Source organism: Passer montanus, unplaced genomic scaffold, assembly GCF_014805655.1.
Source record: "Passer montanus isolate IOZ18808 unplaced genomic scaffold, ASM1480565v1 scaffold66, whole genome shotgun sequence".
Classification (NCBI taxonomy): Eukaryota; Metazoa; Chordata; class Aves; order Passeriformes; family Passeridae; genus Passer; species Passer montanus.
The window spans coordinates 5,708,626-5,941,974 of NW_024371704.1; the positions used below are offsets into that span (position 1 = coordinate 5,708,626).

At 41.8% G+C, this 233,349-nt stretch overlaps 4 protein-coding genes across 10 annotated transcripts; 2 read left to right on the forward strand and 2 right to left on the reverse strand.

The window, feature by feature from the left end:
- Positions 1–250: 250 nt before the first annotated feature.
- Positions 251–26,141, forward strand: NAB1 (NGFI-A binding protein 1). 5 transcript variants are annotated; one of them, XM_039728686.1, is made up of 9 exons: positions 251–399; positions 2,569–2,736; positions 5,402–6,232; positions 11,577–11,710; positions 12,745–12,796; positions 18,406–18,516; positions 20,861–21,002; positions 22,221–22,370; positions 23,470–26,141. In XM_039728686.1, exons 3-9 carry the CDS (start codon positions 5,417–5,419, stop codon positions 23,559–23,561), a joined length of 1,497 nt encoding a protein of 498 aa, XP_039584620.1. In that variant the 5' UTR covers positions 251–399; positions 2,569–2,736; positions 5,402–5,416; the 3' UTR covers positions 23,562–26,141. The 5 variants fall into 5 exon arrangements, with proteins under 5 accessions (XP_039584620.1, XP_039584619.1, XP_039584623.1 ...); XM_039728687.1 differs by lacking the exon at positions 251–399 and adding an exon at positions 538–753; XM_039728685.1 differs by lacking the exon at positions 2,569–2,736.
- A 48,213-nt stretch (positions 26,142–74,354) lies between these two features.
- On the forward strand, positions 74,355–135,762 carry GLS (glutaminase). The gene is made up of 18 exons (XM_039728575.1): positions 74,355–74,541; positions 82,486–82,582; positions 83,058–83,179; positions 88,115–88,244; positions 88,970–89,049; positions 90,645–90,808; positions 96,650–96,708; positions 104,226–104,258; positions 104,513–104,571; positions 105,647–105,713; positions 106,258–106,308; positions 108,705–108,881; positions 109,970–110,101; positions 111,538–111,630; positions 130,904–130,965; positions 131,912–131,988; positions 132,116–132,179; positions 132,537–135,762. The coding sequence occupies exons 2-18, from the start codon at positions 82,490–82,492 to the stop codon at positions 132,691–132,693; spliced, it is 1,620 nt and encodes a 539-aa protein (XP_039584509.1). The 5' UTR covers positions 74,355–74,541; positions 82,486–82,489; the 3' UTR covers positions 132,694–135,762.
- Positions 135,763–136,193: 431 nt separating this feature from the next.
- STAT1 (signal transducer and activator of transcription 1) lies at positions 136,194–159,765 on the reverse strand. 2 transcript variants are annotated; one of them, XM_039728571.1, is made up of 25 exons: positions 159,685–159,765; positions 159,345–159,579; positions 157,214–157,342; positions 156,458–156,602; positions 155,737–155,835; positions 154,149–154,244; positions 153,410–153,488; positions 152,714–152,805; positions 152,337–152,488; positions 151,906–152,064; positions 150,799–150,891; positions 150,306–150,365; positions 149,126–149,155; positions 148,946–149,039; positions 148,028–148,069; positions 147,488–147,571; positions 146,833–146,931; positions 146,224–146,359; positions 144,387–144,442; positions 143,350–143,444; positions 141,220–141,359; positions 139,886–140,071; positions 139,325–139,400; positions 138,787–138,889; positions 136,194–138,257 (listed from the first exon to the last, which is right to left on the reverse strand). In XM_039728571.1, exons 3-25 carry the CDS (start codon positions 157,339–157,341, stop codon positions 138,234–138,236), a joined length of 2,268 nt encoding a protein of 755 aa, XP_039584505.1. In that variant the 5' UTR covers position 157,342; positions 159,345–159,579; positions 159,685–159,765; the 3' UTR covers positions 136,194–138,233. The 2 variants fall into 2 exon arrangements, with proteins under 2 accessions (XP_039584505.1, XP_039584506.1); XM_039728572.1 differs by lacking the exons at positions 159,345–159,579; positions 159,685–159,765 and adding an exon at positions 159,263–159,310.
- Positions 159,766–162,767: 3,002 nt separating this feature from the next.
- STAT4 (signal transducer and activator of transcription 4) lies at positions 162,768–202,498 on the reverse strand. Of its 2 annotated transcripts, none has more exons than XM_039728573.1 (24): positions 202,435–202,498; positions 200,076–200,204; positions 198,456–198,600; positions 185,866–185,964; positions 184,908–185,000; positions 182,947–183,025; positions 181,285–181,370; positions 180,511–180,662; positions 179,223–179,381; positions 178,238–178,330; positions 177,353–177,412; positions 176,553–176,570; positions 176,382–176,475; positions 175,461–175,505; positions 172,640–172,723; positions 172,272–172,370; positions 170,888–171,023; positions 169,477–169,529; positions 168,596–168,690; positions 167,906–168,042; positions 167,294–167,485; positions 165,513–165,579; positions 164,917–165,025; positions 162,768–162,794 (listed from the first exon to the last, which is right to left on the reverse strand). In XM_039728573.1, exons 2-24 carry the CDS (start codon positions 200,201–200,203, stop codon positions 162,768–162,770), a joined length of 2,250 nt encoding a protein of 749 aa, XP_039584507.1. In that variant the 5' UTR covers position 200,204; positions 202,435–202,498. The 2 variants fall into 2 exon arrangements, with proteins under 2 accessions (XP_039584507.1, XP_039584508.1); XM_039728574.1 differs by lacking the exon at positions 202,435–202,498 and adding an exon at positions 201,179–201,311.
- Between the last annotated feature and the right edge of the window lie 30,851 nt (positions 202,499–233,349).

Here is a 233,349-nt window from a genome sequence, read left to right on the forward strand (position 1 = left end):
CATTACTTGTCTAAAAACTGACAGTTTAACCACTTCTCCATCACTAAAACAACTCCACGCTCCCATTTCTCCTCGCTCGAACTGACACTCGGTACTCCCGCACCGCTTTCTGCGCGTCGCACCGCAGGCGGGCCCTTTCTGCCGCCCCGGGGGCGGTGTGCCCGCCCCGGCAGGGCGCTCGGCGCGGTTCCCGGGCCGTTTTCCCAAGGCGGGGCGGTCGGGAGCCGCGCAATTCCCGCGGTCCCGGCGCGGGGGGGCTCGCCCACCCGCCCCGTCGATGGGAAAGGAGGAGCCTGGGCGGGGGGGGCGCGGGCAGGAACTTCGGCGGGGCTGAGTCTGCGGCCCCGGGACGGCACCGAGGGGAGCCCCGGGCGGCCGGCGGCGGCGGGCAGCTGCAGAGTACGTGCGGGGCGGCCGGGGGGCGCGGGGCACGGCCGGAAGGAGCGGGCGGGTGGCGCGTGGGTGATTCCCGGAGAAATCCGGCGCGGGGAGGGGGGAGGACGGGGGAGTGGGAGGAAAGTGCCGGAGCGTGGGCCGCCCCCCGGGCACTGCCTGTCCCCGGCACCGACGGGAGGGGCTGTGCGGGCGCGGCGGCGCCCCGAGGGGCAGCCCCGGCGGGGAAGGCGCCCCGGGAGGGCTGCTGTCAGCGGGCTCGGCCAAGTTTGTGAGGGGACCGCCGCCGGCCGTCCGTGCCCGCCGTGTGGGTTTCCTTGCCGGGAGCTGCATCCCTCGGTGCGGGACCCTGCTCTGGAGGTATTTGTGCGCTCGTCTCGTCCTTGGGCGGAGGGTGTTCTTGCGCGTTTCAAGTTTCTCATTAGTTGAGGCGAGGTGCGGGTTTGTACGTAAACGCGGAGCTCACTCATCGGCTGTATTTTGGCACATCTCAGAGCTAGACAAGACTATTTAATTTGCGAAGTCTCTCTTCTGCAGCTACATGTAATTTTCTCCTCCTGCTAAAAGTCCTTTGGAAACGCTGCAGAAATGTAATGAATATGCAAAGCAGCCAGCTCTCAAACCCAAACCCAGTTTGTCTTCAGAGACTTTTCAAAACGCCCAAAGTGATCAAGATACATTATGAAATAATCACTTTTGCCTAAAATACAGGGATGTGATGTTTCACACTTTCTCCTTGTATTCCTAATTTAATTGGTGACAGCTCAATTAGAATTCACCTGAAATAAAATCTCTACGATCGGTTAGAGTCGCTCGGTTGCTTTTCCTTCCCGTGCAGCCTTAAAAAGCAGGGAAGCTGCTCAGGATGTCCCATGCGTGCATCCCGCAGCTCCCGAGTTTTCCTTCTCCCGGTGCTTCGCCCACATCCACCGCCTGCCTGCCTCAGCCGCGCATCCTCCTGCCTGCTCCGGGAAGCGTGCGGCTCCGAGCTGGGAGCGGGCACGGCGGGGAAGGAGCCGCTCTTTGCCCGTGCTTCCAGATGCGAGCGGGCTGGCTAGAGCCAGCAGGAATAGGTTGTGATTCCTGCGCTAGCTGTTTACAGATATTTAAGAGCGCTCTGTGGTGTCTCTGTGGTTTTTGTTTTCCTTTTTCCCAGGAGTTATGTTTGTGGTCAGAGTTAAGGTGACAGCCAGCCTTTGGGGAGGAGGGCATGGCATGTGGGGTGATGGGCTGTGGATGTGAATGAGGTAATGTGGAAAATCAGAATGCATGGTTGTGGGTTGCAAGGGCTGAGTGAAAATCTAACTTGTGATTTCCTGGTTCTCCCGTGGCTATAACCGTATGCAGCCTTGTGTTTATTTTAAACAGCTTTGTCTGCTGTGGGGAGTTTTCTGGCTTCTTTGTTCTATATGTGAAAAACGTAAGAGATAGCTGCTCTTCCCTGTGTGTTCTGACACTTCTTTCTCACTGGTATGGACAGCAGGCAAAGAAGAGGGAGAAGTAGCAGCTGAAGTGCTGTGGCTGTGTTCGTTTATTCCTGTAGACCTCCCCACGCCAGCTTTGCATTCCTGTCCCTTGCTGGAAAAAGGGTTTGCAGTTGTGTTAGATGTACCTGCTCACTCCTCAGGCAGCAGGTCGCTCTGGCTGGCTTCTTAGGATTTGCCAGAGGACATGACCAGGCTGTTACTCCTGAACCAGGTTGGTTTGGGATCACAGATTAGCCAGCCTAAGACTTACTGAGTAGGCTGCAGAAGAGGAGGATCACACATGGTGCCCCAGGGTCTTATCCCAGATGCTCTTCCTGGTGAGGAGCAGACACAAGTGTCCTGGCTGTGAGCTCTCCCTGTGTCTTCTCATTGTGTAACCTCTTCTCGTGCTCACCCTTTGCCCCAAAAACAGTCCCCAGTGCACTAGGAAATGAGAACAGTGGTGGAAAGCAGTATTTCAGGTCTCTTAGATACAGCTTAAAGGTCACCTGGAAGATGTGGGGCGCTGAGACTTGAGTGGGTGTGCTGAGGCTTTGCGTAGCCGGCCGGGTGAGCGCAGCCAGCAGCAGCGCCAGGTGTCCTTTGGGTTCACAGCCTCCTTCCTCGGGCTCAGCCACTGCCGTGCTGCTTCCTCAGCAGTCCTTGCTTGTTGCTTGTCCTCTTCCTAAGCCTCGTCTTACTCCTGCAGGTGGACTAGCATAGCTGCTTCCCGGGCTTGGTAGGCTGTGAGCGGGGCCGAAGCAGGGACCGGAGCGCTCATGTCTGGAGAAGCAGCGTAGCTGGGAGAGGCCGTCTCGGCAAGGGGAGGGAGCCTTCCCCTCGGTACAGTTTAGAAATAACTTGGGATGGCGTTGAGGTGAGTGCTGGAGGAACTCTGTTTAATGCAAGGAGAAAAGAGATTAAAAGGAGGAGTGTTCGAAAATGCCTTCTCTGCAGAAATTGGTAGCAGCCGTACGTGGAAAAATTGCTCAGCCCTCTCAGGAGTTACTGAATTTGAAAAACAGAATGGATCTTTAAGCTATGAAACAAAGGGATTTCAGTCTCGCTTTAAATGCAAATCTCAACGCAGTGGACTCGCTGCTGATGCCTCCATAGTACATATTAATCCAGTTTTATCTGTCATGAGGAGATTTGTTGATTAGAAGCCTCTAGGTAAAGGCTGCTCGTGGACTGGTGCTGCTCTTCCAGCCTGTGGGCTGGAAAAATGAGTTCAGTTCCATGGCTTGCCTGGAGCTCTTGGGCTGTGTGTAATTTTACTGCCACCGTCCTCCCAAGATTCAATTTAGCTCTCTGCACAAAGTCCATTTATGTAGATTTATGTAGATTTTGTGCTAAGATGAATAACTTTCAGAGGAAATGGGCCTTCTTTTAAAAGTTATGTAAGTTAATTTGTGGTACTGATGGTGAAAAGGCAGCATCATTTGAAATGGGAGGGTAGGAATAGTTTACTGGAATGCCACTAAACCATAAGCTGTCAATTTTGTTTATCTTGACAAATTTTATTAAGAATGGGAGGATTTTTCTAAGAAATTCAGTGAAATAATGACACTTTAAAACAGCGAATTTGTTGCCCTGTAAAGGGTTACCTTTAAGTGATTTTCTCCATTTTCCTTGTTTCTTGTATCTTTGAGTGTTGACAGTACTTGGTTGATATATTGCAGTTAACTATTCTTTCCGAAAACCAAACTGTTTTTCTAAAATACGTAGCTCTTAAATGTGTACAGTTTCACCCTGAGTTCCAAAGTGTGTAGTTTATTAGCTCTTAAGCTCACCAGCAGCTCCTTGAGGTAGCTGTTTGAATCTAAACTGCTGTTACTGCCCTTCTGCTTTCCACATACTGGCACACATACCAGGAATGATATGTTCAGCTGGTGGTTTGGGGGTTTTGTATGTTTTGAGTCTTTTTTTTTTTTCCCCTGGGCTTCATCTCTCTTCCTGAAGAGACTGACTGTCGGTATCCTGTTGCTGCCACATACATTTCTGGGAAGTTTCTGTTGGCCTCCTGATTTTATTTTTCTCTAGTAGAGTTAAATCAGAATTTTGTAGCAAAAGCCTGGTCTTCCAGATGCCTACTGAATAGTAGTTGGGTTCTGCTTGTTTTATCTGTATGTTTGACTTGCTGAAGAAAAGGCTTATGTTGTGAAAGAACCACAAAAATACCCAAACCATTTTTTACCATATTTTTCATGTTTTACAATATGCAAAAGCATGTATTGTAAAAATAATTTATCTGACTTTTACTTTTGGTAACCAATCTCCCAATGCCCCATAGCAAACGTATTTGCTTGCATTGCAGTTTTGGAGGAAGGGGAGTTACACGGTATTAAAATACTTTTTCCTCAGTGTGTGCAAATCTTTCTGTAGGTGTTGTTTTTTACGTTACTACTGAGTGTTTTTTCAAGTCCAGTGTGATAGTAGAGCCAGAGCAATGTTAGCAGACCTGCTCAATGTTTTAGTTCTGTTACTTTCCCAACCAACTGTAAATTACATGCTTTAGACCTTATTGATTGGTGGTTTAGTGTGATACAGTAATACTGGAAATTATCTGCTTGTTTCTGTGAAAGCCACCATAAAGTGAAGAGGTGTGTGTGTGAGATCCTGGAATTCTCTGAGGAGTTTATTAGTTGTGCTATAACTGGATAAGGGGTTTATGAAGTTGAAACTTGTGCACATGTTTTTTGCTACCACTGTAAGGGCTGAGCACCACAGAGATCTGTCTGTTGGGAGCCTTTAAGCACAATTGCTCTATTGCTTTCATGTCTCAAGTGTCAATGACAGGCAGCCTTGTTAGCAAATGAAACGGGCAGGTGAATTCAAACTAAGGTTTTTAAACTATATGTGTTGGAATCCATCAGTATTTTAGCTTTGTCTGCAGCTGTCGCTGCCATAATTAAGATCAGCAGAGGCATTAGATTCTTTTTATGTGAAACAAGTAAAACTGTAGAAATACTTGGTTCTTAAACACTCTTTTAGTGACCCAGCTTCATTAATCCTCTGGAGTTCTGTGAAGCACTTTTCTTCTTTCTTTTCCTTTTGCAATCTTCCGCACTTTCTATGGGGGAAAAATGATCTGACAATTAAGAAGAATTGAAACCAATGAGATTTTTTTCTTCAGGGAATCAAGTATTCTGTAATTTTTCAGAATGTGTTTTATAACAATTTTGATCTTAAGATATAAAAGAGAATCAAGTAGAATCTGTGAGCGCTATTGGCTGACATTCTTGGGAACAAACATGAAGTAGGAATGTTGAAAACAAGCTGGCTTTGTGTTTGAATCATCTTTTTTGTAGGTGCATTACAACTGTCCGCTGATTTGGTTTTTTTCAAAAATGTTTCCATTAAGTTAACATGTCAAAAAACAGAGATTTTGCCCCTTATTCATTTCTGTGGGTGTTCTTGTAATGAGAGAAAGAAGTGCTGTCCTCTGAGTTGTCAGCCTTGTGGAAAGCTGGGTGGCAGGACAGTACGTCTGGGTGTCGGTGCTTTGGAGCTCATCTTCTCTCTGTTCTTACTGTTTGCAGGTTCTGTCGTCCGTGATGGCGTCAGCTCTGCCCAGAACCCTTGGAGAATTGCAGCTGTATCGAATACTACAAAAAGCAAATCTCTTATTCTACTTCGATGCCTTCATTCAGCAGGGTGGTGATGATGTCCAGCAGCTCTGTGAAGCAGGTGAAGAGGAGTTTTTGGAGATAATGGCTCTCGTGGGCATGGCCAGCAAGCCACTTCATGTCCGACGGCTGCAGAAGGCTTTGAGGGACTGGGTCACAAACCCTGGCCTTTTTAACCAGCCTCTCACCTCCTTACCAGTCAGCAGCATTCCAATATATAAGCTGCCAGAAGGGTCTCCTGCGTGGCTGGGGATATCCTGCAGCAGTTATGAGAGGAACAGCAGCACCAGAGAGCCTCACCTGAAGATTCCGAAATGCGCTGCCACGACGTGCGTGCAGAGCGTGGGCACGAGCAAATCTGATGTGGGGAGCTTATCACTGCAGAGCAGCAGCGAGCCCAGACTCTGGCAGGGACACCACACCACAGAGAGTGAGCACAGCCTTTCCCCGGCTGACCTTGGCTCTCCAGCCTCACCAAAGGAAAACAGCGAGACCCTGGATGCTGCTGCTGCTCTGTCAGTTGCTGAATGTGTAGAACGTATGGTTCCCTCCCTGCCCAAAAGTGACTCCAATGAAGTCAAGGAGTTACTGAAAACCAATAAGAAACTGGCAAAGATGATTGGTCACATCTTTGAGATGAGTGACGATGACCCTCACAAAGAGGAGGAGATCAGGAAGTACAGTGCAATATATGGCAGATTTGATTCGAAAAGAAAGGATGGCAAGCATCTCACCCTCCACGAGGTAAAACAGCTTGAGTGGAACTGGGCTTCCTCCCCTATTCCTACACCTTTGACAAGATGTATTTACAGGGTGCACTTCTTGCTGAGTGATGAGAGTTGTGTGTCTGAGTGCTGGCCTGACATGGAAATCTCAGGTGCAGCACAGGTCTCCTTTTGTGGGTGTGTGTGTGTGTGGTGTGTGCACGTGGTGATTTGGTGTCAGCAGACTGCTCGCTCGCTGGTCTGCCCTGCCAGACAGAAGGTTAGGAGTTTGGCACCAAAACAGCAACCAGTATCACCCTGAGGGATTGTAAGGATTTGGTACATTCTTAAGGATGGTCTGTCATGGTATTTCCTTGCAGCTTTGAGAGTAGGCTTGTTTGGAAGATCAGTAACTAAAATTCCTTGTGTCTGATGCGATTACTTCCTTCTGTTATCTTCCCTCACCTCAAGACTCTGCTCTGTAGCTTGTGCACTTAAAAAGATAAAAAGGATTCTGTCAATTAGGTCCCTAAACCCAGTGGTGTGGACTATTTTTTTGTTTGAATTGGGATGAAGCTCAATTACACAACCTGTGAGGTTTTTTGGGCATGGTGGCCTTAAGCCTGTCAAGTGAGGTGTGGGCTGTGAGGAGGAAAGGAAAGGATGTCTCCAGTATTGATGGGTGGTTGTAATCTGGACGTTTGTCTTTTCATCCCGGAGTAGCATCTCTTCCCTCTTGTCTTTGAAAGTTCATGTGGGCCTCCCTTGCTCCTCTTGTGGCATTCCTGAGGCTCACACTGCATGTGTTGTAACGCAATAGGTGTGTCTGTGTGGGGAGTCGTTTCCTAGTGCCAAAGTACTGTACAAGAGGAGAACAAACATTAATTCAGAGCTCTGCCAAAACACTGTTGATACGAGTGCTGCATCAGCATTTTCACAGTTAACAGTGATTGCAAAATTTCAGTTGGATTTAAAATTTGGCATGTAAGACTTAGCTCCCAAAAGGAAAGGCAGTGTTTATGTTACAGGAGTGCCAAAAAAACTGTACTGGCTTTAGCCTTTTCTCGCTTCAAGAAGAAGTTTTGTAGGTGTGTGATCCATAGCATAAGACTGAGTTCTCTTTATGTCTCTGAGTAGAAGGGCAGAAGGAAACAAGGCGTATTTCTTTACATTTTTATTTACATATTTACATTTATAAGGCAACTGCACATCACCGGCAGTGACTTGACAAGGGCTTTTACTGCAGACTGGGGAGACACTTCCACAGTAGGCAGCCACATTCCTACCACACAGTTCTAGTTGTGCAGCTTACACTTACGTGCTCTGTGGCTTTATGTGAAACACTTATAATCTATGAATTCATCCACTGTACAAGAGAGATCTCATCTTACTCCCCTGACCTTGTGGAAGTCTGCCTTGTAAAAGAACAAGTTGTGTATGAGATGGAGGCAGGATTTGAAAGGATTAATTGTGTAGATGCCCTGTATACATGGCTGCAGATTCAGGATTCAGAGAAAGGGGGTTTTCCTCACCTGAGGATGGAGGCAGTTGAGATGTACAACAGTGTGTGGCTGTGTGCTTTCACAGCCTCTCTCTGGGGTAGCAACTGCAAAAAATGCTCTGAAATCTGGGCAGACTACCTGTAGGATAATTTTCTAGCATCCAGCAGTGTACTGGAAGGTGGTCTCCAGGGGCACCTTTTGTGTAGGCTCAGGAGTGGCTCTGCAAAACTGGGGGGATGAACTCTGGGGTAGTAATTGAAGGAGCGGGATAGCAGTGAACTGGGAGAAAGGACAACTGCTCTGCCTTGTTCATTTTTTTAAGTATTGCACTACAGATCTTTACTACATCATTGTAAAACCACGTTTAAAAATGGAATGAGAGCATGGTTTGGCTTTAGGAAATATTTCTATCGCTATTGTGATTAAGGGCACCAGATCAAAGGAGTCTGTGGTTGACTTATGCCTCACTTACGCATGTGGGGCCTCGCTGAACTTGATGGGAACTGCACACATGCAGGCAAGAAGAATTTGCTCATAATTAGTTTACTGTTGCCTTAAAGAGGCTGGATTTCACTAAGTTTTGCCTTGAACAGTTTTGTCTTCTTGTTCTGTTTAAGGCAGAAAATAAATAGCAGCAACGAGACCAATTTTGTTTTTTGTTTAAAATCTGCTAAACCAGAGTTTGCCTTTCATAAACTCAGCCTCGGTGTGTTTTTGGTTCTGATGGCTTAAGGAATTTGCAGCTCAGAAGGAAGGACCTTAAACAACCAGGGAGGTAAGTTTCTGCAGGACCAGAGACTGTTTTTCTGCACATGTTAATACATTCCAGAGCTGTCATTCTGCCTCACAGTTCAAGGTTTCTCCTTGCAACTGGCAAGGAACAGCTGAATAAACTTCACTGTGAATTTCAAAAGCTTAAGTAATGGTTAGCTTTTTAATGTAAAGATTAGGGTATCTCTGGCTCCTCAAGCAGAGGGGAGTTCGATGCAAATTAAGATCAAACATGGTGGAATTATTAGTGGTGAATTAGTGAGAATATTTTGTTTCAGTGTGAGCACTGAAGTGTCTCAGAGGGCTGGAGCAGCCATGAGAGGCCTGTGGGGGCTGCAGACACTGGGCTGGTTTGGAAGTGTGTGCTCCTGGTAGGAGTATTTGCATAAAGCATTAATCTAACATAAAATCTTCCGAAGGCGTTCCAAAACTAATAAACATGCTGTCCTTAATCCATGCCATTGTTTCAGAATTACACAGCTTTTCAAACACAGAGAGCACTCAATGTTTAAAGTTGGACTAGAGTAAGGGATGAGTACAAGGCATGCCCCTGAACTCAGCGACCCCTGCAAGTTTGAGTCAAGTTTGTAATTTGCATTTTCATATTTCAGTTTTTGTCTCAGCACCTATAAAACGGGGAAAAAAATCCAGTGGAATTAGAAAAAACAAGCAATTAATTTTGTCTAGCTTGGTTTCTTCCTTTTCTTTTGCTGACTCACCAAAACAGTAGGGTTTGGTATTTAATTATGTGGTTTCTAGTGGAGGAGTCTGTGAACCCCATCAGATGGAAATATACCCATCCCTCTCCTGTATGGTTCTGTGCTGCTCCATATCCTTAAGGCTTCCAGCAAACAGATGCTTTATTTTTAGGCATGCAATGCTTTGTATCTGCAGTATTATGCCTCCTGAAAAGGCAGAAAGCCATGATGCGCTTCAATTCAGTAAGTCTGAATGTGACCTGAAAGAGAAACCAGGAAAAACAAGCAAATAAACATTTGGCTTTTCTCGCATATTAGGATAAACAGCATTTGCCTACAACTACCCAAAGCATTTTCAGTCATTTCAGCTCTTTGCAACCTTTCAACACTTGGAGGGATAAAAAATATCTCAAATTATTTTGTAAGCATTAGCTGTATTATTCATCCTTGGCAAAGTAATAGCTATCAGTGTTACAGAAATTAATGCCTGCTTTGGATGGTAATTATTTTAATCGGTGTTGTATTAATCTTATATTGTGTCTTTTTCCCCATTGTGTTTTTTTCTGGAAAGACAGACATTGTGGAACAGCTGCTCCTGTCTAAGGGGTAATTGTTTTTTAGTACCTTGTATTGTAGGAACATAGTAACCTGTTCGTGCCCTTGAACATCTGATCTCTGTGAGATTTGGGGTTTTTGTCTGTACAGAGACTAAAGAATCAGGCAACATAACTAGTTCACCTGTTAAAAACAAGTTTGTGCTCTGATTAACATTTAGATGCCATAGGAAGTGTCCTACTGAGATAAGAGGCTTTTAGGCTAAACACAGGAAAAATTGCTTCTGAAATATTAGCAGCAGCAGTTCTGTGTGAGGTTTTACTAGAAATACTGCACAGGCTGTTGAGAGAAGAATCTCAGCTCTTCTTGATAGATGTTTTTGTTTTCTCAACCATCCTGGAGAGCAGGTGTTGCGTTGGGCAGAATAAATTTTTGATGGTTTGGGTGCCACCAAGCCCCGTGGTGAAGGACAGCGTGGCTGTGTGTCGTTCATGTCCTGTCACAGCTTCCATCCTTCAGGGATGGAGCGTGCCGCGATTCGGGGAGCTGCTGGCCTCTGGTTTAATTCCCAGGTGACCCTGCAGTGTGGCAGACAGCAGGGTGAAGGGGGCAGTTCTTGTCCTTCTGCCAAGGGACAGCCTGTAAGTGCAGACCTGCTGTCTGTGGGAGCAGTGGTTTGGTGTCTGAGGTCACACGTGCGCTGTGCCTCCGGCGCTGCCAGGTGCAGGGTCAGGGATGGCACATCTCCATCCATCATGGCTGTGCTGACTGTGCTGTGGAAACCACGCTGCTCTGCAATATTCACCAGCCTGGGACAGATGCAGAATGTACTGTTGACAGTAGCTCCAAAGCAGCTTAATTTCTAAAAGTAAAATGGCAGAAAGAGCTATGGGCACTTGGTAGAAACACCTGTAGTGTTCTGTTGGCCTCTTGCTGTTACGCCTCATTACATGTTCTGGCTGTTCTTCAGCTGAGGAAAAAATGAGAAAGCCTCTTCAAGCCCTGCTTGCTGTGGAAGGAGCTTGGAATAGCCTGTCCAGCATCTCGATTTGGGTCTCATGGCATTAATAATGTTGTGTCCCTGCTGCTGACCATATGCTTCTTGGACAGCAGTGTTTTTAAGCTGATATAATTCATGACAGTATCACAACTTCATATAGGCTTCTGAAGAGCATTGCAAAACCATTTGGAGCCTCAATTTCAGGCTTTTCCTCCCCCCCCACTTCTTTATGAATCTTTTGCCAGCAGCAGAGGCACTAGAAATGTGTCCTGGCAGGCTCAGGAAAACATCCTTGAAACAAGTTACATTTGATTCATGTCTGAAGATAGTCTTCACAAACACGAGGGTGAGAAACATAGCTAAAAAAAGTTTAATCGTTTCTTAAACCATCACCTTCTACAGAATTGATTCTGTATTCACAAGGGAAAGCCATCTGTACCCACACTGTCAGGGTGGTTGTTTTTTTTTTTTCCCCCAAGTCCTGGGCATATTGCATTTATAAAAATAGTATTCCCTGTAAGCCAGGCTTTGGGAGCCAAACACTGTGAACGTTCAGAGCTACTGTTTTATACTGAGATTTAATTAGTGCTGGGATGAAGCAAAAGCAGCACACATTGAGGCAGTCTCACAATAGTGTTTTACTTTATGAACCAACTGCATTCATGTCTTTCCTCTTCCCAAAAGGTTACCTGGTTTAGTAAGGGGTATAAATAAACCGAAGAAACCCCAAGGTTTAGTGTACAATTATAGGTAATTGTACTTGCGACTGAAGTTCTTTATTATTTCAGAAGAGGTAGTTGTACAAGCCCAGTAGGTGAAAGCATGAGAATGCTGAGTGCCTGTGTGTTCCACTTGCAGCTGACAGTAAACGAAGCAGCTGCCCAGCTGTGCGTGAAGGACAACGCCTTGCTGACCAGGAGGGACGAGCTCTTCGCGCTGGCCCGGCAGATCTCTCGGGAGGTCACCTACAAGTACACCTACAGGACCACCAAGTAAGGCTTTCCTTAGCTCACCTACAAGTACACCTACAGGACCACCAAGTAAGGCTTTCCTCAGCTCAGGGGGCCTTCACTTTCAGGGAACTAAGCAGGCTGATAGCCTTTCTTCTGAAGCACTAGAGACACTTTCTTCTTGCTCTTCAGTTAGCAATGTGCTCTTCTGAGGAAAGGAGGGAAAGGCTGTTTGAGTCCTGAAGCTTATAAACTCATAAGATTCAGCTGTCTTGAATTACCTTTTTATTTCCTCTCTAGTTTTCCAAGTATTTTGAGGATAGTGCATATTAAGAGGCATCTGAGAGGCTGATATTTCAAGCATATGAGGCATTAGTGTGTTTTGAGGTTAATGTAAATTGGCAGAGTAGCCAGAGATGCTCAGTGCATCAATTTCCTTTTTTCCATATACAGATTTGGCTTGTTAGCCAAAAAGATAAGGTCACAGGGAGTGGCTTACAAGCTTGCTTTAAAGGAACTGAAGCTGAGTCCTAATTTCAGTTGCTGCTGTTCTGTTAAATGAATTGCTGTAATGAAATGGTGACAAAAGCTTAACAGCTTTCAAATCTTTTTAATTAAAACCTTAGCATTAGTAAGTATGATTGAATATCTTGATACTTTCCTTAGATCTTTAAATGCTGATTCCCTTGCCTATAATGTAATATCCTTTCAAAATACATTTTGCTACTTTCTATGAAAGTTTTCCTTTGCTCCCCTTTCTTTCATAGAGATTAATGTAAATATACATCCATCCTGGATAGGCAATGCCAAGAGCATTTCTGTTATTCTCTGTGCTTTCCTTCCTCTTTGGAAGGAAGAATCCATGAATCCCTTGATGCTTCTGAAAACAACAGAAAATATTTGTGTTCCTCTATACTTGAATGACTTTCACTGCCATGTCAAAGTGAACTGGAGGCTTTTTTGTGCATCTCAGTGTTCTCCCCTGAGCTGTTTTTCTTCCATGACTGCTTTTCATTGTTATTGGTGATTAGGGTTAATGTGCTGTTTACTGATGGTGTATGTGTCTTCTCTTGTAGATCTAAATGTGGAGAAAGGGATGAGCTGTCACCAAAGAGAATCAAGATAGAGGTACAGTAATGTGACTTCTGTATTTTGACCTGTGTGTGCTGAAATTCAGTTTTGTTTTGAAGGGATCTGTCTTAAGGAAATTTGTCAGAAAAACATTTGATAGACAGTTGATGGGTATGAGAGAGAGAGAGAGGGTGGGAAAACATCACCAGTGTCTCTGTAAATGTAAGTGCTTGATGGAGAAACCTGTAGGAGCAGGGGTAAAGAGTAGGATTTGTTTAATGGTAAAGATACTCTCAGTGTTTTGCACTCAGAGTGAGTAGGAGGGGAGGAATGGGACTGACTGACTTCCTGTGGTGGAATAAGCTCAAGCACTGTAGGAGATGTCTTCCCATAAGGCCTGCTGCTTTTCAGTCAGCATGAGGTGGGGTTTGCCTAATTCACTGGAGTCAGCTGTTGATCGTGTCCAAAATGCAGAGTTCTGGATAAGGACTGATGGCAGGATATTTGCCATCTCTGACTCTGCCATACATTAGAACACGGATCACATTGAAAAGTCAAAAACTAACTAAAAGCTGTATATTTCATCACAAAAGGCTGTGCTTGTAGATGTTAAATTACAGCTTTTTGTAATGAGTTTTGTGTCAAATGCATGTATACATGGCTATTGTATACACCTGCACAAAATGTTGCTTAGGCAGATGCTGGAAATTTCTTGCTAAGAGTGCAGGAGCAGCGTGTATGTAGTTTACCTTTTTTTCCAGTTATTACTGCTGGAAGGTAAATTTGAGGCCTTTTTAAAGTCACTTGTAACCAAAAAAAAAAAAAAAAAAGAAAAAATAAAATCTACATACATATATATATATATATATACCTATATACCTTATAAGAATAGCAGATCTTTCTTTATAATTTGTATTTTGAACAAATTACTGTTTCACTGTTATGTGGGTATCTAATTTATCCTTAGCATTGTGGGTGTTTTTTATTGTACTATCTACTGAAAAAGGTGTAGGTTAAATGTGTGTTAGAATATGAGCTAGATTTGTATATGACACAGATAGGTGATGTATTCTCTTAACTGTAGAGGAAAATTGCAACACATTCTGAAGTGTGTTTCTCATATGCAATGCATTCTGTGATAAATGATGCACTGTATGTGGTAAGGGTTTAATTTTTTTTTCAGTACTGCAGTGCTTTCACCTGCACAAAGGCTTTCCATGTGAGGCAAGCCCTGATGAGAGCAGTTAGTTTTTAAAAGGCAGTTTTGAACAGGTATAGAGGAGTTCATCTTATTTATGAAGTTCCATCAGTCCATATACAGTTTAGTTTTGAGTTTATGTAGTGCAAAATATTCACGTGCAATGAGGATTCACTGGTAGCTTTGATAAGTCAGTAATGTCCTTTACACATGTCAGGATTTGCTTTTGACCTATGCTTGTTCTTTGATCCACAAAAAACAGCAGGGAAAAGCTGCATTAAATGATTTTATCCAGCTTCACCTTTATCAGCCTTGACCACCATGTTGCAGGATGGTTGCTTGAGTCTCCTCTCTTTTGTTCAGTCCAGCCCTAATTTGTGAGAGCTGGTGGGGAGCTGCCACTCCTCTGCTTGAAGTAGTATTTCAGTGACTTGGATTTCAGCACTGGAGAGTTTTTCCTTCATTCAGTAATAATTGATGATGAGCAAGTGTCTAAAATGACACACTGCAAGGGAGGTGCTGTTTTTTACAGGATCTTCATTGAAAGAAAGTGTAAAATTAAAACCCTGAGAAATACAAGCTGAAACTCAAGGTTTTCTAGAGAGCAGGATATCTGGACAACCTCAGGGAATGTGTATTTGCCTGTTTTCTGCATGGTGAAATCTTAAGAGTCTGGAAGGCCTGCTTCTTTTATACCCCTTATAGTTCAATAGTTCTGAGAAAGGATGTTTACTTGGTTCATGTTTTATCTCAAATTACCAGTTATATTTTAAAATGCTTGTGAAAATTTCAGTCTTAATTGTACAAATGACTACTTCAGAAATAGGTCATTTTTCCAAAATAAGAAATTGAAAATTAAATTGAATTAAATCTTTAATCTGATAGCAAGGCATTATTAATTTTGAAATTGCCTGTTTTGTTACCAGTAGAAATGTCTTTTTTCCTCACAACTTTGGGAGTCTTCTAAGGAGGAGTAAAGCATTATTTCAGTGCATTTTAAATTTGAGGTACACTGTAAATTTTGGGCTTTACTTCAATGAAATGTAAAAGAGATGCAGGATGACATAGTAGATCACTGCTGTTTTGGGTTCCTGGTGTTTGCATTTTTAAAATTAAAAAAGGCCTTTTTTTAGTAATATGTTCAGGGATTTTTTTGGTTTTGTTTTGGTTCGGGTTTTTTTGGAAAGGTGAAAGTAAAAAGGAAAATGGTAGCAAATGCAGATTTTTCCTTCTGTTCTGGGTAAGAATTCCTTAATACTGTTTTCGGAGTTGTAATGCTTCATTGTGGATTTGTTCATTCGCTATCAGGAAAATACATAAAGGACCTGAACATGAGGTATATTTTTTGTTGTTATAAGTAGCTCTTTTCTGGTTCTCTTTTTTTTTTTGGGAAGAGGAATTTTGCCTTTCTGTTTTAAGGCTGAACTCTGTATTTTGATTCACCATTCCTTTAACTATTAGTCATTAATGTCTCTGTGAAGCGTGGCCTAAAATTACTAGGGCTTCAATTTGGAAAGACTTCACAGCCTGTTTGCATAGTGTAAAAGATTACATAAAAAAAAGATGAGTTAATTTCCTGAAATATAATAACACTTAAAAAAGCCTCCAGAGAGGCTCTGAAGGTCATCCTTGAGCAGAACCAGCAGAGCTGTGTGTGCAAGCTGCAGCACTGTCAATCTGCAGCCACATTGTAAATTTATCCTTTTCATGAATATGAAACTCTCACAAGCATTACAAAGAAACAATGTGCCATGAATTACATCAAATTACCTGTAAAAGCCTTTCTCTTCCCCTGTGAGCTCTCCCCCTCTTATTCGTTGAGTGGGTGGGTGAGCTGTGGGAGTGAAGTGTAAAGAGGAGAAGGGGAAAAAATTCCAGGCAGATGACAGACTCAAGGTGTGGAGGGAGCAAAAAAAGGAGTGGAGTGAATTGGTATTTGGGAGCAGACTGTAAAAAAGGAGTTGTATTTCCTAAATCCACTCTGGACAAAGAGCAGGACCAGGTGAATAGGGGTGGAAATGGCACATTCTCCTTCAGAGCAAGGATCAATCCTGCCTAGGTGTTGTGTGGCTGGGACACCCCTTATTTTGTCACCTTTCATGACTCATTGCCAGCACCACTCAAAGCAGTGAGCTGATGTGGCACCAGCTTAGAAAGCAAAACAAGTCACAGATACACCCGGCAGAGGTGGAGGAAGAGGCTCCTCCTCACTATTGGGGTTGACAAAGTTCCCTTCAGAGTCTGCGTAAACAGCCAAGAGAGGAAAAAAGGAGAGTTTTTAAAAATATTCTTGCTGTCTGTCGTCTGAAGAAATTATTTTGTGTGTCTGTGTCTCCATTCATCTGAACAAGAGAGGTGGGAAGAGCTTTCAAACACTCATTTCCCGAAGCGCAGTGGGAGTCAGGGGGCACAGGCGGGGAGACCTGAGTGGAGGCTGCAGGAAAGCATCTTCCCTTGGTGCCAGTGTGGGTGGAGGAAGAGGAGAGAAAAGCCCCACCTCCACTATTTCTGAGAAGGCTGAAAAGAAAAACCAAAATGTGGGATTTGTTTTTTTCACAAAAACAGCAAAAGCAGTAGAAGGTACTGTTTTCATAGGAAAAATGTCATTAGAGGGAGCGAAAAAACACATGTGGGACTGGGAACATCTGCTGCACAAAACCGCTTGGAAAACAACTAAGCAGCAGCATGGCAAAACAAAAACGCTGCAGTGCATGCAGCAGGACCTCCAGGCAGCCGTGGGGCAGAGCAGGTTGGTGCTTGGTCCAGCATCCTCCTCATCCCACAGGGCATTGGGGACAGCCAGCAGTGGGAGGGGCTCTGGGAAGGTGATCCAGAACGTGTCATCCTCCAGGAGTTACCTGCCTGGCTGAGGGGGGACTGACACAGCAGCAGGCAGCCAGAGCCACCTTTGGGAAACAGCCTTCAGTTTGGTATAGGCAGGTGATCACAAATGTGTTGTGAAGACCTGTGTTACCTGTTTTGTTACAAAAATAGGATCCTGAGTGATGGGGTTCTGTGTGTTCAGCTTCTCATCTTCCTACGCACAATCATTCTCCTCTCCCAAACAGATTCAGGTCTTAACTCTAGAAGTGGTCAGTGCTCATGGAAATGTGCTGCAAAGCCTTTGTTTCCAGCTTAGCTAGAGGCTTTGTGGCAGTTAACCTGGCTAGGAAGTTTTTGCATAGCTGTTGTGTTTATTTGTTGGGAGTAAGTTGGGTGTTTAAAAGCAATATGCAGCGTTCTGACAAATTTTAAGGTGTTTTCCTGAGCATAAAGAATAGGTTTAATGGCGTTACATTGCACTGAGGTCCTGGCCTCTGCCTTGGGTCAGAACCCTGCTCTGCAGGTTAGTGGAGGGAACCCTTGTAGTCCTTTCTCTGTGTTTTTTTCTAAAAGATCACTTCTATTTTCCTTGGACAGTAACCCTTTTGTCCATCTGTTGTTGAAAATTTAATAATGTATGTGTCTTTGGAATCTACAACACAATTTCTCTGTGTTTTTTCTAAAAGATCACTTCTATTTTCCTTGGGCAGTAACCCTTTTGTCCATCTATTGTTGAACATGTAATCATTGACATGTATGTGTCTTTGGAATCTACAATGCAAATATCCCTAATTTGGTGTATTTTTGAGACTGAGGTCTGTAGAACCTCAGTGGCAGATGTCATGGCTCTCAGGTTTGGGTCTGTCTTAAGATCTCTGGCTTCCTCTCACATTTTAACAGTTACCTATGCTCTGCTTTTGTAAACATTTCTGGATGTTCCTCTAGTGCACATGAGCTTTCCTTTTATAATACCAAGACAGATAAACCCCTCATCTTGAACCTTTGCTTCAGTGATTATTTTAATGGAGTCTGGCAGGCTTTCACAGGAACTTTATTTGCTTTATTGATACATGTGCAAGCTGCAGAAGAGATTTGCATGTCATAAGAATTTCAGACTGAAAGAATTATTGAATCATGCTTTCTCATAGTCTGTAAATTTTCTACTGTACTTCTGAAATGGTGAGATTTCATTGTGTGATACAAGTGTAGGTTCTGTGTGAAATATGTTGAATTTCAGGAGGCTTTTCTCAGTTTCACAAGGTTAGTATATATCCTTGCCTACATATAAACTTGATTTCTGAAATGTGACAGAAACCATAGGCCTAAATCTGCCTGTCAAGGCTGAATGTAAACTAGTTTAGTGTGAGTAACAAGGGTAGTCTGGATTCACCTGAAACTTGAGAGAGATGAGATTTTCTGTGCCATATTAGGTATATGGCAGTTGCTGTGGAGGGGCTGTGTGTATTTTATGCACAAATTTAAATGAAGTGGATAGCACAAACATGTAAATTGCAGTCCAGAATTTTCACAGAAGTTCAGGAATGTGATTTTTAGTTGGTTTTTTTTTTCTGCTAAGTGTACAGAGAAGGTAAAGAAAAAATAGTAATATGTTCCTCTTGGTTTGGTTTCTTTTTATGCTCAATAGGATGGTTATCCTGATTTCCAGGACACGGTCCAGACGCTCTATCAGCAAGACAAAATGCCACTTGCTTTGGCTAAAGGAAAGAGTGAAGACCCAACAGCTCTTAATTCCCAGGTAAACCAACTGCACTACATTGTGAATAATACAGGCTGTGTCTTTGTACATTGGTTTTGATGTTGTTGTTTTGATGACTAAATAAATTCCCATCAGTTTTAAAAGGCTACCTAGCTTAGCTGTGATTGCATCACTCTTAATTTGGGTTTACCTCCCGAAACTGTTCTGTCACAGTACTACAGCTTTGCCCTTGTTAGTTCCAAGGAGGTAAGATGCAGCATAGTAGGCTTGAAAATCTGTGGTTGCCTGTTGGGAGCAAGTAGGGTAGTATTGGTACAGTGTGTGCTGTGTTACTTGCGTTACCCGCTAAAAATGGAAAGCTCAAGTTTCTGAGTCGAGAGGAATAGAGTAGGCGATCTTGGAGTCCTCTCTGCTGACATGTCTTACAAGTAGAAAGACCAATGTGTTTAGGAAATAAGCAAACCTCTGGATCTGAGAGGATAAATTGGCTTCCTAAACAACACCTAGCCTGGTGGAAGTGCAGTGTTCTTGAGCAGACAGAAAGCTTTGTATAAATGAAGGCAGGTTGCCAATTTTTTCTTTGTCTTTTCTGTAGTGTATCCCAGCCTCGAGGCAAAATACCCATCTCCTACTGCCAGTTCTTGCCAAGGAGGGATTTCATGCTAAGTTGCAACAAATTTGTTTTGTGTAGCTGATTTGGGCAAATGTAATCACCAAATTTGCACGTAAGATTACATTTAGGAGTTACCTTCCTGTTTTCTGAGAGTGGATGTGTACCCTATAATTTACTTTCTTCTATTGCAAAGTAGTGCTCGGTCATACAAATCTGGGATACATCAAATGCAGTTACACCACATGTTCTGATGTCACAGAATCATTACATGAGCTTGTTTTGTATACGCTTTAATGTTTTTGTTGGTCACTGCCACATAACAATGCACTACAGATTTAAATCAACCTTAGACATATCTGTAACTCTACGGGTTTTTGTGTGGTGATCAGAAGCATCATTGAAGTTTAAAATTCTGGTTTTATCCCAAGTAATCAACAAAGATGGCATGAATGAAAAATGCTTTGTTCTTTTAAAAAATTACTGTGTAGTTCAAAAGTTGGTAACAGAACTACTGTGTAGTTCAAAAATTGTATTGACAGAATAGCAAAGTTAAAGCACACTTAAAAATAAACTATTTGAAAATAGGTTCTCTTTTTACCTTCCTCCCAAGACAGGGCTGGATCTATCAGTGTTCTTCTGCAGACCCTGATGAGCTCTGAGCCAGATTATATACATACTGGCCATGCCATTGCCCTGCTATCAGGGTCACCATGGTGCTGGAGGAGCCCAGGTTTTGCTGGTCTGTTAGGCTGTCATTGTACATGTTCAATTATTGAACTGTGCTGGGCAAGCAGCCTTTTGTGGGAAGTCAGGGCTTTCAGCATCTCCCATGAAAAGTGAAATGCTCTGCAATGAATAGACTTCTGTAGCAATTGAAACAATTATGGCATTACCTGGAAAAGAAATCAATTTTTCCTATCAATTGTACGTGTTAAATTTGTGTACTTTCTGTTCTTATGTTCATTATGGTTCTTCTAAATCAACTTTCTTGACTTGTGATTTTGTTCTTATTTTTGCAAGATGCTTATTTACATTCTCTCAAGAACAAGATTATAGTGAAAGTTAGAATTCTCTTGGCATTAAAGTCAATGACAAACATTCAGACGCCATTTCCTCCCACGTTGCGCTGGATTGTTTAGCTCCACTCTCTAGAGGTGTATAGGTCTTGTTCTTCTTCTAGACAGACATTTCACACCTTTATCCCCCACAAACATACTGTCATCCTACACTTTCAGAATGGCAGATTTTTAAGCTTGTGTAGTGCTGTTTCCTAAAATAAAGATTCCAAGATGTCTGGTGCGATCTTGGCATAAGTTTTTAGCAGATGTTGCCATTGCTCTTGGAATACTTTCTGGAATACTTTGTGAAGGCATGTATTGAACAGAGCTAACTGGATAATTAAGACATTTTTTTGCTTTTCTTGAGATTCTCTTCACGTAACCTGCAGTCCGAAAGTGCAGGAAGTGATTTTTGTGTGTTTTTGAAGAACAGAATTTAATGTTGCATTTCTGGGTAGATGAACTACAACAGCTTGGATTTTAAGTATTCTTGAGTGACTCAGATGTACATTATGAAAATCTCTATGGGTGCAAAAATATTTTGTTTGCTTCATAGTTTTGAAGAAACCGTAAAACACACATCTGTACATATGAGTCAACAAAAACCACTATCTAGGCTGTTAGTCTTTTCATCTGATCCTGTTTTCCCCCTGTGTTTTGACTTGCTCTATGTATGTATATAGAGAAAAATCTTTTTTTGTTTCAATTGCAGTCGGAAAAGGTGATGGCAAAACAGATGGAGTTTCTCTGCAACCAGGCAGCGTTAGAGAGACGTCTTTCCACAGGGTGTTACAGGCAGAACTCGGAAGAGCACAGCCCCAATGGCATGTCATTAGATAATGCTGATGGACAAGGTATGGTAGCTCCCATAGCTCCCAGGCACACCGTGCTGCCAGCAGAGACATTTGATGTTATGCAACGTCTGTCAGTGGTGGTGTTTATCTCATGCAGAACCCTGAGCACTGAATGGACAAGACAAGATCTCTCTCTGCCCTGAAGTGCTTACGGTGTAAATCATGCAATCAGATGCACACTCAGGTTCTGTTCTGTTCCTGTTGTGCATGTGGGCAAACTGCTTTCCCCTGAGATAGCGTGGGGAGGGCAGGAGGTTGGGTGCACTGCTCTTATGGAGAGCAGGACTTTGCTCTAGCTTTATCCTCAGTTTTGAAAACAGAGCTGAGTGTTGCATTTCATTTGTGTTCTTGCTTTGGGAAATTGAACATAAAGGAGGTAATATAGTTGGTACCCCTTTTTGTTTACCTGTTTGTGCAGTCTAGGAACAAAACCTGAGGAGCTGGCTATGTAAATTACTTAGCACTAAGCATGTTCTAATGATGTTCTTAGTGGCTTGTTATTCTTCAAAAAGCTTACAGTTCTGTGGTTCTCTTTGATTTACCAACTGGCTATTCCTTGTCTTGAATTAATTTTAGGAGTGTTTGTTTTGCTTGAGTATTTCTGTTTAGATCACTTTTGTTACTGTTGTGAAATGAGGCAAAATGTTACAAAGAAGAAATACAACCAGAAGTTCTTTTGTCTGTTTTTTAAATGCTAGTTTTTTAAAGGGGGTTGAAAAGAAGCAGTAGAGGGACAGCTAAAGGAATCAATACAAACAAGTGTTAAAAACAGATTTTCATTTGTGTGAATTGGTGAAGCAATGAGGTACAGAAGTAATCATGAAGAATAGGTGTGTGGATCCAGCTTTCCTTGGCCCAGCAAGCTTCCTTATGCCACTTGGCCATTGTGCAGGGGAACTGGAAATTTCTAGGATCTCAGAGGGATTGTGCAGCAGGAGAGGAAAATTTTTCTATCTCAAGAGGATTTTTGAGCAGAATAAAGGGTTTTTTAAAAACATAATTTTTTTTTGTCTGGCTGAGTGTCCCTGCCTAGCAGTACCTGTGAAGTATTCTGCAAAGCAGTGTATTTACTTAAGCCCTGTTTTGCTAGAAAACTTCTCTGAGCAGCTGAAATCTAGGATGCGTTTTTGCTGGTAGAATGAACATGTGTGTAAGTCTCTGTTTTTTCACACTGATTTTGTTTTCATGCATCAATGTCTCACTGTGAACAACTTGCAGGTGAAAGACCACTGAACCTCCGGATGTCCAACCTGCCAAGCAGACAGATGCAGCACATTTCACTCGATGGAGAGCAGCACGTGGGGAAATCTCTGTGCAGTGACTTGATCCGGCTTTACCCCAGTGGTGAGGCAAAGTCCCAGTCCTCGGGTTAGTGCTGCCCCTGAGAAATTACCCACCATTTCTTCCTTTCTGTGATGTCTCTGAGTGAAGCAGCCAGGAAGGCAGGCTGGCATGCATTGTGTGTAACCATGCCATCAAAGCTTTGGAGAAAACTCCAAGAGGAGTGTTACTTGCTAACCTAGAGTCAGATTGAATATTATTTGGGAAAGGTTTAAGGGGTGCAGTAGCTGGAATCAGATAACCAAGTCCTGGCATGTGTCTGTCCTTGGTATTGACCCAAATTACTGCTATTAAGTGCTTAAACTGCATCACAGTGACAGCAACATGATTATGACATGGCTCCATTCTGTATAATAGAATCAGGCTTTTTATAAAGAAGATGTCTTTATTCTGATTTATAAGGACCTAGCACTGTTTCTCTGCTGTGAACTGCATATCATGCAGGAAGTCTTTTCCACATGGGTTTCTCATTCAGTGACCTCTTCTCACTTGTCATTTACCTCTGGCATTGCGAGAAACCCGCTCTAAGTTTGATAGAACAGAGCAAAAAACCTTTGTGAAATCTCTGTGGGTGTTTTCAGTGTAATAGTGCACTGAAATAAAGCCAGGAGTTCTTGAGACTCTTGCAACTTTAGGAGCAATAATAAAATCCCACCTGAGTTTGAAAGATGCAGTGGGAAAGAGGTTATTTGAAAGACAAGATGCAAAAGTAATTGTTTTGAAAACCAGGTAGAATCTTGTGTTTTTCTCTTTGGGATACTGCAATCTTGGCTCACCTGTTTTGCAGATTGTCCCAATCCCAGTGCTAATTCATTTAGTGAACTCTCTAGTAGGGGATTTTTACCTGTTCCTTCTCAAAATGCAAGTGCAGAGTGCATCTCCATTAGCCCCTGTTGCCAGAGGGGTTGAAGTGAATCTGTGATGCTCCCTCTGTCATCACTGCAGTGTAACTGAGGTAGTTCTAACCCAGCTGGGTTAAAGACCAGGAGGAGGAGGCAGAATTTATTGCTTCATCTGTTGGTATTCATGTGTTTCTTGGACCTTTTTGTTGATTTAAGAACAAAATATATTTGTTTCCAAACAGTGTTTTAACATCTTTCTTTCTTTCTTTCTTTTCTCAATGCAGAAGGCCTTGGTATATTAAAGGATTTTCCTCATTCAGCTTTTAACAACATTGAAAGGAAGGTCATAAAAACAGAACCTGAAGACACAAGATAGTCATTCTGCTCTGGAAAACAGTGTCATAGTAAAGAATGAAACTTCACAAGAGAAAAAAAACCAGCCTTAATAACCAGTGTTGCCTCATTCAAATAAGAGATTTCAATAGCCAAAGCCTAAGAACTGGTACAGTAATCTGTGGAAACAGGAAAGCAAGAGACACTGCAACTAAAACAGTAATACAGGTGGATAAACATTCCTGTAAAAGTGGTTTTATAACGTGGGAGGATTCACAAATTAATATTGTGGGTCTTCATTATTTAAGAATGTATTATGTATTTGTATAACTTATCAAAGTAAATCTAGATGTCGGGACGTGTATTGAGTCCAGTAGATGTGGCTACAGTTCATTTTACTTGAAATTTCAATGTCTACTTTCAGTGTACCTAGCGTAGATATGGTTGTTAAACATTTGAATTAAAATTCATTGGAGAATTAGGAATGCAAACCTTGTGACACAATTAACAGCAAGTTTGCAACAATACTTGTAGAAAAAGGAAAATGCATACAATATTTTCATGGTTTAAAATGTTATGTGGATATAGCATTTGATAGACCTAGACCCTGATTCTGTATCATAGCAGATGTACTTGACACTTAACTATCGCTACATCACTTCCAATGGTTCCAGCAGCCTTTGTGTAACACACTCACAGCATAATACCTACACACAGCTCAGGAGTGTGGGAGATGCCAGTTAGAGGATGGAGGAGTCCATCTGATTGGCTCCATTTCCTTGGGAAAAACTGGGGATTGAGGTACCATACAATTACTAAATTTCATTTGGTAGGAAAGTCGAGAGACCAAGTAGTATGGACAGGGCTGCAAAAATTGTCATTGAGACCATTATAACTTCCTGGACTTCTCTGTGGATCTTAAAAAAAAAAAAAAAAAAGGCATCCCAAGTGTGGCAAAGGTGAGATACTGTGCAGGATTTATGCATCGGTGTAAAAGGTTGCACTTGATATCCAGAAACCCTAAGATTTTTTTGGAGGAGAGAAAGGAGTTGTCTTCAGCACATATCTCCTTACTAAGTGCTGTCCAGCCCACATGATTCTATGAATATACTGTATACTGCATACAGTATGCCAATACGTTTCTTTATGTATGTGATTAATTAACATCTGTATTCTTTATTTATTTGACAGTTTTTATTTTTTGTACATGTTCACTTTTGAAGATGTCATTTTATCTAAGGAGGAGTAGTTGGCATATAACTTTGGAATTTACCATGGTGTGTTTGTGTGCATCCATCTTTCCTCTGTGCTGCTCTGCAGTCAGGACAGTTACATGCCTCCATTTCCGAACACAGTTTGTGCTTACCCTGTGTTCTGGAGGGGAAAGAGAGAGCTGAAGGAAGTGAGTTACCATGTCAGAGGGTAACCTTCCTTATTCAGGTGTGCACTTCATGTCTGCAGTTTGCTCTGTGTCCTAGGTGTGTATTAACAAACCAGTCAGTCTCTGTTGTACTGAAGCGCTCAGCAAAATGTGAGCTGAAATGTCTACACTGCAGTCTCTTATCACTGTAAACATATCTAATTATTTTATCACTTGATTTGTGGAACAAAGCTTTATAGTAGAAACACCAGTAAAACAACTTTTTATACTATTAAAATGTTTGGTTTTTTTTAAAAAAAATGTTTCTTGAACTGTATGGTACTGTTTCACTTACTGAAGTATCTTACTTTAAGCAATGGAGTTCACAGCTTTGCTGTTTAGGCATAAGAGATTGAATGTGTAGTTATATTTCCTCTTTCCTGTTGTGTGAGTTAGTAGCACGGATGTTCCTTCAGTTTGTAACATTAACCAGTGCCCTGGTTAGTACCTGAGTAGTTTTCCTGAGACGTGTATGGAACTTGTTAAAGGACAGTTTAAGGTTTGAACTGTACAGCTTGAGCAATAGACGGTACCAAGCAGCAAACCTTTAGAGATGCAGGAAACATTTGGTTTTCTCCAACATCTGACACCATCAAAAGTTGTGTGTGGGTCACAGAAGAAGCTCTTAAGCTTGCTGGTCTCTTCAGTTAAAGTGAGAGGAAGGAAAAAGAACTTGGTAAGCAGCACGCTGTTTCAGTTGAGTCCAGAATTTATTTTGTAAACACTAATGTATTAAATTTGCTATAAATTAAAGTCTATAACAGTTATATTTTTGAGTTGTAAATACAGTACTTTGTGTCACGACCAGTTGGTTATCTCCAGAATGATATTTCAGTTTATAGTCCAACAGGCCATTTCAGTCTCAATAAGCTGGAAGCAATTTTTTTTACTGGTTTGCAGCTGTATGATTTATTTTTTTTTTTTTATCCTGGGGTGGGGGAGGTGGGTGGTACATTCCAAGATTGCACATACGCTTGGTAATAGCAAATACTCAAGCATTGGTCTTTCCATGACAAAGGTCTTGGTGGACTGCATCCTGGCCAGCCTCTGGAGTCGCAGGTAAAGGCTTGCCCTCGTCTGCTCGGGAAGGGTTGCTAGATCCAGGGAACTCTGGATCAAAGGCCAGCCCTGCAAATGATGCCTGTTTTATTCACATGTTTATATTGTTGCTTACAAAATAAAATTCACCGTGAGAACTCTTTAGTTTCCCCAGGGTTTGTCCTTTTTGGTTTTTTTTTAATTGTGTTTTCTAAAATATGTTAATTTGGGGCAGGGGGGATGGGTAGGGGAGGGGGGAGTACCTCGAACTGCAGCTCTCAGTGGTGAAGCCTTTTCCTGCTCTTGTGGTTGAATCCTCGTTTGAGGGTGGCCTCATTATGTGCACAGCCTGCAGGGCTCAGTGGGCCCTGGGAGGGAGGAACTGAAACCTGGCCAGGGTCTGCAGCACTGAGGTGCTGAGCTCCCTTCCCACCTCTTGTGCTCCTGTTTTTGCATGTGCTCCAATTGCAAACAGCACAGAGCTGCTGGGATGGGATGGCAGGTATGTGTAAGGCTCTTTGGGAATGGGGGAGCCTTGGTGATCCACCCTGTCCCAGCTTGCTTTCTGAGCAGCAGCCCACATCTCTGCTGCGAGGTTGTTAGGGTGCAGAAACGGGATGGAAGATGTACAAAAAGGGAAAAGCAGCAAAAACTTCAAAGAGAATGTGGGGAGAGAGCCCTTCCAAAAACCAAAACATCCAGGTTGCTGAGATGGCATGAAAGTCAGGAGTGGTTTGAAGCAGAGACGAGGTCAGAGTAGGTGCAATCCCCTTGCCTTCTCCTGCTCCAGGGGAGAGTAAACATGGGAATTCTGGACCAGTGGCTCAGTGCTGGCTTTTACCTCACACTTCAGTGCAATCTTTCCCTATTCTGGGAAAGAGAAGGGAGCAGCTACATGCTCTTGTGTTGAAGGTACAAGGATGGGGGCACAGCCACTTTATTGGTCTGTCAGGCTGCACACAAGTATAACTGGAAAACCTTTAGACGTCTATTTTTTCTAACTTGCAGTGGGCTGAGCAGTGGCTGCCCAAAGTTCAGTGAGAACCCAGTCATGCTGGAAGGGCATTGTGCTGCTGGGGCCCACAGGTTTGCTTCAGGCCTGCCCACATTGTCTTTCCAAGCTGTGACATCCTTGGTTGGAAAGCACTGTTGGATGGGACAGCTTACACGAGGGTCATTAATGCTCACTTGAAGCTTCAGGAAGTACAGCCAAAATTTAGATTTTATTGCTGGCTACCTTCCAAAGCTCTTCTGTCTTTTCCTAAATAAGCAGTTGATATGAGGGTCAGCCAGGAGGGCCTTCGTCTGTGGTGAGCCTCCACTCACGGCAATGACTTCGCTCATGACAACTGCAGAACTCATTTTCTCCCCATTTTCCTTCCAAATACAGAGAACTCATACACAACACCAATATCAGACCTGATGGAAGCATGTCAGCAGCCCCTGGTTAAAGCATGAAGGCTTTGCTACTGTGGCAATTGGGATTTGGGAATTCTTTGGTTTGGATTTGGGCCCCCGAGGCCTTGAGGGGAGCCCAGCATGCTCAGTGTGCCATGCTCTGCTCCTTCCCTTCACTGTGGAGCTATTTTCCAGCTGAACAAGCAGCATCATTCCAGGCACCTTCATGCTGGCATCAGGACGTGGTTTTGGGGTGCCAGCTGGCAGAAGTAGGGATGTCTGCCCCCCAGACATGCCCCCAACCAGAGCTAGCAGGACTCGAGCAGCCCGCAGCCTTGAGCTGGGGTGCAAGTGGGTCACACTGTGGAGCTTGCTGGCTGTCTCCTTAAGCAGGAAAATGAGGAGAAACGCCGAGAGGCTCTTTTGTGCTGTACAGAAGGGTTGAAAAGATGTTGTGCTGCAGTGATTCAGTGGGGAAAGGATAAATCCCTCACACACACCTACGCACCACCACGAGAAAGAACTCCGTGGGCAGAGAAGGAGCAGAACATGAAATATGAATTTCCTCGAGCTGCTCAGGAGGGATGGCTTTCCAGAGCCCTTCCCCCGGTGGCTCTCGGCTCCCCCTGCCCGGCTGGGCCGGGATGAAGGCCGGTCCCGCCGGGAAGGCCCCAGCTGGGGCGGCTTGCCCTGCTCCTCCCCTGCCCCTGCAGGCCCGGCCATGGCCGGGGCCCCTTCCCTCTGCTTGTGGGCTGTGGCTCTCAGCCGAGGACGGGCTCCAGCTGACGGGCCGTGCCTGGGTGAGCTGGCAGTGCTTCAGGGCTCAGGGGGGTGCTGCAGGTGGTTCCCACTGTGGGAAAGCTTGGGAAGCCCTAAGGGAGGCTACTGCCAATCCTCTGGGTCATCAGGTGGTGCTCCAGACACCTGCTGGCTCCAAAAGCACCACTCAGCCTGGTTCCTGATGCTCCTGTCTTCCTGTTCTTTGGGTGAGTGTGCAACAAATACTGCTTTTGAACATTGAAAAAAAATATTTGGAGGTCTTCAAATCACGTATGAGGTGCACACTGTCTGTGACGGGCGTTGGTGAGGCAGGGGCCGTGTGGAGCCTGAGGCACACAGAGTCTCTGGAGGAGCCATGGCAGCAAAGGTAATCACTGCTGGTTTGGGCAGATTTAATTTACATTGCAAGAGGTTTTATTCAATTCTGTTTGCTTTCTTAAATATTTTATATTACTTCTCAGTAAATTTGAATTCCTCCTATGTCTATGGAGCGTATGGGGATGCAGTCAATTTCCTATTACCTTGGGGATTTCAGACAGCTTCATTCTCAAAGCTATTTAGAAAATTATTTAATCACCTTGGAAAATCCAAGCCAAAAAATCTTGTGTTTACTTATTACTCGGTTGTAAATTTGTGATGCAAAACATAGCAGTACTGGGTTGTAGCACTGCAGATAAGCCTCCATTGAAATCCAGTGCCAAAATTAAAAAAAAAAACTAAAAACCACATTAACTCTCTGCATGCAGTGACACGAATTTAGATGAATTTTTGCATCATAAGGTTGGGCAGGAATTTCCGAGGTTTCTGTGGAGCCGAGTAACCCGCAGATGCAGGGTAGCTCGTTGTGACACACTGAATTAGGATGTGACCATATTTACGCATTTTGAAAGCCCGTAATGACTCATCCCCATGCCGTTAGGAGTCTGCTCTTCGTAAATGTGCGTTTGGCTGCTGCGAAGGGGCCATGCGAACGCCCACGGGACCTGGGGAAGGCAGCCCTGCCTCCCGCCGCCTCCGCGGGCAGGGAATGGAGGCAGGGATGCTGCTTGGCAGTGGGTGCCTGCCTGTGACCTCCGTTCTCCTCCCACTGGTCACCAAGATGGGATTTGCATGGACACAAAGCTCCTACCAGAGGGGCCCTTAGGTTCAGCACTGCCGTATAAAGAAGTGTGAGCTGGTCTCACCCTCAATACAGAAATACTGGGGAACACATTCTTGTGTTTCGCAGGGATCTGTTGAGGTCACCCCTCTCTGTGCTTGGCACCACAGTTCGCTGGACTTGACATATGCATAAGAACCACTTTATTTTTAAAGGACAATATCCAGCTTTCCCCCCACACACCGGGTGTCTGGTGAACCAACTGCTGAGCCTGGCAGGGGGCACGGCCCCAGCCTGGGGTTGACGTGGGCTCCCACTGGTTTTGGTGGAGCGGTGTCAGCCTGACGCCCACGCGGCAGCCTCGGGATCCGCCTTGCACTCATTCAGGAGCTGCAGCTTCTCCGCCACGCACACACTGAGCTCAGAGCATCCCTCTGGTATCTCCCCTCCCTGGCTCCCTTCCAGCCTCTCCGTGTGCGCCCGGTTATTACTGTACCATCCAGCATGTTTTACTTCATATTCATCTCTCTTGCACATACCGGCCCACTCATGTATTAGATCCGAATCCTTTTTTTTGTTCCCTTTTTTTTTTTTGTTCCCTTTTTTTTCCGGCTTGTTGCTCGACAGAGCGGTGAGGCACGACACGCTGCGTGTTGTGACACATCCTGACAGGTCTCGGCGGCACGGCGTGCCAGCCTCGGAGCAGCCATCTCCCTGTGTCCTGTTTTCCCACTGGCCAGACCCGCTGCTTCCCAGTTGCAGCTGCCTCCAGGGAAGCAGAGGAGAGTGCTGGATGCTATGGCACCGAAGGTGTCTTGGCTTTTAACATGCCTCTTTGCAAAACAGGGGAAAGGCAAGGAAAAATGCAGCCACTTGATGTTCCCAAAGCCTTGCTTGCTCTCTTCTTGGATGATGTTTCGTTCTTACAGGGGGTGGTGGCTGTGTTAGCTGAAGGTGGCTCCATAGGGATGGTTGGGGCCATGCTGGATTCCCTGCTGTATTGGTAGCACTGGCAGAAGTGAAGTGACGTGCCAGAAACTGTGAATACAGAGTTTTCAAATTATTTTGGTGTGTTAGGCATGTGGCCAGTTTTGAAGGGTTTGTCACTGTGCTCCTCAGAAGGGTAAGAAAAGCTTTTGAAGCTTGATAGGAACAAAGAATTGTGAATGGGAAGGAGAATGGAGTGTATCTTACCAAGGAGCTGCTGTGACTGGCTGGGGAAGGCAGTACCAGGGCATGGCTGCAGTGGGAGTGGTGAGAGCATTTTCTGAAATACTGTTTTTTGATTTGCTGATTTTCCTCTTCTGAAGTGACCTACTCAAAAGGCTAAAACTAATTCTGCTGGCTGGTAGAGTCTGGATTTTATTTAAATCTGTGGAGGGAAAAAGTTGAAATTATATTCAAAGTGGCCATCTTAAAGTATGCATCCACTGCAGGAGATTCCTGATGTAGCTGTGTATGTTTTAATTATGAGATAGAGGAGAATTCAAGTCAGTGCTTGAAACCAAGTTTACATCTCAGCCTCACAGAGACATCTTTCTCTTGGTGGCCAAAGCAATCCCCTGGGTGTCGCTGGGCTGGGGTCCCATCTCACTGCCCAAAGGTTCTTCCCTCAAATAGAGATGAGCTGGCCTGGAGAGCAGCAGACACTCTGCATATTGCTTTGTTGGCTCCCCACTCGTGGCAGCTGTTTCATTTCACCCTTTTCTGTGCCCAGCAGTGGCCAGACAGTGCTGGGTGTCAGGCTGGACACTTGCTGAGGTGGATTTGTTTGTTTTCTATCCATTTCCCTGCCTTTGGAGGCAATGAAAGGATCAATGTGAACTCCACAGCCAAGACAGAGCCAGTGAAGCAGGTGGCAAGCTGGCATTGGATGCAGGGAAGAAAAAATCCTTCAAACCCGGCTGAAAGCCTTTTAATTAAAACAAAAGATTAGATCAACAAGGTATTACAACAGGTGGTTAAATCCTGCGGCTAAACAGTCCAGGCTTTGTTCTCCGAGTCTGATGCATGAAGAGAAATTTTCTACAGGGCAAACAAGGGATCCTGAATGTGTGGCATTAAATGTTTATTACAGGTAACACAGCAAAACTGGCCCCTGCATTTCACAGGGAGAGAGCAGAGACATGCAAATCCACAGCTCCCATCGAAGGGCGCTCTCCAATGGTGTCAAAAGTTTGCGTTCCCATGGGATGGCAAGAGGCTGATTTGGTTTGCTGCTTGCTGTGGCTGTGCTGGAGCTGCCGGCAGCCCTGTGCACCCAGGAGGAGTGTGCTGCTGGCAGGGGACACTGAGGGACTGACAGTGCCCGGGTTCCTTGTGTCCTGCCCCTGCCTGGCAGTGAGGCTGGCACAGCCATCCCTCCCCCCGCTGTACACCTTCTTTGTTAAATTAATGGGACGTGTTTTGCTCCTCACGGGCTGTGGTGTTTGCAAAGCACTTTGATGCATTGTTAGGGGTTCTGGGCAGTTCTGCAGCCGTGCTGGGGAAGGGGCTGGATGTGTCATCTGCTGCTGACCCTGCTCCCAACCCCATGAGGTGCAGCTGAAGGGCCTGCCAGAGGTGCCTTGTTTTTTGTAGATGAGCTACATCTTGACTTTCAGAACCATTGCTCCTTATTTCAGTCTCCTGATCTCGGACACCTAAACCTCAGGACATGCACCTAACAGAATGAGTTTAGAGGAGAGCCACAAATGTGGTCAAAGGGCTGGACCACCTCTCCAATGAAGATGGGCTGAGCTAGTTCAGCCTGGAAAAGAAGAAGCTTTGAGGAGCCTTATAGCAGCCTTTCAATACCTAAAGAGGGCCTCAAGAGAGCTGCAGAGGGACTGTTGGCAAGGCAGGTAGTGACAGGACAAGGGGTAATGGCTTCAAACTGACACAGGGCAGGTTCAGATTAGTTATTAGGAAGGAATTGTTCCCTTTGAGGCTCTGGCACAGGCTGCCCAGAGCAGCTGTGAGTGTCCCATCCCTGGAAGATTTCAAGGCCGTGCTGGACGGGGCTCTGCAGGGGATGAGGCCAGTGCAATGGGGATGTGCCCTCACTGCAGCTGAGCACTGCACTGAAGGCACTCCTGACATTCTCTGTGAGTCCTCCCCATGATGCCTCAACATCAGGACCTGGAGAAACAGGTGAGTGTTCTGCCTGCTCTCACAAACACAAATGATACCAGGAAAAGGAATCCCTATCCAGAATTGTTAGAATTTTCCTTTCAATTGAGGCTGGAGGGAAAATGAAAAAACGGAGAGACCCGCCACTGTACTGTTTGGTTGCTCTGCTCTAGTCTGCATTCAAGAGAATCTGGGGATATGACTATCTTCCTGAAAGACAATCTTAAATCACAAAAAAAGTCCAACCTAAAATCCTCATTGAAGTGCTACAAAGAGAGGAATTGGATTACCTGCGGCTGTGCACTTGCAGAAAAAACGCCAAGCTATCATCTGGTGCTTTTAAAACATCATCAGGGACACCATTTCAGGAGGCAGGTGAGTATGGCATGTCCCAGAGCAGTGATGCAGTTCTCCCACAGAGTGGGTTCTGCAGGCACAGACCCAGCTCGCAGCGTCACTGCCAGCGCAGGAACCCTGGGAAGCGGCGCTGTTCCGCGCCTCGGCACCGCCTGCTATTTTTTGCAGAATGAGGAAAACGCTCTTGCCTGACCCAGGGGCTCCTTCCCCCTGGGAGAGCACAGATGGTCTCCTGGTGAAGGTGTGGGCCTGGAAATTGGGAGCTCTGGATGCCTTTCCCGGCTACATCAGAAACTTGCTATGTGGCACCACCTACTTCTGCGCCCACGTTTCCTCCTACTCCTTCTCTCTCGCTCGCCGCTTTTTCCAGACCTTTCACCTCGCTGCTCGAATGTGTTTTTCCTTTTGCAGAGTGCTTTTCTCAGACTCCAGAGCCTCCTGGTGTGCTGTCACCAGTACCTGGACCAAACACCCACTCCTGCGCAGGCTTCTTCTGCCTCTTCACCCTTCCCATCAATCTCTCCTTCCCCTTGTAGTACTGCTGGCATTTGATGCCTCTGCCTGACACTGCTCAGGGCCAGAATTCTCCTTGCTCTTTGCTGGGAGTGTTGCTCCCAGTCTCCTGTAGGCAGAGTGCTCGGAGGCAGAGCTGAGGTGGGTGCTGGGGGCAGAGCCAGCAGCAGGAAGGCTGTAGCCCCTGCTTGGGCAAGCCTGCTGGCAGGAGCGCTGGCAAATCGATGGATGTGACTCACAGCCTGACTCAGCCCAAGGGTTTTCTGCTCTGGACTGAATGAAACCCTCAGAGCCAGGACCAGCTTGTTCTCTTGGTTGCGCTTGTCCTGAGGCTCTGCGTTTTGCTGTAATTTGTTGCTTCAAGGTGATGTTCCCCATTTTTGGCTGGAAGTGTGTGCTTCATGGAGCAGGCACTGCCTAGCTAATAAGACTGGGACAGGTTTTTTCTTCCTTAAAGATGACCTGTGTGACTGTGCATCCCCTTCCCAAGGGCTTTGCTTTCTGTGCTCCATCCAAGCTGTGACTGTGAACATCAATTGATATTGAGTGACTGATCACAGCATGTCAGTTATTTATTGTGCCTCAAAAGGATGAGATGCCCACTCCTAAGTCAAAACATCTGCAGGATTTCTAAAGCCAGATCTACTCTGGGCTGCCAGGCATGTGTTGCTGCTCCTGGTCACCCAAGGAAGGTGGTGAGCCAAGATCAGCAGTGCCCAGATGTCAGTGGTGCCAAACCCTTCAGCAGCATCCTCGGCAGCTGCTGTTACAGCTCACTGCCCAGAGCGAGCGCCAGGGACAGCGTGGGGCTCACTTGGAGGCACAGCACTCTTTCACTGCTGTTCCCACTCGGTATGAGATTTGGGATGAGACTCAGGCTTGCTCCAACCCATGTTGATGCAGTTTGTGCCCCTTGGAGAGCTCTGTTCCAGCAGTCCCAGCCCTTAAGGTCCCCTTTGGTCAGATTCTACCTTGGGCACACACAGCAGTGGCTCTGTGAGTTCAAATCCCAGCAGAAGCCTCCCCTTGATGGAATGAGAGTGGATCTGTTGGGGCAGCAGCCCAGTTAATTGGGTATTTTAGTGGTGGAGTATGGGAATGCAGCAGATGCTGCAGTCCTGGTCTCCAGCCAGGCTTTTGGTGGGCAGACTCATGAAGGAGCGAGCAGGATGTGCTCTGGATCCAGATGTCCAGGGAGTCTGAGAACACCAGCAGCCCACTCCAAAGAGGAGTGTGCTTAAGAGTGGAGACCAGAGACATTTCCTCCCTTCAAAACACCAGGGTGAGGAAAACCAGCTCACCTAGTCTGCAGAGAAAAGCTGGGAATGAAGAAAAGTAGCAATGCCAGCAGGATAAGGGGATATATTACCCTCAAATCTACAGCTTTCATTTTTCTGGAGCAACCCAGAGGTGGGACAAGCCTGGTGGTGCTGGGAGTGAGGTCTGAAGTTGGTGGCAGCCCCACACACTGCAGAAGGGCAGGGAGAGCGGAGCAGCTTGGGAATGTGTGGCAAAGCAAAAGGTGAACCACAGGACTGGTTGAAAATATCTCTACTTTTCATAACCCAGTAATCCGTCTTGCATGTAAATTAGGTGTCTGGAGTGTTCCCACCACCATCAGCAGGATTTCTATCTGTCTGCAAGAAAGGGAGCTGGGTAGGAGCCTTGTGTTATTGAATAATCTTGCAAGGGGAGAAAATACAAGAACTAATTAAATTAAGTCTTATTTAATACTTGGCTCAGGGATAGGGTGGTAATAAAAGAAGAGAAACTGTTTCCTTGTTGTAATATGGTAGAGCATTAATTAAGGGAAAAAAAGGCCCCAAATGGTTGTGATGCCAAGCTGCATTAATATCCAGCTGTTGTGCTTTGCATCTGCTGGAGTGCTGAGACAGTCCTTTAAAATATAAAGCTTTGGGTTTGCATAAATAAAAGCAATGACCAGGGCTGAGGGACAGCAAATCAAAGGGAAAGCAGAGGGGCAGGAGACAGAGTTTATTAAGGACCACCAGAAGAGAACACAAACCGCTGGTCCTTCAGATCTCTCCTGCTGCCACTGCAGCCTCCAGCAAGGTTTCTGCACAGTGCAACTGCTGGGGCTTTTCCTTCCCCTACTCAGCAAAAGAGTTGGCCAGTAGCTGATGAGAAAAACAAGGGAATATTATTTCATCCCTAAACCTTCAATCTTTGGATCTAGAAATTGAGGATTCAGGAATGTCTTTTGACTTTTTAAAAAACTTATACAATTAATGCACAATTTTTTATCAAGGTATTTTGATAATTTGTTTTGCTATTTTAATTTATAAATGTATTGTAAACTTGAAGAAAAATCTTAGATTATCTAGGACCTGCTTGATGAGACAGAAAGATGCCTGTGAAATATTCTGGATTTACTAAATCTGGTATTTCTTTTTGTCCTTGGAGATCACCTGGCTCAGAAAGAATTCAGCAAACGTCTGTTAAACATTTAAAGCCAAATCAGCCTTCAGCAGACATTATTTGAAGATGGTGTTTTATAAACCCAGCATATGATAGAGAGATAAAGTTCAGGATTGGATTTTAGGATTCTTATAAAATGTCACAAAGGAAAATAATCTGTAGCTGCTGAATTAGAGCAAACCCAAATATTTTCAGTTTTCCATAAACAGGAATTTTGGGAAAATATTTTACTAATTATTATTTTTAAAATTATTTTATTTTAACTTTCTTTTTAATTTTTAGAGTGCTTGAGGAAAATCTGGTTAGTGTGTATGGATGTTTTGCCATTCCAACTTCTGTGTCATCCCTGTAAAGGCAGTGCATTACATGCCTTACAATTACCTACACATCATAGTATGATGTAAGACCTTCAGCTATTTTTATTTTTAATTTTTTAATTAAGAGTGGTTTGGCTAGATACTGATTAATCTCCCTTGCCTTTGTTTCTAGATCAAAGTGGCTCATGTTCATGCTGTAATGAAATGGTTTGACGACTTCACTGGGGCACAAACAGGAGCCACTTTGATCTAGAACAAAGAAAAGATGTCTTAAACAGCCCCAGATAACAGCTGCTCTTTGTGATTGTAATGGCAAGTAAAAGGAGAATATTTCAACTATTACTCCTGTCATAATATGACATGATAGAGTAACTACTTCTGACATGCAATTTAATAGGTAAAAATAATATTATTAAAATGAAACTCCATAAAATAAGATTTTTTTTTAATGGAGGAGCCTTCATTTATGAAGTGGCAGCTTTCATCAGTACGCATGTTTCACCAACAGCTGAATTCTGTTGTGAGTGCCTTTGTCACAGAAAATACTTAGTTTGACCAAAAATTAAGGAACAGCTGTCATTAGCTTGGGCTCCTCAGTGCACATCTCTTGGGATGCAGAGATGCTTTGGCAGATGTGCCCTGTACCGAGGGACAGGTCAAGAGCTTTGCTCTGCTGGGACTAGGAGGGGATGCTGACCACCACTGAAATGTGGGGAAGCTGCAGGATTTCTTCCAAAAATAAAAGGTTTTCTTTGCTCAGGCTTTTTCCAGAGCTGTGTATAAACAGGCCCTGTGGTCTCAGTATGTGACTTTGTGACCTCACCTTGTGGCTCTGACTAATGTCTCTCCCTGGGACACAGAGAGCTGGTGTGGGAGGGGAGGTTTCCTCAGCCCACCACAGCTGGGGTCTCGCTGTCCTCACTCCAAAGTCAAAGACTCTGCGTTGCTGCCAGCCATGGTGTCGTGTGGCCGTGACCCATTAAACATCCCCCCTTGTCCCCTGGCAGGTGCCAGGGTGGGCAGGGACCTGACACGGCCCTTCCCTGCAGCCTGGCCACCAGCACACCTGGAGGCATGGCCAGGACCAGAGAAACCCCTTGGGATTTGAGGCCAGGAGGCCCAGTCTGCTCCCAGCCAGCAGGCCAAGTTTGCTGGAACTTCAGGAGCTGTCAGCAGGGTTGCTGGTCAGCCTTAGCCACAGGTGCTCCAGTGAGGAGCAGCAAACAAAAACAAAATTATTTTGTGTATGTAAATTGTCTCCCAAAACAGGCATTTGGCAACCCTAATGGTTTTCTGCATGCCAGGGTGTAGCCAGGCACTAAAATAAGTCAGGATGTAGGAGGGATGGGAGGTGGGAGATAGGGAAGACTTTTTATATTACTCCCCTTGCTATATTAAGAGGCACTGTTCCCTTTCCTGGCTTGAGAAAAAGCTCTCCCTCGCCTTGCAGACGGTCTCCCATCCTGGTTTAACTGCTCACAAACCAGGATTTAGAGATCCTTGTTCTTGGCCCCAGCACCTGCATCCCTGTGACCTGCAGGGATGTGAGGCGGCCCTGGCCAAGCCTGGCTGCCAAGGGTGAGGCTGTGGCAGTGCTGTTAGCTGACCCCAGGCTGCAGGGGTTGCCCTGTGTCCTGGGAGAACACAGGTAGCTGGGCATTAGAGGGAGGTCCTGCTCTTCCCAGAGAAGGGTGGGCTGGCCAAGGGGACTGCTTCTTGCTTTTCTCCATTTTTTCCCTCCTTCTCTTTCCCCCAACCAAGGCTCGCAGCTGGGTGTTGCTGGGGGTGAGGCTGTCAGGAGGTGGATAACTTCGGATGTGCATGTTTTAAATAATGGCACTAAGCCCAGAGCTTTTTGGATGGGTGCCACTTTAGTATTGTAGAAATCCAGGGAAATAAATAACTAATCATTGACTCTGACAAAGTCTCTGCTCATGGCTGACTACTACAGGTGAACTTCATCCCGCAACAATGACAATTTACGAGTGCTGCAGGCACTCTGTAATTCCCGTCCTTGGAAAAGAATCAATGAGATGTTTAACCAGTGACCTCCCCTTATCTCTAGAGTTGCACCCGCTCTGCTGACACGACTTCTTGCCTCGCTGGCAGCCCGGCACTGCTGGAAGCCGACAGAAGTGAGGAGGAACTGAGAGCAGGCTGTTTTCTTCCCGGCGTGAGTGGGAGTAGGGAGTGGGCGATGCTGCTCCCCCGCTTGTCACAGCTGTTGTTTTCCGCCTGAGCGAGGGGAAGAGATGCAGGCATGGAGAAAGCTGGATCCCGCTGAACTGCTGTGTCCCTCCAAAGCCCAAACCCATCCCAATCCATCACACTGCTCAGAGTAGTAATTAATGGGTGTTACAGAGCTCCCGAACAGAGACGCTCAGGTGAAAAGCGGAGCAGAAACACTGACAGCCCCAGGTGCCCTTGCAGTGCCTGGCAGGTTTGGCACGGCTGGCTGGGAAACCCTGGGCTCCTGGCCACAAAGAGGATGGGAGCAGAGGCTGTGCCTGAGGTCAGGGAATGCTGGATAACACCCCGAGCCGTTTCTGTGAATGTGAAGATTTATTGTTTTTCATAAGCCTAAATACTGGGTTGCAGTAGAGGTGACTGTAGCTTTTAGTTCACCAGGGTTTAGGATGAAAAGCAAGTCAGGGGAGTCATCCCACAGGGACATGTGTGGATTTATTCACCCTGCTTATTGATGTTTGTGGGCTACAGCCTGAACAGAGCAGCTGAAATTACACTCTTTGTGTAGATATCGCTATTAACATCTACCCTTAATGACAGTGTCATCATTCCTACACAAATTACTTCAACAGAGAAAATGCAGGGGGTCCCTGCAGTAAGAACTGCTTGGTTTGCGAGCCAGCTGCTGTGGCAGAGCCAGGCTCTGCATCCCCAAAATGCTCTCCTTTTCTTCAGCAGTGCAAAGGGAGTGAAATGTGAGGATCAGGGTGCTCCATGGTTCATCCTCGTACTGGGATGCAGTGGAAACAACACTTGCCTCTGTATTTCTGGCACGTGTAGGGATGTTGTGCTGATAACTGGGCTGTGAGGAGGAGGAGGAGGAGGGAGCAGAATGCTCTGACTGTTACCCACAGGAGTGACAGCTCTTTGCTGGGGCTGCCTGCTGCAATACATCTCTCCTGGGGCTGGGGCACACCCATTCCCTGCAAAACGATGGCAACTTCCAGGAGTGTAGGAAACACATTAAGGAGCATTTATCAAAACTCAATAATGACAAATGAACAAATTCCTCCGTGGTGTCTAGAGGATTTCCCCCCGTGCTCTCATCATGTAAATGCTGATTTACTCAGGAAAACCCAATGCATATTTTAAAGCCTTATATGCCATTTTAATGACTTTGAGTACTAATTCCAGAAATTATCCACTCCCATTGCTGGAACAAAACCCCATAAATTTTCCACTGTAAGGACTGTGTTTGCCTCGTGCTTTGTATAAGATCAAAGTGTCCTATAGAGCCTGCAATACTGGGAGACAACTAATACAGTATTTTTCAACAGGAATGTTTCTAGGGGTAGAAAATAAGCCATTTGCTAGTCATTACATCTATGTAAGTGTCATCCTGTATTTTACTCCCTTTTTTCTTCCTTCTTTCCTCACTCTGTCACTTTTTCTCAAGCTCTCTAGAAACAGCTCCTGGTGCTAAACAGAGCCCCAGTCTGACAGTGTGACTATTGAGTACATCCAAGATTTCTTCCTGCAATATCAGGTGTGCTTTGAGGATTAGACAGCAGAGCCCTCGCCAGATGCCTTTGCTATCAAGCTTCATGAAATCTGCTCTGACAGGGGCAGGCGATCCCTGCTCAGAGCCTGCTGACAGGGCTGTCTGCCTTGTGATGCTCAGCTTTATTTTTGGAGTGCTCAGTGTCTTGAATGTGTTAGGTTCTGAGATGCCATTTTGCTTTCTCCCAAAATAAATTCACAGTCTTTGTAGTTGAGGGCAAAAATGCCAAGATTGTATTTTTCTTTCCATTGTTTAAGAGAAGACGAAGAAGATAATGAAGAAGAATTATCCTCTAAAGTTACTTTTTTATGTATTTCAAAAAAGGAAGAAAAGGCATGAGGTCCTTTTTGCTTTTCAGATCACCTTGACTTCCCATTTGCCATTCCCACACAACTCTCTTTGTCCTTGGTGAAAGGAACCAAAATACAGTGAGTTTTTACTTCTTGGTTTGTTGGGTTTTTTTTTACACTTAGCTCCCCAACTGAAATCAAAGTGGTCCTGGTGCAGCTGGGAGAGGGGCTGTTCCCTGTTCCCAAGAGACTGTGCTGTTACATTTCCTTTGGGCACGGTGGGATGCAACATGTCCCACCTCGGGATCCCCCCTCAGAGTCTTTAGTAAAATTTCTCTTTTAAAAAGAAGGCAGAAAGCATATTTAAGCAGATAATACATTTTTACTTGTTTTCTTTTTTGCTGTGCTTGGACTTTCCTTGGAAAGGATGTAGAAGGGAGGATGTAAGAGGATGGATGTTACCACAGAACCTCAGGCTTTGGTGAGATTAAAAAGCCTTCCTTGTGGTCACTGAAGTTGGTAGGAGAAGGTAAAAGTTGGTGACACTGGCTTTTGCTTTGCTGTTTGCATGAAATTTGTCTGTGCTGATCTTCAGGTCAGCAGAACATCAGCACTCCTGTAATGCCAACTCAGGCTCTGTTCATGGCAGAGGGCTCCCAAAAAAGGGATTTGTTCTCCTGTCCAGGCTGAAAAATCTCTTAATTCATTGTGGGCACAGCTGGGTCATGAATTGCATCAACAAGAGATGTTATGGGTTTCCTTGCTGTTGCAAGTAGGTGGGTGTAGGCACACAGTTTGTGGTGATTGGGAGCGGGGCTGTTCCTCATCCCCAGTGGGTGCAGCTGTGCAGGACAGGTGAATGACACTGAAGGTAACGAGCCATGGAGTGCCCAGGGGCACTGAGCAACCACCAAAGGGGGCAGAGGGACACAGGGGCAGGGCATCAGCATCAGAGGATAAAAGGCTGGGCTGAAGAACAAGAAGGGCAGCTGCTTGAAGCCTTCTGAAGTGGTGAGTGTTACTCTGTACATCATGGCTGGCTCAACTGTGATACATGCTGCTGACAGGAGGGAAATAAGAAGGTATGTGGTACTTGGGGACATGGTTTTGTGGTGGATGTGTAGTGCTAGGTTTAAGGTTGGACTCAATGATTGCAAGTCTTTTTCAACCTAATTGGCTCTGTAATTCCAAGGTAGATAAAAGGGGACATTTGGATATTAAATAGGTTGTTAATATATACAATTAACAGCAATGGTGTATATTGCCAGTGGGGTTTAACCTAAAGGACTGACTCTCAGTGTGGCTGCTCACAGATGGATGGAGGTGTTTAACTTGGCCGTGTTTGATCAGGCTTGCTCTAATCAGGTTTACTAGAGTTGGCCTTTCTTTTTGCCTTTGTTTGTGTAGATACGGGATGAATTGATTTTTAAGTAAATAGACTAGCGCCACATTCCAAGCGAAATTGACTATTTTCTGAAGCTAAATAAATGTTTGAAAAAGGGTTTAGGTTGGTTAAAGAGTTAGCAGAGAGCTGGAGCCACAACCCCCATCCCTGTGCCGGGTGTCTGTGGGCTGCCACCCCTCCACAGCGCGGTGCCGTGGCTCTCCCGGCCCGGGGTTCCCAGCAAGTGTGGCTGTGCTCCTCCGAAGGGATGCGATTCCTGCTGCGAGCGGAGCCAGCAGCGCCCGCGCCTTCTTGGCATCCCTGCTGCGAGCGGCGACATTGGCGCGGCTCCTGCGCGCTGTACCAGCGTCACTTCTTGACACACAGCTCCCTCCCTGCGCCGCAGCGAGCGGAACAAATGTTCCCCCATTCAGGCACAGCCAAGGTGCTTTCAGCAGCTCTCAGTGGAGAGGGAGGGCTGCTGGGGGGAGCGGCTGAGTGCCAAGATGCAGCAGAGAGGCCAGGCTGAAAATCTCTGTTCAAAGGCCACAGAGGTGTGAGCCTCCACCAAAGGGAAGCAAATACCCCATCTTATCCCAACCCTGCCAATGTGCCCCTTGTTCACAGATAAAATTTGCAAAGAAAAGATATTTAAACCAAAAAATTGATAAATAAACCTGGAGTTTTGTGCAAGGCTCTGAATTTGAATGTTCACCCTGGCTTGCTCCAAACCTCTGCTCCAACAGGCAAACACCCACCTCTGTGCCTGCCCACACACATGGCTGTTGTGTTCCTCCTGCATCCCAGGATGCAGGAGATGATTAATGCCAGCAGAGTAGGAATGCAAGTAGTGTTTGTCTTGATCCTAAGTAAATAAGATGCGTATGAAAATAACTGAATAAACAACAATATTTTAACTGCAGCTCTTCTGGGGTGTATCATTTAGAGCTGATGTGTTAGGAGTAATAGGGGAAATCAGACAGTTTCCATGTGGTTTTGTGATTCATTTTGATTCTGCTTATATATTGCATATCCTTTATGGACCTGGAAGACAGAAATTCTCCCTCTAGTGACTTGCTTGCCTTGCCACTTCCCACTCGGAAGCACTGCAAGGGCTGGCAAGGGCTGAGTGCCGCTTTCTGAGCATGATGCTCAGTGCTGCTGATGGTCACCAGCAGCCTAAATATATTTGAGACTGTTGAGGCTTCAGTTACCATATAAAATCTATCAGAATGCTGGGTATCACAGGTTGCCATTCTGGCTATTCAAAAATGTTGTTCAGCTTCTAGTGAAAGTGGTGAAAATTTGGGATCAGCCCAAGGCAATATTTTTCAGGCTGGTGAAATGTGCTGTTTTCCCAGACTTGCATGCATCATTCCCATCGAGCATAAAAAAAGCACAGGGAAAGTGCAGTGCAATTCAAACCAAATCACACAATGTTTTTTCTACCCCTTTCTCTCTCTCCTCCCCCAGTTCTCTTGAAAACAAACAAAAACAAAATGAAAGAAAATGAACAAAAACAACCAGGGGAAAAAAAAGGGAGAAAGGGTTGTTCAGTACTGAAGTCCTACGTTGTTGTAGATTTTCCAGAAAAAAACCCAGGGAGTGTCTGCCCTTGCTGATGATCCTTGCCATGCTCCCTGGGTCACTTGGACTATTTTTGGCACTTTTTGGGGTGTCCAGGACTTGAGTACAGCCACATTTTGCAGTAAGGGTTGGTCACCCTCCTGATGTTGATGTTATTCCTGTGAAAAATTACCAGATTGAGATTCATGCTTCCCTAGTCTAAGACGTTTAAATTAATATCAGCCCCCCTCCAGGCCGGCAGAGCATTCCCTGTGCCACACCCTGCAGTGCTCACCAGGAGGGATTCCTGGAACATACAGCACTCCCAGGGAGAGCTGAGACCAGCTGTGCCTGGTGCAGGGAGGGCCCAGCTCCACCGACTTGGTTTAAATAAACCTCTAGATTCCAGAGCTCCTTTATAGCTGGGCTGCATTTTGCAGGGGGAGATGGATGGCCACAGGTCCCCTCTCTCCCTTGGTGCCAGGCATGATGGCAGTGCTGAGACCCATTAGGAGGATGGATGGGGAATATAAAAGGGGGAGCCCAAACGTCAGCCACTGGGAAGCTTTGAAGATTTGGCTTTCTGTTCCTCATCTGCTGTGCAGAAGGGAGTTAATTGGTTTTATACCCAGGGAGCAAAAGGAAGCAATTTGGCCCTGGGTTTCCCATCTCTAATTGTATGCCTGCAGCTCTCTTCTTGCAGGGAGATGACAGGAGCTTTGCCACCGACTTCAGGAAGCTCAGGTGTAGGCTTCAAGTTTCAGGTCTTTATTTTTTTTTCTTAATATTTAGCATTTTAGGCATGTCTTGGAATTATCCTTGTGACAACTCCATGAAACCCATCTGGCTTCTCTCCTTCTTTTTTTTTGTTTTAATTGTGTTTCAAATGCATCTGTGCAAACCTAAATAAGCCATTAGTGATGCACACCCTGTAAAGTGTGAATTCTGTGTGCTTAGAGCTTGTTATCAGAGTGCAAATCCACTAAGAAGGGCGTTTCCAAGGGGGCCTCCTGTCCTTGATAATTCAGGTGGTGTTTGCGCAGATAAATCAGGGCACCAAAGCATTTATTTGCTTTTAGTGACAGGCACCATCTGCTACTTGCCAGTGAAGCACTCAGGAAGGAATGCTGCCTGCCTGCTGTGCGCAGGGAGGCTGTGGATAGGGAATAATGCTGGTGGCTGCAGCAGCAAGGCTTGAGGAAGGTACATTTGCAAGGCTGAGTGCTGGCTGTGAGAGGGGAGGGGTAGCTCAGGTGCAGGCTGGCACGACCCGGCCAACAGCCTCCAGGTGGGAATGGGCACCTCTGACTGTCCACGCTCAGCCATGCCAGCCTCCTCCACAAACCACATAAGGGCTGGAAGAGATGGCAGGCTTAGAAATGCTCCCCCATGGATCCACCCACAAGTGCTGGATTGATCACCCGGAGACAATACCCGCTTGGGAAGAGTTTGGGTATCCCTAGGGCGCATCTCTCGAGGTCTGGGATAACGAGGGACCACAAATCTGCCAGACAGTAAGCGTTGGTGGTAGCCTGGGTGTCAGTAGTGCCTTCCCCTGTGACAGCAGCCAAACTGCGCTGCCTCGAGGTGTCCAGGAGAGATCATCCCCCGTGCCTTCATTAAGGTGCTGCCAGTGGCAGGCTGGCTCCTGCCAACGTGCACTTTGAGGTTTGGCACCGCCATGCTGCCATCTGCAACAGGAGGAGAGGGTAACAAACTGGGGGATGTGGGCAAAGCCTGTGAAGGGATCTGGTGGAAAAGGGGTTCTGAGCATCGCTGTGGCCTTATATCCCAGAATAATGCTGTCCCCACTACCTATACATATATATACACAGATTTTTAAAGTACAATGAGACCTTTTAATAGAATATAATTGCTCTTGTTTTTTGATAAGTTGGCAATTCCCTCCTGGAAGAAGTTCCCAGGAATTTTGTGCTCTCTCATGCCTGTGCGTTTCAGCAGGGTCAGCCCTCCGTGCAAGCCAAATTCATGCAAAACACCATACAAGCAGGCTCTAGTCTACTGGGTTTAGATCAGAGACGGATCAGATGACTCACAGGAATCTATGGAAATAGATCAAAGTAGCAGCACACATTTGAAGGGGAGCGGGGCTTTTCGAGCACGGCTCGGAGCATGAGTCAGAGCGTGGGCCGGCGTGGGTGGCGGCGTGGGCGGCCGCAGCTGTGGGTGTCGGGCCGAGACAGACGCAGAGAGATGGCTGCAATTAAGTAGTTAGTGAAATGACTGTAATAGTAAAATGAATTTAAAGGCGCAGGTTGTGAGCGCGGCGTTTCCCAGAGAGCTGCTTGCCGGGGGCCGGCGGGCGTTTCCCGCTGGATGCGGTGCTCCTGGAGCCAGTTATCCCTGCTGGTGTGGGAGGTGGCTCCGGTAGCTGGTGTTTGGAAATGGGCCGCTTGCCCGGGGCCCTGCTCACCTCCATGGCGGCACAGGATGGGGGGTGCATCCATGCCGGGGGCTGCAGGCGCTGACCCCGGCAGAGGGAAGGAGAACTGAGGCGAGGAGGGAATGCCAAGCGGAGACAGTAAGGGAACAAGGAGAGGAGAACAGATCTACATTTACTGGGAATAGTTGCAAAACGCCCACACACTTCTGTGGGACTAGGATCATGCCCAGAGCTCACAGAAAAGCTTGAGTTGGTGGGTTTTTTTCCTATGTTGCCCATCACTATTGCTTCTAGGGACTGGTGCTAGATCCCACTTGTGACATGACCCCAATACTCCAGCCCAAAAAGATCTTGGGCGGTGCTGCTGCCTTTGCAGTCAGTGCAAATCCCTTGCAACCAAGCGCCTCCAAGGGACGTGGGTTTGGCTCCTTTGCTGTTTGTCCCCTGCAGTGGGAACAGCATCCAAATTCCACTGTCTGGCCGACTCCATCCCATGGGACCCCACCTCGCTGCAGCCCCGCGTGGCAGATTTTTGGGAGGAGGGTGGAAGTGGAGCGAGACTCTTCCTCGCTTCTATTTTTAGGGATTGCTATTTCATGCCCTGCCAATCAGGTTTGATGCGTGTGCGTGACTTGAGAGAAATCTGATTAAAATAAATAAATCAATAGAGCCCTCGTTCAGTAAGGGATGAAGGAAACTCAAATCTTGTGGTCACAAACCTGCATAACCAGAGGAATGGCACCTGCTTTGGGCTGACACCTAGGCTTTTGATGTTCAAACTTCACTTCTCTGCAGCAGCACTGCTGACTTAATTCATAGTATTCATTTACTTGAGTCTGTTAGTAATTTTTATGTTTTGAGGTGAAAAAATTTAAAAAGTCATTCTCCAAGGCTAACTTTGCCATTCTGTTACAAGATGAGAGATAAATAATTCCCTATGTGTTTTCCTGCCACTTTAATGATGAATTATAATTAGATTGCTGCCAGCAAGTGGCTCAGGCACCTCATGTGCCATGAGGATGTTGTGTGCTGAAGCACAGCTCCCAGAAGAAATGTCCTCCCAGGTCCTACAAATGGGGCCCTGCACATTTCCAGGTCTACCAGTTCAGGATTGCCTGTATGCTTCAGAAAACCTCTGAACTTCTGATGGAAACTGTGAGTGTTTTTTAGTGGTACTTTGATAAAGTGGCTGTGCTAGAAGACATGTATGCTGGGGATTTCCTTCTCCACACAGATGGCGGTGAAAGAACGCTTTATAATTTATTGATACTTTTTTTTTATGGTGGTTTTGTGCACAGAGAAAGGTCCAAAGGATTTCTCTTCACTCTGATTGATATGCAGAACAAATTTTAGCAGGGAGAAAGGGTGTTATTTTAAATAATTAAAAAAACCCATCCCAAAAAAACCCAACCTCCTGAAGTAGTAGATGTGTAAAATTAATGTATTTTTAAAAGTCAGTGTAAGTGCTGCTAAATGTGTCCACTGTATCATACTCTGCCCACGCAGTTGCAGCATTTCCCAGCACGTATGAGCAGCTCTGTCTCTGTTATCAGAGCTGAGCACGGCCACTGTCAGCTCCAGTGCCCAAATCTCACCTGGTTTCTAAACCTCAGAAACAACTCCAAGTCTGCACCAGGCTGTGGGTGCAACAATTTGCTTTTTGTGGCTACAAGAGGTCATACTGGAGCAGCTGCCCAGTGTGGTACCTCCACTGCTGGTTATCCCTGCCAGTAGGGAGGAAAGGCACCTGGTAGTGAGTTGAGGGACTCTGGGGCTGGGTGGTGGATGTCCTGTACAGAGGTGAGGAGCTGTACAAAGGTGACATGAAGCTCTGTCACTTCCAGCCACCCTGGTGCTCACCTCTCTTGCTGCATTTCCTGGGACATGACCTGCAAACAGTTTCATGGAATTTAATTTACTGGAGATAGTAGGTAGTTTTAATTTACAGCACTCTCTGGTCTACAGAGGTATTACCCATCATAATTTAAAATAATTACATTTAAAATTGTGGATTAGAAAGGGAGAGAAACTTAATTGCAACATGATTTTTTTTTTTGGAGGCACATTTCTATTTCTGCCTATTCTCTGATTGGGGTGCAATTACAGAGCTCAGGTTTCCTTTGCCCTCTTTGATTGCCAGGCAGTCAGACCCCTGCCTTTCTCCACCCTGTAATTTATCTGCTGCTCTGCCATGACACTTGGCTCTGGTTTAATTATGGTGATCACTCAATAGGGAAAGCTGTTTCAAGGGGACTGAGGGCTGGGTTCTTTGAGTCCCTCTTGCTTAAAGGCTCTCCTGGAGCTTCACAGAGCTCTGCCCAGCAGCCTGTGCACCTGGCAGGAGGGCTTTGCATCTCGTGGGAGAAATACTTTATGCTTCAAACCAGGATCAGGACACTGCAAAGCTGCCAGATGTGCAGGATGCAGGAAAAAGTCTGGAGCCATTAACCATCAGCTTTCTGCTTCCTCATTCTGTGTAAAACCAGGTCCTTGGTGGTTTGTTTTTTTTTGCTTTTTCCCTGTGGCAATTGGAGCCCATGTGTTCTGCAAGGACCCTGAGCAGGAGCTCTGTGCCTGCCCACTCCCCAGTCCTGCTCATGGCCCTCGCCCCAACCCACTCACACTGACTCATCCTCCTGCCCCAGTGCACCTTCACAGGCTGCTGTTGCTGCTTCACCACTCCCTCCATCACTTTTTTTATTTTTTTACAGCTCCTTGAAGAACTTAAAAATTCAATTTTTCTTGCCATTCCCCTTGTCCACTGGGGATAGCAGTGAATGGCAGCCTCTTTCCATACTTGTTTTTTCACAATCATGTGGTTCAGTCAAGACATCAACCACCTTGTGAATCTGTCCAGGTGATTCAGGGGATGGTGCAGAGGTCCCTGAGATCTTTAAAGCTTTGTTCCCCCTTAGTCCTGAGTCTCACAACGCAGCTGGATGAGCACCTCTCTTGACTTTTGTTTTCCTGGTGGTGGGATACCAGGTAGGAGCATAACAAGTGTGATTTTTAAGCTGCTTCTGCTAAATGTCATAGCTGCACTGTTGTTGGATTTTCAGTGTTTTGGAAATCATTGCTACCAAACCACCTCTCTCATCTGTTTTTCTGGATCAAAGGGTTTTTTGCTGGGCTTGTCCTGGTGCTTCCCTCTCAGCAGCTGCAACAGGGCCTGGTGGTGGCAGAGCTGTGTTCCCCCCTCACAACCTGTGTCCCACAGGCAAAGGGGCTTTGGGAAAAAACAAGCAACTCCAGTTTGGAAGTTTTCAGTGGAAAGGAACACTGAGATGAAGAAGGGAACAAACAGGGTGGGAGATATGCCATGGATGCAAGGGGATAATTAATTCCCACCAGTCACTGTTCCTGCCCCACCAGAGTTCTGACACAACCAAGCAATTTGGGCTTGCAGCAGAGTCTGTATGAAAAGGATAAAACCATAAGAATACTAGGGTTTTTTTAATGTAAATGTATAGAAAAGTGGTTTTTAATGATGGCAGTTCCTCACCTGTAAGGGAGAAAGGGCAAGTAATTTAATGTGCAGCAGCCTGGGAGATGTTTCTGGCACTTTGGACTTGTGTCAGGAAAGACTGTTATGGAAAAACTCATTATCTCTGTGCTTGTACTGTGGTCTTTCTGCAAGAGAAGGAAAATTTGAGGAGCAAACCACAACTGTGCTCTTCCCAGTGCCTTTCCAGTGTCAATTCATAAGGATGACTCCATCATCCTTAAGATTATGAACAATTCATAAAGATGAACTCCATCATCTGAGGCAGCATCTTCCCAGGGTGAGCCAGCCCTGCTGCCTCAGACCAAGGGCAGCTGAGCTGCCCTGGCCCCTTCTCTGCTCCCTTTCCCACCCCTCACCCTCTGAGTAAGAGGAGAGGAGTCCTCCAGGCCCCGGGAAATGCCAGATCCTGACATTGATGATGCTGCGCTTGGTGAAAAAATTGAAATATTCAGCCATTGCAAAAATATGTCAGAGTACAGAGGGACAGTTTTGAGGCATGCTTTGCTGTTTGGTGTAACATCAGCCTCTATTCAAAGCCCATTAATGTGCAGTTGAAAGATGGCATTTAATTTTCTTCTGATTTTTGCCTTTCCCTCCTTTTTTTCCTCAGTTCCAGTTTCTTTTATCTCTGCCCTGTCACAAGGCTTGGCTTTTTCTCCCCAAGGCTGTAATCTCTGAGCAAATATCCTTTGCTGATACACTTTGTACCAGCTGAGTAGCAGCTCCGTGTGCCTTGGGAGATCCGGTTTGGCCACACGTAGCATTTACAGAGAGAATTTGTTTATTTAAATAACTTTTGTATTTCCTCCCTACTTGAACATTGGGAGATGCTGGGGTTCCAGAGCCAGCTATACTCTGGAGAGAGAGATGGGAACAGCTGGGTTTTTGTTTGCTTCCTATAGTCACCGTAGCAGAAGTGCATGAGGGCATATTCCCTGTCATGAACATCCCAGAGTCCCAGGATGAATGAGGATTGGAAAGTGAGAGCTGGAAACAGTTGGTGGGAAAGTCGAGGTGATGGGAATCATGGGGCCATGCAACACTCAGGCCTCACAAGCACTTCTTTCTGTGTGTTTTTGGTCTACTCCTCTCCCTGCTGCATGTGTGCATGGGAAATACCACCCTGCATCCCTGATGGAGCATCTCCATCCTGGGATGATGACTTCAGTTATGAGCTTGATTATTTTCTAGCGTGAATGAGTGTGGGTCATTTCAACCCCAGAACTGTGGAGCAGTGCAAAGGCCACAGGTGTTTCTGTGCCATTTGTGCTACTCAAACTGAGCTGTTTGCTCAAAGCCAATGAAGCAAATTTCCTATATTTTGCTTTCCTGAACATCCTTCAGCTGTAGGGAGTGTTTCTGTGCCATTTGTGCTACTCAAACTGAGCTGTTTGCTCAAAACCAATGAAGCAAATTTCCTATATTTGCTTTCCTGAACATCCCTCAGCTGTAGGGCCTGTCTTGGTCACCCTATTCTTTTATAATTTAGATTTAAAGCTTTGCTGAAGCATTTAACTTCCATAAAACTCAAGCTTTTCTTGGTTTCTTAAGATCTTATTGCAAGTCCCTTGCACGAAGGAGGGTGGTGGAAGCAACATTAGCCATCAGTCCTTACAAATGAGTCATCTCTGTTTCAAGGTATTTCAGGTTGGCATAGGCTGATGGAGCCTGTAAGCAGGAGATGGGCCTGAGGGTATTTGAAGCTGTGCAGGGGGATGTCAGACATTTGTACTCCCACACTTTCACAGGGCTGTTGAAAATGGGTTTCTACAAAGCATCCATCCTCTCATTTGTATTTGTTCCAGCAGGGGAACAAAATATAAGGCTGTATGTATCCTGGGAAAGACACTCACATTTAGAAGAAATTTTTAGAAGCTTTTAGAAGCAAAACCAAAGCAAGAGAACATGGCATGACTCTTGACTTTATGAACCACACTAATCAATGTTTATATTTAATAGTTATAATTGCTTTGATTTGCTCCAGTGCTGGTCACTCAGCAGCTGCTTATGTGCAGGGTTCCCCCAGGTGATGCCTCCTTTCTGTGTGTGATTCAGCTAAAGCTCAGGCCTCTTCTTTTGGGCAAAGCAATGGCTGTCACTCCCTCTTAGCAGTGGTCCAGCACAGCCAAAGTCACTCACTCAGACTGAAATTCCTGTTTTCCTGGGGCTCCTATCCACCTGATGTTTTCCCAGCCCATGGGGCACACAGGGACTCCTTTTGCAGGCTGCCTGTGCAAAGTCCTCTGGAGCAGGGGAGTCAGCAGTGCCAGTGGTGGTAGAGGTTTGGTGAGCTCCTGGTGGTTCCATGGCACTTTCCCCCTAGGAGATGGTGCACTCCCAGTGCTGGGCTGAGTTGTGCAGCTGCTGTGCAACATTGATGAAGCCCACGGTGTTTCTGGTGAGCTGACAGAGAAGAGATTTAGGCTCCAGAGGATCCCATTGAGTGAAAGCAGTTGTTGAAGTGTTTTAAAAAATGCCCTATATAGTGTTTACCTCAAGCTCAGAAATTGCTGTGAGATGAGAAATTGCTATTTGCCTGTGTTTTTTCACTTAGCATTCACAACTCACATCTTGGATAAGGATGCTTTGGGAATCCCAATGCTTCTGAAAAGAAACACCACTCAAAGCCTTGCTCTTGCACATCCTGATAAAATCCCCCAATCTGTGCGTTTACTCTGGGCTGCACAGTCTGGCATCCTGGAGGACCTAGCTGTGACCTCTTGGGAAGGGCAATGCAGGCTGAAGTGACACAAAATCATATTTCCTGAAAAAAAAAGGTTGTGAAGCATCAGTATGTTGTTAGTGTCCCTAAGGAAGGAGGTAAGGGTCAGTTGTCAGGCATCCTTGCCCTCTGTGAGGGTCGTGTATCCTGTTAGAGAAGTGCCCAGTGAGAGGTGGCTCCTGAAACGCCAGCCAGGTCCCCTGTGTGGCATGTAAGGCGTATCTGGGTAATTCTGGTCCTTGTCCAGGTGGAGGACAACTCCGTTTATCTCCTGGCCAGGAACATGTTCCCCAGGCACTTTGATTTCGGGCCAAGCTCGTTGTCCCAGGCAGGGGATGCGGTGTCAGCTGAAATGACAACTTACATCCATGTGACACCTGCTGGTAAGAAAAGGCACGGCTGCCCTTTGGAAACGAGACCTGCTCGTGCCTTTTTTTGTTTTTCCAGAAAGCATTCAGTTCTTACACCCCTCCTCTGCGGGGTTTATTGGTGCTCCTCGTTGGTATTCTCAGCACTCTGACTCATTTTGGCAGGTTGGAAAGTACTTTTTCCAGGGCGCTTATGCATACAGGATGTATCTCTTTAGGTGTTTGGGGTTTTTTTAATTTTTGTTTTTAATTCTGCAGAAAACAGGCTTTCAAAAAGCTCCACCCCTAAACTAATTGAACTTTGGCTTATTTTAGTGCCACCAGAAGCTGCTCTGAACGTGAGCCAGTACAATGACCTGACCTGGCCCACAGAGGCTGGCATTGCATCCATCCACATTTTGTGAGGAAACAGTAAATGTGCTGGCTGCAAAAGAGATATTCTGCATGCAGTCCTTGATAATGTTTGTGGTGAGGACTGCTCCCTGGTTACAGTGCAAACACTGACTTCCTGAAGGCCTCTTTCTGCTTATGCAAATCCTCCTGAGCTTATCCTGAAATCCAGCATCACCCTGAGAGCTCTGGCAGGTTTCAAACGTGGCCCTGAGTGCTGCTAAGGTTGTGAACCCCTGATTTACAGGTGTCACTATATTCTTTGGCTGGCTGTTTAAGAAGAATATCATTCAACAAACAGTAGTTGAATGCATTCATGTCAAGTGAAATCATTCCTTTGAGAATTTTAGTTGTCAGGTATTCATTAAAGCAGGTTTAACATCAAAATGATCGTCACTAATACAGTGAAAACATCTTTTAGAGCTTTCAGGATTTTGATGTTGCATGTTATAAATGCTGGATCTCCACCAGTATGGAAATGTCTTCCTGGACCTACACAGTAGGTATAAAACTGTGTACCTGTGATCCCTTTCAGAAGAAAATGAATATACTATGTCAGTGTGGTAGTAACAAGGAGATTCCTGAGAGTCCTTTATGTAAATAAGGTGCAATGGATTGTAGCTACAACTTCAGCATAGCATTCCCATCACTTCTACAAGCTGTTTTCCACCTTGTAGACAATAAAAGTTGGAGTTTGTATTTTATTATTTCTGTAAGGTGAAAATTGTCATTCTAACTTCATTTTAAAAAGAAAAGGTTCCTGAGTTAAAAGGTAGTTCTGGCTTAAGAAATTGAAAGTAAGTAGCAACCTGGTGACTTCAGAGATTGGATGCTTTGGAGAATTTCACTCATCTGAGAGACTGCTAAATCAGCATTTAGTACAAACCAGTCCCTTTTTGCTTATCCCAGGCCAGAGAAACCCAGAGGACACTGCTAAGGCTGAAATGGCAGGGAGTCCCAAATTCAGGTTAATGGGAGCTGCAGCAGGCCCAGCTCTCCCAGAAAGTCAGTCAGGTGCCTAAATTCAGATCAAGGCAGCTCACTTCAGACTAGCTATTTTTGAAGCTCCTGGCCCTGGTGTGTGAATTGATGGCATTTCAGTTGCAAAGAGCAGATGGTACTCGCTAGTGATCCAGGACAGCTTTTTTGCATTAGTGTCAAAAATAGATCAAGTGCCAGCTGTAGCTCTTTTGGGTCAGTGGAGGTGAAGTCACAGAGTGATGTGCACAATATTGCAACAGAATAGGAAAAAATCAGGTGTCCCTTTTAGGACCCCAAAGTGCTTTTAAGTGTCTTAAATTGCTGTTTCTCACGTGGTTTTGCACACCTCAATCCCAAGTGTGTCTCTCTCAGCAGAGACCTAAACTGCCTGGTGCTATAACAGCATTATTCTGTGTGGCTGTGGCTTTCAGGGGGGTGCAATTCAGGGTTGGCATCCAGCTCTCGGAGGCAGCTTTGGCTGTGCTGCTGATGTGGCACTGCCTGGGGACAGGGTCCCTTCCCAGCCCTGTGAGCTGGAGAGCTCGCTGCCTTCCATGGTGCTGGAGCTGCCCTGCCCTTGTGTGCCCCCCCCAGGAATCCTGGTTTCAGAGGTGCTGCTGGGAAGGCTGCCAGAGCAGGCAGCATGAAGAGGAGGTTGAGAGTGTTTGTTTATTAGAAAACTGGAGGTGATTCTGATTCTCAGCCTACTGCTCCTTTTACGTATTGCTGAAGTTTTGCTGTGTTTTAGTGAGAAACTACAGAGAGGTGATGCAGCATCAGCAAAGATGATCTGTTCTTGTTAGTTTAATTGGGTCATGGACTTTTTTTTTTTTTAAGAAGGCTATGATGCATGACGAGGAGAGTTTGCATCATTTAAGGCAGAAAATGAGTTGTGTGTAGGAAAGCTGGTCCACTGGCACACCCCGCTGGCTTGTAAAGGAAATGCATAGCTACACATTTTATAAAGAGACAGCATTCCTGTCTTTTTATAACCTAAATTAACTTTTTTTGCCATGGTGTCTCTTGGTTTTCACTTCTGAAAACACGAGCTGTGTGAGCTGCTAAGGAGGGACCTGCAGAAGTCAGGGAGGTTGCCTGGCCAGGAGTGCTCCTGCAGCAGATTCCAGTACTTTTGGAAACCTCTACCAAATCCTTGTGGCTACCAAAATGACTTCATTGTGCAGCTGAAACTACTGACATCTAAAGTAGGATGTATAAGATATCTCCATGCCCTAAGAGAGGTAAACAACACGGTGAGCTTGACTGTTGTTGGGATTTTGACACATGAAGAAAATAACCAGAATAGCAACATAGGGCAAAAAAACCCTGTTCTTTGATTCTGCTCTGGAATCTCTCCCAGATGCCCATGTGATGATTGCCTCCATATGACTTTCCATCCAAAAGAACAAAATTAAAAAAAAAAAAAGAAATAATAGTCCCTTTATCCCTGAACAAAATGTCTGCAGTGATTTGGAAATAGTTACTCCAGCTGATTTCCACACACAGTCCTGCTGCAGTTAACAGTGACTGAATTACCTGGGAGCAATAAAGGTCTTCAGATTGGATCTGGCCTTCACAGGGCATGTATGAAGACTGATATTTTGAAGAGTTGTAGGTGATGGTTGGCCACCCCATTTGAATCCTCTCAAGTGGAGCCAATTTAGAAAAATTGCTGTGCAGCTGAAAGCCAGGCTTTTTTAGAGGTGTCAGCCCTGAAAGAAACCTTGTTCATTAGTTCTGGAGTGGCTAAACACCCGCATTTTTCAAGACACAAATTACAATGTTCATATATTTGGGAGTCAAGAGACAGATGCGGACAGAGCTGCCTGGGGAGGGGGGATTGACAAGACCCCTCACTCCCTGTATGTGACCCTCAGGGACACAACTGACTGAGCATGAGCAGTCAGGGCTCTCGTCTTCTTCCTCCCACCCATGATTTGGATAACCCTGACAACCTGGTACCAGCCTGTGATGAGTGCCCGCCAGACCTCCTCCCCTGGCTGTGGCAGCCTGCTGGGATGTGCTCCAGCTCACTGGACCCAGGTATGGTGGCAAGACTGGAAAAAAGCATTGCCTGGTGGTAAAAGTAGTGTCCTGGAGATGCAGAAATACGGATTTTGGATTATTTCCCTGAATTGCTGCAGGAAAGGGGATGGAGGCAGAAGAGTTGGTCAGCAGGGTGAGCAGGCTGCATTCACAGCTACTCAGCAAGCTCCCTGAAGAAAGGGAGCCATCCCTGGAGGCAACCCACCTTTCCTTTTGCCTCTTCTCCTTTCTGTATCTGGTGTACATAATGCTTTCATGGACTCCAAGTCTCTGACTTGTTGGAGAAGGAGGTGCTATTACAAATTACAGTGACTAATTCACTCCAAGGACAGAAGAACTTTGACGTAAAACAGTTATTAATAGAATGATCCAAGCTTCATTCACCATTTTTCTCAGTACCCATTATTTGTGTTCCTGTCAGGTTTGGAAATCCTCTTCCAGCCCCCTGCCCAGAAGGGGTAAGCACAGGAAAGGGAATGCTTGGATGCTCTGAATGGGAAGCTGTGTAACTGGTATCCCTTTCACATCCACAACCATTTTTATCCTGTCAGGAGGACTTTTCCCTGGAGGATAAACTGCTTTTCCATGGCAGTGAGCCGCGCCGGTGCCCTCAGCCCGGCTGCAGTATCAGCTTGTACCTGTAGGTTGTGCCTCTGGATAGCTTTTCCATCAGCTCCAACTGCTCTCCGAGACCCGGCCCGGAAAATGACGCAGTTTCTGTCTTACTGCTCGCGGATTATGTTAGTTGGGGAAGTTATTAATCACACGCATTTGCTAGATTACCTTTGCATCTGTATAAACCTATCATGAGCTTATAAGAAATCAGGGCGAGATAGCTGGTGCACGGTAAAATAACCAACAAATGTAGCAACAGCCTTGGTAATAATAGTAATCATCTATGCAGATACTTGCTTGTGTATATTTTATGATGTTTTCATATGATGCCAGCAGTGCACTAAGCACTTCAAAGCCTTGGGAGACAGATCTTTGCCCCATAGCACTCTTGGAACAAAAGCAGTTCAGAGGAAGGGCAAATGAGGGATGTTGGAGCAGCAATGTCATTGAGTGATTAATGATGAAAATGCTGGGGCTGATGTGTTTTCTATGGTCAAGGGTTTTTTTCTGTTGAGTTCTTTGCTGTTCGTGGTGAAATACCTCTGCTGACCACACCTGATCATGTGCCACTTGACTTTGTGAAATGCAGTGAAAGTCCTGTGCTGATTTTGCTGTTACAGTACGAAAGGGCTGCGCCTTGTGCTGCTAAATGGAGAAGTACTTGGATATGGCAGGCGCAGGAGGAAACAGGCAGCTTGGCTTGGAACAAGTTGAATTTAGTTACAACAGGTTTTATTTTGTTTTGCTTAATGACTTTGTAGAAGAAACAAAAATATCCCTTGTTTCTGCATATCCAGTTTGCATTGTTTTTACAGCATGTTCCTTTCTCAGCTCTCCTCCTCCTCTCACACATAAAAAAAGACGTTATTTTGGATTAAGCCATCGCTGTGGTATGCATGGTGGTACTACTCAAGGAAGTAAACAAAACAAAGTGCACCACAGCTCTTCCTCTTGCGCTGCAAACCTACCAGTCTAAAACATTTTTGTTGTTCTCTGGTAACTTTTATGATCTCCCCACCTTCATTCTGATTGCTGCAACAGATTTGTAAGATAAGCCATGAAAGCAGCGGCAGACACTACGTGCCCTGACAGAGAAGCCTCCTGTGACACGGTAGCCCTGGTTATCTCCGGCGAACCACACGCTGGTGTACAAATACCTTGGATTATGGTGAGATTAAATTTGGGTGGAGCAGTAAATCCCCATTGACTCTGCACATGCCTCAGCATCCATTCAGCAGGGCTCACGTGCTGCTGCTGGAGTGCAGGGTGGCAGGCCCTCTGTCCCCATGGGGAGAGGGGAAAGACTCTCCCTCTGGGACCCCATGATCCTGTTATGTGCTGTTTTTGCAAAGTGCTCACCCTTCAAAAAGGAAACAACGCTCGGTAAGGCGATGTTCCACCAGGCAGGTAACAAATAAACTGGGCAGCAGCTGCAAGGTGACAAATTTCAGCTTCTCCCTTCAGCTGACGTGACTTTTTCCAGTGACACTATTCCAACAGAATGCTCTTGGGGTTTGAGAAACCACCACGTAACTACTGGCATTTCAGTTTTGAAAAGTGAGTCATCTCCAAGCTGAGGAGCACACAATGATGCCTTTCAGTGGCTTTTAAAAGCAGGCTGACTTGCATTTATAGATCCAGTTAGTGATCTACAAGTAGGGCCATGGCAGGCATATAGGAAAATCAATGGGGACACTGCTAATCCGTTATTAAGAAATAATAAACTCTGCTTTTAACTACACCAAAGTAATTCCTCTTGCTTAGGAAGAGCAGGCTGACAGCTAAAGATACTCTTAGCCACTGGCTTGCTAATCCAGAGCAGATAGGCAGCCAAGGATAGCATCTTCTCTGTCACCTTATTTCAATAATTCATTGAATCTGTGCCTGCATCGGCATCTGAGCAATAGCTTTTCTTTATGGAAAGCACATTTTAAGGCAAATCTGTAATCCACTTTACACAGCTGTGAGGTGTTAACTGTTAAGATTTCACGTGTTAGGATGCTAGACACAGAATATCTTTATCCAGGGCATCACAATCGTGCAGAACCAGGTTCAAACGTGCATCTCTGCAGCTCCTTGGAAAATTCAGGACTTGAAATCTGATCTGAGCATTATCAGTTCAACCATAAACGAGGTCAGGCTTAAACCTGACTTCCAGCTTGAGTGTAGTATAAGTATATATACCACACTCCCAAGCACTTTTTGTGTCTTCCTTTTGCTTCTCAGGATTGCTACTGCAGTAACTGAGCTGCTTGTCATCTCCAAATTGCTCTGCACTCCCTGGATTTGAGACAATAGGGGTTTTTTTCTGGCTAAGAGCTCAAAAGGGAGTTAGCTGGGCTGGCATGTTTGTTATTACCAATTCTCTGGTGCCCTTTGTGAGAGGGCTCTTGGGAGGGATGAGTCAGGGCCCAGCCCAGTCTCCTTGTAACTCCAGCCGTTGTTTGATGGGGTTGTCACTATTTTCTGTAGTGCTTACACGACTGCGCTGCCCAGGGAACAGAGATGAGTGGCAGAGCTCTGCGGAGTTAAGCACTGCACGAACATGTGATGAAGAGACGAGTGCTGAAGAGTTTGCAGGCTATTGTTGGTGGGCAAAACTCACGGTACAAACATTACACATTCTCTGAGCCGATTGTTTTTGGGAGGGAGGCGGGGTGGTTTTTTCCAATGGCGAAGTCAGCTGGCATTTAGCAAAGGCAAAAAGAGCAATTCTGTTTTCTTCTTTCTGGCTTGACACTGGTACAGTGGCTTATCAGAGTGCAGGACTATTTTTTTGCACTGAAGACTAAAGACTAAGGGAATAGCTAAGTCCGGCTGAGCCCAAAGCTTTGCCTTATAAGGGAGCTGCCCGAAAGCGCAGATCTCCGGCAAGCCTCGCCTCGGGAGAGAAATCAGCGCGGCGGGGATGTGTCAGACCGGAGCTCGCAGGGATGGCCAGAAAAACAACGCTCCTTTACATAACTTTGCAGAACTTCAGCGCGAAGGAGGCCACCAGCTTCCTTCCAAGGAGCTGTGTGTGCAGTCACACCAAAGAAACAGCAACAAGTTTGCCTGAACAGGAGCCTCCTTTGTGAGAGCCAGTAGAGTCTCCTTGCAGGCTGGTACTTCAGCTGACTTCTCAGCTGGAAGCTATAAACACTTTCTGACTGCAGGCACTGTCAGCTGGACGGAGAGAGCTCTTTCCCCTGGTTCAGGAAATGCTCCTGGTTGTCACCCCAGGCAGTGACCAGTCTGAGCTGTCCTCTCTGACTGCTGGGGCAGATAATTCGTGCTGTGGTCTGTAAGAGCCTCACCTATGTGCAGATGTGCCCAGGCAGCTCAAGGGTTCTGAGAGAGGGAATGGGGCCAATGGATTCTCCTCCCGTGCCTCGGGTCCCTTCCTGAGCTCACCTGCTGTTTGCAGAGATGCTTTGCAAAGACTGCTGGCTCAGCAACGAAGGTCGTACATTTTTTTAATTAAAAGGCTTAGTGGTTATGAAATGTTCCTGAAACCGGAATGTAAGCAGACATTGAACCAGTTTTGTTTGAAGCATAATCAATTTAAATAGATCTGCTGGTGTCTGCCACGCAGCCATGTGACTCCCCTGGGTTTGGCATCTCGCAAACGGAGGCGGGGATGAGGAATGGAACGGGGCGGGATGAGGCACAGCCCCGGTGGGAGAGCACAAGGTCTGCTTTGTACGGGAGGCAGCGCAGCGCCGTGGCAAGGCTCCAGCCCCAGCTCTGCTTGTGCTGCCTCTGGTGCTGCCATCGCGGGCTGTAAAGTCTGCTGCCAGACAGAAATGGAATTTGCAAGCCGGCAGATGTGGGGAACTTCCTCATTTTAGAAAGCAAGGGCCAAAACTGGGAAATCCTCACCAGCTTGCTGTGCCTATGCACAGACTGTCATCCAACAGGAGAGCTTCACCTGGTCCCACTTGGTGTTGAGGCCAGCTTTGAAGACCCCAGCACAGAGCATTGTGCTGGGCATCCAACACTTGGGGAATTCAGTTTGGCCAGCCCCCTGCTTTGGAGGTACCTTCTCCTCCCTGAAGGAGAGGGATACTTCTGAGGAAGCTGATTAGTGCCAATTGTCAGGGATGCTGCGAGTCTGGTTATGACTTCTGTGGGAGCAGGTTCTGCTCCAGAATATACCTTGAGGGGAAGAGTTTGTGTAACACACAAAACCTGCTTGTGGCAGTGCCCAAGTGAGCCATCCGCTGCTGTTACTGGGTAGGGGTGATGCTGCTGTCACATAGCTGTAAAGCTGGGGTGATTTTAGGTGTAAATGGTAAGCTGGTGTTAATGAAAGAAAGTTTCAGGTTCCCTCACTAAAGGATCAATAGTAAAAACTGATTAAAAAAAAATATATATACACTGCTGTGCATGGAAAAATGTTTGTGCAGAAACATCTGATACCCAAGAGCTCAATTAGGCCTGATGAAGGAGTCTCAAGTCGCATTTCAAGAGCAGCCTTCAGAAGTGCGAGGTTGTTTCCCCACATTAATTACACACACACATAAGTGGCTCTGTAGAGATCTGAAACATCTACTGAGAGCAGGTGCAGGAACATGGCACCTTCTCATGCCATGTAAAAACCAAGTTTTTACTCTTAACAGATTTTAGCAAAACCTAAGGCTGAAGGATAATTAGAACCAATAATTTTTTTATAACCTTTTTCCTTTTAGCACTCTGAAAATTTGCATTTAAATTAAATCAATCCCTCCCTTATCCCCATCAGCGTTTAGTGCAGGGTCCTTTCTTCCAGAGGGATCACTTCACTATAAGTTGGCATTTTACCTCCTGTGTGGGAGCAAGGCACACCAGAACCTGTCAGATCTAGAAACACAGGGAGGTACCTGCCTCTCAGGGAAGTTAAACCTGTACACTTTCATCTCAGGCTGGAGTTAATAATTGATATCCCTCAGATGTGAGCTACCTGCTTCTGAGGAAGTAAAAAACAAACATACATTCCTGCCCCAAACAAACATCCTGTGCCTGAATTTGAAATGCTAATGAGTAACTTTAGCATCTAGTTCAGGAAACAGGTATGAGCTCTTCTGTTTAAAACCCTTCTTGGGTAAAACTCTTATCATTGCCTTTGAAAGTACTGCAGAATCTAGAGAAGTATTCTTGAGCATCTTTTTTTCTGATCTGTGCTGTCCCTAACCACTTTTCCCCATCTGGTGTCTATCCCTAAATGCACAATGTAGCTTTTTGAAGTGGACAGTCACACAGATGTGTTGCTTCAGGTGTACAGTATGACTTGTGTTTGACTCAGAGGTTCGGTTCATCTGAGGTTCTGAAATTGGTAGGTCTGGAGCAGCCTTGGCAGTTTGCAGCACTTCATTCAGCACTACAGGATGACAGCTAAATGTTGACTTGTATGATTTATTTTTTTTCACTGCAGAAGGAAAATCCCAGCTTCTCTCAAGGTGGTGGCCTTGATGCTGTAGGAAAAACACCACCTCACCCTAACAGAAAAAACCTGTAAGGCTATTGCTCTGCTCTTCATGAAAGACAGTATGTTTGAGCACCCACCTCTAACACTTGTCTGTACAGTCAGAGACAGCTCAACCACCGTGACCATCCCTTCTTACACCTGGAAAGGTGTATGCTGCATGGTCTGTGTGTCATTGCTTTCTCATTACAGCTACCTGCCTATTAACATAATCCTTTCATTGTCATTACGTTGAGAAATTACATGCTGTGTGCTGTTGCACACTCCAGGAAAGCAATTTTCCTTACAGGCATGGCATTTTCTCCTCCTGGATGACTAGCAGGGCTTATCTGGAAGGGATGGAGTTACACCTGGCAAGGCAGGGGTGTCCCATCTCATCACACTTCTGTGCTTTCATTTATAGCTTCCTTGTCCTTTTCCTGAAACACCATGTCTTCCCTCTGGTGTATGAATTTTTTTTAATTTTTAAGTCAAGTCAAAATTCAGGGAACTCAGACCTAACCTTAGTGTGGTGACTGTAATTTTCCCATTTACTTGACAGGGGTGTGGTTTTGACTGAGGACCTGTTTGATGGGGTGACACTGTCATATCCTAGTGCTGTCAGGGTGCCAGTCAAGCCTCTGGTTAGGGAGTCAACTCAGAGGGTGTAGCAGTGCAGACTCTGAATGAATCCTGTGTTACCTTATGGGCCTTACTCCACAGAGCTGTAGAGACCAGGTATCTATCTTGGTGTTTGGTGAAGATGTCTGTTGTTTCAGCCTGGTTAAGATTTGAACACATTCTGTTATTTAAGCAGAGACTTCAAAGAATGTAGATCAATTAGTTGACCTGGGATGCAAGCTTTTTCTTTTTTAATTATTAATGTAGGTAGATGTATTTTGGCTGTGCTGATACATCATCTAGACAGCTTTTAGTGATGTTTGTGTATGAATCTGGTCTGGTGCTGCCACTCAAGGAGGTGATGATGACTAACAAGATGGTCAAGTTGCCATCTGCCTCTTGGTGGCTTCACTGTCTCATGTGTTCTGTAGGGCAACATTGACTCTGGGCAGCAAGCAAGGAGGAGGAACTTCCCTCAGTGCTGCCAAACCACATGAGTTATGCTGGACACAGGCAGTATCAGGGGGTGACTCACAGGATGATATGTCAGCTGTGTGACCTTCTGAGCTGGGCCTGGAGCCAGCTGGAGACCACTGACCAGTTCCCTCCAGATAACTCTTGCTTTCTTTGTTACTGTTGTGCAGTCTCTTCAGTGCCATCGTTGCTGTCATCTGCATGTCCCAAATCAGCTGATGAAGCACTTGACTGCTTGTCCTTTCAGTCCTCTAGCACAGCTTGAGTACTGGAATGAATGTGGAGGGGTAGGGGTGGGATTCACCTTCAGATGAATGAAAAAGATCTCTTCCACTTGCCCTATGTAAGAGCTCCTGGGATGATTTAGTATATTAAAAAAATACAAGTAGTTACACTATCCATATTATTGCAAATGCTTTCCAGACAGAAGACATTGCATTTGTGTATTTATATAATACTGTGGCTATGGTATTATGGCCTCTTTTATCCATCACCTTTGTCAGGGCAGGAAAAGCTTGCTTTGTGCAGTTTTGGCACTATCAGGTTGCTGAAAGCCCTTGCTTCATTTATCTTCAGCTCCTTGGAAGTGCTGAGGGCTGCCAGCCAGGCTGCGAGGTGACAGTGACCATGGCAGTCCCTTCCAGCAGCAGCTGGGGAGGATGTTTCTGTGAGCACAGCTACACAGGCCTTGGCTGTGCACACCTGAGAACACGGAGGGGAAGCTTTGCATGTGTCTGCTTTAATCTCTAGGGTCTAGAGACAAATATCTTAATATCTGCGTGGGTTCATAGTGAGTGTGTCAGTCCTGCCCATGGGAAGGCTGCCCAGAAGTGTGGAGATGTGCCAGCAACTCTTATTTCAAGTGCTGGGATAGGTCATGGCTGTGCTGTGACTGACTGAGCAGTGAGCCTGCTCCCTTGCATATCCTCCCTGTGTCTGATCCACACCGCCCTGGGCATCCAGGAAATCCTTTCCACTGAGTCAGAGGAGGGATCCTGTTGTGTAACAAAGGGCTTGCAATCCATCACGGCTTCAACACAGGATTAGGACAACATCCACACTTTCCCTAAACTAATCTTCAAGTATGCTGGTGGGGCTGGGGCAGCCAGCCTTCACAGGGATGTCCCTGGTGGTGTGAAGGGAATTAAAGGGACACTGAAATTCCTCTTTGCAGGGATGAGCAAGAGCCACAGAACTTGCCAGGGAGAGCCAGCAGGCTCCAGGTCACAGCTGCTTCCCATTGCTTCCATTTCCTGGATAATAGTGTTCATTTCTTTCCAGATTTGACATGCCTGGGAACTCAGTAACATCTGTTCCTCCAGGTTTCATCAAAAATGAATTTCCTCATGACAGAAAAGGCTTTTAGAGGTTGTTTTGTCTTTTTTTCCCCCTGATTTTGTTCTCAGAGCAGTGACTTCAAGTGAGGTTTATCTCTAAAGGACAATTATAAAAATGATAAGCTTGGCCTGCATTTGGCTTTTTGCGAAACAGTTTCTGCTCTGACTTGCTCCCGATGCCAGCTCCAGAAGCCCCTCTTCCCACTGTTCAGGGCGCTCCAAAAGCCCCTCTGCCCACTGGCCAGGGCAGCAGTCAGAGTGCTGGTGGCTGTGTCCATGCCAGGAGCCCTGCTCCCGTGTCCTGCCTCATGTCACACAAATGCTGGACAGATTGGCAGTGCCACTACAACATACTGTGCTAATAGCCAATTCTGCTGAGGATTCACCAAATGCAAAGGTACTTTCAATCTGCTGCACTAATAGGAGTTATAAAACCAAAAAGCCTCACAATGATGATAATAAACAGATTGTTTTCTTAGTAAAAAATGCCTCTTTAAATGGCTGTTTGCATGTGTAAGCCTGCACTCAGAGTTCTGGGTTTTTTAAGTGGAATGTGGCATTGTTCATCTCTATAGGATCACTTAGAGAACTTAGAAATTTTTAATTTTTTTTTTCTTTTCATAAACCCAAAACTAATTAGCTTTGTTAAGAATGCTTACCTCATGATTGCTTGTAGCATCATTCCTTATCGCTTTTCTCTTCTTGTAATCTCATTATTATAGGGTCAAAAAAGCATGTAATTCTTCAGGAAGGAAAAGTGAAGCAATTAAGAATAATCTTATTCTCATGCAGGCTAATTCTAGAGCATTTCAAGCACTGAGCTGTTAGTGCCTTCAGTGGACAGCCTTGTGACACCTGTGAGGAAGGCATTTATATATAAATGACCTCTCTCTTGGGCCATGGCATGGCCTTTGCAAGCATGACCCAGTGGACTGACTGCTCCCAGGAGATCCCTTTCTGCTCCAGAGAGAGTGCCGTGACATCCTTCTGCCCACTCTGCTTCGAGGTAATGTGTAACAGACTGCCAGACCTTTTGGGAATAATCTTCTCCATCCACTTGCAGCTCTGATGTGAAAGCCTGTGAGAGCTGAAGGTTAAGCAGTTCAAGTTCTGGCTGGAAGACGCTGCTGACTTTCTACGTGAACTCTGAAATAGGCACTCAAAGGTTACACCTGCAGCTTCGTGGCACAGCTGCCTCTTACTCATGCCCTTGAGCTGAGAAGGTAACAGAGGCAGGGACAAACCAGCTCTGTCCTGCTACGGGCAGGCTGAAGCCAATCTGCTCTGCTGCTGCTGCTCTCTTTGGAGCACAGCATTCCCAATATGGAGTTTCAGCAGTACTCCAAAACTGGTCTGTGTCTGTCTGTCTGGGTGACAGTCACCTGGTGACTCTGCTGCTTCTGCCTTCATCACATGCTTCTAATAGTCTTCCAGTGTTTAAGATGGAGGTCTCAGTGTGCCAATAAATGTGGCCTAGACATGAGAAGTATGCTAGAGAAAGAAATAAGCTGGCAGAAAGACACAGCTGTAATGATATTAAAGGTGCTCATTCTTTTTCTCCTCCTTGTAATGTTTACTTGGCAGCTTTGCAGCCAATTCTCTGCAATCTGTTTGGGAATACAAAAAAAACATTTTATCAGAACTACGATGTGGGAAGAGCACTGTTCCTCATAGTTTTCTATTTCCATACAAGCACTTGTCCTGAGACAGACTCAATGCCATTCAGGTGGGGTGTGCCAGGCATCCAGAGCCTGGCCAATCCTCAGGAAGTGATCAGCAGCAGTCCATCACACAGATCCCTCTGCTTGTCCTGAAGTACAGGGTCATTGGATTGAGCTGGTGGATGTTTCAGCTCATTACCTTCCTAAGTTAATGGTTCTTGTTACTCAAATTAGTACTGAGATGCAAATTAACCTTTTCCCTCTTATCTGTTAAATAAAGGGTATAATCTCTATATTCAGGATGTTTCTAAAAGATTATTACTCACTAGCATGTGGTTTCATTGATTAGTTCCAGTTCTAGCAATCATTAACAACTACTGGTAGTTTAAGAATTACTTCTTATTTCAAAGGGTGGAATTTATTTGGCTTTACACCAAGGCAGGTTCAGTAAACCCTGCTAAACAGTTACTTTTCTCTTCAATCATGCTTCTGTGTAAAAAGGCAATGCATTCCACTGCTTGTGCTTTTTCAACTCTGATTTTCACCTTTACTGTTAAGAAAACATGTTGACATATCAAACAATGTAACTAACAGGCAAAGCAGAACAAAATGAGTCACTATTTAGGCTATTTTTTTCCTTATTGACTATGCTTTCCCTGTTAGAATATATCAATCAAAAAACAGAAATCCAACTTAAAAGGTAGATAACCAGAAGAAAAACTTGCAGAAATGTGCAAGGTGTGATAAACTGGATAGAAGAATTGCATGAAAATACACATAATGAAAGTGCAAGAAATGAAACAAAATGTAACCTTGATTAAACATGACTAATAGGGCATGTGTCTTCCTATCTTGAGAGTTTGTAACTGCTGAAGTCATGATACAGTACGTCAATGCTGGGGAGGAAGCAGAAAGGTGGCTGGATGATGTTTTCCTAACCATGATTACGTGAATAATTACATGCATCTGTTCTACATGCCTTCTGACCCAAAATACTCAATATAGTTCACTTTTTATTTGTTGTCTTGAAGTATTTTTAGATTAAAATATCCTTCCTACCACAGCTGGGCTGCTCAACTATGCCACTGTTCTCTGACTCTGTTTTAGCAGAGCTGATCCCCAAATATCCAGTGAGACTTTAGTCTCATGTAGCAAACAGCCTGAAAACAAAACAAAAATTCCCGTTGAATGGGCCATAGTAGGGGCTCAGATTTGTTCTCAAGTTAGACCTACGATGTCTTGGGTGATTAGTGTAGGGCATTACAAGGTTACTTTCTTTGCAACTATATGGCAGAATAAGAGATGTCCTAGTAACTCCAGAATTTGTATTTCTTAAAATCAATAGAATCATGTTATTCAGATAGGCAACTGGTTTGGCCTTATGCCTTATTATAGGGGTAGCTGATTGCCCAAAGCTCCATTTGTTGATCAAAGAACTAGATGAAACTTTATCTAAATATCCCAAATATCCAAGCCACATGGTCATAGTTTAAAAACTGCCTGTGACAGGAAGGCTGTGAATTCTGTTATCTGACAACATCCCTTTCCTGTAGTACAAGGCCAAGTGTACAGAGAGAATCAAAATTATCAGCATTTCTTGGCTACTGCTCTTCTTTTGAGCCCTTCTAGAACATGTTGATTCAAAACACCTCAAGTCGTGTTTCACAGCCTTATCATGTGTAACTCCTCTTTCCCAAAGCAGAGAATGGTGACCTGTCAGTTTGTAAGCCAGCTTGTTTCACTTCTGTTTTGTAGTTCAATAGCTGTCTCAGGACAACTGTGGGGGAGTGACAAGCCATGGCACGTGCGTGGGAATGAGTGATGTTGCCACCAGAGTTCATGTCATCTTAGAAATACACCAATTTCCTCATCACAGCCCATTCAGTTGAGGTAAAAGCCCAAATAATTTGGTCTAATACTGCTATGAAAGTTATGCTAAGGGCTAAAAATACTATTTAAAAGGTAGAGTTTCCTGTCTTGTGTGTTTTCCCATCAGCTCCTGACTTCTGTGAGAGTTGTTTCAAGCCCTGTCTCGATGGAGTATTATGGAGCAGTTAAAGATGATGTGAAGAAGTTCTGTGACAGCAGTTAATGTTACTGAAGCACAAATCTTTGGCTTCCACAAGTGTTTCAAGTGCACCAAAAATACCATACAAAATTTTTGAATGTTTTTCTTCTAGGAATTTAGGATGAACATACATGTGTTTAAGCAGTAGACTAGTTATTAGCAAAATAATGTACTTAATCCAGGCTATTTTAAAACCTTCATCGCTCTACTTTTTAAATCTTGGGATTCAGTTTTGCAGATCTTCAGTTCCCTGGCCTACTGTTGTGGAACTGTTCAAAAGTCCTTGGATAAACATTAAATACCCTTGGAGTATGAGGGCACACCATGTACTACTGGAGTGCTGTTGGTCTTCCTTTCACCTCAAAAGTTACATGTTTATAAAGAGAGAATTAGATGTGGGGGAAGGAGAGAAATCTTTCAAGGTTACGTCCTTCAAGAGCGAAAAAACTTGTCTGTTTTCTCATTAGTCTTTATGAGGCCTTTTGTTTTGAAGTAAACAGGAGACTTAAACACTCTTGTAGCTTGGGAGGAGACTGGCAACTCACAGCAGTTGCAAAGGAAGGCTGAGGACTCCATCACCTGAAGTGTACATTCCTCTTCCCTCAGTGCAGCAACAGAAATGAGAGGGTGCCAGAAATATCAGGCAGAAAAAATCATGTGATTTTGCTGATTAATTTGCCATTTCAGAGGTAGTGGGATTTTGTTGATGCTGGCATTATACCTTGTACCCAATCAGAGTGGTTTCTATGTACTCCAGAGGAGCCTTCTGGAAGTGGAAGACTTTTAAACTATTTTGACTACCACTTATGATGAGAAAATTTCCATTACAGCCTGACTGCTTGTTTTGCTTGCTTCATTTTAGCTTGTTTTGTTTTGTTTCTCTGCTTAAGACTGGATGTTTTGTCAAGCTTAAGCTTCTACATGGCCACAGGTATTTGTGAAAGAGTAAAACCAGGGCTTTTCCTTCATGGCATAATTTAATAGGATGCACTTCTATGCTTCAGCCTGAAAGCTTGCATCTCATTGAAAAGACCAAGGGTCTTTTTAATGTGCTGAAATTCAGATCTGAAAGCAACCAGTTTAGGACAAGGGGAAGATGCAGCACACACTGGCTTCTCCATCACTTCAGAGCTGAGGTGGCACATGCAGATCATGGAATGGGTTTGGGTTGGAAGGGACTTTATCGATCATCTCATTCCAAGCCCCTTCTATGGAGAGGGCCATCTTTCACTAGACAAGGTTGCTCCAAGCCCCATCCAACCTGGCCTTGAACACTTTCAGGGATGCAGTAGCCACAGCTTCTCTGGACAGCCTGTGCCAGGGCAGTCTCTCCACCCTCACAAATTAAGAATTTCTTCCTAATATTTAATCTAAACCTGCTCTCTGTCAGTTTGAAGCCATTCCCCTTGTCCTGGCACTGCATTCCCTTGTCAAAGTCCCGCCTCATCTTTTCTTAATGCCCTTTAGGGGCCTAACAACTAAGGTGTGAATGTCAGTGACTGCCCAGTGCTGTGGAGCTTTGTACATGACAAGCCAGCTGGTGGCCAACCCAAGTGCTCTGACCTCCAAAATGGCAAATGCCAGCACCAATTTTCCATGTCTGTTCTCAAGAGCAGCAAGACATGAGCCCATGGGCTGCCCTGAGCTCCCTCATGCATGCTCATCTCAGGTATATGATGGTGCAGTTGGATGATGTTGTCACTTGTTTCTTTTTGCTTGCTCAAGATCACCTAGGCTGACATTTGAGGACTGGGAATACAAACAGAAGATCCAAATTTGCTGCTGCTCCCTGCCCTCTGTTAATATCAAGTTTGAGATGTCATCAGAATTAAGCATTAAATGTGACTGTGAGTGGATTGCATGGGGTATGGAACACTATGATTTAGGTATATTGTAGTGCAAATAACATGCAGTGTGCTGGATGCAGCAAGGAATGCTTTTCTGTTAGCTGCTCGAGATCGAAGTTCTGACTGTGTGAAGAATTTTACATCTGAAAAACGTTATGACTGATAATGAGAATGAGGAACAATGGTGCTGTCTCACCAACCAAGATGAAAGGAAGCAGGTTAACCAATAGAGTAATGGGAAAAAATTGTGCCAGTCTTTGCAGGTCATCCCCAATAACTCTGCTTCTGTGATTTGCTTGCTCTTGTTATGTATGCTAGAACACATCATATGCTGTCTGCTAGCCATGCTAGGAATGTCCTAGGCCCTTGTAGTCTTTTCTCATGTCAGTCTCAGAAAATCCTCCAAATATTCTTCCCTTTGAATTAATTCCTCACTGCCTCTGTTTGCCTGGAATGTGAGTGATATGAACTGAGCTATTGACTCATCGATGCGCTATGCAGGGAGGGCATTTTTGTTTTATTTTTATTTCTTGTCACTTGAGGTCACTCCCTCAATCATTACTTTCCAGTTAAATAAATCCTCTGAATGTTTTCCTCCTTGTTGGGTTTCTGAACTATGATGCCCAAACATTTGAACATTGATTTTCTTAGATTAAATAGTAACTATTTACTGCTTATGCTTCTGTGCTCAGAGGGAGCAGCTCTGTATCCTCTGTACAATCCAACGGGGAATGTTTCTTGTGACTGAGCACCTTTCCCTTGAATCAATATAAAAATGTTACTCAAAGGTGCACCAAGTTAGCCTCACAAAAGAAAATACTATTCTTAGGAACTGCTGCTAGAATGGGTAGAAATACTTGAATAGATAGTAGTTGTCTCTGGTCCTCAGTTCTCTTTTGGAAAGCATTATCCTGCAACAAATGAAATGGAGCCAACATAACCATCTAAAATAGTAAAGTAAACAGTTCATGTCGTAGTCAAGATAATCCTTAATTTCTGCTGCTTATCTGAGATCTGCCCTGCTGATCTGATGGGAGGATTTAACCTTCCTGAAAGCTGTTATCAGTGTATGTGCTTGAACTGGGAAGACCTCTTTGCACCTGCTTTTCAGAGCCCTTTCTCCTAGGAGATTAATGCTGCTATGCCCCTTTTAGAAAGGAAAACCTCTGAAATATGGATTATTTTTAGATAGCTATACTAGGAATATTTTACTACAATACAGCTTAAGGGAAATACTTAAAAAATAATGCCTATTTAAAAGATCCTCTTTTTTTCTTTACTGAAGAACCTTGTTGTCTTAAATTCAAATAATTTTTGTCTTACAAAAGAACATGTATAGTTGTGGAAATTAAAAGGGAATAATTGGCTTATGGTTACTGCTGGTTGTGTAACCAACTCAAAATAAAAGCTATGGGGAATTTTAATTTCAAATTTCTTTGCTCTGTGTGGAAACCATTTTGTAATTTTCTGTTTCTCTTGGGATACTGTGTGAAACACAGAATGGCAGAGCAGATGGCGTGTCTTCTCTTTCCAAAGAGACAAGTAACATCACTGTGTTCAAAGAAGTCTAAAGGGGGTTTTGCTGGGATATGGGAAAGCCCAGTCTAACATCTGGATCAATACAAAAATCAGTGTCAGTTTAACAGGTTCAGTGTATAAAGCTGTTCCCAAGCAAATGGTCGTGGTTTTGATGCTGTTTTTACTACATTTCTTATGGCTTATTTTAAATTAAAAAAAAAATAAATCTGTCTTTAGATTAAGACTCTGGTATACCTGTGCCAGTAGGAGGAGGGGAGAGAATCAGTGGGTGAAACGTCTCAGGCTTAGTCATAGTAGGAGCAAGGAGTGATGGCCTGAATTATGCAGCAAAAGTTCTCAGAATAGTGAATGAGTCACTATTGCCCTTGAACTTTCTGGATCTGAAACTATATTTATCATTTTGCATTGTTCCCAAGCTGTGTATCTGTAGTCCCACACACAGAGCAACTTGCATTTTCTGCCCTCACCAGCTAAAAACACAGGGGAATTTCCAGGGAGAGAAGTCGAGGATCAATTTTTTAAGTGAGTTTTAAGAAAAGCTTTAATGAAGAGTACTTGCAGTGGGAGACGACTAATACAGTAATGTGAAGGCAATACTAAAGGTTAAATACAGGAATAAGGCAATAGCGTACAAAATAAAAATTAAAAAAAAAGGAAGTGAGTAAAATTAAAGAGTTCCTGTAGGGTCAATTATCATGAAGTAATGTTTTGAGAGGCAAGTATTTTTGTGAATGTAGTAGCCTTTTCTTTTCCTTCCCACCACCTTATCTGAAATGTTCTGAACAGAAACCAGAGCACTGAAAGGAAAGATCCAGATCATTACATTTTTCATTCTTCCACTTCTTCTGCCCCTACAGCGTAAGAGATGAATTAGACAAGTTATTGCACAGCCACAGGTTGTGGCTGAACAGCTGGCTTAGAAAAAGAGTGCAGCTGTCACACCAGCAAACCACCTTGGCACTAAAATTCTGAATCTTGTAGTGTCTGCAGAACTGTGTGTCCAATTAGTGACCAAATGCATGGTCTGGAAGAGACAACACTCACTGGTCTTAGAACAGCAGACTCTAGAAAAAATGGAAAAGCTGCTTGAGAGACTTCTATCTTTACTTTACGCAGTCTGGAAGAGACAACACTCACTGGTCTTAGAACAGCAGACTCTGTAGAAAAAATGGAAAAGGTGCTTGAGAGACTTCTATCTTTACTTTACATAACATAATTTTAAAAATGAGAAATGTTATTATTGGGCAGCAGGATAAAAGAGGCAGTATTGGCTTGCCAAAAAGGACTTAGCAAATGGAAATCCAAAATTAGTTCCAGGAAATATAATAGGTAACGTAATAAGTACGTGAGAAATGCAGGTACTTTGCATTTTTGTATGTGAAGTTACTGCAGCACAGGATTACACATCCCACACTGGTATTTCAAGTTTCCTTGATCAGTGGGAAGCAAAACCACTGGTGTGTGGAGGCTCATTTTATAGGCATAGATTATCAGCTATCTTTATATCTTCCTCCAAAAACCCTCATGGCACTTGTGACAATTTATTAGCATAGGGAACTCCTGTGGGTATTTGTGCTGCCGGGTAAGTAGAAGCACAAGGCAAGACTATTCTCCATGTCTATTTGTAGTTATCTCAGAGTGCATGAAAAATGCATAACAGAACCTTCTCTGTTTTATGGGGGTCTTTAAGAGGAAGTTACTATGCCTAGACAGCTGAAACTTTCAATCTGGGGGGTGGTGGAAAACAAAATATCAGTATCTTCAGAGTAAAACATTTCAACTAAAGTGTGCAGCAAGATCATTTTAACTCAGAATTGCAGCTTTTCCGCCCCCACCTCTGCCAAACATAATAAACACACCAGATGAAATAAACGTCAATGCATGGGGAAATTGTTCACAAGGAAATTTAGCAGTAATAAACTCCCAGCTCCACATGTATTTACATTTTTGCTCCGAAAATTAAGATTCCTAAACTGAGAAGACTTGGGACAATTAAAAATCTGGTTTGCACGTTGGCATTACTGAGGCAGTAGGATGACAGGAAATCTCGTCTTCTACTGTTACCCATAATGGATAAAATTTGCTAATATAGATTTGTACTCATCCAGGACAAATTTAGCAGTTGGTGATGTGAGCAAAGTTTCACCAAGTAACTGCAAAATCTGTGACTTCCAAAATGCTATATCCTGACAGCTGTGACAGAAGCTTAAGTGTATATAAAGAGTGACATTTACACCTTATGCTGAAGCCCTGCAGTTATTTTCTGCTACACTTTTGCTTTTAGGGCTTCACAATCATGGGTCAGTGGCTCCCAAACTGGGACCTGTAAGGGAGCAGCAAAATTTCCACACTGATTAAATGTTTGATGATGTGAACATGAAGAATGGCCGCACCCAGTTCACCTGGGCAGCCAGGTGGTTGATTTTTGTGGGTTTGTGTTTGGTTTATTTATTTTTCTCAAAACCCAAGAACTTCAGACATTTGACCAAGACTTACAGCCTCCACTGTAAATTTTGGCAATGAGCTATGAAGTTACCCTTTAATTGAAAGTACGTGGAAACCTCTTAGGAGCTCTGCTCCTCACCAGAAGTGTTTGACCCAAAAAATGTGGGAACAACCATTCCTTCTGAGGGCATTTCCAAGAGGCTCCTGTTCCCTGAGCCCTTTCCTGGGGCGCCTGGTGGGTGATGGACGCAGGCCCTGTGCATCCTCCCCTGCCCTGTGGTGAGCACTGCAGTTGTGTCGGCAGAGGTTTAGGTTGGATATTGGGAGGATGTGTTTCACCCAGAGGATGGTCGGGCAGTAGAACCCAGGGAAGTGGTCACAGCACCAGCCGGACAAGGGCTCAGGAAGGGTTCGGACAAGGCTCTCGGGCACGGGGCGAGGTTCTTGGGGTGTCCTGTGCAGCGCTGGATTCGCGGATCCTTGTGGGTCCCTTCCAGCTCGGCACATTCTGCGATCCTGCCGGCACGGCAGAGGCGGTGCGCTCGTAATCAAAACCACACAGTTTTAAAAAATGGCCATATCCATGGCAACCTGAACCCGACACCGCCGCAGCCCAGCCCGCTCCCAACGCCTTTACACGTCGCAGGGCGAGGGAGGGAAGGAGGAAGGGAGGAAAGGAAGGAGGGAGCGAAGGAGCGAGGGAGGGAGGCGGCGCCCCGGGCTCCCCTCAGCGCTCCGGCTCCGCCCGCTGGGGGCGCTGCTGCTCCCGCCCCGCCGGCCGCGCGCGACACAGCGGCCCCGCGGGGAGACTCGGCCCGCGCCGGGGGCGTGGCAGCGGCCCTGAGTGACATCCCGTTCGGCCAATAGGCGCGCCGCACGCCTGACAGTTAAGCGGGCTCGGCCAATGGCGCGCAGCGGGTTNNNNCCCGCCGCGGCCCGGCGGCGCTGCCGGCAGCGCGGGGTCTGTGCACCCGCTCGGAGGGAGCCTTGGAGGAGCCGGGGAAGGGGGCGCAGGCGCCGTCGCCGACTCCCGGCGAGCCCCCCGCCGACAGCGGCCACAACAATAACCACGGCGGCGGCAGCAAGGAGGTGGCCGTAGGCGGCGGCGGCGGGGAGAAGTGAGTGTGGAGGGGGCGGCGGGCGCGGGGGATGATGCGGAGGCGCCATGTGAGCGCCGCCTCCCCTCGCACGCGTGGTGCCTGCGGAAGGGGCCGGGCCGGGCCGGGCCGGGCGCTTCCCCGGCAGGTGCGGGGAGCCCGGGGCTGCCGGGCTCCATCGCGCGCCCCGGGGTCGCTGCCGCCCGTGCGGGGCCCGGCGCAGGTGGCAGAGTGGCTTTGGTAGCGCTTCCACTTGGCTAAAAATATTTCTCAAGGGAAGCGAAAGCTGTGTCATCTCGCATTAATTATTAAAGGCGGTGTGCGTGGTGCGTAGCGCTGCCTCGGAAGTTTCGCAGCGCTGTGTGCTCCGCGGGAGCGTCCCCGTGTAACCTGCCCTAGGGTGACCCAGCCCTGGCAGGGGCACTGGGGACTGGGTGATCTCCCGAGGTCCCTTCCAGCCTTAACAATTCTGTAATCTAGTGCAGCCAGGGACAGATACTGCCTTCCTACGTGGTGAGTGCAGATGTTTATAGGTGCCTGTGCTGAGGTCCTTACTTGTCCCTTAGTGACAAAGGTGTATGCAGGCAGTAGAATGATAAGGCTGTATATTTCTATAAAATTAATATTCCTTCACTCAGAAACTAAAATACTCCTTAATAAAAAACGCAGATGATAAGGCTGTATATTTCTATAAAATTAGTATTCCTTAAAATACTAATTTTTATTAGTAAAAAAACTAAAATACTCCTTAATAAAAAAAAGCAATCCAAAAACATTGGAGACTGGTGTGTCAGTTCCAGTTTTTGTACCTGGTAGTGGATACCTGAGTAGAATGATGAGGTTGATGGACAGACTGTTCTTCTCTCTTAGTCTTCAGCATTATGCAAGTCTTGAGTATTCATTCACTACCACCTCGTCTTGACAGTCTGTACATTGGCTGTTTGAACCTGGGTGCATTTAGAATCTCAGATAACCTTTTACAAGAAATTTGACAGCTTAACTGCAAGGCCGGTGAAGACTTCTCCTTTGTATGTGTTTGAAATGTACCCCATGGCATTCCTGTAGGCACCCTGTGCCCTGCTGATGGGGTGGCATAATTAAAATTAAACCCAAGCTGCTTTCCCAGGCTTTGCTATGCTTATTACCTGTATGAAAAGAGCAAACGACAGAAGAAACAGGGCCGAGAAAGGAGTACCTTGTTTTGACACTGAGTAAAGTCTCTGTTAGTCTAATGCTAAGAGGAAGTCTGGGGAAGATTCCACAAAGCCAGTCAGGAAGGTTTCAGCCCTTAGCTTGTTAATAGTTCTGCTTTTCAGTTGTGGGTTTGTGGTTGGGGTTTTTTTTTTTTTTTACCATGAACTTCAGTATGGCAGGTGGGGAGTGAGGCTGTGACCTTGTTCTTCTCTGTTTTTTCCCCCCAGATATGTCAGCTACTCTGCCTGGTTCAGTGGGGTACAGCCTACTTTAAAGGCATCACCAGTTACTTCTGCTGTCAGGTGCCTTAAAAAATGCATGCCCATCAGGTTATGTAACTGTAGGCAATACAAAACACAATCATAACTAGTATTATTTTTAAATTTTTCCTGTGGTTCAACAAATATGAAGTCTCCTCTTTGAATTAGCTCTCTATAATGCTTTGGAACAAAAAAAATATCCTTCTGTAGTTGAATAGGTGTGGTTTATAAAGACTGCATGTCTGCTTTCAAGCAGAAAGACATTAAAAACTTTGGAAAAAAACAGCATGCCAGCTGTGATGGGTTTTTGAGGATATTGCAAAGGTGATCTATTGAAGAGTTAACATTTTCTTAAACTGAGCTGTTGTTAGCTTCCCACAGCTAGCATCAGTTAGGGAAATTCTTTAATTTCTAACGTGTGGCAAAGCTATGTAATCACAAACCAGTTAAACACTTGTAATAATTTTTGTCTTTTTGACAAAATGATGTATTTGAAAGTCAGATATTTGTTCTTTAAATCTTACTGCAAAATGAACAGGGAGAAATTCTATAAAACATCTAGCATGTACTTACAAACACAGAAAAAGCTAGAAACTTTCATTTCAGGTTGTGCACATTTGGTGGCACATTAGTCAGGCTGCTGGATACTTTCATTCTTGCTTTTCTTGAGGCAGAACTGTGAAAATCTTCCTTCAGGCATTTGTAAATGGTACATTCCATGTGGAATGTATTGCTATATTAAGACAGAGTACAGGTTTGAGAAGAAGAGTGAGGTTCTTCAAAAGACAGGTGTCTGAACTGCACTGACAACTGGGCTAAGCCAGTGCAGGCTGGGTTCTGCTGATTCCAGCACTTCGCCATCCGTAGTGTCTCAGCATTTGAGTCATGTTTGACAAATGCTTTGTGGACTCAACTGGCAATAGCCTTTTTCTTTTTTAGTTAGTGTTGGGGGCCTATTTTTTTCTGTTTGATTATAAGGTCATGGTTCTGGGATACTGAAATAACCCATCATGTCAAAAGACAGCAGTAAGGTTTTCCTGTTTATTTGCTTTCCTAACACTCCTTGTGTACAGAGTAGGAGTTGCTAGTAAAAGCCTAAAATATTCTGTGCAAAGACTACACAGAAATTTAGAACAGTTCAGTTCCTCATAGTGAGAAGAAATTATGAGGTCTGTGGCTGATGAAATAACTAGTATCCCATTGCATAACCAGATCCCCTGGTGCATTTTTTCCATAACATCTTCCACCACCTCCTTATCCCTGCTATCCAGCCTTCACACTATGTATCCAACTGAAACTTCATGTATTTTGGACAGGAAAAATAATTGAGCTTGAGCTGAGAGTGGTCACAGACTGGTAAATTTAATTAATAGGAGTTGTGGATTAAAACACAATAGTATCTATGTTCATGCCTGAGTTATTAAAACACAGTAGCCTAAGACACTCCTCAGTTGTAGATGTGTATAATGTTTAATACCCCTTGCTCCTGTTTTCCATGTAACTGTTCCTTGCTTGCTTTTACTTTCAGTACTTTCAGAGTTCATCTTGTGCTGAACAGTAAAGGGATGAAACAGTTTATCTTAGTAGAAGCTATTTCTAAATTAAAAAGGCCTTGATTAAGGTTGAGAGGGAGGAGCAAAACATGAGCGACCCTAACTTTTGAAAGCTAAATTCAGTTTTTTTAGCTGAGTTGCAGTAGTGCTAGATGCTAGTATATAGAATATCAACAAACAGTTAAAGGAAGTGTTTTGTTGGTGGGTTTTTTTTTAATGACAAGGGAGTGGTAGTGCTCTTTTTTAAGGGCAGGGATAAATTCTGGAGGTACTTTTCAAAATAAATTTTCTTTTGCTGGCCAGATAACAGAGGAATAACAAGTAACCAGGCAGTGTTTCATGTTGCTGATACTTCTGATGGAGTGTGGATACAATACTCAGAGATGCGAGAAACAGAAGTGCACTTGTATTAGACCTTTCATAACCTCTGTAGAGGCCAAGGCTTTGAAGTTAGAGTTTGGTGGTTTTATTTTTTTTTTTATAAATATGTAGTTTATAAGTATGTAGTTCTTGGGTAAATAGTTGCCCACCTCTATTATGAGACCAGTGTCACTGTAGAGTGATACAGAGTGGACAGAAAGAGTTTATAAGTATGTAGTTCTTGGGTAAATAGTTGCCCACCTCTGTTGTGGGACCAGTGTCTCGCTATAGAGTGATACAGAGTGGACAGAAAACAGTTACTTAGTGACTTGACAAGTGTTGGAGACACAACCAAGACATACAGCATTTGTAGCATGGTGACAGATTCTTCAAGGTGCCTGTCTTAGGTGGAGTGGCTACTGACTGTGACTTGCAGCTTTCATAGAATCCCAGAATAGTTTGGATTGAAAGAAACCATTTAAAGGTCACTTAGTCCAACTCCCTCTGCAATGAGCAGGGGAATTTTCAACCAGATCAGGCTGCTGAGAGCCTCATGCAGTCTGACCTTCAGTGTTTCCAGGTCTGGACAGCCTGTTCCAGCATTTCAGCACCTTCCCCATAAAATTTCTCATTATATCTAATATAAAGCTGCCCCTTTTAATGGAAAACCATTATGCCTCGTCCTGTTACGACAGACCCCGCTAAAAAGCCTGTCCCCATCTCTCTTACAGTCTCACTCTAGGTACTGAGAGGCTGCAGTGAGGTCTCCCAGGACCCTCCTCTTCTCCAGGCTGAGCAACCCTAGTTCCTTGAGCCTTACCTTTAGAGGGGAGGTGCTCATCCCTCTGGCCATCCTGGTGGCTTCCTCCGGACCTGTTCCAATGGGCTGGTGTCATTCCTGTGCCGAGGGCCCCAGAGCTGAAGGTAGTACTCTGTGTGGGGTCTCAGCAGGGTGCAGTACAGGGAAAATCCCCTCCTTGACCTGCTGCCCACGCTGCTGTGGATGCAGCCCAGGACAGGTTTGGCTCTGAGTGTCCGTGCCTGTGTCATGTCCAGCTGCTCCTCCACCAGCAGCCACAAATCCTTCTCAGCAGGGCTGCTCTTGGTCAGTTCTTCCCCCGGGATGTGTTGATTCCAGGAGTTACTGAGGCCCAGGTGTAGAACTTTGCACTTTAGTTGCTGAGCTTCGTGAGGTTCACACCTGGACAGGCTTCTTGAGTGTGTCCAGGTCCCTCTGGATATTTGGCCCATCCCTCAGGCTTGTCACCTGCACCACTCAGCTTGGTGTCATTGGCAAACTTGCTGAGGCTTCATTTGATCCCATTGTTGGTGTCATTGATGAAGATCTTCAATGGTCCCTGAGGGACCATTGTTTGTGACAGTAATTGCAACTCATTTTTATGACTGGTGTCATATTTTTTAATAATGCTTGAAACTATTATTAGCAATATCATATCTTTATGTCATTTGTTGTTCTGTAAATCCTGTTCTGCATTTTGGCAATTCTATTCTGAAGTACAGAGGAGGAATCTTCCACATTATTTGAAATTTAATCTTGTTTTTATCCTAGAAATTCAGCATTTGTTAAAATTAAGTCCCCCCAGAATCTGGTGTAGACATTATACTGATACAAAAGGAAGATCTGAAAGAAGGACTGCAAAGTCCTTGTGCTTGGAATTCCTATGTTGGTTTTCCTTTGTATTTAAAAAATCAGTCCACCAGTATTGTAGTCCACAGATTAGTGTACTGCCAAAGAAGTCTAGTTGTTTAATATTCTGCTGCTTTTTTTTTTTTGTTTTTCCCAAGAAGGTAAAGAAATATCAAGTCATTATTCATGAAATCAGGTAAACCGGAATTTCCACTTAATTTGACTGTGAAAATTGCAAGTTCCCTGACCTGAAAAACAGCTTTTTACGTGTGTGTGGAACAGAATTATCTTGCTAAGTGTGTTCACAGTGCCAAAACACATCTTTTAGGTTAAGCAAACACCAGTTACTGACATCACTGATCTGATAAACTGCAGAGCAAGCCTTTTCACCCCTATTTAGCTGATAAACTTTACCAAAAGATGGACTACTTGACAAAGAGCAATTTTCTGTAAATATATTGAATGTCATCCTCTTTGCTTTGGTCGTCTGTGCAGCTCCATTGTTTAATTAGGCCGAGTGACCCAATATTGAACAGCAGCAGATGTGAAAGATATGAAAACCACGTTGAGAGATTCTCTGCTGTGAAAGGTGCAGGTCTCTTTAGTAGATTAAGGTCATATGAAGAGGAAGGTAAAATCTTGGTTAAATGGCTGAAGTATTTTTCTGCATCTTTCCAGATAGAAATTCCGTACTTGGAACACTGTAAAATTGAGTAATTGCTCAGAAATGTGTAATTAAATAGGTTATCAGTTAACATTTCTCAGTGTGTTTGCTGGCTGGTTTTGCCAAAGTGAAATAGGAAAGTTTCCTCTGCCAGACTTTAAGCAGACCTTAAGACCGGGAATGACTTGTGTAGCAGAGACATCCCTTAAAACATGAAATCTCGACGTTTTGGGGAGCTCAGTTGAATGCTTTGTGTAAATGATGAAGATGTAGGGGCATAGATGATGTAACTTGGCATAACTTTTAAATTTAGTTCCCTGCAGAATTAGGATGCAGACATCCTAAAGCTTTAGTTGCCGTGTTGGTAGTTCTGGTTCTGTTGGCTTGACTGGACATACTGTCCCCAAAGGACTGGAAATGAAACACGCTGCCTGGAAGACCTGAATTTTCTTTACCAAAAGGGCTGCTCAGTAGTTTGCTTGAGGTAGTTGCAAGCGTTTGTCTTGGTTGAATTGCCAGCCTGTCTGTGCATTAGTCAGCCAGCATAATTTAAATTAAAAAAAAAAATTCTAGACTGTAAGACAAGGAAAGGTCTGTTGGCTTACAAAGCTGTCTTCTGTTCTTAGTATGTAAGTACAAGGTTTTAAATTGGAAAATGAGAGGTGATATTTTTTTACTGCTTGTTTTCACAGCTAGTTACGAGGAAAGGAGGGAGGCAAGAGCAATCTAGAGGTTGCCTTAAATATATAAGGGTATTTGGGTACAATCAGATTTTTATTAAAAATAATCATAAATCTGCCTTGTGTAAGTATTGGCAGAGGAGAGGATTAAACGTCAGTCAGTAAGATTGCATTGGGCTATCTAGGGTCTGTGCTTAGCTGTAGCATTTTATTTTTGCAGTTGTAACCCTGAGTTCTGCTATTCAAAGCATTCCTAATCTCTTGACAACTTCAGTGACTAGAATTTGGACCTACTTTTTGTAAACATGTGCATAAATGTATAAAAATACATAAATTGCCACTGAGCATTCTGGTTTCAGGTAATAGTTTATTTATTACTGTATGGTAACAAAGCATTGCCAGTATTAATAGATTATAAGATAGACCTTTAAAACTGATGGTTAAAATAATGTAAGACTGCATACTCTGCATTTTAGTTACTATCTACATATTTTTTTCTTTTGGTTTTTTGTTGTTTTTTTTTTTTTGGTCAAGCATTGGAACATTGGCTTTTTTGTCTGGAAACAAACTTGGGCACTTCAGGCGACCAAAGAACCAGAATCCCTTTGCTGTCACTGCCCCTCTCAGTCTGGAAGTGTAGTGGGCACTGCTTACAGGGCAAGTAAAGACTTGGGCTCCTGCCTGCTGCAGGGAGCTTTGGAATATCAAGGCATATTTTCATAGTTTTTACAGGTTCAATGTGTAAATTCAAAGGGAAGGGAAAGCTGTCAGTACTGCAGCTTTCTGTCTTGCAAGGAATCTGAGTGCTTAGTTTGGTGGGTTTCCTTTAGATTTCACATGAAATGGAGATGCAGGTACTAAAAACCTGCAGGGCAGGGGAAGCCTATCTCAGAGTGAAACAGGTGACACCTGGGATCCTTGGAGAGTGGTGTGTTTACACTGATAAGCACAGTGACCATTAAAGGTGCATCTGCACTGGGTTTACTTAGCTAAGTAGGTGTGATGAGAGTCACTCCTTCTGCTTCAGGTGCTCTATTATGCTGCAGATGGCTTTGCTTGTTTCATGGTAACTGATGGGGCTTACATAAGCTTCTAGAAGGATAGAGACTTCAGGACTGCTCTGTGGAGTCCTGAAAATGGGACTGTTTTGAAGAAAATATTACACATTTATCATCTCTTTCTCTTGCCTGTAGAATAGTTGGGTCAGTATGCTCTACAATTTAATTATGGGACATATGCATTCTGGAATCTCATAAATAATTTATCTTCTGCAAGTAACATACCTACCCTTAGTAACATCAAAAAGAGTGATATGTGATTAATCTTCTCCCAGAAAATTTAAATACAATCTTAGCGGTAAATGTATGACAGTAAAAATATGACCGAGTTGCAGTTAAGAATGTTTGCTACTGTAAAATATATGTATGCTGCTTGTAAGATTACCATTTTTTTCTGCTTGAAGTCTAAGCTTTGTGTTCACTGATGAAGTGGTTATTTGAAATTAATGATAGCAGTGAAAATGTGTTTGCCTGAGGATAATGCAAAAATGTGTGTAAATAAAAATAGGCACTAAAATAATCTATGCTTTTTTTTTTCTGTTTTCCAGTAAAATGAAACAAGGTCTCCTTCCCAGCTTAGAAGATCTGCTTTTCTATACTATTGCAGAAGGACAAGAAAAAATACCAGTTCATAAATTCATAACTGTAAGTTTACTGTTCCAAAGTGCTGTATGAAAGCTAACTACTGCAAGGTTATTTTAACATTTCAAATGCAAGAATGGAAAGCAGAGAATTTCTCTTGTACGTGTTTATCTGCGGGAAGGAATGTATTGTTCCCCCCACCTGAGCAGTTTCTGTAGTTGAAATATTAATGTTATTATTCACTTCTTTGATGTGCAAAAGAGTATGCTTGAAAGCAGCTGTGCCTGTGGCATGGCTCGGTAGTATTTGTGCTTCTGTAAAATGTAGTTGGACCACTGGATTTCAAGTAACATTAATGTTTTGACATAAAATGCAGCCAAAATGGCCAAAGGAAATTGCTAAAGAATCAGTAAAGTGTCACAATGTCTGTGTTGATGACGCAGTGGCAGATCTCTTGCAGTGATAAATGCTGAGCAGTAGATAACCTGATTGTAATAGCATATCTTTTTCCTTTGTAATTATTGTTTTCTTGTAATAGGCACTCAAATCTACAGGATTACGTACATCTGATCCTCGATTGAAAGAGTGCATGGATATGCTAAGACTGACTCTTCAGACTACTTCAGATGGTGTTATGCTGGACAAAGACCTTTTTAAAAAGTAAACTTTCTGTCAATTATGTAACTGTATAATTCTGAATGAATGCTGTCTGTGTGTTACTGAGTGCTATCTTAAGGAGAGACATAAGGTACATAAATCAGTGTTCTGATGAAAGTTTGTTCTCAGATTTCATGCAGCAGACAGGCTGTGTGGTCTCCACAAGAGCTTAATGTGTCAGTGTTGTTTGCATGTGTGTCTGACCCCATACTGCAGCTCCTGGTCAGGTGCCAAACAAAATTAATTGATGCAGCATGAAGTGTTTAGTATGATTATGTAAAACTGCTCTCTTGCTGCACTTGTCAGTTTCTAATCTTGTAAGTTTTTAATCTGAAGTTGAGGATGCTGCTTCTGTGTGGCAGGATCTTCAGAGCATGTATGCAATTCTAAAAGTGAGTGTGTGGAAAACAGTGATGTTAAATTTCAAGATACGTGGAGATGAGAGGGGTTAGGATTGCAGACATAGGTCTGTTTTGGAAAAGATCTGTGTGCCATATTTTAGTGATGCTTTTGTTTGTTCTTTTTTTAGCCAAGTCTGTAGTCAGCTGAAAAGTATAAGCTCTGTTCAGGTTGTCTTCTGTTCATTTCAAGCACACTCCTTTGCTCCTCTACTTACAGCTTTTGTGTGCCAAAAGATTGGAAATGTAGAGGCTCTTAAATATTGAAATGAAAATTTTAGACTATTTTTCTGTCTGCATTTTTATTCAATTTGCAGGGTAAATCATAATACCTAAAACTTATTTGCACATACAATTTTCAAGTGCATATATATAATACATATATTTTATGTACATGTAGGTATACAAAATATATACAGTATCTGCTTACTGTGTATTTACATAGCTTATGTAAGTATAAATATATAAAAGTATATGCATATATGTGTGTGTATATATATAAATATATATATATATATCTAAAAAAGAACATTTTTGGGAATAGATTGAGAAAAAGTTAGTGTTTGTGTGTGCAACAAAAAAGCCAGTCAATTTCTTAAGCACATGTGAGATGCTTTGTAAAGGTCCAGAATGAGCTAACTTTACTCCTGTGTTAAGTTCTAGACCAGGTCTTCACTGTTTTTATTGTCAGCAGAGTAAGAACTCTAAATTGTTAGATTCAGAAACCTTCCTGTGGGTATGGATGGATTGGAAAGGAAATGCTTTTTCTATTATGTGTTACATTTATACTAAAAGGCTTATTTGTCACAGTGAAGTGAATTATGTTTTGGGCAAGAGCTCTTCATTTGAAAAAGAATTGATTGCTAATTAGCAGGATTATTTTATGTTCTGTGTCACATCTCTGGGATTGGATCCTCTGTGTGAGGAGAGTAGTCATTAGTGTAACAATTTGTGGAAAGCTTACATGGTTGCTTCTTGTATAGGAAGAGTTTAGAATGTGAATCTTGTTTCACATAACAAGTTTTTCTTTGCAGTAGCAGAAGGTTACTTTGTAACTATTTTTGTAAATTAAAACCCCCTGAACTTCAGTTACCTGTTCCTTGTAGGGACACTGCATTTGTTGTGAATAGGCTTGCACAGGGTCCCTGTACTTTCTTCTATGAGTATTTAATGTGTGAAATACAATAATGTATCTAGTCAGCTGTGCTTACCTCAGGACTTGAAAGCTTCAGTTCCCTAAACATAAAAGTCAGTGGTGTAATTCTCCTCTTGAATTTGAATCCAAAGCTGCCAGATCTAATAAAGCATCAAGGTTAAGTGATCTGGAGTAGTGGTAGCATAAGTTTGACTAAATCAATCAAGTCCAGTAGAAATTACCTGTAAAATACACCAGCTCATATATCTGTCTTGTCTGTCATTCTGTATGCGTTTTTAATGGTTTTAAACATTAGGCTCCAATTCAACTAAAATTGCATTATTTTGAAGTTTTTTGGCTTTACAGCACTCTCCACATCAGAAAGAATCTTCATGTTACAGGCAGAACAATTTGGAGTTTTAATCTTTCATCTGCAGGATTTCTTTAGATGAAGATTTCTGGGGTGCACAAAAGAGAGCATTTATAAATTAATGAATTAGCTGTTAACATTGCATTTGTGTAACATAATGTGGTCTTTGCAGGGTGAGACCAGGCTGCTACTGAAAGCAGTGCAACATGCTGGTTAGCTTGATAGGAGAATTTTTTTCCTTTTCTTTTTTTCCTTTTTGGTACTACTTAATATAATAGTACTCTGTTATAATAATAGTGCTCAACAATTCATCTATTATTAGATTAAACTTGGGCTGCTTTATGTAGGGAAACAGTAATAAGCAATCTGAGTCAGAACTTGAAAAATAATGGATAAACCTAATAAGGTGGTAAAGAAAACAAAGTGATCCTAACTTTATGGTAAAGAATAAAGATACAATTTCCAAAACCCCTCGAACTGTTGCTTTCAAACTCTTTTACACAAGTCACTGACAGTTAATATTGATCATAAGACTTGCAGCCTAATCTTCCTAACTAAAATGTATCAGGAAAAATTTATAGTTTGAAATTAAATTTTTTAAAGTGGGACGAGAAATGCTTGGATTGGGATTTGTCAAGAGAGTTCTGGGTTTTTTTTTTCAGGCAGAGATTGTAAAGTTTGTGGAAATGGAAGAATTTAATGTAGGACTTTTTAGTGTACTTATCCTGAGCACCACTAAACTATGTGAGAGATAAGGGCCAAGTTGTTCACAATATTTGACTGTAGAAAGGTTTTTATTTATCAGTGTAATTATTTACTTAAATTCCTCCCTGTGATCTTTTCCTATTGCTCCACTTCTTCGGAGCCTGAGGCCAGCCATCTCCAGAGGGTTACCTGGAAAATAGTTAGTTAATTACTTCGGTGGGAGGAGATGTCAGATGCAGAATTTTAGAGGCTGTCTTGGCTCATGTCCTGGCTGACTGAAAGCTGTCAAGTCTGTTTAGTGTCCTGTTAAAGGGACACCCAAGAACTCTCTTATTTTCTCCATGCACCTATTGTTCTGAATGCCCATCTAGATTACTTGAACCATTGTATGTAATTTAGTCTGTGAATTCATACTATTTGCTTGGTTTAAGGAGTAAACACCTGGGTTTAAATACCCAGACAATGACCTTGGCAGAGTCTGGGAAAAATTGGTAATGGTGAGCAATGTCCTTCACCAACACAACAATTTCTGTACTGAGTTTTAATCCCTACATTAAAGGGATTGAACTGCTGAAGTGAGCTTCGTAGGCTTGGTGTAAATTTTAAGTATATAAATGCCCTTCTTGTTTCAGAAACATAATGTGATCTTAAGAGGACTGTACTTAAGTGCACACTGCCTTCTTGTTTTCCAGACTTTGTATTGAATTGTTCTAAAATGTTTGGGTCAACTTCAGAGATATGTTTTTTCTTACAGAAGTGCTTAATGTGCCCAGGTAGTGCAGACAATGTAGAAGGGCATCTGAAGTTTGAACCTAATGCATGTTGTGTTGTTACTCCTTCTGCACACATAGCTGCCATCAGTGTTATTAATTACTTTTGAAAAGGGGTTTTGCACCTGGAGTAGGTGACTGTAATTGGAAGCTGCTGGGAACAAAAGCAAACAGCAGATTTTGCAAGATGCAGAAAAAAAAAGATTGCAACAAAACCAACTCAACTGCAGTTTTCACACAGGCTGAGAAAGCAGTGTATTAGAGACCGCAGTTTGTTAGGTGATTGTGTGCATCGGAAACTTCACAGTTTCTCTTTCACTTTCGGAGAGCTGTGAAGCATTTGAAATGGATATCAGTTGAATTTAAGATAAAGTCCTTGAAGTAGGAGGAGTTTAAAGGCTTAGAAAAAGAGAGGGCATTCAAAGGGAGGGTAATTCTGTCTCTTCACTGGTCTTCATGCACCTTCTTTTTGAGCCGATGATGGCTTTTAATAGTAGGATTATTGAAATATCTATTCTAAGTGAAAAGATGGCTCTAAAAATGACTTTTTTTCTGGTTGAGTTTTAATTGGAAGGTATGCTCGTCTTTGTAGCATGTGCTTAGATGTTCTTAACTTCCCACTTGCCTGCATTAAGAGTATGTGTCTGCTTCTGTCAACAGTGCCAGAAGGCGCGGTGTGAAGGTGTTAACTGTTTGTTTGCTGTTAAACCTGCCTCGTCCTCCTTGCCCTGGGACAGGGCTCTTAATACCTTTTATCAGGTCATATTTCAACTGACTTGATAGTGGCTGCCAACTGCTCTCCTCTCTCACACCACTTTCAGCATGCATCAGTTTGTGTTTTCGTTCTTACTTCTGTTTGTCCTAGATAAGTCTTTTCCTTTTTCCCTCATCGGTGTTTTCGCTGTCCCAGATGGGCTGGCGCTCCGAGGGTGTGGCCGACAGTGTAACTGTGTTTTCTGGCCTAAAAGGCAACAGAGATTCCTTGAGTGCTGCAGATTTGAAAGAAGAAACTTGCAGTGCGGCTCACTAGTAACTTTTGCTTAGAGCAGGAGATGTTATCAATTTTTTCCACAGGGTTTTTTTCTTATTAAGAGTGGAATCACATTCCAGTTTGGTCTGTTGGCAGCGTTCTCACCTCAGTTAGCCGTGAAAGGGTGAAGTGAGAGAAAGCAACCCTGAACCTCCCCAGTCTGCTCTAACTCTGAAATTAGCACTTATTTAGACAAAGACTGGGTCAGATAAACTTGATGGTTTGATCCTAAGAATTGGGTGCTTTAGAGCCCTTTTGCAAGCTGAGGTGCTACTTGAAGGCAGATTGATAATGCCTTGCAGTACAGCTTCCCAGTTGAAACTTCAAAAGAGAATAAAAGGAATACAAATGAATGCAGTAAAGCTATTACAACTAATTTTAAAAATGGAGTGGCAAATTGGAAAAGTAATGTAGACCTGTTCTTGTAGGCATGTAGCTTCAAGGGACTGAAGGTCCTAATTAAATAATATGTAATTGCTTTTTCACAGCACATTGTCAAAGCACTAATAAACGTTTTAAACTTTTTGCAGGTGTGTACAGAGTAATATTGTGTTGCTTACTCAAGCTTTCAGAAGGAAGTTTGTCATTCCAGATTTTATGTCGTTTACTTCCCATATTGATGAGCTATACGAAAGTGCTAAAAAACAATCTGGAGGAAAGGTAACCTCTTTGTAAATTCAACTTCAAACTTCTGTAGATTTTCAGTATTAACCAAATGCATCATTTGTTAAGCAGACAGATTTTTCTTAAAATTTTTAGTAAAATTAAACTGGTAACTTGATGAAAGAGTTTTGGTAGTTCAGTTATGCCTGCAATTTGTAAACTATGTTAGAAATACAGTTCACAGCCTCTAAGAATCTTGTAGCATTTTGATGTTGGAATATGAAAATAGCATTATTCCTTCTTTATTTTACATAAACTATAAAACTGCTGTATAATTGGTCAGACTACAGTTAAGCTGTAGAAAAATGATGCAGCTCTACACATCTGTCTGGATTGTGTAACAAAAGTAATTGTTAATACTGCACGTTGGTTGGTAAATAAAATTTATTCTGGTGCCTTACTCTCAATAAATTAGTTGAAAAATCCCAGACTGTGTTGCAAAAAATTTTATATTATTTGAAAATGCTGGATGTGCTGTTATACAGAGCACAGATACCTCTCTGAATGTAATGAAAATTTTACTTAGAAAAAGGTTTTATTTGATAATGATCTAGTGAATATAATAATTTCTAATGAAGTTTTAGATATACCACCAGGTGATTATTTGTAGAATAAATCAGTTGTACCTTGTGTATTCTTTCCATTGATACTTATTTTAATTAATGCAGAGTTAAGTATTATGGGTATTGTAATGTGTCTCTCTTTGTTTCACACTCTGATAGGTTGCTGACTATATTCCACAACTGGCCAAGTTCAGCCCCGATTTGTGGGGGGTGTCACTTTGCACCGTGGATGGACAGAGGTATATTGTAACTTCTACATTGTGTTCTTGGAATAGTTCAAGGAAAGACAGAGGCAATGCTTCTGTAGCAGTAATATTTGGAAGTTGAAAAGCTTTGTCTAACAGCACCCGTGCATCAACCTATATAAGTTCCTGTGTAGGTCACAATGTACTTGAGTGTTAGCTCCTTCTCTGCATTTTAATGTTTTCACTGTAGCATTGTTATATAATCTGTGTGTCACTGAAAAAATGCAGATTCATGTTCTTTAAAAGGAAAATGAAGATGTGGGAACTTGACAGAGCTGACCACGGTTTTGCTTTTCAGGTTTATCAAGCTTTCCCCTGTAAGGGTGTATGTAGGTCTTAGATCTAGTCAGTGATTTTATTTTTCTCAGTATTAGTAACTCAGAGTAGCAGAGACAGTTAGGAGCCTAGATGTAAAGGGATACCTTGCACCATCTAGCTGAGAGGTAACATGAGCTTTGTGTCTCCCTTTGTGAGTACACAATGCAAGGTGCTCATCAGCTCTGCTGACCTGCACTTTCCTGTGGTCCTACTGCAGCTTCTGGAAACTGCAATTTTGAGGTGTAGTGTTTGTGAATGGGGTATTCCTGAGAGCATCAGACTTGCTTCTGGTGACTGTGGCTTGGAGTTCATTTTGGAGTTCATTTTGCCGTGATCTGTTGAGATCCATATGTTTGCTTCTAATTAGCCATATGTTCTGTAATCTCAGGGGAGGAGCTGTACAAGTAAGCAGAAGTATTTTTTCATCTCCCTCTTTAAGTGTCTGAATTATAATCTATTAATAGTAAAAAACCTTATACTTTAAATTGACGTTTTTCTTTGTTTTGGATATTATGTGCTAATGAAAGTTCTTATAATATTAATTTTTGTAATGCTTAATGTTGTGTAATGTTAGCTTTTATAATGCCAAAATGGTATTGTGATTTTCACTGAAGCCTTGTGTTTTCTGCACAGAACAGAAGCAAATACACTCCTGATTTTGCCATCAGACAAGTGGCTGCTTCAAGCCTTTTGCTCTCTCTAGATGTGGCATATGCTGCTTGCATGAGTCACTCTTTGGTGCAGTCTGACATAGATGCTGAAAGTAAACTTTCCAAAAGATAGCATGTAATAAGTGCTGTGTCTTTGCCATTATTAAAGGAAATGTAAATACGGCCATTTGATTGTTGTTCTCAAATTGCAAGCCCAAGCTGTGTCTCATCTTTGTTTATATAGGCATAAATCAGTATAGTGGCTCTATCTGGGTCAGCTCTACCCTGCTGAGTATGTGGTTTGCAATTGAGTAGGATAAGTGTAGGACTAGAGGTTTGAGGTGATTTTCTGCTCTGGTACAAACCCATTTCTGAACTTTTTATTTTGTTACCTCTGCAGTAGTGAGCAACTGACTTTGTTATGCTTGGCTTATGGAGTCAGTTGCTAAAACCTCTAAATCTCATTGTTATGTTCTTTAAAATGAGACTTAGTAATAATATGCTTTTGCTTCTTGGGGCGTTTTTGTCAATAGTCCTTGCATGTTGAAGGATAGATGAAGCATTTAACACTCCACTGGCACAAACAGGAATCTCAAGGCTGTTGATCTGTGTTTTTCCCAGGCACTCTGTGGGTGATACCAAAGTTCCGTTCTGCCTCCAGTCCTGCGTAAAGCCTTTGAAATACGCGATTGCTGTCAATGATCTTGGCACAGAGTATGTGCACAGATATGTTGGTAAAGAGCCTAGTGGATTGAGATTCAACAAATTGTTCCTGAATGAAGATGGTAAGAGATACACTGCACTTAATGATGCACATACTCAGGTTTAGAAAATTAGGAGGCAAGCCTACACAGTTTTTTCAGTCTTTTTGATTTTACTTTATCCTCTAAAGTCTTATTACTAGGCAGTGTCCCAGAATATTTTGCTATCAGCAAGGTAGATTTGGTCTTTGTTAGTCACTTTAGCCTAATTTAGAATGCTAGTGAAAGATGTTTTATTGCTTCTATTCTATTTGCTGTAGGAAAACCCAAACAATTTTAACAGTGCAGGCATCTGAAATTTATTTTTATTTAGTTGAGTTGGTAGCAAGGGTTCCTTAATCATGGCTTCTGTAACATGGTGGTGAAAGAATGAAAGATGTTAAATTGATTTTAAAAAACATATCACTTCTCAGCCTTCTGAGAAGCAGGTGCTGGTGCCAAAGGCCAGCACTGACTAGTTTCCAGAAGGTAAAATCTTCCCACAGTTTATTCTAAATGGAATCTGGCTACATTCAAAACAATGTTTTTATTTTTTCCCCTGTGGAAGGATTATTTTAGCAAGAATTTCTCCTACAGCACTTACCTAGATTATTTCTTTTTCGTATTATATTAATTCTTAAGAATAAAAATGTGCTTTTTAAAATTTTATGGCAAAAATGTGAGAAAGATGACTCATGTAGCCTTAGAGGAAATACTGGATGTTATCTCTGAAACACAAATGTTTCTTCTAGTGGATCTGTCTCAGTAAAAGAACAGACAATGTTTCTGTTGCCATGGTGTTGCAATTAATATTTTATTACCAGCATAAGGCTTGGATGACATCTTTGTGAAGGACTTATTGAATTCTAACTTAAATATCTGTAGTATTAATATATTAATGATACCTATTTATATTTATTATGTTTTAAATACATGCAAATTATTAATATAAAAATTATTTCTTTATACCTTAAAATCTTCTTTCCATACTTAAAAATAAAATATATATTTGCAATTTTTCTTCTCTTTTATTATGTTAGTAGATGGTGATGAAATAGCAATGTAGGAATACATTGCCAAGAAAGGATTAAGCATTTTGTCAAGTTATGCTGCTATCTTGTTTTTGCTTTCCTAGTTTTTTCAAATACAGTGTTGTACAGTGTGAAGACTTGTCTTTCATATCCTACAAAAGCTCTACTATAAAAAAAGCTTTGATGGTGCTGAAAATTGCCCCTTAATTCCTTTGAACTAATACAGTCGTTCCATATTTTCTCTTTTTAATAACATGACAAAGTCTAGTAATTATTTTCTTCTTTTATTGCTACTTTTAAAATTGAACTATTGGAGAAGATGAATTGGTGGGCTGTGGTCTTTTACATACTGTTATACTTCGAGAGAGAATTTGGACAATTGAAATTTTGACCAATGAACATGAAAGAAAATTTAGTTTTTAAGTATGTGCTTCTGTGGCTGACAGACATGAGAAAAAAAGTGCTGGAAGTGAACTGCATGGCCTCTTATACAGTCCTTAAGAAAAGACTAAAACAGAAAGTAGAAGTCTAATAAATAGAAACATTTCAGTTATAGTAAGAGAAAGGGAGGTTGAGTTTCTCCAAGTAAAGGAAGAGGAGAGAAGAGAAGGATTTAAAAGATTAAATCTGCACTTGTAGATATAAACCACTGTATGAACTTCAGATAGGTGGAGTATTTGTGAATAACAGACTTGAGAATTTAAACAAAATTGATATTTAATCTATTTACATTCTAAATATTCAAACATAGTTGTATTTCATGTTTGTAATCCAGATTTTATGAAGTGATACACAGGTGTTTGGAAACTGTTTAGACATGCATCTGAAGGTATTTTTTTCTATACTAACTATATGGAAGATTCCTAAAACAGGCTATTCTTGCATTTCATTGTTTACTAGTATTGAGATTGAAGCTGGAAAGAATGAAGAATATTGTAAGACAGTTTTAAATTACAGCTAAAAATGCCGACTTACAACAAAAAGCTGTTGCTGTGTTTTGAGTATGATCTGTGCTGTGCAATGGAAATTTGGAAACTTCTGCTTGTTTATGAATATTCACTTTTAAAACTTGTTTTATCAAAGGGAATATATTACCCAATCCAGTTCAGATTTCTGGAGGAATAAAACAATCTCTGTGCTAATTTAAAAAAGATTATTCTAGTTGATTGACATAGATCAGAAATTTTACATAGTAAAGTATGTCTGAAACTGGCATTATCAGGAATAATTTTCCTTGCAATGGTCATTAAGCAGCTACAGGCTTTTTCATGTCTGTTGAGTTCACGATGCAACAAATTGAACAATCCAGTCAGTATCTCTTATCTATGCATACAACCTCCTCTTGGTGATAATTATTTGTAGAATTAGTCCAGTAATGAAATAGTTTGTGGAACTTAGTCCAGTAATAAAAGTTGTACTGTAATTCAATGAGGGATTGCCAGGAAATTGTTTATTTTGTTTATATTTCATTAAGGATAAAAACATGAACTTACTTGAAAGTATAATGAAATAATACGACAATACTCATGACTGTCAGAGAAGCTGCATAAAAGATTTCATTTTTTTATCAGTCTGAGCAGATCACTTCCTTTATTATTTGATAATAGAGAGTGTATGTGTGTTTGGTTTCAGTAATGTGTGTCAGGTTTGCACAGTTTGATACCTCTTTCTAAGGATTAAGGGATGAATTTGTTCACCTCTTAGGCAAACTTGCAATTATAGTATCAGTTTTCATGTTCAGTTGTTGTACAGAATGGAATCCCTTTGCTGATGGCACCCACTGTGAGGTAGATCAGTAGTGGCTGCTGATTTAGAAATAGACCTGTGTTTGAATTTCTTTAAAAATTAACGTAGTGTCAGAATCTGTACATTCCCCAGAGGCAAAAAATTACCTAGGAATGGAAGACATCTCTTCTTTGAAATCTGCAGAAATCTTTCAGAATGCAAGTTTTTATTTAGGCATCCTAGCCCTTGAGAGAGGCCAGTATAGCTTAACTTTGGGGAGAGGTTCTCCATTGTAGAATGGAGTATTTTGGTTGGAAGGGACCTACAACAATCATCTATTAAGGGCATTATCCAAATGCCTCTTAAACAGTGACAGGCTTGGGGCATGGAGCACCTCTAGGAAGCTTGTAGCTGTTTTGGCAAGATAGAAGGATGTCTGTCTGTTGCAGGCACCTGTGTATGGGAAGTGTTTGGGTGGTATTCCCTGGTGCTGTGCAGATAATAGTGAAAGCTGCTCACCTGGGACCTGGATACCCTGGCAGGGTTTGCTCTGTACAGCAGTGGGTTAATGGCAGGTGTCCTGCTCAGCACTGTGATGTGCTGGATTTGGCAGCAGGAGGACAGAGCCTCAAAGGACAGCTCTTTGTGTGGGCTGTACCCCCCTTAGCTGGTAAGGCTCCTACAGTGATGTTCTTGTCATGCAGGGAACAACACAACTGTGTTTCAGAAGCACATCCAAGAAAGTCCTTATTTTGTTTTATCAGAAGGTTTTTCTCTTCTTCACGTGCAGGCAGCACATGGAAATGTGTTAGTTGTAAAGTGGCCAGAACAAGTACAGGTAGCTTGGGATGTTAAGCAGTCAGAGACAGGAATCTTGAGAGCAGAGGAACCAAACCCTTGACTTTGAGGGTAAGTGGTGACATCTTCAAAGAAATGAGAAGCAGTAGCATTTCAGAGGGTATATTCTGTGTGGACATACCACGTTGATAAGCTAAATAAACATTGCACATCCTTTTTATTCAAACATACACATGGTATGGAATCTGGTTGTGTTTTTCCTTTGTACCATGTGGCAGATTGAAACTACAGAGATGTACAGAAGAGTCAAGAGCAAAATATTTATAAAAATATTTTTAGAATGGGCTGCGTGTGATAAATTCATGAGTGTGTTTATGGACTGGAGTGATACCTTATGTTGGTGAGAGGAAGCTGTAAAGAAGAGAAGCATAGCTAGAGTGAGAAATGAAGGGACAGTGTGTTCTGATTGTGCATGAGAGCTGTGTTGTCCTGGACTGTGTGTCCAGAGTTAGGATCCCCAGCTCAAGGAGTGAAACACTGGGGAGGGCTCAGGGCTGCCAGGGTTCTGTACCAGCCCAGGGCACATGTAACTCCCAGGGAGCAGTTGGAGGGGAGGGCCTGGGGGCTCCTCTGGAAACCTCTTCAAATTCCTGAAGAGCAATTGCCAACATGAGGAGTTCTCTTGTCACTCTTCTTGCTACTGGCACCTGGTACAACAAGGGGCAGTGGCCCTGTGCTGTGGCTTGGGAGCTGCAGATTGGATATTAGGGTGAATTTGTCACCTAGGATGAGCAGGATTGTTGGAGAGGTCGGGCATTTGCCATGCTTGTAAGTTTTCAAGACTCACTTTATGGAACTGTGGCAAGTGCCTTGCACTGAGTGGAGGGTGGAGGAGATACCTCCAGATGTCCTTCTGACCCACAGACTGTGATGCTGTGAGTGGTCATTTGACTTGTCTTCAGGTTTGTGGTCCCTGAGGAGCTATGGAAATGCTATATTTTCTTATCCAGGATCTGGTGTTAATCAGAAGTCAAATACATTTGGCCCTCGTTGCTTGCATTAGTAGATAACAACAGGATATTTGATATATATATAGCTCTTAAGTACAATCAAATGAAATCTGAACAATTTGTGAGTCTCTTTCGGAGAGAAAAGGAATGGCAGAAACAACTTTAAAATATTATCTAGACAATAAGTTTGTATTTTAAGGAGCTTCACTTTTTTGGAAGGTTGGGCCTTATTTTTCCACTAACAGAATGTAAATAGGAATGGCAGAAACAACTTTATTATCTAGACAATAAGTTTGTATTTTAAGGGAGCTTCATTTTTTTGGAAGGTTTGGCCTCATTTTTCCACTAATAGAATGGTTTGATTTATTTAAAAGTTCCTTTTAATATTGACTTACTGAAAAATACTAGTAAAGCTTGAAGATTAGAAAGTTTGAAGAAAATTTTTGAAGATTAACTGATAGTCATTGATGGCTGAGTACCATTGACCACAACCAGTGCAACTTTCATGGGAATATATGTGTATGCTGCAAATACCAGACTCATCTCCAAAACCCACATATTCTCAAATTTCTTTTAGAGTCCTTGTTTGTATATCATACATAAAAATAGTGGACACATTTTGTGCAGTTCTAAAATCAGTATTTTTTTCAGATTTGGAGGTAAAGGAACAGCAAGTAAAAAACTCAAACCTGTCATGATATTAATGTGTTGAGAATTGTTTGAGGTTTTCAGACACCACAAGGCTCAGAAGTCAACATCCTAGTTAAAAAGCACAGCAAAAATGTTAGTTATAAAAGAAGAGGGTAATTTGTGGAAGGTAGATTATTTGGGAAAAGTAAGATGGCTGGCGAGAGGTTTTTTAGAAAAAGGAGATACAAAAGAAGGTGATTTATTCAGCAGCCAATAATGACTTAGTAATGGAAAGATACTCTTAATATGGACATCAGTGGGGAAAAAGGAAAATGTAAGTGTAGCAGGTATGTGCAAGTCAGCTATGAAGTAAATTAAGTTCTTAAATGAAGAGGATTTGTGATTTTCAAGAAAAGAAATGACACCAAACTAAATAATTTACTGGATTGTTAAGTAGCATAAGGCTGAGCGTGTTATAAGCTGTAGAATATTGTGCTCAGAATTATAAAATATTGTGTATAGTGTTGGATTACAGTATTTTTAAAGGTTTAAGATTATATAATTCCTATTCTGTAATAGTAGCTTTTCAGTCATACTTAAATCTAGAATAATTTTTCACTTAGGCACTTGACTGGTTTTGTTTGACAAACATGTCTTGGAATATATTTGTAATGGAAAACTTTATTTCACAGACAGGCCTCATAACCCTATGGTGAATGCTGGAGCAATTGTGATCACATCTTTAATCAAGGTAAAAAGTTAATATTTAGTTTCTCTCTGAGTATTTTAGTAGAATGTAGAAAAAATGTCTTGTGCAGATTATAAGCTGTATTTGATTTTTGTCTGCAGTATCTGATGGCACTTTACTCATTGGCAGGTAGACAAACTGATATTTTGGGAATTGTAACCCTTCCAAATGAATGCAGTGTTAGCATAGCAGTTTCTAACAAGTATCAGTGCATCTGAAAAACTCTTTTTCCTTGATGGTATTAGATTTGTTTCCTTCTTTAGCTGCACAACACTTGATATTCTCCTGAGAGTGTTGCCTTCTGTTTGTTAATTGCTGAGGAAGTATATTTCTCAGGAATATACTTTGTAGCACTCAGAAGTACATTTCTGAGTGTCTAAGTGCTCTTAAAGAGCATAAAGTTACAAGAGTACTTCTTGCAGTGCAGAAGAAATGAAAGATACTATAATTTGTACAGGAGCAATGCTGCTATATCTGAATGTCAGTCTTATGTTGATTTTGTGTGCTATTAACATCCTGAATTATGTTGAGCTTCTATGGTACATAGTTGCTGTTGGGATGTAAGTGTGCTTTCATAAACAAGAGTGTTTGAAAACAGATATTTATTTTGCCAAGCACACCAGGTCTGAATGACTTTACATCTTTAGTCCATGATCTTGAGACTTTTGGAAAGCTGTATTTTATTTTTTTTGTAGAACAGCTATATAAATGTCTTGAAGTTCTTAATGGTATAAACTCTTTGCAGTGTTAATGCTTGCCAGGTACTTGACTTGTATTTTCTGCTGGTTTTAGTAGCCACAGGTACAAAAATATTTTTTTTTCCTGCATAGAGTTCTGGGGAATGTGTCAGTTCCCTGGAGTTTTTGATTAGTAAACTTAATACTGTTACTTCAGAGGTCCAGAAGTCTTGTTTACAACCTGTTTCTTGGTTGCATTTCCAAGTCCATTAGCTACAGTGTGTTTCCTACCCCCTATTTCCACAACATTGATTTTAAACTTACTTAGATCATGATTTTCTGTTATTTTATATTTAAAGAAGGTGTAAGAACTCCTGCTTAAAGACATTTATCTTTGATAGCTGTAGGTGAAAGAAAATGGCCTTAAGTATGACAGGTAAATTTATTCACATTTAATATTTTTTAAAGGTTGACTGAGCATTGAAATTCACTTGGATAATAGTGAATTTTAAAATCTGACTTAACACACTTGTCTGAAATGTTAAAATGTTGGACAACTACAACATGCCCTACTGATCATAAGGCAAAACAAAAGCACGTGCCTCTTGCAGAAGGCACAAAGTTCTTGATAAATGGTGTACTTCTGAATAGATAACATGGATTTGTTTAATGCATGCAGCTGTGCTATTTGTTAGAAGGATTGGGGATTGGTTTTGCTGGGTGGCTTTTTTTTAACTTTTATTTGGGTTTTTTCTGTAATGTCTTATAAAAAGAGTATTGCATTGCACTAACATTTCTGCATGTGGGAACTGCACGTCTAGTGGACACATATCTTACCTATCACACCATTATTTGTTTTCAGTGTGATTAAAATGTAGATTTTCTGTACTGCTTTCACTAAGATACCATTTATCATTTGAATAACTAACCAAGCTAAATATATTCTGAAGACAATTACGTAGAGGGTCACTGGTACAAAACTACGTAGTAGTTGTAATTTTTGTGAAGTAACTTCTTTACAATCTGCAACTTAACATTATTGCTACTAACCAGTGAATTACATAATTCACATTTTTATTTGATCTAATATCAAACTTACCTTTTTTTCTGAAAAAGGTGGCTTCATTAACTTATGCTTTGCCCTCAATTCCTCTGCATTTATTAGTTTTATTTTAGTTGTTACTTACATGTCTTGAAAATAGTGTATGGCTCCTAAAGTACAAGAAAATTTAAATTCACTGTGTATCACAGATTTACCTAATGATAGCATATTAAAAACTACAGAGAGCTTGTTGCTGTATTTCATGGTTAAGAATGCTTTTACCTCCTTTGAGATTGATTATCTCTCTCTGAGGAATGGATCTAAGAAGTCTTTCAGTGTTCCCATACATTGTACTGAGTTGAGCAGCTGTTAGTAGATGTGATCTTACACCCAGCTGTCCTTGGAGCCTGGCACAGGTTATGATTGTGGATGAGGGATGATGCTTGGAGTAATCTCTTTCAGAATATATTAACATGTAATGTGTTAACATTTTAGGGGTAAAAAAGGCTCTTAGCATCACATACCTGGTTCTGAGTGCTGTCAGAATTTGGTGTACCTGCCTTGGAATAGATCAGGGACCTAAACTGTAAAGTTACATTGTCTTTGCAATCCATAATAAAAAATAATTAGGGGTATGTGCATGTTAAGTTACACGTTTGTTTGAGTTACTTAGGCATGGCTGTATCCTACTCCTGGCATCTTAAGTGATTTTCCAACTGCCCTGTGTTTGGTACTATGCTGTATTTACATTTTGGTGCCTTAACCCCTGCCCCTGTTCTAATTGTACTTGCATTACACTCCACAAACTGTTCCAGCAGTTTAAAGCATGTGTCTACAATAAAAATGCTTTAGCAAAAGGACATCTTGCAGGTCACTTTTAATGAAATAAAGTTAAAAAAAACCCCACTGAAGACCTTTTCCCATACAGCCCTTTGCCTGTATTACTAGTTATATAAATTACATAGTTATAACACTTTTCAAATAATTTTTATCAAAAGAAAATTGTAGTGGCAATTACAAGAGTTTATGGAAAAGTGGCGTGAGATAGAACTGTAATTTTTATCATGTCTCCAAGGAAATACAGGTGCTTGAAAGAAGGTGATTCAACTCCTGTACGGATGCTGTATTTACATTTTGGTGCCTTAACCCCTGCCCCTGTTCTAATTGTACTTACATTACACTCCACAGACTGTTCCAGCAGTTAGTACAGATCCAGTGCAGCTTTCTGTACATCACATTGGCTGGGAAAAGTCTTTATTGCCTGTAGAATGGATAGATTTTACTGCTCTGATCTCTTCAGTTTTCTTAAACCTTAAACACAATTCTCAAAGCTTGTCAACTCCAGGAATATCAGTGGTTTTCTCAAGGACTTCCCACATTACCTTTACTGACTGCCACATTAGCAATGCAGGTGAGAGGAAGAGGAAGGGTTCAGAGAGAAATATGTGGAAGAAAGCAGATGGCAGTGGGTAGAATCACCAGAGAACAAGGGATTAATCCTAAGTCTTTTTTTTTTGTGTGCTTTAACATTCCATCTGTAGATAAAAGTTTTCCTAACCTAACAGCAGAGGTGCAGGCAAATCTTTAGATCCTCTAAGTGGCAGACACATGCAGACAGTGTGGAATGGAGTGCTCACTGAAGGGAGGTGTGCTGTGGTCTTGAATTATGTGGGAAGCATTTAGACATGTTGGCAATAGCAAAATTCATAGTTGTTGCAAAAAGTTTGGTGTACAAGAAAATGAAAATGCTGATCTTTCTGACCCTAAAAAAATCTTAGTTCAATGGAAGCTTATTTTTTTATATAAAACATGGAGAGAGTTGTGATATATCTAAGAGCTAACTAAATATGCTGATTAAATCACAAAACAAATGAGGCGAGGAGTGGTAGAAAAGCCTGTCTAGCTGTGCCAAGGGTCTGTTTGCTGTCAGGATTCAGTTATTAGGAAACCTGTGTAGTTACAGTTCAATACTTGAGAGGTGGGAAAATGCATGGTTAGTTTGACAATTCAATTACAATAAATAGTACTGATTTAGCTTAATTGCTCTGTGCTGTCACTGGAGTTATCCTTCCTGAGAGACTGATGTGTAAATGGGCACGCAAACCACTTTACAATGTGTTGGTGTTGTGATCTTCTCTGCCAGACACTTGTCTTCACTTTGGTGACATTGCCTCTCTTCCTAGGTTACTAATTTTCTAATTTGGGTTAGATCTTACATCCATGTTTTTCTCCACTTTTTAATAAAACTCAAGTACATTGGATGTAATCTGACACTAACTATGTAGTATGTTCTGTGAAGTAACATGTGTTAAGTGGTCACACATGCACAGAAGTGAAGGACACCAAAAAAATCTTGCAGGTGTTTGAAATTTTGATAGTGTTGGTCTTAGGTCAAATACTGTCTGTCACAATGTACTCTCAAGTATTTCAGAGCTGAACATGGTACACTAAACTGTGAAGACACCAGTTCTCATAGAACAGGACCATCTTAACAAATAAAATATAAAAAGTGTGTAAGTAAAGAAAGCTAAAACAACAACATTAGTAGTTAACTTCATGAAAAATGCAGATGTATTTTAAAAAGTTTTCTTGCACTCTGACACAGAATTATGGTTTTTTTTTATTTCTGGGTATTTTCATAACAGTATAATGTTAGATTATAAATTAGGCTTTAAATAGTTCAGAAATTAATTTTTAAATAATCTTCTATTATTAGAAGATTATAAACTTCTCATGGTGCAGGTGTTTTTATTAGCTTTGCTTAGATTCAAAATTGAGAAATTACTTTAGTGAGAGACACATGGTAAGAGCTTATGGTCCAGTCACAGAAACAGTTTTGATCAATGAAAAGTGGCTAATGTTAACTGCTTTTCTAATAAATTTTGCCTAATTTTGTTGTTGCAAGCTCTGGTAAGTATCCATGGGTCTCTCTTTCCTATGTAGGTATGTAGCCTTTGCAACTGTTTATATGTTTTAGTAGAAATACAAGTAATACAGTACAAGTACCTTAAAAAAAAAAAAGGGAAGATCACTAAAAACTGACACAGTCAAAAAATTCAAATTTATGATTGACAGCCATAGTGTCCATTGGGGTTTTTATGTGTTTACAAAATTGTATTGAGCTGTCTTCTGAAAGTTTGAATTTTCTGCCTATCAAACTGCTTCAGTCTTAACATTGTACATTTAATTTTGTATTCATTTAGAAGTGTTTTTTCATATGCATATACACACAAGCATGTATAAGTGTGTATATGAACATGTTCCCGTAAATGTACAAAGTGTTTGTGGAATTTAGTGCATGGAGTGTTTTCTTTGGTGTTCTAGACAGGTTAAATTGCATCTGAACTTTAAAAATGCTATTTAAGAAATATTGTGCCCCCAAACTCGTAGGTTTATGCAATCAAACTTAAAATAAGAAGCACTTGTGGAAGAACAGAAATTCCCTTGTCCCTTGTGTTTATTTGAATTATTATGGAAAAGCTGCTCAGTACTCTGAATGTTAGGATTTTATATTTGCAATTGAATTTTAATCATAGAATGTGTGTTGCCACTGTGTCTCTCCAGCTTTTTAGGAGGAGCAGGACACCTCTGTCAGCTGCTGGAAGAGGGGAAATAATCTGTTGGGGTTTTTAGTCATCATGCGTATGGAAGCAGAGTTTCTTGTTTCAGTTACATGTTGTAGTAAATCCCTGCTGAGGTTGGATCATGTGGTTGCTTAAGCAAACAGTTCAGGTGGATGAGCAGTGCTTTCAGTAACAATGCTTTTGTGTGTGCTGTGAAATACCTCTACGAGTGCGTGGAACATCAAGGACTACAAACTCACCATCTGGCTTAGTGTGCAGAAGATTTTCTTCCCAAAATACAAGTTTAGTTGTGAACTTTAAAAGGAACCTTTTTTATAAGAAGTCGATGTGGAAAAAGTTTGCATTGAGTCTTCTGCCCACCGATTTTATGTGCTGCTGGTAAAGCCATGTTTTTGTTGAGGGAATATTTTTTTCCACTGGGCAGAACAAAAAAGTGAAGTATTATGTATTTATATTTTTGCAGAAAGCATGATCCCTTTCTCCCTCTTTTCTTTTTTTTAACAAAAGAACCTGTTTCAATTTATTATACATGTCTAACCATACAATTATCAATGCAGCATCCCATAACTAATGCTGACCCACTTTCCCAGAAAAAGATGTTCATTGTGCATTTGAAAGGTTAAAAAGGTTTTTGTGGTTTAAATGTTGTTACATATTTTACAGCATTAGGATCTATGGAATATTTTGACAACTGCAACAGTTCAATGAAGTTGGTAATTTCTTCTTTTAATTATTTTTCATTGAACAGATTTGGAGTTAAATTTTTAAGATTTGTGTTCTGGTATATTATACAGGAACATTTTGATGAAATGTATCTTGCATTTTTTTATCTAATTGAAAAATAGCTAGAGATGATTGCCTTTAGGAGTAAAGTTGTTAGCCTTTACACATAAGGTTACCACTGGCGCATAATTTTGAGAGAACAGCGTGATGTTCCTTTCACCAGTGATTGTACGTGTGTGTCTGCACATCCTCTTGTAGATGAGCTGAAGCATGGGCTTCCAAGATTATCTGCAACACCCTAATCCACATGCAGAGTGGGAAATGAGACTGGCTTTATGCATTTCATTAAGTAAAATACTGGTTGATATAAAGCTTCCGTTTTTTCCACTTTCTTCCCCGTCCCCACACTAAACACAGTGCAAGTAGTGTCTTGAATTGTTTGAGATTTGTTAGAGTCTTGTTATTCTAAATAGACTGTCTTTAATATTAAAATTTTGTATTAAAACATCTTCTCCAGATACAATGTTTCCGCTTGTGTATGCGATGCCATTGGTTTTTAAACTTCCTCCAAAAATTCTACTTGGCTACTTAAAAAAAAATTTAAAACTCCCCCCAGTGGACCATGTGCTATTCCCACTCCTCTTTGAATCTTTTTCTATTGGAGTTTGTAAAAGGTCATCTATCAGAGACCTCCAAAAAATTAATGTCTTTAACTGGCAGCTACTAAATTTGAGAATGTTCTTGAACAAGGGAGGAAAAAATAAATCCTCAAAATAACAACCCTCATCCTCCCTGAAAAACCCAAACCAAGCCCACCCTAAGAATTAAGTTCTACTGTCATCCTTATTAAGTTGGACTTAGGTTTTCCTGTACATTGTTAGCACAATGATGTGCCCTCTGATATGAAATTCTATTTTTCTAGCTGTTTAACAATTTTTAATTTTTAATCAGATATTTTTTAATTAATTGCCATTATTTTCATAGTTAGGGGTAACACTTCACTTTAAGTCTTCAGTCTAAATTCTTAGTATGGGCACTGGCCGTGGAAATATTTTTACTCAAGTAGCCTGAACCTCCCTATGCTCAGCTCTGTTGGTAATATGAGAATACCTTTGCATTACTAATCTATAAAAAGTTAGTGTTTTTACTGTAATTATCCTGTTTGTAGTTACTTTTGTATTTTTTGCTTTAGCTACTGCATTTACTTATGCTAAGCATGTAAAGTTGAATAGAGAGCACTTAAAATAAAGCATACCTTGTTCAATTTAAATTAATCTCCAGCATACAGGTGTTTAAGATGCATAGGATTATTTAAATGATAATTAAAAATTTACTTATCTAACATTTAAATTTTTCATTAAAAGTGATTGTAGTACCTTATTCTTAATTAGACTCATACTGTAGTTATTTGCATTAAAATCCTAATACTGTTAAGTGAACTAACTTTGTTCCTTTGTTAACAATTTTTGTAAATTATTTTTTCTTTTCTTGCAGCAAGGAGCAAATAATGCAGAAAAATTTGACTACGTAAGTTAACATCATAACTTCTCTTTTTTAACTAACTTCAGTGGTAAAAGTTTCAAGATGGCAAGGGAATTGAAAGTGAAATTTTGGTAATAACCTGGGTTTTGTCTTTGTAAATGTACTTGGTTGTTTAAACATTTAGTGATTCGTATTGCATTTATGAAGTGGTGTTGCAAGATTTAGTGTAAGGCTGGGGTGAAAGTTCATAACCTTTTATGTGTAAAAATACTGCTTTTCCTTGTCTTTGTCTGTGACAGGTGATGCAGTTCATGAATAAAATGGCTGGTAATGAGTATGTTGGATTCAGTAATGCTACGTGAGTATTTTTTGTTCACTCAATGTGGTTAGGTGGAAAGTGGTTCAACTGATAACTGATATTTTGAGCTTATGATAAAGTTCAGTTATTTACATTTCAATTGGCATTCCATCCCTTTTGTTGGAGGATGTCTTTCACTTAACAATTTACAACTAAAGTTGTGCATGTCTCTGACATCAGTGTGGCTGAATTTCACCTGAAAGTGTTGGTTACCTCTTTGAAAATGTCATTATTCTGTCTTAGTGCTCTGTTGGTGCTATGGCAATGAGAGCTGTAAGTGCAACTCTTCTCTTCCTGGCATTGATATTAAAAATTAAACTCTGCATGTTGGTGGCTGCATAGCAAATGTTTGGGAAGCACAGTTGATACAACTGGGACTCCTCCTGCTTTTTTAATTTGCATATTGAAATTCTTTTCTCAAACAAACAGTTCCCCATAGAAACTCAGTGTATAGCATTCCAAAACTCTTGAGAGGTTTTTCAGGCAGCATGGGGTGAATCATGAAGATTCCCTTTAGCAGAGTTGCTTCCAGGTTGCCAGCTGCAATGCACTGCAGAGGTGTTTTCCTGAGCTCTGTTTCAGTAAAAGGTGTGTCCTGTAGAAGGAACCAGGCAGCTGTTCCTCCTTTAGTCTTCATCCTTACCTTAATCATCCCAGTGAGGAGTGCAGCCATTATCTGGCCTGCTGTGGTCCTCACGTTCCTCTGCTTTGGGCAGGGAATCATGACCCTTTCACTGTCCCAGTGTGGGATGCTCCATTCCACTCTGGCCTATTTAGAAATGCTTCCAAGATGAGGATTTTACCCTCTTTTGCCTTCTCTCCAAGTCAGCTTGTGTTGTAGGTAACCAGTACTGTGTTCATTTGGATGTCAGTGCTGATTCACTCCAGCTGAGTGAACTGGGATGAGCTGCTGTGGCTACTTCTGTCCCATTTGTAGAATATTTGTGTTCAGAAGTGATGTATCCTTTATATGGAATTTTACTGAATTACATTACACACCTTGAGTTCAGTGATTTTTGGAAAGTCTGACATGTTTCCTTATATTTTCTTTTTTTTTCTTTTTTTTCTCTTTTAGGTTCCAGTCTGAAAGGGAGAGTGGAGATAGAAACTTTGCAATTGGCTATTACTTGAAAGAAAAAAAGGTTAACCTCTTTTTTTCTCAAGTGTATTTTAAAGATGATGTACTAAGTTTTATTCATTGTCTGTGAAGACTTTTATGTTATGTACAGTATGGCACAAATTGATACTGGATATGTCTTACTCATTTTATTCAAATACTGTCATTTAAAAAGTGTGATACTTATACCATCCTAATAAAATACCTCTCAATATTTTTCTGTAACATAGCCATGGTAATTTGTTTCATTTGTTGTAAAAAGTATAATCTGTGCTGTAGAGGTGACTTTATAAAACTCCTGAATGCATTTTTCCATTTGCTTATTTAAAGATGTTGAAAACTATACTGAAAAATATTTTAGTACCTCGTTTATTGATATTGCTGCACTGTGTTATTTTTAAGTCTGATGTCATTAAGTATTTCTACTTACTACATTTAAATATTTATATTGAAATATGCCTAATTCTTAGTGTGCTGACAACAGTATAGCTAAAGTTATGTTTATCTAAAAGTGATACTTAAAAAAAAAATAATTTTATCTAATTACTCTTTTTTTTTTTCTTCCTCAGTGCTTTCCTGAAGGCACGGATATGGTTGCTATACTAGACTTCTATTTTCAGGTAATTGACTTTAAAATTGAGACTCACTGTAGGCTTAGAATTGCTGTTATAAGCAGTAGAAGCTGATTTGTGCCTAGACATGGAGGCTTCAATGACTTGCAGTTAAATGTCAGCTTCTGTTTAACTCTGGGAATGACAAATATGTTTGATGTATCCAGATTTGCTTTTGTTTAGGTGATCTACTCAGGTGTCATTGTTGCTAATACAAACTAGCAATAGTCTTTAAACCACTTGAAGTTAGAAGCATGAAATATCTTGTATTACTTCAGTGAGTTTGACGAAACACTTCTTTGGGTTGCTGCTTCTTGTGGTGTTGTGGAGGAGTTTAACCTCTGTAACTGGAGAATGCATGCTGAGCTGTAGCCTTGAGGGAGAGCTACAAGGGAAGTAATGGGAATATCACCTCCTTTTGGTTTAGTTCAATGCTTTTGAGTAAGAATATATATATATATTTTTTCCTCCCCCATTTTTTTTTCCTTTTTCACTTTCAGCAAGTTATTTACAACTGTCACAAAATGAGAACTTGGCAAGTGTGAGGTATTTCCTCAGTAAGGGTTTCCTAATGTTTAAACGTTCACAACTCAGCCCTGCCATGCAGAGTTCTCAAGAGGCAGTTCAAGTTGTGTTACTGATTCACTTCATCTGGGAGAGTTTAAAAAAAGAAATACAGAGTTGTCAAAATCTGTTTCTGACTTGGAGACTTCCTAATGCAAGTTACTTATGCAAATTATAAGCCATTATTTTCAAAATGCAAATCTTATTTGAGTTTTTTTGTGTTGGGATGCACCTGCTCTCTTATATTTAGATTGGATGAGTGTTTATGAAGTAAGGAATGTGTGATTAACTGTAGCTGACCTCCTGTTGAGTTAGAAACTACTTACAAGCCAATAGTCTACTCTGAACTTCTGACAGAAGAGAATGTGTGATTTATATGAATTTACTATGTAAAAATGCTGTTTAAATGCCTTGTACCCCCCTGCCTGATATGTTTTCTAAGTGGAAGCTATTCATAAGCTAAGAAATTTTAAAGCTTACTTTTCTGATGTATTTTAATTTGGCCTCATTTTTGTGCATTCTGATCTCTGATTTAATGGCCATGTGTCATTCTTTCTTTTTTCCCTTGAAAAATCCCCTTTTCACTCCATGCTCAGGAAAAGGATAGCTCATACACGAGCAGCATTTCTGTTTTCCTGTTAGGGTACAATGCTTACCTTTCCAACACTCAGTTTCTACTTAAAAGTCTAGTTATTTCTTTTCTTTGGGTTTTCTGTAACATTCCTTCCTCCCTTTTGTGACTGGGAACTTTCTAAGCAGGAATAAACGTATTTGCCTGTTATCTGTAAAGTGAGGATGGATTATTCTCAGTTTAGACAAACGAGGTACAGAATGCAGGTGCTTAAACTGAGAACCTAGAAACAATTTTTTTTTTGAAAGTAGGTGATATTATGTAATACTTCATATGTTTAAAACCCAGTTGCCATTTTAGATGCGTCTCTGACAATCTCTTGATTTGCAACTCCAGTTGATTGGACTAGGATGTATTGAGTTTGGCACCCGGAAAATAAGAATTCCAGGTAGTAACTACTCATGCAAACGTGGCTTAGGTAACTTCATGAAGTATCATGTAATGACTGTTTGGCAGAAGCAAGAATACGAGCACTAGTTTGTTTACTTTTAGAGCAGCATTTCAGCTTCAGGTTGAAACCAATTTATCTTTTGGTTTCTGCAGAAATGAGGCAGCATCAGGTGATGGCATCTTATCACATTTCCTGATGTGTCACCAAAGTATGTATAGTCTGTACTGAAGCAGGGATCCTGGGAAAAACGATGGTGTGGTTGTATCATTACTATATAAGAAATTAAATATGAGAAAGGTGAAATAAGGCTGCGTCAGCAGGAAGTGCTGGCATTAACACTTGCATGTGCTAGAATTTGCAGCTTTAAATTGGACTTCTAATAATGTGTGGGATCTTCTAAGGCTTTAAAATAAAAAGAACCCACCACACGAAACAAGATCAAATTGAAAGAAACAGTCATTCTGTGGCTTTGCCATTTAAGCAGATGCAAAATACTTTTTTAGAGATTGTTTTACAGACCTCTTCCTCTCAAAGGAACATATTGGGGGGTGGGGGGAGGAATCGAGCAGAGACACTAACCCAATAAAAATATTGTCCCCAGCTTTTAAGAGGGCTTACAAACACTGTCACTGGGATCTTTATAGTGGAAAGATTCAGACTGTAGTAATTGATGCTACTAGTGTAACCTGTAAGAAATGTTATGCTACAGGTGATTCTGAGATGTTATTTTAAGATTTCAGTATTTTGTTGATCCTGCTGTAGTTGGCCTTACTGTGCTAGAAGTACCAGTGCTTATAATCTCTATTTCTTTTCCATAAGCTTTGCTCAATAGAAGTAACATGTGAATCTGCAAGTGTGATGGCAGCAACTCTGGCTAATGGTGGCTTTTGCCCAATCACTGGTGAGAGAGTCCTGAGCCCCGAGGCAGTCCGGAATACCTTGAGTTTGATGCATTCCTGTGGCATGTATGACTTTTCAGGGCAGTTTGCCTTCCATGTAAGTACTTTACAGGTATTAATTACAGCTGACCAGGAAGGTTAATCTCTGCTGTTATTTTCTGTGTTCTAGGGGTTGCTTCCTTGTTTTTGAGGCAGAGGAGAGGGCGTTACATGAATTGTTTAGAAAGTGAGCACACTGTAAGGGAAAATCTCACCTAGGATTCATGGCACTACTAGTCACATACCTTAGAGCACTCTGCCTTCACTTGTGGGAATCCTTTTCACATCAAAACATAAATGCTGTTCCTTAGGAAAGGCTGTTCATGAGAGCAACAGGAACTGAAAACATGGCTGAAGAAATCCTGCTGTATGGGTGTCAAGGATAGCAGAAAGCCTTTGCAGACAGTTGTTTTATCTTCAGTAACTCAGGCTCAGAAATTGTCCTTTTATGTCTGAAAATGGCTGTCATACACAGCACATGTACTGTGCTCCTGTTTTCTAGCAGTGTGTTCCTTACATGTTTATAATTCAAGATGAACTGTACCTCATGCTTTCAGTATTTTTTTTTCAACATTTTTAGTTTTTTTCTTACTGCATACACATAAAATTCATTATGGTGCATTGTGTGATGCAGAAGTTGCTGCTTGGAGAGCCATAAGGATATGTGACATGTTCCTACTGGAAAAAAGTAATGCCTTTGTTCAGATTGTAAACAAGCAGGTTATTGTATGATTTCATAGATACTTCCCAATTTTCTTGTGGTTTTGTTTTTCAGTCAAGATTTTTACAGCTTCATTCTACCACCTTGTTGCAAGCTGTGTGTGACATACACTTGTGTGCTACTGCTTAGTCATAATTACTTTATTTTAAAAAAAGATTTAAATTATCTTCTTTCACAGTATTATTGACTCACTATGTTCCTGAGAGCAAATAGTTTTATGATTGTGAACCTTGGATTGTCACAAACTGGATCAGGTTATTGTTTATCTAAAAAGAGATAAGTAATAATGGTTTTCCAGCTTCAAGTGCCTTCCAGCTACATGTTTTATAAATGCTACACAATAGTCTTCAGGAAAATGCTGATGCATTGTGTTACAATAGTGAGGAGCAATTGCAGAGGCCACTAATTCTCTGATTATTCTGTAGGTTGGTCTTCCTGCAAAGTCTGGAGTTGCTGGTGGGATTCTTCTGGTTGTTCCAAATGTCATGGGCTTGATGTGCTGGTCACCTCCTTTGGACAAGATGGGCAACAGTGTTAAAGGAATTCACTTTTGTCATGTAAGCACCATTGCCCTTAGGTTTTTTTTGGTTGTTTGGGTTTGTTTTTTGGTGCTTTTGTTTTTGCAGCTGATTTACTCAGTTTACTAAGCTTCAGTTGGCATAGCTGAGATCTAAGTGAATTAAATAGTGATTTTTCATTGTTCCCTACATAGCAAGTTTCATCTGATCCAAGGGTGAAAGTCTAAGAATAGATGTTTGCTTTTTAGTAGTAAATAGCACTTGATTTCAGTGAGCATTAAAATGTGATGCCAGAAACACTGGAGAAATTGTTGTGGAAAAGCATTGGGAAGGAACACTTCATGGGGTGATGAAAGTGTTGGACTCCAGTATATAGTATTAAAAACTGTAGAGCTCTATTTATAGACTTTTTTTCTCTCTTGTCATAAAGTGCAGTTTTCAAAACACTGGAAATACAACTCTTATTTCATTGCAATAAAAGAAAAAACTGTAACAAAATACTTCCATTTGGATGTATTTTTAAACTGATTTTTGTAAACCATCTGACATAGAAGATGTCTTCATAGATAATACCCAGATGTTGGGCAAACTCTTCCCAGCTTCATGTTGTGCCAGTGAAAGAGCTAAGGATAGTCTGCTGATAGGATCATTAGAAGCAGGAGAGTTTTTGGGGAGGACTTTGTAATGATTACTTAAAGTGTTTTGTGGGAGAGGAGAATGTAAAAAATTTCTTCCTTTTTTCTCCCTGAAACTGCCTTATAATGGTGATTGCTTAATTACAAGTGGGACGTTGAGCAGCAGTTAAAACTTTTCATGCTTCTATTTATCTAACATTTACACAGCCTCACATTAAGAAGTCACCAATTCTAGTTAAAGTGCTTTAAAGCTTCATATTAAATAGTCTGGTAACTTAACTCTAAATCCTAGAATAGAGGGGTAGGTGAAGGATTTACTGCATTGCAATGAGGCCTAAAAACCGATACATGATTGTGGCATACAAGTAACATGAATGTAACATTCACTTTTAAAAATAGAACAGCATTGCTAAGTTTTGTAATAACAGCCTTTCATGTTGTAATTCAAACTGATTGAGAATCCATTAGGCCACTTATTTCCTTGTTTCATCCTTTTGATTGAAGTTGGATGCACAGGACCTAGCCCAGGCTATTTTTTCTGTTCTTAAAGTGTTACATACAGCTGGAGTAGGAACTTATTTAGATATTTTGCAAATTTGCTCCTTGTTGTGTCCTTCTGTAAGAAGGAGTTTAAAGGTATTATTATAATTGTATCCTGTAGATCTGTTATATTCAAAGTGCCTTGTGGACATGGGTATTGATTTATTAAATAAACTTCCCTTCTTAGTGGTTTAAGTTCCTAGGATATGATGCAAAATGTAAGTGGTAGTGTTATTATTAACTGAGATGCATTTGGCTATCCTATGTAGATAATAATGCACTTTCTCTAAATGCTTGCAGGATCTGGTTTCTTTGTGCAATTTCCATAACTACGATAATTTGAGACACTTTGCAAAAAAGCTTGATCCTCGCAGAGAAGGAGGTGATCAGCGGGTAAGTTGCTGTCTGTGTTCAGTGAGTATTGCTCATAGACTTCAGAGGAACAATGGCAAGTTCTTCTCTAAATGCCAAACTGCTCAATGACATGTATTGCATCAAAGCTTTCAGATCATCTAGTTAGTGTACGTTATTAGTGGACACTTACCTGGGTGGACCACACTATCACAGGGTTTTGTGTGAGGAGAGTTCATTAGTGGATTAGTAACTCCATTTCATGCAGTTCATCCCCCCTGCTAGATTAGGTGGATGATACCTGGTGGAAGTTGCAGAGTTTTGCTGTACTGGTTGCCTTTAATAAAGACTTGACCAGCTGGTGGGCTTAGCCTTTCTGTTGTGTGCTGCAAAGCACAAGAGCTGTGTTTAGCTGTATTTTCACAAGGATATCTCTGACACCACCTGACCTGCTGAGAGCTGCACAGGCAGTGAATTCAGGCATGAATAGTGCTGCAGACAAGAGCCTGCTACTTAGGGAGCAGCATAAGCAGTGTCTGGGAATGAACTGAATCCACTCCAGCTACATTTATTAAGGACACAAGCATGAGGGGATTGAGAGAAGGAAAAATCCTTGTTTTCAATACCATTAATGTTTTGACTAAGGCATGAAAATTTCAATACAGTAGAATGATTGTTAAAGTGCTTCTATTTGCATGTATACATCTAAAAATTACCCAGTGTTGAATTTAATTTTTTTTTTGTAAGTGGAAAAGAGAAACTAACAGTTTATGTGAAGAGCTGAAAAACTTGAGTCTGTTAGCAATGACTGCAAGTATGGATTTTTTTTTTCCTTCAAGTACACTAATAAATAATGTATGTTGCTTGAACAACTAGCATTCCTTTGGACCAATGGACTATGAGAATCTCCAGCAAGAACTTGCTTTAAAAGAAACAGTATGGAAAAAAGTGTCACCTGAATCAAACGAGGACATCTCCAGAACCGTAGTGTATAGAATGGAAGGTCGGGGAGAGCAGAACTAAACAAATGGGTTCTAGTTCCATTACATTCTTCATTTTAAAAACCCTCAAGCATCTCTAGATTTAACTTTGATTTGAATATTGTTTACCTGGTGTTTCATTTATATATACATTTTGTGTAAATTCTGTATGCTATACCAAAAAGATTGTCAAAGTTCAAGGGGGTGTGGGGGGAAAAAGCATGTGCAAAAAAACCCAAAGCTGTAAACTGACTTTTGTAGTTACTTAGAACATATTTAGTTTAAAAAAAAAAGGTAAAGGTAAATCTTAGCATTTTCAAAGATACATACCACTTTTGTGGTGTATCTGTTTATTTTTGTTTATATCTGAGAATTTTAAATATATGAACTTGGAGGCTGAGCAAGAGCTTGTGTCCACTGAGCAGGGTCAGCATGTAAAGATAGAATATTAATTAAAATATAAAATAGTATTCAGTAAAATACAGCACATTCCTGAATTTCTAAATAATTGTATATTAAGTGGAGATAGGTTCTGAGTCATATTATTACCATATCAGGGTTACTTTAAGATGAGCTTTCAAATTTGAACAGAAATGGACCTTTTGCATATGCCATGCTAGTGAAGATTATTTTTTCTTTTAATCAAACCATTAATAATTACTAACGTTAATGTTGTAATAAAGAGAGCAAAAATGCCTGGGCAGGAGTGGGAGAAGTGGGGAGGAGGAGGAGTTAAAAAACCTGTCTTGTTTACAAGGTAATTAATGCAGCAGAGAGATTTCTGCCCCAACTATTTGGAGTGTCTCTCTTGCAGCTTGTGCTGCCAGCTGGTAGTTCTGACTCAGAAGTCTGCCTTATTAATAGTGCTGTGCTCCACCCTGGAAAGGAATGTAAGCAATCTGGGCTTTAGAGTGGTAACCAACTGAGCAGTGAGCAGGAAATATGTTCACAGGGAAGCAGATAGGTAGATCTCACTAGAACTGTTTAGAGTTATTTTTCAACCATTAATCTGTGCATATGTTCATATGTGAGGTTGCACTTACACAGGAGCAAATTCTTAAGATGTTCTCATTAATTGCTATTTTTTTGAAATTATTTTGAGTTTGCAGCTCTGTCAGCTTACTAGGAAAGAGGACTTGCATTTTTCTACACGCAGCTGCATCTCTTAAGCTGCATAATTTGATAATTTGTGTATCTTGAGTAGGGTGTAGCTCCCAATGATATATTTAAACTTCAGGTAGGCTCAATAGGTGGTTCTGAACAGAGGTCAAAGACTTGCTAAATTCTTAACACTTTAAGGAATTAGATTCTTAATAATGCAAAAAAATCTTAGAATAGCATTCTCTATGAAGTTTTCTCCTCTATAAATTTATAAATAATCTGATACATCCCATCCCTAGTACACATTACACAGAGTCCAGTTTTATGAAACTGGAGAAACTTGTGCAAGCAATGATAAGTGGTATTAGCTGGTAGAGGATTTCAAGAGACAATGACAAACAATTCTGTAATAACACCTTCACCTCTTATCTCTGCTCTCTTCCCCAGTCCATTTCCTTTTTTTTTAATCTAAAACTCCAAACTGATAATGTGTGAGTTTTGCCTAATGGCAGAGTTAGTTTTTTCCTGCCATTTTTTGGACCCATCTGGATGTTCCTGAGTTTAGGAAGATGCATAAAACAGAGCTGATGTTCTCTGAGAAAGCAAGCTGCTCTTAATTATCTGTTTAGGTATTGTTAATTTTGCATAAACATTTGACAAAGCTCTGACGAAACCCTGAATAATCTTCATTTAGCAGAGTATTGTAAAAGGATGGGCTTCCTGTCTTTGAAGCCTAGGATGGAAATATATCAGCAAAACAATACAGAGCATCAATTTTCAGTGAACTTGATGCCCTACTGGGATGAAGAGGTAAATCTGTGGTGCAGATGTCAGTAATAAGTGTCAGTCATGAATTGCTGAATAATAACTATTTTATAACCTTATCTCTGATGATAAGGTTTGGTTTGTTAGTGTTTATCCTCAAAATAAAGGCAAAGTCTTGAATTACAAAAATATCTTGCCTGTTTGAGGATTTTGCAGTAAACTAGTAGCTACAGAGACACAGCGAGTATTCAGATCCTGCAGAACTACTTTACCTGAAATAGCCTCAGTTGCAAGAGGGAGCATAATGTGTCTGTGCTGCTAATGGAAAGTATTTACAGTGGTGACATGTTGCTGGATGACTTGCTGATTTAATTAAAAATGGAAAAGGCATGATGCAGGATTTGCTTGGTCTGATTCTACCCACCTTGATTTTTAGTACTGTTTGAAGCCGCTTCTAAAGATGTGGTTGAAGGTGGACGATTTTTCCAAATGCAAAACTTGTGGTAGAGTTAAGTCCTGCATGGGAAATACAAAAATAAGAAAACTACTAGGTCTTTAATATGCATAATAAGAATATTTAGGGTACAGCTTAAACAATCTTTAAAGATATATATATATATTACAGTTCTGTAATATATGCTTTTGAAGCCTGCCTCAGAATTGAAGGCAGCTTCTAGCTAGGAAGGGTCAGGAGGAGACTCCTCTGAACCAACAGTTCTGTAATTTCCCCACACTTGTATTTTCTTGCCCTGGCTGCCACGTGTGCAGATGGCTCCTGTTCCTGGCAGGGCACCTGGGGGCCAAGGTCACCCACCACGGGCACTGGGAGAGGCCAGGGCCACTGAGATTTAGCATTCCATGTGTGAAGTCTGCAACGGTTTTAGTGTTTACCTGTGCTACAGTAATAGCAATTCTTGATATTCAAGCATTTTAGCTGTTTGTTTGTTTTTCTTTGTCAGCATCATTAACATTTCATTAGAAATGTAAATGCTTTTTAAAGGTTTATTTTAGCATTTGTGTTGTACCTTTTGGCTCAGTTGTTAAGTTACCTGTCTCGTTTTCCATTTTTCATTTGCATTGTATGTTATTTATGTATCTTGATTTCCAGCATGCTTATTTTTGTATTGTTTAATAAATTTATTTTAAGCTGATTTTTTATTGTATTTTTTTTTCTCTCAATGGAGAACAGATTTGTTCAAACACATTTTTTAGGTTGAAGTTGAGATAGTGAGTACTCTGTTCAAAAAAAGATTCTGGAAGAATAGGTGGAATAAGCAGATTTAGTTAAACCATTCATTGAAAACTTCCTTAAGATTTTATAAACATTTTGTACAATAATCTAATTATTTTTCTGTTTGAACTGTTGCCTTAGAAAGTTGAAGGCAAAAATCAAAGCAGCAAAACTTTGTCACCATGACTTTTTTAATAAAGAAGTATCATGGTGTAGTAGAATTTTAACATCGCTGTATATTTGTCTGGTTTTGAAGATACTGATTCAGTCACATGGAAAATGTATGGTTAATTGTGCCAGTGCGGTGGAGGGAAAAATACAGCTTGTAATAAATCACGTGCAGCAAGGGAGGTGGTCCAAGCCCCACATTGTTTTGGTATTGATGCTGGGGCCTGCCTATACTGAGGATGGTCAGAATTGTCCATTTAGCTTTTCTGTAGACTGGTTTATAAGCTGAAGTTATTTGTTCTATGGTTGTAAAATGAGCTTTATGTTCATTATACTTAAAAACATCACATATCAAAAGAATTTATTCTCTAAAAGTCATAAAGATGATGAAAGGAAAAAGAGTGGTAGGTACACAGAAAGAGCCATAGGTGATTTACTGCAGAATTTTTTTTGGCTCTTTTATTTTGGTTTTCAGAATAAATTTGTGTCAGAAGACCAATGGGGTGGGTAGATGAATAAAAAGGCAATGGATTCAGAGGAGGGAGGGTGGGAGGAGGGGGATGGATTATGTTGGTTTTTTATTGCTCATATATCTCTTGGTCTTGATACATACATGTCATTGATGCACAGTAATTTGTGAACAAAGGAATTAATTATGAACATAATTAATGTATGATGTTTCAGTATCCTAAACACTGTTTGTAGGCTTGCACGTTTTTTTAAAATTCTAAATAATATTTGTGTAGTTTTTTTGAAGGTTCAGGATGAGTTATTGCAGCGAAACAAGAATAAACTTGTTTCAGCAGAATTCTTATTAGAATGACAAATATGCCTAATAATTTGCCTTCCGTGCAGTCTCCTTGAGGATTTGAATTAACATATGTCTGTAGTGGTTGGAGAGTTGGCAAGAGGCTTTAAATTGGGTAGAAATTTTAACTAAAGTTATTTTTTTATCATGCTGGCACCTTGTCTGTTCCACATTTGTCTAGTCTGGAAAGTGCATGACTAACTAATATATGTAAAGACACGGTTGAGTCATGCACAGCCCCACTTTCTTTCAGGAATTCGTGTCCTAGTGTGTTGAATAATTTAAATAGTCTAAATTATTTAACAACCTACCTTGAATCAAGCATGGTTTCTGATTTGCTGTTTGCTCCTAGAGAATATTGTGTGCAATATTAAAAATGCCCTTTTCTTTTGGTTTTCATGCAAGTAGAAGTTAATTTTATTACTGGCATCTAATCTTTATGCAGACTTTTTGGTATCACTTGGACATTGAACATTTAAATGTTTTTGCAAGACTTGAGTGGCAGCACTGTGCACATGGCTCACCTACTCCTGAAAATGCCACGTGCATTTCTTCTGTGCAGAGCAGGGGTACCTGATGGTCACATCTGGGGCTGCAGCTTAGCTGAATAAAGCCTGGAATGGAGCTGAGTGGCAGAGGTGTGGTGGGAGCAAGTTTGTTGGGTATTTTGTTTGTTATTTTGGATTTTTACCAGTTTAATTTGAACAGGATTTAATTGAGTCAATAAAGCTGGCATGGGTGCTTGACCAAGGACAGGGTAGGTGGATGTTTGGAGAATAATAGACACTTTGACACCTCAGCAGTAGGGCTGGTGAGGAAATGGGGTTGAAGGAAGGACAAGGGGAAAAGGAAGTAATTCTAGAATGTCTTCCTATCCTCCAAAATGTTCCAGCCAACCGTACTTTGATGTATTTTGTGCTAAGCAGGCACGTGGGGCAGCATATCTGCTGTAAGGTGCTGCTTCCTGTTTCAGCTGCTGCTGTGCTCTGCTTCTGACTCAGCTGGCACATAGCTGTGCCTTCATGTGGTTTTACAGAACTCATGTGCACACTGTGAATTGGACATTTATCTTCATAGTGCACCTTTCCTTAAACCAGGTCAGATTTACTTAGCTGGGTGCAGTTATTGTAGCCTATGTGTATGAGGTGCAGAGGGCACTGCAAGCAACCTGAGAAGGAAACCACGAGGTCACAGAGGCTGGGAGGGATCTCTGGAGATCTCAGAGCCCAGCCCCTGCTCAAAGAACCACCTAGTGTCACTTGGGTTGTGCTGCTCAAGGGCTTTGCCAGTCAGCTGTTGAAAGCCTCCTATTTATAACATTTTATCACCTGTCTGGGTAAGTTATCCCAGTGCTTTAATGCTTTAAGAATTTTTTCCTAACCTACAATTGGAATTTTCCCTTGCTGTAGCTTGTGATGGTGACTCGTGTGTTTTCACTGAATGTGATGATCTCACCATCATGCTGTAATCTGTTGGCTTTTAGGGAGTCCTAGAAGTGGCATAAGTAAAAGTGGCTTTTGGTCTGCAGTAACTAGTATTTTCACTTCCTGCTGTATTTTTCTTACCAAATTCTAAGTGTTCTTTCATTTATGTCATTGAAAATGAAGTGGTTTAGGGATTTGAAAAGGCCATATTCCCTTTATTTTTCTATTGAAGCCCAACAGGCCAAATGCAAATGTGGAAGTGTGCTATTTGCTGAGGGATGGCATGTCACTGTTAGGACCCCTTGTGATCAGAGCCCTTGTCAAAACAATGAACTGAGAACACAAGTGGAGTGATAGGAAGAGATAATGTTACTCATTTCCTGTTGATGTCATTCACTAGTCCAGTTTTTTCCTTGAGGCAGGCAACTTTATTGTTTGTTCAGGAATTACTCATGCAATAATCAGAGTTTTTTGGACTCATAGATCTGCTTTTGGTTATATGTGTAGCTTTTACTTTCTGAATGGAAAGTACATTTCACACTTATTTTAAAGGGCCTCTCTCTTAAAATTCTCCAGCCTGTAATTATTGCAAATGAAATAATTAAAATGTAATCTTGATCTGAGAAGAAACTGTTTTTATTAAACATGTTTTAAAAAATCCCCACTAATGCAATTGCAGAGCAGCATTAACAATTATGATTGAGAATATAGAAAAGCAGGCTGAAACAGCTGAGCATGTTTTATTCCACATACCAAGGCTGCTGGGGAGTAATATGACTGTTTGCAGGGTTTAAAGATAAAAGCAGGGAGGCAAAAGATAAATTATTTAAGCTAATAATTATTTTCAATACGGGGAAAACATACCTTTCAATACAAGGTGTGGAATACATAGCCTAAAAATAAGAAGACTTATAGAAACTCGATCCTAGTATTTAGAAAGAATCTTCTCATCAAGAGTAGAGTGCCAGCATCTGGTAAGGTTTCCCCATTCTGCTTTCAACCTGTGGGGTGGAGTCAGCGTGTTGGTAGTGCAGGTGCCCTGCATCCTTCTAGAGCAAAGTCCTTTCTTTTGGCTATAATTCCAGTTCCAAGCCCTGTATTTAAGAGTAAACTGTCATCCACAAATTGTGAAGCGCCTACAGGCTGGGAAAGGGGGAGCACTGCCCCACTCTACTCTGTTGTGTGGGTATCAGTGGTGTCAATAGGTCCTTGAAAAGGCAGACATCCTTTTGTCCTGTCTGCTTAACACAGCTCTGTCACTAAAACACCCATCAGCATTCCACTGGATTCATGTGACTGCCGTTGATCCCAGGCCTTTGGTCCCAAATCTTGCACTGTTAGTGATGTCTATGTCCATTACTTCAAAGGCTCTTGTTATTTTCCCCTGCATCCAGGATCAATGGCTTAGCATTCATTCCCCTTTTTAAGGTTTCTCTGTATATTCCCAATGCTCTTTGTTGCAGAACTGTTAGCAGGGGTTTAGTCTTTGAAAAGGAGCTATCAAAGTGGGTATAACAATTCTGTGATAGTTTACTGCAAGAATTGTTTTACCATTTTTGAACTTCCAGCCATCATTATTTGCTGACAAAATGTTTTATTGCTGATGAGAAATGCTGAAAATGTTTCACAGCATGGAGTAAGTTAAACTCTTTGAGAGGGTCATTTTCTTACGAAACTTGGATGCTTTAGACATTGGTGGCATCATTGAAGTATTTCCATCCAAGCTGCTGATGGCAAATGCATGCCACCTAGAAATGAAAATTTGCTTGGTCTTCATCTTAAAGGGTGGAAGTCTTCATGCTTTAGATCTTTCACTTAATCTAGTAAACTTTTTGTTGAAAGGATTAATTGACCTGTGATTCCTTTGTCATACTGTTCACGACCAACAATGCAGCAGTAACACTTCTGGTCATCCAGCACAGGAGCCAGGCCAGGTTTTTCTATCACTTCCTCTTGTTAATTTACAGTTCTGTGGACCTGCCTGATCCACTGTTATTCACGACTGCTATTCTAATTTAGTTTGCTTATTAGGTGTTCAAGAACTTCTCTTGCTGGCACAATTTATGATTTTATGGATGTCCATGAAAGGTCTTTAAAAACAAAAAAAAAAGAAAAAGTGGAATAAGTGGAATCAGCCAACTTTAGCTCTTAAGTCTAGTGAAGGATGGTTCGATTCTCACTTGATATTTTGGGGGCCTTTTCAGTGATGTGCTTAATTCATTGTTTCCAAAAGCAAAAAGTGTGTTAATTCATTGGTAAGAGAAGAAATTGGTGGAGGTGGAGGCAAGCATGGCCATGCTCACTGTAATCTAGTGAAGGCAGCTTTGGTGCTCAGTTTTCCCTCTTCTTCCCAGTATTTGAAATCAACAGAATCATCCCCAAAGGGATGGGATGGATATACCCATACCAACGTGGTATTATATATATGTATATATATAATATATATTAAGCAAAGGATAAGACATAACAAGAAATTTTTAGTGAGTAGCTCTTGACATCAGCTCCTCTTCTGCCAGGCTCATCTGTTTGTCCTGGCACACATGGGAAGGGCCAGGGAAGCTCTCCAGTGACAACATTGTCATCTGAGCACTGGTGAAGCTTCAGCATTAGGTACTGTAAGGCCTTTTGTGTTGCAAAATTTAGGATGATCAGGGGTATCTATGGCAGCAGTATTGGCTGGGTCCATCCTAGTACCTGTTCTTGATGCTTCATATCAGGCTTTTTTTTCCTGGAAGTGTCTTCCAACTGAAGAAGCATTTGTTTCTGGAATCCTGTAATGTAATACTGGTGGAGTCAATGGCTCTGAATCTTGAACTCTGAATTCTGTAGGTTTTTTTTCTTTGTACCCCTTGAACCCAGTTCATTATTAGTATGGGTTTTATCTGCTAGAAAGGGGAAATACGAACCCAGTCTGCTTCCCACAACATTTCCTGCTGTCCTGCTCCTGATGATGGCACTGGAAATGAGAAACTGCCCCATCCACACACCCTGGACACTCTTATGATACTATGTCATATTTGTAGTGTAATTGAGTTGCTATGCCTTGATTCCTGGGGGAGAGGCTTGTGTGCAAGGATCCAATTTGCTTTGTGTGACCCACCCTGCACCTCTGGAGATCAGGTTCTGGAGTCAGGATTGGTGAATGGTTGTTTCTTCTGCCTCCATCAGGGGAGGCAGAGGTGGGAGTGGGGCAGTTCAGGAACGTGGCTGGCCAGAACAGCTTGTCTCACCCTGTGGGGTTTGCACATCTCAGGAGTGGAATAGATGGGCATGGTCTTGGTGAAGGAGTCTCAGTTGCAGAAGGTAAGTAGATGTTTCGCTTATTCTAGTAAACATATTGTTTAATTACTTAACTCTTAATTCATCATAATTAAATAGTCTTATCTGTAATTTAAACAGCATCAGTTTATTAATACTTCAGAATTAATCAATAGTCAGAACTGTAAATAACAAGGCTTTACAAATTGCCAGTGTGTGTTGCCATGAAACAAGGTTACTGCTTCCGTCAAGTGCCGAGGGCTGTTCTGTATTTCAGGCACTTGAGTAAAACCAAACATAGCATGAAGCAGCCTATACCTATGGGATCACAAACTATATTGGAAACATGGATGATTTCAAATTTCATTTACAGGATTCTAAATTTCATCTAGCATTTAAAAAATAGAATAATTAAATGTAATAATCTCTGAGCATGCACTGGCTGAATTAATTGTAGAACTGATCTCAGTCCTATCTGTGACTCTTTATTCTGTATAAATCAAAGAATATTTTTGGACAGTTGAAGAACTTGCACCTCTTGCCTGATAGTATTTAGGGTGAATTCACAGGTAGAGAGATGTTGCTTTGAGGAATATAAGTGTTACAAACTCCTTCCAGAAATTTGTGTCCACTTGATGGCCATCTTATGAGCACAGGGCTGGTGCAGGAAAAGATGAATTCTCTCTTTCATGGCTCCAAATGTGATTGGAGAAAAAGTACCTTCTGCTCACTGCTACTGTTTCCTGTGTCCTTAAGCTTCTTTAATTTTATGCAAACTAGAACAGTAACAGAGAAGGAAAAAAGGGACAAACTCTTAAGGTATTGTGCTCATTTTTAGTAAATACCATTTTTAGATGCTTTTGAATACCTCCATTAATTTGAAGTATTTTGACAAGAAAAGACTGCAGGCGGAGATGGATGAAGAAATGCAGTTTACTGTAACATGTAGTATCAATACTCTAATTATTTGCAATTTTGGGTGGAATTATCCAGTACTTATAAAGGCTTGAATCAGAGGGAAATATGAATGATGGAAATGCATTTGATGCCAGTAGATGGAAGAGGGGAACAAACCACCTCTGCTCAGCCTTCCCTCCAGGAAAGCTGCACTTCTCCTTTAGTGGCCTTAGCCCATCTGTTTGCCAGTAAAGCAAACTGGCAGTTTTTCTTAGGTTGAAGAATGGGTCCTGGTGTCAAGAAAAACCTTGGGTGTGTATATTTGGTTTAATTACTTCTTAAATTCAGCTGCATGCACAGCTTCTGTGACAAGTTCCAAGACTGAGCTTCTGGTACAGGCTTGTTTCAATGTTCATGAACTGAACCGAGTCAAACCTCCTTGCTCTTTTTGGATTTTAAACAGACACTTTTAGGACCACTGATTTTTTTTTTTTACTGTCAGTGTTCTACCAGCTAGGATTTGAAACAATGTGAGTAGTTGAATTGCAAGAAGGTATTTAAATACCTACTGGGATTTTGCCCAGCTTTAAATAAAAGTAATAACTAACTGGTGTGCTGGCTTGCCTGAGGCTTTTGCAGTGCTAGCAGCACAGTTGGTTTGGAGCTGCTTTGTGTTTGGATACATGAAAATACAGCCTCTTGTGTGCCTGCAGTCTAGACATCACTCATGGGAGAAGCAGCCTTCAGTATTTCAGTGCATGCACGGGTTGTGTTTGAGCAGGGCTGCTGGAAACTGGAGTGAGGAATAAATAAGCGTTGGTTAGCTTGTTAGTTTGGTATCAACAGCACAAACTGTATGGATAATTGCTGTGCAAACGGCATTTCAAGTTAATTCCACAAGGGAGAGTCAGAAATAAACTCTGTGGTAGCAGCTTTGAAAGTCACTTGTGGCAGCTTTGAGTCCAAAAATAAACGCTGCACCCACGGCTGGTAAAACTGGAGGAGCTGGGTATCATCCTCTGTCCCCAGCTGTGAAGAGGGAGGACTTTGCACCATCTAGAGGAAGAGAAAGGATAGTCAAAGGGTTAGAAAAGGAACTGGGGAAAAAAACTGACAAAAATCTTGTTTCCTGTGTCAGTTTTAAAACATGGCAGAGCAGATTCTGAAGTTATTTTTGCACTTCTGTCGCATTACATGAGGAAACAAGGATCAGTAGTGCAGAAAATAGCCTGAAGAGGTGGTGGAAGTCATCAATAAGAAATGCAAGTTTTATAAAACTAGCCTTGTCTGTATTTCCAAATATATCAATATTTTAATGTGTGTAGGTATTTGCATTAATTGATTCATTCACACATCATCTAATTATTTATAGTGTAGTGGGAACGAAGACTCTTCCAAGGAATTCTAAGTTTATAACTTCTTAAATGTTATAAGTTTGTGTTTGTTTGAAGTCAAACAAACAGGAGGCTCTGTCAGAGGCAGTTGGTGTTGGGTTGCTGTAGAGCTCTGTGGGCTCATTTGATCACTTACTGAAAGCCTCACTTTTGTGTGCTTTGCTTCAGGAAGTTATTTGAGGAAATTGCCTGTTCTTTTGGAACTGAGTTTTCTGTAGAATGAGGTATTGTTGGGGCTTAATCCAGAGGCTGCTTCGAGTGCCTTCAAGGACTGTCCATCCCTAAAAATATTCATGGACACAACCTCACTGGCAAGCTCTGAGACCACTTCAGAGGCAGTCCTCCCCTGGCTGGGCACCTGAACGAGTCTGGCATTCATTTAGTGAATAAGACATGGCACTTAGTCTGGGAGTTGTGTCCTGGCAGGCAGCTGGCACTGGAGTGGCGCAGGGCTGTGAAAAGGAGATGATGCTTGGCTGGGCTTGGAGGGCTTAGAGGTTGGTTGGGTATTTGTCTATAGCTCAGTCTCAGTTTTGACTTTGTAAAATACATGCTTTACTTACCCTTAGGTAGTAAGTTCCACTTTATTTCATGAGAAACAAAGCAGAAGCTCAATTTAAAAAACAGACTTTTGACTGAGATTTCTTCCCCTATGAAGTACAGCTTACCTTCATATTGAACAATTTTAAAGGAAGACTATGGCTGTCTCTTTTAGACCTGGATTTTTCTCCCAACAATAGCCTTGTATGTGGACACTTGAGAGCAGATTCCAGGTTATTGAAAATTAAATGTAAATGCAAAACTGGCCTATTTGTAAAATAAGTGATTCTGTCTAGTATCTGAACATATAGGTACCAGTATTCTACTCTCACATCCATCCCTGGTTTATTTTTGTCCTTTTAGGGACTACTTGCATTCTAGTTTCAGAATTGAAATGCCAAAATGCATTTTGTGCAGGTTTGAGGGGTTTTTTTGCTGTTTATTTTTACTTTATTTTGAAACCCTGCATGCCAGGAAAAGGCCATCTAAAGGCTGTGCTCCAGCATAGGTGAGTTACAAGTTCAGTGTGTAAAAACTGGATGACTAAATGGTTTGCTTTGTGCTCTAGGTTTGCTTTTTATTGTGTCTTATCTGTAGGTCAGCACTGCTGTTTCAGAGTTTACATTGGCGTCTTGGGCTTCAGGGATTGTTTTCCATTGATAAAATAAGCATCCAAAAATCCACAGTTCTTCCAAAGAGCAGGAGGAGGGATTGCTTTTTGCTGCGTGACCCTCATCAGGGATCAGCTTTAGGAAAAGCAGCTGAGCAGTGCTACCGTGGAAGTGAATTCCTGTTGATTTTGGAGCTTTTATTACTTTACATGAGTCACGAGTGATTCCATGAACTCCTTGCTCTTGCCTTCCTTGTCAGTCCCTGGCCGTTTGCAGGGGTGGGAATAGGCAGAGTCCCCCTGTGGGTGATTAATCCCTGTTCACTGGACGGGAGCTCACCTTGGGCAGCTTAACAATCTATTTTCTGCGCTTCCGAGCTAATGCCGCGCTGAGCCGGATTAGCCGGGCCGTGAGCTGGGAACAGTGGATGGAGAGCTGGCCTTGTGGGGGCTCCTGGGCTCCTGTCCCCTGCCAGGCAGGCTGGGTGGCCTCCAGTGGGACAGCAGGGAGCCTGCTGGCCAGAGGAGCAGCCGGGATGTGCGGTTTGGAAATGCCGCCTGGCGGGTTTTCCGTGTGGGGCTGTGCCGTGTCACCTCGGTGCGGGTGTCCCAGGGAGGCAGCCCGGCTGTCACGGGTGCAGATGAGCTGTGCTCAGCACCGTGGGGTTAGTGGCACTGAGAAGTGTGCCTCGGGGACACTTCCCCTGGTGAAGAGCTGCAGCAGTGCATTCCCATTGCTCTCCTAGGGCTGGGAGCCTGGGGGACATAACCCAGAGCCCTGCTTTCCTGGGACCCACTCTGTGACAGTCACGTGTCATTAGGCGCTGAAATTTAAATTTAAATCCCAGTTTATCTCTGCATCTCTGTGCCATGCAGGGAGACGTTTATAACTTTGTTCTTCAAGCCAGTTGGCCAGAAGGGCAGGGTTCCCTGAGAGGAAGCGTTGTGTCCCATTTTAAGCACAAAAAATGGGATGTGAGAGAAGAGCGTGGTGCATGTGTTCTCTCTGCTCTATCTGCTCTGTCTTTTCAACTCCTCTTGTTGTGTTTGAAAGTCTCCTGTCAGCACACCTGGTCTGGTGCACAGTAGAATTCAGATACAGCAAAGTTCCTGAGAAACAATATCCATTCAAACCTTTTTTGCTCAATATTTTGAACATCTCTTCAGAAGGCTAACCTGTGGTGTTATCCCTAAATATCATGGAATGAGCGTTGGAAAGTTTAGGGGAGTTGTTTATTTATCCTGTTTGGCTTATTTATCCTTGTTTGGCTTGCCTTGAGCAGCACTACTATAAACTATAGAGCTTGACTTTATTGCTCAGCCACCTGGAGAAACATAAAGTTGGAAGTAATACTTTTTTTTCAGGATGTTAATTCTGTAGTGTTTTCAAAGAAATTATAGAGGGCGGGGCATTCTCAGGAAGCAGGACACGGTAGGAAATTAAAATCCAGATTCACTGACCTTTTTAGCTAAGAGCTTCTCATGGAATTAATCCAGCTTTGAGCTAAATTAATTTTTTTCTGAAGGATTTGCTTTCTGTACGTGCACAGCTGTTTGGCTTTTCTCTCCTGACCCGAGTGCAGTGGGGACAGAGGCTCTCCCTGCCCTGCTGGAGGCATTGCAGGGATGGCAGAGCAGGACAGAGCCCTGTGGTGACAGGGACACGTGGGCAAGGACAGAGCACAGCGTGCTCAGCTGCTTGGGCTCGGCTCCTCCTCGAGGTCTGGGTGTTCTGCAGTAACCATGAAGGCAGTGGGCAGAAGGTGTCAGGCCACCCTCCCTTCACCACAAGACTGCAGCAGTTCATTGCCATCTCTGGGCCTCAGTTTCCCATCTTAGTGCCACTAACAGCATCCGTGTGCTGTCTCTGAAGTGTTTGGAGAGGTCTTCTGTGGATGGCATTAGAGCCAGGCAGTGGTAGCACCCTTGTCTTCAGCTATAAAAAATCCTCTACACTGATCTCTGTTAAGAGAGGAGTGATTCTAGCTCAGTCTTGTGTGGACATTTGCTGTTAGGCATTGTGAGATTATTTAAATAAGTCTGGATTTGGGTGTGCAGCTCAGGTAGGAAAGACTGCTTTGTTACAAATACCCCACCAAGGCAATTCCCACATTCCAGCCAAGCCTTTCAGATCAGTTAGATGATGTTGAAATTTCACTTGCAATAAGTAACTTCAGCATATTAATACTGAAGTTAAACTTTATTTTTTTTAATTTAGTTTTTCCAGTTGGTAGGCTGAGAGATTGAAAACCACCCCTAAAGCTCTCATGTCATGCCCAAGTCCTTTGTGCTTGCAGAGCCATGCACTTGCTGTGTGCTGCAGTTCCTCTGTTCCTGTGCATCCTCTCACATCAGCACTGCTGCTTGAGGGAGTTGGCTTTGAAACTCCCACCATAACCAGGCTCAGGAGATGTGCAAAATAACTGCCATAGGAAAGCTTTGGACTAGGAGTCACTTTGAGATTCACTTTGTAACTGGCTGTAGCTCACTCAGTTTGTCCATTTGGGGTTTTGGAATGGTGTTTCTGCTCTCTCATTTTGTGCCTTTTTGTCCCCCCTGTTTATCTGAAGCATCTGCGGCAGCGCTTTGACTTCCTGCTGCTCTCAACTCAGGCTGTTTCCTTGCTTTAACTTGACCTCAGTGCAGTTCTTGAGCAGCAACAGTCTTGACTTTTCTCTCTTGAGCTGCTCACGTGCTGACCCACGGACTCACAGAGCCATTAACTGGAGAGGAACCTCTGGAGACATTGGTCATTTGGCCACCTCTGATGTGAAGCAGGACTTGGATCCTTCATAGCTTTGTCCAGCTGAGTCCAAGACCTCTAACACCTACTAACCTGACGGTGAAACTGTTTCTGATTTCTAAATGGAGTGGCATGAGTATTTCTGAGGAACATTTCCTTGCTGGTTTCACTGCCTGGATAACAAGGATTATATCCAATGCTGAGAAAAGAGTGCTGTAGTTAGGGAAGTACGTGCAGTAGGAAAAGGTTGTGAAAAACAAACTTTGTGTTTCTAAACACGAGGGAAGCTTGTGTTCACCAGTGCAGTTATCAAAACACCAACACTGAATGTTCATGAACCACTTGGTGAGAAAATCACTGGCAGAGTCTCTAAACACTTAAATTAGTTGCCTTGTGCCCTACTTAGTTTGAATGGATGGAGATCATCTGTCATGTTCACTATTTTTTTTCTCTCCTACAGTGTAAAAATCCTAAAATCGTATGTTTACTGCAGCCACTTCAGAGTTTCTTTTGCCTTTTGCTTTTTGTTTTTTTTTTTGCAATGAAGCTGTTATTTCAAACTAGTATTGTGAGTTTTGGGTTGAGAATTTGTACTTGACTTTGTGGCAGCCTAAGTGAGATTCTGCACAGATACAAAGCTTATGGCAGCAAGTGCTGTTCACTTTGGAAGTTTTCCTCACTGTAAATGGCAGCCTCTTACATAATTATTTAGTATATATGCTGCTTAGATTAATATTCCCTTGGAAACTAAGGAAGACCCATAGGATGCTTGTGGAAATGGTATAGTCTTACTTTGAGTTCAAAGTGTATTTTGTATTTGCAGATTCCTAAATTTTATTGAATTCACTTTTTATGTGAACTCAAGAAAACTTCTGTTTTTTATGGCTGCCTTCCGAGCAGTTTCGTTTCATACCTTCTGAAGTTTGTTCATTTTTTGGCCTGGTCTGTGCTGCTGTTACTGCAGGGTGCAGTTATGGGGTCAGGGTGTGTTTTGTTGGTAGCAAATCCAGTCTAATTCTCCCATAAAATCATTGAAGTCTCTCTACAAGCAGGAGGAAGTTGTCCTAAAAGGATTTTTTCAGCCATGATGGCCACACTTGGCTTATTTTAGTTTGAGTTCTCCTTTGACCAGCTTTGGATAATTACTCTGCTAATAATTGTCCCGCTGAATTTGTTGTTTCTCCTGTTTTTTGTATCCCATTACTTTTAATATTGGACACAGAACAAATTTCCTTCTGAGGTAAACAAGCAGAGGTCTTTTTGTCTGGACTTGTATTTGTTTTTGTTTTGATATATTAAGTTCAGTTTTAAAGTAAAGTAAACCTTTGATTTTACTTTATCTTAAGGAAGGAGCAGCTTTGACCTCTCCCAGATTGCTGAGAGATGTAATCTAAGGTGATTGTGTTACAAACCCTCAGGAATCTCCAGATTATGTTTTGTCACATCTTTATAGAAAACAAAAATCACTTTTTAGCAAAACACTCAGCTGAATCCAGGGTTCTGGGTTCTGACTGCACTTGGAAAGTTGTTTTTTGAAGAAAGGAATGCATGCTATTTTTATTTTATTACTTTAATATATATTTGCATTTCCCAGAAACATCAAGAAGCCCAGCCAAAATGGCCAGTTACCTCTGAAATGGTTTTTGTGTAAGACACTGTGTCCTTTGCTCATCCCAGACCCTGAAGAGGGACACTATTCATCACCTGTAGGACCTGGACCTGGCAGGGCCCTGACTCAACTCGATGGAATGCAGAGATATCAGGCTGAATTCCCCTCCCACACCTGCATTCAGCTGCTGGCTCTGTTGGGGGGTTTGGCATTTTGGGGTTCCTGAGGTGCTCCCTGTGGAAAGGCCATGGAAGGGCTCTGCCTCCCGAGCAGGGCCTGCTTGGGAATCTTGGTCACCGGCTTGGCTTGTGGCAGAAACTCAGAACAAAGAGATCTCTGTGGGGGGAGTGGGATCACTCCATGCCAGTCCTCTGGCGCTGGAGAGGAGGGTGTGGGGTGACATGTCAGGTTTGCCACACTTGGAGGTGTTGTGGGGTCAGAGCTGAGGGAGCCTGAGCAGGGACCCAGCCTTTGGAGCCAGTCAGGTTTAGGGGCAGCCCAGCACTGAAAAGGGAGGGAGTCCTACAGATCTGCATCTCAGCCCCATAGTGCAAACTGGGAAGGAGCTGCAGTGGGTGCTGGAGTGATGAGGGCGGCTCTGTGTCCCCTTTGTATTTCCATCCTGGCCTTTGTGCCTCCTTCTCCTTCGTGCTCTTTGCGTCAGTGCATTTTTGAGGTGTAAAAAACAACGAGCAGCTCCACGGCTTTGGTTCAGAAGAGGCACAGATGTTGTCTCGTCTGTGGCCCTGTGAAAATACGCCAGTGTGCTTGCAGAAATCTGTGGGAGACTTGGTTGTGGGTGGGGATTTCTCATTTTGTTTGTTTCTCCTCCTTCTTGTAGAAGGTCAGTGCAGCATCAGCTCCCTCTTTTCTCTCTGTTACTTGAGTCTACAAAGCGACACAGCTTTGTAGACTCAAAAAGCAAAGCAGCATTTAGAAAGTTGACTGGAAATTACTGTGAAATGGTGCCTAGAAGTGGCTATGTGAGTTTATGAAAGAAGCTGATGTGGATACTTAACCGTCTAGCGTGTCATTTTAGGTGCTTGTTAAAACCTGCAGAGTTGTTATAGCCAGGATGTATTAAAAATATGCATGGGACAAGGTATCAGTATCATTTCTTACCAGAATAATTAATACAGCTGGGAAAAGCACTACTTACCAAAGACTTTACCTGTGTAGTGCTTTAAGCCCATATTTATCTAAAAAGATCCAGCTTTATCTGCCTGGAAACCTTGCTTGTTACGTAACAGAACTGCTTAAAATGGTTTATTTGAGCAAAAGTGTGGATGTTGGATGTATGCAATGATTATCTGCAATACATTGAAAAAGGGTAACTTTTAAGTAAATCTGTGTCTGCTGACATAGATTTCTCCTGGCATTAGGAATCTTTACAGTTAAAAATAAAAATAATCTTTTCCAGAGTGAGTTTGTCTTTTGAGGAGTTCATGGTTTTATAAATTGTGCAGAGTGATGCTGTCTGCAGTCCAATACTTGGTGTCATTGGGCAACTGAAGAGAGAAACACGGTTTGCCCAAAGAGCAAGGCTCATATTTTTTACCACAACAGGGCAGAAATTAATTGCTTTTAGTTCTTTTACTGTCCTTAAGGACTTCAGCCTTGGAAAGACAGACCTTGCAGGACTGGTAGCAAAGCAGGCTGTACTGCAGAATGTGGTCAGGCAAGGGGAAACAATTCACAAGTTCATAAGCACCGGACCAACTGGCCCCACTGGGTTTTCTTTTTGAGGGAGGAAGATCAGTAAACTGGAACTCAATCTCTCTTTGTAGGTGAAGTCTGTGATAAATCTGCTGTTTGCTGCCTACACAGGGGACGTGTCTGCACTCCGGAGGTAAAAATCACTGGGGGTTTGGAACAGGAATTTGGGAGTAGGAACGCTGCTTGTTTGGTTCCTGCTGTTGTTGTTTATTTAGGAACATGCATGTGCACTGTGTCTGGATTGGGGGCATTGAGCTGCATGAGCTAGAGATTGAATATGTTCATCCAAAACCCAACCAAAAGACCCAAATCTAACCATCAAATCACACTATCCTGAATCCCACTGTGTTCCATTTCTTTGGATCACAATAAAACAAATTTCTTTAACAATTTTTTTATAGCAATGGCAGAAAATCCTGTCTGTACTCTCACCTGCTTTAATATTCAATTCTGAAAGTGCCACAAAAATTCAGGTTGGAAAATGTACATTGTTATTGGACAGGTTAGGACATCGAGCTTTGCTTTTTAAATCTGGAGGAGAATCTGACAAAATTTAAAGTAATAGTGGTAGTAGGCTAAATAAGCATTAATTTGGCTACAATGTATCTAAATATAATTAGTGGGTGGGAAAATATTTGGTGTATAGTTTAACTCTGCTGTCCCAGGGAATCAGGGTGAAGCAAGAACCCTCCCAATCCCTTAATGCTGCTCAGGATTTTCAGACTTGGGAGACTTCCTGGGATTTTCTCACCTGGTATAAATTTACTTTGCCTTATGTGGCTTAGCTTGTCCATGGATGATTTTAAATCAGGCGTGTTGACTGTTATGTTTTTGGAAAAGATGTTTTATTTTTATTTATGGCAACTAAAGAGCAGAAAGGAAGTCAAGGCACTGAGCTGGTTTTCAAAGCCAAAGCCCCTTTCATTTTCATTATCAGCAAAGATACCATGTGCTCGTGGTGCTGTTTACATCCTCTTGTGGCAGGGCAGTGTCCTGCCGTGCTAGCTTTGTAATGTGCTTTAAATTACCCAAGACTTGGCTCTGCAATCTCTTTTATTGTATTTTATTTTGTTTCTAAGGTTTGCTCTGTCAGGAATGGACATGGAGCAAAGAGACTACGACTCACGGACAGCCCTGCACGTGGCAGCTGCAGAAGGTACTGTCTCCTCACACAGAATTTGCTGTCTGTCTGTCTGTCTGTGTGCTTTAGCACATCCTTGCTGTCTCTGTGCATAAATAGATATACAGAAGTCCATGCACTCACAAAGCTGCTCTTCCTGCAGGACACGTGGATGTTGTTAAGTTTCTGCTGGAAGCGTGCAAAGTGAATCCTTTCCCCAAAGACAGGTGAGTGTTTTTATTGCTGGTTTGGAGGAAGGGTGCTCCAGTAGCACTTCCCTAGTCCCTGTGAGGAGAGGTGCCTGTCAAATAAGAGTGGAATGTTTTGAGCCAGGCCACTCAAGCGGAGGAATGGGGTCCTACTGGTTCTCTGTAGGTTCTGCAGACTGAGCAGGAATGAAAAATGAACCACTAAACCCATTATTTCAAAGGTCATGCTCAGCTTAATGAAGTTCCACAGTTACTGAACTGAGTGGGGTCTGTGTGCCGAGCCATTAGTGCAGTATGTAAAGAACTGGATTTGTGGTGCTTTTTTGCCCTGTGCTTAATGTGCTGATCTTAAAAATTCTGTGCTGCTTTTTGTAGGTGGAATAACACTCCTATGGATGAAGCTTTACATTTTGGACACCATGATGTTTTTAAAATTCTTCAGGAATATCAGACCCAATACACGCCATCAGAGGATAACAACGATGGGAAGGAGAACCGAACGGTTCATAAAAATCTGGATGGCTTGCTATAATCATCTTCAGCTAGATCCTAAGAATCAAATCACTTACCTATTTAATTGTGGTATGCATAAGTAATGAAGAGCGTGTGTGTTTCTATCTGATAGTGGTATATATTTTACAGAAGTCTCTGTTACTTCAGTGTTACGTTACAGGAGTTTCTATACGCACAGGACAAATCCAATCTCTTCAAAAGAAACAAAACCAACTAAGAATCTCCCTCCATAATGTGAGCAATATTACCTCATGCTGCATATAATTGATGTATAAAAATATTTAGCTGTTGTTGGCTTTACTGTGCACTACTTAATTTATTTTTGTGTTCTATGTGAACTCTAGTCTGTGGTCAGGAACTTTTCTGCTGAATTTTTGTTTCTTTAGCCCTCTGTTTCCAGTATGGCCAGGATGAGCCAGAGTACTGTCAGGTATGAGCGTCAGTGAGGTCTTTTGAAAGCTGAGGATGCTGATGTAGATTTAGGCTGGGTGTGTTAAGTAAGGATCTGCACTTATCTTTGGGAAAAAAATAGAAAAAAAGAATTCCACACAACCTTGTTTACATAATATAAATATCACAGAGTGTATAGGTGACACTTGTCAATGGTCTAGGCTTGTTCTTAGAGATAGTCTTGTCAGGGAATGTGTTTTAAGGTTTGTTTGACCAAATGGTGTAGGGGAGTGTGCCGTGTAGCTCCGGTGTGTAGTGGGATTTTTGTCTTGGGAGCTTTTCTCCCAGTTCCCTTTGTCTTGCCTCCCTCCTCTCTCTCCATGTTCAGCTGCTAAAGTACTTCCCTGTGGCCGGGGAACGTGGGTGCTTCCACTCCATGCAGGTGTTCCTTGCAGGTGTATTTGCACTACCCCTGGGGGCTGACAGCTGCTGCTCCTTCCTCTGGCTGCACCAGGAGCCAGCCAGGGCAATGGAAGTGCTGGAAAGGCAAAGAACCAAACCAAACACAGTCTGAGCTCGTTTGGGCTGTGGTGAGGAGCACGGATGGAGTGAACAGCTTTAAGGAGCCTAGAGCCAATCACAACAGGAGCAGAGCAGGAGATAAGCCAGGTTTTGGGGTATGTTCTCTTCTTGCACTGCCATCAACCAGGGAGCAGGATATTGCATCACTGGGATTCCCCTGGTGTAGGACAGGAGTTCAGCACCAGGAACACGAGTAAGTAAATGCCTTTTGTGGTGAATGGTGGCATTCATTGTCTTGCCACTGAAGCCAGCATGGCACGTGCCCTGTCATGGAAAATGTAGGTGCAGGTATTTGTAGTTCACAGAAGTCCAATATTGCCACAGCTCCCCGTCCCATGTACAGTTGCTTGTGCCGGTAGTGTGGCACAAAACCTCAGAAGTGAGCAGTCACTTCAGATACACACAACACACTACAGTTGTTGGATGTAGGCAAGGATTTTAGCACAAGAGTTTTAGGCAGGAATCATTTAGCACATGGAAAAGGAGATTGTGCTTGAGAATTGTGTATATGGTGGTTTTTATCCTAGCATGTAGTGTACAAGTCATTAGTAGATCTCAGAGTTCAAATCTTCTGTGTTTTGGCACCAAAATCTCCTGAAATAATGCCCAAATTCTTCCTAGAATGCCCAAGCACTTTATAAAGATGATCTGAACCATGTTACCCTCCTTTAGCAATGAGTACACTAAGGCTTGGAGAGAAGTAACTTCTCCAGAGCGACCCAGCAGGTCAGTATAGTTGAGAATAAATCCTTTCAAGATCCTGTACAGTCTCTTGTCAAAATGCCATACTGCCTCCCTGCAGGGAGGACAAGCCACATGGAAAAGTGCTTGGTACTCATCACAAGCAGTGATGTCTTCATCATGAAAGAGTCTGAAAGTCTAAAGCCCTCCGATAGCATCTCGAAGCTGGCTGGCATGGTTATCAAACACTTTTTCTTATGAATCCTCCTGTTCTTAAGCTGGTTGGGTTTGGTTTTTGTTTTGGTTTTTTTTTTTTTTTTCTTCTTCTGAAGATCAGCTATTTTTCTGAAGGCTTTTTAACCCATTCTGTTCACATCCTGTGTCATGGCCACCGCCGTTGTAAACAAGAACTAAATGAAATGGCCTCTGGCTCTTGGTTGAGCCACACCAGTCACTGGGTAGCACAAGGCAACAGGTTTATGAGCTCCAGTGTAAAGGAATATTTTCAGATGGATCCTAGTTTAAAATGATGGATTTCAGTGCTAATCTTCCCTATTTTGCCCCTATTACAACACATTCTGTAGCTTCTCAGAAAAATACCTGATTCAGCTTTGTTTAACTGACATTGCATTGTTCAAACTGGCATTTTTAAACGTAGATATATTATATAATACACATGATATAAGCAAACCAAAACCAAAAGGATTGTAACTGAGCTAACAGTGAAGATCATAGCTGTCCCTAAACTTAATGCTTTCATACCGAGTGCTTTTAGCCAGTCCTAGCTTCAGTGCATTTTTGCTGGTTAGTTTTAGTATTTTCTCATTGTGAGGAGAATGGATTATTTTGTAATGTCCAATTCAGCGATGCAGCTACTTAGACATGGCGTTATTTATAAATATAAATATATGCAGTACATTGGTTTGGCTGTTTATCATTCATGACACTGACATGTAGATTTTACAGTAAATAGCTTTTGGTTATCTTATCCAACGCTGACTTCCTTCTGCTCCAAAGAAGATTCCCCCCACTCCTTTTGTTTTTATGTCATATATGTTTCTTCTGTATCACAACCTGAATTGGTTCAGCTAACTTAATGCTTTGTACTCAGAAATATTGTGGTAGTCTTAGCATTAATTAGCCTTTGTGAACAAACTGTATTGTACCAGATTTTTTTTTTGCTTCAGAGCTGGACTATCCGTGACTATACTTACTGGCAGTGTACTTCTGGTCATTGTAACTGACTGGGCTGATCTTGACTTTTAGATTCTGTATTGTGGGGACTAGACAGTGATGAATGTATTTCTAGCAGTTTCCCATGAATGAATCTAAACTTGAGCTGTACTGGTTCTGAAAATGAAAGTTATTTATTTTAAGAAATAAAATCCAGATAGTGTTGCTTTTTACAGCATAATAAATGGAAATATCAAGATGATGGTGGTGCTGGTGGGTTTTATTGGTTATCTGTGGGACTACCATTGAAATAAGTCTTCAGTTGTGGGAAGGCTGTCCTGGAAAACCTACTCTGGTCATTTCCATTGTGCAAAGCACACAGGAAATCAGAATGAATTTCTGTAAAGTAGTGTTTTTCTTATTTTTTTGGTGTTGTGTCCTTTCACTGGTTAATGGCTTTTTGTTAATGCTGGAATTCTGGTCAGGTACTCTGAACAGGTCTAGCTTTCTCTTGACTTATTCTGCTATCCTTCATCACACCAACAGTTTCCTTTATTGTTCTTCTGGCTGTACAGTTCACAGAAAAGCCTGACAAGTGTGAGATTAGGGATTCTGTCACTTACTGGCCCCAGAGAAGAGCTTGGTAACCCACAAAGATGAGCCGTGGATCAGTTATCCTACTGAGGACTCCAATTAGAAACTCAAGTTCAGTTTATTGAAGGTTGTGTGGGGATGGAAACAAATGAATGAAGTGATACAAGCAGCAATTACAAAAAGGTAATAGCCACCTTCTAAGAACTCCAGTGCAGACAGACCTGCAACAATGCAGAGAATTAAAAGCATCAATACTGCCTCAGGCTTCAGAGTTGTAACTCTTTAGTTACACAAACAAGTTTAAAATGAGATACAGAGTAGTAAAATACTGCCTGGCACATCCACTTTATAATAGAAGTAGCCAAAACATGAGAGAGAGGACAAAAGTGGCAACTGACAGTTCCTTTTATTTAAAATATATAAAAGAATATTCCATTGAGGAAAAGTCACTGCTTCTAGAACTACTGGCTATGGAAAGACCAAGCCATAATGTGAATAAGGCCACTGCTTTAAGTCCCGCAAAACTGAAGAATAAAATGACTTGTAGAACATGAATACAAAGCATAAAACACAACTTGATTTTTGCATTAGCAACAGATACACATCCAGCTAGTTACAGCAAGATAAAAGCATTAAGTCATTTCCTGTAGCACTGTTAATCTCAGTAACCCAGGGCACCAAAGATAAGTCAGTTTGCAATGCTTTCATTTAAACACATGTGTTACATGCCCTAGGTCCTTTAATTTTTCTGTGAAGCTTTTTCAGGGGGCACATCAGCTGTCTTGGCACAACACACCAAACTGAAGCAGTCCTTTTTCCCCAAACAGCAGCTGATGGGTCTGGAGGGGCCTCTGGAGGTCACCTTGTCCCACCCCTGCTCAGGCAGGGCCCCTGCAGAGTTCCTGGACAGATGGGGTGCAGCACGAGTGCTCTGCAGCCCCTCTGCTCAGCTCCCTGCTAATTAGCAGCCTGCACTAATAGGTGCCCTCCGAGGAGAGCAGCTGCCTGAACAGCCTTGCCTCTTAACCGACAGTTGTTAATTGCCTTCAAACGTGCTGAGAAACCAACCTGCTCCTCCTCTGCTGGAAGCACAGCGTCATCCTTTAAGTACTGCACACTGCATATCCTGCAGCCATTGCTCTGGATAAACTTCAACTTCTTCACTTTCCTGTGCCTAATTACAAAACCACTTCATTATCAAAACCTGTGAAGTATTTTAGCTATTCAAATTAACAGTTAAATAAATGCCCTCATTCATAATGCATGAGAAAACTGGGTGCCATTCCACCTGTTATAACCTACATTATTCTGTATTATTGCAAAAGATAGGGGTGACCAGATCCTCACCTTGGCAGATTAGGCACAGTAAATAAAAACAGACCAATCCCTTTTGCAGCCTTCTAAGAGGAGGTTCTGATTTTGTCTGATGACTGCAGTCTGCAGAGGCTTTAGTCTTGATTATACACTTTGGGTTCCAAGCTCAGCATGTGCCAATGCAGCTTGAAGGTGGTGTCCTAAGAAATGCTTTTTTTAAGAAAGACTGTGTTAAACATCCTATACAAGATTATGCCTTGTGAAAACTGTGAAAATGACATACAGGTAACATTTTGGGCTTCTGCTCTCTCCATGGGCCATGCCCAGAAGAGCCAAAAGCACAACAGACCTCAGCAGCACGTGGCTTTGGTGTGGCATGGTGTCTGTGGAGTGCTTCCCTTTTGTGATGCTGACAAAAATTCAAGGTGTAAGCTTTCTGAACAGAACCTCTGCAAAAGAACCAGCTTTTCTTTGAAGCCTTCTATGTACAGTTAACTGTTTGAAACATTTAACTAATTCCTTCAAACAATGAATGCATGTTTCTGCCATGACTGTTATTGAGGAGCTCACATTCTCACCTTCTTCTTCCTCCGATCTGGCACGGTATCTTGCTAATTAAACAAAGACGTGCAGGGTATCTTGCTAATTAAACAACGATTTGCATGTAAGGAGGCTGCTCAGGCTGCTGCTGTTGATATTCCCATCAGCTGAAACTGCTGCAGGACCTTCAGGCTGAGAAGCCAGAGAAGTGAAGTGCTGCCACCGAGGCACTGGCTGCAGCACAGGAGGCGTGAAGCGATCGGCCGGGGAAAGCACAGCCAGAGCTCACAGCTGGATATGTGTACACATCTGCAGGGAGAAAAGGAAACCTCCATTGCACAGGCCCAGCCCTGCTTCTCAAGGCCTTGCTAACCACAGAGCATGACCATGCTCTGCCCCAGTCACACCAGGATTCAGCTGCTCGGGGTGGGGAGGTGGGGATCACTTTAATTTTTCTTTTTCTGAAGCACACCCTGCAGGACAGCACTGCTCTGTTAACAGGCAGTACCTCGCCAGCCCGAGCAGGGCAGCACTTCCAAACTGCACTCCTGCTCAGACCCCACCAGAGGCACTACAGGGATACTCCTTCCTCCCCTCCATCTCTCCACACACAGGAAGCTTTGCTCTCCCGTTCTTCACCCTTCTCCCTGCAGACACGTTTGAAAAACAACTGCTGGCAATCCCAGTCTAACTCTGGATCCCCAGCTTTTCCTGTGCTTGTGAAGAGACGTGTTCTCTGCTTAAGTATCTGAGGAATGTCTCAGATAGGGAGAAAAAAAAAGGGGAAAAGCAAGTTCTGGCTGAAGCCTGGGGCTGCAGGCTGGCTCCTGGCACGTACCACAGTGTCGATCTCGGCGGGGTCCACCATCCGAGACACCTCATCGAACTCCTCGGGAGACATGGGCAGCAGGTTTTCTGGGGACTGCAGCCTGGAAGGGTGGCTGATGGACAAGAGCAGGGATTAGCTGTCACCAAAGAAATGAGGCACAGCTGGGCTACCCTGTCCGGCTCCAAGGCCTGCAGGGCCACTCACCAGGCCTCTTGTGAGGAGGGCCAGGCTTTGCAAAGCCAGCCTGGTTTTAAATGAAAACTTAGACTACTCAGGGGTGTACATCCCAACCAAAAAAGTCCAGCAAGTCTTTGAGAATGTGCTTTTCAAGAAATTACTTGCCCGTACAACTCCCTGCAAGTTTCTAGGGTTTTTTGCATAAAAATGGTGTTTTGAACACAGCAGCACATTAATGTGTTGTGATCAGATCTCAAAGAGGAAAGACTTCACAGGGGCACCTACAGCTTAAGCAGTATGAAGAGACATGAACTACAACTAAAATCTTATGATCAGTTTTTTAAAATCCAGCATTTTTGTGAGAACTTACACTTCAGATACAGAGATTAACTCAGTCTTGATGTAGCCAGTTCCCTTGGGACCATCCAAATCCATTGGTTCTGGTGCTTCAAGGAGAGAGAAAAAAAGCTTGTGGGGTTTTTTTTTTCAGCAGGGTTACGCACATTTTTACCTTTATTGTACCAAAAATACAGCCTATGACCCAGATAATGTGCAAGTCTCTCTGTCATGCATTTTACAGCACTATGGTTAATTTATTCCATTTTTAGTCACTTTTCCTGTTCTCCTATAGAAAATGGCAAAGAAACCCCTCCAGTCATGGTCAGGGCTGTTAGTGGGAGCCTACATTTCTGGAACAGCTCACGTGACAGAAGAGCTGGAGGGCCAGTGACAATCAGGGGGCTCAGTTTTTGGTCTCATGTTGTGCCTGTTTAAAAACAAACCTTTCATTAACCTATAAACATGGGACGGGCTGCCAAGGCATTCAGGCCAACTGCTCCCTTTCTTTCCACGCCACAGAAATGGTGCAATGCCCCAGCAGCTGAGGGACAAGCAGCCAAGCTCCAAGGCAGCAGCCCCACACAGCACTCACCCTCCTTAGGCCTGGAGTAGTATTTGCCAAAGGCGTTGTCCTTGGGGATGTTGGGGTACAGGAAGCGCAGCGGGTTCTCGGGGATGTTCTCGGCTGCCATCACTTTGTAATTGCGGATGATGTCGGGGAAGGTCACGGCAGACAGCTCCTTCTTGGTGTAGGGCTCCACCGAGTGGAACTGTGGCTCTGCAGAGGAGAGGAGCAGCACTTTCTTAAAGCTGGCTACAAATTTTTTTTCTGAAAGCATCCAGAAAAGCTGCAGCCACTTCAAACAAATTCAGAGTTCATGTGAGCAAAAGCCTTGCCTGGACGACACCTAGGGTGCTGCAGGAAGTATTGAATGCCTGCAAAGGGAGCACAATTGTCCTGTGGGGCAGGGAGGCATGGAGGGAGCACACTGATGGCTCTTGGTGTGGTTTGTATTCACAATGACTGGTGTGACTCGTCCATGGAAATTAACTGCAGTATTTCATTAAGTAATTTAGGTTGTGCTGCCTTTTTAACCTTCTTCCTAATTATGTAATTCAAACTCTGCTGCCTATTAGGGAGTTTGATCCAAATACACCACTTTTATGAATCACCAGGAGAGACACATAATGCTTCCTGAATGCTGCAAATACTATCAATCAACCTTCTTTTAACTTTTGGATGTCTCAGGTATGAAGGCAGCCAAGAGAAAGAAGTCACCCAAGTACACTCAGCAGTTTCTCTTCCACCTGCTGCTGGTTTTGGGCTCATCACAGTGAAGTGTCAACAGCTGCCCCACACTGGCAGGTGGGGCTGTGTATTGAGTGGGATAAGGGGAGAGCCCTGACTGGGTACAAGGGAGGTTTTAACTTCCTGCAGCTGTGGTGCCTCCAGGATTCCTTAAGGGAGGATGAGAAACTAGGCCAGCTCACTGCAGAAGCAAGCTCTTCATTGATCCATTTGGACAAGGGGAGGAAGGAGAGCTACTTGGAAAATAAAGTGAGTATGTAATTTATCTATGGGGAGTGTGGGAAGGAAGGGAAAAAAGTTGCATTTGGGCTTGGAAGGAGATGCAATTGTGTGTGTACTAAAGGCTGGGAGAGAGCCTACGGAGGCAGGGAAGACAGTCTGGGCAGTTTTTCCTTTCCTTTCCTTGAGCTTCCAGGTCAGAAGCAGGACCTGTGAAGTGCTACTTGTCCTAGCTGAAATCTTGATCAACTGATTGTGTGGTTTGAGTTGCCCCAAGTATGGTGTGTCCCTGCTGCTGCCAGGGGTGTTGTGCTGCTCCTCAGGGTGGAGGAGAAGGGCTCAAAGACTTCTTGTTCTGATGCAAGCAGATCAGCAAAGGTTCTCTGTTGCTGACTTACCATTCTGAGATTCCTCTACCCAGGTAAAGGTGATTGCTCCCTCCCTGCTGCTTTCACTGAATCTCAATAAAAATGTTCCTGGGCTCTGGTCCTTCAGCAGAGCACGTTCTCTCTCTTTGCTGATGAAGCCCATAATGCAGCTGTAATGTTGAAAAGAAAGAGCTGAGTTACCCCCCTCCCCCAACATAAAAACCAAGCTGTGCTGTGCTAGCTAGGAGAACTAAAAAGCTTTCCTTGACTTAAAAGAGCTGCAGTTCTGGTGAAAGCCTCACAGAAGGCTTTGTCCTGTGGACAGCTGGCAGCAGCACTGCCTGGCTGCAGTCAGGTGGTGATTCATGCCTCGTGGCAGCTGTGAATCACCACAGCTCCCCACAGCGCTCTCACTTCGGCCTGGGGGCTTATCCAAACATCTTTCTGAACTTGGAACAAAAAGGATTGTCCATTTTGCTGTCAAAGCTGGGCTGTGGGAGCCAAAGTGGCATTACATGTGTGTAACAGGGTCAGATCCCAGCTAGCAGCCAGTCTTGGGTCCAAAATATGCTAAAGGATAATTGTTTCTCCTTTTTGGCTGATGAAACAAACTTTGCTGGCTGCCAGATTGTGCTCTTACAGGTGTGGGGTTTGCTTTGGGCCTTAAGCCTGTTTTCTACAGGAACTGTTAAACTTTTGTGACTTATTCACTGTGCTCAGCAAATGTTATTGCATGGACAAGGGTGGTAATTGTAAGAGATTGATTGATCTGCTGGGGAGGGAGTTGTTCAAGTCAGTACCAGGGTATGACCCTGGCCAAGCCCCAGCTATTTGGTTTTGGTTGGTTTGTTGCTTGGCATTTTGCTTTTGCTGGCTGTTTATTTTTCCCCCAAAGGTTTTCTCTGTTTCTTATTCATTAAAGTACTCCATTAATAATGATCTTTTGAGTACTATGACTGTCCTTGAGTGCATTAAGTTAGGGAAAAATGGGTTTTGCACATATAACCTCTAAACAACCATAATTTTGCTTAGAGTTTCAGATGCTGTAAGTTGTCCTGTTTTATGGGGTTTGGGGGTTTGATTGTTGAGTGTTGTGTTTTGTATGGTTTAAATGCCATGCTTTAGGTAACAAATGTGTTCAGTAGTCAATATCTTGTGTGTAAGGGAAGTCTTTTGCCTTCCTATCTCTCAAGTATGAAGAAAGGCAAGTGTTCCTGAGGTTGTATTTACCCTTTTGTATGTAAGGGGAGTCTCTGCTATTCAAGTCTGTACCAAATCCACACATAATCTCAATCCCAGAACTGCCACTCTGCTTCAGTAATGGTTATAAATATTCCCACTGCACTGCAGCAATGAAAGGGGGGAGGTTTGGGGCAGGGAAACAAGGCTTGTACTGCACAGGGCTTTGACAGAACTCTTCTGGAGCTGGGTGGTAAAAATGTGAAGCCCACTGCTGAATGCAGCAAGCCAAAGCTGCTGTAGGTCCTGCAGAAGTGTGAGATACCAGGATACTGAGTGTGCTGTTTGATGAGGTTTCATAATGTGGCTAAAGCTCAAACACAGGATTGTGACTTTGGATAAGCCTAGTTTGGGCTGAATTACATCCAAAATCGGAAATCCCAGAATGAAAAGTTTACTAAACCAGTATTAAAGGGCAAATGGAACTGTGTTCCCATCTGGCAGAGTCCTTCTACTCGGTAATACTCTTAAAAAATCAGTGAAGTCGGCCGGGTTCTGGGCACACGGTGCAGGCACAGGCATTCCGAGTCTGGCTGCTGCCACCTCCAGGCAGCTCACAGTAACTCTCTTCGGGCAGGGAGTTTGGGTTTTGGGTTTTTAAAATGAATATCACTAGGACTTATACTTCCTTGTGCTTCAGTTTTCCTTGGCTATGTTCTAGGATGTAGAAAGAACCGACTTACAGTGGCAAAAACAAAATCTAATCTAACATCCAAAGCCCTACTCTGTGACTAAAATGGGACAACTTGGCGTTCTTGCTTTTAGCAGTTACCTCATCAGAGGATTCCTCACTACTGGAATTCATTTGCTTGAGATTTTTCCGGTTTCAAGATCCACCCTCTGCACCCTGAGGGTGCAATTGCCAGCCTAAAAGTGAAGTCTGAGACAAGGATCACATCTTTAAATTCACTAAGGTCTTACCCATCGTTCCAGAGACACAGGAGATGTTTCTTAATAAGCTCCAGGATTCCCTCAATCCACAGCCAAAAGGGGAAATTTTTATCATTCAAATTTTCCTGAAATTCAGAATATGGAAAGGCAGGGACGGGAGAGGGGAGAACAAGGATAATGAGACATGAGTAAAAATGCCTGTCTGAGCCTCCAGTAGCCATAAATATATGATCCATCACCTCTCACATGCAACAACCCTGGTCTAAGAGCAGATAAAAGGCTCTTGTGCCAATAGGGATATCCTGGGTGCTATCCCTGTTGGAGTTGTAGGACATTCAAACCCATGTCATGGGGGTTTTTGACTGGACTGGCTAGCAGAAGACCTTGGAGACACTTTCTGTTGAGATCTGGATCTTAATTTCTCATGAGGCTTCTGTATCAATGAATTAGAGTGCTTGTAGGGCACTTGTAGCCTTGCTCTTCCCCTGGAGTCTGCTCCTGGCTGTGATCTCCTACTTATCTATATCAGCTTAGGCTCTAAAGTTGAAAAAAAAATGTGAAGAGTCTTCCTGTCTTGCTTCAGCCAGGGTTGTGAAATTCCATGTACTGACCCCCTTGGTCACCCTGTGTTAATCTTCACCCTGATCCAGTTTTCCATGGTCTGGGGAATGTCCTTCACTAAGATACAGGAGAATTGTTCATCTTGCTGTTTTTTGTTTACATCTTTTACATCTTCTCTAATAGCTATTCTGTGAATAGCAGCTGCATTAATAATAATGGAGATGCTGTGTTTGAAAGATAGATTTTTTTTTTCCTAAGGAGTTTACACGATCAAGACCAGTCTCAAAATCTACTCCTTCCCATTGCAAGCTCTTTTTCTTCCTGCTGCTACTTTAACCTCACCACCAAAGCCTCCCATGACCATGTAAGGCCTATAATAATTAGGGGATGCTACTAGAAAAGTAGGCACCTTGAGGGGAAAACAAACAAAAAAAGCCCAAACAAAACCCACAATAAAGCAAGATGAGATCCCTCTTCCATCACAGTTTTTAAAACTGTGTGCATACCTTGCAGAATCTTGTCCATGGAATAAGGCCATCCTGAGGTCCTCCATTTGTTGGCCCTGAACACAATAAATTTGACTTCAGTCATGTTGCAGGAGTTACTTAGGCTAAAAGTATTTAGGAAACCAGGTTCTGAGTGTTTATTGGGAAAGCAGCTGTTGGACTGAGAAAGAAAAGGAAGAGCAGGCTGCTGTGCTTCCACAGCTACTGCAGGGGAGGCTGCCAAGCTCCCCTCTGGGAGGTTTTACAGTATCCCAACCTGTGTGAGCAGCCCTTGTGTAATGGGAACCAATCCATCCTGACATGTTCTGTGCTGCACCAAACACCTGCCAGCTTCAAAATGCTTCCAGGAAGGAAACTGAATCCTTGCACAGCTCTTGCCAGCACAGCAAGAAGACTGCAGCCCACAAGCTCCTCTGCAGGCTCAGCAGACCCTGCAGCATCTTTCTAAGATTAAGCAGTTTCCTACCTTGATTCTGGTGATTTGCAGGCTGGTGCCCCAGAAACTCTTGACTCCTAAGTCTACCCCAACCACAGACTCAGCTTATTCCTGTTGCAATTGTTTCCCTCAGCCTTCTTTGTATATCCACAGTGTTTCATAACCATATCCAAGCCACAAAGAAAAATCCTATCCTGGGCCTACAGTAGCTGGGAGCTTTGCAGACCCTGACTGTAGTCAGAGCCAGATTCTTCCCATTAAAGATCATGCTATGGCTTCCCATAAATATGATCTTCTCTGTCATTTTTCTAAAAATAAATTGGGTTAGGGAGCTTGTTACTGATACTGCTGGTGTTAAGAGATGAAGATTCTGTCAACTTTCCATTGCAAAAACAGCAGCCAGGTTGTGCCCTGGCACCCTGCTGGTTCTGTCTCCTTGCACTGAGGAATCCTGTTCAGCAACCAGGACTTTTTTCAGCTGGGTAATATTTTTATCTATAGAAATAAGATTTAAGTAGCAGCCCAACCAGAGCTCAACAAAACCCCTGTAGTTCTGAAATGCAAATCTGACATATAAATATATCATTGGTCTCTTTATGTTTGTTAATTAAACAAACAAAAAAAAAATTTCCTTATAGAAATTTGAAAAGGAATCTAATAAATTAACAGCTTTTTGTCAGATCTTATGTCTTGGGGTAATTAGAGAGTAGAATGCTGTACTTGCCACCTAGACACATGAATCTCATATGCCTTTAAATACAATTTTTTTTCCTGAAACTTAAGGTTGGTGAAATATACTGACTCAACAGTATTTTTCATCTAGAGTCTACTGTGTAAAATCAGTAGCTGTGTCAAGTGCCCTGCCTATTCAGGCAAACTGCAGGGAGTTTGGAAACAAAACCTATGGCTGATGAGGCTTTTATTAAGGACACTCATGTGGGAGATAATTCAGTTTGATATTCTTTAGCAGTTTGATAGTGTTTGTATGCTGCAACTGTGTTTGTTTATGCAGAGTGAATCCCCACTGTAGCTGGGGGCATGCATAAAGTTAAAATGAATGGAGGTGGATTTAAAAAAAAAACCAACCAAGAGATGCCAAGAAACATCCACTTCACAGACTGACTAAACATGAGTGTTAGTTCAAAAGGCAGAATTAGGCCCAGTCTGTGTTGCTGTAATGCATAAAACTCCCAAGTTAGAACACCAGATTTTTTTTTTGTGACATGATCTCATTTACAAACCCTGCCATACTAAAAAATGGAAAATGCTTCATTGCTACAAAGTTACATTGTAGGAGGGGGAAAGCTGTGAGAGGAAAGGAAAATTTAAAATGGGTTGCAGGAAAAGGTGCAGAACTAGCTTCAATTGAGACAGGCCATCTGTGATGAAAGCAGACCTTACCAAGAAGCTTCTCCCCCAGCATGCTCAGCTGATCTGCATTCAGTCCTCTCTTTGTTACAGAAGAAAACTGCCAGCTCAGAACGTCAGAAAGCTTGGACCACTTTGCACAAGGTGGATTCAGAAAGAAGGACAGGTTCTAGAATGGAAGAGAAAAATACAAGCTATAGTTAACAAACATTAATTTAGGAATGCCACTTGAATTTTTGTATTGCCCAAAGAAGCTCCAGGTTTAAGAATGGATATCAGCTTGAGGCAGCTCTGCAGAAGCAGGCAGCTATTCTTGCAGGCACTCTTTACCAGCAAAAGCAATCTCTGGGGCCCTGGACAGGTCTTCTCCCAGCAGGCAGAATTGGTGGATTACTCAAGTGCACCTAAGTGAGTTCTTGAATGTTCATTTGGCTTATCCCTGTGTGCTGTATATCCTCAATACATGTACACTGCCCTTATGTGGGTTTCAAACATTGTTTAGGTCAGGGAAGTCACTGCCCCTCTCTACACCTGAAACTCATTAAGAGTCATCTGCAGAGCTAAAATGCAGCAGCCACTTGCAAATAATGCTTGAAAATTAGACGTAGTACCTGATAAAACATCTTTTTTTCTTGCAAATACCTTGGGATCAGTAGACAGCATGTTGAACCACAAGATAGAAGCCCATCCACTGGGAAGCTGACTCACATTTGAGATCACAACAATGGGAAGGGATGTGGTCTGAAAGGGGCACAAAAGGAAACAGGTTACCCTGCACTGTTGCCACAATCCTCCTTGACATTATCCACACACCCATTTCCGTTTTAATTCCCTGCTTGCATAATCTTGACTTTTTCTATAGAAATTTGTATGTAGGGGAGAAAGTATGAGGAAATACTGGAAAGACTTGGGTGATTTTTGTCTAATAAAGACTTTCATTTAGTGTCAGTTATCACAGCACTGATAGTGACAGTAGAGTTCATAGCACACTACTTCTGAAATAAATGTAAACTGATAACCAACCCTGTGGCTTAAGCCCTCTAGGTATCAGACATTTTGCAAAGCACATCTATTTGTATTTACCCAGAGATCTGACAGAATTCTCTTTCTGTGTCTATACAGAGTTGTTGTGAAGTGTCATTCCCATAATTTGAAATAACTGAAAGTACGTGATATCCCAGGACTTAAAAAAAAAAAAAACAACAAAAAAAGAACAAGAAAAAAAGAGATAAAGTTAAGACTGTCAGCACAAGTGACACACAGCAACTCAAGTCCATCTGTTTGATCTAAGACTTACCTCCAGGTCTATTACCAAACCAGGCTGGCACAGCTGTGTCTCAAAACTCAGAGAGTGAAGCTCTTCTGTTACAATCAGAGGACCCTTAAAAAAATATAGGAAAAGTTTTCAGGGACTTTAAATTCCTAGGGTGAAGTATGGTGCTTTATCATGAGGAAAACCTTTTTCTGCCCATGGTCACATGCACTAGACCTCAGTAAGAGCTTACAGGTCAAAGTCACAGTGACAGTGCTGACTTTTTAAAACTGCCTCTCCAGGCATGTTTTTTTTAGTTTTTTGGCTACTATAAGCCATAGAAAAATCTGTGCTTGCCAAGAAACCCTGTTAAAGGCAGATGCCAGTGTGGGAGAGTCCCTCACTGCCGTTCTGGCAGTAGCTCTCCTTGCAGACTCTTTCTACATGAATCACTTTGTAAAAACACTGAACTCCTCTCCTATGATCTTTCATCTCACATGTGTCTGAGCAGAGAGCATTGTCTTAAATGAATGCCTTGTTAGTATTATGCTAAAACTTGGCAAAGGAAAGGTTAGTGCTGCTTACCTCATTTGTTCTGCTCCCTGTGTTTTTCTGTTCTTTCAGTTGCTGCAAATGAACAAAAAGCCTGTCACTTGTTTATGGTAGCCACAACTGGAAGTGGAAGAGCTCCACTTGCTCAACTGTATGCAAACTTGCTGCACTGGTGTCTGATTCTATTTGGTTCTAAGGTGTGGGAGCTAAAGGAATATGCTAGATAACTACTACCCTTTTATAAACTGCTCATCTGTGAAAAAAAGATATTGCATTGCCTTTATGCAAAAGGCCTTTTAAGAACAGAAGCAGTAGGAAATCAGGATCACATGGAATACTGATTTATCAAAGTATCCCTCTGAACCGGATGACAAACTCTAGGCAGCCTCAGTTCTGGACAATGAAGGTAGAGTTCCATGTTCCCTCGTTCTGGACTTGCATTTTTACTCTCCTGCTGCAGAGATGGAACCAAAGTGTTCCCTCACAATCTGCAGATCAGAAGTGCCCCATGGCCTGCCAAAGGCACTGACTCTCTTGCAGCTGTGCACTCCTTGACAATTTTCATCTTCCAGACTCAAAGCTCTTTAAACTATTCCAGACTTCCCCACCTATGGACCTTCCTCTGAAAGGCCCAAACCAGCCTTTGTAGGCTTTTTAAACTTCCTTCTCCCAAGAACCCATTGCAGCATAAGCTGTATGGCAGCAAATACTCTTTGCATTTCTGTCCCTTTTTCAGTGACAAGCAATCACATTTTGATTGATTCTGATTTTGAAAACAGGCAAAAAAAATTTTTTAAATGACAGAAAAAAGGAGAGATAATCACCATTCCTCTTTAAATAAAAAATGAATAATGATTTCAATAACAAAAGCAATTTGTTTCCTTCCTACCATGCCCTACTAAAAAATTAAGTGGCTGTATCAGTAATAGAAAGAAAAAAACAACCCCCTACCAAGTGCCTGAATTCTGCTGCAAGACTTCCATTAGTAGATTCTTCCATGTTCATTACTTTTGTGTTTGTTCCCAAAATATTAAATTTCCTGAACCTACACAAAGAGAGAGAAAATGTAATTAAATCTCTCATTCATTGAAAGAACCTAATGTTAACATATCAAACTCTGACGCCACATACCCTTTGACCGAGTTCTTCTCAGTTACATCTCTGTCAAGAAAAAAAAGGACAAAATAATCTTTTAAAGATTCTGCCAAAGACACAGAAAAGGTGCAAGTTTTAGTAGCTGACAGTGCTGACTGAGAACTGGTAAAATGCTTTTGTGAAATTCTTGTGCAATAGATGAGGCAATTGATTAAAGCAGTCAAAATAAATATTGTGCTACACAGTTTTTGTTTTACTGAGGCTTGATATTGCTCTGGGGGCTTTATAATCAAAAGAAGTACTTTCTTTTACTATAAAGATTTTAACTCTTGCTCTGAGGAAGAAAATATAGCTCTGCCACTCTAAATCTGCCTCTAAACTCGTTGAATAAATTGTTGCATCACTTGAATTGGTTTTCCCAGCATTTGGAATTTTAATGAGTTGCATTTTATCTAGTGCACTTCTCAAAGACTCCCCTCCCACAGCCACATAAGAATTCATTTTTACTTTTTTACTATTCTATGCAAGTTTCTGGACCCTAGAGCTATTTCAAGTGAACAAAATTACTTGGCTGGGAAGATAAAACCCCACTTGCTTTCTTGAAAGAACAGTCCTTGTCATTATTTTGGACAGCCTGTCACATTTCTTTCCCTGCCCTTGAAGTAAGTGCAAAACTTACCTGAATTCCTTACAAAATACAAAAGATTGGTATTGTATTTTTTTTCTCTGATTGAGAAGATGTCATATGTTACAGGTAGGCAGATTACATCCCTTATTCAAAGGCAGCTTGAGGGTAACTTTATTCCTTACTAGACTCTACCCAAAAAGGAAGGGATTCTAGAGATGACTGAATTATGTGGCTAGAAATGATGGAGTCCAATTCCACTCTGCCACCTCATGCTAATCCAGGTGAAACACCCCAGCACAGTGGCTGCTGCCCAGGTGCTGCCCCATGTCTGATTTAGCAGTAGTGAGCTCTCCTCTGTGGAGCTGATGGTGAGAAGCTGAGGCCATCTGCACTTTGTGACATGTCTGTGGTGGTAGAGAGAGAGTTAGAGCAAGGGAGTGGGTAAGGAAAAGGGCAGGATGTACCTTCTGCCATGGAGAACCAGCCTGCTGCTGGCCTACTCAACACTTCTAATGTGACTGCTCTTGGGTTTCTCAGTGTGGGAACTGTTTACCATTACACAAGAGAGATAAAATAAATGCGACATACTTATCAAACAAAACTTTCACTTTCAGATTGTAGTTCAGTTCCTGCAGTTTCACCAGCAATCTGGAAAGAGAAGTATTTTTTTTAACGTCAGCAATTGAAAAATAAGGGTTCTCTTCTATTGTGTTGCTTACCACAGATATTTCAGCACACTCAGGGGCCACATGCAGGCTCCAAGCTTGCTCCATACCAGACAGCATTTAGAGATAAAACTAAATGGGCAAATGAGCTACTCTTTGGCATGACAAAGTGCTCTGCATGTGTGTTCTTGCTGTTTGGTTGAGTTTGTTACACACTTGGTACACCCCACTTCTGGGAAATGGTAAAAGCTGGATGTGAGCTAAGTTCTGCCAGAAGAAAGCCCCTGCCCCTGGCACTTCCCTCCTCCTGCCTCAGCCCGGGGCTGCAGGGCAGGCTGTGCAATCTCTTGGCTGCAGGAAGCCAGTGACAGGAAAGCCTTACCACAAAAAAGGAACAGGGAAAGGGGAAAGCATACCTCAGCTTCACAGTGAACTGCACTCCTGTCTTCAGGACTAGTGGCCTCTGAGGATGTGTTGGCATGCAAGGCTGCCTCTCCACCACAAAGGAGCTATGGGAAGAACAGGTTAAAGGCACTATGATTTAGCTGTACTGCTCTTAAATAAGAAACCATATAAAAGAGAACTTTAAAAGAATGCTGATTTACCAGTGATACTATACACTTTATTCACTCAGCTTCAATCTACATAGAGGTGTGTGACTCAGTTCCTTTCAGTTGTTACAATGGGGTTAGAAGTAGTGGTTTTGTAAGTGTTGGCTTTTCTGCAATACATTGATGACTTGAGGAGGGAGATTGCTACATTACACTCCTCTGAAATCAAAGAGCAAGGAAACACTGCTGTAATTACCATGGTGCAAGTGAGGAGTTTTGCTTTGTTTGCCATTCTCAGGGCTTCCTGAATTCTTACAGCGAGTGCTGTGTAACAATACATGCCCAAGGCATGGATACACTAGCAGGGGATTTGATGAGGGCCAGCTAACCCAATGAAACAAACTTTTGGGGCTAACCTGTTTTGATACACCCCAAATTTGTGTCTACTGTGTGTTTACAGAACAGATCTCTGATCTTATGTGAGGCAACTACCAGCTGCAGTAACTTGCATCAAAAAGGTGGTAGAGAGGCAGAGCTGGCCTTCCCCTGCTGGAGGCAAAGATGATGTGTCCAGGGACAAAGGACTGGAGAATCTAGTGTGTATCTATTTTGGGTACAGCTTGATGCAGATTGTTTCTTGCCTCTCTTCACTTGAACTTTGCAGGGCTGAAGCTTGAAGTGAGAAGTGGACTAACAGACTAAGAGTTTGACTGTGTAATCAATGTGTACTGCAGCAAAGCTCCTGCTAACTTAAATAATGACTGAGCATAAACCCTTTCCATAGGCCTGAACCCGTGGAAATCCTAGATGGGGTAAATCTCAAAACCAGTAATTCAGTTTAATGTTTGACAAACTTAGGAAAACCTTGGAAAATGAAAAGATACTATGTAGAAAATACTGAGGGAACTGTAGGGAAGGTGTTCTTCATCTATTTATTCATAGCAACACAAATAGATCCTTATGGTCTATTACCTTTGGATGAGCTGTTGGAAAAGCTTGTGTGTTAGGTCCTGCAGAAATTGTTTATTTTTTGTGATGGGATCAGGGTCGTAGGTAAACTTCTGTTCCAGTTCCTCAAGCTTCTTGAGCTGCTGACGAACTTGCTGTAGGCTTTCAGCAACAATGGTGAACCTACAATTGACATGATCTTATTACTTTCAGCAGGTTTTTATTGTACTTTATTATATTATTGTACTAATGCAGAGGCACCAGCCAGGTGACTGTCCCTGAGGATGTGGCAGTGCCTGGAGCACACTTTGTGCTCAATGGAAACGTGTGAGGTAATAAAATGAATGCAGTTGTGCTAAGACAGAATGAAAAGGGACCATATAAAGAATCAGTATATTTCCTAGATGTGGTGTTCCTCCATAACATGGCTTAAATGTGGTCTTGCAAAGACTTACCAGTTCTGCAGCTGGTCGAGGCAGGCGTTGGGTGGCCCACCAATGCAAGCTGTCTGCTGCCTGTGCTTCCACTCCACCAGCTCCTCGTTAATAAGGGCAGCCTGTGTGTGCTCTGTGCTCTGCAGCAGCTGCACTATCTCATTCACCACCTCCTACACAGAATATGAGATTACCCTGCTTATTAGAAATACTTCATACAGAAGAATTAAGTACTGTTTTATCTAGTGCTCATCTGTTTTGCAAAACTCTGCAAATATCTCAGTTCAACTGACATATTAAAAAAACTTTCCTACTGCTAATTTATGTCAATTCTATGAAAATGAGCATCTGCTTAAGATGAAGAGCTGCTGACTTCTGAAAGAAAACTTGAATGCTACCTTTCTCTTGCGGTCCAGTGATAAGAACATGTGCTGGAGGTTCAGCTGCTCTTTCTTGTACTCCTCCTGAGACATATTATTGGACTCGTGTTCTGTAAAATAAGTCCAAATTGTGAATGTGAGGCTGAAGGAGTGCTGAAGGATGGGTGGGGGAAATGCTGAGGTGAGAAGGGAACAAATACAAAAAGCAAGATGCTGGCTTAGTGCTTCCCTTAGTAACTTCTGAAAATGTCCCTGTTCTAAGGGACAGTCAGCTCTGCCAAGTTGTGTTAGAAACTAAAGCCTTTTCTGGAACAAAGAATTCAACAACAGAGACAGAGCTGTATAACAAAACCAGTGTAGACTCTGTGTGTTTTCCTTGGTACACAAGAGCCTACAAAACCTAAAGTTAGTTTGGCATTTGTGAAAGATCACTAATTAAATGTATGGTTGAATGGTCACAGAGCCTACGGGGTTTGCTACTTCTAGTGGCAAAGAGATGTAGAGGGCAAAGGAATGCTGTGTTAACAAGGAGACTCTCTTAGAAGAAAAGACAGATGCAGAAATTTAGGTTTCAGTGTGAAGCAGAGTTAATCAACAAGGGACATTACCAGTAAATTTGGCTGTGTTATCATTAGGCTCAGTGCCCTGGCATAAAGAGCAGTTTACTCTGACAAACTATATACAATAGGGGATTGTCCTTGAAAAATGACTCACCTCTGTTCTGCAGGGTTTTACATTTGAAGTCATATTCATCTTGCATATCCTCTAATGCCTTGATGTCCTGCTCCACATCCTGTAATGCACAAGTGAGGGTGGCAACAATTATTTAACATTTTCAAGTAATGCAAGACTTGATCTGATTAGGAACTGCCTGGTACCAGCCCTGACAGACATGAAGTCCAGTTTTGTAGCCATGCCTGTTCCTGCACTAACAGGAAATATTTCTAAATTTAATCACCTTCTATTCACCCCTCTTCCTTCAAAACTAACTGAAATCTGTTAATTATAAAGTATGGAAATGGCCTTGTGGTCAAGCCATGTAAGTTCACAGAGTTTAGGAGAACCTAGGCTACAGTGGTGTAACTTGGAACAGCCACAGCATTTTAAACTTTCAAATTCTGATGTACTATTATTTGGAGAAAAGCTTTCTATTGTCACTGTATTTATTAAGACAAACATCTATATGATAAAAACCAAAAAAGTACATCTTCTAGTTAGCAAGAAACTGGTCAGTTATGATTTAAGAGGTTTTTTTCCCTCAGTTGCTAGTATTTCAGATGGGTAAAATGCTTTTGCTCCTAAAGTTTAGGCACAAGGTACTTCTAATGCTCAGGAAATCCCTGGTTTATAGACTTGAAAACCCCACCTTACTTTTATTTGCCATTTTATCAAGTCTAATTTTCAGCATCTGTGAATTAACAAACACTACTGAGAAAAGCTGTATTATACTTACTGTAACACTGGTTTTTATAGCCCTGACTTTGGCATCAAGCTCCTTCTGCTTGTCTGGCATCCCAGTTGCAGTGTTCTGTACACTCCCTACTTCCATCTGAGGGAAGAAGCAGAACAAGTCCAAACAGAGTGACCCATAACTTTTTTCAGTACTGTAAATGAGTGACATTTGTTGACAAACAACCTAAGGAAGCGTGGCTTGTTCTGATGAATCATACTAAAATTTTGTAGTATAAAAAAAAATCAAATTCAGGTGAATTTGAAAGAAACAAAGTATTTATTTTGGTGAACTGCCAAAGGTCCCCCATCATGCATTTAAGTCATCCTGGATTGGGCATTGAGAAACCCAGTCTAGAGGAAGGTAGATGATCTCTAAAGTCCCTCCCAATCCAAACCATTCTGTAATTCCCCTTCCCTTTTTGATGACCCATGTTTATTGCATACTGGAAAGGCAGCAGCCAGTGCTTTATGTCACTTGCCAGGACCAAGCAGCTGTGCTGCAGCTACAGGGGCTCCCTCAGAGTCACACTCTTAGAGCAGCTGCTTTGGACGCTGTTGCCAGGGGCCCCTTGTTGAAAGCTGTGCCCAAGTGCTCTTCCCACGCTGCACATCCGAAGCCTTGCTATGAACTGAGGTATTTCCACATTGGAAATTAACATGCTTGGTTAGTCATCACTTTTCTACATAAGTGGATTACAGCTATCTATACATTTTGCATGCCTTTCCCCACTGTGGAATTTTTATTGCAAAACAGTTCTTGCAAAGGCAAAAAAAAGGTGAGAAGCTGGAGAACAGATTATGAAGAAGATAAAGCTTTACCTATAATACAGAAGAAAGAAAAGGGCTTCAGTTAAAAAACACCCCAAAACACCACCAAAATTAGAAATAAATACTTGGAAACAACTGGGAAGGAGAATGATGCATCATTTTTCCAGAGATAGTCCAAAGAAGCATGCTCAGCTGCTTAACAGAGTAAACTGGGGAGTAAAATGCAGAAAAACAAACCAAAAATCTTACCGGATATATGAGTTAAGCACTAATTATGATAAAGCTTTACCTATAATACAGAAGAAAGAAAAGGGCTTCAGTTAAAAAAGACCACCAAAATTAGAAAGAAATACTTGGAGACAACTGGGAAGGAGAAAGTCCAAAGAAGCATGCTCAGCTGCTTAATAGAGAGTAAACTGGGGAGTAAAGTGCAGAAAAACAAACCAAAAATCTTACTAGACATATGAGTTAAGCACTAATTATTAAAATAAAATCCAATTGGCACATCAGGCTACATTGTACTAAAGAAGCACTAAAACAACCAGCATAGCTTTTACGTCACTCAATGGATAACAATTATTTCCTGGCCATTTATCCTCCAAATGCTTCACTCAGCAGAAAAGAGCTATGCTGTCCAGCTGGTACAGATCAGTGTTCTCCAGCTGGTACATATCAGTGCTCACTCTTCTCTTTTTTTAAGGAACCTCTTATTGGGCAGAGAGAGGATAGCCTGTTTCCCCTGCCAGTCATCATCCACTTCCCTTGTCCCAAACAATAGGCAAGGGAAGATAGAACTGCAGCAGGTATTTCAAGACTGTTACCTCATTGCACTCCTGGGCACAGTTCAGTATTTTCCTCTCTTCTTTCAGACAGTTGTGGATGATCATTGCCATGTGTATTGGGTCTTCTTGGAAGTTATCCTAGCATTAGAGACACAGTTTATTGATAAAGTCCATACACATAATTTCTTGTCTTTTAGTAATTTTTAGACTGGTAAAAAAAAATTAGGGTATGACCCTAGTGTGAGCCTCAGGGAACACACTGGTCATAGCCTGCTCCAGGATTACAAGGGTCAGAGACACTCCTAGGAGTTGTGGGATAGTACCCTACAGTCCTAGAGAGCTCATCTTTCAAGAGCCACCCCCCACACCTTGTTATGGCTTCTGGTTTAACACACAGTCCAGGCTGGATGCAAACTCCACCTTATCGTTTTACCTGCACACAAAGATGAAATGTGCTGTGATTGAGTACTGCCCTGCTCAGGATGGTGCTACCTGGGGGGTTTTCTTTTTCCTAGAGTTCTCAAACTGTAATTGTGCTGAGAATTAAACTGTAACTTTCTAACTGTAGCAATTCAAAACAAAAATGCAGCAACACTTGAATTCTGGCTTTTAAATCAGGATTCTCACACATCCTCTGTGAAAATCCCTCACAGCAGAGTAGGTGCTTAGAGGTATCCAATTGCACTAAAGCAAATCAAGGACATGTGTAGATATATAGATAACATATAGATGTGTAGATGTACAGATAACCCAGGCGTACCTGAAGATTACGTTTGCTTTTCCTTATGTTGTGCTGCAGCAAAAAGTTGTTTTCTATCAAGAATCTACTGAATTGATCATCAAGCTGTGACAGCAGGTCATGGAATAACAGTGTAGCAAATGATACATTGTTGGCTGCATGTTCCCTGGAATCATATAAAGCATGATTGGGTTAAACACACAACACAAGAGCCAAAAAAAATACATGTATATACAGGTGTACTTGATTTTTAATCCCCAATCCGGTTGTAGAAGATGCAAGCACTGAGAATTGCCTTCAAATGTAAGCCAGTTTCATTCTCTTAACTGACTTTCCTTGATGCAGAAATGTTGCTTCTCTATTATTTTTGCCACATTCTGTTCAAATTCATTTACTCATTCCATGCACATCAGTGCCTCAAAGTGACCCTGTGTGTGCATGTTGTACCACCCCTCAAAGAGAAGACATTCCACAGAAAGTCTGGCAGAAGTTCAGAGTCTTTCAAGAGTGAGAGACTGATGCTAACAAGGTAGTAATTGGTCATAAAACAGCCACTTTTGTTCCAGACCACTGAGAACATGATGAGCAAGGACACTTACTCCAGGTATCAGTCCTGGATAGCCCTGAAGAGGGGCTGCAGCACCCACACAGCTACTGAAGCATCCTGCCAGCAAAGGATCACCCAGCAGTTTGCTTCCCCAGCATTCTGCCTGTAACTGCACTTCTGAGGGCACTGCTTATCACACAAGCCAAAGCCTGATTAATTTCTGGGCTTACCAATCCTGGTTTTCCAGCCACTGTGCCAGGTACTGCCTGATCTCCATAGGAAAGCTGTCATCATAGAGCTGGTGAACTTGCTCCAAAAACTTGGAATCAAGCTGCTGTAGTTGGTACCACTGAGACATTCTGAGACAGGGGTTAAAAAAAAAAAAGTCAGCGTAAATGTTGAAGTAGTATTTGGACTGAAGTGGTGAAAAATAACTAATTTGAAGTTTTCATGAACGTTGACAAAGTTGGAGGATGTGCTGATTTATTTTGTTCACAGTAGCTAGTTTTGGATTTGTGCAGGAAACAGTGCTGGTAAGACAGGGATGATTTGTCACAGCTGAGCAGGGCTTACACAGCATCAAGGCTCTTTCTGCTCCTCACCCCACCAGTGAGGAGGCTCGGGGTGCACAAGGAGCTGGGAGGGGACACAGCTGGCCCCAGCTGACCAAGGGGACATTCCAGACCATGTGGCATCAAGCTCATAGAGCTTGGGGAAGGAGAAGGAGGAAAGGGAGACATTTTGCATGATGGTGTTTGTCTCCCCTAGCCACTGTTAGGTGTGATGGAGCCTGGCTTTCCTGGATGGCTGAATTCCTGCCTTTTGCTCTCTTGTGTTCATGGCTTTTGCTTTACCTGTTAAGCTGTCTTTATCTCAGCCCATAATGTACCTCACTTTTACCTTTCTGATTCTCTCCCCATCCCACCTTGTAGGGAGGAGGGGAAGTTAGTGAGTGGCTGTGTGGTGCTTTCTTTTTTTTCGTCTGAACCCATTTTCATGGTATTTAGGGTATTGCTACTGCTCTCTTGCTTAGCAAGTATGGGAATGAGGACCTGTGTGTCTGATACCTGTACATGCATAATTAAGATCCTGAATGTGGAATACCACCTTTCGCTTGTGCAGATGTACTCCCCAGCACAGAGTGTGAGTGAAAAATTAGAGACCCCTCCAAGTGCCCATTTTCAGTTGTTATTTGTGTCCACACCTGCCTGCTCTGAAAAAAGACTACATCTCAAATCACTTTAAATGAAGAAGTACTGGAAAATTTTTTTTCTATTTTTTAGTTCACATTATCCTATTTTCAGTCTAAATTCAAGCAAGCTGTGCAGCAGATACAGGGTGCTTAAATGAACTCAGACTGTGCAGAACGGCTTCTCTCAGTCCCAACACTTTTGTGAGAATGGCTTCAGCTCTGAAGGATGGTCTCTAGAAGCACCTCAGCCTTCTAAGCTGCAGGTCGTCAGCTTGTAGTGGAAATGGCACGTAAAAATACATCCAAGGAACGGCCCAGGCTGAGAATGTGAGTGGTGAGATGCAAATCCACTCACATCTTTGCTTCTTAATGGCTGCCTATAAGACCCTTCCAAAAGAACAGGGCAGCATCAGGGTGAAGGACTATCTTCTATCTTCTATGCCCCTTCCTACCAAATCCTTCAGTTCTTATATGCCAGTGCCCTCAGCTGCTGAGTGGCATGTGCTAGGTGTGAGAAGCAAAGGAGTTAAAAATGTTATGTTCCAAGTGAGGGCTTGGAGGCTTTTGAAGTGTGTACTTTTCAGATTACAGCTAACACAGCATTTGAGTGTGCTGTAGCAGTCCCAAAGAGGGAGATTCCAAGACCTCCCTGGGCAACCTGTTCCAGTGCTCTGCCACTCTGTGTAAAGAAGTTCTTCCTCGTGTTGAGGTGGAACTTGTGTTTTAGTTTGTGGCTACTGCTTCTCATCCTGTAGCTGGGCACCACTGAAAAGAGTCTGGCACCATCCTCTTGGCACCTGCCTTTGAGTTATTTATATGTAATGATGGGATCCTCTCTCATTCTTCTCTGCTCCAGACTAAACAAGTCCAGCTCCTGCAGCCCCTCCTTGTAAGAGAGTGCTCCAGATCCCTCATCATCTTTGTGACCTCTGCTGGACCCTCTCCGGTAGCTCCTCGTGTTTTGTACCGAGGATGTCAGAGCTGGACACAGCGCTCCAGATGTGCCCCGCCAGGGCTGAGCAGAGGCGCCTGATCGCCCCTCTCGCCACCCGCTGCACCCCAGGACCCCTTCCTGGCCCTCCTCTACCTCCTTTCCTGCCCTTCCCGGGGATGGCGGCCGATCCGTGCGGCGGGGTTGGGGAGCGGAGGGCGCGGGGGGAGCAGCGCACCTGTTCGGCAGAGCTCAGAGCCGTGCTGGGCACCGGGGTCCGCTTCGAGCGCTCCGGGCAGGGCAGGGCTGGCGAGGGTGAGCTGTGCAGAGCGAGGACTCGAGGAGAGCGGATGCGGCAGAGGAGCAGGGGCGTCCCTGCCAGGAACGAAGACCTGTGTGAGACACCTGTTTCCTCAGGTGCAGTGACACCAAAGAGCAATGCTCGGCGGGTATCCCGCGGGCAGGGAAGCAGTCTGAGGAAGGGACAGCCTTAGTTACACCGGGCATGCACCCCGCCAGCCCCCGAGGCGCGGGCAGCGCCCGCACCACCCCCGGCCCCTCACGCCCGCTCCCCTCACCTCGGTCCGGCTCGCCGCTGTCACGGTGCCGGCTGCGCCCGGGGAGCCGCGCGCCCCAGTGCGCCTGCGCGGGGGCGGGCCGGGGGCGTTCCCGGGCTGCGGGGGCGTCACGTGACTTCTGGGAAAGGCGGTGAAGGCGAAAGCGAAACCTGAGGGCGGCCCTGAGGGCCGGGGGGCCTGCGGCTGCCCCGGCCCGGCGCCATAAACTGCGGGCAGCCGTGCCCCGTCTCCCTTGCCATTCCCATTCCATAAACTGCGGGCAGCCGTGCCCCGTCTCCCTTGCCATTCCCATTCCATAAACTGCGGGCAGCCGGGCCCCGTCTCCCTTGCCCTTCCCATTCCATTTCTTGCGGGCAGCCGGGCCCCGTCTCCCTTGCCCTTCCCATTCCATTTCTTGTCAGCCCTGCTCGCAGGGACGCTGTCGCTGCCTCTTGGTCCAGCGTAGCCTTTTTTGGGTTTTGTCTTGGTGCTTGGAGCCATTGAAGGCCAGGCTTTGCAGCGGGTTCCCCAGCGTGGTCTGTGCCCCCTCCCTCCGCAGGTGCAGGAGGCAGATCTTACTTCACGAAATAAATGAAGTAGGTCTGTTTGGTAAAGGTCGTGGTCTGAAAGACTAAGGAGCAGGAGATCTATAAACATGGCTGTGAATAAAAGCTATGGAAGAAGGTCACTGACAGTTCTTAATGGTTTTTAATTAGGATTGTTACAGTGTTGCACCAAGACAAAGCACAAAACAATCACATTTTTTTACTTTGCTGTTGCAAAACACAGCAAAAGCACAAGCACAATTAGTAGAACTACTTAAAAACAGTTTGTTTTTTTTTCTGGTAGTATCTTAGCACCCCTTTTTTTGTGTTTTTCCTCCATACCATTGTTTCACTGTGTGGAGAGCTGTGTTCTCATCACCGTGGCATAAGGTCAAAATTCACACTTTTTTAATGGGAGGGTGTTTGTTTTGGGCTGTATCCTAGAGATAAATTACCCTAGTGTTCCTTTAAAGCAGTGAAATGAATTCAAGGCAGGTCTTTTCCACAAAACATTAAGTCTTCCTATGCAAAAATCTGTTCAGAAGCAATAGCAGGAGCTGTCATGCCAAAACCTGACCCGTGGTGCTGTTCAGAAACCCCGGTTATATATATACATATATATATATATAAAAGTTAATACTTGAGAGTCTTGAAGGGTTGGAGAGCAGGGAAGAAGGAAAAAAGGCAACTGGTTCTCATGCCACGTCTGATCTTATCTTAGAGTACTTCTTTAGATGAACTTTAAATGGTCAAAAATGAAAGGTATCCCCCGTTTTGTTTGCATTAAGATTGTGAGGAGAGGTTAGAATGAAAAGGCATGCAGTAGCTGATGTCAGGGAGGTCACGTTTCCTGCTTCAGAATCCTGTGTTACTGTCAGTAGCTCAGTTTAAGGTCAACCAAAAGACAGCAAGTGTGTTTTTGTTGTGCCTTGGAAAAAATCCACAGAGGTCCGGGTATGCAACTTGAAGCCAAAATCTGATTTTATTCATGCTGGTTATATAAGTTACAGATGTTACCAAGCTATATACAGAATTGCTCTTGTTGTTTTTATACATGATGCTTGCTGAACTTATATGCAGCTTGCTTTGAGTCATTCAGTGTAATGAACAGGGATGCGTTTGTTTCTTTGAAATTTACTTCCATGTAACACAAAAATATCTTATTACTTTGTTTCCGCTCACTCACTTTCAACTAACCTAAATAGCATGGATGAAAGGAGAAATGAAAGTAAAATCTATGTCTTACTGATTCAAGGAGGTTAGGTTTTCATCACAGAAATCTCATTTATACTTGCTTGAGAAAGCTGTAAGGTGCAAGTGTTCAAGGGTTTGTGTTTTAAGAGCTTTGCATGCATTAACCATGTGTTCTGTGGGCAAGGCTTGCATTTTGATTAAACCTGCAATTTTGAAATACAGTGGCCTTGGAGTTGCCTGTTTATTATTTTAATAACAGAGATTTTAGGGATAACACTGGGGGAAATAAAACCAAAACAACAAAACCAAACAACCCAAACTCAGCAGTAAACACTTCTGAAAGGAAAAAAAAAGAAAAGACAATTTTAAGAGGACAATTTACTGTTTTTACAAAAACTAATTGTCCTGGTTATGAAGTGAGCCTGTGACACGCATGTGATATCCTGCCACGCAGCACAAGTTTCCAGGTGGTCAGCAAATGCTGCAGCTCTTCAGTAACTGTTTTTTTAAAGCTGCTTCCCTGTTGCCATTGAACAATTAGCATCCAAACTGTATCAGATTGGATTTTTTGTTTGTAGACTTTCTGACAGTACTTGCTGGGGTATCTGAGTGCCTCCTGCCCAAACAGATTTACTTCTGCAACTATTTTGTGAGAGGGGAAGTTTTACCGAGTCTCTCTTCCAGTGGAGAAATGGAGACAGCCTTTTTAACGCCACAAGTTTTATGTCTGCTTCCTTTCTGGAACTCCCTTCTCTCCCCAGCCTTGCTTACCTGCCTTTCACAACTTCTGCTGTGGTGTCAGATAAAAATCTATGTTGAAGGCAACTCATCTTTGGGGAAAGGCAATCCCCACATGCCTCTGCAACATCCAAAGTCAGGGGAACAAGAATCTTTGCTTTGAAATGGTATCTGACTCAGTGGTGTATAAGATTATGGATAAGCAGAAAGTATTTAACATCATAAATCCTAATTTCTCCAAACACATTAATGTATTTCGTTATCTTTATATGCTGCCTTCAGAAGCAAAACACTTTGTTCTTAGGTTCTCGTATTTACAGCAATTCTATGGAAATTAGTCAAATTAGCAAGTAAAATTTATCTCTGCTGAGACCCCACTGAAGTCAAATGACTCCCAAGCCTGAGAGGATTTGGTCTTTTTTCAGTGGCAACAGCAAATCTGACTTGCAAAAGGCTGTTGGAATCCCTAGGGAGAAAATTCTTTGTTTATGTATTGTTGAAAGAGGCCTAAGAATAATGTAATGGTTTCCAGAAAAGCTGACTTTCGAGGTGACAGGAAAAAAAAATTATGACTTCTTTAACCCATCCAATGTTCACACAATTACTGATTTTTCCAGTATGTGCACTTCAGTCAGTTGAGTAAGGAGAACTCAGCTAGAAGAAAAGAAGGAAAAGATTAGTCTCATGGCACTCACAGCTCTTCATTCAAAAGAAAATGCAGATGAAACCTTTTCTGGCTCAAGGTAACTGCAGAGTCACTTTGACAATGTCGTACAAACTGATAAGGATCTGAAAATCCTGTTTCTAGTTGTTTATAAAACAGAGGAATGCTCTTTAGAAGACACTGTGTAGGAAACTGTTGCAATAAGAATAAGCATGGTATTTCTTTTTTGTATGGACTTCTGTGGTTCTTGAAGCCTGTGGAAATGTATAGAAGGGTTCTTTCTTGTTCTTTTGATGGGTGAGGGAAGCTGGACTGGGGGGGAAGAGAAGGGAATTCAGCAAGACTGCAGAAAGTATATCTTGCTAAGACTGAGTTACTCAGTTATAGGATAATTGGCCTGCTGCGGATTTCACTCTTGTTTTCTGTATCTCACATGATACTTTTTTATTGGCATTTCATGGAGAAAAAGTATTGCTTTAATAGTGCAGATTATCTGCTTGCTATACTCAGCCAGCTCTTCAGCAGGGTAGATTGTTGTGTGAATTTGATGAAGAATAAACCTCCATTTTTTCCTCATTTCTGTTTAGCAAGGTAAATTGAATGGAAAAGGGAAGGAAGGAATTCTTCAAAATCTTCTAAAACTATTTTTCTCATGCAATTTCTAGCAGAACTTGAAAACATTTGCAGTAAGAGCCTACAGAAATATCACTTACCATCTAGCAGCACTGAACCCCTCATCTTGGTACCTTTAAAATTGTATTTAACACTTGGAGTTTGCTACCAGGCACATTCTTTTTGTCAGGTGAGGACCTTGAACAATGGCCATGGTCACAGCTTATTTTGAAGATCTGAATAGAGCTGGTTTGAGATTTACTGAGCATGCAAGAAGAAACCAAAAATGTTTGGAGGCTGATGTTAACCGAAAGTGAATCCAACTATTCTTTACCCTGACAAAAGTTCAGGAAAGCAAATGCGTGTGTTGTTCGTAAGTGCAGTTGAGGAGGTCAGAACCATTTCCACATGTTATAAACCAAAATAGAAATGAGTGGGGACATGTCCTGGATTGGGTGGGGTAGGTTTTAATGCAGAATTTTAATTCAGGCTGGTTATTTCGTTTTCAGCTAAAGAACTAGTTTGTCACAAGTGCTATCAGAGAAAAAAGTGAAGAATAAAAAAAGATATCTTGCTCTTGAGTGAATTTTCAGGTTGATATACTAAAGAACTTGTCCATTTCTATATAAAGTTTAACTGTACTTCTAATCACTGACAATCAGGATTCTGGTTTAGTTTTGTTCTATTTGTGGGTAAGAAGTGTTTACAGAGAAGCATTTGAAGGGGAATTAGCAGGCTTTGGAATACATAACCATTTTAAGATCATAAATCATTGAACATACACAAAGTTAATGGCTAGTAATAAAAAAGGAGTTGTTCTTCTAAAGCTGCTAGAGCCAAACAACTGCTATGTTTTCTGAGAAAAGTCTGCTGGACAAATTCCTGGCTATACATCATTGCTCTAAGGACTCTGAGCCATGATTATTCAGAACATCATTCCTAGTCAATAAGGAAAAAAGGAATTTTTAAAAAAAATATGATGTTTGTAGAGTATTTTCCTAACCTTTCTATATACTAAGGTAGTATTACTTTTCTTTGCTGAAAGTGTTTTAGTTGACTTTTAATTTTACACTTTGAAAGCCCATGTAAAATCTTGCCGCATGAAAAAGTTGTGCAAGTTTGCTAATTGGAAACTATCCTATTCCTTGGGCAGCTCCCCTGAGCAAGTCCAGGCCTTTGTGCTCTCCAGAGAATTAGTATAGGTGGCATGTGTTTGTCAGTGTAAAGCCTTCATTTGTGCAAGAACTCTGGGATCTTTGTGTTCTGACATTCGTGATTCATTGGCCAGCATGTCAGGCAATTCCAGTGCTTTCAAGATGCTTGCAGTATCCTGCACCATTTAGAATAGGAAATATCTGCACCATTGTTTCCGAATGTAATGGAGCAAGTGATGAAAGAGCTCTGATTCACAGTTGTACAAGCAGCCTTTTATTAACCAGCATCTGTGCTATATCCTGTTTGCTTCATATTTACTTAGGAATGGGAAAGTTTACAACTTACAGCAGTTTCAATGGCTGTGGGACTCAGGTGCTCTCTCAGCACAGCATAAACACTTGGAGACATTGGAAGAAGATCCGATGGAGAATGTGGTTCTGTAGAGTCATTTAAGCTAAAAAGAAAAAAAAGCGAACAAAAATATGCAAAAATAATCTAAGAAAAACTTGAATCCCTCTATGCATATCAGTGGAGTATGATGAATGTTTTTTAATTTATTAACCCTTTTCTCAGGCTTGCTGTTCTCAGGCCCTGTAAGCTCATGGAACAATCTGGTATACACTTAAAAATGTAGGAGATTGAGTCAGGTTTTTCCTATTTCCTTGCCCCTAACATCAGCTGCTGGGGGAAAAAAAAGGAATCAGTGAAAGAAAAGTAGATCAGACTACCATAAAATCTGCATTCAATTTTTACAAATGGTTATTCCCATTAATGGAAAAAGCACTCTACTGGTGAAGTCCTTTACTTCCCTTTCTTGTCTTTATCAGTTCTAGCCAAACTATTAAATAGTTTGGGGAAAGGAGGCAGGGAAAACTCTGAAATGGCATATAAATGAAATAAAAATAACAGGTAAAGTGTAACACACCTGTGAGGATACTTACATTTTGGAGACTGGGATAAATACAGAAGGAACGTAACCTTTCCCTCCTCCATCTGAGGGCTTTGAGACTAGAATAAATAGTAGAGAAATTAAATATTGTCTAGTCATTTGATTATCTATTTGACATTGATTATTTGCTTGAAATGCTGAAGACAATAATAAATTGTCAAGTCCCTGCATAAATAAGTAGCCATGAAAGTGAGGGGAATTCCTGAGATTAGTCCTTGAGTTCAGATCTTAGTCACAGAATTGCCTGTGCTCCCTTGATATGAATCACAGTATAATACTGCAACTGATGAGGGAGATTTCATTAGGCCTTCAAAGCAAATACACAATTCTTTAACTTTGGTACTCTGAACCTGCAGATTTCGGTTCTGCAAATGATTGGAGCTCTGTCTCTACAGATACAGCTTCAGCCATGTATTCTGAATTCCAATTCTTTTGCACGAAATTAAGCATATATGTAAGATGTTAGATGATTTGAGCATTAGGCAAAGTCCACAGAGTTAAAATGAAGAGGGAGAAGAATACTGTAGCCTCCAAATATTTTTGAGTTGCGTAGGAATTTGAGTTCAAATGAAATTGTAACCTTTGATACTGAAAGTCTAGAAGAATGTGTTTTATCTATTAAAAAATAAGGCTTTGAGGGCTTTCTTTAAGCAAGAATGAATTTGATCTAAAAATGAGCTGACTTGTGACTTGGACAAAAAAGAATGTGGGCCTGAACATATTTGGAAGCATCCTTGGTTCCTTTGGAACCAGCCTTTTTGCATTTTCTAGTGCAGTTGCCAGGGATTTTCAGAAACATTGTCTGCCACAATAACTTTGTACTTGTGCAGTATATTGGGAAAAGGTGGTGCAGATAAACAGCCTTTGTTTTAGGGTTCCATTGCATGAAATGAAACCAAGTAGGGCTTCCAAGCTGTTTGGGAAATACTGAGTTTTCTTGAAATTAAAGATACAGCATGCTACAGTGTAGTAACACAACTATGAACCCAATAAGCATGATGACTTTTCAGTTTCCTCTCCATTGAACACCCAAGCACTGAATTTTGTGATGCATCAGTCAGGGAAAAAAAAAAACCAAAAACCATTTCTTGTCTTCTTTTGACTATTGTCATCACCTCTAATGTTACCTCCAAGACCAGGGGTGTATTTGCAAAATGAAGCTGTCTGAATGACAGACACATGTTAAAACAGTTCTCTGGAAGATGACTATTACAGGAGGCATCTTAATCTGTTTTCAGTTTCCTCTCCATTGAACACCCAAGCACTGAATTTTGTGATGCATCAGTCAGGGAAAAAAAAAAAAAACATTTCTTGGCTTCTTTTGACTATTGTCATCACCTCTAATGTTACCTCCAAGACCAGGGGTGTATTTGCAAAATGAAGTTAAGTGACAGACACATGTCTGTCCTCCTCTCCCTCCTCTCCCTCCTCTCCTTCCAGTCCTCAAATTGCCTCTTGGCTTTGCATCTGCCTCCCTCCTCTCCCTCCTCTCCCTCCTCTCCCTCCTCTCCCTCCTCTCCCTCCTCTCCCTCCTCTCCCTCCTCTCCCTCCTCTCCCTCCTCTCCCTCCTCTCCCTCCTCTCCCTCCTCTCCCTCCTCTCCCTCCTCTCCCTCCTCTCCCTCCTCTCCCTCCTCTCCCTCCTCTCCCTCCTCTCCCTCCTCTCCCTCCTCTCCCTCCTCTCCCTCCTCTCCCTCCTCTCCCTCCTCTCCCTCAATTGCCTCTTGGCTTTGCAGCTGCTGTGCAGGAAGGGTAGATAGAGAAGTGGAGCCTAACCTTCGTTTGGCTGAGAGCTGTAGTGTTTGCCAAAGGCTTTGTCTTTGGGGATGTCTGGGTACAGGTACTTGAGGGGGTTTTCAGGAACGTTGTCTGCCATGATGACTTTGTAATCGCGCAGTATGTCGGCGAAGGGCAGGGCAGATAGGCGGCCTTTGTTGTAGGGTTCCACCGAATGAAATGTTACATCTCCTGCAAAAACACAAAGGCACCATAGCCTGTAGGTGACAGCTGCAGCTGGAACACATTTTTGCATTTCTTTTGAGGTTTACACTTGTACAGGCTTTACCTGTTCTTAGCTACGTCGGTATCTTTCAATATTTAATTTCTGCATATTTGGAAACAAATCTAAAGCCTGCAATTAGCAGGTGCACCTCACAGACAGCTTTGTTAATATAAAGGGCTCAGAAGTAGAATGTCAGAGTTTTGGTTTGTGTTTGAGAAATTGAGATACTTGTATCTTGTCCAAAACCATACTATAACATGATACATGTGAATTTTACTATCAAACCAAACAAAACTTGACTCCTGGATTACAGGTATACTGAAGAGTTTGGGTGAGTTTTGATTTAGTTGTTGGCTTGTTTTTTTAAAAATTTTAATTATACTTACCATTTTCTAGCTGATCCACCCAAGTAAAGGTAATTCCTCCCAGATTGCTCTCACTAAACCTTAATAAGAATGTTCCTGGTGTCTTGTCTTTCAGCAGAATTCGTTCCTTTTCTTTGCTTACAAATCCCATTATGTACCTGAGGTATAACAGGAAATCATGGGTTTACTTTTGGAAAAAAATACAGACTTTGATCTATGCAAAGATGTATAGAATCATAGAAGGGCCTGGGTTGGAAGGGACCTTGAAGTTCACCTGGTTCCAAACCCTCTGCTGTGGACAGGGACATCTGAGCAACCTGGTCTGGTGAAAGAACTATCCAGCCTGGCCTTGATCTGGCCAGACTTTATACAGGTGTCCAAAACCTGGTTACAAAGATTTATAAGGCTTGGGGATTATGACCAAAACTTTGTGTGGAATATGGCATTAAGCTCAAAGTACCATGAAGCTTGGAGAAATTTATCCCAGTACTTGATTGCATAGACAGAACTGAAGAATAGGTCTAAACCTGCATTTCTAAGAGATCCTATGTTTTTCCCCTTTGACAGCAATTTCCAAAAGTTATGAATGGGAGAAGGGAGACAGAAGTGTTAAACTCATTGTAAATACTCCATCTGGCTAAAACTGAGATGAGTAAAGGACAGAGAAAATGTGGAGAGACATCAATATACAGCAGTTCCCTTGCTGCTCACCCATCGATCCAAAGAGGAAGAATGTGTTTTTTAATCAAGTCCAGGATTGCTTCAAGCCAAACCCAAAAGGTAAAGGACTTCCCAGGCAAATGTTCCTAACAGTTAGAAAACAACCAAAAAACACAAACAAAACCAACACACACAAGAGGAGAATCATGAGAGTGATGTTACCCAACATTCACATGACAGTGTATTCTCAGTTTCTTAAGAATAAGCTACTTTTCTCAACTGAGAATCACAATTTGAGCTGTGGTTTTGAGTAACATCTCTCTTTCAACCTGACATAAAACCAACTGATTTTTAAGATATGCATTGGAAGCACCTTATTTTTCAAGGAGAATAAAAATCACATCTGTGGTTTCTTCCTAGTTATATGTTTATATTTTGAATGAAGGTGAGAAAGTTGAACTTCCTTCCAAGGTTCTCAACATGTTTAAATAAAATAGTTATTATGAAGTAAAAGAGCTTACCCTTCTTTATCAATACATTCTCTCTTCCTCATCCAAGTTATTGCATATATTGACTGGCTTGAAATAATTTAGGTCAAAACTAAACACATGAAAAATCTTATGCTTTATGAAAAATGTATTGCATACTTTGGTAAGACTTTCAATTGATCATATACAGAAATATATAAGGCACACTATAATGGCAGTTTCTGATATCTGCAGCAATATAATAAGTAGATCCCTAATCCCAAGCTTTATGCTTCTGCAAGTGTTTTTTCCTAGTTACATTTTTACAAGGGATGTGATTATGCTGAGCTGAAAGTCCCACATATGGCAAGTGGGAATCTTATCAGCAGCATCAGAGAAACAAAGATAGGCATGGCTGTGGGTGTTATGAGAAATAAGAGTTTAGTGTTACTTTTGGAACAGTACCTTGCAGAACTTTGCCCAGGATAGTTGATAATCATTGTAACTGACTTGCTGTCCTGAAAGAGGAAAAAGAAAAAGAAGTCCAAATGGTGCATGTATTATTCTGAAGTTATTAAATAGAAATTCCTTGATATCTGTGCAGCTGGGTGGGGGTTGAGGGGAGGAAGGGATAGGGGCATGCTAAGGGACTGTAGATCTGTTTTTCTCTATTCTTTTGAAGCAGATGATAATAGTTTTGGAAATATTGGCCTAAAGTAGCCTGTGACTTAGTTTTTGCAACACTACATGCTCAGTTTCAGTTTTTAGCCTAAATGTTACTTGTCAGCTTTCCCCAGGGCCTCTCGCTTCTGGGGCATGCTTGGGTCTCAGAGTACTCAAGAGTTCATCTTGCTGAGGTTACAGGGCCTCTTTGCTGTGCTGACACCAGTAAAGCATCTCTGGTGAGGCCCCAGAAATGAACAGACCCACAAAGACAGGTACTTAAAATGAAAAAAACCCAAACCAAACCTCATAAGCAAGCAAAAATACTTCCTTTTGATTTCAGATGTATGAGATAATTGTTAAGGAGGCAAAATAACATCACAGTTCGGTGTGACTTTGATGCCCTCTTCTTTCAGTTGAGCAGCCTGGAAGTTCGAAAGTTGAATTGCTTTCTGATAAGAATAAGCTGATGCCTGCTTTTCTTTAAAGAAAAAAAAATGTCATGGTGACATTTTTGACATCAGCTCTGGAAGTGGAGGTCATGCCATGCTGGTTTTGGCTGGGGTGGAGTTCAATTTCTTCACAGTAGCCAGTGTGTTTTGGACTTGTGCTGGAAACGGTGTTGGTAATACAGGGATGGTTTAGTTCTTGCCAAGCAGGGCTCACACACAGTGAAGGTGTTTTCTGCCTCTCAACCCTCCCATGAGCAAAGGGGCTGGGAGTGCTGGAAGCTGGGAGAGGACACAGCTAGGACAGCTGATCCAACTGGCCAAAAGGATATTCTTCCATAGGGTGACATGCTCAGCATGTAAACTTAGGGGTAAGAAGGAGGAAGGAGGGGATGTTTGGGGTGATGGCACTGTCTTCCCAAGTAACTCTTTTGTGTGATGAATCCAGCCCGGATTTCCAGGCTGAACACTTGCCTGCAGATGGGAGGTAGTGAATGAATTCCTTGTTTGCCTTGTGTGCACGTGTGGCTTTTGCTTTATGTGTTAAACTGTCTTTAGCTTGACCCATGAATCTTCTCACTTTACCCTTTTCCAACCTAACCTTTCCAATTCTCTCCCCATCTCACTCTGGGGGAGTGGGTGGCTGTGTGGGGCTTTGTTGCCAGCTGGTGCTAAACCACAACATGTGCCTAAAGCCCCTACATGTAGCTACCAAAGGTAAGAACCCCAAAGCAAATAAAATCTGTGTATTTCTACACACTTACCCATAAGTTTCTCTGCCAGCATGTTGAGCTGTTCAGAATTGAGTCCACGACCAACATATGATGAAAATTGCCAGCTCAGGACTTCTAAGAGCTGGCTTAAAGTGGCAGCAGGGGGGTTGTTGAAGAAAGACAAATTCTGCAACAGAATGAATGCTTTGTTTAGATAGCAACCATGAATACATATCAGGCTGTAAGAGGAGGCTGCAAGTACTTGAGCAGAATGTGGAAGTGTTGAAAGTGAGCTATGTGTGTGGGGAAGCACTGGGCAAACGTGTGGGCACCAAGCTAGGTCCAATGGGGAGCCTGAGCAGGGTTTTAGGGCAAGACTCCTAGAGAGAGCTAAAGTCCCTGTGTGCATCTTGGATGTTAAAATACCTTGCTATGCCTCTGGTAGTATCCCGTGTAATGACAGTGAGAATATGCTTACATCCTGTCCAAAAAAAAAAAAATCATCTAGATATTATCACTATATTTTAATGTTTAGTGCATGGAAAATTTTAAACCATTACATACTGATATGGTGACGTGCTGTTGAATCATTTGGCTTATCTTAGTTTTTTCAGTTGTGGGGTTTTTGTTGTTTTTTTGGTTTTTTTTGATTGTACACACAAATGGACATACTGAAGTCTGTGCAAAAACTCTTTGGAGTATCACAGAGTGATAATGCAGTCCAGCCTGCTGGTCAGCTGGCCTGCCAGCATGGCAGACTGTCTGGCCCTTTCCCTGCTCTGAGCATCTGTGTGACTGCACTAATCCCCAGCTGAAAGCCCGAGAGCCATTGACAGCCCTGTTCCACAGTCTGCAAATACAGTAACAATGACTGAATCTAAAATATGTGCTGAGACAGCTGGAGCCTTAGAAAGAATGATTCTGCCTTTGCTCAGGGTTAGAGCCACTAGAACTTGCTACTTAACATTTATAATCTTCTCCACAGAAAGCACAAGTTCCTATAAAATCCAGGGAGGAAAGCACCACTTAAGTACATTGCAGATTCACCTACATGCCTGCTTTCCTGGGCTGGAGTTGCACTGGTAGAATTATTTTCTAACAGGTCTAGTTTTAGTCAGCCACACCCAAGAAAGATAAATTAAAACTAGTGCTGTGAGAGAAGTTGTGGAGAATGCCTGTCACCTCTCCTTAGTTTATGAACTACTACTTTAGGCTACAAAAAGAAAAGCTAAGGGTGCATGTGGTTTTATATCTGGGCAGGGAAAGAAAGATAAAGAGAACAACAATAAAGTGTGCTGTTGATAACGGCGTATGTGACAAAAATAAGGCCAGTTCAAGATGGAAATACATATTTTTTTATACTTAATGTATTTAGTAACCAAATAATACAAATGTTAAAGTGCAGAAAGTCAATATTTTCATACTGAGGACCTACCTGAGGGTCGTTGGTTGACAGGTTGTACCAAATGATAGAGGCCCATGCGTTGGGCAGTTGGCTGACATTGGAAATCATCACCACAGGCAAAGAGCTGGTCTGGTGGAGAGAATGAATGCCCTGTGTAAATGTCCCTGAGGAAAGTATTAGTGCTGTGCTGTGCTTTGGGTTTTTAGCCTCTCGTTCTTCCCAAAGCACAGCCTTCTTTTCCAGAAGCTCTGGAAATCTTGTGTCAGCTTGTGGTTGCTGCTGGGGGCCTCACTGAGGGCAGGCAGACCTGTGCTGTGGCCCAGCACAGTTGTACTTCTGTAAACTGCTGGAAAACGCCTTTTTTTCCTGCCCCAGACTAATCTGCCCTGAATACTCACTTCCAAATTTATGGTCAATCCATACAGGCAGACCTGTGTCTCAAAGCTGATGGAGTGCAGCTCCTCGGTCACCATGTGAGGGCCCTGAGGGAACAACGAGGTTATGAAGCTGGGAGTACAGAGCTGGCATTTAACAATGTTTAGTGATCAGCTGCTGAGGTTACACTTGGAAGGAAAACTCAAATATATAAGCAGAACAGGAAAAGAAGGAAGTGAAGGAAACAATTTGTTTGTTCAACCCTGATATCAAATTAGTCCAGAAGTCTGGTATTTTTTTCTGACGAATCTAAAAGAACCCCTTAATATTGTTAAAGCAGTACTTCTAAACTTTTATCTTTTTCTAAAATGGTACTTTCAAACACAAATTTGCACACAAGAAGGTAACAGATAATTTTGTGTGTCTGATGAAGGTTGTCTCCAACTTTCTTTTCCCTAAAGTTTCCTTACTGATTGAAAATTTGACTTTAAACAGGGATGTTCAACTTAAGGAGAAGCAAACCAGAAACAAAGCAAATAGACACAGCTTTAATGACAAATGGGCCTTCATTCAGGTTTGCTATGGGTACTAGCTGAAGAACTAAAGGCCTAAATCATTAATCTGAAGTAAATCTGGTATTAAAACCTCAAGCTTTTTTCGTGGATGGAAAAAACCTAAAATCTGTTTGTCATTGTTGATTAAAGTTTGGAGTATTAGCGTTTGTTTTGATTACAAAGCAGCATAGCTCTGCAAAGATCCAAATCTCTGCCCCTTAGGAAACAGATTTCTTGAAATACATTTCCATCCCCAGAACTCAAAGTATAAAAATATATTTTCTCTTTTCCAGTTTTCTTTGTTGTTGGAAACAGATTTCTTGAAATACATTTCCATCCCCAGAACTCAAAGTATAAAAATATATTTTCTCTTTTCCAGTTTTCTTTGTTGTTGGAAACAGATTTCTTGAAATACATTTCCATCCCCAGAACTCAAAGTATAAAAATATATTTTCTCTTTTCCAGTTTTCTTTGTTGTTGGAAACAGATTTCTTGAAATACATTTCCATCCCCAGAACTCAAAGTATAAAAATATATTTGCTCTTTTCCAGTTTTCTTTGTTGTTGGACTTTCCCTCCCCATCATGCATTTTTGTCAGAATTTTCTTAAAAAAAAAAAATAAATTGCAAATCAAAATGCTCTCCCTTAATGAAATATCTGCTTTCAATCAATGTAAAATAAAAGTATTTCTTGGTAGAGGACCTTGTGGCCTTATCTTTGCCACGGAGCACCTCCTCCAGGACATGTACAGGCCACTGCAACAAATGGTACTGAATAAATGAGGAATTGGGACCACAGGAGATCCTTGGGCATCTGAATAACAAATCTGCCTTGCAAAGGGAAAATCCAGCTTAGACCTGAAGGCTTTTACATTAAATACTCATCCATCAAATTAGCTAAAATGTTTTAATATAGGTTGACTCAATCCAGCTCAACCTGTATTTCTGACACAAAGTTGAAAAGACTTGGTGAAATAACCCTTCTTCCCCCATTAATATTTTGCAGAAGCAAATTTTTCTCATGGAAAAATCATCTAGGCAAAAAGGTACATCTGCCTGAAAGGACAAATCTAAAATAGAGAACTTTCACTTTTTTCTTAATGAGGCCAGTTATATTTAACTACACTTTTAGCATACTGAACATCCTATAACAAACCAAGCATTATAGTTGCTGTTAACAAAGAAAATCCCAGCTCTTGTTCTGCTAATAGCCACTTTCACAGACTGACTTGACCAAGGAGAGGCTCAGTTTGAGGAAATCAGCAGTGAACCAGGTCACAGTTCAGCTGTCCTAATTCTTCATGGCTCTATGACAGCTTTATATAGTTTTAAAGGCACAATGTGTACAAGGGGGAGGAAAATGCTGCCAAAACTGGAGTGACAACATTTCTTAACCTACATTTTTGCATTAGCTTGTTGTGGTGTCAGTGATTTTGTAAGCAGCCAAAGTAACTGGGAGGTGAGCCTTGAGTTTCAGTCTTGCTAGTCGGGTGGTGAGTTGTTCTGTACAGAAATGTGTGTGAAATGGGCACACGTGTCTTCTGCTTTAGGTTTTGGTCATATTCCTCATGCTGATCACACCTTTTGCTTTGTACTTATACAAGCACAAGAGTTATCTGAAGTATTGTTTAACTACAGCTGTTTGCGCTGTGATGTGAGTGATTTTATTTTTATACCTTTAAAAATATTTTTCTAAACTTTGCTAATACAACTTTACTCTCAGGTATGCTGGTTTTAGTGCTGTCATGCCATACACAGAGTCACCACGAGAGGGGAACCTACGACCAGGCTGGGACAAGTGCAAGTAGATCAAGCCCATTTTTGGTCGTGGCTGAGGCAGCAAACCTCTTTGATGCAAAGATAATCACGCATTGAGTTCAGCTTTGAACCTGACCAGCAGAACATATATTTAAGGGACCTTTCCTGTAGGAAACCATTATTTTAACCCCAAAGAAAAATATTTAATAGCTTATTTAGTTTTGGTTGGGTTGTTTTGTTTTTGGGGTTTTTTTTCCCCAAAATGTAAATGACCAAAAAGGTAACCTTTGAGTGGAATGCACACATTTGAATTATTATTCTCTACCTTCTGTTGGAACTTTTTCAATATACAGACTTCAGGCATGCAATTACAATTTGAGTTGTTCCAAACAGTTCTCATTATACTAACATAATAATTGCATCCTGTGCTTCATATATATTTCAAAATATAACAACTCTTTGATTTAAATAAAATCAAATCTGAAATACTTGTGAGAGTATGCAAAAACAACATGTAAAATAAATGCACAAACCTCATTTCCTTTGCTTCCAGCACTTGTTTTCATTTCTTTGGGTTGCTGTATAAAGCAAAGCAATATTTATATGTCAGAGAAACTATAGACAGAAGTACATATAAAGAACATAATTTGTAACCAGGATATTCTTAGTTATAATAAGATGTTATTTGCAATATATAATTTAAGTCTAGTGAAGACTCTGACACTGCACATTGAAAATTCTATTCAGTAAGGAGTCTTCTGATATTTTTAAAGAATTTTTAGGAAACTAAGTTAATGTAACAAAGCATTAATTAGAGTGCTTGCCAAGTGTATTCCACCAAAAAAAAAAAAAGCTAAAAACCATTGATCTCAATCTCCTTTTGCAAAACTACACTGATGCACTGCATCTGTGGTTAAGGCCCAAAATTACCACAGGCAAGAGAGTGTTAGTCAGCAAGCAGGAGTCACTGGGCTCTCAGAGCAGTTCCACAAGCACTGCTCTAGTCTCTCACGAGGCTTTATCACAGGCATTAATTTCCGATAGATTTCAAGCATTCAATTCTATCTCCCCTAGAAATTGTGGTGTGGTTTTTTGTTTGTTTGTTCTGTATGTTGGGTTTTTCTGCTTGGTTGGTTTTTTTTTTTCTGTTGTTGGTTTGGTGTTTGGGGTTTTTTTAACCAAACTCAGTTTCTGTGAAGCTTTTCAATTCAGTATGATTACTCTTTTCTTTTCTGGTGGTAATTAGGATTTGCTTTGTCATTTCTGTGAAAATATATAGTCTTATTTTATGGAATGGATGAAGTATGGAATGGCATAAAGAGGTTCTAGGAGTAATCTTTTTGTACAAACAGAAAGAAAATGAGTGTGGCCTTGACAGTAATACAATTCTCCCTTCAGAGTTTCTGAAGCATCTTTTATTTCTCTACACACAACAGTAAAAGTGTCAAACCTACCAAATGTCGAAATTCTACTGACAAGCTCCCATTTGCAGACTCATCCATGTTCATGGCTTTCACATGTGTTCCACACAGAACAAATCTACGGTTACTGCAGAGGACATGACAGTTATCTACTCAAATACCAGTGGATTGGAAAAAATTAATAAATATGATATTTTGTCTTACCTTACAGTTGAAACATTCCTAGAAGATAAGAGGGGTGGGGGAGAGGAAACGGGTTGTGAATCAGTAAATGTGTAAGACAGAGCTTGTACTGAGAAATGTATCTGAGATGGTAGATTTTGCCCTCCTCTAAGCTGGTTTGTATTGACCCTACAACTACGATTTTTAAGCTGAAGAACTGAAATTCATACTGTCCACTTAGACTTTTGCATCTGGCCATATGTAGGTAGTGTACTTTATCTTGCTATTTATTATCAGACAGTACACAACTTCTGAGAGAAACAGCCCTGGCTTCTCTCCTGCTCCCTCCTCACTGGGTGTTTTCCCTCTTTCTTGTGGGCCCACATCTATGTCCATGCAGCCCAGGTGGTTTTTAGGGGCTTGCAGAAGCACAGGAAGCAGAAGGAGGGAGGTAGCTGGTACCTAGGGCTGGGGATGTTGCATCCTCAGAGCTATTTCAAAACTGACTATCCCATAAATGCAATACAGTGTGATTTCAAACTTTTGTGTAATGCTGCTGTATCAGTCTGATGACTTTTTTTTCTAAGTCTTGAGACAAATCTTAAATGGAATTCTTGCCTCTAATTTGAAACAACCAGTTAGACTTAGCAGCTTTGTTTTTAAAAAAGAAGTCTTCCACATAAAAAAGAAGTGTTACTCTGATCTTTTAACTGGTGGGTTTTTAAAGTTTTTCTTTTCATTTTAAAAGCAGTTTAAAAATCAGATAGGGTAGCCACTGAAAAAAAACCCCTGTGTTGTCTCTGTAGGGAGTAAGAGAATATCTTCACTTTTAAGTTTCTTACTTGTCAATAGTTGCTTTCACTCTGATCTGGTAGTTCAGCTCTGGCAATTTAATTAGCAACCTTCAAAACAGAAAATGAGAGAGTGGGTATTAATAAATGTCTCACCAGAAAACACTAGACTGGTTATTATAATTGTTATAATCTGAAATTGTTATAATCTGAAAACAGATTAGGCATCTAGGATTACAACACAATTTGCAGGGTTGAATTCTCAGAAAGAGGAGCTGGGTGGTTCCAGTGGTAGGTGCCCTAACCTCCCTCTAAGTGTATGTAAAAGTTAGCATGTGTTTGAGGGAGTGGCTGGAGTGACACAAAGTAATTAGGAAATGGATATGTATAATCTCTGCATCACAGATGTGTGTGTGCTTTCCTTCATGTCCCTCTTCTCATCCCCAGCCCTCTGTGACCTTTGTGCTGCAAGGTGGAAATGAAATGAGAGTTCCTCTCCAGCCTTTGCTCTTTCACAAAGTCAGGGAAGGAGCTTCTGGGAGAGAAATAACTTGTCTGTGATTCACCCAAGACCCCCCAAATGCAGCAGTTTCTGTTTCCTCTGTGCAGAAGTGGCTCTCAGTATTCTGATTTTGGCTTGTATGATAAGGATCATTATTTACTCAGTTTGGAAAGTCATTCCAACAAGAATTCAATGCATACAGAACCCTGAAGGTGATGCCTTTAGCCACAATGTGCCTTTCTTTCTTGTGTTTTACTCTTTATTGCCACTTGTTCTGCATGGCAGATTCTGTGGACTTTATATCCCCATTCCAGAAAATTTCCCTGCAGTTGAATGTATCCCTAATGCAGGTTGGCCTGCTTTGCTTTCTAGATTCTCCTAGGATAAAATAGTGTACACAAATGGAGAAGTTTATATCAGATTTTTTCCCTTACCTTAATTTAACAGTGAACTGTATTAAAGTTTTGAGAACCATTGGCCTCTGGGGGTGTGTTGGCATGCAGGGCTGCCTTTCAACCACAAAGGAGCTGTGTGAGAAGTGAAACAAATAGATTTTTAGGAATATGTATGAACAAACAGATGGGGTTTTTTGAGGGAGAGGGAGGAAGGGAAGAGGGCTGGTATCTCTTAGAGACTTGTTTCTCTGCAGATGCTGAAGTGGGAGCTGTGCATTCCAACTCTCAGTTCTCAAACTGATCTAGTGGTCTAACTTTCCCTGAAATTACTCCCGTAAGAAACAGATATTTGAAAGACATTGAAAATTATACCAAATTCTATGGTTCTAAAATACAATGATGATGAAAGTCTTGGTCTTCCAACATTTTATCAGAGCCATAAAACAGAGTATGAAAATACACTGAGCATGGCTCCAATGAAATTAAATTATAATAATTAAACTGTCATTTTAATTTTTATATATAGAGAGAGCAAACAATTGAGCCCACTTTGCTTTCAGAGACTCACTTGTGGTATATGTCTAGTGTAGCCTGTACAAAAGGCAAGAGAAATTATGCTAATATTTTATCTACTAATAGAAAGGTGAGTTGAGAGGGCAGCAGGTAGCACAGCTTTGGGGAGACAGAGGAAAAAAAAGGAAAATTTACTGTAAAAAAAATGGCAAAATAATAAACACAAAACCTCACAACTTTTCTCAGCAGAACGTACATAACTCCTCCTAGAATTAGGGGATTTCTGACATTCATTTAAGAGTCAGAACTTGATGACAAACCCTTAAATGCTACCCATGAGAACCTGGAACCTTCAGCTTCTATGATGACAGCTGTACATACTTCTTGTGTTAGGAACCTGGTCTTTAAAATCCTCAGACGTTCAAACTTTTTTTCCCCTTTTTCTTAACAGTGAGCTCTCATTGTTTCACAGTTGAGGTGAAGTTCTGCGCTTTGGCAGTGGCTTACGCACTTCCGGAAAAGGTTGTAGAGCAGAAAGTTGACTTTTTCCAGCAGCTGAGGTCTTTGCACAGGAATAGGGTCCCCATCGTAAGTCAGTCTGGTCAGGAGTTCATCCAGCTTTTCTAGTTGCCTTCTGACTTGAAAGAGACTCTCTGCCAACAGCGTAAAGCTACAGCAAGACAAAGGATTAGTTTGTAATCTTTCTTGTTAACCGTTTCTTGGAACTGAAGTTCTTGCTTGGGGAAAATCAGAATCTGTATTGAATGATGCTTTCCAGCTTTGCCCAAACTCACATCCATTCATCTTTTGTTTATATAAATACATTGGGCAAATCACCTGCTTTATCTTCAAAGATAAGTGTTTTCACAATTGCAACACCGTCTGTGATAATTTGGAAGAAATATATACGTGGTCCTGATGCTGTACATGCAGGGCACTTGTGCTAACATTAATTATTTCCTACAGCTCAGGAGTTTTGCAAAATGTACGCTTTAAAAGGATAATATTTATATAGAATGAGCAAGTTAACAAGACTAAAGAAGTGTAAAAGCAGTAAGGAGAAAGAAATCCAAACACACTTGATAACAGTTCAGCAGGGTATGTGCATATAGAATTAGATTTTAAATCTACTTTTAGCATGTTCGTTGGGGGAAAAAAAGTACGTAATTAGAAAAACAAAGAAACCTACACAGAAAAAAAAGAGCAAAAAGCCACTTTTTTTTCTGTTTTAAAATTTTCTTGATAATTTTCCTTTCTTTTTAATTCTTTCCTTTTACTTCACCTTTTCCATATGATAGTTTTGATGGGAGAGTAATGACCATGATGTTGTATTGACATTGTCTGGCTATTCTATCTTTTAAATATAATGCTATTTTCTTTTGATTTGCAATCACTTCGGAGTTGCCACCACAGAGACTACTGCCATTCAATCCCTACACAGTGTGAAGTCTGGAGGAGTGAGTCAAAGCAGAAAGCCTCTACCCAGCTCCTGCCTAGACACAACTCCCACTGCCTTCAATGACAAACCCAGTCAACACCATTCTTACTCAAGCAAAACTCCCAAAAGGGTATGTCTCATTTATCTGCAGGATACAAACCCAAAAATTAGTGATTACCACGAGTCAGGCTAGTGTTCATTCTGAATAGCGAATGCTGCTTTTAGCTAGCACCTTTTAGTTACTTGCTCTTAGCTGCTGGTGAAGTTGCTGCTGTTGCAGCTGATCTAAAGGAATGATCACTTCAAGTGCAGCAGACTTCCTGTGGTTTTCAGTGGAAGCGCGAGGTCAGGGCAGGTTTACCAGTTCTGGAGCTGATCGAGCCCCCCGTGGAGGGGCCCCCCGATGCAGGCAATCTGCTGCCGTCTCTTCCAGTCCAGCAGCTCCTCGGTCAGCATGTTGCTCATCAGCATGTCGATCTCGTGGATCACACGCCCTATTTTACTGAGCACTTCCTGGAAAATAGGAAAGGTCTCACTAACTGACCACAGGCAACAGCTGTAGAATTCAGCAACTATCACGAAGCGCTTACTACATTTTGTTCAATTATTCTGAAAGTAACCATGTTTAGTTCCTATTGCTTCAGTGACAGGATTCATCATCCATTGTATATTAATTCTGAATCCCTATGAACTCTTCAGTAATTTTTTTTTTTGGGGGAGGGTAGGAGGGAAGAGTGTTGCATTCTTTGTGGGCATAATGTCTCCAAGGTTTTGACACTTGCAAACTCTGTCAAGTTCAAAAAGTTCTGCTTTTGTTTTGCATCATATAAAATGCATTGTGTTTTTGTTTGCTTGATTTAATCATAACCCTGCTCTCATGGACTCAAATTGCTTCACTCTTAAGGTGTGCAGATCCATATCCTTGACTGAGCTGTTACTTAAATGCCAATTTCTTAACTTCTAGTTAAAATCAACCAGACCCACCCAACCATTATGCAAATTTTTAACTCCTGTGAGATGAGTCGGTTCTTCTAAGATGAGAATTTAGAGAGGCACACATACACATTTGAGTATTTGGTGTGAGAATAAGGGGAGAAAGCAGATTAACCACAAATGACAAAACATTGTCACTAACCTTTCTCTTGTAGTCTAAAGTATTGAGCATCGCCTGCAACGCCAACATTTCCTGTTTAATGAGGGCACTGTTTTTGTCATTCTGCTCTGCAGGGGATAAAAAAAATCAGTATAAATACATGTGTGGGTGTGTATGCCTGTTCATAAGGGGAGAAGAGGAAAAAGAACCTACTACCAGACTGCAGCAAGAACTAGTGAAAAAATAAACTATAAACATCAGTAGATTATGTAACAGCATATTTAATTTGGATGGACTGGCTTTAGTAAGAGTTGAAAATCAGGTTTTATGGATCCTATCTGTAGATGTGTCTTTGGGGCAGGAAAAGGCAGAAAACATACAGATGATACCCAGAGCTGTCTAAATTTCTCATCCCTGTGCATACTCCTGTGTATTATGTACATCTGGCTTGGATCAATGATTGATCTGTACACACAAACAGCTCGTGGTGTCAGCAGTTAGACTAAAGCTCTTTGGACTTGATGGGAATTACAATGCCTGGCTGAGAGGCATTTGAAACAGAGATGAAGCATTCATCACCAGGGGAATTTCAGCAGCCAGGAGCACTGATCACTGGGCATTTCCCTCCTCTGTCTAACGTTTGTCCTTCTCTGGATCAGACACTATTTTCAAGAGTCCCCAAGCTCACCCATGCTCTTTCACATGCAGCTCTTTCCCACCCTCACTTTTTTCCAGCCTTTTGCATCTTTCATGCTACATCCCAAAAAGAAATTGGTGCCAGCTGTGTGCCTGCTAAGCTCTGGATGGATGCCTTCCTGTTGAGTTAGGGTAGATGTTTCCGTAGAGGCAGATGAGTAACCAGCACCACCTCAGCCACAGCAATTGCTCCCACACACTCTAAGCTGTCTGTGCTGGAGCAGAGCAGTGAAATTTTAAGCCCTGAAAGTAATTTATTGTCAGCATGTTTTATTTTGGAAGTGGGGCAGCTTTCAGGTATCTGTATGGTCAATAATTATGATTGACTTGATGACTGGAAACTCATTAACCCATGGCAACTCTTCTGATGGTTGGGTCATATCCAGCCTTCCACATTTAGGACTGATGTGCTTAAGGACTCGGACGTTTCAAGCCCAGTATCTTTGCATGTTCAAAGGAAGGTAATATAAAGATATCTGAGCAGACAAAAGCAGACCCCAGTTTCTTTTCTGAAAGAGATCATGCAAGGACTGTTCCACATGCAGATCTCAGCCATCACAGGCTGGTCAAACATGCATTCAGAGTGCTTACCAGCTGGTTATCACCACTGTGGTTAAAAAAGAACAGAAAGTCAAGTTAGAGGTGAGAAAAATCAGTTCTGCACAACTCTGGGAAAAAAGTCTCTCCCACATTCTCCCAAAGAAGGGCCATGTAAAAGGTGGGGATATTGAAAAATATGTTCTTTAAATTAAGAAATGTACTACTTTATGTGCCATTAGGCACCTTATCCATAGGAAATAAGTATACTTTCTTAACATGATCCTCTTTACTCTCTTAACCCCAAAAGAGTCATTGTGTTTCCAGGACTAAAATTTTATATAAACCAAAGATCCATTTTTATGTTTACATATATTAATCACGTAATGCACAAAACCCCCTGATGCTGGAGTCTTGCTGCAGAATCAGCCATTTCCTAGGAAATCTAAAAATTAGTATAAAAACTCTTACCTAAGCTCTGTATTGTTTTATACCTGAAGTCAAATTCCTCTTGCAAGTCTTCCAAGTATTTCACATCTTGGTCAGTCATCTTTCCCAGGAAAGAAATTAACAAATTCATAATGTAGTATTTTCCTTTCTTACAATTTGAAAACCCTGAACAGTTCTGGGAACCCTTGTTTACTATCTTGTAAACTTTGTAAAGTATGATTGAATAATAAATTTATAGCTACAGACTTGTTTTACTTGTTCAGAAAGTCAATTATCCTCTATCCTACATTTGACAGTGGTTGATTCAGCTTTATCCCTTCTTGTTTACTAGTGCAATGACATAAAAGAAAGTAGAAACAATTGTGTTAGCCTGAGCTAAACTGAAATTATTATGCCAATAATGCTACTCTCTTCTTGAAACTTTAAAGCAGGGCAAAGGGATAATTTTACATTTACTTAAATGGAAATTTAATTGGGGTGTGCAAAGTCAGAAAAGGTGGAATCAGACATAGGAGTAGAGCTCACAGAATTTATTTACAGAATGTCTTATGAATTTAGATAAAAAAATGAAACCTTTTTGCTGCTTTGGCATTTTGCAGCTTTCTTTTCATATGTGCTATAAAAAATATTAAAGATATTTTCTAGTAACCAATCAATGATAATTAAAAACACCCCATCAAAAGAAGGAAAATAAAACTGGAGGAAATTATCTGTTGTACTTTGAAGGTCTATTTCTGTGCAGTTTATAGGAAGCCTTGATTTTGCCAACAACTCATAAACAAGGCTTTTTGGTTTCCTAAGATGTGCACATTAAGTCTGTGAAAATACAGAAACTTGTTTGCTAAATGAGCCCACACACAATTAGCCATTTTGACTTACTCTTTATTTTAGAGACTAAAGTTTTAAATTATACGTGTAAAGTATGAAATTACATGCACGAGGAGCTGGCTAATTTCTGTGTTCAACTTAATTACCTACTAAAAAAACCCCCAACCCCGCTATCTAGAAAATGTTCTCATTTTCACTGGTCCTTCAGGGGTGGCTGTGCTTCCCCACACAGGCAGGAGGAGCAGCATGACAGGCTGCTGCTTTGTCTGCTCTGCAACTCTGACCTTACAACTTTATGTGTAGATGGAGACCTGGTATTACATTCTTCTGAAACTACTTTATCCTGCTAAGGGTTTGATCTCTCTAACCCTTCTTCTCTTTGAAAGGAGACACTGATGAGAGAATGCTGCTTGGATCTCTTTCCAGTATACCAGAAGTGTTGCTCTTGAACAACATATGGACAGGTATTTCAAATATAGTTTCTACATTGAGACTGCTGCCAAGCTGAAAGTGGGGCTGGGATAGCAAAAAAGTCGTGTGTACTCTGAATCCTTATCCTGCCTTGAACTGAATGAGCAGCTATTCTCTGAGCTTTCAAGGTCTCTGGAACATAGCTACAGGTTTGGCTCAGCCCAGCTCTGGCCTGCAGTGGCATGAGAGACTCCTCATGGAGTGTGGTTACCATCAGCTGCCAGTGTTCTTGTCCCCTCATGGCTCCAAACCACGTAATTAAGTCACATAGCCTCCGGCTTGACAAAGGTCTCGGTACATGACTCAGAGGTTGTGAAGGTTAAGCTACTGCTGACCCAGCTTAAGGAGGTGAAATTGCAAAAATACTTTTTCTGAACCTCGCATCTTTTTAGAGACTGTAGCTATGCTCTTACTGTACTCAGTGGTTTGCCTGCAACTTCCCTAGGGATGAGTGTGACAGCTTTAAAAGAGGGAGCTCTCACACTGAACCCTGACAGCTGCTGACATCCGAGGATCCAGGTGTGTCCTGAGCTGTCAGTCTGGGCAGATGTCCTTGGAACAATGGAAAATGGATGGTTGTGTCAGTTGGCAGAAGCCGTTGTGCTACCCAGCTTAAAGATAGTTCAGGTGTGTCTGTATGAAAATCATGTGGGCAGAGACAGCACACAAGACAAAAAAGGTACCTGAGCGCTGTTCTTGATGGCTGATACTTTGTGTTCTACATTTCTTTGGCGTTCTGAAACCACAGAGCTCTGTAGAGACTTTTCCAGTGGCCCCTGGAACACATTGAACAGATAAATGGTGGGTGAGTAATATTAATAATAATAGGTGATAGAAACTGTACTGCAAGTTCCAGCACAGAGAGGGAATTCTGAAGCCAGTGTTCAACCATCTGGAGACTGCTGTAAACACACAGACAAGTTTAGCTCTACACATTTAAAAAACATGCAGCTTTAACTTTGAAATCGAAGAGATTAAAAAGCGTGGGTATTCTCAGGCATTAAACATCTAGTAAATGAAATATAGATTATTAGATTTTTAAAAACAGATCCATGGCACAAGTCTCATATAGGAATATATATTACATCCATAAGTGATTAAGAAGAACACGTTTGTCTTAAAAATTCTGTCTGGGTTTTAATAATGTAACAATTTGCCCAAAATAAGTTTCATATGTAATTTAATTTTTTTTTTTTTTCTCCAAACATAAAAATCATCAATAACTATAAATCATCCGACACATATGTAATTTAAATTTTTTTTTCTCCAAACATAAAAATCATCAATAACTCTATAAATCATCCAACTCTATTGGGTGGAATGTCTTCTGCATTCCATAGTTAATATGAATTAATGCATTGCATAATTTAAAATACACACATCTGTTTTTTAAAGAATAATCTCTTCAAAACCTTTCCTACAGATTAAAGTCTTTGAAGATTAGCTGTGACATGGAAGTCCCTCATAGCAATGTTTCCAGCAGAAGAGCCACTAATGAAGTTCAAATGTGAGTTTAAAGGGCAACATTTGGCAACCCCTAATGCACACAAATCACTTCAGTAGAATGAGGGGACAGGATTTGGTCTGAAAAGCATGTGAGCAGATTAACATGGAGCAGATTAATGAAATGTAATTCATTACCTGTACAGGCATGCTGGCTGCAGCCAATATTCTTCTTTCTTCTCTTAAGCAGTTTGAGATGATCACTGCTATATGCATGGGATTACCATGATATTTACCCTGCAAGCACAAGTAAATACAACTCAAAAAAATTCCAGAATTCAGGATGTCCCTCTGGAAATCCCAAGCAACATGATGTATGAGTGTCTGTGAGGTACAGATTGGTGTAAGTGAAAAAAGACTCCCCTTTTCATGTGCTAGTTCAGCCTTTCAGGGCAGCATCAGTTAGTGCCACCATCATAAAATATTCTGAACAATGTTCCACAGAGATTATAAAGATACAATTCCGAGATGTACATAATTTGAAGATCAAATTGCTCCCCTGCTAGCACAGCTGTTTTGAAAGGGCTTTCCTGTCAGCCTATTCTGGGCACGATTTTATCACGTCTTCGATTTTCAATAGGATGTTGCTGCTTAGCATGTAGCACTTCTGCCAACAAAAAAGTTTGTAAGCATATCAATATGGTAATGATGCAAGCAGGAAAGCTTCCTCAGCATAAAGCAGGAGGCTTAAATTTTAATGTCTATGAACAATTTTTCTCTTTCAAAAAATAATGTGCCTGAGCTGAAGGAATAAGTAATTTTTGTTCCAAGGTAAAGAACAAAAAAAAAAAATCTATATTTTTATAAAGTGCTGAATTGCTGATGCGTGACTGAGGACTGGGCACAATTTGAACTAATATTGGTTTATGCTGTATTTATAAAATTGGAATGATCCAGGACTCTCAAGAAGCTTCCTTTATGGTGATATATTCATTCAGTGTTTCTCAGTACCCTTCATGCAGTTCATTCAGTATCATTCATTCAGATACCCTTCATTCAGTGTTCATAGTGTTAGTCCATTCATCAGGATTAATCTATTTAATTTCTTTTCCTGTACAGTTTTCAGTTCTGGACTTACTCTATTTTCTTCTCTTTATCATTAGTCTTCATTTTCATAATATCTCCCCGCCGCTCAGAACCGCTTTTATTCTAGCTGTCTCTGAATGTGGTACAATAAGTTTATACAAACTTTAATTGATGCCAAATTTTCCTTTGATATCTCATACCAATTGTTATGTTAGACACAAGGGTGTGAATGCATGTGACAGAAATGTGAACACATTGCTTCTGTATGCAACGAGTACTGTGGCATTAAACATACCTTTCTAATGCTTTTCACTAAACATTTCCTGTGAGCTCATGCATGAAATGTGTAATCTGAAATGTGTTTTGACTTCAATTGCAAAGTAAACAAATACCATATTAAAAATGGTAGTTTTGATCATGGCAACTTGGTTTGAGTTGCTTGGTATTAAATACCATGTGTACTGTGGTTCCAGGTATGGGCTAAGGTGAAAGATACAGAGCTCTTAAAACTAAATAACCAAGGTACCAAATGTTCCCTTTGAAGAAAGCTTTCACTGCCCTCTCATTGTTAGCAATGAAATGAAACCTTGTTTCTATGGTTTCTGAAATCTTTTCAGGACAGGAAAAGTACATGCCAGTGCACACCCAGAGTAGCCCCAGTGCTGTGCCTCCTTTGATCTGCTTAAAAGCAGTTCAGGATGGTACTTTGCTCCAGCAACCATCGGTATGTGAGGAACAGGAGTTATGAACCTGACTGGTTTTAGGAGCTTCTCTGTAAACAAGAAGTGGTGAGTAATACTACCCAGGACACACTTTGCCTCAGATGAAACACCAAGCCCTCCCTCCCTGCTTGCTTCTTCCTGGGCAGTGGGAGGAGACTTGATTAAGGATACACTGCTTAGTTCCATGTCAAGTAACAGTGCCAGAGATCTGTCACTACACATGACTCCCTGGCAGCTCCATGGCTGTAAGGACAGTAACTACGATGTCACTGCATGCTTCCTTCAACACCACGGCACTTCAGGTCCAGTAATATATTCACAGTTCCCTTTATTGGGCATATTCCCAATCTCTCTCTCTGTAGTGTCAGGATGTAGCTTTAGGAAGGGAATAGAGCATGTGGGAAATGGCTGTGATCTTCCTGCAGAGGGTTGAGTGGGGTGCCATGTGGATCTGAGGTCCAACAGCAGCAGCCAGGGCAAATTAACTGCAGCCAAGAGTGGTTGTGCTCCTGGCTGTGCTCCAGCCCAGTGTCTGACACCTTAGGAGCCAATCCAGGCTGCTAACTGGGATGGAAATGACTCCTGCTTTTTTTACTGGCTGGGTTTTCTGCTCCTTGGTGGACTGAAACTGCTCAGCAAAGGATCAGTTTATTATTAAGGATGAGCACAGGTGAAGTTGGGAGAGGGGGAACAGTCCTGCCTTGTTTCAGCTGTTATGGCTAAGCCTGTCTCATCCATCTGTACCTTGATTAGAGGGTGAAATGTCCTGTTACTAATAAGGCTTGGGATGAAAGCTGTGGGGAGAAATCTGCCACTGCTGTAAGTCCACTGATGGGCATATTAATTCCTCTGTTAATTTCTGCTTCTGGCTGTTACTCCTTTTTGGTAGTAAAACAGGGTTTCACCTTCACCCTAGATGGCCAGTAAGTGTTCATGCCATGCATTGGTACCTGAAGCTACAAAGCCAAGACTTTGTAGCTTACCTTTGAGGCTGACCTTAGTCCTGGCTTACCACTGCCCAATAGAATTCCAGCACTGGAAGGGTGTAAAGGAGTAAAAAAAAAAAGCTATTTAACCAAGTCAAGAAGAAGCAAATATCCTCTCTTGGAGCTGGAAAAATGCATTTATGTAGAAGATGCTCTTAAAAAAAATTCTGACAGTGGGATGTGTTAAAATTCCCCACAAAGGATGCCGGTTATTAGGGACTTCCCTAGCATTTCTAGACACGATTCATATGCAAAACTTTCAAAAACACTTTCTTCCTCTCCTTTTCTTTGTTTCATTAAGAGAAAAACATCTGAATCAAGAGACTCAGTGGAAATTCACTTTTCCCCCTCCTTTTCTTTCTTCTCTAACTCATAAATCTGTAGAAACAAGCTGGGTCCATAGTGATTCCCATACTTATGCCAGGCTAGTGCTTCTTCAACTTGATTCAGTTTGAGTGGATGCCAAGAAGGTCAACAGAGAGCTGCCACCTGTGCTCCTGGAGCAGCTCCTGTTGCAGTAAGGGAGCAGATGGATTGCAACTCCTCAGTAATAAATGCATAAATGAATTGTAACACTAAATATCTCAATAATTGCAACTTACTGAATAACGATAGCTACTAAAAGTCACAATAACCATGTTTTTGAGTCTGGAAAAATAATAACACTAAAAAATGTCTGCCTGTGTTTTATACTTCTCAGCTGTAATTGCACTTTGGAATGCACTGCTTGGTGTTCCCTTATTATTCATCTACTTCCAGCTCTTGTTGTTCTGCTCTTCCATTTTGTCTTTGGCTGAGGGCAGAAATTGCCCAACATGATCTTGATTTCTGAATGACTAATTGAAAACTATCTTCTATCAGCAAAGAGTACTATAAGTTGGAAAATTAAGGAACTTTAACCAAAAATGGCTTGAGATGGGAGAATCCTAAATCAGAGTGACATGAACACTAGCAGCCAGAAGAGGAAGAAAAGTGTGGATTCTTTAGATATGTAAAATTGTATTAATAAGTTTCAATGTGTAAGGAGAAAATTTATATTTGTCCTTTGACAAATACCAACACAGAGAAATTGAAGATTCGCTTTTCTTCTTTCAAATCAAAATGTCTGCTAATATTACTGTAATTTTGTTGTTCTTAGAGGTTTTCTTTCTCCTCTCTTCTGTTCCTGTGAGGTCTTTCCATGCCATGAGTTACAACAAACAACAAATTATCTTATTTGGACTGGATTCTTCTCAAGAACTACCAGCATGGTGCTAAATTTAAGCAAAAAGGGGGAACTTGAACTTTCATTCTGAACAGGTGACAATTTTCTGAGAATGCTGATGACATTTCCTTGGAGAAAACCTTCCTACTGCCACCCGGCATGCACTCTTTCCACTCCAGGGACATCTGTTGTGACAGTATCTTACTAGATCTTGGAGAAAAACAAAGAGGCATTTCTGCAAAAACAGTTTGTACGTTATAGCATGCAGAGTTTATGCCCTTTAGCCAAATTTTAGAACAGCTTGAGCTCTTTGGAGTATGTTAAAGGTACATGAAACGGTGGCTGGGGAAATGCAAGCTTAGATTCTGTAAGCTGCAAGGTCATGGATAAACTTTAAAATACATATTATGACATTTTAAAATACATGTGCTCTCAAAAAGAACACCAAACAAGTTTAAGTTTTAGTATCTGCTTGCTCTGACAGAAATGAAGAAATCTAGACCAGAGTCATTCTCTTACTCTTCTTTTCCTCCCGTTTTTAAAATGTCAATATTTTAGCTGATTTTCCTGTGGGCAGCTCCATCACAAAGTGGTTCACTCCCAGCCACACTAACGCTGACAGCTGTCCGTGTGTCAAAGGGCTCTGTACACACCTATCAGTGAATACTGGATGTGCACTACGTGAGCAACTGGCTCTGTTTTCAGTGGTGAAAGCAGGGATTAGGTGTTAGTTGGTCTCAACTTGTAATGTAGAAGGATGTGCTATGAAACCCTTAGAAAGTCAGTCAGGGGTTTGCCTGATTATCTCTGTGTTTTCAAGATGACCTAAAAATGGCCTTGAATAGGTTTTGGTGCTTTCCAGTTCTGAAAATTGCTTCAGAATTTGGTCAGGCTTTCTCTTCTTTTCTCCTTTATTTTTCTTTTTTTCTTTCTTCTTTATTTTTCTTTTATTTTTTTAACTCTAAAACCATCAGCTGTTTTTATTCTCATTTCTGCTAGTAAAAGCCCTTCTTGAGCTTCTTAATTGTATACAATAGGAGCTCTGCTTGGAGGTGTGGAAGGGTTATTTAGTATGACCATTGAAGTGTTTGTTCATACTGAATGAATATTTAAAGAAGCTGATGGAAGGGAGGAGAAATAGGAAACAGCAAGACAAAGTCAAGCAAAAATACATTTCCTTCCCTATTGCTTACTTATGATATGATTATTTTACAAAGTCTGATACTCAGCATCTTTCTGGATAAGCAAATATCTCATCTTTCATAAAATCAAAAACAGGGAGAAAAACCCCTTTTGTCTATCATTTTATTTTTTAAAAGAAAGAAAGGTTTGGTTTAGCTGTGTATCTCGAATGTGTGGGTGGGAAGGCATAGCTGTACATACATATTTCCCGTTTTCACCTTCAAATATGACAAATAACACTTCACCTTGATTTGTTTTCTACCTCTGTTTATGCATCCAGGCAGAAAGTCTAATGAAGACAACAGCAGAATACAAAGAATGAGTTGGTCCTTGTGTTAGCCTGATAAAGGTTAAGTGCTTGGTAATTTTTTGAAAGCTTGTACTTAAACAGGCAGAATTCTTACTAAAAATATTCTACTAGAAAGATGCCTCTGTTTTATCTAGGTCTTTAAGAGGAAGTACCTGTGACACTATTTAGACTGCTCTTGTACTTTTATTTTTAGATTTCTCCTTCCCCCTCTCAAAATATGTGAGAGAACTTAAAGACAACCTCATTGTTTTAGAAAACTCCTATGATGTGTGGGAAGTGCTAATACACAGCTTTGTAGTCTTGTAGTTTTCTCATAGCGTGTGATGCATAACTTCCAGATGATCATAATTTTTTCTGGGGGCATGTGCAACTAAATTGCAATAGGCAAAGCTGTAAAAGCACATGAATGAGCTGTGAAGGCAGAGGTTTTTTTCCCCACCCCTCAAGTTCCACTGCTGAGTCCCTCCCAGCAGACACTAAAACCACCCAAGGAATAACCTACAGAAACAGCAGATTTCTGTGCAGGTAGGGTGAGATAAAGCTACAGAAAATACATTTTTCTGTGGAAATCATCATCAGACAGCAGAACTGTATAGACAGAGAGGGGTAAATAATGTAGTGATGCCTCTTATTTGATATTTATTTGAGAATAAATAACTTGTTTAAATGACATTTATTTGAAAGTAAATAAAAATACCATGAAAAAGGGTAAAATAAATACCGTATGAAAAAGAGTAAAACATTAGAGGACAGAGAGGACTGATCTCCACATCCCCCTCTTCCTCTGGGCACAAAGACCTGAGTATTATTAACTAATCTCTCAGGCTGATGTTCAACTGCAACTGGGCTCTTAATACTTCAGAATGAACAAAGCCCACAAGAGGTTATTTAGTTTGCTTGTATTTTTACTTCTGTCTGCAAGTTAACTCCTTTTCATTCTACAAAACCAAACTGAAAGGTTTATAAACTTTTTTTTTTGCTTTCTTTAAATAATAACTAGAAACCCCAAAGTATTTTACTTGTACCAAGTAACCTTTTTCAGCCTTGTATCAATAATTTTAAAAACCTTTATTAGCTGCAGTCACCAGGCTGCAGTTGCTAGGAGCAGACACCTAGCTGCTTCAGCAAACAGACTTCTGTGCGGGGTTTCCCATTTGCACGCCAGAATTTTCTGTAAACAGCTTTAATGGTTGTACTGAAAAACTCACTGGGAGCAGTCGAGTACAACCTGAATTGTGTTAGACAGCAGGACACTCTGGTTCAAAACACGTCCTCCTTTACTGTGTTGAGTTGTTGATCTGGCAGGCTACACAAGTGCTAAATAAGTGTAAATAACATTTTGAAATTGATCTTCTGTGTTTTATTAGGAACTTTCCCTATTTTGTTCCATTCTCACTCTTTTGTAAGCTTTAACAGGAAACTGCAACTAAAACATCAATGGCTGTTTCCACTCTTTGCAACTGTTTCTCAGCACGGGGCTCATTAGAATTGTTTGTCGAGCACCAACTGGAATGTCCTGTTTCGGATGTAATGCTATTTTATCCACTTTCTTTGATGTACTGGAATGAATAATCTTAGGATTGTTCCTTGCATTCCTCATGTATGTTCCTTTCTGGTACAGAGGCTTTTGTAAACTGTCCGTTGAACAAAATAACCTTTATTTGTTCACTTAGTTCTCTCTGAAGAAGCACAGTGGTGCTCATCGAAGATGGAAACAAATTGGGCAGTATAGCCAGGAACGTGACACAGAATCAGGAATGCTCTGCTGGCTTACTGTTTTAAGTAGCATCGTGTAAAGATGTATTTGTAGAAAAAAAAGTGCCTTAATATATGTTGTTTCAGATGACACAAGATATTTTCAGAACAATTCCAGACCTTTCCATAAAAACAGCCAGAGCTGTGTAGGATAAAGTAATGTAACTAAAGAACTATTTCCCAACTACTTACTCTAACTTCCAAAAGCTTGTTTTTATATAACTGGTTGGTATAAATCAGCAGATCTGGTGCTTCTGCCTGACCTCTCCCTTTGTAAACAGACCCTAAGGTGTTAATGGTGTGTGTACCCACAGACCTGCTCACTCAGGCATAATCCCATTACCCTCCCTCCCCTCATCTCAGGCTCTAGCAGGGCTGGCGAGTTGGTAAAGTTCACCAATACTGGAGAATCTGCTGTGAGAATTAAATTAATTTCATGAATATACATAATTTACAGCAAATTGTTCCCCAGAGCACACAGTATACTCATTAATTCGGGCTTCAATTGTAAATGAGCAGAGCAGCCCTTCTTATTCTTGAAATCTGTTATTTCACTTCTATAAAGGAAAATTTATGTAATCAGATTTCACCCTGAATACCATAAATAGAGAAGTGACACAGATGCATGTTGCCATTAATGAGAAGGGATTGCTTTCAGAAGTTATCTTGAGACTAGAGTATAAATAAGGGCTTCAGTTATGAGTAGGATGATTCTGGGAATTTCTGCTTTTTTCCTGATGAGTTTGTCCTGCACCTGTCACAGAGCACAGCACAGACAGAGGCTCCTCCTGAGAGCTCATCTGAACCACACTTGGGCCAGGCTGCATTCCACGGAGCTACTTCTTGTCCAGCAAGAGGAGTGCTCCAGCTTTCCAGCTTGGAGCGTGTGTGGGGAAGGACATCCCAGAGCTGAACAGGCAGTTGCCACCAGCATCATTCCTAAATGCAGCGGTGGGACGCGGGGGCACATCTCTGATTCCCAGGCTCCTCTGAGCCTCCCCTGCCCTTGGCAGCCTGGCTGCTGTCTCCCAGCCCAGGATTTTGGCATGTGAGTCAGGAATGTGGACAGTGCCTGTCCTCCATGAGGGTCTCTGAGCACTGGTGTGTGGCACTGGTGCTTACATCAGGGCCAGGTGTCACACGTATGTGACGCTGTCACGTAGAAACGTTCCTTCTGAAGACTGGGATGTAATCATCCACAGACCAAGGTCATGCAGACTCCTACATCTGCAATTTGGTTCCTAGAAGTGCTAGGCAGCTCTTCCAAGCTTAACATCTGCCCTTTACATTTTGTTGTCATAACAACAGCACAAACCATCTCCTTGTGACTAATCTGCTTTGCTTTTCTCCATCTAGATTTTAAGGAGAAAAGCATAGTTTCCCCCACTGCCTCTGAACATTTTCTCCCTCTTCCCTTTCCTAGACTGCTGCTGGGGGGAGCAGGAGCTCTCTATGAAGAAGGACAGAGAATTTAATCTTAGAAAGTGACTGTGCTGTTCTGTCACTTTCTAAGAGCACAGCAACAAAAGGCTGCTCTGCTATAAAAATGAATCAAATTTACTGACTTGAGAAGTAATAATAATGTAGGAAGTAAATAGGAAGGATTTTAACCTAAAATGCTGACCCTGATTTTAATACAGTATGTGCATTCATAGCAGATTAATGTCAGGAAGAAGAGATGTTTCAATGAAAGCAAGAACTAGAGAAGTGAATTACAGAGAGCTAGCAGTGACCACAGCTTCTTGGCTAAGTTTCTTAACACTATTTTCAAGTGCTTATAACTTGTTTCAAATTACATATTTCCTGAAACACTATTCAGTGTTTCTTTTTGCCTGCAGATAATTTTGGAAATGTAAGCAGTCTAAGCAGGAATGCCACGCTCCATTGTTATTTCTCTGATGTTGAGAGAACAGGGATGGTCCCTGCGTTCTAAAAGCAGGGGTGCCAAGCAGACCCACCTTCCTGCCAGGACTTCTGCTCTTTGCCCTGCTCAACCCCCAAGATTGCCCAAAACTCTGTATTGCAATGGAGACAGGCAAATTCTCTTTTCTTTCACTATTTCCCTTCTTATTTTCACAAAACAACTAACATATTTATGTAGAGATGTTTCAGTAAACAGTCTGTATAGAAGATTTTCTCAATTTTATAACAAAAATCTCAGGGAAAACTTTTAAGTGAGGTGTGCTTGGCTGTGGTGCTGGAGTCTCCTAGAAATAACACTCTCCATATTCAGGAACAGCACTGGGAATCTTGATCCTAAGGAGTCCTTGTCTGTCTAGAAAACAGCTGCACAAGCCACTTATGAAGTGTGCATTGCTTCCTCTTCTAAGGCTGCCTTTCACTAACCATCCAGTTATATTTCTGATTAAGTGTTAGTCTCTCCATTTGTGTTTTGTCAAGGACTGCAGGTTGCTTTTGAATAGCTTTTGTGTGCTCTCTAATTGAATTTTTCTTTATTATTGCTATTGTCATAGTGTTGAGGAGCCTTTACCACAGCTCAACACACTGTGCTGTGTATATAGTGATAAGTGCTGGTTTCCAGCATTATCTATTTTGTCAAGCATTACTCAACAGGGTAACACAGTTTGGCTCAAAATAATGAACAAACATTGTACTCAGATCTTGTATTGTGGTTGGACAGCTTTGTGTGTGTGCACGATGCACAGGGGTCTGTGCATCTGTGTGTGGTTCAGAGGGGAAGGAAGAGGAGGGAACTGTGAAATTTCAAAGAAGTGCTTGCACTAGAGAGCGAAGCAGAGATAAAGGTGGGCTCACGGTAACTAACCTTCAGAGAAAGTCAAACCAACACTGTTCACAGAGTCATCAGATAGGAAAAGATGTTTACAAAAGCAGCTTCCTCCCCTGTTTAGGAACCCAGTCTTTCTTTCGTCAGTCACTGAAAAACCTCATTAGTTTCACAGTGTAGCATTCCAGCCTCCCATTCCCTAGGTGGTGTGCTGGGATAAAAAGGACCATGGCATCCTGCTCTGTACATCAGTCACATTTTTCTGGTGTTGTCTCACAAACCTGTCACAAACTAGCTCAAATTGCAAGAGTTAGGTATCTGCAAGGGCTTCCAGCTGTGGCTGGGAAGCCAAATGCCCATTTCCAACCTTATAATATATTTAGCAATAAAATGCAAGCAGTGATGCATTAACAAAAGATTAGACCCATAATTAGATAATTTGTATACTCAAAGTTAGGAACATTACAGAACATACTGTCCATGCTATGTGTCACATTCAGTCCATTAATCACACTTGACAGTTGATAACAAGGATAGGATGTCAGCTGATTTCAGCTACTATAGCATTTCTTTACTGATGTACTTACCTAATCAGTGAAAGAAATAATTTTAACAGCTGCAGCAGGAGACTGCCTGTGCAGCTCTACAGAACATGCAGCCCATACTTTGGCTGAAAATGCATTTATCCTCTATGTCCTATACCTTATATGTTGTAACATAGTGTTTTACACAAAAATCAAAATTCTGGTGTTACAGCTTTCTTAAGCCAGTATAAATTATTTTTCTTATCCAATAATAGGTTGTTATCAAGCACTGCAAGAACGTGGTCCTACTCCAGCCTATTCTAATTATTTTGGAGATCAGAATATAGACTGTGGGTGATAGTGTTCAAGATCAGGAAAAGCTCCAACAGTGAAAGTGCCATCCAGTTTTTGGTGGTTTACATGTGTATTTTGATAGCTTTTTGTCTAAATTTAGGTTATGTGCTGTCTTGATGCAATGAAGAAAGGTCAACATTACTAGTGATAAGGAGAGCTGCTGTTTTGGGTTTTTTTCTCACCAAGAAACATTCTACTGCAATGCTCAAGATTCTGATCCTGTTTTATAAGCAGTATAAATAACCCAATATCACACATGTGCTCTCAAGGAGTTCATAGCACTGTTCAGCTGTAATGGGGATGCCTGAGCATTTTGGCTTGTTCTGGAATTGTGACTCAGACCCTAGCACCTGAGAAACCATTTAATCACAAATCACTTGAAACTCCCCTCCTCTTGCCTTTCTGGAATAAGCCTCCTTTGCTTTGTGCTCTTCCTGAAATACATAATGATATAATTTCCAAACATGACAGGACTTGAAAGAAAGCCTTTTCATTCAGGCCATTTCCATACTGATTATTACATGAACTCAAATGAGTTCACCCAAGGCCTGATTGCTTGGCTTGGTGTGCCCAATTTGGCAGAGCACACAGAGGTGATGCTTCAAATTTTGTAAAAAAATTAGACTAAAATAAACGGGACGAGGAGTAGAAGGAACAATGAGAGGCTTTAATTTTGTAGAGCTTGTATGTAAATATGTTCTAGTCCTTCTGCCTGTTCAGGTACAATCATAAATGCATTGTCTTTTAAGGCAGGAATACACGAGTGTAACTGCTTGGCCTGAAATGCTCTTTCCACACATCTTCTCCTGTGGAAGAATCCTCTAATAAGGTGGTACAGCTTTGTGGTAAAATGTGCCAAGATCATTGCAGATACAACAGGATTTCTGCAGCTGAGTAAATTTGGTGTTTGAAGAGTACTGAAATTATGAAAAGTGCTGCTCCAAAAACCAGAAAAGAAACAAGAAGTGACTATATTTTTAAATTACAGGAGGCTGCTTGCACAGCATAGGATGAAAATAGTGTCATATTTTTCCATAGCAATGGAAACAGTGTCGTATTTTTAAGAGGCCACCGTTAGGGATAAAGAGTAGAAAGAGACAGCCATGAAGAGAACAAAGTGATTGATGAAGTCTTGCTAAGATTTTCCAGGCCAGTGTGTGTGTATGTACATATGTCTCAAATAAAGAAAATGTTTGGCAAGCAATGTAATTATCATTTAAGTACTTATGGAAAACACCATCAAAGAAGAGAAAAACCCCCAAACTTTCATTAAACTCCATGGCATATCTGCTTTATGCAGAAGACAGATAGATGTCAGGAAGTAGGTGACTAATCAAGTGGAACTCTGAGAATCCTTGCCTTAGATAAACAATTATTAGAGAAACATTCAGCCAATCAAAATAAATATCATTTTGCAGAAGCCTAATGGTAAATCCTTTAAGTAATTCATAACAAATAATTCCAGAAAAGCATAAAACAGCAAGCATGCTAATGATTTACAGAGGTTCCTTTTTCATGGTGCTGCCTTAAGCCCCAAGCATGTATTTTATTCCATAGTTAAATATCTGTAGGTGTCTGAGAGGTGGTAATTACATTTGTAATAAACATGAGCATCTATAAACACTGTACAATGTTATTTGTAAGAGCTCAGTGAAACACAGAGCTAAGAAGTCACAGCATTTGTATCCAAACTGCATGCATTGAAACAGGAATTACTGTTCCACAGAAAGACAGTGGAATTGTTATTTTGAATTATCTTGTTGGGGGCTCAGTTTTCCCAGAGCTGCTCGGAGTCTGTGGCAGTCAGGGCAGCTCTGAGCTGGGCATTGGAACAAACTGCACTCCATAGAGCTCGAGCACTGCCTCCAGAGACCAGTGAGAGTGTGCAGTGCACCTTGGCATCTGGAGTAATGACCCACCTGCAGCAGCTTCCTGACTCTTTTCAGGTTGTGGATCAAGAGCAGATTCTTCTCCTGCGACACCCGGTCCAGCTGCTCGTCCACCTGTATTATCAAATTCTGTAAAAGGATCATTGCCATGGCTTCATTGTTGGCTGCAGCCTCCCTAAAGATTCAATGAACAACAACAACAACGCACATTTAAAATGCTGTATGATGTGTCAATCTAGCAGTACAGAAAATTATAATCTATTCAGAAATCTAGGCAGGAAAAAAAAGACTTTAAGTATATGGAGACTTGCATATAGTTAGAGCTTGTGAATAATGATTTTTATGATTTTGTGAGGTTTTTTAATATTCCTACAGATATGCATAAAAAGAGGGTGAGGTATTTGCACAGACAGTAGAGTCAGCCAGAGGAGACAACCAGGGTTTTCTAGTCTCTGGTCCAGTGAATATTTAAATACTTCCAGCTCACTTGTCAGAGGAAATGGGGCTTATGCAAACTGTCCGTCTCACTCAGTCACACAGATATAATTTCTGAATTTGCTGCCCAGTTTCAGACAAAGTTGGCAACAGGCTTGAAGTCCAAAAGATAAAATTCTTACAAATTTCATGGCAATCTGGCAGGTTGGTAAAAGAAAGGAATCCAAATTAGTGCCTCCACTGAGGGGAACAGCAGCAATAACTTGCTCCAGGAGGCAGCAGCCAGATGGTCAGGCAGAAGATACATCACTTCACACCAGGAACCAGCTGAGCCTTCCCCCAGCCAAACTATTTGGGGATACAGGAGGACTCTGAGGCTACTGGTCAAGGGTATGTAGGGGACACAGGACACAGACAAAGCCAGGCTTTACTGTTTCTGCTGTTCGTGGTACAGCTTGGTAAGTGCAGGGCAATGGCATTAATGAGCAAAACTGAGGAAGAAAGTTTGGACAGCATGGCATCCTTGTCCTCTCTCCTTTCCTCATAAATAGCAGGTGCCTGTTTGTGATATGCCTGCTAACTCCATGTCTGGCAAAAAGGAGATTTTAATGTTATCCATGTTGCCACAGCCCCAAAAAGATGGAGCCATAAACCACAAAGAAAGATTCTCTTTCTTAGCAGTTTTTCCCCCCTTCCACAATAGTCCTCCAATAGTCCTGTGGATTTAGCTTGAAAAATTGAGATGCCTCTTTCTGGTATGACTAATATTTTTTTTTCTTTTGCATTTAGTTTGGAATCTTCTTAAGGTACCTCTCAAGTGAATTGAATCCAAATTTGTGCATAAATGGACCTCCTAGAGAACACTTCCTGTAAACAGCTGGCTTGTTACCCAGAATTATCCAGCTTTAAGTGCAATTTTGGACAAGAGAATAATTTTATGCTGCAAGAGGTAAATGTATAACATTTCCATTAAAAATTAACTTCTATTTTTTTTAAATCAATTTTTATTGGATTTTGTTTAGGCATAAGTTCAAATGTGAAACTTCACCTCCCAATATTCCCTAAGTTTAAATAGCTAAATCCATAACTAGTGAAATAGTACTACTGGAGCGTAGATACCTGCTCAGTTTGTAAATGAGCACCCTAAAGCCTGCCAGCAAACAAAAGAATTGTTGGTGATTGAAATAACAGGAGACAGAATAAATGAAATCCTACCAGTCCTGGCTTTCTATCCATTGTGCTAGCAGGTGCCGGATTTCCATGGGGAAGTTGTCGTCATAGAACTGGTCCACCTGCTCCAAAAACTTTATTTCCAGTTGTTGAACTTGACTCCATTGGGACATACTACAAAAGAAAGGAATGAAACATGTTTACAACTGAAAAATGAATATGAATTACTAATGCAAACTGCATAAATCAGTTGTTTTCATTGTAGCTCTTATATATTTTGACATTTTATTCTGTCTTTCAAAACAGGTGGTACTTGAGTAAATTTAGTTAGTTAAAGGGAAGAGGGAGAAAAGTGAACAAGACCATTAAAGAAGTTTTGGGTCTAACGCTTGAATGGGCATCTCTGTCAATTCCCTTCCTTTATGTAAATTTTTGGAGATACTTTATGACGCTTATAAAGTGGCAAAAGTGCATTTATACACCATCTCTCATCAAGGGAAGAAGTTTAGGATTGTAGTCTTCAAATCCAGGTAGAACTATTCATGTTGAAGGGTATTGGACAGCAATGATTTTGCTCTCTTCTTGGTGAATTCATGCCAGTCAAATTTTTCCTGAAGTCATCATGGTTGTGTGTTACTGTGCTGTTCCTAAGGCCCCACATTTTCTGTTAGGACAGTACTGCTTTACAACCTAAATCTAGTACATCTCTACTTTAAATTACCATAGAATTATATTTGATGTGCCCTGGGATCTCAGTCCTAGGGCTGAGATCAGTGAGCTCTGCCAACATTCTGATCCCCCAAGCAAGAGGTAATCTTCCATTTCTTCTTAACAAAAGACACAAAATATATTCAGGGCTAAAGACTGAAGGGGGCCAACAAAATATGGATGTGTTGTAACATTTTTGATAGAACCTTTTCCTGAAGAAAAAGACAAGATTCCATCAAAATGAACATTTTTGTAGAAAGCTGACCTTTTCATATGCAGCTTTTCTATTTCCAGTTCTGAATTGTAATTTCAGAATGTCAACAGTTTCATATAAAGATATCATATTTTAATGCTGTAGTATTTCATGATGCATTTTTAAAGTCAGAAGAAAGGGAAAAAAAAGTAGTATCTGAGGGTTTAATGGTGTCCTGAGCACTTACTCATGCAAAAGTAAAAGTGACAGGTTTTAGCTTCTCAGGGAAAGCTGATAGGATGATTCTGTGTGTAGTATGAAGAAACTGTATATAACGTCAGTGGAAATGTGCCCAGTGACTTTTCCCTCCTCTCTATTACTTCCATTCTGAAAGGAAAAAAGTATTGCCTGAATATTTACTTTGTTTCTTTAAATTGCTGAGAAGGAGTTAGGCACTGGAGTGTTTCACCGTGTTGCTGTATTGACAGTTACAAAGAATCCCAAACCTTATTTCTAGTGATATGTGCAATCAAAAATCAAATCATAATGCATTAATAACTTAGAGAATAAAATCACAGAATTGTTAAAGTTTGGAAGGGACCTCCAGGATCACTGAATCTGACTTTAACTTTTTTTTTTTCTGAACTCACACTCAGGAAAAAAAAAAACAACTAATCAGATTTTAAGTCTGTTACTTTCAGTGGGAGTTTTTATTGTAAATGCTAGTGAATTCTGGTGATTATGATATCCTAATAAGGTTAGTGAGGAAATTTAATATTTTAATCTAAAGTTTAAAATAAAAAATAGGCAAGAATTTGTCCAGCCTGCAGCCCCCTTAGGCCGGCCATGTAAGTTGCAGGGATGCTCACATGCATAAACTGTTGCAACGCACATGGGTAGCATTTGTCCCTGGGATTTTTGCGACGTGCTCTTACAACCCATGTTTCCTTTGCACAAAAGGTTTTGCAGGGACAGCTGAGAAGTTTGAGCACTTGTAGCTCATCGTGAATGCCCCCTGAAGGGAACTGAAAGAAAGCTTTCAGGAAAGATGGGGCAGCACTGCCTACAAGAGAGGACAGGGGGAATAGTCTCAAAATGAAAGAAAGTAGGTTGCGATTAGACATTAAAAAAAATCCTTTACTGTGAGGGTGGGAGCAGTCTGCCCAGAGATGCGCACTCCCCATCGCAGGAGGTGCTCGGGGCCAGGCAGGATGGGGCTCTGAGCATCCTGGTCTCAAGTGCAGGCTGTCCTGTCCTGACCGCCCTGTAAGGCGGCCGGCAAGGAGCGGGGATGGAGCCGAGTCCAGCCGCGCTCCGGGCAGCGCGGAGCAGCCCCGGGTTTGCCGGGGAGCCCGCTCCCATCGGCCCCGCCCGTCCGGGGACCGGTGCGCATCCCGTCCCGGGTCCCATCCCATCCATCCCATCCCAGGTCCCGTCCCTTCCCATCCCGGGTCCCGTCCCGTCGCGCTCGGAGCGCTGTCCCCGCGTCCCCGCCGCCCTTGCCTGTGCCGGGTCGGGTCGGGCCGATCTCCGCCGCCGCCGTGCCGCCGCCTCCCCGCGGGCTTTAAGCGGCCCTGCCCGCCCCCGGCCCCGGCGCCTTCCTGTGCGTCAGCCCGCGGCTCGGCCCTGCCTGTCGCTGGAGCCCAGCGACAGGTGCCTGGGCAAAGCTCAGAGCCTGGAGGAAGGTGCTGGCCTTCAGGAAGGTGAAAAACACCGAAATCTTTCGCGTTCGTGCTGGCAGGGCACAGGGCTGGGTCCCGCCGCGCTGGGGGACAATGGCATCCCTGGGGACTCAGGGTTGTGCTGCTCCCCCAAAAGCCGCGGAGGCACCGGTGTCCCCAGGGCCCGAGCTCTGCTCAGTGAGAAGGCAAAGGGCAGTTCTTGGACGAGTTGGGCCACGGAGCAAACTCCCCAAACTCTTGTGACTTAGAATCATATAGGTTGGACCAGACCTCCAAGAACATAGAGTCTAAATTTGGCTGAACATCGAGCCTAAATTTGGCTAAACATCACCATATCAACGTAAGACCCACAGTCGATTGTTTTATTCAACACCTCCAGGAACTCCACCACTTCCTCGTGCAGTCCATTCCAATGCCTGGCCACCCTTTCCATGAAAAAATTCTTCCTGATGTTCAAGCTGAACATCCCCTGGTGCAGTTTAAGACTCAGTCTCTGCTCAGACCTGCCCTCTGTCGTTTAGGGTTCAGCAAGCATAGGAGGCTGGTTAGCTTTTGTGGACCACATCAGGGCAGCGAATTAGTAATTTGAGGACCACCCAGGAAATAACATTGGTTAGTAATGTGATTTTGTGCTGTCAGTAGGGGGAACTATTGCACTGTATTTCTTTTAAATAAATATTGGTAACTATTTATTTTTCTTTTTACATTAAGCACTCCTTTTCTGAGCATCCTTAAGCAACTGCTGTCTGTAATGATGAGAAGACAGGTAGTTCATACCATTTGAACAAAACAAGATAGCAACAGGTTTTCAATCCCCTTTTTGCTTGCTGTTTCTCTGCTTAAGCTAGAAAACTATCTGAATGGTGGAGTGGTTGATATTAAGACAACACAGTGTTTCCTGTTATCTGATGGAAGTATCTGTTCAGGCTTGCTTCAGGAGTCCATAACCCAGAAGTTCAGCTCAGTGATCTCAAAATCCAGAATAATCAGAGGTCATTCTTCATCTGAGGTTTGGAAATCAGTTTCTGGGAAGAGAGTTGCTGTTCCCTTCTTCCCTCCTTTCTCCCCCCACTTCCTGGCAGGTAGGGCAGTGAAGGCAGGTCGGTGGCTGGGATGGAGGCCAGCTGTGGAGCCAGCTGTTGGGGGTGCAGGATGCTGGATGTGAGCCACGGCTGTGGAGGCAAGAGAACAGGGGTATGATCCTCACAGCAAGGGCTGCAGGAAAATGGATGGACTCACTTGTGATGTTGCAGTGAGTCGGGGACATCTGGGGCTTTGCAGAAGCTCACTGGGAAAAGAGGAAGGGAAGGGCACTTTGGGAGAGAGGAGTAAAGAGGATTGTGGTCCAAGGGCATTAGAATTGGATTGTCAAAGGCATTGAGGTGTGGCTGGGTGTGAAAAGGCCTGAGGCGTGCAGGGACAGCCTGAGGGGAGCTGTTTGAGGACCACGGGTGGGAGAGGAGGGTGTGGACCAGCAGAGCTGCCAGGGTGGGGAGGGCTAAGAATTCCCTTCTGAGCCTGAAGCATAGCTCAGCTCTTTGCTCTTGGACAAGGGTCAGGGGCGTGTTAGCACACTCTGAAGGATGTGGTGGTGCTTGGAGGTGTGAGGGAAACTGCTGTGGAGCAGGAGTGAGGTAGGAAAGAGACGGTCTAGGTCAGTTCAGGTAAACTGAACAAAGATCTCCGGAGGAGATCTTTGTGGATAGGATCCTGAAAGAGATAGCTCGAGATGTGTGGTGGGTGCTGCTGGTATAGCACAAGACGAGGCTCTGAGGGAGGCAGTGCCTGGGCTAAAGGAGAAGTTTAGGGGCAAGGAATTGTGGCTTACACTCATTGGAGGAGCTCAGTGAGTACAGATAGGTAGGCCAGGAAAGGTTAAAACCACTGTTGGGTTTGATGGGTCAAAGTTAATCTTCACTGTGTAATGTTTCATTCCATCTCATTGGTGCTCCAGCACTGGTCAGAGCAGAGAACACAAAGCAAGTGTCTACATTGTATGGGCTGTTTAAGGGAAGAAAAGGTCTCAAATGATGGAGAAGGAATTCAGGACATAGTAATCTCATCAAAAGTTCACAAAGTTTTTTCTAGGAACACTGAGCCAATTTATTACTTTGATCTCTCTGACCAACCTGTAATCAAGATTACCATCTCTCATGTTTGGCCTCTAGTCATTATACTCCTTGACTAACCTGTAATTAGAGTATGTGTCATCTGTCTTTTACATAAAGGAGACATTCAGCTTGTACATGCTCTACATGTGTTATGTCTTGTATTTGAACTGTCCATAGCTTTTTTTCGTGCATTCAGAACATGGACTTCTGGTCTCAGTGAGGCGAGTAAACACTGTAATTGTGAGAAGCTGTCCTGCTGACAGTGTAGTTCCTTCTAGTCAGTACAGCATAAATCAGTAGTTTTGTGTGCAGGTCATATCCCTTACTGTCCCCTGTTTGGAAAAAAAAAAAGGCAGGAATTGTTGTAGGCACACAGTTTGTGGTAATTGGGAGTGGGGCTGCAGCTGAGCCTCATCCCCAATTCAACACCTCCAGGGTACAGCTGTGCAGGACAGGTGAATGACATTGAAGGTAACGAGCCATGGAGTGCCCAGGGGCACTGACCAACCACCACAGGGAGCAGAGGGCACACAGGGGCAGTGCATCAACAGGAGGGGATAAAAGGTTGGGCTGAAGAACAAGAAAAGGCAGATGCTTGCAGCCTTCTGAAGTAGTATGGTGTTGTTCTGTATGGGCAGATGTTTGAAGCCTTCTTTGGTGTTGGTCATGCCTCTATTATCATTCCAACAAAGTACAGCAGAGTTGACCTAAAGTTAAGTGTTATAATAATCTTTTTATGAATGCTGGGAAGAACTCTTATTTCTGTGTTTGTATGTAGCTAAAATAATGGACATTATGCCTAGAAAAAAATGGTTTTGGCTGTTTGGTTGTTCCTAATTTCTGAAATACTTACTACTTTCCTCCTTCCAGTAATGAGTGAAACTATATGTGCAGATCTATATAAAGACACCTATCTTGCCCAAATTCAATGTGATATCAACTAGAAAAAAGTTGACTTGCTACATGGAGAATAATGAGAAATAAGGAATCAGAGAAACTGAAGTTTTCTCCTGCTAACTTGGGCTATGGTTTCTGCTTTCGGGGCAATTTGACCTTTTGATACTGCAGTCTCTGTCCTTTCTTTTTTTGGTAGGTGCAGGTAGAGTGACCATTTGGCAGTGCATGAGCAGGTCAGAATGAGTGACCTGAAGGTAGAGGATTTCTGTCCTTTTTGCTGTCCAGGCCATAATGGAGGGTCCACACCCATCCCTACCACTGGGAAGAGGATTTTCTACACCAGTTCACAGCAGGTGAGAGGTTCTGTTGAGCTGGGACAGTAGGACTTTTCATCTTTTATTGTCTTTGAACAACAGGTCTGTTGTTTTGGTGCATTCCTTTTTTATCACTTTACCTCTTGACGTCATGTTTGCAATTTTGTACTGGGTGCTTCAATGTGTATCCTGGGAAGACTTGGAGGTGCTTATTCTCAAAAGATTTGTATAGTTCTGGTGAGATTTTTTTTCTTCAAGAGAAAGAAGCCTGTGCATCTTGTGGAAATTAAGGCCAATGCCACTTGGGGTCCTACAGTCACCATACAAACTTCTACACTGACAAAATTAAGGTAGACAGAAATTACATGAAAGGCCTCAATTCCACCAGAGTGGCAATCTGCCATTGTTTCTGGAAAGGATGGGTGCAAAGAAATGAAGGAAGCATAGAAAAATGTGAGAATGAAGACAGCAATTTGGAAGAGGCAGGAGAAGGAGAGAAACTCTGGGGGGCCTTGTATTAATTACCTTGTAGTAAAAATGAAATATTGCATGTGCAGAATGTAAAATTTGCCTTGTTCTAGTCATCATTTTTTCAGCAGTTTTCTTTCTTGAAATCTTGATTGATTTAACCTGTCCACTTCCTGAATGATATAATACAAATTTGAATTTTACTGTTCCTGAATTAGTCTAGAGTCAGGTTTCCTTTTTTGGTTGTGATTATGTAAATTGTTAGGAATGCTGGTAGTGTTACCTTAACAGGCTTTTTCACTCAGTGTGGTCTGTGGGAGCTCAGGAAGCTTTTCTCTTATATAACAGCTTCCCTGACAATTGGTAATGATTACTTCTGGTTTGTGCAGATCTTGAAGACTTTAAGATGAGTGGTTTCCAAATTAGGGTGTGAGAAAGGAATGCAAAATCAGTGTTAGCTGGTGAATGCTGTGAGGTTTTATATATGTACCTGTGAGGTAGAGCTTGCAGGGTAAAATGAAGACCCTTGCTGGTAACTTGGTTAGTAAATAGGTCAGTGTTGGCTGGACAAGAAAAGAGAATTTTTTCATAGTAAGCTCACTTGGGATTTGTGCTGTCAATAGTTGCTTGAGTTCTTACTGCCTTCCTTGCCTGGGGTCAAGATGACCATGCATAATGGTGATTTCTGAGCATACTTAGGAATTTTTTTCATTTTGTATTCTCTTAGAGGAGTCCTTGAGTTTTATTAAGCCTGCTAGTGAATGCTAATTGCAAAAACCAGTTTGATGCCAAACGATGGCTTCCAAATGCAAAGATCAATAATTTCAGAATTAGTAGTGTATTGTGGACTGAGAAGACAGCTTAGTTAATTAATTTAATAATGTATTTTCACAAAGGGAGCAATTAAATTGAAATCTGATCATCTCTGCTTGATAATACTTAAAATATTATGTACCCAAGTTACAGATTTTAACTCTGATGGTACCAAGAGGACTTATTGATTTATGTTCTTCTCTGAAACTCCTTATTTTGGTGTTCTTTGTATAACAAAACACACATCTTCAGAAGTAATGTCAGCTTTTTGCTTGGCTAGGCAATAAAACCAACAAATCTGAAACAGTTGTGCAGTTGGTTGTAATTGTATTGTTGGATATCACCAGCAGGATGGCAATGCCACACCTGTTATGGACTCAGTGTGTTCCTTCTGGGTTGCACAAGAAGTGGTATTTGATTGGATTCTTCTGTTCTGCCTATAAAAAACCCAGGTCAGATGAGATTTTATTTTATTTCTGTAAACCTGCTTCTTTTTCCCTGCATCTCAGCCTCTCAGCATGTTGTAGGTAAGGAACCTTGTGGTGGGAAATTTAGCTACAAACTGCCATATTCCCTGTTCAATGCAATTCCTGTGGCAGCAAGGAAGGAGCAGCATTATGGATGAGTGTACCCATCCTTTATTTATTTTGAAAATGTCTGAATTTCCTAGTGGCTTTTTATAGGATATTTCAAATTTTTCAGGTAAAGCAATTTTTAGTCCAATCAGCTCATAGCAGAAACAAAAATGGGTTTGTTTTCACTGGGAGACAATTGGGGTGACAAAAATAACTGAGACTGTATGTAGAAATTTAATGTTGCAAGTTGTTCTGTTGATGCAAGCAATACTCATATTGTTCCCTTGCTTTCACAAGGAGAAAGAGTGATTTCTATGGCTGGCTAACATGAGGTGAAATGCCAGTACATAAGTAAGGAGCTTGTGGCCACAAAAGGACATGAGTAAAACAAAAGCTCAATTATTTCGTCAGTTTGTGGTTATCAAGTTTTTGTCTTGCACTGCCCCTGAAACTGCTCTGGTCATGAGGCTCCTGCAGAGTGGAATGGGTGTTCTTCTATTTCTCCTGGAGAAACAGATTTGAGATTCAAGGAGACCATTTGCTTATTCACTGCTGCCTGGCCACTCAGACAGTCCAGCATCAGAATCCAAGGATTTTGTGCTTAACAGGAAGAAGTTATGACATCTGACACAAGCAGAAGGAATCAAAGCCCAGTTATCTTCCTAGGAAAAGCTGAGGGCCTTTGTCTTTGGGCATAATGATGCTTTCATTCCTGGTCTGAGTGAAGTGGCATAGCTTCAGCTGTGGGAGAAAATGCATCCTCCCTCTGCAGTTTCAGGACTGCATGAGTCTGCTGGGAGAGGAAAAGACAGAATGTGTCTGGGTTCATTCAGTCTGGTTGGGAAATGGAGTCCTGCTGAGTGCTTTAAATACTGACTTAATGATTTATTTGCAATGCAGTGCATGAATTTGAAGGGAAGGGTGACGTTTGCAGCAGGAAATCCTCCCTGAGACTGGAGTGTGTTGTGTTTGAGATGTGCTCTGGGTTAGAGCATGCTGAGACTCCCAAATTGGTGAGTCCCAAATCAGAACAGGGCTGGGGCTGAAGTGGGCAGCAGGCTCTGAAAAAACCTGGGTGTGGGCAGCACAACTGAGTGGCATCACTTGGACACCCACAAATTCAGGGTGTGAAACACTGCACAGAAATTCCAGGGATGTGCTTCTCAGCTTGGCTCCTAAATGCTACCCAGATTCCATTTTAAGTGCATTTAGGATCTTGTCTTGAATTAAAAATTAGGTTTGTGTTGCTGTGCTGCATTGTGGTAGACAACCAGCTCCTGCCTTGCCTTGCTCTGTACACGTGGCCCTGTTGGGTGGATGGGTCACAGGAAGGACCTGCTGGAGTGTTTCTGCATCTGTCCTTGTCAGGCCTTTGTGTGCAGGGGAGCATCCCAGCAAGCAGTCTGCTGTTGGATTCCCACTGGGTAACAGGAATTGAACCAGGGCTTTTCCTCCCCCACCCTGTGTCTAGTAATGCAAATACAGCCAAAATATAAAAATGGTGGTACTATGTTAAAATATAAACCATAAATCCCTTATTTCCTGATGTCCTTTGACTCTTGTATAATTTCTAATACTTAATGACATGTATTTATTACAACTCTCAATGCTTTAAACACAGACTAAGTAATTCCTTTCTGTACCATTTTTGATAAATCCCTTATTTCCTGATGTCCTTTGACTCTTCTATGACTTATGACATATATTTATTACAACTCTCAATGCTTTAAACACAGACTAGGTAATTCTTCTCTGTATCATTTTATAATTGGTTCTAAAACCAACATGAGTAGAAATCTGTGATCTCAATTTTCCTCCTCTCCTGTAGTTCAGGGTCCCCAGCATCAACCTGGTGAGGATCCGCAAGTGACATTTTCAGACAGACAACCTTGGTGGTGAGGCCATCTAGACCAAGGGGTTTTTTTATGGCCTTTTAAACCTCTTGGAAAAAATCTGAGAATTGCCTAACCTCTCTGGGGGAAAAATGAATCACAAATGCATTGTGGAGTGCTGCCACAGTAGTTATCATTTGCAGTCAAAATAATGAGGCAAAGCTTTTGAATTATTATCATTTTTCCAGTCCTCATTCTGTTTAGTTCTTTCCATACCAAGGAAGGTACAGTTATCTTCTAAAAACATCTTACTCTGAGTAGTTTTGCAAACTGCTGAGTGAAGGTTTGTGACCTACTTGTGACCTGAGAAGTGCTGCACCAACACTACAGGAGTGCAGATAATTTGCACCACTAGAACTATCTTTTGTCAAAAAAGAAACCACTGGGTTCTCTGAACTCCTGAGAACTGAGCAAGAGGTTCTCAGTTAAACTCTTGTGGTATTTTTTTTTCAAACTTTGCTTTACAAACCCTCTGCTATTTTTTAAGGTACTTTTTACTGAGAAGGAAATAACCTAATGCCGTATTTGCACGCGTGGCGCAGTCACAGTGCTGGGAGGTGCAGGGTGCTGAGTGAGGCAAAAAGGAGAGATAGTTTTGAAGGTTGAAGTGTTTTCTAGTATTTTGTCCTAGAAATAAAACAGGCAGCTGAGGGGTTTTGCCCAGCCTGCTAGCCATTGCTGGGAGAGGTGGCTGTGGAGTCTGTGCCCTGGGGTGCCTCAGAAGGGACCTGCACAAACCCTCGAGGGAGGAAGGCACAGCTGGAGTCTGTGTGCTGCACACTTAGAAGGCTACACCTTATAAAGTACTATTTCTTTTGTGTACAAGTGTTTTTTCTTTGAATTGAGGCTGTTGAAGCCAGGAGTGTAAGTGCACTCCTACAACAAGGCGACTGCCCTGCCTGAGGAAGCCAGTGATCTCTGCCCCTGGGTGGCTTTGGTGTCACCAGCTACAATGACAAACTGTACATATAAAAATTGCATTTCTTTGTATTTAAAGGATATTTAGCACCAGGAATTAATTATTCATGCAAACTTAAATGACCATTCTCAGCTGATGAGAAGGACAATCTTGATGCGTACTATTAAGTTTTGCATGCAGTTAGATTTGAATCTTCTGTCTCAAGCTCAATGCCAGTGTTGTGTAAATCATACCATATGTTAGGCATCTTCAAAAGGAAACTGAACAAACCACACAGTAATTAAAGTGGGTTTTTTGAAAAATCAGGCTTTTTTTGCTTATTTGAATATCTGTTTTGCAGTTCTGCTGAGAACAAGTATCTTTACATTGCTATGTGGACTGCATGTATTTTTTCTCAATAGGAGAACAATTTTCCTGAATAAATGCAGAATCTAAAGTCTTTGTGCCATGCCCATTAGCATTAAGAGGGGAAACAACTCTGAAGGGATTTCCCAAATTCAGCATATTATAGCTAGGGGACAGCAAAGCCTACTGCTGTCTCAAAACTTTTCCTGTTTCATCAGTCTGCAAAGATATGTGTGTTGATAAGTTTAATGAGGCTCTCAAATTACAGGAGGCTGTGTGCTGATGTGGGACTTGTGTGGTAACTCAGAGGTGGCAGCATTTTCATGAATGCATTTGTTTTCAAGCAATGTGGTTATGTTGCTGAGTTCACCAAGATAAACACTGTGTTTTCCATGTGGCTTTCTTTACCAAAACCTAGAGTTGTGCAAGGTAACAAGTAATTAGCAAGGAGGGGGCTATAAAGAGTTATCCTGTTGTAATTGCTTAAATTAAAAGAACTGTGTTGCCATTCAAAAAGCTCCTGTTGAGAAAGAGCCTAATTTTAGGTACTGTCTTTCTCATAGTATGGAAAGGAAATAGTCAGATACTGAAGCACAGGAAGATTTGGTTTGCAAGGGACATTAAAAAGCATCTAACTCCAATACCCTGCCATGGGCAGGGACAGCTTGCATGAGACCAGGTTAGTCAGAGCTCCAGCCTTGAACAATGCCAGGGATGGGTCATCCACAGCTTCTCTGGGCAGCCTGACCCAGCATCTCACTGCCCTCACAGTGAAGTGAAGAATTTCTTTTTATTGTCTCATCTATATCAACCCTCTTTCAGTTTAAAACTTTTACCCCTTATCCTGTCACCACATTGTCTGATAAAGAGTCCCTCCCTATGTATTCTGTGGGCCCCCATAAGTGCTGGCAGGCTGCTCTAGGCTCTGCCTGGAGCCTTTTCTTCTCTAGACTAAACAACCCCAACCCTCTCTGCCTGTCCTCATAGAGAAAATTCTCCAGCCTCCCAATCATCTTTGTGGCACTCCTCTGGACCTGTTTGACATAGGTTTTTTCCAGACCAGATTTTTCTTCCATACCTACTTTGACTTGCCTAAACATTGGCCTGGCTTCATCCTCTGCCAGCTGGGTAGGACATGGAGGATCTCTTGAAATGAAGCCAAAGTAACGGGTGTTATGGGGTGTGTTTAATTCCAGCATTTTGTAAAGCAAGTTGTGTCTTGCCCTGAGATTCAGACTATCCAAGGAGTTGTTGTCCACAAAAACATGAGATCAGTATTCCTTCCATCAGTTGCAAATAGCCTTTCTGAATATGGAAAATCAGTTAAAGAGAATGCTGCTTGCAAGAGCATTTAAAGAAAATTCTTGCTGTTTCAAGCAGCCCAGGAGCAAAGGCAGGATTCAAATTGTAGAAGACCATTTCTTTCATCAGCATTCAGGTTTGTCTATGTCACAGTATCTGCCAGGTCACAGCAGTAAGCACTTCTCCATTGTTATAAAACATTTCAATTTTTCTAGTGCTTGCTTTACTGTTTTGGTATTGTCTGAAAAGGGACTTTTCTAATTATGGTTCCTTTTGTGTGCTTTTTAAGCTTTTCTATCTTAATCTATTGTAGATACTCTTGTTTTACCTGGAGAAAAAAAAATGTTCGTAACAAAGGTGCTCCAGAGCAGTGAGGTTGTGCATAAGCTTTGCAAAATAGAAGTATTAGATTAATATATCATGGGCTTTATTTCAGTAAAATTTCCCTCTTGCATTCATTCTTTCCCATCTATCCTATAGCCAGCCTCAGGACTTGTTGCCACTCTAATCATGTGTGTGCAGTGATGATGCTTAGAGGCCCTGGCTGTATTTTGCTGCACACTGTATGCATGTTTCAACCCAAGAGTGCACTGTTCAGAGGGTGTGCAGTTGAACAAACACTAGAAATGCAGAAAGCGGTGTAGAAGGTGGAAGCAGAGCAATGATCAGCATTTGAAGCAGTAGCCAAGCTGCTCAGCTGAATTTCTAACACAAACTTTGAGGCAAAGCCCTTTAGGGAAGAGCTCTTGGCTTCCAGTGGCTCTATTTCCCTATCTGTAAATTGCATGTAGCTATATCCATCTGGAAAGGGTTTCCTTGCAAAGTTCCTGGTGTTGCATAAGAATGCCATTGTGATGGCACTGGCATTATTTTTGTTAATAGCAGCTTATAGTATGATTAGAACTGTCTTACCCAACTTTTTTTTGAGGAGACTGTGTTATTAAAATCATCATAATATAAATAAATAAGGATATTTGGGTACAGCATAAGTAATTTTAAAGATCACCTCTGCTTTTATTGTTAACTTGTGTTTCCTTCTTTATTTTATTTGTATCCATTACTCTTTTTTGGTTTTTTGGAGAGGTGTGCTGTGGCCCTGACACATGGATCCCAGGTTTTTATTGAAATTCATATTCTGGGATATGATATGTAATAAACAAAGGGAATACTGGTGAGATGAAACCAACAAGTGACTATGGTGTAATTTGGCAGGTTTAGTACTATAAATGTTTAAGGCATCTTCTAAACTAGGTTATTTATTCTTGTTTGTGTTCACACTGTAGTTTCTACTTGGTGATTTTCTCATGGATTCCAAGATTTCAAGCCTTAATCAACTAAGATACTCAAAAAAGTTATGGATTTGAATCCTGCTAAAATTAGCGTTGAAACAAACTCATTGGGTCAAGTTTTCTTAATTTTGTGCAATTTTAACAATTCTGATTTCCCTGCTTCCTCCCCATTGACTATATGGAAAGCATCTTTGAAATATATGTTTAAAACAGGATTTAGAGTCAGGAGCAGACACCCACATATGCCCATCATCTGGAATTTAGTGCTTTCATGACAAAACAGGGTGTAGCGTGAATCTGTTTGGATATAGTACTTTAATTGAGCAAGAGCTGCTTGTAGGAACACTGGTCAGGTTGTGTTGGGCTTTTTTAATAAGGGAAAAGATGATGCAAGTGCAAATTGTTGTAATGCTGAAATAGTGTAGGTGTAGTTTCAGTGAAGGAATAATACAGCCGGGGCTAATGTCTCTGATATCTCATCCTGCTGGTTATTTCAAGGTAGTGAAATACCATTTCACGGCACACGTTAAAACTTGCCACTCTATTGTTTAACTACTATCAGATGAATATTTAATTTAAAGGAAATATTAAAAAACCACAAAGGCTTATTTCTCAGAGCTTTGTCAAACTATGCTCACCTAGAAATTGTGCCTGAGTTCTCTTTAAATTCTCTTTGTGCTCAATGAGAGATAGCTTGTCAAGATTTTGAGGCTTGCTATGTATTTAGACAGCTCAGCTCACAGCTCTGGCTTGGAGGTATCCTGAAGTCCATTACCTATCTTTGTGCTGCTCCTCAGCAAGAACTGCTCTAGCCTGGTACCCTGGCACAACTACGTCTTTCAGTACTGCACTGTAAGGCAGTAAAAAGGCTGTGCAAGCCTTTTTATGAGCAGGTGGTCTTATTTGCAGTAAAATGGCTTTTTACAAAGCCGTGTAGTGAAATAACGATGAAGTGACAAATCTGCAGGTATGTCAAAATGAGAGCAGTGGATAGGACTGGACTGCTGTAGAAGTGTTTGCAGTATAATATTGAGCTTCTCAGCAGAGACTCCTAAACTGGGAAAACCAACACATACAGTATGGTGTTTATAAATCCAGGCCATGTCAAAGTTCCTGTTGTAGAACGGAGAGTGCGGGATTTGCTAAATCATGTTATTGCTGTGAAGCCTGGTAATGGCTTTTTCTTGTTTCTTTTCTTTCATCACTACTCTAAACGCCCTGAGCTATCTGTATAATTATTTCAGGCAGCAATCCACATTGTTAGCTTATTTCCCCTGGGGTATGTTTGGTGCGTTTTTGAAAGTAGATTTATAAATTGCATGCATCCATTTGGAAGGAATACAGCAGTTTCCATTCAGTTTTGCCTTATGGGTGTCTCTAGCAGCCTGAATTACCAGAGGCACACAGCTTCTTGGAAGCCTACTGTGAGTGGTAGAGCACAGCCCCACAGGAAAGGTGGTGTTAACACATCATGGCTCTGGTATTTGATGCTCCAGGTGAAGAATTGCAATACCAGGAAAAGAAAGTCATGTACAAGTAATACCTGCACTTAGTCACTGGGTCTGTATAGGCAGATCCCACTGCTTCCACTTTGTGCATCTGCAGGTGATTGAGCAAGGCAATGAGCACAGCTAGCCTTTGTCACATTTTCAGCTGTTAAATTCACTGAAACTTTAGCTGAGACTGAACCTCTGATTTTTCTTGCCATTGAATAAAAGTACCCAGAGTTTAGAAAGCTGGGTAAAAGCTAATTTACTAATTTGGTATTTTCCAAACCAGAGCCAGTTGAAGTGCTCACCTCAAATCTGCAAAGGTCAAGGCTGCACAGTGTGCTGAGCTCTGTAAATGGCAACTCAATGGTAGTGGAAACTGGTGAGTACCCTCCTGGACTTTGCTGTGCCCTCAAGGTACTGGTAGCTACAAAGATCCTGAACTGTGCCCAGTGGCTTGTGTCACAGCAGCTCAGCTCCTTGGCCACATCTCACCCAAAGGCTTGGAGAGCAATTCACTAAATCCTGGGAGCAGTTGTGTTCTGCCTTCCTGACTCTTACAACTGCTGAGCTGTCTCCCTCACACCTACATTTCCTCCTTTCCCAGCTACGAGTTCTGAATCCAGAAATGTGGCATCATTAGAGGTGTTCCTGCCAGAGCTACTGTCCCTTGAAGCTTTGCCATCTGTAAGGAGAAGTCCTGTGCTATTCTGGGTTCAGAGAGAAGTCCTCTGAACGGCTGCTCTCATTTTACCAATCCTCAAACACTTCTACCAGCATTAACTGCTCAGCCAAAAACCTTCCCCCTGTTGCTGTTGTGTGCATTTCCATTTCATATTGCAGCTCCCTGGTGCTTGGTGCTTATGTCTCATGTCACACCTTGCTAGGGAATGGGTGCTGGTTTCTTTCTTTCCTCTCAGTTACTCAGGTGCTTGTGTGTAAAGGCCACCATGGTGACACCATTCAGATGCTCTCCTCTCCCTTAATGTCACTACAGCTGGTGGATGCATTGCTCTGCATTTCCATATCAGGATTTCTGATGGATTTTTCATATCTCTTTCACCATGACCTCAGCATTTAGCTTGGGTTTTACCCCTTACTAAAACCAGAGTAACTTATTTTCATCTTCTACCAGGGAAAAGTGATTTAACATCAGGCTTTTCATTTATTAAAGCTCTTCCTGTGATAGCTGTGGAAAAGTTGTTACGACTGAGCAGAAAACATAGGTAAATAAGTTTGCAGTCCAGACATCTGTGCTCTGTTGTTATTCTAGAAAACTTGTTCTGATTTTAATTAAACTCCTTGTTTAATTTTAGAAGAAAATGTTTTCCTGTGATCTAATTGTTACAATACAAATTTGCCTCAATCAATAAGTAAGAGGAGGAACTCAGTGGCTCAGCCTAGCATGTGTACTGCAAGAAATTGTCCTCTTTACTGGGTTTACATTTCTTGCAGACACTTGAAGTGCAGACCACCACAACCGTTTATCCAGGGTAAAGCTGGAATATCACTGCCTTGCCTGAGGAAAGAGATAATAAGACTGCACTTTAAAAATATGTGATGATTACTTGATCTTACAAAAGAATATAAGCAAGCCTCCTGCTGGCCAAGAGTGAGGAGCTCCATAGTAATACTTTATTTGATTGTGTGTGTGGTGTAAATGATATTACTTCTGAAATTGGCATCCAGCTTTCTGCTGAGTTCCAGCACAAATTTAAAAAATGCTGTACAGGAACACACAGAGTAAGGGCTAGCAGACTGTACAATTGAACACTTCTGCTGATTTACAGGATTCTAACTCTTGATCAAGATGCACAGTGTCTCAGATAATGCCAGATGTCTTGTTGATTGACTGTCAGATAAACATAGACTTCATGAGGATTATTGCTTGGTTTTCATAGCACCTTGTGTGTTTGACAAACATCCAATCTGTGGACCTTGGGATGCTCTCAAAATTTGCCTCTCTAGTGGCTTGGGTTGACTTTGAACTTCAGAGAAACAAGTATTCCTTTGTGTGCAGGTGGTGGAAAGATTTTACTGTTTGGTCCACTCTCAGGCTTGTATATTTGGTAAAAAATGTGAGGTCTTCATATTTACAAAGGTATCTATTTTAAAGGCCATTTGTAGAATCAAGGAAAAATTTTTGGGGAATTTAATTTCATTGCATTGCCATGTTGAGGGTAGACTGACTCATGGGTGATAAAATTTTGGATGTGTTTGTAATTCAGCTAGAGTTGTAATCCAGGCTCATATGATCCCATTGGGACAGAGGTGATGTGATTTCTTCTAGTAAATGAGACATCTAAATGGAGTCCACTTTTAAGGAATACATAGCACCAGAGGATACTGCAGGTGTGAAGCCACACACTCCTGCAGCTCATGCCAGGTAATGCTTCTTAAATGATACACTGGGGCACTATTTTATGTAACTTGCCATCAGACGACATAAATTCTCTGACAACTCCTAACTACACTGAAGCAAGCATTCTTGGAGTAGGCTGCAGTACTGGAGCCAAGCAGTTAATCAGGTGTAACATGAGGTTTTGAGTGATTTACTGCCTGCTGGTAGCTTGTACTGGGACTGTATTGTCCTTCTGTGTGTTCTGTGTAATAGTTTTAAGCTGTCCTTAGACAGGATCCTATTGTAAACATGCTGCCTGGCTTAACTGGGATGTCCTGTAAAAATATGTTAATGAAAACTAAAGTAATTTTAAAGGATCCTATTCCTGCTATTTCTGTTTCCCCACCAGAAGAGTACAGCCCATGCTCTTAACTCTTGCTGTGCTGATGCCTTGCTAATGCCTGCTAGAGTTGTAATTCTTGTTTCAAAGCTGATCAATTATTGTGTACCCTCTCATCTGGCTGCTGCTGTGCCCAGCCACAAAATTCTCTTCTGCTTTGGCTTGCACAGTGCAGAAGTTACCAGAGAAATAGAGCTTGTGCTTAAGGGGGCCACATAAATTTATAATGACTTAATTATTTCATGTCCCTTTTTGTCTTGTCTTACTCAGGTCTGTGGACTGAGTTCTGAGGTAATAGTTTATTTAAGTTAAAGGCGTTTTTAAAACTAACTTGTGTTTGATATCTGTATTTGCCAGGTCCTTGTAACCTGGAGCTAGCAGGTCATGGTACAGCAGTAAACCTTTCATGGGGTGCAATTTTCAGAAGGATATGCTGAAAGCCATCATTCATTTGGACAACTTTCACTAGACTTGCTGCCTGGGGACAGATCCTGAAAATGTGGGTTCTTGCCAAGTGAGGTGTTCCTTTAAACAGAAAGATGCAATCTGGTGGGCTTAGACACGCTCAATTTTTTAAGGAAACAGATGCAGAGAGGTGCATACTGAGGGGTTTATCAGAGAAATCACAGCATTTTATAGGCAGGGTGAGACATTCAGGAGACACTCAGAGGAGACAGGACCTGCACAAAGGGCTCTTGTTTCCTGACCTGCCTGCAGTTCCTGCAGGACCAATGGCTCATTAGAGGGACTTGCAAACAGTAGCAGTAAGCAGACAATGATGCTTTGGAGGGATTTCTGGTTCCTCTCTCTTGTTTTCACTCTGGAGCTCTGCAAAGAACAAATCCTGTGGACTATGGTCACCAGGAGTTTAGCAGAACCTCAAAGGGACCTGCTGGCAGTGTGAGAGAAACGCATCAATCCCAGTTTAAAATAGCCCACTCCAGCTATTTATTTTTAAAGATAAAATTGTGATGCCCTTCCTTTTGTGAATTAATGTGTAATTTTGAATGTAAAGCGGGCATCAAATGTTTTTAGTAAGGATTTGAATTGCCCCCATAGTTGGAAACAATACTTGTATGTTGGGTGGTGGTTTGGGGAAGGAGGAGGATTATGTGTGTGCAGCTGTTGAGGGCCATTAAAAAGTGACCTGAGCCCCCCTGAGAGCAAGCCTGGCATTAACTGTAAATTGATATACTGGGTCTCAAACGCTAATTTCAGATTTCTGCATGGCAGGGTTTTGCTAAATGTTCTTATTCTAGGTATTCTGGTTACACCAATCTTTCATGTACTTTTAAAAATAGACTGCACAGCAAGTGATCAGCTGTTAGTGCAACTTAATAATTGAAGAGTTAATCCTTCAAATCTGAAACAGAAGAATTAATTCCCCTGATGTGTTTCCAGCATAGTAATGAATTTAAAATTTATTTTAAAAAAAGGAAATAAAGACAGTTTTGTTTTTTATCTTACTAAAGGAAAAATTGTTTTTCTTGGTTGATTTTTAAATTAAGAAATTTATGTTGTCTTTGTCGTAGTAAGTGTTTATCACTGAATGCTATAAGACCTACTATTGTGATTGTGCTGCTTAAAGTTTTAGCAGAGCTTGGGAAAAAAAATTGGCAGAAAAAAAAGGTGGTGGGTCCTGATTTAGATTTGAAAGAAGCTTGCAAGCAAATGTCCCATGACGCAAACACTGCTTCCTTAGTTCTGGCATTTTTTTTCCCTTCCCCTTGATCTGACTAATTTAAAGTTGCTGCAGTGAACTTTAAAAGATGGGAGTGGTGGGTGTGTTCTAGGCATCAGTAACAAAACTGCAGTTACTTGATCAAGACAGGGGAGCTGGGCACCTGAGTTAAGGTGTTTCCAGGGAGACAGTTCCCTGTAAAACCCCAGACACGGCGCCTCAATGCTGCAGTGAGACAAAGCAGAGACATTTACCTCCCCTATCCAGGATGCTGCTTGTGTGGGGCTGAGGGGGCAGTGGCAGACCCAGCACCAGAGCAATTCATCAGGAAAAAATTAACAATTTTGAGGTGGCAGAGAGCTGCAGGGAGCCAAATCCTTAAGACAGCCTGAAGATGGTGGCAGCTGTCTGGCTGGTGAGGCTGGCTCTGCAGTTTGCCTGTGTTTGCAGTCGCCTGAGTGCTGCCATGTGAAAAGGAGCTGCCAGAAAGGTTTGGGAGATAAAAAGCCATATTCTTGAGTTCATGGAAGTGCTTAATTTTTTAAGACCACAGTTATTATTTCTTTTGATTCCTGTGAGTAGGATAAGTTCCAATGGCTCTGCAAGGAGCTGTGCAGGACAGTGTACACCTCTTTTCAGTGGGAATATAGAGCTGATGAGTTAGCGTGTACCTTTTGTGTCTGCTTATGAGATATTTATATTATTATTAATAATTTTTTTGATGCGGTTTTTTTAGCTGTTAGTTTAATGAAAACACAAGGAACAGAACCTAATTTTTACCATCTGTCTTCAAAGCAACAGCAAAAGCAATCATGTAACGATGCATGTAAATGAGCATCAATGAGATTTGAGGTGAAATACAGATTAATTGCTTGTTTTCAGTAAAAAAGGCTCTTGCTCTCCCTTACCTCCTTTTTATTTTTCAGCTCCTGGCTGCAACAGTTTGTATGGGAGTTGCACAACTTATTTCCAGCAAGGTAATGCTGAATGTTTTGCTGTTCATGTAGAAAGGTGATGAACCATGGCCCTCACAATACCATATATTCACTCAAATGTGTTGGTCACAGTAGTCACGTCTTGCAAAACTTTTTGCCCTAACTTGTCTCTAAATTTTTCATTGTTGCAGTTCAGATTCATCATTTGTTTCCCTCCCCAAGCCAGTGAGATTCAGGAAGGAGTCATGGCAGAAGGTTAAAACCTGTTGAATAACTCTGCATTTAAGCTGCGTGCCTTTTGCATACAGTAAAAGCATCAGGGATTAATGAAAGCATTTTAATGGATTTCTATGTTCCTGAATCATAGCAGAACCATGAGATCACTATGGATAGCCTGACTACCAGATTTTCAGGCTGGGTTGTGGTCCTCTACATTTGAGTAGAGTTTTTTGATGCATTTGAAAAATCACCTCAGCTAATGAACTGTGGTATTATGTTGACCCTTATTTTTTTATACTGTATAAGATGCACGTTAAGGCTAATCAAAAGAACTTTGACAAATGCAGAATTAATCTTACATTTAATTACAGATTCATGTGCTTTCTGTACTTTTTCTGAAAAAGTGAAGCCACTCTAAAATGTCATTTCACACCACCTGTAATCTCTGGGTTCACATTTATTCCCAATTGATGATAAAGTGCCTATAAATACACTTGAGAAACAACACCAAAGTAAAATGATATGTTTATTTGAAGGTAAGGTCAGAAGACCAGTTACATCTGCCTTTGACATGTAGGTTTTCTTTTGGCATGTGGAACATTTGCTCTGTGTGATGCCTGGAGCCAGACTGCTCAGTGCACTGAAAGGTGATGTAAAAAATGGCTGGAAGGGTAGGACAGAGCATGGTCTTGGCCATAAGCAGTTTGTAATTCCTCTGCAGTCACTGTGCTTCAGTAAAGCAATTTAGACTAAGCTGAATTGGAAATAAGTTAATATTTCTAGTCATTATTTTAACAGCCTTAATGTATTGACCTGAGTTATGATCCCCATCAGATTTCTCTAAGGAGAAGCTGTAGGAAGCTTCCTTTACCGCAAATCTTGAGGAGTAGAGGGACCATGTTGTAGGCTGGACAAAGGGGGTTTCTTTTATCTGTACATACTTGTATCCTATCCATGCGGCTTTACACAGCCTGATGATAAAATGTTGCAGTCTGAATTATCTTTATTCTGCCACCAAATTACCAGTGCCAAAGGCTTTGAAGTCAAAGATTATTATAATCTCCTTGCCACAAGTCCACTGTATCATTTTGAGTACAGTGGGCATCAATTCTGAACACAAGACTAGAAAGCTGTTGCTTAATGTTGCTAATAGATTTATTGAGCAAATGTCACCATATGGATCACTGTCATGCATGCAAAAAATAAAATCAGTGTGTATGGCTCGTGGTTCCCTCTCCCTTCAAGTGCTAGGGGGTCCCAACTTCTCCCTTGGCAATGACACCCCTTGACTTCATTCTGGCATTGTCCCCGGGCCTTAGGCTGAACTTCATATGGTTCCTTGAAAGTGCTGTGCACTGCTGGAGGGAGCCATAAGGAGTATTTAATGCAGATGTAAATCAGTGCAGCAGAGCACAATAGCCCTCTTCATTGCTCTGTTTATAAAGTCATTAAAAAATGAGAAGAGTGACTTCAAAATAGCAGAATGAGCAGAACATGTCCAAACTCCATTAGAAACTGGACAGAAATTCACATTTTCTTATAGAGAGATAATTGTTTGTTATAGGGACCATATGGAGCTTGACAAGAATAGCTGAGATGAGACTAAAAGTTTTAGACATGAGCTTTCTTTAACCCATCATCAAACTGGTTAATGGCTTTTCCCCCCCACCATAATCAAGATAAAGCAGCTGCAGTGAAACACTGCAGTGGATAATGCTATGAAAGAATTTCCATGTGGATGTAAGTTTGTCCATTTTGCAATGACAGCAAAATGTCCAACATTGCACTAAAGAAAAGGGCAACACCTGCCTTTAAGCAGACCTTGGTTAGTGGATTGCAATTCTTTGCACAATCTCTGCCTGTGTGCAGAAATGCAGGCCTGGAGCACGCAGGATTTAATACATAGCACTGTTCCAAACAGACAGTTTTAGGGAGCTGGGGAGAATTCACATCTAATTACTACTATGCATGTCTTTTTTTCAATTTTCCTGATTTAGTTTCAAAGCATAGAAAACACCATTTTCCCTCTCTTTTGATTGCCCAAGTAATGTTGATTGTTAAAATACATTTTGTATAATTTCTCCACTTAGCCTTACAGTGCCCCCTTTGAGCATCTCTTTTAATTATACTGAATCAAGCTATGATTTTGCTGGCTTAAAATATCCAAGACTGAATGCCAGCAGCAATGTGTTTGGCTACTGCCTTACTCTAGTTCTGCCAAAGCAGAAACTCCCTGGGCTATTCACTCCTGATTTTTTTAAAATGTTTTGGGGGGATATCAAACCTTAAAACAAGAGATGAATGATTCAGTGTTGGTTTTGATTGACTTTCAGACTCATTTATCAACACATGTTTCTTCCTATGTGCAAAAACTGTACATAGGAGATCCAAAATAATAGAAAAAAGAAACAGTGATTGCTTTAGCAGTGAGAAGAGAAGGGGTTGGAACTGGCTCAGCATGGAAATGTAATGGTGGTGAACAGTAAGCCTTGCAGATAGTGTTTACAGCTGTAGAGGATGTTTTCTTGTAATCTCATTCTTGCCTTTATAGTTATTACACAGAATAACTTATTCTGTTTGCTCAGGAGACGTCTGTGTTTGGCATCCTGCAGAGTGGGAATACGTAATGCTTTCTTCATTTTCTAGGAAGTGTACACTGAAGGAAAAGAACAAGACAATGTTTAGCACATCCTTTGTGCCAATAAAATGAGAAACCATACATTACTGTTGTGTTAGAAAGCAGCTATAGCTAAGAGATTAACAAGGGCAGGGGAAGGAAATGCTGCTCAAGATTTCTTTCGGACAAAGAAGAGAACAAACAAATGAGCAAGATTTTTCTTTTTTAAACAAACAAAAAACAACAACAAAAAAAATTCTGTTTTCTGGTTTACTTTTTAAGTGCCCAAAAATGTGTTATCTAACATTGATCATCAGCCTTATTTAAAAAAAAGATTAAGGCAAGACTGTAGTTATGTATGGTATCCCTAGTTAAAATTAGAAACTGTTGTAATATAAATTAAATGGGTCATTATGTCTCAATACACCAACTCTGTGGGAACACCTGCAGTGAGGACTAAAAGGTGACTTCAGCTCGTGTCCTTGTTGTGCTCCATTCCACCCTGACTGTGCTTTTGGTCTTATCAAAGGTGGTTCAAGAGTCGGTCTGGGGCTCCCAGCCAGACTTTCAGCTGCTGTAGCTGGTATTCTCCTAAGTTTACAAGTTTAGCTGGCATCTGGAAAAAGGGATCCTCTTCCTTTCTTTTTTTTTTTTTTTTTTCAACTTTATTTCTGTGAATACTTGTAGATACACAGTTTGTGGTGATTGGTGTGGGGCTGGAGCCTCATCCCCAGTGGGTGCAGCTGTGAGCAGCAGGTGAGCAGCACTGACAGCAATGAGCCATGGAGTGCCCAGGGGCACTGAGCAACCACCAAAGGGAGCAGAGGGCACACAGGGGCAGGGCATGTGGGATGAAGGGTATAAAAGAGGAGGACATGCAGCAAAATGAAGAGCCTTTGATAGTGAAACAACTCAGTGTGTTGTTTCTGTCTTGACTGCAACAAATACTGTGGAAAAGTACAAGTTGAGGGGAGCAGTTTTCTCTGCTGTGACATGGTCTTCTGCTAAAGAGGACAGAGGAGCTGTGTGTCCTAAAGGAAAAATTTGCTATTTGAGAGATAAGTAGGTGTTCTTTTGTTGGATAACAGTGGGGTGGTGAATTTAACCCTGTATGAAGCTGTGGCATGGTTCTGCACTGTGCTTGAGCTTCAGGAAGTTGGCCTTTGCCATATGCTTTTTCTGAAGTACAAAGATAAAGTAGCTCTAAACAGAATGCCCTGAAATATGTGTCTGTTTGAAAATATCCCATGTGGACAAGGGATGATTATGGTAACAATGACATTTCCATCACATCTTTCTGTAATTAGCTTGGAGTCTGAGCTTTGTGATGTGTTGTATTTGGAGTGGTGGCAGATAAGAGTATCAGAAAGAAACCCAGCCTTTCCTGAGAAGGTGTTAATGCAGCCACAGGATCAAGCTAAAAGGTGGCATCCTTCATCCCCTGATACCTGCAAAGCTCCAGGGTAAGTGCACGATTTTCAGAAAGCAATTTATTTTCTGAGTAGGAATTCTACCAAGTTTTCTGGAAGTTTGTTTGGAGTGAGGACTGAATAAGCAAGAAGGATAACATGCTGCAGAACTGCTTTGAGTATCACTGGAAAATAAGGGTGTATTTGCCCCCTAACTAGCTGAATCTTGCTTGCAGAGGATAGGGTTGTGTTCCTGCAGATTGCTGGACGTATTAATTGCTATTTCACACTCTTTCCACATACGTTTTTCTGTTGCAGCCCTTTTTAAAAAGCTTCAAAGATTAAACTGCAGTATTACTGCAGAAGTGAATAATACAGATGCTGAGTGAGCCAGTGCAGTAAGAAAGGATTCTGCCCTGAGGGGAGGAGTGGGAAGCTCCAGTGTAACATATTGAATGTTTCAGCAGTGATATGTCCAGGATTAATGTGTTCATGAGAGGCTGTTGTGTGTGTGTGGGCACTGAAAAGGCCAGTAGGTAAGCATTTGAAAAGCCTTTCTTCATTAGGCTGATAATTATACAGGACTATTATAATTTTGCAGGAGATATTTCACTGGATCAGCTAAACCAATAGATATGAAAAGCATAAGTTCAAAAGGCTTCATAAAAGTCTAATGCTTGTAGAAATAGTTTCATTATTAAAAAATGCACAAAAGCCTTTTTATTTTAAATTAAACACCTGTGTGCTTTTTGTAACAATATTGCAGCTGTAGACTCCTGGCATAATCAGAAGACAATAAAATAACCAATCAATGGATAAAAGGAACCTGTATAAATTCACCTCATAAATGAGGTGAAGGGACTAGTTTTCTGAAGGGTTTGTGTTTAAAACCAATGTAATATTTGGTTTCTGGCTTTCAGTATGGCTTTTAATTTGGAATCCTCTCTCCTAGCATGAACAAGAAATAGCAAATCAGTACATCCAGTTGTGTTTGACTTGTTACCTTTGGCACAAAGTTTCAGCATCTCTTTTTAGCTCTTAGATACACAAGCCTTTTAGAGTGAGGATGTGCCTTTCTGTTTTCCAATCAGACTCCAGGACAGCTTCTTCTAGTCTCTGGGTTTACAATGACAGCCCGAAACTCAGCATTGCTGTCTGAGGCAAAATTGCATCAAACCCTGAACATTTTGCAATCTAAAGTCCAGAATTCAAGTCCAGCCACTGCTGCTTGGGATAAGCTCATTCCTTTTGGCCTGATCAATGCTCAGCAAATAAAACCTGGCTGTTCAAAAGATTGAGGACATGATAAACTCAGACACTTGCCCATATCACAGTGTGGATGTTTAAATAAGACCGAGTTGTTCATTAACAATGATAGCTTTTAAAAGAAATCCTTCCTTGCATCTGAGCTTAAGGCCTCTTGCCTCTCAAACTGCATTGTCTAAGGGTGAGCAACTGTAAAGTAATCAGGATTGATATCCTACTTTCTGCTCTGGGGAAAAAAAAGGCAATTTTCTTAGTGAGCTTTGAAATCTCCAAGTGGCAGCAGTGGTTGAGTGTTTGTATGAAATGTGCAGTGGTCTCTGCAGTGCTCATCCATTCCTCTGAGCCCCTGTCGGCCGGAACTGCTCACATGGAGAACTTATCTGTTCTTTAAACAAGAAAATGTAAATTCATGTCTTTTGTAGGAAACGTGCTGAATAAGGATCTCCTACAGACCTAGTTCTGTACGTAGGCTGAGACAGCTCCTGGACTCCAGCCATGCATTTTTCTCTCTACAGTCAAAAACATTCATTATAGCCTACGTAGCTTTACTGAAGTCTACCAGCTTTGTTTGCACTAAAGATTCCAGCCTTTTGGAGACTTTGCTATCTTTTTTGCTATGCTATCTTGATATAGATAGCTACTCTAATTCTTCCAATGAGACAAATTGTGTTTTAGCCATTCTTTCACCAGATCACAGAATATCCCTTGCTACATATGGAGCAGTACAGAAAGAATTGTGATCTATCTGGACTCTTATTATTTTTGTATTAAGTAAATGGGCTGGGTAAGAGGAGCAGAAACTGTTTCCTCATCGGTTTTCCAATATTTATAAAATATATGGCAGGAACAATCCTTGTACTCTCAGTGCACTGCATCTTACTCTCACTGGGATGGGTGATGTGCAGGAGGAAAGGTTTGTTGCTTATCTCATTCCCTCAGGCCCCCCACTGCGTTTGCTTTTTTGAGGCAAAAAAATTAATTCATCCCTTAAGCAGGCACTTCAGGGCTTGTGGACAAATTATGCAGAAGAACAGGCAGCTTTAAGCTGGTTTCTCTCTCAGCTGTGCTTTCCTGAAGAGAATAATCATAGAAACCATAGGGTCGTGGTTGAGCCCTTTATAGTTGTGTGTGTTATATTAAAACAGTAAATCACTTTCATGAATGTGCTTTTTCTGTGTGGAAGCTGGTGGGTAATTTAGTCCAAAGTCAGCTGAACATCTCTAGTTACTTCAGAGATAGCGTGTCCTGCAGATGGTTTCAATTAATACTTGTTCAGGGCTGTCTAAAGAAAGTATCCAGTCTGATTGTTTAGCAAGTGACAGTTAGAAATATCTCGGTATATGCCCATGAAATGTGACCTTCAGACCTGTTGTGGTCTGCTGGGTGATACCCCAAAATGCCTTGGCGTGGGGTTTTAATTTATATTCTTCTCTCTTCACCTTTTTTACCCCATATTGGAAGTGGACACATTTTGTGGGATTGTCAGCCCCAAACCTGTGTGTCTGTTTGAGGAAAAAAAAAGCAGTAATCTCTATTAAGCAGTAATTATGATTTTACAGAGAGTATTTTTTGTTCAAAGCCTAGCTCAGGCCAATTCTTCTGCTTCAAATTAGCATGCATTTAGGAATAGCACTTAAATGCTTTAGGAGCTTCACTGGCTGCAGCCCTCTGAGAATTAGCAGAAGGGCCTTTTTAGTTAAACCAGTATTGGAGGTAAATGTGGTTTATTACTTGCACAATAAAGATGTTTCTTAAGTGAATATGAAATAAAAGTGAATGTTTTGAAGAAAACATTCTGTAAGCATTAATTGAGATGATCTGTGAAAGCAAATGGTTTGTAGTACATGACAGGACATGCATAGGACCAAACACCATAGAATTTGATAATAATGTGAGAATGAGAATCTATATATTTCACTGAATAATAATCACAGAATAGCTAAATCATACACAATCAGTGAATCAATGGAAATGTTCCAATAAGTTACACTTTACAGAAAGAGACTGTTTAATCTGGTGACATTTAATAAGTGTATTCTTGGATTCAAGCAGGCAGTGGAACAGCTCTGCAGCAGCCCTGATGAGGAAGCAGTTTCATTTCTGTTGCCTTGCTTCTTTCAGCAGAACTGCAGTTGGTTCCCAGTGGCCTGGCTGGGCTGGGTTCAAGATCCTTGCTTCAAGAGAGCTGAAAATATCTTCTCTTACAAGCACTGTGTTCACCTGTGATGGAAGCAGAAGCACACCACATACACATGTTCTTAATTTGCTGCTTCTTGGCAAAAATTTGCACTCCCAAAGAGTTCACTGTGTTGTAATAAAGCTGGAGAACAAAGAAATTGCTCTTTGCCCACATATAAGACATGCATAATCCCCAGTGAGGAGTTAACATTTGGGGAACATAGGAAGAGCTCTGGTGCTGGCAACATCTGCCTGGCATCTGCAATCACATCTTCACAGCTGAGTTACCTTTCATGGGCATTTCTTGCAATTAAGGTGGAAGAAATAATTGTTCTTATGTACCCTAGATATGTTGGTCTCTTTTCTTTAGCTGGCAGGCATAGTGGAAGGCTCTAGGGTTTACAGAATTAGTAAGAAGGAACTTCCAGAAACATCTAATTTTGAAGTTCTTTAGCCATTGATTTTTCCATGCTGTGATTCTTTCTTATTCCTACTGCTTCCATCATTGCTGCCATTTATAGACTGGGGCATAGCCAGCAAAGAGCCTGGCTGAATTTGTCTGCACTTCTGCTTGGACTCAAAAAGGGTTTGGATTCACAGCTTAAAACTTGGATAGTCTGTTCCCTTTTAAACCCTTCTTTAGGGGAATCATACATTAAAGAAAATATGTGCATCATAATTTCTTTGTCTGTAAACTGCCTGAACACTGTTGAGTATTAGTATTTAGGATAAGACCTCTTAAAAAAATCATTCTCTTTTCAATTTCTCTAGGCTAAAGTGGTGCAATTGCTTTTCTACCACCACCTTCTGTCAGTTACTTATGTAAGGAGTGGGCGTGCATTAAAAATTTTCTAGTGGAAATTGCAGACCAGTTTTAAATAACGTGAAAAATAATAATACAGCATAACTTCTCAATAGAGTTTCACACAATTCCACAGTACCATGCAGGGATGGTCATTCCCTGATATTAGCAATTTGTTACACCTCAGAATGTGGCATGGGAGATGTAGTATTATAAAACATACTTGGGTTTACTCTGAAAGTAAGGTTGTATATACTTACAGTTCAATTTCAATGCTTTTGTGTTGGGCAATTTTATTTGCAATAAGAAACATTTCCCTGGTGCTGTGTGGATTCAAACTGAGGATTTTTCTCTTGCCATTAAACGTGCTGAGTGATCTGACACAAACTTTTGGATCTCACAGGACACTGGGCTTTTCCCTTTCCTAATTACAGTTTCTATTACTTGCTTGAGGGGATACTTGTGAAGGGATGCATGCAGCTATGTCTCAAAAATATTTCTTTTGCAGAAGGAGGAAAGATTAATTCATTCTACTAGGAAAAATAGGACTTTCTCCTCTTCTGTAACATCAGTGATAAAATCCTTTGGGAGAGTGGAGAAATATTGCTGAGGAAGTCTGCAATTTCAAGATTTAGACTCTTCCTTGAACTCTTGAAACATGTTCCAAGTTTGCAGAATTAGCAAGATGACAGTTCAGAAGGTTCTTGCAGCTCTCAGGTTTGTAATTAGTTAAATTTTTTTGTGTTTTTCTTAGTTTTAATGGGTGAACTTACTCTTGAAGTGAAAAGCAGAATTGCTAAGTGATCACTGCTTCTCAGATCCTGTGCTTAATCCTAACACATAAGGTAAAATCTCCCTTGGGTTGACCTCTTCCCTTAAATTCTGGGTCTAGACCTTCAAACTGTCTCATGCTGGACTTTGCTGAAAAGAGAAAAATGCCATGCTAATTGGAGGCACATTGCTGCTTCTGGATAAAAAAACCAAAGTCCCTCCTTGGCAAAATGGAAATCTGAAGGTGCTTTGTCAGGTGGAAATACAAATGCTGTGTAAGATCTATCTCAGGGAAGGCAGATGATGTGTCTCAGATTTCCAAAGCACCTGAAGACAATTCCAGCCAGTGGCTGTTCAGAGCCACTGCTTACTCTCCGAATTGTGTGAAGTTTCATTTGCCACAGGTGGGTGAGGGAAGGATGACCTGTGCTTTGAGTTTTTTGGTCTAAACCTGGAATTCTCTGGACCACTGGCAGTTTGTTTGTTGAACCATTCACTTGTGTACAGCCAGAGCTCAAACCTGTAGCCATTTTCCATGGCAAAGAAGCCAGAGACTGTTATTGATAAATCTCCTGCTCAGTCTTAGAGTAAAATCTTTTGTTGTTTTACAAGTACTGTTTTTTTGTTTTACAAGTACTGTTTTTTTGGGTTTTATTTTTGTTTTGTTTTGTTTTTTTTTTTTTATCTGAAGTAAAAAAGTATTCTAACTACTGTAAAGTATATTCCCACCACGCCTGGTACACTTAGAACAGAGGTAGAGCTGCCACATTTTATGAACATGCAGAATTTTCTCACTGAGTGTAGAAAAAGTGGCTGAGCATGCTCTTGTGGCTAGGAAACATTGACATCTAAACTGTCTTCCACTCTGTCAAGGAAATGCTGCATTTATGGGGTTTTCTTTGAGTCAGCAAGAATAAGTCAACCAATTTCTTCATTTATGAATAGGAAAAAAATTGGTCTTGCCTAGTTAATCGCTCCATATATGAAAATTGTATCTCCAAAAATATTAAATAATAAAAACATGGCAATCAGTAAATATCCTTCAGTATGAAAGAAATAATAAGAAAAAACAGGGTTTTAAGAAAAAACAATAGCTTCTTTTTAGCTATTGTGAACTAATTTTAAGTTACAAATAATACCTGTCTTAAGTACTGATTTGTTCTGGTATTTAAATACATGGTTCAACCAACTCAATGCGTTTGAGCAACCTCCCATCCAGTTTTTAATTGATACCATCAGGTGTCTCTGTGTTTCTGGTGTGCTATCCTCATCCTAGCACCATGAACTGGGACTAGATTCCTCTCCTGCCTTGCTGCAAATCCTGACAGGCTGTGCAAATTGCACTTCACAGTAGTTTTGTTCTCTGAAGTGGCAGGGTCAGCTGTTCTTTGCCTCTCTTCCTTGCAAGCTTGGCCAGGAGCTGCTTCCAGCCCCTGACTAGTGCTCTTCTGATTGCCAGGGACTGTCAGAGGCCACTCCAGGGGCTGTTGTGTGTTTGATTCATGGTTTGTCAGGCTAAACCATACCCTAAATCTCCAGTTTGGCCCTTTGAGTCTCAGTTTCACAGTGAGTTTTGTACTCAGCTCCTTGCCTTGTGAAGCTGTAAACTTTAAGGCAGCAATCAAGAAACGTAATTCATCCTGTGGAAACATCCAGGAAAAGAAAAGAAAAAAAGTGAAAAGATCATTTGTAAATAAGCAGCTCTTAAACTGCTCTTGTGTACATGGATGTCTGCTACAGCTTTTGGTAAATCGTGATGCAGGACCTGCAAAATGGGATGCAGTCACATTCCCATTTTCTTCTCAGAAACGGCTGTGGGCTGTTGGTGAACCAAGTCCCTGTCTGTGCCCCTTCAGGATGACATCTGTGTGCTAAAGAGAGCATATTTAATGATTCAATAGTTGGAAATTCCCTTAAATATCCTCCAGGTTATACTGCATGTTTGAGAGAGACCTGAATGTGTGCTGAATACTGGTTATCCCTGATCTCTTATATGGCCCAGGATCTACTATTTGCCTTTAAGAAACGAACCATATTTTACAGAAAATAATTCTTGGTGTCTGACTGATCATCTGTGACCAGGCATGTCTTTTGGTATATTTACTATTATTTTTTTTTACTGTGGACTGTTTCAGTGGTAATTATGTAGTCCAGTAGATGTAGTAAAATGAAAAAATATTCTGGATTGAATTGGGTACTCTTTGTGTTGCCCTTACTTGCTTTAGGGGAAGAAGACAGGTTTTGGGACTAATGGTTATTTCTGTGCTTGCTCTACAAAGCAAAGAGTGTAAGATACAGTGACAGGCTGCTAATTCACATTTTATAGTGAAATTGGAAAATTGCGTGAGAATAGGGATGGGTAATGAGATGCCTTCTTTCACACAAACCTGAAACAAGGCAGGGAATAGAGTGCTGGAAGGCTTTGAAAAACCCTGGGTAATTTTTGTTTGTTTCCTGGAGATATATTATTATAATAATATTAATATTATTTGTGTTGTAAATACTACCAAATTTCAACAGTGGTCATGGATGGAAGTTCTGTTTACAGGAATCTAAACATCAAATGGGCAGGAAGAGTGAACGTGAGAAGGAACCAGTGTTACCCCTTCTGAAGCACCGTGGTAGGACCATGGAAGGAAACCTGCACTGCTTTATTCCCCTGTGATCCTTCTCTTTGAATCAAATGGAGAATTTTAACCTCAGAGGTAAAAAAATTTGTATTTCAATGCTATGACAATGGCTTATGATAATTTTAATGTATGAGGTTGAAATATGTACTTAGTGAAATACTTGTAGTCACTGTCTTGGGGTGTTTGTTTTTGTTCTGTGTATGTTGTAGAAAATTAGTGTTGACTGGACAGTAGTTGCTTTCCTTACTGAGACTTGTTTACATTTAGATTTGGAGTATATTAATTTTTAAAAAATATATTAATACTGTTTCCCTTTGTTATTTGGGAAAGAATGCAATAACTATCTCCCAGAAAGTAAGCTGAGTCATGAGAAAAGCACTTACCTGAAGCAAGAAAAAGGTGAAAAGACATGGTCATGGTGCTGCTCGGGAATAGTTCTTGCCTGTGCCTTTTTCCTAAAGAAAAATTAAGCTAAAAGCTAAATTATCCTCCTGAGAATCCCTGCATCAATCTGTCACTGTTTCCATACAACTGAGTTTTGATCAAGCCCTCAGTTCTTCAGCAGGAAAAATATTTCGTTGAAGTAGTTTTTGACCACTTCTAATGAATGCAGTAATTAATTTCACAGATATTAAAAAAATAAGGGCTAATAAGAAAATCTTATGAGTTAAGTATCTGTGCTGAAAATAATAAAGCAGTGATGAGTCTATGAATCAGCAGGGTGTCAAGGCTCTAGTTCCTGGGATTCACCCGAGAGCTGTCTCCAACACTTCTACAGTTACAGATTTGAAAATTGTGTGAGAAAACATTCTTTTTCTATAAACACAAGGACTTCCAAGAAGATGTGTATCTGAAAATGTAGTGTTGACTTTGAAATATCTGAAGTGTTTTAATGAGGAAGGGTTTTAGAATGCGTTTTGCATCTTCACTGTGCGGTTCTGCACCTGTTGAATCTCGTGCTACAAGCTGGATTTCTTCCACATCCTCAGGAGTTCTGGTTGTGTATCTGCAGTTCAGGTCCTCCTCTTGCTGTTATCTAGCAAATAGAGCTTTAGGTTGGGGTTGCAGGTCC

Coding starts and splice junctions, on each gene's coding strand:
- GLS (XM_039728575.1), top strand. CDS start 82,490: ATGAAACAAGGTCTCCTTCCCAGCTTAGAAGATCTGCTTTTCTATACT. Junction 110,102..111,537: donor AAGGAATTCACTTTTGTCAT/GTAAGCACCATT, acceptor AAATGCTTGCAG/GATCTGGTTTCTTTGTGCAA. Junction 130,966..131,911: donor GACGTGTCTGCACTCCGGAG/GTAAAAATCACT, acceptor TTTGTTTCTAAG/GTTTGCTCTGTCAGGAATGG.
- NAB1 (XM_039728686.1), top strand. CDS start 5,417: ATGGCGTCAGCTCTGCCCAGAACCCTTGGAGAATTGCAGCTGTATCGA. Junction 6,233..11,576: donor AGCATCTCACCCTCCACGAG/GTAAAACAGCTT, acceptor TTCCACTTGCAG/CTGACAGTAAACGAAGCAGC. Junction 21,003..22,220: donor AGATAATGCTGATGGACAAG/GTATGGTAGCTC, acceptor AACAACTTGCAG/GTGAAAGACCACTGAACCTC.
- STAT1 (XM_039728571.1), bottom strand. CDS start 157,341: ATGTCTCAGTGGTACCAACTACAGCAGCTTGATTCCAAGTTTTTGGAG. Junction 140,072..141,219: donor GGTAGAGGAATCTCAGAATG/GTAAGTCAGCAA, acceptor TCTCCTCTGCAG/AGCCACAGTTCCACTCGGTG. Junction 138,258..138,786: donor CCGCCGAGATCGACACTGTG/GTACGTGCCAGG, acceptor TTCTCCCTGCAG/ATGTGTACACATATCCAGCT.
- STAT4 (XM_039728573.1), bottom strand. CDS start 200,203: ATGTCCCAATGGAGTCAAGTTCAACAACTGGAAATAAAGTTTTTGGAG. Junction 181,371..182,946: donor TAAAACAATACAGAGCTTAG/GTAAGAGTTTTT, acceptor TATCCCCTGCAG/AGCAGAATGACAAAAACAGT. Junction 171,024..172,271: donor TGTCAACCAACGACCCTCAG/GTAGGTCCTCAG, acceptor ATTCTGTTGCAG/AATTTGTCTTTCTTCAACAA.